The sequence below is a fragment of the Lepeophtheirus salmonis genome, chromosome 1 (assembly GCF_016086655.4).
Source record: "Lepeophtheirus salmonis chromosome 1, UVic_Lsal_1.4, whole genome shotgun sequence".
In the NCBI taxonomy this organism is placed as follows: domain Eukaryota; kingdom Metazoa; phylum Arthropoda; class Copepoda; order Siphonostomatoida; family Caligidae; genus Lepeophtheirus; species Lepeophtheirus salmonis.
In genome coordinates this window covers 35983734-36272091 of record NC_052131.2, presented here as the reverse complement: position 1 = coordinate 36272091, position 288358 = coordinate 35983734, and the positions used below count along the sequence as shown (strand labels likewise).

Below are 288358 nucleotides of genomic sequence, written 5' to 3'. Positions count from 1 at the left end.
TAGTGATTTGACGGTTTTCAAAAACAACTTTCTTCAATGCTTCAACATTTTCGGGTGTTGTTGATGTACTTGGGCGTCCAGAGCAAAGCACGTCAGTTGCATCTTCCTGTCCATCTTGGAAGAGTTTGTACCACTTGTAAACATTTATTTATAAACAGAACAGTTTCACCATATGCCAATGTCAATATTTTAAGGGGTTTGATAACTTAATTTCATGTTTTATACAAAATTTGTATCTTAATTTTAGAACAAACCTCGAACATCTGATTCTAAATTATTTAATTTCTTAAGAAATAAATTCGTTCCAAGAGAAAAAATAATTGTGTTTCCTAACCAGCAAAATAAAACTCGGAGAGTATAAGTTAGCCATTCACCCAGTACAATTACAAAGTATTAATCTAATCACATAAGATTAAATAATAGGGGATATTCTTAACCCTGGATTTCTGAGGAACAGCTTTTACTAATTGGTTTCATTATAAATAAGCTCATAGGCCAAAGACATTTGCCATTTGTTTGCTCGTTATAAACATATGTAGATACTTTAGTTGACAGGGGGAGACTCCCCACTGACAAAATATCAATATTCATCTATAACTTATGTGTAGAGAGTTTGAATACAGTTCAATTACTCCTTAATTTATACACGTATGTACTCACAGAAGGTAATATTTAAAAAAAAGTTGCATACATGGTTTTTAAATATCAATAAAAGCAATTGAGCGTACAAATTCGGCCTTAATATAGGTCTGTGAAAATTATATGTCCAAGTATTTTAATAATAAGGAAAGGGTTTTTACTAAAAGAGCATTATGAAGTTGGATTCTCGTTTGCAAAAAGTTATCAATTAGAACGGGCATAATTGCCTTATTTTTATTTTGTAACAATTCTCAATTTGAAAACTGGATCTACCAACTTTGTGGTGGCTTTTAGACCGGGTGGTTACTGAATCTTTTTTAAGAGGAATTTTGAATTTGGATTTTTTTTTCAGAAAAGGAATTTCAAATCAAGCTCACCTAAATTATAGCCCTCTGTAGCCTCTATATTTTATTGCTTATATTTTATCTTGAAAAAAAAAATCGCTTAAAACCTTGAAAATTTAGTGCTCCTTTAAATATTCACCTTAGGGGATGGTTCATTAAACCCCTGTGCACCTTTTGCACCACTCTAAATAACTATACAACACATGAAAAATACAACTTCTAGCTTTATACTTAAAAGATTTTAATAACACAGATAAGTGGCAGGTTTAAGGAGGCACTTGCTACGGGTCCTGCACTTGACCGTGCTAGTTATATTTTTATATATTTAGAAATAAACACCTAGTAGTTATTTATAAAAGAGGGCATGAACATGCAAAAAAATAAATTCATTTAAAAAAAAGCAATTAATTTTTTTAAATGAAATTGATTTTTTTTTTCTTTTTTTTTTTGAAAAAAAGGGTTCCTTAATATATTTATATAAAAAGTGAATCTATCACATTTGAACGAGCCCTAAGGGCACAATTTTTATTAGTACCTGTTCGATCCAGCAAATTAAATCGAAATAAGAAGTACTTGTAGAGCCAAAGAGGAAGTTTTGTTTTGTTCAGAAAGTCAGCCCATCTGGACTCATCCGTGCCATCCTCTTCATTATCAAGTTCATCCAAGAGCTCATCCTCCGCTAAAAAACATGATTTTATAGATACGTGTATATGTTCAGGGGTGTCTGCAGGATTAAATATATTTTTTGGTGGGGAGAAGGCTTTTAAATTTCAAAAATTATACTTCAAATATTACATTTTTTGGATAAAATTTTCAAAAATCCAACGCTTTTTAATCAAAAATTACATTTTGTTGAAAAAATTTCAAAAAATCTATAGCTATTCTCCGAAAATTATTTTTTTTAATCCACAGCTGTTTACAAAACATTACAAAATTCAAATTTCAAATGTTACATTTTTGGGGGGAAAATTTCAAAAATTCACAGCTGTTAACAAAAAAAAAATCAAATATTGAATTTTGTGGAAAAAAAATCAAAAATCTATAGCTATTCTTGAATTTTTTTTCGAAAACTTAATTTTTGGGTTATTTGTGGAGGGGCTACCCCCCCCCCCTCCTACGGACGCCCCTGATGTTACATAATATTTTATCACAAATGTCCTCAAATATATCTTTAATAATCATTAGAGTTTGTAAAAACTAATAAATACCAATATACATCATGGGATTGTATAATATATATTGTCTTTTTAAAAAGCCCTTCAATATGAGTATATAATATTTAATATGTATTAGTAATTTGATTCTGTATTTGTAAAGATGTAATCTAATTTTTTCAAGTTATATATATATATATACACACAGTGTATAAGTGTGTATATGATATAATATGTTACACACTTTTGATCATTAAAGAAGAAATACATTCACCAAAGGCAAAATAAGTTAGAAGAGTGCGTGGAAGGGTGGGAGAAGAAAGGGAGAGAGGAAATTCAAAACAATATGATTAATCCCGATAAGAAGGAAAAGTATTTGCAACATATAAAATAAAAATGGTTCTATAATTATTAGAGAGATATATTTGGTACAATATATATATATATATGTAAAAACAGCAGCAACCCACATTGAAGATCCTTGTTGAGTTCGTTTATAATTGAAGCGGAGGATAAGGAGAGGATATTATTATCATTCCTTTTTGTTTATTTCAGAGAGGAAGGAAGAGAAAAGAGAAATGAAAAGGAGAGAAGAGAGAGATATTAAATATGATATAAAAATATGATGTAAGAATGATTATTCTTAACATTTGAAACTATAAAATACTTTTATTGTACGTTAAAGGTTCCCTCTTGCAATAAAACAAAGAAAAAATGAGCAATATCAGTGTAGGATCGGTCCTAGAACAGATTTCCTGATCAGTCTCCTCCCTCATTCCGTCTTTCTTGATCGGTCCGATCTTTTTTACCATTCAACGGTCCTAAGAATCAATTAGTAGGTCCTTAATTCCTACTATTACAGCTATCTTTTAATTTTCTTCACACACTAGCAAGGATTGAACAATTTAAAAACGAAAAAAAATAATTTATCGTAGCTAGAATCTATAATAATATGTTCTAGCTTCACATATCATACTCTAAACTTCATGTATCTTGTCTCCTTAAAAGAGGTTATGATAGAACTTCAAGAACTGACGTAGTCTTTTTAGCTCTTGTAGTTAGCATAAAAGACCAATAAGGATCGGTCTTATGAATGCCAAATATTATTTGGACCGGACAGATTGTACGGGATACTTTAATTTCTTAAAACCGATCCAACAATACCCAAAATCAGTTGATGGGGATTGTAGTGCTGGGTTTGAAAATCATTGACTCAGATAAGATCAATATAATTTTAGCTAATACGGTTCATAATAAAATTCGGTGAAAAAAAAACTTTTAGAAAAGGAAATATCGGAAGGAACCAAAAGAAAATTCTGTTTCGGATCGAGTCCCAACATTAGTGGCTAGCCGATTTAGCCCAACTCTAGAATGATTGTTCTATAATTGTTGGGAATTATTGACGGCTTAACAATAGACCATTTGAATACGACCAATCAATGTTCAAAACACTACAGGGTGACCCGTAAGTCTTAGGACAGCAACTTCAACTTAATTTTTCTCCAAGAATTGTTTATATTTTTAAAATTTTGTTTAAATTATGATTCATGTAACCTCCATCTTTGTTTGTTGTAAGACAAACTTTTTCCTAAAACGTGTTCTTGAGCCTCTAACGCCGACATCATGAACCTGAAGTGCGCAATCATTTCGCTTCATTTGAAAGGGAAGACCAGTAGGACAATTACGAAGCCCCTGAAAGATCTTAATGTGTCCAAATCATGAGTCCACTACATGATCAAGTGGTATAATGGTACCAGGAATATTGATGATAGACCCAGGAGTGGTCAACCGAGGTTCATGAGGACACAAGGGTTGATCTAGTCAACGAGGATCAACTGGAAAAAGAAGCTGTGATAGGCGGTTCATGAGGTTGTTGCATTTAGAGATACCATGTGCAGGTTGGTCTGGGAGGACCAGAGGATAAAGCTGTATCTTCAACAATAGTAGCAGCTTCTCAACGAAGACAAAATGGCCAAGAGGGGATCCCGGGTGAAGGTGCTTCTGAAATTCCTCAACTTTTGTACGCACGTTTCAATAATTTGGACTGACAAGAAGATCTTCACAATGGAGCTGGCATACGACAGCCACAACGACCGGGGGCTAAGTAGGAGCGTTGGAGGACATTTCTCTGAACATGTGTAGTGTTTAAAAAGATGTTTCATAAAATAAATATTTGATTACTTTCCTTGGCTGTTGAAGTTGTCCTAGGAATTAATGGTCACCCTATAATAAGGTGAAAAAAAGCAGAAAAAACTGTTCAGGGGACAACCACATACACTGTTCATTTGTACTATGTTAGTGAGGTAACTCCGTGATTTATATATGTATTCATATAGATAAAGTAAAAAGCCTTATCTTTAGCCCATTTCTTGGTGAGCGTCGTCTCTTCTTCTTCTCGCAGAGCAATGTCCCTCATGTATGTCTCCCACATAATCAACTTTATACAACATAGAATAAATCTAATTTATTTTAAATCACCCTTCTCAAACACTGATGGATACGTTACCCATTCATCCTGAGATATCTCTCCATCCTTATCAATGTCAGCAATCTCTTCTAAAGAGCTCCAAATCTCTTGAAAAAGGGACTCTGTGTCATTGTATTTACGACTTCCAATACTCCATCCACTCATGAAACAAATCTTTTCCTTTGCCCAGAGAAAGTCGCTGTAGGAGATACATCCATCTTTGTTTAGATCTGGAGAAGAGGAAAAATGAAATATACTTAGGGATTTTTTATTGTCAGATGTTTCTTTACATAAATAATACGTATGCCCTGTTCTCAAATAAGAAAATATATAGATATTCATGTATTACATATTTATGGCACATTTTTGGCCTCTTTCTAGAGGAATAACCGCTTGAATTTGTTGTGAATTCAGGGACAAGGGTCCTTGGTCTCCTTCCATTGAATACTTATGGTCGCCAAATTAAGAAGGAAAGCAAAATTTTCAAGGCATTTCTTCAAAGAATAAAATTCTATTTTTTTTTTAATTATTTGAAATCTTTCTTTCCTATAAAAAAACCACAAAAATTGATTTTCTAAAAGAAACTGCTAGATTTGAAATACATTTTGAAATTAGGCTTTTTAAAATATCAGCACCATAATTCAGTAATATACAGAGTGCTCAAGCTATTTTTCCGTGAAAAGGATTTTTTTTAAACATAATTTTCTCTCTAATCAGTTATTAAATTTAAAAAAAAAACAAAAGCCGATTCTGAAAGCTTGATGTGTACCCATTTTTTTATTCAATAAAATCATCTCCAGCTTCAATTACAGTCTTTATACGAGGGTGAAAGCGATAGCAGGACTTTGTCACTTGGTCCCTTGGAAAATCCCGGAATTACTTCTTGATCCGACGGATAAGTTTGTCTTTGGTTTTTCTGGGAGTTCGGTTAGTTTGTCGTTCGATCGGACATCACACACAAAAAAAGAAAATCAAGCGAGTTTGGAGACCAAAACTCCCGTGAAATGAAGTAGTCAAAATTGTATTGTAGCCATTTGATATATATATATATATTTTTTCAATTGTGGTAGGGAGACGAGTTCTTAAAAAATATCAAATTCCATCATAACCTTCGAAACGAACGTTTCATTGAGTCCCAGAGATCGAGACATTGTTATGTTGTAGCTCCGTTTTCTAATATTTGGACACCGAATTGGGCAATTGATTCCATTTACTCAACTGGTGCAAGTTTGGACACGCTTTCCAACGAAAAAAATGGATGCCTAAGTTCCACGTTTGCCCAAGAGAGTGTCCCAAAGGGGTGGCATTGATAGCTAATGCACACTATATACATTCTAAAAGACCATATCGATATCGATATTTTTTTTAATTAATATAACCGACAAGTCGTACCCTTTATTGTATTGTATTACATTTCATTTAAAAAAGCCCCAAAGTCATTTAATACTTAGACAGTTGTTCCCAACTATGTAATTCTTACTCAATGATTGTTGAAAATGGATCACATATATTTTTTAAATAGTAAAGTATTTTATTTTCTAAAAGAAACAAAATTTATTTTTCTGCTTAGAACAAAAAACTAAATTTCTTTGAGACCCGTACTTTTATTTTCTAAAAAGAAATTAAGCTATGAAGTAATAAAAAATAAGTAGTCATCTTTTAAAAAAGGTGCCGAAGTAGGAAATAAAAAAAATTAAAAATTCCCTTAAACTTTTTCTAAATATGTAAAGTATGGACTTATATTTTTTAACAGGGCCAACCACTGTCAAATTATCCGCTATTGGGGGATGGGATGCCAGGGGCATCCACAGGATTATCTTTAAGGAAGGGCTTGTTTTTTTGGAATTTGGTTGAAAATAAAATCAAACGTTTTAATTTTTTTGGTAAAAGATTTTCAAAAATGAACATCTATTCACAAAAAATCGATTTTTTTGGTAAAAAATTTCAAAATCTACAGCTATTGACAAAAAATTAATTTTTTGAAAAAAATTCAAAAATCAAGAAATGTTCAAAATAAACAAATTCAAAAATTTTGTTTTAAATATAAAATTTTCAAAAAAATAATTAAAAAAATTCAATTTTTTGAGAATAATTTACAAAATCCAGTGTTCTTTACAGAAAAATTTAATTTTTTGGGAAAAAAATATGAAAAACTAAATGAAATTTCAAATTTCATTTTATTTGGGGGAAGGCACAGCACCTCTCACCCACCTTCTGGCTATGCAGCTGGATGCCAACGATTACATAATGATATATGTATGTATATTGTCAATACGATTACCTCTTCATAAGTTAGTAAAGGTCAAATGATTTTGTATTTGAAATATATTTAGGATACGTTTATTTAGAAGAGAAAAGAAAGTTAAGCTTTGCAATGATTTATGGCATGAAAGGCTTCCCAAAAAAGAGTTTTTTTCTTTCAACAAAAAATACTTTTTCTAATCTATTTATAACTTTACATACATAGCCATTCATTTATATGTCTAGCTATTTTTATAAGTTTTGGGAAAGATGTGTCATGTACCGTGTAGTCCATTGAAATCTGAACACTTACTCATTCAATAATTAATGAAGGTTGATTGATTAAAATTAAGTCATATCTGGATATATTAAATTATAAACAATTAGTTACAAAACAAAACCAATCCGTGCACGACGAAATTCTGTTAGCAAACACCAAGCATCACCGTCTACGCCGTCTGGAAGTCCAAAACGTTGGAGAGGAAGAAAGGTTCTGTCAAAATAGGCAAACTTGACCTGGAAGAATTTAAAAAAACACCTCCAACAAATCATCTCAAGTCCATGAGGGACCATGCGGGAGATGTCGGAGCAATCAAAAAGTGGGTTGAAATAGCCTTGTGAGGGTGAAAAGGCTAGCAACGAAAAAATCCCTCCTTTCGGTTGCAAGACTCTTTTAAATGTGTCTTCTAACTCTTTTTTGACACTTTTGGCCCCCTACAGCTCTGATACTAACCCCTTGACTGCACCTTTTGGGTACATTTGGAGAGTAAGGCTTGCAGTGCCCATCCTCCAAATACTGAGTCCCTCATAGTCACTCTTAGCTAGCACAAGTCCGCCCTGATACAGGACTACAGTTTTGTGAGGGTGGAGAGGCCACTTTTGATACCAGCAATGAAAGAAACACATCTTCTACATTGCAAGACTCTTTTGAACTCTTTTGGACCCCTACAGGCTTGATAACAACCCCCTCGATTAGCCTTTTGGGGTACATATCATGTGGAAGGACTGATTCATTCAAACACCAAGGCACTTAAAACCATTGCCAGCCAGCACTGGGACGTCATGACAGAGGACTACATCCGCAGCGGGAGCCACGCCTTCCACCCCTGCATAGAGGCAATCTTGCCACAAAGGGCAGCTACATTAATGATTAAGACACACATCTATTTATAGGATATAGTTGTTGAAATTCTATTATAAATTTTATATTGTTGAATTTTAAAATTCAATGTGTTCAGTTTTTAATGGACCACTTGTAAGGAATTGTAAGGAAGTGAATCGAAAGATTAAAAGAGCAATTATATGGTATAATCTCTAATAAATTTGTCAAATGAATTAATGGAGGATGTATTTTTATGGAGTAAATATCAAAATTTATTGTACTCTATTACATAAATATATATATCTTTCAATGTAGCCATTACCAAAGAATGTTCGAAAATCATAGCGTAGTTTCTTTCGTTGAAAAGATGTCAAGGAGCCATCAGATTTATCCTTGCTCGGTAAACTTCCCATGCTGTTTTTATATTACACTTGATACACACTTATTTTCGAACTGACTTTTATTTTGGATATGTAAAGTGTATAACGCACACATCTGATGAGAAAACAACAACGACAATAATAGTATCGTAAGAATAAGGACACAATACTTATATTTATATAGGCATTGTGTATGTAGTACCTACATATGCATGTTTCTAGGGCTACAACTGTGAGGAAAGGAAATAAAGTGATGCATAGCTCTGGTATTTTACCTCAGAATATTTACAACATTTGGTTTCAAACTATGAGCGCAAACGCACATATTCGGAATGATTAAAGAAAAGGAGAAGTTGCGTTAATTATACATAAAAAGTTCCGACTCGCACTCAAAATTAATATTGGATCACTTTAAAAACAACCTTAAAAGGACTGCAGTTCTATCAATCCGCCCCTAATAAAATTTGTCAGTCCTAAGACCGGTCCTTATCCGGTCTTTGTAGAAACTACAACAGTTGAAATTATCTAGTTACTTCTAACTACGTCATTGGAGTCGCTGAAGTTTCATTCTAATTCATAACCTCCTTCAAAGAGACAAGATACCTGTAGAAGATGTGTGACAATAAACGTATTATTATACATTCTAGCTATCGTTCATTATTTTCTTGGTTTTTATATTCTTCAATCCTAGCTATGAGTAAAGAAAATAAAAAATACTGATTAAATATTTTACTAAAAATCGATATATCAGTCCTTTGGACCGTTGAATGGTAAAAAAGATCAGACTTATAAATAAAAAGAGCCTGAATGGCGGGGAAAAAAGACTGATAAAACGATCAGTTCTAGGACTGATATATCAATTTTTAGTAAAATATTTAATCAGTATTTTTTATTTTCTTTACTCAACACTACTCAAAACACTACATAGAGTTTGTGTTGGATCGGTCGAAAAAAACAACTAAAAAGACTGATGTGTGGTCCTCATAAAATTTTGTGATTAATAGGACCGGTCCTTATTGGTCTTTTATGGTATCTAGAACTGCTGCAATTACTTTGTTACTAACTACGTAATTCAAGTCTTGAAGTTTTATCATAACTTATTTCAAAGAGACAGCAAGATACCTGAAGTTTAGAGTAGGAGGTGTGTGTTCATAGATGGAACGTATTAAAATACGTTCCATCTATGAATAATTATTGGTAGCTTTTTAATATTCTTTAATCTTATCTAGAATTGAAGAAAAAGAAAAGACGCTAGTACCGTCTAATCGGTCTTTGAGACCTTTAACTGATAAACAAAATCGAATTGATAAAAAAAGGGGTGTTGGGGAATGCCTAGGGTATCCGTCCTAGAACCGATCCGACACTAATTAGAGTCCCTTTGGCTGGTAATAATAAGTATTAGTTGAATATTTGAGTAATAACTTTGGAGATCGAGTAATTGAGTATTGAGTCGAATTCAAATTTTGGGTCAAGACTTTAAGTAAGAAGAAATGTTTTTTATTATATTGATAAAACTTAATCTTAACCATTAAATAATTTCAGTAATTTTAGGAATATTTATTTGCAACATATTACATTATTTCAAAAATTTGTATGCTTTTTATCAAAACTGTGAATAAGTTAACTTTATTTAGGTGTCATATTGTAAAGTTACTAATCAGTTGCATCACTATCAATTTCGAGTTGTAATCATTCGAGCATAGTCCAGTTTTTCAAATAATATTTGAGGAAATTTTAGTTACTTCACAAAAATTGTGGATTTTAGTAAATTTGAGTTTTTTCCACTTTGTGCCATACTCGAATCCATTACTAATAAGCATTAACAATCGATAAACGTATGAAATAGGATCTACCACCAGGCAATGAATTTTACGATTTCTATCACCACTGGAGATATATGTATGTATATATATATATATATATTTTTGTAAGTAACCTTTATATATATTTTAGTAGTTCATATGTAGTATGTTTTTATTTTTGATAGGAAAGTGTGACACATCTGTTTTTGTCATTTTTCAATACCATCATAAACTTATTATTATATTCCTACTTTTCTGTATAATCCCTGTATTTTCTTTCAAGGGTAATTGCTTGCATTAGATAGTATGTTTGTCTATCTAACGATACAATCTGGACTGGTCCTTAAATATCTAATATGTAAAATATGTTGTGGTTCTAAAAACGTTATTTTGGATAAAAAATGAAAAATTGTAAAGTTTGAGGCATACCGGGTGTAGAAAAAGTACTACGACCTGCCTATAAGTAGTATACTCATAATTGATCAGGATTATGTTGTACATAGAAAATTTTATTTTATAATATTTTTTACTATACAAATGCACATTAATTATGAATCTAGCCACCATCAATGACAGCCTCCCACCGCCTCCGGATACACATTGGCAACGTAGTCTTTTTTCATGATACTCCACTACAGGTTAACAGAGAGGTCTTCAGAGAATCAATATTCGGGTGGTGGACTTTGCAGGCTTTCTTCTCAATTTGCCACGAGATGGAGTAATCCAGTGGATTCAGATATGGGCTCTGAAGGGGGCAAAGTTTCTTAAAACAGAAGTTCATGTTGCTATCCATCCAATCTTGTACAATATTAGCAGTATGAGCCTGAGCCTTATCCTACAAAAATATGTATGTGGCCTTGTTGGATTTGTTCATGGTCTTGGTGATCTATAGGGGCCATTTTCCTTCAAAACTATCTAGTTATTGACTGCAGGTAAGTGGTATCCAACAAGAAACTAAATTGGATGTATTTTTTCTCCAGTTGATGCCACAACCCCCACATCATCACATAGACCGGATGTTTGGTCCTGGTGACTGTCCTGACGCTTTTGTCAGCCTTGCCAAAGCATGCCACCCGATTTGCTTGTTGTAGATGGAGTAAACAGTAAAGGTCTATTAATCAGAAAAAAAATTACCCAGTTGCTGTTGTGCTTCAGATCATTCAAGAGTTGTCGACATCTCTGAAAACAGAGTTCTTCTTGACGTTGGGACAGGAGTTGCCTCTTAATTCTTCTAAGCGACCTTCCTCCAGCCTTTCGGATTGCCTTGCCCACAGTAGACCAATACATCTCCTTTTTCTTGGCGTACTCTGACATCTTTATGGTTGGGTTGACCTTAAAGGCCTCCATGATGTCTTCAGGCATCACTTTGGCGGATCTTCCACACTTGGGTTTATCCTTAAGATTGTCCAAAATCAGCCAAACGATTTCTGATCCGACATACTGTTGCTTTGCTGACGTTTAAAGCCTTCATGAATTCCGAAATGGTCCTCCCGGCGCGGATTGAATTGCCTATAATGGTTCTTCTTGCCTCCATCGCGACATATACAGTACTTTTGTGTTTTATCTATCAAAGGCTTAGAATCTAAGCTATTCAAAAATAACCAATACTTCAAGATTTATCAACAACACCTTTTCAAAACTGCATTTTCGAAGGTCTCATTACTTTTTCTACACCTGGTATTGATCAAAGATTATGGGTTAAGCAGGGCTCTTGAAGTTCTAAATTTATTTTCAAAAAATATGAAAATCTTATGTTATACGAGCATAAAGTTAAAAAAAGTGGGCACTAAAGTTGATACAACGATACTTTATTGACGACTTTATTAGGAGAAATAATAATTTCAGGGTGAAATTTTGATATGCATGGCGTTTCCTGGCTAATACAAAAATAACAGTGTATTTTGTTGTCAGCTGTTGATTTTTCTGGTTCTTTTCCCTTTATCAGTGTTCTGAACGTTGATTGGTTGAATTAGAATTGCCTTGTTTTAAGCTCTGAACAATTACATACAGTTATTGAATAGTCGGTGGAAAACATAAGATATCTACCAAATGTTTTTGGGACCTTTTTTTTTTTTAAATGAATTGTTACATGATAAAATATAAGTCAGGACATGTTTAAATTTTGAATGTTCTATATTTCTATGAATTTGTTATGAATTAGAATTTGCTTCATTTCGACTCATATTACCTATTTTAAGGTTAAAAGTTTTATTAGTTTATTAAGAATATGAAGATATGAAATTTCTAGGACTCTCTGCAACCTTCCATCATTGATGAGTATGGCTCAACTTAAATATATTTCTTCAAATTCTATAAAAAATATTTTTTTAGGTCATCTTCAATCAATGTTTCGGGGATATCTAATACCCAGTCTAATACATTTATATTTAGAGTGGAGGTTCTGAATAATGTGTTCTGTAAAGTGAACTTTCCTTTATCATTTTTGTCTCAGAAGGAAAAGGAAGGTAAAGACGGTGCTTTGTTAAATATACAGGGTGGTCCATTGAAATCGGAAAACTCACTAATTCGATAATTAATGAAGGTTGAGAGATTGAAATTAATTAATATTTTGAAATATTAAAGCATAAACAATTGGTTACAATACATGAGAAACCTGAGCTCTCTAGCTTAGTACAAGTTGAGAAAATGACACTTCAACGTGATCGACGAATTTCAATTCGGGCACTTCAAGCCCTTGAGCGTTGCCAAGACGACCGTCTACGACGTCAGAAAGTCCAAAACGTTAGAGAGGAAGAAAGGATCTGTCAAAAAAAAGGCTTAACTGCACCTGGAAGAGTTTAAAAAAAACAGCTCCAGCTAATCATCTCAAGTCCATGAGGGACCATGCGAGAGATGTTGGAGCTATCAAAAAGTGGGTTGAAATAGCCTTGTAAGGGTGAAAAAGCCACTTTTGACACTAGCAATGGAAAAATTACTCTTTTCCGTTGCAAGGTTCTTTTAAATGTGTCTTTTAACTCTTTTGGCCCCCTTCAACTCTGATTCTAAGCCCCTTTACTACACCTTTTGGGTGCATTTGGAGAGGAAAGCCTGCAGTCATCTTAACACCAAGGGCCTCAAAGTCACTGTCAGCTTCTACTGGGACGCTGTGACAGGGGGCTACATCAGCAGTGTGTGCCAGGCCTTCTGGCGCCACCTAAAAGCCATCATTGTCGCTAAGGATAGCTACATTAATGATTAAAAGACAACATCTGTTTATATTTATTATTAATTTTGTTGCAATTCTATGGTTAATTTATAAATTATATCTTGAGGAAGTTTAAAATTCAAAATGTTCAGATTTTAATGGACCACTCGGTAAGTCATATACAATCTATATAGAGAGATAATGTATAGATCAATAATATAAGCATACATATTAGAGAAAATGTTCCAACTAGAGTCAAAAAAATAAAAATTATAAAGACTTATTCAGCTATTGAATGATCTTATCTTCTTCCTCTTTCTTCTCTTTAAACACATACAATTAGAATTTTCCCCTTCTATTCTATTCTACTCTTTTTCTTCTTCCTGACCTCAATTCGTAAAGTAATACCATTAGAACTTATTATTTATGTCATAAACTAACTAAATAAGAGCATTAATAAATATCTCCCTCACTGTTCCTCATTTGCCTTCTGTACTGACTAAGTTAGTCGTATACATTCACATGTATAATTATAATTATATTTCCTCATAAATAGAGTTTAAAATGTCCTGTGAGCTTGGCTTAAAAAGAAGGTCCAAACTTTGACATCCACATCATGATAGTATCTTGAAACCTTCCTTTAAAAAAAAGTAACATAAGAAAGCTCCAAACCCCTAACTAACATAAAATTTCCAGGAATAATAATTTGAAGTTAACAAACTACCAAAAGATATTGGATATTTTCCCCCTGTTCATTGTTAAAGGAAAGGTTGCATGATACTATACATGTAGCAAGGAGTAATCATCCAATTATTTTCAACCATGGGATTATACTTTAATTGCTGGGAATCCTATACAGCTTAACAACAACAAAAAACACACCTTCTAACTCAACCAATCAGGATACTGATGGGAGTGGACAATAATATGAAAACTCGACAACTCACAACAGTGTGTATACTTGATAGAATATACATCAATCAGTGAGATAACGCTTTGTCGTCTGTAAAAAAAAGCTTTCCTCTATTTAAAGAGTTTTTATTCACGAGTCTGAAATCTTATTATAGTCCATTTGAACTGTGAAGGATTTGAAACTCAATCAAGGAATATTACTATGTGTCAATATATGTATGTTCATTTTCCTGAATGGATTAAATACTTTGAAATCCTCAATTGGATACGTAAAATAAGTATTTATTTTGCATTTATAATAATCCTCCATCGTATAAATAAATATATACAATATATTTATTCTCTCGATGGTTGTTAGTCAATTATTTCCATATATGGAATTATTATTTCATAGCCATTTTGAATTGTTCACAGCTCGAAAAGACACATTGCACGAATACGCGTTCGGAACAACACTGATGGAGGGCGGGGAGCAGACAAATCGAATCTAACAACAAAATAAATTGTAATTTTGTACGTTAGGGAGGTAACACCGTGCTAGAAGCTATAATAATGGTTCTTTCCCCTTTCAACAAATTAGAAACATCTCATTTTATAAAGTAATATAGTACAGGGTCGTTCAGTTAAAACTGGGCTACCTTCAATTTAATCCTGATCAATGTGGGAAGGGTTTGAAATTTTATTTACAAGGTCCATGGTATTCATATTAGAATTAGAGGTGTCAAAATGACACCTTCCTTTCCTGAAACAAGTTTTGGGTCTTGCAGGCCTTGTGAGTGGGGGATGAGTCTTGAAATAGGAACTCTACCATATTGGCCTCAGCTTTCATCCAATGGATCAGTTGGTATGACATGTACAGTACCTGTTGTTACCCACCCTCTCCTTGGCCTCAAAGAAGATGGGGGCATGACAGTGGAATCATCATTTGAAGGAAACATTATGAGGGATCACTTTTTCGCTGGGGCCCCCAAAAAAGATCCTACATCGTTATAACGAAAGTACAATATTACATTTATTTACTTAAAGCAATTAATGACGCCACAAATGTTCGGTTGGAAAACATTGTTAAAGACTAAATTAGATTGTTAATCCTTGTATAAAAAAAAAAATATATATATATATTAAGCTTCTAGTTTTTTTGCCACGTATTTATTATGGATTATTGACCGTTCTTTAGGTTTTTAGTTTGTTAAAGTTGTACCGAAATAAATGATAATTAGAAAAAGGGATCTATATTTTGAAGTACAAAATATATCTGATCACAATATTTATGCAAATACATGTTTTTCTTAATTCAATGATGAGACACAATACTGTAAACATTTATTTTTCAATGAACAAAATTGTATGACTTTCGTAATGGCCAGTATAGCAAAAAAAAAAATCTTCTACGGATGTCTTCTAACCTTACTTTTCATAAGAAGGGAATGTTGTATCAATATGTAAATTAGTAATATACTTTGTGTCTTTCCATTGGATGATGGAACGTACTGTTAAATTGCCCATTTATAGGGAAACTCATATAATGTCCATAAGGGTTTTTTTAGGAAATATTGTCTTAAAACATGCATTGTGAAAGTAACGTCAAGCAAGCTTTTCAAGCAAAGCTAACTTTTATAAAAATGACATATTAGCAACAATTGTCATCCTGGTTTTATTTTTTTAAATTATTTCCGGTGTATATATAAATAAATATACTAATAGGTAGAAATATTACTTCATGGAATGTATCTTATGAAGTGAGTAAGGAGATAATATTGATTATTTCTTCTTTTTTTCGTGGGCGAGGAGAACAGTCAACAGTGTGGGAGGTACAATGTAGCGTGCTGCAGCTTTTCTGTACTCAGATGAAAGGGAATTGTCCACACTGCTTCCAATTTTGATAGAGTTAACATGAAAAAAAAGTTTTTTCTAAATAAGATTTTTGGGTACTTCAAACCATGCTGTTCAAAAATATATTTAACATTGTTAGTCTTTGAAAGATAAATTCAAATAGTTTTCATCATGTATTTAGTGAGTCCAAACGGCTTTTCCATTTCCGTAACATCCGTAACGGCAGGTATTTTGTCAATTCTCTCAAAAATCCTAATTCAGACATATCTTTATGTGTAACTAAAATATGTATATTACATTTTCTAATCTAAATAAATAGCTTGTTCATGGCAAGTTGAGTTTCCAAATGTCTTTCTGAATCTAACGTTCATACCACTGGCATTCCCCCTCTATAATTTTGCTTTACATGACGTTAAATCATTATGACCCCGTAACTCTATGTACAAACGTATGTACAATATAGATGTTGAAACAGGTGTGCTCTTTCTCTAGGGTCCTATTGAGAACAAAAGGGGTAAAAATATTGACTCAGAATATATAATGATGTTAGACTATGCTTATACCATATTTTCTTAATAATATGTACAATATACTACACAATATGTGTATTAATAACCTTACTGCTTCTTGCAGCATTCTGTCGACAGGGAAACGTCTCCTCACCGTTTTAATTAAAGTGGAAACTCTACTAATATTATACTAATAATCCCTACATACATATTTGATGTCTTATTTTGGCATCATATTCAGGACATGCTCTTTATTCTGTTGTGAAGAGCAGAAGGTGTAAGATGAAGAAGGTAAAGGTAAATAGACTGAAATGAAATGATTTGAGATGAAAGAACATCTTTGAAGGATCAAAGAACATTGCTTTTTCAATTAACCTACATGATTCATTGAATGAATTATTCTACATCCTTATACTATATTTGTATGTAGTTATATTATTATTTTTTAATGAAGTTCTATGTGTATAATACGACTGTCTTGTTCGTGGACATCAAAGAGATTCATGGCCTCTTTATCTATTCCCATTTATTAAATTTTTTTTGACGAGGAATGGTTTGTGTGTCCTTATGTACTTGGCTTCAGTGCTCGTTAATCCGGGAGAGTCACATACCTTACAATTCCTAATTCTGTCTAGATTGTCACTTGATACAAAAAAATCATCGTTGCATTAATTATCCTTTGTCTCTTTTCCCCTTTTCCTTTGATCACAAAGAGTTGCAGCGAATAAGTGTAAGTAGGCATTGTATTACTATAAATAATTCATCTCACCTAGGAAATATTTGGATATCAATACCGAATGGTCCATTGAAATCGGAACATTAACTAATTTAATAACTAATGAAGGTTGAGTTATTTAAATTAATTCATAATTCGTTATATTAAAGTATAAACAAAGATTCACAATACAAAACAAACTTTTCGTGAACTCCAAGCAATTAGGCGTCTCCAGAAGCAATGTCTACGCTGTGAGCTAGTTTGAAACGTTAGAGAGGAAAAAGGGTTCTGTCAAAAAGGACAAACTGTGCTCGGAGGAGTTAAAGGAAATAGCCTTGATCTATCCCCTCACTTCTACAAGGATCCATACAGAAAGATCTTAGAGTTTCACACAAGACTATTCGGTGAGCTATAAAAAAAGTGGGTGGAAAGAGCCTTATGAGGATGAAAAGGCCACTTTTGAAACCAGTAATGAAAGAAACCCATCTCCTACGTTGCAAGACTCTTTTGAATGCGTCTTTTAACTCTTTTTGACACTTTGAGCCACCCCTAAAGCCCGGATACCAATCTCCTTGACCACACCTTTTGGGTGCATATCGAGAGTGTCCTTCATCCAAACACCAGGGCTCTCAAAGAATGTAAGCGATCACTGGGAGAGCCATGACAGAGGGCTACATCTGCAAACAAGCCTTCTACCACCACCTGGAAGCTACCATTACTGCTGAGGATGGCTAGATTAATGATTAAGAGAGCACAGCCACACATCTAATTATTGTATTAATTTTGTTGAAATTCAATTGTTCATTAATAAATAATATATTGTTGAAGTTTAAAATTCAAAGTAACCAGATTTAATGGACAAATCGACATTCATAAATAATCAATATTTCCTTCTCTACGAGCGACCGGGATGCCAACTCACGTACATTGTTATTTGAAGAGAATAACTTCTCTCCCCAGTGCTTTGTATATTATACTATACCGCTCCACGATTTCAATTTGCAGCCTACGGTTTGAGACCGCGGTCTGAACCGAAATATCGATTTAAAGGATTATCACAATAGACTGGTCAGTCTCAGCACTACTAAAAAAGATTTAATATATTTATCGCTACATGTATATATATTCTATGCTTTGTCTTTTACACATATATTGCTGCTGCTACGTCGTAGCAAGAGCTCTCCCCCCCTCCCCAATAGGAACAGATGTACTTTTTTTTAGAGCAGCATGATGATTAATCAACCAAGTTTTTATTTATTCATTTATTGATTCATGTCTTTGAATAACAAATAGTTTTATTATTTTATATGTTATATACACACATAGTTTTCCAGTATAGAAAAGTTCTTACTTTTTGATGCGGTGTTGTCCCTATTATTCTTCTACTCTCTCTCCCTTCTCCAACCCAAATCAAGCCCCCCTCCCCCTCTTCGTCCTTTGTCCCCATTTCTTCTTATGAAAGGAACACCAATTTTCATTATTACTTTGATATAAGTTCGTTCCTTTTCTTTTCTGTATGATAAAAACAAACTTTTTATTTTTCGTTTTTCCTTGGAGCATTTGGCAGGACGAAAATGAATCTATTGATCAATATTCTTTTATCGTATATATGCTGTGGATACATATATCCACATAAATAAAGCACACAACCAAAAAAAAAGGGAAAAGGAGAAGAAACAACAATGGTAACAGGGTTATCAGATGCGACACATTCTTCCCTCTCTTCTTATTCCGTCTCCTTTTTTTTTTTTTTTTCATGATGAGTTTTTTTTAATATATATTTTGTATCACGTAGGAATGGAAATAAATTAAAAATTAATTTTTTACTGTTAAAATATGGATTTATTTTCTTTGAATAACATATAAATATGTACAACAATTAGTGTATAATATTAGAGACGATGAAGAAGAATATCAAAGACGACAAAAACGAACATAGTCACAACATAATGATGAAACGTACAGACAGACAAACGATGAATGGATCTCTCTCCAGCCCTTATCAGTTCTCCGTCCAGTCGAGAAAATATGTATTTTCTTTCTTTTTGGGTTTTTTTTTTTTAATATCCAAAAATCATCAAAAATCAAGCACTGGACTGGTAGAATGACAAGGAATGGGATCGAATAAAGTCTTGTATTGTTTATAGTGGTATGGTTTTGTTTTTTTTAGAATATTCTTGATGGACCAAACAATCATAGAAGAGGACTCAAGCTTTTTCCTCCACTAAAACCAAGAGAGGCTGATGATGCTACAAGTCAGTAGTGCGGAGAAGGGAAGGATTGCATTAAAGTCAGGGGGGGGGCGCTTTTTTTGAAAAAAAAAAAAAAAAAAGTTAAAAATATTTACCCATAAAACAATTATATTTAAATACAATATAAAAGGGGAAAGCTGATGAAAAGAAAGCTGAGCGTCCTTTTTGTATACTATCATATAACCGGTTCTTTGATGTTATTGTAGTTTTGTCGATGAAGACGATATTGCTGCTGTTAACAAAAATTGTATTAAGTAGAAAAATGCATCTTACTTGAAGGTCTCAGTCAACGGGATTGGAGAGTCCGTAGTTGGGGTAGCACTCTACGAGAATATCACAAAGACTCTTGGAATTGCGCTCTAGTACGGTCGTATTATAAATAATTATCAAGATTGTACCCAATAAATGTATTATTAAAAGAGAGAAGTTCCAAATGAATTTTTTTTTCTAACTCAAAAAATCAAGGGAAAAAAGAAATCGTTGGAATTACTTTGTGCGTATGTACAAGCAACTGTTCAACTACTAAAAGTAAATTAATACAAAAAGAGCACCACTCTTCTTTGGGCAAAGGATCCCTGTCTTCTGAAAAACGTACAAGAGGAAGAAAACATCAACCATAGAGGGGAGGGGGGAAGAAAAAAATCAAGTTACGCTTGTAAAAAAAAAATGATGCTTACACCAGCCTAGAAGAGCCCTTTCTCTTCTTCTTCTCCCCATTTCTCCCCCAAAAAGAGGGAGTGAGTAAGTAAAGAGGATCCCAAAAAGAAAAGAAGAGAATTATTCTTTTCTTTTCCTTTTTCCCCCCTTTTCACTGTGCACATCTCTCCCAGATTTTTCCTTCTCTCTTTTCTTTCATATACACGCACAAAGAGAAGGAAAAAAAAGGAGGAAGAGTGGGTATTATAAAAAGGATGAGAGGCCGGAATCCTTTCTTCGCCTTTTTTCATCTACCACCATCTTTATTTAATAAGACGCCTTTCTTTTTAAGAAAGCATTTTTTCCCTTCTGTCTCTCAAGACTTATATCTCTACTACAGGAATGCACTGCTTGCTTCTAAAAAGGGCCCTTTGACATGATTTAAAGTATTTCACATATATATGATATTAAAAAAATCTTTGTAGGGGCATGATGTTGAATAAATAAAGTCGTGATATTTACTATAATCATTAGTAGCAAAAAAAAAAAAAAAACAGCAGCTAAAAGCAGGAAAAGGTGTAAAGGAATGAATGTAGGGAAAAACGAGGATTATGCATGTTTAGTAGAGAGAGGAAAGAGAAGAGGAAGAGAATACAAAGAAAAACGTTCACATGTGTGTGTTTGTATTATTGATTTTTAGAAAGTTTCTTTTTTTTTTTAATTATAAAAAAAGAGAGATTTTTCAAAAAAAAATCCTTGTAAAAACTCATCTCCTTCTCGTGCGAGTCATTGTGAGTTGCATGCAAAAGAAACTCCTTATGATGTTAAAAAGAAAAAAGTATATAAATATATTCCTTGGTTATTTAATTAGAATATACATATATATGACGTCATTGATTTGTTGCTGTTTAATGCAACACGTTGATGACACTATTTTCTTCTTCTCAAGTCAATTTCTTCTAGTCTCCCGACAACTCCACTTCTTTTATTAGCTTTTTGTGATAATATTTCCTTTTAACAAACTGTTGGTGTAACTACGTACGTACGTACAAATTATATGAGGCATGAAAATATGTTACATTAAATTGATGATGATGATGAGGGGGGAATGGAGAGAGGATTTATGTCATATATATTTTCAAAGTGAGTGAGGAATAATAATCATTCAACTGCGATGTTGTCGAAAATAATGCTCAATGTCCTCATGTTCTTAAGTAATCAAAATATAATCTTTGTTTTTGTATGCCTTAAATGTCTTTTGCAATTTTTGTTTCGTTTCCAGGAGCCAACAGATGTTGTTATTCTTGAATTATATGTCTCTCTTTTTTATTTTTTACTACTCTTTAGAAGAGTTTATTCTCCTCATTTTTCTTCTCTAAAAAGCATGTGATCATCATCATCCATTAGGTTATAAATCATTCTAGTAGGCATTTAAAAGCCATAGGTATACTATATGTACATTTATTAAAGGCTTATAAGGTCATAAAAAGGACAATTAAATAGATAAATATCCGATAAAACAAATATAATTATAGGAAGGAAAGAAACTGCGTTATTCTGTATATTGTATCATTTAGGGTGTACCGTCTTGGAGACCAATTGTAGTTTATAGGTATGTTAATTGTAAAAGTACTTGTCTAATTAAATTTTTGTGTAAAATAATAATGATTTATTTTGGCTGAAAGTTTTTACTAAATTTTGTACTTTATTAGTCAGTTGACAAATAACATAAATATGCATATTAGGGATGACACGGTACGGGGTTATGCCAAGGTTTGGTTCTTGTTTTCCAGATATGCACCTACGAAATGAGACTTTTTTTTTTACATTTGAACGTTTATTCTGAAAAATTTGATATCAAGTGAAATACATATTTTTTTTTTTCACAGCTGGCGATATTATGACTCATAATAGGTCTGGTTTATTACCAAAAAATATAGAACAAGCTTATCTATATTACCCAAAAATTCATGAATAATAGTATTATATAACCTATGACTATTTTATATCAACCTTTGTTTTTTAGAGAAGTCAAGTATATTTAAGAAAAATTTATTTGTAAAGAAAATAAATTATTAAATAATAAAATATCGAAAAAACTTGAAACCCCACATTAATTCTATTAAAAAACATTATATAATTATATAGTACCGAACCGCGTACGATAAAGGGTGTACTGTTCTTCGTATCTAATCGTGGTGTAGCGTATCGTCCCAGTCCTAAAGTATATATTATTATTTTCTCTGCAACAACACTAGTAATATCTTAGGGCCTATTCTGATATTTTAAAGCCATTTTAGTTATATAGTATACTTTTGATCGTTTTTTTATATATGAAATAATAACTATTCCGTTTGAATTAGAGCTGTAACTCAATTTTGAATTTTAATAATCGGTCAACAATCCAGAGAAAAGTGAATATATTTCTATTTCTTGCTCCAGAAAGTCCCCATAAAGTCTCACAAAGGTAAACTTATTTGTTGTACTGCTAGTCATCAACAAACAAAAAAGATTAAAGTTGAGACCTCAACGAAAGTTTTTTTTTTTTTAATTGATGATGGCGAGGCAAAGACGAAAGGTAACAATTTCTTTAAAGTTTTGTCTGACTAAAACAAATCTTTCCTTATCTTGACGAACTAAAGATATAATTATTTGCAAGGAAAACAGAACAAAATGTAACGAACCAAGAATAAATAAGTCAGAACCTCCCAAGAGCTTTAAAATCTGCTAATTTGGTCTGAAAACTGTTCAAGCGTGCAGTTTTAACAATAAGCACCAATAAGTTGCAAAAAAAAAAAAAAATAGGGTTATAGGATGAAATTCTAAATTGCCATGCGGGAAAGGAGTCATAAATTTTTGTAACTAAAGAGGTTCTTTGGGGACTAATTTTATACTACCTAGAGTGTTTGTTTATAATTTTACTAAATGTAATTACCCAATTTCTTATAATGTTTTTTTTTCATATTATATACTGTAAAATAAAGACCTTTAAAAAAAGAGAACTATTTGCGCAAATAAAGGTATTTAAACGATATTTCATTCTTTATATAGTCCAGAATTGACTCCAGCTGACTTTTTATAGTCTGTGAATTATTTTTGGTTTCCGTAGGAGGTCAGAAATGTCTGAAAAAAGAAAAAGAAACGATGTTTAATCAATTCTTCAAATCGGTTGAACGTTGTTCTTGATAGAAAGGACGATCATATTCAAAAATAGTAATTATGTTAGTATATAAATTATTAAGATAGTTAGTGAACGCCACCCATAATAACTTAGCTACCCTTGTATATATCTTCAATAGAATTGACTTCTCCAAAGTCATGTTTCGTCATATTCCTTCTTGTTTTTATTTCATTAAGTAAAAAAAATGGTTTTCATGTGTCGATCACTCAAATAAATGGTTTTAATTTGTCGATCATTAAAAAAAATGATTTTTTAATCTTTGTCTTTGTATCTTTCTGCTGTCATACTGAGTGGTTCATTAAAATATGTACACTTTGAATTTTAAATTCCAAAAATATATAAATTATTATTTAAAAATAGAATTTCAATAAAATTAAATCTGTAAATGGATGTGTGTCTGAGCTCTCTTAATCATTAATATAGACGCCCTTAGCAACGGCAATGACGGCTTCCAGGATGTAGTGGGAGGCTTGCCACCCGCTGTGGAGGTCATTTTGTCTTAGCATCCCAGTGGTGACTGATAGTGGCTTTGATGCCTTAGTGTTTTGTTGAAGGACAAATTTTTGATAGCTCTCGGGACAGTCTGATGCAAAACCCCAATATCTCTCGTATGGGCCTTCATGGACTTGAGGGGATTGACGTGGTCTGTTTTATTTAACTCCTTTAACAGATTCAGGCCTTCTCCAACGTTTTTGACTTGTCGACGGAGTAGAATGTGGTACTGGTGACACCCAACTGACCCGAATGGAAATTCGAATGTCATTTTATGGACTTGTACGTAAGTTAAAGAAGCTCAGGTTTTTTTGTAAATAATTGTGTATGGTTTAACATATATAAATATAAATTAATTTCAATCACTCAACTTTCATTAATTATTGAATTAATAAGATTTCAATGGACACCTGCTACTAAAATGACAAATGCATTTCTTCTAGTCATAGTTGACTAAATTAAATCTTCTACAGTCTAAATGATTGAGAATTTAGGGGTAAATAGAAGAAGGAGAAGTATTGCATGAAATTTATTCTTGTGTATCAAATAAAAGCAATTTAAAAAGGATAGGATATTTAATCCAAGGGGATTAGACTCCATTCAAAAATAAACAAAAACATACAAGAAATTACATGTTCCTTCTTCTTTATACATTAAGAAGAAGAAAAAAAGCAATTGAACCAAAGTAAAAGAGAACTCAAATCCCCCTAAAAATACTAAAAAACAACAAACAGTTTTAAAATGTTCTTTTCTTTTGATAAGATATCAAATAACACAAACAAACCACTCAATCTATGCTACAACATAGATAGTATGTATAAAATGTTCAAATCTCTTATTTTTGTGTGACTCTTTATATCAGTAATGAAAGAGATATCTACAGGGTCGTTCATGTAAATCCGGGCCATCTTTCAGTACATCCTTAACAATGAGGAAAGTATTGAACTCGGTTATTTCAATTTTATAGGGAACAGTAGAGCGTCAGCATTAAGTTAATTGCTCAACTTTTAAAATAAATAGAAGTATTTACCTGGAGGAACACCATCACTGAACTGGTTAGGAAGAACACAGCCATGCGTAAATCAAGAAGATATTGAGACATCCAAAGAGCACAGTCTACGACCTCTACAACCTCTTGAAGGAGGAGGAGCATATAACAGAAAAGCCCAAAAGTCCCAGATTGATACGAAACGCACTCCCAGATTCCTTGTTGGCCTAAAACGTACCTTAAAGTCATCTCCTGAAGATTTTGATTAACGTTCCTGACAAAAGGTACCAAGTTAATTGTGCTTGAGGTCCACAAACACTAAAATGAGGATAAAGTCTTACAGCCTCTACAAAAGACATATCCTTACAGACAAAATGAAGGCTACCCAGGCTGTTCAATAAAGAAAATTGTATATTCATTTGAAGTCCCATGGTAACCGAATCATCTTTTATTTTGAAGAGAAAACAATGGACTGTCGAAAGATCCCACAACATCCAGAACGACCGATGTTTAGGCACAGAGAGAACTAATGATCCCACGTCTTTAAAATACAGTTTCCAGCCTCACCCAATATCAGTGGTATTCCCCCATCTTTTTGGAGCTAAAGGAGAAGGTGGGTGGGTTCCTATCGGTACTCTGAACTCCTGTCTGACCAAGAAGAAATTAGGGTCTCTGCCAATTAACACAAAAGCATCGACTCCTTGAAGGCTTGCAAATCTTATAGTCCTCGTATCAAACGAGAGATTGGTGAAGATGGCATTCACATAGATTTTTTTCCCCCTTTTATTATTAGAACTTGTAAATAAAATTTCAAACCTCTACTTGCTTCCCTTATTGATCAGAATACAGTAAAAGGTGGTCCGGATTTTCTTGAACAGCCCTGTATACATACATATGAAAATTGCATTTACTAGTAAACTCTTGAAATCCACTTCAATATATTATCTGCTTCTTATTTTATCTATGAAATAAAATATACTTTATAGGTATAAATATTACACTAACTAACAAAACTGTCTAAGAAAAATACAAAATCCTTTTGATATCCTCTTTTTTTTTTAGATATAAAACGGGTCGTGGAACCGGATTGAAAGTACCCAAGTATGGTATAAGTAAACTTATATTATCCAAAAAGGTCGGAGATCGACTTCGGCAACTCGAACTTTTTAAAGATCAAAGAAGGTTATAGTATTAGTTTATCTCAGTTTAAAAAAAAAAGGATATTATCTATATTGAACATATCATGTCTATATTCTTAATTAGTGCTTGGAGCGACATCTACATAAAAAATTGCATTGTGCACCCTTTACTTTTATTGAAATTACTCCTTTTTTTATACAAAAAGAAACAGAAAATACCCTAAATCACCTGGTAATTAGCCAATTCTTCTAAATTATTGAATAATTTTTTAATAGTGGTTGAGAACTGTTAAAAGTTTAGTAGGAGATAATTCAAATTCAAGCAATCAACGTTCAGAAAATTGATTAGGTGAAAAAAGCAGAAACATCAAGAGATGACATCCAAAAAGCTGTATATGTATGTGTAAGTGCTTGCTGTAATTTCAAATGGTGTTATACCAATACCATCATATAAAAATTACACTGTAATTGGCTGTTTCAAAAAATAAAAATATCTATATTATAAAGTATAAATAATATTTATATTCTATAATAATAAAAAATCCTTAGAGATACATATTTTTAAATCATTTTTTATTTTTTAAATTTATACATAACTTAAACGACAAAAAACGACACCCCTTTTCAGACCCTTATAACTTATTCATAATACATAGTTACCCAATTATATTATAGAAAAATAAGTTATAAGGGTCTAAGGAAGAGTTTTGTTTTTTATCATTTTTCCCTCTAAAAATGGAAATATATCGTGTTTAGAAGAGCATACAGAAACAATAAAAACACTTTTACATAAGTTTTATTAATCCTACTTTAAATTTGGAGATTATTTTAAGGGTAAAAGTGAGTCTGAACGCTAATAGTACCGAATTACTATAATTGCAGATATTTCAGAATTCAGATGAGAGAGAGAAAAACTGAGATCCTTTTTGGATAAATAAATTCCATCATTGTTTTACATTCCTTTTGGAAAAAAAAATCTCAACCATAATTTTCTCCTTTGTCATCAAATATTATTGAATACAAATTTACATAGGTTGAAGAATTGGCTAACTAAAGGTTTTTTTCTGTTTCTTTTTGGAGGAGAGGTTGCGATATGCACCGTAAATCAAATAATAATACAGCAATATTTTTATAACCTTCATGTTATAGTCAATATAAATGTAGCCTCTTAACTCGCCAGATATGAACCCTTTGGACTACTATTGGACTCTTAGAGAAAGAGTCCAATAAACTTGCATATGACACTATTGAATCCTTGCGGGCTTCTATTCTTGAGGCAGTGGGTAACATGTATAATGATTTTCTTATCTAGACTTGTGCATTGTTGGAGGCTGTAGTTGAAGCTGGAGGTGGTTGTTTTGAATGATTGCCTTGACTATGGATCCCGTCATGTAAGAGCAAATGATTTGTGAATTTCTGAGTTAATTTTGTGAAATAAATTATAATAGACATTATCCTTAAATTTTCCAGATTTAAAGTCCCTAGCCTATATATTGTTAAATCCATGATTGGAAGATTTTAGGACTCCAAAACCGGTAAAATTCACAATTTTATGCAAGAAACATAGTTTTTACTTAAAAATAATGAACAGAAGTGAAAATAAAACAATTAATACGAAATAACTATTTTAGATATATAAAAACTCTTTCAAAAGTTTTTATATATTAAGTTTTCCCATAAAAACATTACTCATTGTATAAAAAATAGTGATGGGACGATTCGAAAACAAACCCAAACGTCGATTCCAATTCTTTTAATATTTTAAATAATTGTTAAAAAATAAAATTTTGCTATCAAGGAAGTCCGGGATTATATTTTAAAGGGGAGGGGTTGTGTTTTTGAATTTTTTTGAGAAACAATTCAAAAATTGAAATTAATGTGAAAAAAGTTTGAGAAATAAAATTTTTTTCCAAATATTTAATTTGATATTTTCAATTTTTTTCAAAAATCTACAGCTATTCTTAAAAAATTAATGTTTATGCGAAAAAATTTCATTAACACAATGCTATTCTCTAAAAGTTAAACATTTTGGAGAAAAATTTAATAATTCCAAAACTGTTCACACAAATAAAATGTTTTTAAGAAAATTTACAAATATCGAACTTCTTGAAAAAGATTGAAAAACACATAAGTATTCTCCAAAAATTAATTTTTTGGAGAAAAATTTCCAAAGTATTCAGTTGTTGACTAAAATTAAATTTTTTTTGTTTAAATTTCAAATGTTTAATTTTTAGGAAAAAAATTTGGAAAATTAAATTACTAATATAGAAATTGTTTTTGAAAAAAATTAAAATATTCCATTTTTCGGAGAAAAATTAAAAGAATATTTAGTTATTCACAGAAAATTTAATTTTGAAGCATTTATTTAATTTTCAAATATTAAATTTTCACGCAATTTGCAAAAATTGCTTTATTTTGAAGGTGATTATTTATGGTTCATAGTCTAGAAAAGTAATAAAAAGTTAAATACCATTAATAAACAAAAATCAAAATGGCAAATTTAATATTATTTTCCAGATGCCGATTCTGATTAATCGTTCCATCTCTAATAAAAATAAAACCAAGATATTGTTGTATCGCGCATAGCACGCACTTTTTTGTCCTAAATATAAAATAAGAAATGCTTTTTGTAAGCATTTTTTGAGTATGTCCCGAAACCTTTATGAAGAAACAAATTTCAGAGCCAGCCTAATATCCATATATATAGTCTCTTTATAATGATGAATATAATATTTTACATATTTTCTTTTAAAAAATATAATATAATATAAATATCTATAGAAACGGTTGATTGGAAAAAGGAGAACAGCTCTCAGTTCACCCTTTCATACCCCCATATACATCTGAGGAGTGTGTCCATGGAAAGAGAAGTCTTTTTTAACACAATATGAAGGATGTAGTAATTTGACATAAAAGTAATTTTATTATAAAGGTAACCATTTTTATTATTTTTTTACAACAGTTCTCCCAATATATGTATATATATTATTATGTATGTACATACAACCAACTATAAAAAGGGGGAAAAGAATAAAAAGGATGAAAACAAAATGGAGGGGGGAGAAGGGGAGATTTCATATTGTTGAACTTTATAAAAAAAGGAGAAACAATGCTCATTTTCTCTTGTTGATACTCCTCCGCTTTCTGTTTTATAGCAAAAAAAGAAGAGAAGAAAAGAAAAAAAAGGGAGAGAAAAGGAGAGGGGGGAAAGAAGGGGAAAAGAAAAAGGTGATGGAAGAACTTTTTAACTTAAAATAACTAAAAAATAAATAAAACCTTGTGCCTTTGTTCCTATTACTAGATATCTCTCTCCCTCACTCCTCTCTCCCTCTTCCTTCATCTTCCTTCTTGTAACAACCATTTACATTCATAAGAAATGGATTGAAATAGGTCTTTAAAGAATAAGAAATAACGTGGTAGATGGAGAGAAGCCATCATTTATTACTACCACTAATATATACTCAATAATTCTCTCTTTCTTCTTGGCAAAAAAAAAATCGGTTTTTTAATATATTTAGAGTATTTATTTTTGTGTATGCGAGTATTTGGTATGTTGACTCATTGTATATATGTGGTGAGTTTTATGTTGAGTATGAATAAAATCAGATTTTTAAAGTGCTGATACATTAAATGTTACATCTTCTACAACAGATATTTTGAATATAAGCTTAAACATTAACCATCATATAAAATCAAAATCCTACGACCCTTTTAAGAATCCTACTTAATTGTAATAATCTTTGGATAGAGTGCATCCCGTGATAAGTTATTTTTATGACAGGATCCACAAAAATCTTGTATTAATTTAACATTGACGCTCACAACACTGGTTGCTTTTAGCAATAGGTATGAGAGATTTCATAGTTTTAATGAGGGATTTCTGGAGTACCTGCAGGATTATATATATATTTTATTTTTTTTGAGGGAGGGGGGAAGGCTTGGTTTTTGGAATTAAATTGACTGAAAAAACAAATTCAGCTATAAATTTTTTTTTTTAAATTTAAAAAAATTAAATTTTTATGAAAGTTTTTTCAAAAACCCATACTTATTCAAAGAAAATAAAAATTTGGCGGAAAAAAAATCGAAAAATTAAATTTGTCTGAAAAAAATTCGAAAAATTAAATTTGTTAGAAAAAAATTTTAAATATCAATTTTTTAGGAAAAAATTTCAAAAATCTACAACTATATACAAAAAAATAAATAAAAATAAATTCTCGCACTCCAAGCAGTTTGTTGTCCACAGGACTACCGTCTACGCCTTCAGCAAGTCCGAAACGTTGGAGAAAAAGAAGAACTTTGTCAGATAGGCCAACATGGACCTAGAAGAGTTAAAGAAAACAGGCATGGCCAATCCCCTCAAGTCCATGGATGTATATGTAAGAGATCTTGGAGTTTTACACCAGACTATCCTCCGGTGCAAGACTCTTTTCAGCTGTTTTCAACTTCTTTTTTTTTTACACATTTGCCCCCACCCCTACAGCCCTTATGCCAATCTTTTGGGTGCATGTCGAGAGAAAGCTCTGCAGTGTCTGTCATCCAAATACTGAGGCCCTCAAAGCCACTGTCACCCAGAACTAGGACTTCATGAGCGAGGATTATATCCGCACTGTCTACCAGGCATTCTTCCTCTTCTTGGAAGCCATAATTAACACTAAGGGCGGCTACATTATTGATCAAGAGAGCTCAGGCAACCATCTTTTATAGTATTAACTTTGTTCAAATTTTATTGTTACCTAATAAATTTTATCTTGTTGAAGTTTGAAATTCAAAGTGATCCGAGTTTAATTGAACACTCACTATGTAACTGGGGGCATTTGATCTTTATACTCTGATGCAGAATACATAACAATTAGTAGTTTCTTTTTCTTTTTTTATTGAAGTCGAAAATTACACCATAAATTTTGTAGACACCATGTATAGAAAGAAACTAGGTTACTAGTTATATGAAAACCCTTTGATTATAAAATTAAGAAAATTTAATAACCAAGGGCGCTAAACAATACAGATAGATTAGATACAAATTATAATTAACCAATATAAGTGCATTAAAACTTTTATCTATCAAACGTTAAGATGCATTTGAAGAGAGATTCTATATTCCTATATGCAGGGGGACGACTCAAAAATTAGAAAATTTTAAAAGCTGCTTTACCTCAAACATATTTTTTATTTTGTCATTGTTATAGACAACTTTTGAAGCAAAAGTTGGTAAGTAAACATTTTTCTACACTTGTATTCAATATGCCCCTCCCATTCTGAATGATGGCTTTCAATACGTGAACGAACAGAACACAACTGTCTTTGATAAAGTCCGAAGAAAAGTTGTTCCACTCCTACCTCAGTATTGATGGTATCAACATTCGGGTGATAATTCTATTCCGTCGTGCCCTCTAAGACGTACCAAATATCGAAGTACAGGGGATTCACACTTGGGTGAGGACAAAGACAATAAGACAATGAATCCTTGTAGTAGACGTCTGTGTTGACTTTCTTGTTGTCCTTGAAGAAGTAGGGAGGCATCTTGCTATTATCGGACGCCAGGACGCCGCGCCGAGGACCATGACCTGAGCTGAATGTTTGGTACTGAAGGGTTATTCGACCTGAGCTCTTGATTCAGCCAAGACTTGATCATTTATCCTGTTCAGAAGAGCATGCAACTGGGAAAATCTTCTGGTCGGAGATGGACTTTTATGCAGAGGAGATCGCACACCCTTTGCTGTTTTGCTTGTTACTCGGACATTTTTAATCTCACAAAAACAAAGCAAACATCAAATTCTACATTTTTGCCAGCTCATTCAATCGCGGTAAGTATAAAATTGTCAGACTTTTCAAACTGAGGCTACACTGCCTCGAAATGGATTCTAATTTTCTAGTCCTCACCCAGTACAAGTATTTCAAATAGTTATTTTCTATACTTATACCAATAGATATGCAGAAGATGGTGCTGTAATTATAAACGGATTCCTTTGGTACTTTTGTTCTATCTAATGGAAGAAATCGTTGTTCCCATTGGAGTCATAGTCTTGAAGTGGTGTAGAAAAAGCAATACAGTCACCTAAACATTTTTTAGTATATTAAGATCACATGTAAACATAAAAACGATCTTCAACAAAAACAAAAAAAGCAGAAAATGCCAACTCCTTTTTTTTGATTACTTCATATATATACATAGATACGGATATTTCATAGACATATTTGAGTAGATTATAGGCTTCACATTTAAATGTATGGTATGATTAAAGATACTCAAGAATTTTAATTAGAGTTTAGAATCTTTATTTGATTTAAAAGGATTTTATTGGCCCCGATATGGCCTTTCAAATAAAATCCAACAATTTATCATTCTTTTAATGTGAGGATCAATTTTTGTTAATTCAAGTTCAATTTACTCTTAAGAGTTTAAACGAATACAAATGTAATCCACACTTTATTTTTAGAAAATTCATTCTAGCTTATTTTTGTGCTGAGTTGTCACATATATAAAAGAATTTATGTTTGACAATTTTTCTTTTTTTAAAACTACTTATTCTTATGAATGAATAGGAAATAAGTTTGCATACTTCTTGGTCTTTTTTGTAGAAAAATAAATAACAATAAAGACTCGAGAACTCTCTATATATACTCTCACTCTTCTTTATTCTATCTCTTGCTATTCATTATTTATTTTCTAAGAACCAGACACAAAATTACACTTTCTAACTTCTCATTTATTTTCATCTTCAATTGATTTGCTTCTCAAAACACACAGAGTTTTGTGCATATATACATATCGAGTGGTCCATTAAAATCCGAACACTTTGAATGTACAACTTCAAAGTGGATATAATTTATTGATTTACAATAGAATTTCAACAAAATTAGTACTAAAAATAGATGTGTGCCTCAGCTCTCTTAATCATTAAAGTAGACGCCCTGGGCGGTAATGATAGCTTCCAGGTGGGGGTGTAAGTCTTGGCACCCGCTGTGGAGGTATTCATTTGTCATAGTGTCCCAGTGCTGTCATCAATTGTTGGCGTATGGGCCGTAGGGGGGCAAAAGTAATAAAAAAGAAGCTTTGCCCTCAATCGTATTGATCTTTTTATACGAATTTTTTTTTAGAGTTGAAAAAAATATTAACTAAAACGCTTTGCAAATTTTTTGTAGTTCCAATCTTATTTGTGTTTTTTTTATCTCCTTAAAAGTAAGCTTTTAGTAATTACGGGTGCACGTGCTTATGAATGACAGGGAGTAACACAACGATTTTCTTGGGAGTTATATTGTGCAGGGGGCGTCCACAAGAAGTTGGCTGAAGGGGCTGTATCTCCCTCACCCCCCCAATTAAGGATTTGTTGCCTTTTACTCAACTCTTTTTTTTGGTGATTTGGACAAATTTTATAGTGAAACAAAAAATTTGATCTTTTAAATTTAATTTTCCAAGTTTCTTTACAAAAAATTTATTTTTTAAATCTAGCTATACATTTTTGAAAATTTGTTGTAAAAAAAATCTCCCCAAAAAATAAAATAATAATCATACACCTAACGCCCCTTATATGTAATGTCGTGCCAGTCCTTGTGTAAGACTGATTACTACGTCCAGTTTAGTCTCGGTCAGGGCTCTGTTTAGTCCTGCATATCAGTTCTAACACTTATAAAGTTTGCTCCTTGATAACGTCACTCAACTTTATTTCCTCTTTTTTAATGCGTTCTACTACTGACAGTCAAAAGGACTGATCCCAAAGTCTAATAGGACCAGTCCTAGGAATTTAATGTACCAGAGCAAATAAACGAGGACTAACAACATACTAATTATCAGGCCAGCCGTGCTTATTTACACATCTCTATTATGCGAATTTTGAGATATTAAGATATATTTTTTTACAGTTTTCTTCGAAGCAATGTTGAAGAATACATAATTAGCTGTCGATTGCTAAGAAAAATAGCGGGTTTTCTTTATAATACTTACACAAATACATGCCACGGAGTCCAGTTAAACAGTTCAGTAATACCGTAATTGATTGAGGAGGAAAGGTGTGAACTTGCACACCTCTGTTAACCTGTCTCACTAAACAAATGTTTTCAACGCTTCCAGTGAAAATGAAGGAATCTGTAAAAATATATTTTATTATAATTTACATCCAACACTAAAAGGTCAAGTAAAACGCTCAGAGTGTTTTTCGCTAGATGTATTTAGTGAGTTATACCCCACAATTAATACATTGTATTAAATAAACTTAATGTTTAATATTACACTTTAAAAAAAAGATCATTTACAGTTTTATATTTGTTACAAGTAAAAAAATAGACAATTTGATACATTCTTCTGTATCACTACAACCACGGTGAAAAAACAGAGCAGACAGACAAAAAAATTGAACTGTTTATGGACCCAATATAACGATTATTATTATTTATTTTTTATCATTAAATAGGTTTAAGGAGCTGCTGTAGTGGTCCTGTTCATTGCCTTATGTTTGTATCGTTTTTTGATAGTTCATGTATATAGTAAACATCAATATATTATTTAACAAAACTATGGACCCAATACCGAATCAAATGCGATAGCAAATCGGTGGTTCCAACGATTCCGTTCTGGTAATATGGACATCAAAGATGAGGACCAATCTGATAGTCCAATCATATTAATTGTCGATAAAATAGTGGAAGTTGTCCAGTAAGAAATTCTTACAACTTTTTTCTTCCCCTGGTATTTACAACGTTCTACCATCTTGACATAATTTTGGAATGTATATATATCAAAATATTTCTAATAAAATAAAATAAGTGTATTAGACTCATTGAAAATGAATAGATTTAGATGATTAATTGTTTAATAAAGTATATATACTTTATTAAACAATTAATCAGCAAGACATATTCATATTCAATCTGTACGTTGTTCATGTATGTGCTATTTACTAACACAACATACAATGTGATTAATTGTTTCATTTTTTTGTTGATGCTTAGTATGTATGTCTGTAGGTAATGATTCTCTTTAAACTTGAAGAAACAAAAAAAAAAAAAAAAAAGTAAGACATAATTGATATCCGTACCTTTTTTTTTTTAAATAAAATTTGTTAAATAATAATTAACACAAGTATCATTTCAATTATAACATTACTTTACTCAATGTTCACAAATCTGTAATTAGTATCAAATCGTGTGTTGGAGTATTTTTGCTATTTTATTATGTGTGGACAACTTTTGATTAAGAAAAAAATCATTTGACCACAAACAACTTCTATTATTTGCAAAATATTATGTTAATTTTAAATATGTGCTTATATTTTATTTGCAACCATTCATTCTTGAGAAAATGCAAAATATATGTCCTAAATCGACCATATTTTATGAATTTTATTTGAAAAGGAATAACACTTTAATTTTTACATCGTTTTTTACGCCAAAAGAGTTTATTTGGAAAATGAATAAAAAATTGGTTCCAGAACCTCTAGTTTATGTGTAATATTGATTTGAGTTATATTTTTGGAAGCAGAAATTAATCAAGATTAAGTGCATTACTTTTTAAAATTATATTTTTTAAAAAAGGAAATAATTTATTCATATATGAATAAGTAAGCATTAAAGTTTTGATAAATTATTTTATCAACCTCAACAGCTTTGGTTGCTTCAAATGAGTAGAGAGGATGATTACAGAGGTTAATAATCAGGGGTCTCCGCAGGGGGTGGGGTAGAGAGGCTGTAGTCTCCCCAAAATTAAGGGATTTTTGCTTTTTACAAGAAAATTTAATATTTGAAACTTTTTTTCAAAAAGTTTAATTTTTTCTAAATAGGTTTTGATTTTTGGAAATCTTTTTCCAAAATTTTTTTCAAATTTACTATGGATTTTGAATTTGTTTTTCAAAAATTTAATTTTTTTTTAAATGTAAGTAGAGATAATTTTTTTAATTTTATCTACTCTCTGATTTTTCATCACTTGAAATTTCCAAAATACATATTTATTTTACATTCATATTCAAGAAAATTTTATTAACTTTGATTTGATAGCAGTTTCAATGCAATATCTCCCGCTTCTGGGTAGATATAATTAAAACTTAGACATCGTACCACAAATTTTGCAGCATTCAAAAACAAAAAGAAAGTCAACAATAAAGCAACATGGTTCTTATCATCAAATGTCTGAAATCAAATTTATTTTTATAGTTACTTAGTTTAGACTAGTGATAGGACAATTGATTTGAATCGGAGAATCTGTTGTTTTTTCTGGAAAATGGAAAATAATGTTTAATTTGCGATTTCAATTATTATATATTATTATTAATTACTGATATTGAACTATTTAGTACTGTTCTAAATAATTATTTTTTTTAAATGTTAAGGAATTTTTGTTTTTTATTGGAAAATGTAATAATTGAAAAAAAAAAGTTCAAAAATTTAATTTGTCAAATTTTTCTATAAAAAATGTAATATTCGAAATTTAATTTAATTTTTCAAATTTCCTTCCAAAAAATTTAATTTTCTGTGAATAACTATGTAATTTTGAAATTTTTTCAAAAATTTTATATTTGATCAAATTTATCGAAAAAATTTAATTTTTCGTGGATATATTTTTGAATTTCGTTTCCACAAAATTTAGTTTTTTGTAAATAATTTTGTATTTTTAAAATAATTAATCAAATGATATATTTTAATTACTTTTTCAAATAATTTAACATTTCAAATTTATTTCCAAAATTTATATTTTTTTTATTTTTTTTCAAAGTTATAATCCTGTGAACGCCTATGATAGCAAAATGGTACTTTTAACTATATTTAAAATATTAAAGAATTGAAATCGGCATTGGGAATTTTGACTAGAATCGAATCGGAGTCGGCAATGGGATTTTTTTTGGAATCGTCCAATTACTAGTTTAGACCTTGGAGAATGGAAATAATATTAGTTTGCATATATTTAATGAAAAAGTCAAAATTTGAAGAGGTCTAAGGACTCATAAATAATAATACAAATATCAAAGAGATCAAAGATTATCTACATATGTATAATGTACCTTTACATATAGGGGTATTTATTATTTAATAAGTATATATTTTTTTCCATTCCTAGAATAACATGAATGAAAAGAAAACACAAAGAAAAAAAAATTGAAATTTTTTGAGGACTAAAATATTTATATTTATTATAGTATATTATTATTTAATAAGAGATTTTGATTTATACCATTTTTATGACAAATTTTGAAGCAAAAGTTGGTAATTCAACAGTTTTCTACACTTTTTATTCAATATGCCCCCTCCCATGCTGAATGATGGTTTCAATACTGGGACGAACAGAAGCACAGCCGGCCTTAATGAAGTCCAAGGACAAGCTGTTCCACTCCTACATCCTCACAGCCTTCAGAGCATACAAGTTTGGGTGAGAAGTCTTGTTCATCTTGCCTTCTAAGACGTATCAAAAAGAAAAAAATGACAGGGTGTTCACTTCGGATGAGGAAGAAGGATAGAAGTCTGTCGGCCAGAAAGCAGTCATGTTCTCCCTGTCGAAATGCTTCACCTTCGTGGATGTGTGTCCTGGGGCGCTGTCTTGGGTTAATACATAGTTGTCCCTAGGGAACGTGCTCTTCAACCATGGTAAGACATGGTACATGAGGACCTTGTAGTAGACGTCTGTGTTGACTTTCTTGTTGTCCTTGAAGAAGTAGGGAGACATCTTGCTGCCGTCGGACACCACGACGCCGAAGACCTTGACCTTAGCTGGATGTTTGGTCCTGAAGATTCCCTCGACCTGAGCTCTTAATTTAGCTACGAAGCAATCATTTTTTTCTTCAGAACAGCGTCCACTGGAAGTATCTTCTTGTCGGAAATCGGCTTGTGCGTGGAGGATATCGAACACCCTCTGCCATTTTGTTTGTTGCTCAGACATTTTTGATCGCACAAAAACAAAAGAAATATCAAATTTAGGTTTTTTGTCAGTTCTTTCGAATGGTGGCAAGTACTAAATTGTCGGACTTTTATCTGGACAGCTTTAAAAGGATTCTAATAATATACAAAGTCATGGAAACCATATTGGTATATTCATAAATTGAATACTATATGTAACACATTATTATAAGAGTCCGTTATATAGGTCAGGCTTAAACTAAACATTTCTTTCACAATCAATAATGATGTTGTTCATAAAGTATAACGCTTATGAATAAGAATTTGATATTAAATTTGTAAATATTTAGGCATTATGTGTATATATTTATATAATTTGCCTATCTAGCAATAATACTAAGAAATAAGACAAAGCAAAACCAATTTGTAATATGTTGAAATACTATATTAAGCTAGATTTTTCATCCTTGACGCCTTCCTTCACAGACAATCAGAGCCTCGATACACCAGCGAACCAATTGGCATCTCTTGACGAAGAAGGTTGTATTCATAGCTAGGGCACGTTTGGTCAAATAAATTACTGTTTTGAGATTAGAAAAGGAAATCAGTTGTTGCCGGTTCTTTGGATATCCTACACTTAGAGACATGGAATAAAAAACAAACATGCTTACTTTTATTTAAGCTGTCGTTGGGTTGTTTTATTAATCCTTGTAATAAAAAATAACGGGGATAAAACTGTATTTAAATGTTACTCCAAGTTTTGAGTCCTCGCTTTCTATGGATAGATATATTTTGTAAAGGCAATTTGTAATTAATTGATGGGTATTTTATTCATAAATGAGTTAATAAAATTATGAGTTCCCTCACTTTTTGTTAACTTGTTATAAAAACAATAGATTCTAATCAAATATAGAATTACAATCCATTCTCGTATAAATAGTGCAAAAGAATGAAAAGGTAGGAGGGGAAAGAGGCGGTGAGAAAGTTGGAAAAGGGAAGAATGTGTATATACAATACATAAAAAGAAGGTGTGTTGGATGAAAGAAGTAAAGAAACGCTGAAGAAAAGAAAATAGATTAATAATCAGGTGGAAAACATAAAAAGTTATTTATGTTTTTTAAAAGTAGGGAATGCATCTCTTTACCTGACATACAAATTAATAGATTGAATTCCTCTCATTTAGCCTCATGTGCAAAATAACTCATCAATAAGGGATTAATAATAATTAATGAAAAATATATTATAAATATATTTATAATGATGCTAGGGGTCGATCACCCATTATTATTAGCTTTAAAAAATAATAATTAATGGAAAAAAAAACTGTACCGTTTCAACTTAATTCCTTAATATTTCACCCATTTTCGTATTTGGAGTAATGTGATACCTTCTATTAAAGATATATCTCATTGTAATAAGAGATAAGTACGGCTGTAATTAATTAATTATTCATTCATTTTATTTTGAGGATGCTTCAAGAGTTGGTTTTAACAGCCTTAGGAACCGTTCTAACAAAAATGATGACATATGCGTCTGAGTGGTCCATTAAAATCTGATCACTTTGAATTTTAAACTACTACAGGATATAATTTCTTAATTAACAATAGAATCTCATCAAAATTCATACTATAAATAGATGTGTGTCTTTAATCATAAATGAAGCTGCCCTTAGCAGCAATGATGGGTTACAGGCGTCTGTGTGGTAGTTATCTGTCATGGTGTTCCAGTACTGGCTCATAGTGGCTTTGAGGATCTCGGTTTTTGGATGACGGACACTACATCCCTTCTTCTCAACGTGCTATATCCATAGGCACCTTTGTAGTCACATCATTTATTAAATTCATTGTCCGGAATACTTGGCGTGGCAACAGTACTTAGATTTTACAAAAAGCAACAAAACAAGATTTATTAGTTAGCAAACTTTAAAGTTTTGTTTAGAGAGTTTTAAAAATTGTATCACGTTTTTATTGTCCATACACTGAATAAATCGAACTTCAAATACCTGCGGATTTCTTCACTTTTTTCTTTTTTTTTTTTTTTTAATTAAAAGTTAATTGAGAGAGTTTTGCGGGATTATTATTTTTTAAAGAATGAAGAAAAATTAAATTGGCAGCATATCTCATCTTATAGCTGTGGATCTTTAGTTAATTAAATAATTTAAAAACCCTTGCTTCAACTTGTCGATAGGCAAAATGACCTAATTTAGAATTTTTTCACAGTAACAAATCTGATGGCATCAATTGGAGCTCTTTCATATCATTCTCATTAGATATAATTATTCATGTTCAAAGAATTTAGTATATTTCAAAATAAGTAAATCCATTTTTTTTCTAATATTTATTTTCGACGTTAGACGCATGTTACTCACTATTCCAACGCATGATAGCAACTGATGTATTTAAAAAAAAAAAAAACTTTAGAATCTCGCCTGTAGAATGAAACTAAACCCTGCCCGCTAGTACTTATGCAGCCTGATTTCCACACATTATAAAAAAGGAAATTAAAGCTGCACCCTGTGTTTCTAGTTTTTCCCCCTAAAACAACGACATTGGAAAATACTTATTCAGCCATAGTATCATAGTGGTCAATGATTAAGATAGTATTTAATTAAAAGATATACTCCTCGACTCAAAACATATATTGGACATCTATTAACAGTTGAACAAACTTGTGCATTGACGATAGATTATGATAAATACATATTCCTATACTTTTTATAAGTTTTTTTTTCAAAAGTAGTTTTATCTTTTGCAACTGATGCAACTTTCAAATGAGGCCTCTTTTTAACGTGAAGGCAAGTATTTTTTTTATTTATATTTGTAGAGCATTCAAATTGTTTTTTCAAAGAAATATTTAAAACCCTTTTTTTGTTTTTTATAAAAAATTAAGTGCAAGGCCTCTTTTATGTTTATTTTTTTTCAAATAAACATTTTTAGATAATACTCATTAATTTATTGATAAATCTACTCTTCGTAGGACCCTTATTTCGTATAATCAAAACGCAAGGCTGAAGCAAATGACTCAATACGAGCCTCTAAAACCAGCCTTGGCCAGTAGAAGATGCTTTGATGGAAACAATTGTATCTCATAAACAATCATAGCTGGCCTTAGACCACTTAAACCTATGCAGCCGTACTAAGAACCATACATCGATTTGACCAAACTCTCCATTAAAAAGAAAAAAAAAAGGAAGACTGATTTAAAAGAAATATAATGCTCAATTGAAACAAATTAAGAGGGCCCTGCATTTTATAATTTATAAATATTATTCGAAATTAAATTCAAATTTGCAAGGAGGAAGGAAAAAAAGAGCTATTCTATAAAAAATACAAAATTATGATTTTTTTATTAACATATATTCTACCATTCTATTTGATGATATTAACATGATTAAGAAGAGGCCTTTTTAATTAAATAAATTGTTATTTCTCCGGAAAGTTAACTATTTCTATTAATATTTAACATACTGTTGCTATTATTATTAAAAAATACCCTTTTTTTTTGTTTGATCTGAGCGTTCAATTACCTTTTCTTATTAAGCTTTTCCCTTTTGATGCATTTTTACGAATGACTGGTCTAATTTTTGATGATGAAGAAAAAGTATAGGGAATGAATCTATGCATAGATAGGTAAGCCTTTCACTTCTATTAACTCTTTAAAAAGAAGAAAAAAGGTAAATAGAGAAATATGAACAATTGATTAATTTTTAAGTATTCTTTTAAAATGTAGGGTAGACCGTGTAGAGTTGAAATACTTTTTGCAGCTGGTTAATATTACTTAGAGAGGGTGTTACTTAAAAAGGGTTTATATAACCACAAAATTTGGTAATATTAAAAGTGGAGTTGTTAATATTCAGAAGGAAAGGCACTGAGCAAAGAAATTTAAATAATCTTGTTTTTGTGTGAACCCTCCTTTAGACTCGCCAAATTTTTAGACAACATACCTAAATATGTTTACTATATGTTGCTTAAATCTATTTTGAGATTATAGCAATGAGTATTTTTCACAAATTATAATTAAATGTGCCTCGTCAAATTTTACATTAGTCCTTTTTGCAAGGGTTTAAAAAAATTGAAATTGAGTAAGATTGATCATATCTAGTGGTACGATCATTTTAAATTTTAATAAATGAGAAATTTATTCGGCGATTGTCTTGGAGAAAGAAAAGAATGAAATTTTGAAGCCGCATGTCCCTGATGGCCATATCCGAAGAGATCACGTGTAGCCGTACCATGGATTGTTTCACCGCCACATGGTATTGGGCGTTGTGGCGAGTAAAGGGAAAGTCTATCCTCATATTTTTGTGAATAGCTCAATGCAGATGCTTACATCGAACTTCCGGATATGAAAGTGCTACCTTGAGCCAGAGAAAAGTTTCCAGACAGTTTGGTTTTCACACAAGACCATGTCATCACACTGTTAAGATCCAGGCCTTCATGAGAGACAACTTTCCCGCCTTTTGGGACCTCAACATATGGCCACCCTCCTCTAGGAATACTCCATCTAAGGACGTCTGGAGGAGAGGGTGTGTGTTGCTCCTCACAGGAGTATCGACTCTCTAAAGGCGTCCATCAAGAGGGAGTGGGCCACGCTCGAGTCTGACTACATATTCAAGGTCTGTAATGGATTTAGGCCTCGTATTGAGGCAATTATTAGAGCTAATGTCTCAGGTATTGAATAAAAGTTGTGCCGAGCACTATTTTGAAATGATTTTGTTAAATAAATGTCCTCACGAAACTTCTTCTTTCCATTTTACTCTTGAAAATAATAAAATGTGTACCATTAGATAAGATTTAGCCTATAATATTTTTTGAGAAATAGTTAACTATACTTTTTATCTTAAAAAATATATAAGTTCGATAACTTTTTGATGATTAAGATAGTGTTAGATATTATTTGAAATCCTTCATCAATGATCCTTATTATCCATCGGATATATATCGGTGGTGTAAATTTGAATGGTTCTATTTTTTTTTTTTTTTTTTTGAGATAGTCATTCATTTCCGCTTGGATCTTTTCGTTGCAGTTTTTTCAGCACAGAGTATTTCTTTTATATATGAGTACAACATTAATAACCTGAACTATAATTATATTCATTTACCGATACATCATACTCCATATTTTGTTTCAATCATAGATTGAAGTGCGGGAATAAAAATTGGTCAATCATGTTCAAGTGTCGTTTTCTCGACTTGAATGTAAGGTAGAGAGCTCGGATTGTTTTGTTATATAACTAATTGTATATGCTTTGATATATCGAAATATGAATCAATTTCAACTGCTCAACCTTTATTAATTATTGAATTAATTAGTATGTGCTTAGATTTCCATGGTATCTATACCTACAAAGAAAATGTAACTATTTACTATCTTTATTTTAATATGGTATTCCATTGAATCCCTCCCTCCTACGTGATCCTCTTATCAACATCAACTTAATCCAGGTAGTTAATTTCGAAAAAACACTCACTTACTGCTTAAAATGTATATTTGCAGGTATACGTGTATATACATGGATTTGTATATAAAGTTTAATCAAATAAGAAGAAGAACTCAAATAGACATCAATGTAGATACTCCGTAGTTAAATTGAAGAAAATCTTGATTTAAATTCTTCCATTTATTGATTAAACTCAATTTTCTACTTGATTGACATGACGACTATAGAGATATTATGAATTATACATATTTTTTATGTTGGCTTTCATATACTCTACCTATTTGATACATTGATTGATACTATGTATTTACACTAAATATGCATGATTGTACATAGTTAGTCAAGTATATACATATGTAGGTAGAGAAAAGTAGTTACAAGTAGTGATGGAACGATTAAAAAATGAATAAAATTACCAAGCCAATTCCTATTTTAGTAAAAATAGCAAATGCCAATTCTTTAAATATGGTTAAAAAATCCATTTTGTTATAAGTGACGTCCACATGATTTGAATTTTTTCAAAAATCCACATATATTTACAAAAATATAAATACAATTTTCCTATCAGAGACATCCATGGGATTATATTAAATGTATGGGGGCTTGTATTTTCGATTTCAAAAAAAAAGAAAAAAACAATCCAAAAATTATAAAAATTTTGGGAACAAAATTTGAAATATTACATTCTTTTACAAAAATTTCAAATATGCAATTTGATGTTTAATTTTTTTTTCCAAAAATCTACAACTATTAATATAAAATTATTTTTTTTGGGAAAAATTTCAAAAACATAAGTCTAGTCTCAAGAAATGTAACTTTGTAGAGATAAATTCCAAAAATCCAGAACTGTTCGCAAAAAATAAAATTCTTTGAAAAATAATTCCAAAAATTCGCAGTTTTTCACAAAAAAATTATTTTATTATAGAAAAATTTTCCAAATCCAAAGCTGTTCACAAAAACATACAAATTTTGGAAAAAAAAATTCAAAAATCCTCAGCTATTCTCAAAAAAAAAATTCAAAAATCAAATTTTCTATATTAAATTTTTTGTTGGAAAATTTCAAAAATACAGTTATTGACAATAAAACAAAATTTTAAAAAATTCCAAGAATTTATGGCTGTTAGGAAATTTTTTTCCAAAATCCATAGCTGTTATAAAAAAAAATTCTAAACTCAAATTTCTAATTTTCTAAATTTTTTGTAGAAAAATTTCAAAAACACAGTTATTTCCAGGAAATTAAATTTTTTGGAAAAAAAAATGAAAAATTCAACTAAATTTCAAATATTATTTTCCAATTCAAAAGCAAAAATTCATATAAGTTAACTTTTTTTTAATACTTAGTAAAGTAATAATTAGTAAAATACCTTTAATAAATAAGAAATGGAATCGTAAATTAAACATAATTTTCCCGATCCCGATTCTCCGATTAATCGTCCTATCACTAGTTACAAGGGAATAAGTTCTATAACAAATGTACGATATTATAGGTATTTAATAAAACATACATATTTGTGTTGTAACAGTTGCGAATATTTTTAATACCTTTTGCTCCATTACCCAAGCTGGTTTCACTCGATCATGCCAAAAATTTAACACAGTTTACAGGGTGACGAGTCAAAAATTAGAATCCTCTTTGAGGCAGTCTATTGTAATTTCTAAAAGTCTGACATTTTGGTACTTGGCGCCATTGGAAAAATCTGACAAAAAGCTACAATTTGATGTTTGTTTTGCTTTGTGCGATCAAAAAATGTCAAAGCAACAAACAAAATGGCAGAGTGTGTACGATATCCTCCATGCACAAGTCGATTTATCACAAGAAGATAGTCTCTGTGGACGCTGTTCTGAAGAGGAGAAATGATCATTTCTTGACTGAATCAAAAGCTCAGTGGATGCTGTTCTGAAGAAGAAAAATGATTGCTTCGTAGCTAAATTAAGAACTCAGGTCGTGGAAACCTTCAGGACCAAACACCCAGCACAGATCATGGTCTCCCGGCGGCGTCGTGGTGTCCGACAGCAGAAAGATACGTTCATAATTTTTCAAAGAAAGTCAGCACAGACGTCTACTACAAGGTCCACAGGTACCATGTCGCGCTATGGTTGAAGTGCTCGTTCCTAAGGGACAACTATGTTTTTAGACGACACCCGACACACATTCCAAGAGGGGCCCAGCATTTATGCAGGGAGAACAGGGCTGCAATCTAGCCGGCAGACTTCTTGCCTTTGTCATCAACCGAAATGAAACCCCTTGGACTTTGCTATTTGGTACGTCTGGGGGATCAAGACGAACAAGATTTCTCATCCGCATGTCGATGCTGTGAAGGCCGTGATAACGCCCGAGTGGAACAACTTGTCCTCAGACTTCATCAAGGCCAGCTGTGCTTCTGTTCGTCCCCGTATTGAAGCCATCATTTAGAATGGCATATTGGATAAAAAGTGTAGAAAATTGTTGAATTACCATGAACTTAGGGGATATAACTGATAAAAGAGAGCAGAGTATGTACAAAAAATGTCCGAATCCGTCTCCAATTCTAACTCCAGTATTTTGAATATCACCTACTCCGACTTTATAATTATTATTTTTGAATAATATGTTTTATAGCCAATATAAGTCCTATTGGTTCATTTAAGTCAATATACTTTAAATATAGATTTAACTTATAGCTATAGGTAGTCATTAGTTATATGTAGGAAATAATTGTGCTATAAATAAATAAAATATTTGGAATATAAGATGTTGAACTAGATGAACAAGAAAGGAAATGGATCAAAATCTATATATTAATAATACATACATTTATAAGTATTGTATAATGCACAATAAACGCAACATCTGAAACTAATGCTACACTTTTCTCTGATGAGATTGCCTCTAACTAACATAATAATTTAGACTATAGAATTGCTTGGGAATTGGGATTGTATGGAATATAAAGTACGTTGGAAATTTGTCAAGTAAACTTATAAATTAGTTAACTTAATAAGTTTCATAAATTAATAGTACTTAATATTTATATTTATAACCATTTAGAAAATAACTTTGCGAATACTCAATATAAGCCTTAGATTATAAATAAGTTTTGCTTACATAAATTATTATAAATGTTGTAGCTAGAGTCAGAATCAGTACAAATTTTCTGACACCCCAGCCCTAGTTAAAATTAAATAGTTACAGTTTATCTATTATTTACTCCAACTCGTATTTAGATGTGATCTTATAAGCATGAAGCTGTCATATTTACTTATTTCATGACTGAATCTCGTCTTTTGATTTAAAAAAAATCATCTCAATTTATAAACAGTCTTGGTGTCGCATATTTTGCTCGGAGTCGGAGACAAATGGATTTAGAGTCTTGAATTTTATAAATTTAGTTTCAGACCCTAAGTTGAAGAATTTTAAATACTGGGAGTTTAAGTGTTGTAAGTATAAATAGTTGGATTCGGAACAGATAAAGAAAGGTTCAAAAAGAAGAACGGATACTAAAGATGACTTTGATTTGTATAAATTGTAATGCCCTAGCATTCCCAATAGTTGGAGTCGAATAACCTCCAATTAGCCAGAGTTAGAGTAAGATTTGGAGTCGAATAATTCACATAAATCGAGTAGGAGTCACAAAAATTCATTCAACTCCACAACTCTGGCTCTAACACATGACTATTTGGTATTCACTTACATAATATGTATGCTTGTAGAAGGATTTTAAGACATGGTTTGTAGGAAATGTGCAAACGCGTTTGTTCTTTTATTTTTATGTAATTCTTTGCCATAAAATATAGTAATATATATGAATGTAATGTTTATATTTCGTGCATATAATAGATTCAAAGTTTATCATTTTCCGTAAGACATTAAGGGGTATAATTCCATAGAAAATCTCCTTTTATTTATTTCTCTCCTTCTTTCACAATACCATTTTTATTTATCTATCCCAAGAAAATAGCTTAAAGAAAAAAAACCAGTTCCATTTATATATATGTATATACATTCATCAATAAAACAGCCAAAATATAGACCCAAAAGCCACAAAGAAGAGAAAAATATCAATGTTGCATATCATTAACGTTAAATTACAATAATATTGACGATATATAGCAACATAAAACACCACATAAAAATTCTAAATTGCTAACGCATCGTTTGTGTTATTTACTTTTAAAAAATACAAATTCCTGCTTATAAAGAGTTTATTATCATTTTGTAAATAGATGGTACATGAAACTATTTTCTATTAGGAATATAAATGACGATCTTTATGAATAATGCATAATAAGTGTGCAATTTTGAGGCAAAATAAATTAGGCTTATAAGAATGTTTTTAGAAAATATTCAACGAAAAACATATATCAATTTTGATGGTATGAAAAAGACATATCAGTCCATTTAACATCCATTGGAATCTATGGTCCAAACTGTGGGGAGTCGAAAGTCTTGCAAATGTATTTATAGATCAAAGTCGACCATAGGATTATATTTTTTTTTTTGAGGGGGGCTTGGTTTTTTTTTTACCAAAATTTCAAAAATCCACAGCTGTTTACAAAAAAACTTTAAATAAATGAATGTTTTGCGAAAGAATTTTCATTTTTTTTGAAAAAAATTTCAAATACAAATTTATATGGGAATTTTAATAAAAAGTTATGTAATCTTAAGATGATTTTTTGGCGATATAAGAAGTATAGGAAAGAAAATACTGATTGAGTTGGATTTTTCTTTTCATGTTTTATTTATTATAGTTGTTGTTTTTTCTGTTAAGTGCATTGTTGAACAATACCTGATGATGAATATGTGATTATGTGAACCTTCGTATTTATTAGTTTGATTATTTAATTGTGCTGAGGTTTCAGATCTTTTCGTAAAAAATTAATTATTAATTTTGATGATAAATGTTTTTTTTTATACAAACGCAAATTTCCTTTTATGTGTTTATTTTTATTTTTGTACATCTAAATATTTATAAATAAATCCTTATTTGCGATTGAGGGGGAAAAAATCTACAGCTCTTCACAAAAAATTAAATTTTTGGAAAATAGTCTCAAAAATCAACAGTTGTTCACAAAAATTAAAATTCCAATATTAAATTTTCTAGAATTTTTTTTTTTTTTTTTTTTTTTGGGAGGGGGGGGGGACTACTGTTCCTCCAGCCCATCCTCCTAAGGTCACTCCTGTAAATACCGAAAACATTTTTTTAAATCCTAAAGGTAGTCCCACAATTTTAGCTCACTCCAGGCACTGACCTCCAAGTGCTTATAGACATTAGTTCAGAAGCCATATCTACTTTTGCTAGATTAAAGTTAGTCCCTAGAATTTTTTTAGATCGTTTTTGAACAGGAGACACCTATGGACAAATTGTAGTTTGTTATTAAGAGCCTCCAGTATGCTCAGAATTTTCTTTTCAATGCTATAAGAAGTCCAGAAATCCCAATTCGTTTTTCCGTATTATTCTGTCAAATTTTGATGAATCATCAGTTCTACTAGTTTGTATAAAAAATATTTGAAAATTGAGTGATAAATCATCCGAAATATGATGAGGGACCATCTGGTATGTCTTGTCAAGCTGATTAAATTTACATGTAAGAATATTCTTTAACCGCCCAACGTTTGCTAGTAAGTATTATAATTAAAAAAATTATAATGAAAAATAATAAAATTGTGTTTTTCTATAGGGTTGATTTTATCTAGTGGTACACTTTTACTTTTTTTCAATTTTTCAAGAGTCAAATTTAAGTGAGAGGTTTTGTGAGAGGTCATTTATTTAACAAAATCATCTGAAAGTAGTAGTACATGACACTACTTTTACTCGATATGTGAATCCTCAGCTCCAGTAATTGTCTAAATACTAGGACTAAATCTTTTGGAGGCATGGAGTATGTAGTAAGACTTAAGATTGGTCCACTCTTTTTTCATCTTTCTTTCTGGACACTCCTGTAAGGAGTAGCAATTACTCTCTCCTCCAAACGCGCCCAAATAGAGTAGCCCAATGGTTTTGTTTCTGGAGAGTAGGTCGGCCACATGTTGAGGTCCCAAAAGTTGTCCCTCAGGAAGGCCTGAGTCTTTATGGTCATGGGCAATATGTTGTATGAGATAAGCTTCAAACTTTCAATCCTTTCTTACTCAATTTTACTCCTTCTCAATCCTTTGTTTTTAATTGAGTCGAACTTTTACATAGGGAATCTTCTTGAGTCACAAAACCTATCTTTCACAGAGTCTGAAGACAATCAAGGAATACATTTCTGATTTATTAAAATTTAAATTAAGCGTTCCACTTGATAAGATAAACCCAATATTTGTCAATTTAACTTACAGTTGTAAATCTAGGCTAATCTACAAATTTCAAGTTTTAATCCATCTTTAAAAACACTATTAGCTAGATACTAAATATAAATTAAAAATATATTAAATAAAAATTTTACGCCCTTCTAAATATATATATTTAGGTATTAGCAAATAAATTTATTGTTAATTGCAGTTTTTTATATCTAATCATTAATTTGTATTAACATATTATTTAGAATAAAAAAATCTTCACAAAATATGGTACTTTCTGATTTATTGTCTTATAAATTGCATCCAATATATTGGTTCAAAAACACTCGACATGTTAATTCTTCCATTGCAGTCGTAGTCATTTGTTATTAATTTCAAAAGGAAAATGAACCAATATAATTAATTATTTAGATTGTTTGAAAGATTTTAAATGAATAGACAATGTATTTCAATGCATAAACTCTTTTTTTAGGATAGAAAAAGTATCCCTTGTGTAATCATATTCCGTGTATATTATAATTCCAAATGACTACTAGAGCTGATTCACTAGTATTACTAGGGATATAAAATTATATTGAATAAAGGTGAGCCTAAAGAGCTTAATAAAAACTTAGTTGGCAACTAGTATAACACTTTGGGCATGAAAATAATTTCGTTTTTTATGGGTTGTAAGTTAAGCAATGATATGAGAGGAACAGCAAATAAGAAAAAAAAATAATAAAATATCTCTAAAAATTTTAGTACTATTTTTTATGCATCTTTCTTTGTTTTTTTGTTTTTTTACAGCCTCAGCTATTAACAAAAGAATGCATTCACTCCAAATACTATATATTTCATAATAATTGGGATTTTACTTTTTTCTACATTAACCACTAATGGCCTTTTAAATAGATGAAGAAAAGAACGACAGAAAATAGAAACAAGGAATGAGGGAGAGTAAGTTCATGTGACATGGGAAGAAAAAAGGTTGGTGCGTATGCTCTTTTTTCTTTTTTATTCATTATTTAATAGGTCGTGGAGGTGTTAAAACCCCTCTTTAAAAGAAGAATTATTGCCTTTCTTTGATGAAAATTGTTTTGAAATACACAATAAAATAAACAATCTCTTCACTGAACTAATGTTATTTTAAAGCTTAAAGGGGGTTCTCCTTGAAACAGTAAATCATTCCCCTCCTCCCCCTCCAAAAAAACCCCAACATAACAGGCAGGTAATTGTAATAAGGGTCTTAATTCATTAATACTATAAGCCTCGCTACCGCCTTTACAAAAAAAATATCCTTAGTAATGGTTTGAGAAATGGGTATGCATTTTCAAGCGTGTAAGGATACCTTCAAAACGGTACTAAGAAAACTGCCCTTGGGAAAATTGCAATGTAAGATTACCCTGGAGAAAATTGACCGTATTTTGTTAAACTTTATGATGAATAATAGCATATGATAAATTCACTTACATATTTGTATGTGGCCTCCCCAATAGGAGTATCTTCTAATGTGAGTAACAATCTTCTAAGATATGGATTGAGAGGATTGGTAAGAAGGGAGGGGGTGGATAAATAGCTCAGGTGCTCTTAAAATATGGTTGAATACCATCCGCCCTCGGATTGGCCCGGGGGAAGAGTGGGATTGCTAAAAACCACCCCCAATTCATCAAATACATCCAAGGGACCACTCTAATAAATAGTTCTAAGCCTTTGTACTGCGTAGAGTACTTGGGGGTACCCCTGGATGCTTAAAAGTAACCACCAATTCATCCAATATTAGTTCAGTATTTCATCATATTTTAAGAGGCCCTATGCTATTTATTTACACCCTCCTCCTCCCCTATATTGCTATAATATTCCTCACACTTGAAGGTCCTCCTCGCGGTGGGTGGGGTGGGGGGAAGAAAAAAACAAATATGTCTAGATATTTGTCATAAGTAATACTCATCATGAAGATTTTACAAAATATCGGCAATTTTCTACTCGTCAGTTTTCCTAATTAGCAATTTTCTCCCGGGGAATCTTCCACGGGGAATTTTCTCTAGGACAGTTTTCCACGGGCTATTTTTTCGAGGGCAGTTTTCCGTGCACGCTCAAAACGCATTTTAGTTGACCACTTGCATAATTAAAATAAAATGTTCGTTCTTTAAGCTGTTGCTATTTTTTTCTTCACTCTTGCGTTAGACAGGCCTCACATCCATTACGTTATGTTGATAGCAAACAAGCTGACTTCCACTTCTAACATATCGTTTTTTTATATGATCAAGAGGAAGAATTCATTTTTACAGAGCGAAGGTGCTCACTTTCCCTTCTCCAGTAATGACTATTTACATAACTTGAAAATCATAATATATTTGCTGTGAGTGCTACAAATGCATCAGTTACGTACTTGTAGAGTACTTTTGGCATTTAGCAACATTTAGATATCAATTTGAGTTACTTTTCTGTAAAAAGAAAATGTCTGACATAGAAAAAAAAAATTATTTTAGTCATCTTCTTCCTTGAGAATCAGATGTGATGCCAGATATCCAACTTGAACGCATCAAGCCAGTAAAACTTTTGAGCAGATGAAGTTGGCGTTTTCCTTTCTCCATGGCTTTGGTTCAATGTTTGATTCATTTTTTTGATGTAGTTTATTAATTTTTATGTCAGAAAAATGTTATTAAAATAAAAAGACGCAGACAATTTTTACATAACTTTTAAATTAAAAATTAATGATGCAATGACTTGATTTGTAATTCGATTATGCTTACTTGCAATATTGAGTTAATTAAGCTTTGCTTGTTCAATGATAAAGCAAAAAATGAAGTGGATCAATATTAAAAAGTCCTTCACTGACCTATATTTTTTTCAATTTTTAAGCTTTGTTCCAAAATGCGCTGAATTTTTACAATCTCATACAAAATAAGATATTCAAAAATGAACAGCAAATGACGACATATTATACATTCTTGTAAGGTTTTTATCTAAAAGTCGTCAGTTTATATGGATGGACTATGCTTAAATTTTCCATGACATAGTTGTTAATTTCTTTGATTTAATATTGACATATTGAAGGTGAGTTATGTAGGCAATAGGACCCTTTTTCTCTCTTGAATTTGTGATAGCCCCTACTACCCATACATCTGTATACCCCTCTCTGCTATAAGCACAAATATATACATTACAGTGTTTCAAGTTATTTCTACTTAATTTTAATTTCTCTGTAATTAATTATGTCTAAACTTTAGTTCGGGCTTGGGTGTAGGTTTGACATTAATATTTCATAATCAGATGCAAATTACAGAAATAGACTCATTCCAATCTTTTCAGCTGTATTCCAACAGCTTCTAAAATTGAAAACTTCTTTGAGTACAATAATTAATAATATCAACATTATTTCTTCGACATACTGTAAAGAAAATCAAAAACACCTGTAAATGTTCATGTTTTGTTCATTTTTCGGAGTAGACACAGTCTCTTTAGACAGACCTATATCCAATAAAAGACATTTTCTTTTGAGGGGCCAAAGCAGTGAGTAAGACTCTTCTTTTGTAGTTGATTGACTTGAAATGAAATTTTTATTTATTCATTTTTAAAAAGAAGACCAAATTTAAAATTAGTACAAGATCCTGCAGGTAAATCCAAGACCCCTTTAACTGAATGTGATCACGGGGGCTTTGTTCCACTACTTGATGATGGAGTCCTTCAAGGAGTCAATGCTGTTGTTTGAATTTACAGTTATCTTCCTCTCTAAATCCCCCTAAAAGAAATAATCCATAGAATTCTTATAGTGGGAGTTAGAGGGAGAGGTTAAGGGTTCCTAAAATGGTACCATCTCTTCTTAAAACAAGTTTAGGGTCTTGCAGGCTTGTGAGAGAGGACCAAATCTTGTTCATAGTACCTGTCGGCATCCGCCCTCCTTTTGGTTCAAATAAGATGGGAGCATGACACTCCTGTTCCTCCCAATGACTCCAAGGGGCATGATGCTAGCGGAAAACTTAGTTTTAAAGACGTGGGGGACATTAGTACTCTCTGTGGCTAACCATCTGTCGTTCTGGATGTTTTGGGATCTGTCGAAAGTCCATTTTTTCTCCTCCGAATAAAAAATTATAGGGTTACCATGGATTTCAAATCGTTCAACAATTTTCTTGTGTGGGCAGCCTGGATGGTCTTTATTTTGGCTATAAAGATATGTCTTTTGTAGAAGCAGTATGACTTCATCATAAGGTGTTTTTTCGGCCCCTAAAGTCTGTTGAACGCCTTACTAGAAACCGTTCGGTAAGAATATTAACTGGAGTCCTTGGAGATGTCTTCATGGATCCTTTCAGTTCTAAGTAGAATCGGGGAGTGCGCTTTTATCACTCCGGGACTTGTGGGATTTTCTCTTATATGTGTAGTCCTCCTTCTATTGATTTTGGACGTCGTAGACTATACTTTTTTGATAGCCGATACATCTTGAAATACCCTGAGCTGTGTCCTTCTGTAGCTAATTCCTTGATGGTGTATCTCCGACGAGTCTCCTCCATTGTAAACACTTGCATAGTATTAAAAGTTCATCTACTAACTTAAACCTAGGCCTCAGCCTTGAAATAACTCTTTTTTGTGGTATGTCAAAGGGAATGACTGTAGTGTGCATCATCTAAACATAAATGCCTCAAAGCCACTGCCAGCGAGCATGATTTGAGCTTAAGCCGTCATTAACCCTATTTTAGATGTTATTTTTGTAGTCTGCATTGTATTCTTTTTTTTAAACTTATATTTTTAGGAGTCGCCCTAATATACATAGATATACATATATATATATATGAAGCTCTTTCAATCCCTTATGGGATTTCCTCCCTTTAACTTTTTTTCAAATTCATTTTAAACCATCCAAATATAGTAAAAATTAGATCAATAAAAACAAAATAGAGTTTCCATTTTATACTGTTATGAAAATAGATAAATGGGTTGATAGAAGCAAATCCTTCATATTCATCTTGATGGAAAGAGAAAGAGACTCCGGGTACGAGTACATATATTTGAACAATGACCCTCGTTTGATTATATTTATGTATTGTATTCCTTTTGAATATTGAAAAATTAGAGTCTTACTAAAAGGTATAACCCGTTCTACATAACTCAATAATGATTATGTATTAATCAAAATAATATAATAATAAAATTGAGCAGAACACAACTCCAACAAAAGATCAAACAGATAGAGAAATAAAAGTCCCTCTGTGCTTTTCCAGCATCATTAACCAAAAGCAGTTCTATCACACAAAAAAGATAAAAATAGTTTATGTTTTTCCATTTTAAGCATAATTTTATATAGAGTAGACCCATAAGTATCAGGCAAGTAACTTTAACATAATATTTCTCCTATACGGGTGAATATTTTTTTCATGCAACCTCCTTCTTTGTTTTTTGTTCAACAAACTTTTTTCTAAAACGTGTTTTGAGCCTGTAAGTAGGATATTAGGAATCCGAGGCATGTCATCATAGATCTTCATGTGGAGAGAAGAGCTGTAAGTGCGTCCAAGTCATCGGTCCACCTCACGATCAATTGGTACAAGGCGACTGAGAGTGTTGACTACAGGCCCATGAGTGGTTGCACGAGGTCCATGATAACACCCAGGCTGATTGAGGTAACGTGATCGAAGAATAACCGCAAAAAGAAGTGGTCCATGAGAAAGTTGGCTCATGAGGCTGGTGTGTCTCGAGAAAACATGCATATGACGGTATCGTCTACAAAAGGGAAAGTTTCTCAGTATGGCCAAAATGGCCAAGAGCCTCACTCGGGAGAAGGTGCTTCTGAAGTTCCTCAATTCTTTTTCGAACGTTTCAATCATTTGGACTGACGAGAAGATTATCACCATGGAGCTAGCTTAATATGCCACAACGACCGGGTCGTGGGTCAAAGCAGGAGCTAGCTTACAATGCCACAACGACCGGATCCTGGGTCAGAGCATCAATGACGTTCAGGGGCCAAAAGATGGCGTCACCTCCTGTGGTATCAAGACACCCTTGATCTTCATTTCCGAGGGAGTGAAGGTCAATCAACATGTCAACAGTCCCAAGTACTTCCCAGCATCCAGAAACCCCACTGGGAAGGGACTTACTACATCCAGGAGGACTTGACTATTGAAGTTGTCCTAAAACACCCTGTAGTCAACAAAGTTTCAACTTTGCTTTACATACGGACTCAAATACTATAAGGATATCCCCTCTTTCTTTTATCTTGAGAAACACACACACACAAAAAAAGTATTTTAGAATCTGAAATATATGTGTTTGCTTTTGTGCCCTACAGATTGTTTTTTTTTTTTTTTTTAAATTATATTTTTGTAAACTGCGTGCCTGATAAAGTGTTCTATATCATCTTGAAAGAAATAAGTTAAAGGTATAAACATTTAAAATAACTTGGAGGTAAATGTTACTAGACTTTATTTATGTTTTTACATTATAACAACTTGGAATTCATACAAAAGTCTTGGATGTCAAGTAGCTCATTTTTATTTCAAGGGCTATATTTGTATGATTTTTCCTCTTCAATAATAGAAATCATATTTGTAAACATAAATAAATACTTATCTTCCCTTTTTAAAGGAACTAACAGTTTCAAAAAATTATTGAACTATTTAGTTATATAAGATTTAGTGTATTGAAAAGTACTTTTTTTTAATCTAAATTATTGAGGTTTGGTGAGGATATTTAAAATATTGCGAAAATTAAAATCAACATATTACCAACCTACAAATTACTAGTGTTGGATTGGTCTAAAAAACTAAAAAGATTGCAGTCCTTTCAGACCAGTTTTAATAAAATTTGTCAGGCCTAGAACCGGCCCTGGTGAGTCATTACGGAAACTTCAACTGCTTAAATTACGTAGTTAATAATAACTACGTTATTTCAGTCGCTGAAGTTTCATCATAATTAGGTTGTGGAAAAAATAATTTTGTATTTCCCGCCCTTTTTTTAACCAAAACATATCTTGTTCATTATTGGTCACATTGGATCATACAATAAAGCATTGTAAAGTTGTGAGTGTATAATCTGTATGTTTTTAAGACAATAATGCGCTTAACCTGCTTAGTCGTGAATTCTCACCCCTAAAATATTTTCACAGGAGATATAAATTAAGATCTTGACACGAATTACTCAATAGTACTTATATAAGCTATAAAATAAATTATGGAAGAACTTTCTGTTGGAGTCAGTGGCATTCAAAATACATTTTTACAAAAATATTCAGAGTACATACTATGTTAATATATAAACATAATTGAAGCTGTTGACACGTAGTGTACATAGTTGACACCGCTTTACCTCTTTAAATTAAAAAATACCACTGATTTTTGTTGTCTTTTTTCCCCCTAATCAGTATTCTGACGTTGATTGGTTGGTCTAGCATCAAATCTTGTTAAGCTGCAAACAATTCATACCAATGACTGAATAATAATAATATATTTGAGAGGAATTGAAAAAATGCAGGTTACTACATCTTTCGATCCTGTATACATTTAAGTGTATATATACATACAGCCTAAGGCAGCATAATGTGGACTGTTAATTAATGAAGATTATGGACACTGTTAGATGTTCTACAAGCCTTGTTTACTTTGGCCAAGATGAAATAAATAGAAAAGACCTTTCCAGGATGTCAGGAAACGGAAGGTATAATTTAAAGAGGGATGTGATGTTCTTGTTAAGTCTGGAGAAGAATATAAAGGAGAAGCCTCGCAACAACTCCTCTGCGGCTCATAGGACCATCAGGAGGGCTATTAAGCTCAACTTGGGATTAGTTTCTTTCACAAGGACCCAACGGCACCTTCTGATAGAGACCAAGAAAGCCAGGATGTTCGATATGTACAACAAAATACTCAAATAGATCAAGGCAAACGGGTCAATTGTGAAAATTTTCTCAGACAAGTAGATATTCACAGTTGATCTATTTCAGTACCACTGCAACGACTGTTGGCTTGCAGAAACAAAAGAAGAGATCCAAAGGGTTCACTACACGAAATATCCGACCCAAACAATGGTTTTTGGTGTTGTGGCCTCTGATGGCAAGAAGATGCATCCGTTCTTTTTCAAGGCTGAACCAAAAAAAACTACCTAAGGTGTTTAGGTACACCAGCTTGCCATGGCTGAACACCCATATGGTCACTACGTATGGACTCAAGACGACACGCCCTCTCACACGTCCGCCAAGTGCCAAAAGTTATGCACTGATAACATGGTTTGATCTGGCCCAAAGAGATATGGCCCGTTCATCATTGGATTTGAAACCACTTGACTTTTCTAAAAGGGGGACTTTGGGGAGGGAAACCAACAGGATCTCGCACCCAAATGCAGACACACTGAAGTACTCTATAGTGGCTGCATAGGACAACTTGTCAGAGGAGTTTGTCATCAACTCCTGCATGGCCTTGAGGCGACGTGTAAGGCTATGATTGATAGTGTAAGTGACCATATAGAGTGAAAAAAGTCCGTTGTATATATATATTATAGACTGTATGTAAATGACAAAAGTCGGGAAGTCGGTATCACTGGATATTTTTTTATTTCCCATTTGTTTTCTTTAAACAAGAAACGAACCATCAAATGTCCAAAAAAAATAGTCCTTCAGGGTCGCGTATTGATTTCAAAATCTGTAAAATTCGATAAGAAACAAGAAGAAATTTTGTTGTTTAATTAAAATAATCAATTTGAATTGAGTTACATAATTTTTATTGCCTTCAGTATTATAGATAAAACATATATTTTGCAACACTGCTTTCCAATGTATCTTTAATTTGCCTCATGGCACTAGTATTTTAGTTCTAAACATGTTGCCATTGAATATATGTTTTGGTACCACGTATTACGCGCATTCCCTTTGATGTTTCTCTTCATTTTTTGATACAAACTGTCTACTATATAATTATCTAATATAGTTTTGTTGTTCATTTATGAAAAATAATAAGGCTCCCTACTTTACCGATTGTTAATTTTGGACTACGAAATATGTCAATTAAAGTCTTAAAAAATTCGACGTTTTTTTAATTATTTATTAATTTCTAAGGTTCATTTGCTTTTATTTTAGCATATTTTGATATCGTATAAGTATGATATTTTTCACTTATTATCAAAATTTAATTCCCTTTTTTTTCAATAACCTTCCAAAAAAGAAACTATAAATCAATGATTGCTTCTAATTATTTTTTGTTTGATTAATAGTGGAAAATTTAAAGTAATTTTAATATTGCACTGATGCAGTCTCTCTTCTTCACAAAGTTGGTCAACTGTCTATACTATCTTCATGCTTACAGCCAATATAAACATAGTGAAACATGCTCAGAGTGAGCATGCCATACACGTTTTTCCACAAATTTCATGTTGGTACTTTGTACTTTTTTGTAAAGTGCATCTTTTGTTGTCGTTAATTCACGCTCGGAATTAATTGTATTTGGTGTAACGTATGTGATGGACCGGTTAAGATATTTAAATTTACTTTAATTTTACAATGAGCTCGCAACTTTTTTTGTTTTATCTCTAGCGAATCAATGCTTTAAGATGTGGAGTCGTGCGAAACGACTTGCCGATTTGAGCCATATTGAATTTGAAACAATGACGATTTTCATTTTAAAAAGTAATTAATCTGCAGCAGTGTGCTTTGTTACAGAAACTCTGATCAAATATGCATTCTACTTTGATATTAAATGTATAAAGTCTTTTACCTTCATTTGCTGAGTAGTGAAATCAAAAGCGATAGCTTTCTTAACTTATATTTAATTTTTGAAGGTGTCCTTTTTCTAAATTTATTCATAGAAGTTACTTACAAATAAATCTACAATACAGGTTAGTTCAGGTAAATGCAGACTACCTTTAACTGCATACTGATCAAAAAGAGAATGACATAAAGGTTTGGAATTTATTTAAAAGTTCTTATAGTCCAAAAAAATTAAATATATATATTTAATGTGTCTGACATTTAAGCCAATCATCCCCTTGAAACGAGGACTAAAGGATTTGCAGGCCTTGACTACGTCCACAGGGGAGACTTTGTTTCAGTACTTAATGATGGAGGCCTTCAAGGAGTCGATGTTGTTGTGTGAATTGGCAAACATGTCTTTAACATATAATTACTTATATTTTATATCACAACCTTTCACACAAAAATAAACAAAAAAGAGGCTCAAACTAGTTGTTTGTTACCCAATTAATTTTTAAAATATGGAATTACTTTTCAAAAATTGTTGAGAGTTATTCACAGCTTTAAAATAGCCAATTCAAATTCAACCAATACACTTTAAGAATATTGATAAGGAGTATAGCATTGACAACAAAATATAATTTAAGTGCTATATGAAAATTAATGCAGAACCACAGATTTGATTGAATTAACTGTGCGTTAACCTCATTTTTCCCTCTGATGTTGCATGTTATACATAATTATTGAGTAACGCAATAATCATAACTAACTAAGAGAAACCAGCAGGATTACATTAAAATGCCATTAATTAAGCCTATTTCTGTGTGTTTTAATTTTAATTATATAAAACTTAATTTAAATTTATTTCATTCCATCTCTTTGTTTCTTTCTTTTTCCCCACTTTTTTATGTAGGATATGGATTTAATTTAAAACATGTTTCAAGAATTATATATACCAGGTGCTCCATTGAAGTCTGAACAGTTAGTTACTAATTCATTCATATTTGAATATATTAAAAGCATAAACAATTCGTTACAAAACAAAGCAAACTTGATCTTACGTATAAGTCGAGAAAATGACACTTGAACTTGACCAACGAACTTCCATTCATACACTCCAAGCTGTTGGGGGTTTCCAAGACCTCCGTCTACACCGTCCTTAAGTCCAAAACGATGGAGAGGAAGAAGGGTTCTGTCAAAAAGGCCATGGTTGGGCACGGAAGAGTTGATGAAAACGGGGCAGGCTAATCCCATCAAGTCCATGAGAGCCCATCAAAGAGATCTCAAGGCTTCACACAAAACTGCCCAGAGAGGCACCTTTTGAGACCAGCACTGAAAGAAAAACATCTCCCCTGTTGCACGAGTCCTTTGAGTAAGTCTTTTGAGTTTTTTTTAAGCTCTTTTTTAGCACTTTTGTTTTCCCTTCAGCCTTGATGCCAACCAGAAGGAGTAGTCGAGGGGAAAGACACCTAGGCCCTCAAAGCCACTGTCAGCCAGCGCAGATACACCATAACATAGGACTATATCCACAGCCGGTGCCAGTCATTTTGCCGCCGCTTGGAAGCCATAATTCCCACTAAGGGTGGCTATATTAATTATTAAGAGGGCTGCGACGCACATCTGTATATTGTAATTCTATGGTTAATTAATAAATTATATCTTGATCAAGCTAAAAATTCAAAATGTTCAGATTTCAATGGCGCACTCTGTAATATCTGTAGACTTCTTCATTTATTTATGCTTGTATGCAATATACACATACCTGTCTATATCTATTCCAAACATATATCCAATTTAATTATTTCGATTATCGTGTAATTACTCTAACATGCTTCGAAAGTATGGGAGTGCCTTTAGTTCTTGATGATAAGGCTTTACTTACATAAATTATGACTCTTGATAAGTAACAAAATTATCATGAGTGTACATATATACCTATGAACGTAAAATAAGGGGGGCAGATAGGGTTTTTAAACTGGGGAGGGGTCATTCAAGGCAGTAGGTGGATGTTATCTGTACTGTTTTTCCAGAATGTTGAATTGTAGACATTTTTATTTTACGTAAATGCCCCTTTTTTGATTAAAAAAAAGTTTGTTTATTTAGATATTGTTAGATTTTTGTATTCTATAGAGGCTGCAATCTCTATATAACAACCAACACGATTTTTTTAAATGGATTTTCTCCAAAAATCATAATCAAATAAAAGCGTTATAATTTTTTCTTACTATAATCCAATCCAATATAAACGCCTTTGGTATAAAAACTCAACTTTGGAAACCGGAGAAAGTTTTGATGGCAGTTTACTTGTGAAGATTCTGGAATTTATCCTGAAACCTGGACATCAGCTCCGATTTTGTGTTGGTGTGTCACACAACTTCTAAGTCATAAAAGGCCCTGGGGCCTAGATCACTATACCAATTGTTTACATAAACAATTGCCAATTTATGGAACAAGAAATTGGGATTTCTTTGAGACTCCGATATAATGCAATTACAGGATGTTAAGTACTACCATCAGAGGCAGTTTTACAGGGGTATTAAGGTCCTTATTTTTTTTTATAGAAAATCGAGGTTTTGAACAGCACAATTTTTTTTTTTTTCAATTAAGAAATAAGTTATCATTTTTTTCGAAAAAAAATGATAATTTAACAAAATAAGAATGTCTTTTAAAAAAATTTAACTCATTTTAATAAAAATACTATTCAAATTTTACTCAATAAAGTTTAAAAAAGTCAACTTGATAATAAAAGTATGAAAAGTAACATAATACGTCCAATCCTTTAAATGTGTACCTTCATTATAAAACCAAAATAAAAGTTGTCCGATTTATAAAACTGGTTTTATTGCCCTTGAAAAAAGGAGATTATGTTACTCCATTGTTCAATCCCTTAGAGCCTCAATATTTTAGTGGTGAAGTCTTAAAACTTTCTCCTCAATTTGTGGCCAAAAGATATACCATGGAGGATTGAGATCCGGGAGATCTCATTAACTTTTTTTATTCTCCAAAAGGGCACATTGTTCTCAAAATGCTTCTGGTTCACTACTGAGGTGTAACCTGGAGCATCAAGGTCGTCCATTTGATCTTGAAATCCTTGAAAAAAAATTAACAAAAAAGTCCATCATTAGGGGAGGAGGCCTTCGGGCGCCTCTGGAAACTATCCTGCTTAAAAAAATTTCACCTGTTTATTATAATTCTCGAAATTGTCATCATGGAAGCATTAAAATGATCTGTATGGGCCAACATTCTTTTCAGTGGGGTGGCCTTAATAGCCTTTTTTACAACATTAGGATACAGTTGTTTTTTATCGAACCAGGAACTCCATCAATCTAATACTCAGGTTCCATCCTTCTTTTGATTGTTCCTACTGAACTCGCGATCTCCAAGGGAGTATTTCCAGTCTACATAAATGTTTCAATATGTATTCTTTTGTCACGTTCTTCAAACATCTATGATCTGACAAATTTTTTTATTAAACAAAATATTCGACCATATGTCTCATCCTCCGTTATTTTTTATTTCTTTTAAGGTTTCAAGAACCAAATTACGTAAGCTTAATAGCAATCATAATTACAAGTGTAACTTTTTTTTGTTATCCCAGGTAGATATGTTTATTTTATCGAAGTTATTATTCTCAATCATAAAAAGGAATGGAATCCAATAAAAATTTCTAACTTGTGTGCCTTTGTTCTTTGTATATATATTTTGAATGAATTTTATGATTTTTTAGATTAATGGAATAGGGTTCGAATTGGGTGGATCCCTTTCAAGAATCCCTTTCACTTCAACAAATCAAATGCTACATATTTATTTCTTTGAACTGTCTAGCTATTTTTTCTATGAATATTAAAGTAATAATGTTTTGATCTCCAAAAAAAAAAAGATCATGTACTCTGATTGGTGTTGGTTTCAGGAGAGGGGCTGTAATATTTTGAAATGTGTAAAATTTATAGTTAAATTTTGAGTTTTTGGAGAGCACGAATGGAAATTAATTGATTACGTTCAAGTATCATTTTCTCAACTTGGGCGTAAGCTAGTGAGATCATGTTTGTTTTATTTGTTAAATAATTGTGTATACTTTAATATATCGAAATATGAAGTAATTTCAATCACTCAACCTTCATTAATTATTAAATTAATATGTGTTTAGATTTCATTGGATCACCTGGTATATTTATTAAGTTATATTTCACTAGGTAGTGGCAAATGAAGATTGATCGCTTTAATTTTAAAAAATATTTTTTGGACGGTATTTTTTTCAAATTTATTCATAGATCTTCATAGGAATACAAAGCCATTTAGACACAAATTAAAATCTAAATTTTAAGTGTAAAAAAAAGCTTATCTCTATGTGTGTGTGTGTCCAGGAATCACAACCAAACCAAAGAAGGTTCCTATAGGTTCTTAAGGCTCCATAAATGATATTGGTAACAATTTTCTGGCACTTTAAGGTCATGGCCACCTTAAATAGCATTTTTCTAAAAATAAACTTTTTGACCAACAAAAGAGTATTTCATATAAAAACAAAAAATAAAGACTGTAAGAATTATTCTCCCAGCATGTTGATTGTATCCTTGCAGACTTTTTTTCAAAGGATATTATATGGTTTAGTCAAGAAAAATGAAGAAATAATTAGACAAAGGATATTTGACAATTATATGAAAGTTGAGTGAAAGGCAGTTCAACTTGAATATTTTTTCTTCTGTAAACCATATAATTTCCTTTTCATAGAAGTGTGTAAAGAATGCTTCAGTGATTTTTCCTTTTATATGAAGGAGAAGAGTTCAGAAGTAATTTAAATTTCTTAATGTCCCGGGAAACGCCAGGCAAACCACCTACTCTAGTATAAATAATATTCATATTCCATTCATAGTACATTGAAGGGAGTAAGTATTTTAAGTTACTCAAAAGAAGAAGGTAGTGCTATGAGGTCTAATGTGTAGCACACAGAAAAATACTTTGTCTTATTCCTATCCTGTGTAATGTAAGATTTAATATAAAATGTTCTATAACCCATTGCAATTTTCATTATAAATCTCTCAACCTTTACTCTATAAATGAAAAAGACTCTAAATTATATGGTAGTCAACCTCTTTTTTTTCTTAACTAACAATATGGAAACATTCTTCAATTAATAGTAGATGATTCTTTAGAGTATAACAACAGCCCATTCTTGTACGACCAATCACAACTAATAAGGAGGGGAAGCACGCCTCTCCTCCAATAAGAAACAGAAAAAGTGGTCCACAAATTATAGTATCAAGTAGTTCATTCCTCCCCACTATGTCATTATTCCTTTAATTGAATGGAAAGTTGCACTGATTATCTATTAGTAAACATTATAACATTACATTTATAACCTAGGAATCTTTTGATGAGATCCATAGACATAAAGTATATTTCTTTCTCTAAGAATCATCTGGGTGCGAACCTACACATATTAAGTTCAAGAGAATAACTTCTTCAGAGCGCATTGTCCATGAGCTACGGCGATTTCATCATGTCAAAATCAAATATTAAATTTCTTGCTGTTCTGTATCATTTAATTTAATAACGGAAATGTTTCCTAGTAAAAAAATAAAAAATATTACATTAGGATGGGGACTACAGCCCCCCCCCCCCGTACACTTCCTGGGCCCTGCCAAGATATATAGATCTTTCTTTTATGTAACTCTATATATTTAATGTATACATACAAAGGTACAGTATTTGAAGAGACTACGTGAGACGAAGGCAAAGTACATTAAATTACAGACAAATATATATACCTCAGCAAAAATATTATATATATATTATGTGAGAAGAATAAATTCTAATGAAGCGTCATTATAATTTTTTTTCTCCGATTTTCTTCTGGAAGGTTTCTTCTTCTACTCACTTATTGTTCATTCTTATTGTATCTTCTTGTCTCTAATCATTTTACCTCCTATTATTTTCCTTTGTCCTAAGATAATAATTAAATAAGTAACAAGTTTTCCATTTAAGGAACTAAAAATTAAAATTAAAGTCTCCTTCATCTTTTTTCCATGTTACCGACAATAAGCTGCATAACTATTGTTGTCAGTTAGGATGGTTAGGTTTCCACTTTTCTGGAATTTAGATTACAGTGAGAGCGGAAATACTGTCAATTGTTAAGAAAATAAACGATGCATCATTTTATTGATATACGATTTTGTCACTTCTCGATCAAAGTTTGAAAAATGCAAGTTCATTCCTTATTTGAGTCCATAAAGATTGAAATAAAGTATTATTCTTTATTTTGCATAAAATCATTTCATTAAACAATTTTAGGACCTATATTAAATATTTGATTTGTAAAGTCACTTTCTAAAGTCAACTTATGAAGGAAAAATAGATCGAAAAATCTAAGGTTTGCACTAACTAAGTATAATTAAAAATTATAGTATTACATTTACTCGAACTAATCTAGGAATCTTTGGGTGCCAATCTTTAATTTGGTTGGCTTAAACTCAATCCCAGCTCAACTCTAATAGGGTGAAGAAGAAAAAATCCCATATTGAGTCATCATATACCCATTAAGAAAGACGGTTACAAAAAAGCTGCCGTCGCAAACTCACTGGAGACTAAGTGACTCGATAAGTCTTAATAAATGATCGAAAAGTTTCTTAAAAACAGTAACTGTGATGAAAAGCGAAGAAGTGGCCTTCCAAGGGGTGCAAGGATCCCAGTGAATATCAAAAAGGTCTAATAAAAATTTATCAGCTCTAATAACGATTGATTTCCTAAATGGCGTCAGATATATGAATTTTGCCATCAATGCATAGGTTGGTTCAAAATGACTTGAAAATTAGACCTTTTAAGCACTATTACGGCCAGAAACCCCACAGGCTATATGAGACAAAAGAATGAAGAGGTCCGAGAAATTTTAGAAATTTGTACGGCAAAGATCTAAAATGTTAAAATGTTTTTAGGTACAAAAAATTTTGGGGTATTGATCAAAAATTTAACCTAGTGATCTTCCCTGGTTCAATGAACATTCCTCAGATAACAAGAAATTGGTTTACTAACAAGATGGAGCTCCAATAAGAAGTGTCCACAAGGGGTGGGATGGAGGGGTTGTAGCCTCCCCCCCTAAATTAAGGAATGTTTACTTTTTACTTTATTTTTCTTAAATACATCCATACTATATACATACAATTCTCCTCCCTGTTGTTTATCAGATGTAATGTCTAGAAACAGAGTTTTATGATTTTTTTTATGTAATATATATAAAATAAACTAAGAAATATAGTCTCGAACTTTTATTTTACAGCTTCCTAAATATCCATTTGGCAGATCCATTCTGTTGCTAATACCTTTCAAACATATGGATCACTTGGTATATCCAATTAGCTCAAGTTTTAAATTCTAGGTTTTAAATTTATCCATAGCAAAAGTTATTGAATTAGTAAGTGGTCAGATATCCATGTTCCACCGGTACACTTTTTACAAAAATATGTCCTTGCCAAGCCGGCTTCAGCATCTCCTCTACCATCAAGACCAAAAGGCAAAATATATTTGATGCTGCTGCTGATATATAAAATCGATTTTATGCAAAATAAAGAAATTAATTGGCCAAACTTTTTTAGTATATTAGCTAAGCTTACTGAGTGGTCCATTGAAATCTGAACACATACTAATTAATAAAGGTTAAGTAATTGAAATTAATTCATATTTCGATCTATTAAAGCATAATCAATTCGTTACAGGACAAAACAAATGTAAACTCTCTAGTTTACGTACAAGTTGAGAAAATGACACTTGAACGTGATCGACGAATTTCCATTCGCGTACTCCAAGAATTTGGGCGTCTCCATGAGTAATGTCTACGCCTTCAACAAGTCCGAGACATTGAAGAGGAAGAAGGGCTCTGTGAAAAGGCTAAACTGGACACTGTGGAGTTAAATAAAATTGGCCAGGCAAATCCCCTTAAATCCATGAGGGCCCATGCCTGAGATATTGGTGTTTCACACCAAACTCTCTAGAGAACTATCAAAAAGTGGGTGGAAAGAGCCTTGTGAGGTTGGAGAGGCCACTTTTGACACCAGCAATGAAAGAAACCATCTCCTCCGTTCCAAGACTCCTTTGAATGAGTTTTGAACTCTTTTGGCCCCTTGCTGCCCTGATGCAAACCCCCAATACTACGACTTTTGGGTACATATCGAGGGGAAGGTCTGAGTGTCCGTTATCCAAACACCAAGGCTCTCTAAGGCACTGTCAGCCAGCACTGGGACGCTATGACAGAGGACTATATCCACAGCGGTTGCCAGGCCATCCCCTCCGCCTGGAACCCATAATTACCGCTAAGGGCGGCTACATTAAGGATTAAAAGAGCTTAAACACACATTTATGTATAGTATTAATTTTGAATGTTAAAACTCTATTGTTAATTAATAAATTATATCTTCTTAAAGTTTCAAATTTTGAATTAAGTTGTGAAATCATTCAAAATTTATAAAAGCCAGACTTATTTAGGTTCAAGCCTAAATCTCGTGTATCTGAATGAGGTGACTCGTATTTTTTTCTTTCCAAGATCCAAAAAGGACTCAGCCTTGGGCACATATTGAATTTCACACTGAAAGGGGTCGACAATCCATGCATAATTGCTAATACGAGATAAAACAATGAACTTTTGTATATTTAACCATTTTACTTGAAGACAATTCTTTCTCACTAGTCGTAATCGAAATTCGAAGAAAGTTGAAAACCAAACCACACGATTTGACGTATCTACTACCCACCTATCTACATTTATCATTTACAACGATAGAGTAATAAAAAAAAGGAGAGGTAGAAATGGAGAAAGCAACAGGAACTTTTAAAAGTAACAACCTTTTTCTTTTTTTATTACTTGAAAAAAAAATACTAAAAGAAATATATATTTTGTAAACAAACTACAAACTTATCCTGGTTTAACATATTATACCTATTCATATATGTTATTGTAACTTTTCCCATGCTTTCAGCTGTGAGAATATCGAATATACTTTTCCTACCCTACTTTGTAAATTTGGATATTTTTGTATAAATTCATTTCCCAGATGTATCCAAATCCAATTATGAGTGAATGTGTCTAATGTACATAGATGTGCAGTCAGAAACCTCATACCTTACTCCAGTGTACAATACAATAAATTCTGACTTATTTAGCCTATACTTTTCTTTTAAAAGAAGCCATATTTACCAATACAAGTAAATAGCTCAACATTAACAAATGCATAAAATATAACACTACGGGCATGATTCAGAATGATTGAACGGTTCCAGTTAATTTATATTCAACTTTCGCTATACACTAGAAAGAAGATAGTATCAAAGAAAAGTTGTTATTTAATTATAGTTTCAACTTCGAACTACCATCACCATCTAGTAGCTTTGAAATCGTACTCAATTTTGCTCAAATTACTTCGTCTAAGAAATCCTTTGATATATTTCTGAACTTATTTTGGTTAGATATTACCAATCTTTCTATCATACCAAAATCTTCAAATCCAAAGAATTGTGTCCTATGTAAATGGGATCATTTGATTAATATGAGAAGAGCCATTACTTTTACAATTCTGTTTGAACTAATTGAAATATGTAGGAGATATCAAGATTTATTGTTGTCAAATAAGGATAAAAGTCCTTCATTTTAAGTATCAATTTATTTTATCACAAATTTATCTAACCATAAATAAGATTTTATTAAAATCCCTACATAAAATTCTGTTAAAATTCATATTAATTGATTCCATGATTCATAGTTCAAATCAGAACCAAAATATTGTTGATACAGTAATTAAATGGTTTTTGTCTGTGATAGTGTTAACTTATGGCGTTCGTCAGGAACGCAATATATCATTTTTTTTTTTTTTTTTTGAGACTACAGGATAAGGCCTCAAAAATTAGAAAATTTTAAGAACCGTTTTCACTTTTACATATTTATTATTTTGTGGCACCTTTATGTGACTCTTTTAATGTAAAAAATTGGTAATTCAACAATTAGGCACCTTCAGTACGAGCAAGCATTATGATATGTCGATTGTATAATATGAATATGTATTATTATGATTTTTTTTTAAATGTGTGATAAAATTCAAATATACTGGTTTGCACTAACTTTGGAAAAAAAGTAGTTAATATTATTTATTGGTATTGTTAAGAGAAACTCAAACCTATTAAAAAAATGTCCTACATGCAAAACCAAAAAAAAAAGTAACAGATAATAATGTCTTCGAGAAAAGAACCCTCGATAACTTGTTAATTGCTGCAAGTATTACAAAAATTATTTTATAAAATTGTTATGAAAAGGAAAATACTAAATTGTTGACAGAGTTTAAATTTTATTTAAAAATGGCATCTTGTTGTGCCATTTCTTCTTTAAAATTAAAAATCAATTTGATGAAAAAACAATTCAAAAAATTCCAAAATTATTCAGAAAATGTTTGATATTTCATTTCAACATCAATATATATCCGTCAAATTTATATGCGAACGAATTTCCAGAGAAATTTCTACAAAATTTATTTTATGTACGAATTCAATTAGAAATCCATAGCCGGAAAAAAAACGAAATTACAATATTTACCCATTTCTTTTGATTTTGAATAAATTTAGAGAACGTATTTATTGAAATGCCAGTCACTTTTTGATTTATAACTCAAACCCTATCCAGTTTCCTTTAGAATAAGCACCTTTTATTTGACCCGAGGCACCCTTTTAGTCTCTCGTCCCTGGGAGAAACAACACTCATCCTTGTTGAGGTTTTGTATTTGTTTTAAAATAATATAAGTTTAAAATTGGACCCGAGCACCCTGCTCGTCCCTGGGAGAAACAACACTCACCCTTGTTGAGGTTTTAAGGACCCGAGCACCCTGCTCGTCCCTGGGAGAAACAACACTCACCCTTGTTGAGGTTTTAAGGACCCGAGCACCCTGCTCGTCCCTAGGAGACATCTTGCTCGATGTACCCTCATCCAACTCGGGATGATCCACAAGAGAGACCGTTCCACATCCATCAACCAATGATGTGAACGGGAGAGTAGGAACAGTAGAGAACCAAAAGTGCGTAGGAATAAATCCATTGTTAATTATGTGGTCCCTGACCCGGACACACACTTCACTTCTTGAAAGTGACCAAGGTTCTCTTCCTTCCTCCACGAGGCCCAAACATAGGCACAGTCCATATTGCTCCGCCTTCCGCAAACGAACGAGCGTTCTCCCCATCGACGAAAAAGGGCTACCCAACTCCAACAGGGCTAGCTTCGCCGACGATCCCACAGCAGGGAGGTCACGTGATCCTGATCCCATCCTCGTCGCCAATGTTGCGTCTTGACGAACGAGAGAGTCAAACTTCTTTATAAGGTGGAGATATCCAGGATGACCGGGAGAGATGAGAGGAAGAAATGGCGTGGAGGAATGATACTACACACTGTTTATATGATCATGTGTATTCTAACTCTACTCTGATATATTTACAAAAGACGACACTATTTATAATACGTAAAACTCAGTACTTATAATACATAGACGAATATACAAGAAGATAAAAACCAGAAAGGACATATTAAATACATAACAAAAAGGCTCATGGTCATTGATTAGTATACATACATTACTAATCTATTTATATATATCGGCGTTACCTCGCTAACACAAAAATACCCCATGTATTTTGTTGTCAGCTGTCGATTCACTCATCTAACTTGATAGGTCATGCCTATTTTGTAATTTATTATTTTTGATAAATAAATAAAGTAATAAGTTGTTTTATACATATGCTCCGTTTCTGAAAGGGTTGGAATGCAACTTATTGTTGATCCCTCGCCGGATGTATAAATAATGTCCATTGTATTATTTCAATGAACAGATTTTGGCTATCATATAGAAATAAAAATGTGTAGCTACGCTTTTAACATAACATTATTAAGTAATATTATAATACATTATCGAATAAATAAATACTTTGTAGGAATTTAAATTTATGAAAGATATATTAAAAAAAATAATATAAAAACTATAGTCTGGGAGTACTTGAGAGATAAATAGCAGTTGGTATGATTGAGTTATTTGGCTAACTACTCCCTCATGATTTTGGGAGGTTTTTTTCCTTCTTTTTTGGTAGAAAAGTTGTGTGATACAATACATGTAATGAGGTGATAATCCACTTAATTATATTTTATTTCGGAGCATTAATAACGCAGCCTTCTACTGTTTATTGGGTGAAAATTTTGTAAGAAAATTAAAAACTTTATTTAAAAAATCAATACAAATTGAACATTTTTTACTACATTTTTTTTAAAAGAAATAATATAAGGTTTATTAGTCAATTTTGGCAATAATAATAAGCACGTGAAAAAAATATTAGCTTTCAAATTTGATTTTTCATTATATTCAATTTTTTTGTAATTAGAGAAATATTTTAGTAATTGAAATCAAGATAAAACAATAGATAATTTATTTATCAAATATTACAATTCTTATAATCAATTATTAATAACATTGATTTTTATCTATATGATATCCCTTTAAATCGTAATTATACACTAAAAACTTACTTTTAATAAACATTCACTATATTTTTTAACTATTAACAAAATTTAAAAATTATATTCTTACATTATTTGTGCAAAAGTTCTGTTGTTATTGTAAAAAAATATACTTAGATTCGTTCATATTTGAATAGTCTCATTAGTTTTTGGTATAAGTTGCGTTGTGTAAATTTTAGTAAATGTACCGTAATTTCCTTTAGATTTTCACAATTTATAATAAAATGATATGAGGGACTATTTGTAATTATACTAATGGGATAATGAAATGACTGAAGATTACAAATAGGATGGCAATTACATATCTGATAAGATAAATTAAGTGGTAGGAGTAATTTTATTTGATGGTCAAGCATTAAGTATATTTTTTTTCCCATCGGTATTTATTCGATGTATTTTCAAAAGAGTAAGACTAGGTGACAATGCCAAGATATATTATTATATTTTCACCTTCTTTTTTGTAGTAAGTAATAAAAACTAACTATATTACTATAAAATATACATATTCCTTAGTATTATCAATATGAAGGCAAATTATGTAAATACATACACAGTAAGCATAAATATTAAGAAATGTAATATCAAATTCTTACTAATAAGTGTTATACTTTATAAGCAACATCATTATTGATCCTGAAAGAAATGTTTAATACAAACCTGACCCATTTAATAGACGCTTATGATTAAAATGTTACATATTATATTCAATTTATGAATATACAAATACGCTTTCCATTACTTTGTTTATTATGAACAACACGTTTTAAGGTATACAGGGTGAGGACTCAAAGATTAAAATCATTTTCGAGGCTGTCTAGCCTCAGTTCTAAAAGTATGACAATTGTGTACATTGGACCATTCAAAAGAAATGACAATATGCTACAATTTGATGTTTGTTTTGTTTTTGTGAGATCAAAAATGTCCGAGTAGTAAGCAAACCGGAAGAGGGTGTGCGATCTCCCCCACTCACAAGTCGATCTCCGATAAGAAAATCTTCACAGTGGACGCTGTTCTGAACAGGACAAATGATTGCATCTTTGCTGAATCAAGAACTCAGATCGAGGGAACCTTTAGAGCCAGCAAGAGGCCTCCCTACTTCTTCAAGGCCAAAAAGATAGTCTACATGGATGGCTACTAATCCGTCCTCAAGTACCATGTCTTGCCATGGTTGAAGAGTATGTTTGGTGGGTCTTGGAGGGCAAGGCGAACAAGACTTATCACCCTCATGTCGATGTCCTGAAGGCAGTGATCACGGAGGAGTCTAACAACATGTCCTCCGACTTACTCTAGGCCTGCTGTACTTCTGTTCGTCCCCATATTGACGCTATCATTCAGAATGGAGTTGGACATATTGAATAAAAAGTGTAGAAAATGGTTAAATTACCAACTTTTGCTTCAAAAGTTTGCCATAAAAATGGCACAAAATAAAAAGATGTTGAAGTGCTTTTAAAATTTACTAATTTTTGAGTTATCACATTTATTGAACATACGTAAAGTTCATTGAAGCTATTATAAATATTAAGCTATGCTACTCAAATATAATCTAGTTTCAGGGGAATTCATATATTATTAAGTATATTTATGTATATGGACATTGAACATACAATTATGGATCTGCAATTATGTAAATCCGGTTTGTTTTTTAGCTGACCCGTTAATTTGTAATTGGTATAATAAAGAAATAATTTTCTTTTCCTTTGCAGTTGTCATTATTATTTAATTACCGAGTAGTGAACATCCTTTTCTAAATAGATTCAACAATATTCAAAACCTATTTGAACGTTCGTGTGTCCTTGAGTGACCTTGAGGATTTGTTGCAGAGCTATAATTGTAAGTCCTTGTTGAACTGAGAGTAGAATTGGGAATCGACATCGGAGTAATTCCAGCAAATGTACTTATTTATATCCTTTTCTCCTTCCTCTCTTGTCACAGTTGATTGTTGTTGAACTAAGGAACTGTAATGAGGATTATTCCATGGACATCACTAGCTATTTGGACTACATCCAGATGAAGAAAAAGCGCGACAGCTCCAAGAGATGGCTTATTTTTAAAATTGATTAGTCATTGTTTTCATTAGTGAAAAAAACTTATATCTTCGGGATTCCGATCGTGAATCTTAAGTTTAAGTTGATGGGATGGAAGTGATGTAACCCCGGATGCAGTCAAGATTACAACGGTACCCCAAGAATCCTAAGATCCTATACCGTAGTTTTCTTGGTTTCAATGTACATGCTAATCTGGAACTTGAATCCAAATGGGAGAGGTCTGTTCTAAGACAGAAAGTGGATCTCAAAGTGAATTCAAAAGTATAGACAATTACGAAGAATTCAAGACTGTGCAGCCTCCATTTCACGAAATTGGATTATATTACCCATTCCCTAGACCAAAAACAGGGCAGTGGTCGTCAACTTAATCGGCAACTGGAACTAAAAGTTACTCTAAATGAAAATATAGAACAAATTCAAGGATTGACATACTACTAAACTTTTCAGGAGAAGGAGTTTGGTCAGAGCTTCTGCTCTACCTCTCTTATCCTCCACCTCTTCTGAAACCCACCCGAGCATCCACTATTGACCTACGATTCCAGCTCGAAAACAAACGTCAGGAAGTCTTGCAGCTCAAAATATTTGGTGAAGAAGATGTTCTAACCGTTAACGAGCTTATAATAAGTTGTTACTTGAGACATTACCGTCGGAATTTAAACTAATTAATACCTCAAAATTGGCCCTTGTTAAGCTGGAAGCAACTGAAGGTAGGACCTTGATATTAAGGCCAGCTTCGAAATCCAAGAAGACCCTACCTTTCGAATTTTTCATAGGCATCATACGCTTTGCAATAGTTCAGTCTCCCACTGTCCTACCACAATGGCTAATGCCATCAAATCAGTAACTGAAGTAATCAACAATGCTGCATATTTAAGATCAAAAGAGTTCTAGAATAATGAAGAGACTTATGGAACCATCATGGGTTTATCGAACAGAATACTTGCATCCCCAGACTTGGAGCCAATTCATTCTTCAAAATTGTCTTTCATCACAGAACAGATGACATTTCTCTTCAAGAAACCCGATAAAAGGAGAGGATCAAATCTTTTAAGTCGAATTGCCTTACAGTTCCATGGCCCAAGTATCTTAGAACTTTTTCTACTGCAATTACCATAGAGACTGGACTATCGTCATCTATAGTTAAATATCTTGGAACAAGGATCAAACACCTTAGCAGCAGAGAGCGTAATACCAATCTTATAATCGATGAAGTCTACTTCTCAGAAAGAGTCGAGTTTATCGTTGTGGCCATATTAGTTGATAAGTACCCAGTCAATATGAAGATCTTCACTCATTTTCTTTGTGGTGATGAGCTCCAGACCTCAATTACTCCCCCACACAACATCAATAGAAAAGTTTATCTTATTTTCGACCCTGTATACAAATTTAAAAATATTTATAACTGCTTCCAAAGGCAAGAATACTTCAGAATTCCCCTGAACCGTCTAGGAGTTAAATCATCATTACACCCTAACTTTATTCATATCAAAAATAAATCCACCATAAAGAGTCAAGAAGGAGCCCAGAAACTACAATCGAAGCAATAGTTGATTCTGTTTTTGATCATGGTCACAAATGAGCAAGCATTCTTGACAAGATCCTCCTCAACGTGATGGGCAAAAATTTAGTTTCTCAACTCAATCAAAACATCTGATAGTAAGGCAAAAAAAAAATCTTCTGAAAACAAGCTCAAATCTAGAAAGGTTGCCAAACTTCAATCCGATAAAATTTAAGTCATGAACATTTATGTTTCTGGTGTGTGCATTTATTGAATAAATATTTATTGATTTTTACTCATAGAATCTGTATGGAAACCCTGTATTAATATATTTTAATCTAAAAAATAACATATTCGTGAACTTCTTTTAAGCCAGCCCTTGGAGCGCTCGTTTTCTAGTCTGTTGTCCAGGTGCTCGAGACGTCCATTATTATTATTCCTCTCTTCCAAAACATCCTTCAAATTGTTAGGGGTACCATGTTGATTTTCAGTTTCTTTTATTTTTTTAACATGCCCATTCCACACTGGATTCTCACCTTTGTATAGGGAAGAGAAGCATTAATTTCTTATACCCAATCCTAATACGATATATTTATAATACTAGAGGAATAAGCTTTGCTTAAGTACATAATACATTATATATGACCTTATATTTGTCAGTCAGACTTTGGATGGGCCAGTTTTAGAGGGGCTTGGGGCAAGTGCCTCAGACCATGTTCTGGGTAAAATTTTAAAGTTATACAATGATGTTTTTTTGTTGTTTTTTTACATAAGTAAAAAGACATTTAAGAAAATAAATATATGTTGTATAACTTTAAAATTTTACCCAGAACATGGTCTGAGGCACTTGCCCAAGCCCCTCTAAAACTGGCCCAGCCAAATTTTTACATTATCTCTTATAGTACTTCGAATTAGAATAATGCAATAATTGAATATTCCATGAGTAATTAGAATTATATATTTTGTAATTAAATACATTTTACTTTTTAAGACGAGGATATTGCAACTTGTACAATTTGCATTTATAAGTTGCAACTCGTACAGACATTGCAACATGAATATAACATAACATATAGAGGATAGGGAAGCAAAACGTGGACTCGAGAGATGGATTAAGAAATACGTCAATAATTTTATATTTTCTATAATAGGCAAAAAAATAATTTTAACAAAACCTGTAGACAAAGATTTCTGAAAAAACACTTTTTTCACTCAATATGGTCATCTTGATTATCAAACACAACCTTTACAAATCGCCTAAAGGCCATACAGGGGATGATGACCAACTCCTCTGACAAATTGTCCCATAGCAGCCACTATGGAGGACTTAAGTGAGTCCACAATTGGGCCTGAGGTCTTGTTGGTTTTCCTCTCCAAAGTGCATCATGTAGAAAAGTCAAGTGGGTTCCAATCTGGTGAGGAAGGGGCCATATCTCTTTGGACCAGAATCGAGCCATGTTATCTGCTCAATTATTTTGCCACTTGTAATATCTTTGAGAGGGGCGTCGACCTGAGTACACAAATAGTTACCCTCTGGGTAGTTGTTCAGCAGCAATGGCAAGATGGTATACCTTAGCACGTTATAATTTTCTGCCCATCCTTGAATAAGAACGGAGGCAACAGCATCGAGTACCATTGTTTGGGCTGGATAATTGGTGTGGTAAGCACCTTGGACCTCTTCTTTTGTTTCAGAAAGCCAGCGATCTTTTTCACAATTGACCTATTTATTTTGATCAATGTGAGGATTTTCTTGAGCTTGTCGAGCTTACTGGCTTTCGTGCCCATTTTCAGAAGGTGGCATGGCGTCCTTGTGAAAGAAACTAATAAAAGTTGCGCTGCTTCTTTACTTCTTGCTCGCTCAGGATGACAAAATTATTAAACTAATGAAACTATAGTAATCATTAGTAAAGTAATTAGTGGAAACTTATATACATGTATATATATATATATAGAGAGAGTCTTGTGAAAATTTCACCTTGGATAAGAATGAAATGAATACTACATTCCTAGGTCCCATTTTTTGTAATACTGGGTGTTCCATTGAACAATTAGTTACAAAACAAACGTTTAAGTACAGAAATTGACATCATCTACGCCATCACAAATTCCAAAACGTTTGGGAGGAAGAAGGGCTCTGTCCAAAATACCAAACTGGATCTGGAGGAGTAAAAGAAAAGAGTCCAGACCAATCCCATCAAGTCCATGAGGGGCGTTAACAGAAATCCTTGGATTTCACGCCAGACTCCCCAGAGAGTTATAAAAAAGGGGGTGGAAAGAGCATTGTGAGAGTGGAGAGCCCACTTTTGATACCAGAAATAAAAAAACCATCTCCTCAGTTGCAAGACTCTTTTGAACACTTCTTTGACACTTTTGGAACCCCTACAGCCCTGATGTAAATCCCCTTGGAAACACTTTTTGAGATCATGTCGAGGGGGAGGTCTGCCATCCAAACACCGAGGCCATCAAAGCCACTGTTATCCAGCACTGGGACGTCATGACAGAGGACTACAACTGCAACGTGTTCCATGCTTTCCGCTACAGTTTCGAAGCCATCATTTGCCACTGAGGGCGGCTACATTAATGATTAAGAGAGCTGCGACATATATCGATTTATAGAATTAATTTAGGTGAAATTATATTCTTAATGAATAAATTATATTTTGCTGAAGTTTAAAGTTCAAAGGGTTCTGATTTTAATGGACCCCTCAGTTTTTCAATAATAGATGTATCTATTTAATTAATGAAAATAGGCAATTCTTATAGAAAATAGGGATTTAGGCCACATCATTTCTATAAAATAACTGCCGTAGTAGGTATATTTGTTCCAACGTAGTTTTGTGAGTGACCCTTTACTTGTACTTTCCTGTCCTCAGGCGATAATTATCTTGCAAACTTTTGAGTGTTGAACAATGTTTGAACAATCTTGTTTCGTACTGCTCAGTAAAATAGGTGAACACGTACAAGGGGAAAGGGTTTAAGACGAATCCTCCTGAAGAGATGCTTTATTTTATATTTAGGTTTGTGACAATTGTCCGCATTGTATCCAAAGTAGGCAGCCCCCAACCTGCGAGTGAATTTTGACCGACCCGGGATGCTTATCATGAACAATCATCTACGTAAATATAGGTATACTAATCCAAAATGACAGTTGAGAGCCTACAGAAATTAAATAATTAGTATTTTTCCAACTTTCCTTATTGTTTTAGTAAAATATAGATTTTTCCTTTAAATTGTGTTTATATTTCGTTTCTTTTTTAAAATTCCTGTTGTAAAAATAAGGGTATTGTTTAAATAAAATTATACAATTGAGTCCGTGTTTTCTCTTAAGACTCAGAAAATCAATGATATAATCAATAACATTGTTTTCCTCCATGACACTCCAGCGATAGCTGTTTGCCCCCTAATCTCTAAAAGGTTGCCGACCCCTGGTTTATATCTTTGTGAGCACAAACGTATTCTAAAGTAAGGAGCACTTAAGTTTTTATAATGATCTCTGTCAGCAAATATGTCGTATATCAAAATTGCCAACATATACTTTTCTTATTGATTTATATTCACGAAAATTTAGACAGATTTCCCATCCCTAGTGATATCCTCTTCTTCGGCTAAATACATTATCACCTTTTTTTTTTTTAAATAATCAAGGACTGACAATTGTAAGGGACGGTCTCAATGAATATTGAATATATTGAGAAACGGTCTCAAAGACTGACAATCTTAAGGACCAAGAGTCCCAAGAACCGGTACTATAACGTGATCGAAGAAATTGGGAGTAACACAACACTATTTGGGATCATTGCACTGCTTGTATTTTTTATTATTATTTTGTTCAGCAGTTTGAGTCCATTTCAAGGCTATTCTTTTTTTTTTTTTCTTCATTGCTTACTAACGTCTACAAGTTCTTTGTTAAACTATATTTTTAACATATAACAAAGTGGCATTTACTCGTATATAGTAATATCAAAATAATATTTGACATGCAGACACACTTGTGTTGTAATTTTTAAATTAGACACCAAATAACTACATGCAGATGGAGTAGGTAACTTTTGAAAGTCCCTAAACGATTTTAGGAAAGAATACCATGGAAAAAATGGGAAGGAAATATAAAGTAAAACTGTTCAATTGGAAAGAATGGCAAGATTCTTATAGACTGATGTAATAACTATCACCAAGATAGTATTCAAATAATATATGTGTGTAGGATGTAACATACCTTCCGCTTAGAAAAACAATCATAGAAACGCATTTATTTCAAAAACGGAGACAGATGCAGACTTTAGACATGAATAAAAGTTGTACTGAATTTTGAATTACATACGTAAGGCAATGTTTCATATCAGACCAGAGTCCTGAGCTCTTGAGGGCAAGTTTGATTTTTCGCTAATCAGTTGATTTTTTTTCATAAAACAGCATCGATTCCCCGAGTCTCAAATTTTTTTTAAAGTTATGGGTTGTCGATTCAAAAGTTCAGCAAAAACATTAAAAATCCAAAAAAGAATTTTAGTATTAACTGAAAAAAGGAGAACGTATATTAAATACGAATTAAAAAAGGGAATTAGGAAAAGGATCCTTGTATTTATCCTCAATCTTCATTATGGTTGGAGAAGAAACATGGCAAGTTAGCAATGACAATGACAATAAATAAACTATAGAGTCAAACATTTGGAAAAAATGTTATATATTTACCAAAATCAATTAATGGAACCGCTACTACAGTTATTGAATTTACAATTATTTTTCATTTTTTTTGAATGGATTTACATAAGATTTGGCGCAATTGATTAATTGGACAACGAATCTTAACTGAAGTGAATTCTCAATGGTTTTATTAGACCAAAGACGGATTTTGGAATGTGAAGACTTGCAACACCAAAGTTTTATATGGTTTGAACTAAATACCAAAGAGAGGTGCATTTTTAAAGACTTAAACTTTGTTTCTACGTGCTAAATTTTGATATCTTTCTCCTTCAACTTCTTCTTTAATTCCTATATTTCTGCTTCATAGACTCCAAGTTGGATTTGTTTGTTGGTTTTTATTTCCTTGATTCCTATGATGACTGGGATAATGCCAATGACGAGCGTTTGGATCAATGTTTTTTCAACTACCGTGGCGTAGTGTATCAGGAGTTCTTGCCATAAGGTCGTACGGCCAATAAAAAGTATTATCTTGAAGTTATGCACCCCTTTCAAGAAATAATAAGAAAAAAACGTCCAGAATTGCGGAAAAACAATTCATGACTTTTGCATTACGATAATGCCACTTTGCTTGTGAGAGATTTTATGCGCAACTCAACAGCACAATCATAGATCAGCCACCATACTCACCGGATTTGGCACTATGCGACTTATTCTTCTTATCAAAACTGAAGAGACCTATGAAAGGAAAGAGATTTGCAACGATTGAGGAGATAAAGACTGCATCGCCGCTGGAAGAGCTCAAGGCTATACCGAAAAGTGCTTATGAGAAGTGCTTGTAGGATTGTAAAAAGCGTTGGCACAAGTGTATTGTATCCGAGGGGGATTACTTTGAACATATCTGAGAAATCATTTTCAAGGGTGCCAGAATAATGAAAATAAAATTCTTATCCTTTTTTTACTTTTTTACAAATTGTGCAATTGTATCTTTCAGGCTGCACATGTCATGTAATTACTCAAATCAGAAAATGTTTTTAGCAAGCAAAAAGCCTTTTCCCGTGATAAGTTTTAGCATACCTACTTTTATGTAGTTCGTTTATTATAATCCAATAAAGATATTCCAATTTATTTGACCACCTTGTAGATTGTTAATTCAATTTATAGGGTGAATTCATTGAAGCTGCATAGTTCGGAATAGAGTAATATTCAACGGTCCTAGTCTAAAATTATGTTTGACAGACCCCTTCCTTGTACACATATTGATAATGCTTAGGAGTTCAAATACTTGTGTTATGATCATCTAGTGTGAACTGGACGTGTATATAAATACTATAAAATGTGGGGAAACCCGTTTTATGTCATTCGAGATTGTCAATAATGTTTGACTTCATCGTCAACAGTTATTATAGAAGATGTTTCTTGCTTCATTTTTTTATTTCAACTATTTTTTGTGAAATTGATTATTTTATTTTTACAAACAGAGGTAGATTTTGATTAGCTTTTTGATTAATATTGTATTCCAACCTTAACATAAAACATTATAGAGAGTTAAGTGCTTTTATATATCCTCCAACTATCAACTGACACTAGGGTATATTTGAATTTGCTAGTATGTGTAGATATGCGCAAAAAACTCCCCTGGAGAACATTTCCATGGATAAAATTGCTATGGGAAACAATTACCAAAGCCCTCATTTTGGTTTGAGTCCTGGGCTTAGTGTGGGATAGTTAAAAACTACCCCCATGACATCACATAAATTAAAGGAACACCTCTAATATCAAAATATAGTTCGAAGTCTTTGGCTTGCACGGTGTACTTGAGGGTACCCCTGGACCCTTAAAAACCACTGCCAATGCATCACATACATCCAAGGAACACCTCTAATTCCAAAAAATAGTATAAAGCCCTCGACTTGGGCCTGGAAGTCCGGGTAGTGTTAAAAACCAATTCAACATGGTGCATCTCCCACTTTCGCTAAAATTTGAAACTATTTTTTATTATGCGTTATTCTCCATCATGAAGTTTGAACAAAATACGTACAATTTTCCTAATTGGCAATTTTCGTAAATCAAGTATCTGTGCTTCCAAAGGATTATTAAAAATAAGTTGTTCTAAGAAATTTACTAAAAAAAAAAAAAAATTACAAAAATCATTCTTGCTTCCTATTGTGCTAACGGGCCACTCAACGTTAATAAATATACAAGGTTATACAATAACGCGTGTACGACTGATGCTTGACTTCCACCAAGCTTTTTAATATTGATGTCAGAATGTATGAGTGGTTGCATGTTTTGTGGAAATCTGACTTTCTTGTCCAGCAGTCGGTACGATACATCAAATTAAAAATTATAGCAATAGTGAGGTCATAGACTATGATTTAGGGGCATCCACACTAGCCCCCCACCAAAAAAAAATAATATGTATGTATGTTAAGGAATTTTTGATTCTTTCTAGATAATTTCATATTTGAAATTTAATTTAATTTTTAAAAATTTTTTACAAAAAATTCAATAGCTATGGATTTTATTTTGTTTATAAATAGCTGTTGATTAAAAAAAAAAAAAATTTAGCCAATTTAATTTCTGTAATCAAATGGCTCTGTGTTTGGTGCGTGTTTTGTCACATTCTGTCTGTCTTACCCTCCAGTCGGTAGGATACATCCCATTGAAAAATCTAGTAACCCTGATTACATTATGGTTGCACCTTGAATTTCTATTAACATTGGGACCACACATATAGATGTTCGTTACGTCTTCAATCTTTATTATATCCTGTAATTTTTTCTCAGAAAAGATTATTATTGTCATCTGTTCACAGCTTCAACCAATCAACGTTGAAAATACTGATTATGGGAAAGTAAGCAAAAAAAAATTATATTACGTTACGAAATACATATCTGGTACGTTGACTTTTTAAACTATCTCGAACAAAATCAAGAAACGAAGAAAATGCCATTAATTTGAAGTTCCTATATACATAGGAACTTCATAGACATATTTGAGTAAATTGTAAGGTTTGTATTCAAATTGTAGGATAAGTTAAGATAGCCAAGACTTTTGGCTATAGTTTAAAACCTTTATTTGATTGTCACACTTATACAGGTGTGCTCGTCTAAAACTGATGAATCCTTCAAATTTTACGCCATGCATATATTCGTGATTTTATTGAGTTGAAGCCGATCTATACTTTGAGGCAAGGGTATTGACAAGTTATAAACAAAACTCCAGAAAAATCTAAATAGCAACAGTGAAACAACAGCCGATAATATGGAGAGACGTCGAGCCGCAATTTTGGAACTTTCAGCGCGGGGAAAAACTCCCACTGAAATTACCAAGGTTCTGAACTGCAGCCGCACCACCGTTTACAGCGTGTTAGCCAAAGGGACTCCTGAGGCGACCACAAGATCTAAGTCAAGGCCTCGAAGGTCGGAAGAAATGGCTGCTGCCGTGAAAAAGTCTGACGAGGACAAGAGAGGCAAGGTCACCGTCACCGGCCTCTCCAGGGAGTTCAACGTCAGCATAAGGACCATCGACCGGATAGTTAAGAAAGATCTTGGCCTTAAAGTCTACAAGAGAACCCCTCGTTAAGCCCTCAAGCCGTAAAATTTAAAGGAGTGTTCAGTTTTAGACGTGCACACCTGTATAAGCCCGATATAGCCTTTCACATAAAATCTATCAATTTCTCATTCTCTTAATGGGACAACTAATTCTAGCTAAAGTAAGTGCAATTTCTTGTGGTTTCAAAGGTGTATTAACAATAATTTTGTTCGTAGAAATTTCCAAAAATCATTTTAGCCTTTTTTTTAATTATTTATTTATCGAAGAAGATCGAAAATAAGTTGGTAGTTTGCCAATTCTGGCCCAATTCTTCCCAACGATGGAGTTATTATTGCCATATGTTCACAGCTTCAACCAATCAACGTTCAAGACACTGATTATGGAAAAAGAAGGAAAAATGTTGACAGCTGACAATAGAATACAAAGTGAGTTTTTGTGTTAAGTAGGTAACTCTGTGTTTTAGAAACATAATGAAGTACAGTATTATAAATTAAAACAAGTGTGGTAAAAAAATAAAATTGATTAGTCATGTATTTAGTATAATATGAATATACAATGCTTCATTAATTTTTACTTTTATACAAAGTCTGCTACTGATAAGATTGACATTAACATAACAGCTATAAAGAAGTTGACTATGAAGGTAAATACTGTTATCACTCAATGTATGCAGAGTAGATGTCCCTTGTACGAGTATTATCTGTTTGTACTGTTAATCAAACTTAATTGAAAACAAGGTTATACCATAAGGCTTTTTCAACTGATGTAACTGTTACCAAGAGTAGCTATATATTACCTTCCTTGACTGTTACTGTTAGAGTACAGTGTTATAATCTATGACGTCAACATATGTCTGTCTTGCCTAGCAGTCGGTGCAATACATCAAATTAAAAATTATAGCAAGCTCGAGTATATGATGACCTAACCTTGTATCTTTACTAACGTTGCTGTTAATGAATGGCACTATGCAGGGTGGTCCACATAGATTTGAAAATCTTTAAAAGCTTACTTCGGCCTCGGGCACACGGTGCCAAAAGGTGTGAGAGGCTCAGGTGACTACGTGTAGATCCGAGATTGCCATTCTATTGGTTTTATGCATTAATTTACATTCCTTGGATGGATCAAGTAGACTAAGAAAGAAATTACATCTTCAACAAGACAGTGCACCGGCCCAGAAGGCCAAAACAGTGCAGGATGTCTTGGCCACAAAATGTCCTCACTTTTGGAGCCCTGATTTTTGGACTGCAAACAGCCAAGACCTGAAGATATCCCATTTAGCATGAGGCTTGTGCCAAGCATCATTCATCTGTGGAGGCCTTACAGACGTACATTATACAATGACAAAATTAAATCCGCACTAGGTCACCCGGGCCTTACAAAGCTTTCCATGCTGTGTGGCCGAGATTATTAAGAAAAGTGGGGTTCATTATGAGTATTTGAAGGTAATTAAATGTAGCTTTCAATTATTATAACATTTATTGATTTAAATCATCTAGTTAGTTCGTTATAAGCCTTTTTCCAATTTATTTGGACCACCCTGTAGGTATTAGATTGATATTATACATAATTGTTAAATAATACTTCATAAATTTAATACATATATTGAATGTATAGAGTACAGACATGGGGCAAACTATGTTGGAAATTGTACTATGGGTCCTTAAGTACTATAATTTAGTACTTTTACGTAAGCCTTCTTGAAGCATGCAGAGCGTTTGCGTGATAATATATTTCGGTTCTTATGAACTTTTCACCCGGAAATTTGATCAAATAACCAATTTCTTAGAGGAGAAATCCAATAAATATTTTTAAACCCCTGCATCCCCGTTCTCTCCTCCTGGTACGACTACTGATACTTTTGACAGAAAAATATGAAAAATATTTTACTTATTTCGCTTTTAATATTTTGAGGACATTAAATGTTTTCAACAATTGTAAGTAATCAATATTGATATATTATTACATATAGAAGGATTTCTTCCCTACAAACATATGATCTAGTTGTGACTAGAGGTGGATCCGTCTAAGTCGGGTTACTAGGTGTCGGGTTTCGGGCCAAAATATGATAATCTATAAAATAAAAGCATTCCAATATATACTCATGAGAGCTGAATATATTTATAACATCAGAAATAATATATAACAATCAAACAAAAAATTCTTTATTTGGGGGGTCAAATCGAAAAGGACGTCATGAAAGTTGTAACAGAATTATTCTAGATTAGAAATAAATGTTGGGCTGGAAGGTTCGGTTCATAGAGATTATTATTTGATTATTTGGAGTTCAAAACAATCTGAATTTATTTCGTTCTCTAATACATCAACAATTAAAACAATATATAAACAGGATATTCAAAGGAATAATTATTACAGATGTTAATAATCCAAAATATATTGCTTAATAAGCATATATATATATACTAAACAGGAAATACGAGTATTATTTTATGAATATTTTTTTACTTAAAGAAAAAATCAGATGAAGCATACTCAAGAATGAAAAAGGATTTAAGTTATATGGAAGAGGAATATATCGATTTAACACTTGAAGAGGAAACTCAAATTCTGGAAAGATACATTAGATATTTATCTAATAATTGATTAATCTGTAATTTACTAAAGAATAAAAATGTTATCTACCGATAATTGCAAAAAAAAAAAAAAAAAAAAAAAAAAAAAAAAAAAAAAAAATCTTTTATTTCCAATCTAATTAACTAAAATATTTACGATTAAATATAGCATTTAATCGTATGTTGTATATTTGTTCAAATGTCATTAGTATGTCATACTTTTGTTCTACAGGATGTAGCTGACATGGGCGTCCACAGACTTATATAAATATATATATTTTTTTTAAGGGTGGGGAGAGGCCTGGTTATTAGAATTTAATTTGAAGGATAAAAAATTACAAAAATTAAATTACAAATATTACATTTTTTCAAAAATCCACAGCTCTTCACAAATAATTAAATTTTGTGCAAAAAACTTTAAAAATGAAATTTTGTGCAAAAAACTTTAAAACTTAAATTTTTTGAAATAATTTCAGAAATTCAGAGTTCTTCAAAAATCAACAGCTATTTACAAATAGTTAAATTTTGTGGGGAAAAATTTAAAAATTAAATTTTTGCAAAAGAATTCCATAAGTTCACAGCTCTTCACAAAAAAAATTTAAAATGAAAATTCAAATATTTGAAAAAATTAAAAATCTAACACAATTAAAAAAATTAAATTTTTTGAAAACAAATCTCAAATATCCCTTGTGTTCTTTTACTTTTACTTTCCTTCTATTATGTGTATAGTTGATAATATTTTGGAGAGAAAAACGCGTGCAAGGAGAAGGGGCGGAAAATACATATGGTGTCATTGTTTAAAAAACTGATGTGATTATCAGCTTTATTATGATTTTTGTGGGTATAACGAAAGTATTTATTAGCAAAATGTTTAATGAAGATATACTACGTATAATTGACTTAGACGTTTTATCCGTTACAGTAGATTTGAAAACGTCACACTCCATGAAACTGTAATTCATTATGAACCTTATTCTCAGAATAATAGCTAATAAAACGACAAAGTAGAGTATTTCCAAATATATTTGAAGTTCAAGGTTTAAAAAAGAAGGCTTTAATTAAATATAATCTACATAATAAAAAATATACCATCATACATTTATGTTCAATATACAAAATTAAACAATCAAAATCATATAACTATTAATAATAATAAATTATATATACAGAATATTGAAATAATAGATTGATCCAAATAATATTTTCTTGTTCAGACACCGGAATCCAGTTAAATATGTCATAACTTTAGGTTGCAAAACACAAGCGAGACGTGAAGTTTAATCAAAAAGATAATCACCCCTCTTCTTCATGTGGAAGTTGCTATATACAATTGTGCACAGGATAGATATCTAACTAATTATTAATAATAAAGTAAATGTCAAAATCATAAAATTAGACAATAAATATACTAATAAAAAAATGTCAGATATAAATCCATCTTAAAGATTTAGTGCAAAAGCTTAATATGTCGTAATGTCCAGCGATATTACTCCTTATTAAGAGCATCAAAAAAAATATTTTCCCCGTTATTTATTCTTATATAACAACATACTATTATCATGAAGGATATACACAATTGCTAATTATAATGCTACACCCAATGTAACTACCCCCGTTGTTGTTACCATTTATCCAGTTGTTTTTGCCTTTAATGGTTTCTGAACACCATTTCTGGGAGCCTATCAACCATAGCTAAGCCTTAAGTAATAAAAAAAAGACATATTTATTGACTATGTAATATTGGAAAACCTAATGATCATGCCCAGGTCTTTAAGTGAAGAAACTTGTGTCAGACAAACTAGTTGCGAACCATCCAAAGCTACTACTCCCGTTGTTGTGACCATCTAAGCAATTTTTTTTTGCCATTGAATGATTTCAGTATCATAATTCTTGATAACTTTGGCTAAAATAGAATCATATTTTAGGGTTAGATTTAAAAACAATTGAATACTTACTGTTACATAGTACAAAATTCAGAGTTCCATTTCGAAATTAGTTAATATTTTATACTTTTTACTAATAACTTGATCGTCATTTTGGTGGATGACTCAAAACATTTTTATATGTATTTCTATATATGACATCAGAACCAACATCCTCCATTAATTAAATTATGGTTCCTCGGGAAGGGATAGGTTACCCGTGTGTTTCTCTATAAATTTTTGGAGCATAGATGATTAGCAATGGATAAGGGTCTATTACATACAATAAGCATCTTTGTGAGATAAGAGTTAAAGTCTGACTTGATGTATTCATCACTAACTTGATTTTTTAGATGAATATTCATGCTCTTGATATGAGGATAATGAGTGGCGTGTAATTCTTGACAAGGGACTAAAGGTACATTTATATCGACAAATCTGACAAACCATCTGTTTCTCATCTGGTAAGTATTTTCCAAATTCCTGGTCCTCCATTTTCAGAAATCCAGACAGAATGCGACGTTATTTTAGGCATTTTATTCCGTTCTCTATAGACTATCACCATATGTTATTATTATATTAATATTGAATAATAAAGGCGGGAATGATAACGTTCTTGATTCATAGAAGAAGATGTATATTATTTAATCAATGATGCCATAAGTATTTCTTCTCTCATCCTCGCACGCTTTTCTACTCTTACCAAAATTATCACCCTTAATTATGTGTAAAGACTTCCTTTGCATTTATGCATTTAGGTAGTTTTATTCCCTCCCGTCTTAATAATATAACCTTCAATTTAATTACTCATCTCCAAATATATATCTGCTATAGATGCCCCACACGGACTGAACATGTATGTCAGATTATATTCTTCGATCCCACATACATAAATATATACATGTAAAATTGAATACATAAACACAAAATAATTAAATTCATTAACACCTCAGTTGTCGTTCTTTATTAATATTCTCTCTTCTATTTCCCTACTTCATCAACTAATCCTACTTTATGTTAAAGTTCTACCTGGAATTTTAAATACGTTGAAGAAAGTAACATACCTGAAAAAGATAAAAGAGAGAACGACTCCGTTGGCCATGGGTATACAAAAGAGATAACATATATAAATTTGTCTTTATACTCCCACTCATCCCATTCCCCTTAAGTCACATGGTTTTAACCGACATTAAATTTTATCTTTGACCTAAATTTATTTTTTGGGTTACTAATTACATATTTCCTTAAGAAATCTACAGTCAGATCTAATAACTACCCTCCATAAATTTACTGCACTAAGCTGAAGGGTGGACAGTGATTTTGCGCATTGATTCTACTTTAAAGGAGTACTGAGAAACTTTTTGTCCCCTGTCCTCTACCGCATTAAGATTACGTCACTACCGTTCTCCTCGGGAGGCGGGAGGCTTTTCAAATATTAGGTCCTATACCGTACTTACATCTTGAGAGATGTTTACAAAATCTACTTTTACATTACTTTACATTTGCGATTTTCGGTCGATAACAAAAATAAACTAAAGCAAGAGCAAAAGTTGCTCAAGCCTGACAGCATCCTACCGACAGCGCCAATTTGTAGTGTCCTTTTCTAGCAATCGTGGAAAAGGCTACTACAAAGTTTACTTATATTTTTTTTTATTAGACGTTTGGGGTCTAATGCTAGTTGTTCTTGAACATTCCAATTTACCTCATCACATGCTCCCAGCATGTGATGATTGGCCTTGATGATTACTCATCATACACGTATCATATCTAGTTACGCAACTCAGCAATAAACCTGCTAACAACACCATTTATCATCAAACATAATATAAAAAAACAATAGTACATGATAGATTAAATCTAATAAATATATATATATACAATAACAACTATCATTGACATTATCATCCATATTACATCCCGTTGGTGATACTACAATACTCCTATGTCACAAATGTCCTATGTTACTTATAACACAATAATAAATAAAATCAATACAAAACCATATAATAATAATAACAATAGAATATATAGTAGGTCAATATAGATCCTGTTCCGATGATACTACAATAATCAGTTCAAATTATTAAGGCATTATTTTTTTTATTTAGATAAACATTAGTGAAACTATTCTGAAACCGAATTGTCACGTAATTAAGCTTCCCATATATGTAAATTTGATTTAAAAAATTAAACTATTAATCAAAAATATTTACACCAAAGAATCTTTGGACATAATAGAATTTCACGGTGTTTGAATATATTATTTATTTTTTTTGCAGGAGGGTTTTTTTTTCTTTAAAAAAACACAAAAAATATATTATTTAGAAAAAATAGTTCAAAAATTAAATTGTTTGATAAACGAAAAATTAAATTTAAACTGGTAAATTCTTGAAAAGAAAAGGTATAACTATTACATATTTTTTGTAAAAAAATTTCAAACATTAACAGCCATCAAAAAAATAAATTTTTTGGCCAAAAATATAAAATTTATAATATTGAACTATTTTAAAAAAATTAAATTTTAAAAACCACAACAGTTTATAAAATATTCCAAATATTAAATTTTAAATTTTTTGGAAAAAAAAATCAAAATCGATAGCTGTTCTCAGAAAAATTAAATTTTTTGGAAAATAATTTAAAATATTAATTTTTTTGAAAAAAAAGGTTAAAAATCAATAACTATTCTGAAAATATTAAATTTTTTGACAAATAAAATTCAAAAATTCACAGCTGTTTATAAAAAATTAAATATTTTAGAAAAAAATTTCAAATATAAAGTTTTTTGGAAAAAAAAATCAAAAATCCATTGCTTTTCTCTAAAATTTATTTTTTTTGAAAAAAAAAATCTAAAATTGATAGTTATTTACGAAAAAATACCTTACCAATCGACGATTACTCCCCCCTTTGTAATCCCGAGGAAGAATCCCCCAACCTTTTACCACCTGGTACTTCACTTAATCAGTTACCCCCTGAACCCTTTAACACCATCCTTTTTATCATTATTCGTGAAAAGTAGTATTGTTAGTAAATGATAGAAGGCTAATCAATAATAAATGTTATGGTTGTTTGGAACAGTTGTCAGGCGATACAACTGTCAAGTTCAAATTGATAAGTAATTATGAGTTCTCTAAATCGTCAATTCAAATAGACACTTAGCCCCAAAAAAATTATCAACACTGTAGTATAACTATTAATATAAATAGGTTTATTTTAAAAATATATTATATTTTATTGATTAAGGCTCTGCCTTTAACCCCCCCCTCCCCCGCCCAAAGAGGCAAGCGATACCCCTGGTGATCATTTTATAAAATTAAATATTGATAGAAAAGTAAACGTACATACAAAGTCGAGAAAATAAGAGTATCCAAACTTCATGCGGTATGTACACGAGGAGGGGGGAGGGGGTTGTGATACAACAATTTGAAGTATTATTGGACTCAGATAGACTGTTTCCATATTACGGAGCGTAACCCTGATGATTTGTTGCTGAGTTATAACTGTAAATCCTTGTTGGACTCAAAGTAGAATTGGGGATCGGAGTAATTATAGCAAATGTCCTATTTTATATACCTTTCTCCTTCCTCACTTATCCCAGCTGATTATAGGGGATCTCCTCCAAAACATTCATCAAATTATCGGGGTTAACATGTGAATTATCGGTTGCTTTTTTTAACAAGCCTCTTATAATTTTTTCAAAGTGAAAATGACTAATAAGTATTCAACTCTCTTATTTTTAAGATATATATATTTTTTTATTTTGAATAAAACTTATTATTCCTACACATTTTATCATCACCTGACAAAATTAAATGAAACTGATATTGAGTTGAAAAAAACCAAATTATACCGTTCCTATTGAATAAATATTGCAATTATTTACATCACTTAAATCAAAAGAAAAAGGCACATCAATTATCATCTTCAAATCTATTCGATCCTAAATCCTTTACCATGCCTATATATTAAGATAATAAATAAATAAACAAACATGACAGCAATTCGAATGGAAAAATGTTAATAACTTAATTATCACATTATAATATAATTACACACATATATATATGGCATTCATATTGGAGAAGACTCGTCGATTGTTGAACCAGCAAGAAATATAAGGCACGTGAACTCTTCCGAGGACCTGAAACCTTCCCCTATAGTTCCCTGCAACTATACGTGCTGATATTATACAAATTATAGAAATAAGTGTCGAATTTAAATTTATTCAATAAATTAATAAGTATTGATGAAATTAAACATTGACAAAGGAATATACATTTAAATTTGTTTTACAAATTTACTTATATTCTTAGAAAAATATCTATTTAGGCCTTTATTACAAACGTATTTACATAATATAATATATATTAAGATAAATTGTGATAGGCATTCTATCAGGTTTAAAAAACTATGTCATTTTTTTTTAAAAATCTATATTCTCCAGTATTATCCTTCCCAAATCCAAATGGACTTGATATTTTCTTATATTATTTCCTCTAGCAATAATTTTTCTGTACTCAGAGTATCGAATAATCATATATCTAATTTTGACTCATAACTTTTATTTGTTTTTTACTTTCTGGTAAATCCTTTTTCTTCTAATTTATATATTATTAGATTTCTTCCCTACACTTCCCATAATAATGATTGTGTTCTTTTTTCTGACTGTTGTAGGGTTTTCGGAAAGGAATTATTTCCATGTACTCACGGATCACAGTTTATGGTTAAATAAAAATTTCATTCGGTAACCTTTCATCTGTACTAGGAGGATACCAATTGGATTATCCTCACCCCCCACACCTCATCAAGACTTCACCATACCTTCAGTGTCTACGTGTTCATTACTTGTGATGACGGCTCTCAGTCAACTTGCCTCTTATTTAAAACTACCGAAACGCCTTAACCGATGGCCTTCTCCTTCCTACGCTTCTGTAACGCCACTCGTCAAGATGGGACTCTTCTAAATTCATCCACATATGGGTATCCTGATAAGTTGACACTTAATGTAAATAACGTTTACCTTGATATTCAAACAGGTACGCTGAGGTATTATCAAATCAGTGGCGTACGCAGGATTATTATTATTATTTTTTTGTGGGGGAGGAGGCCTTGTTTTTTTTGAATTTTTTGAAGAAGAAAAAAAAAAAATCTTATCCACAAAATATTGAATTTTTGGAAAAAAAAATCAAAAATTAAATGACAAAATTCATATAAATTAATTTTTTCGTGAAAAAAAATTAAAAAACTAAATTAAATTTCGAATATTAAATTTTCTTATAAAAATAAAAAAATCCTTAATTTTTTTATTTGGGGGTCCAGCCCTACCCTTGCGTACTCCCTGCAAATGGTCTCATCTGAATGGGATCTTCCATCAAAACTCGTTTAGGATTTTCTACAGCTCCCTTATAAAGTTTTTGCCTGAATTTGGAAAGGAAACTTCGTAGGAATTAATCTAAGTTCTTGGCAAACTCTTTTAGATAAGTATAATTCAATAATGCATTCACATACTGTAATATAACATAGTTTTGTACTTTTGCCATATTCAAAATAGATTTAAGTTGTTATTTAACAAAAAAATATCCTTCCTGCATTGTTTCCCACAATCCAAGCTTCCATATACAATCTTTGCCTATGACTGTAACTTCAGCTCAAACTATTCATTGATACTAGATCATTTCATTTTGATCTATTAAAATAACATGGTTAATATATATTTATGAGAAATATAACAGTGGGTATTTGAAATTTATAATGTGCCATAGAATAATTATATTTCAGTAATTTTTATTAAAATAATTAAAAATTATATTCAATTATTGTATAATCCTATTACATGTACTTTAAATCCTTCATTTAATATTGATTCATTTTATTTTTGGGTTGGAATTTATACCATTTGAGTATACAAGGTACAACTTGTACAAAAACGCAACTTGTACACAATTTATACATATATACTTATTAAACTTAGACACCCTTTTATAATGTCCTATTTTTAAACAATATTTTCATAAATGTATGCATTTTTCTCCTTTGATGATCTTCGTGTCTACAGTAAGGGCGATTATTTCTTTGGGATTCTTCTCTTTTTGATATTTACTTCCTTATTATGGATACTGAAAAAAACGATTTCTCTCAAAAGTGCCTCTTCTTTAACATTACCCTTCTTTACTCCTGCAAATTGATAAGGCTTCTAACAAAGCCATTCCTGGCAGCTTTGAGATTAGTAGTTCCTTAGTTTTTTTTTTTACTTTTTGCATTAAGCCTTTCCTTACCGCCAATTTTATACGCTCTAAAGCCATGTTTCCCTTCTTTTCTTAGGTAAATTCTATACGCTTTATAATATATTTTTATTTTCTTTGTCTATAGAGACTGACATGCCTCATACTATTTTATTGATTTGAATGCAGCCTACTTTTGAATGTTATTTTGATCACCCATAGTGGATTTATGTGAATGTTGACTTCCTTATTGCTACTCAAATCGAAGCTATGTAGCGCTTATCCTCTGGATTTGTACGTTGATTTCTAAAATTACACATCATGATGTCCATAAACTGACTTTGCTGTTCAAACCCTCTGATAGCGTCGTCCCTGGCTCGTTCCTGTTTTTCGTTGGGAATTAACCACTCTAAAAAGTACATAACTATTATTCATGTCCCTTTTACGCAGTAATAATTTAATTTATCTTGTACTCATTGAAACACATTCTTACGCTCTTTGTTTTTTATTTTTGCCTGTGATTTTTCTTATGGATTTAAAGTATTTCACATTGAGTGGATATTTGAGTTAGATAATATGTACTCGTTGCAATCAAGGTTAATAGTATTTCTATTAATCTAAGCTGCAATGTATTTTCTCAATGTCACCTACATGTGGAGGCTTAGTTTGTTTTTTAAAACTATTTATTTTAATGAAAAATACACGAGTCATATATACAAAGGTTCAATCATTTATATTTTTTAAATGACAGGCAATATTTCAGACATATTACGCTCAATTAAAGGGAGTGAATTCAAATTTCAGGGATAAATAGTTTTATTTATTTGACTTAATTTGGGCCAATATTGTCTTAGAAATATAATTTATTAATTTCCTAATTCTATAACTGTGGCAGTGAATTTTGGCTACTTTAAGTACAATTAGCGGTGCCTGCAAATAATTAATCAGAATCATTTGTCCGATTAACTATAATTTGTTGGAAAATGTAATCTATGTTCAATTTTGAGAACAAATATTCTAGCCTCCTTTCGGTTTGACGTGCTTCAAATTTGCTATTTTATTACAATGACTCAAGAGTTGGTTATAAGTTATATATAATAGATTATAATAATAATTATGACTTAATTAATCTATCTTTATATATAGGATTAAGATAAGATCGATATGAATCACAACAGACGTAGCTATTCTACTTCTGTGAAAATAAAATATTATATTATTTACTCAGCTATTTAATGTTTATAACTTGAGTTTGATTAATTTTTTTTATGATTCCCATAGACATTTAAGACAAAAAAAGCTTTGGAGCTCCAGATATACATGAAAGCGGTCTCGTTTTTCTACATTCAATTTAATTTAGCAATCTCATTTGGGGTATCCAAGGTTAATAGGAATACAAGGTTAGACCATCATATAATCTGGCTTACTAGAATTTTAGCCTATGACGTCACAATTGCTAGAATTTTCAATTTAATGTATCAAACCGACTGCTGGGCAAGAAAGACATATTTTGAAAAACACGCAACCACTCATTTTCTATGACGTCAATATTAAAAGCATAGTGGAAGTCAAACATCATCAGTCGTACACGCGTAAAGTTATAACCTTGTATTTCTATTAACCTTGGGGGATATCCAATTTTTTTATGTTTCAAAAACTGTAGAACTTCATTAAACGAACGCGCTAGTGTATGTATGTATACTGTGCAAGGCATGATGATTTAAGAAACCCTGATTGTTGATTTTAACTACATAACATGTTTTTGGATTTGGTAATCTCCTAACTAATATAATAAATGAAACAATTTTTTTTTTCTGTAGGATTTTCTTGGAAGTTGCTACACTTTACACCCTCATAGATAAACATTTACAACCCCCTCCCACCTGTAAAAACAAACGTTTTACTTTTTTTGATTCTAATATGAGCTATTGATAAATTCAATTGGCTCCAGAAACAAAAAGCACTTATATATAATATTCATCAAGAATAGATAATTCAACATTAAATATGTGCGAATGTTATGGAATAGAGTGACATAAATTAAAAAAGATTGAATGCTATATGTCTTTTATTTAATTTCTTAAAAAAAAAATTCTCAAGTAACCGAGTGCATAGAATTATGCTGTTCAATGGCGATATGTTTAAATGATGACAATCAGAAAATATACTTATATATGTATATATATTTTTTTTTAATTATTAAAAAAATCACGCACTAAAGTACTTTTATAGGTTCTAATTGCTCAAAAATGGAATTTTTATTAGTTTTTATATATGCAAATAGTAAATTGGATTTATTACGATTGATTTTCAATGTAATGGTTCATTTTATATACAAATTGGCCTTGTAAAGACAAAAAAACTTGTGCAGTGTCCCTTTCATTCAAGCGAATGCAATCGTGGAAAAGTCACTACAAAGTTACATTTATATTTACCATAAAAGTAATAACCCTAAATAGAATGATTGCCCAGAAGAGTTTATCAGAACAATTGATGTTTGCCAATTAATAAACCACCAACCCGAATTCCTTCCCAAAGTCCAATGTAGGAGATTGGACGACTGATATGTTTAGATATATGAAGAGTAGTCGTAGAGATTGTGTATGTTGCAAGTTTTCTGTTTTCTTCCGTTTGAGGTTCCCACAGATAGACTTTGTTACCACGTAAAACATTATTTCCATGAACCTTTTTATTATAACTTCCTCTATTCTTGAGATGATCGTCAAGTTGTTGTATTCTTATCTTCTCCAATGATTCCGATATCACTTTTACCAATGGGGATGTCGTCCTAGGCGAGGCTGCCATATTTGAATCCAATTGAACCGCAGGGATCACTGGGTGTGTCCCTGTTACCAGGAAGAATGGTGAATACTTCCTTGTCGGTATCGCCATGAATCTTGCTTGAGCTAGTGCTCCAGGTAAGCACCAATGCCATTTATTTCCAGGTAATCCTTCCTGCACCATTAGAACTCTTATTGACCGTTCTAAATCCAGGTGTAGACGTTCAAAAGGATTTGTATGTGGTTGATATACTTGTGTTTCCATTTTTACCACATCCAATTCGTCACAAAATTGCTTGATAAGTTTGGAAACGAATTGTCTTCCGTTGTCTGTTACCAACCTCATGCCTGTGTCATAACGAGGAAATATTTCTTTCACCAGTACGTCAAGTACCCTTTCCGTCGTCATATCTTTGATTGGAAACGCTTCCGAAAACTTTGTGCATCCATCAATGAGCGTTAACATATACTTAGGATCTGAAGCATATCCATTGAACATGGGGCCAACAATATCCATATAAAATACTTGAAATCTTTCACTTATTGCTGTTGATGTCTGCCCCATAACTACCGATGCTTGTTGTTTCCTCAGTTTTGCTTTTATACATACTTCACAACCATTTACAGCATCTTCTATATCCCGCTCTATTCTTGGCCAATAAAAATACTGTTTTGCTAAAAATTTTGTTTTAGCCATTCCAGGGTGTGCTGATAAATTGTGTGCATGTATTGTCGCAATCACTGTTCGTTTCTCTGTCCACGGAACGCAAATCCTTGTCCTTCCATCTTCGTCTTGCAAATACAATTTCTTGTCTGCTAACATTAGTTTTTTAAATAACTTTAAATATGCTTGCAGGGTGATGTTCAAGGATCTCTTGTATTTTGCACGAATGTCTTCTGGTTTCATCTTCTTGCTTATTCACATAAGCACCGCTCAAATTGACCTGTCTTTCTTTAGTTCTTTACCAAAGTTTATTGCATTGAACCTTCTTCCCAAGTCCTTCTTTTTCCCAAATTCATCTTTTTCTTTTGACTCATTTTCCTCCAGTTGGTGAGTTCTATTTTCATCTTGTGAAACATTTTCTTCTTCTACTGGTTTGTGTTGCTGTGTTTGGCTTCTTGTTACCACCGCATTCACTTTGGCTTTGTGCCCCAGCATTTCCAGATACTTTTCATCTTCTTCTGTCAAATCAATTTTGATTTCCCCCTTCTTGATTTGGTCTGGTCTTCTACTCAAAGCGTCTGCATTTTGATGTTTCTTTCCAGGTTTGTAGACTATTTCAAATTCATAGTCATCCAACCTTGAGCGCCATCTATTAAGCATTCCCGTTGAAGCTGTTGATTTAACAAACCATTGGAGGGGGTTGATGATCTGTTTTAACCACAAATTTTCTTCCCAGTAGAAAGTACTTGAAGTGTTCCACAAATGTTACCACTGCGTATAACTCTATTTTAGTTGTACAATAATTCCTTTGACCATTATTGAGAGTTTTGCTTCCATACGCGACCGGGTGTTCTTGTCCATCTTCACCTGCAAAGTTTGATGCATCGGTTTCCAAGATGAATTCTTTATTGAAGTTGGGAGTGACCAATACCGGTTTCTTTGCCAATAACTTCTTAACTGTTTCGAAAGACTTTTCTTGGTCGCCACTCCAGATCCAATTCGTCTCTTTTCTTAACAATCTGGTTAGAGGCTCAACCAGACTACTATAAGAAGAGATAAATTTCCTGTAATAGGATGATTTACCAAGGAACGTTTGTAACTCTTTTACTGTTGTCGGAACCGGCCATTCTTTTATTGCTTCAGATAACCTTTCTGACGGTGAGATACGCCCTTCCCCTATTTCGTGGCCCAACCATGTTGAATGTGGTACAAACAGGTTTGTCTAGGTCGTCTTGATCCTGAGGTTGACTTTCTCAGTCCTGAGTAGGAACTCAGCAAATCTTGCAAGGGTTTCCATGAACGTCTTACCCACGATAAGATTGTCACTTTTCTCATTAGCTGTGCATAAGTTCCGCACGCATTCTTTGGACCAAATGGCATTTGCAAAAATTGATATGTTCCAAAAGGAGATAATATATTAAGTTTTTCTTGATACTCCTCCCTTACAGGAACTGCGAAGTACGCCCCAGCCATATCAACCGCAATAAAATACTTTGCATCGCCCAATTGAGGATCTGTCAGCAATTCCATTGATTGTGCCACCGGACACATATCAGTTTTTGTAATCTTATTTAAGTTCCTATAGTCCGTTGCAAACCTTTATGTTTTGTCTGGTTTGGCAACAGGCACAATTGCTGATCCCCATTCTGAAATTGTAGGAGCCACAATTCCTTCTTCTTCCCATTGCTCTAATTGTTTCTTAAAAGCTTCTTTTATTCCGGGATTCATTGGGCGAACCTTGGCTTAGATTGGATCATTTTCCCGACTGTATAATTCAAATTCTACCACATCGGTTTCTCCCACATTGGATGAATCGGTAGAGAGGTTCGGGTAGAACCGTAGTAGTAGATCTTCCACTAGTTTGCGTACATTCTTCCTTAAGTAATTGTTTTCCTGTACTTTGTTTCCAAACATTGAATCAATTTCCAGTCGTGTATTTTCTTTCTCTCTTGGCTTGAGATTGACTTTTGATTCTCCAACATACTCCATCAATAACTTGTGAGCCTCTTGGTAGTTGTTGTTTGGATCGACCAATTCCAGTGCTTTTGGTGGTGGGTGGATTTCCGTCCTGCGGGTTGTCCGATTACCTCCAGTTTGTTTTCTCCCGCTGATTGTACTGTGTAGAGAACTTCCACTAATTCATATCCGGATCCAACATTTGACCATGTCCGCTCATCCATTAGATCTATTCCTCGATTCCCTGTATCCACCAAACTCTGGAATCGAGCACCACCCAGTCTGCACCATATATGTACGGGTTGATTTCCAAGCTCTCTGTTGATTGCTTCTAGAACCATGGTACCCGAGTCAGGATTTTCTTCATCTACTCTCAACAGGATCCCTGACTCGCTTTCACCTTCCGTTGAGGGGGGTTCTGCCCCCTTAGGCGTTTTTTGAACTATTAGTTGAACATTCCTTCCTGTAATGCCCCGGCTTTCCACATTTGTAGCATTTCCGCTCCTTCCTTCTGTCATTAGTTTTACCATACTCCCTGCGCTCTTTCCGGATTGCCGATTGTATTACCCGACAATCCTTGGTACTATGACCCATGTCCGGATGTAGGACACATCCTCCTTGTTGTTCTGCCCGTTGTTGTGGTAGGGTCGTTGCAACAAATGCGTCTACTTCCATGGGTTCTCCATAGTAAGCCTTGTCCCTTTTTACCTGGCTTTCCCCTGATGAGAATTTACCTCCTTCATTGCTATAAGTAGGTCCCTTGCTCCAACACCCTGACGCCTTTGGTATGCAATATCGTCGCTTCTGATAGCATTCTCCATCTTCACTGACATGTTCATTACCTCAACAGCTGTCATTTCCGGGTGTTTCTCCAGCTCGAACCTTGTTTGACGAGCTACTTTTCTATCCAAGAGACCACTTAGAAAGGCTTTATACAGCACATCTTCCAGTTTTCTCTCAAACTCTTGATATGCAGTTTGCCATAGGTTTTGGCAAGTTGCAAAAAAGGTTTGAATAGTTTCATGTTCCTTCTGATTAGCTGTATCCAATTCCAAGAGCACCCTTTCCTTCGTCCCGACTCTGTTCAAATGCTTATCCAGCTGGTCCAGAAAGTTTTGAGTATTTGTGACTCGTTCCTCGGTGTACCTTTCTCTGTCATTGATCCCTGTGTGTCTACAATCAATCCTTGCGCCCTCCCGATAACATGTGGCGGGAGTGATGTGATCAGGCCCGCAATCTTTTCCTCGAAGCTTGCTTCGATACCAACACAGCATATTAGGTTCTTTTACAATTAATTTGTGCTCAAATGAACTCAAATCCTACCGACTGCGCCATTTTCTAGTGTCCCTTTCATTCAAGCGAATGCAACCGTAGAAAAGTCACAACAAAGTTACATTTAGATTTACCATAAAAGTAATTTACACTAATAAGAATGATTGCCCTAGGAAGAGTTTATCAGAACAATTGATGTTTGCCAATTAATAAACCACCAACCCGAATTCCTTCCCAAAGTCCAATGCAGGAGATTGGACGACTTACATGTTTAGAGATATGAAGAGTAGGCGTAGAGGTTGTGTATGTACAGAAAGCTTTATTCTTATTATCTATTTAGGATTGAGATACAACACTTATATACCCATAATTCGCACAAGAATTATGTATTATTTAATGCACTGTCGTCAAGTATATTCCAAATTTACATCGCAATTACTAAGAATATTAGTACATTGTGCTTTCCAAACTTACGTCACAAAAATATTCTTAGAAGTGTACATTAAAAATTAAATCATAACTAGTAAGAATATCAATACAATTGTATACTGAAAACAACCTCATTAAATAAACTAGTTACAAATACGTATTAAACTTTAGCAAGATTCTTCCTCCAGATGTCTTCTTTTCAGTGTTTTCCCCAATGTTGTATATCTGTTACTAAGTGAGTGACATTACACTTGGATAAAGATATGTTGTGTAAATTGTAAGAGTTGCAATTTCTTTTCTTTATTATGCCTGTGTGAATAACTGTGACTTTTTGAAAAAATTTCCACAAAAAAATTATTCTTTATGAATAGCTGTGGGTTTTTGATTTTTTTTTTCCAAAAAATTTAATTTTCTTTGAAATTGATTTGCGAGTAATTTTCCATAAATTAAATATTTGAAAAAAATTTTCCACAAAAAATTTATATATAATTTTTTGAATATATTTTTAAATTTTTTGAGAAAAGTTATGGACTTTTGAAATTTTTTTGTAAAAAAATTAATTATATGTGAATTACTGTGGATTTTTGAAAAAAATTTCCCAAAAAATTAACTCTCTGTGAACACATGTGGATTTTTGAAAAAAAATCCCAAAAAATTAACTCTCTGTGAACACATGTGGATTTTTGAAATTTTTTGAAAATAGGTTTGGATTTTGCTTTGGACTTTTAAATTTTTTGAGAATAATTATGAATTTTTAAATTTTTTGAGAATAATTATCAATTTTTGAAGTTTTTGAGAATAGTTATGAATTTTTAAAAAAAAAAAAATTAATTCTTTAAGAATAGCTGTGGATTTTTGAAATTTTTTTTTAAATATTTAATTCTAGAAATTTAATTTTTGAAATTTATTCTCGAAACAAAAATAATTGTTTTGTTAACCACTGAAGAATTTTAAAATTTTTTGGAAATAGCTTTGGATTTTGAAATTTGTTTCCATTAAATTTAATAGATGAAATTTAATTGTTGAAATTTTTTTCGAAATATTTAATACTTGAAATGTAATTTTTGAAATTTATTCTTAAAACAAAAATATTTTTTTTGTGAACAGCTGAAGATTTTTTGAAATTTTTTGGGGAATAGCTTTGGACTTTGAAATTTGTATCCAAAAACTTTTATACTTGAAATTTAAAAAAAAAAAGAATTGTTAACAGCTGTGGACTTTTGAAATTTTTTGAAAATAGCTTTGGATTTTGAATTTTTTGTTTTTTAAACTTTAGAGGCGCATATTATGCTTAAATCAATTTTTTTTGCCAAAAAATTGATTTAAGCATCAATTTTTTTTCCAAAAAATTGATTATAGAAATATATAATCCAGTGACACCACTTTTATCAGAATATACATTTGGTAATATCTTTTCATCTAGTAAAATTAATTATTTGTAATGTATTTACAATTAACATAATAACTATGGCCATTTAAGCTTAACATGCGACTCTTATTTTCTTTTAAGTTATGTTCAATTTTTGATAGATTGTCGTGGGGGCAACATCTCTCACAGAAAGAAGGATTCCCACCTAACTGTGATATAATATTTTTTTTTATGTTTAGTAAATTATAGTATGTGTGGCGATGACATGAAAACAATCTGGGATTTTTTTGATGAAACAGAGAAAAACTCTTAATATGATTTCTGATTTGATTTCCAAGAGGAATATATGTTTGTGGTTAATGCTTGAAGAATTTATTATCAAGGATGCTTAGTCCTCCCCACTACATTTATATATATATTTCCCTATTTCAATAAGAAGTCTTACTTTTTAGATTCATAAAACAGACAGACTTTATTCCAGTAAAATCTATAAACATTATTATTATTAAACGCTAAAGTCCTTAGGGGAGAACCGAACATATTTACCGGTGTAGCTAATATACTATCACACATCCCCGTTCCACGGAATGTGCACCATCTCCTTCTAAGTAAGTACTTTGTACTTACTTTGATGACTGATGTATGATATTAAATATAAATTTATGTACTTAGAAATACAATAAGTATGTATTATACGTTTATTCGTTATGATTTATTGGACTAATGAAGTATTATTCATATCCGATATAAAGGGATGGATTGTGCAAACTCCGTGGGACAGAGTGTACCACAGCATATTAGAAAAGGCCCTTGACTATTAGAAACGCATTGGGGGGGAAAGTTTAAAGGGCCTTCTAGCCCAGCACATCCCTGAATAACCTTATAGCTGGAGTGTATTTTGGAGCTAGAAGGGTTCCTTGATGCTCAGGGAAGCAGTGGCCAAATGATTTAACCTGCCTCGGAGCACAACAGCTCATGTACACAACCTATGGGCCAGAATGTATTATAGCATCCTTTTTATTTAAAAACGCGTCGGTTGTGGATTTGAACTACATTCGAACCGCCTACTACTACATTGTATTTAGTTTTGTGTAGTATCTAGTTAATTGGTGTAGCTGATTACCATTTATTAAGAATGTTTCCATGTTTGATTGGGGAAATTTATGGGAAGAAGTTCTTTTTTATTATTTTTGAGTTTTCGTCTAGATACTTTATTAATGTGGCAACAAGGAACCACGCCATTTGAAGGCATTTCTTTTTAACTAATTGACGAATAAATAATACAACTTATTAAATCAAAGCAGTAATGTTTATAATAGAGAGCTTGCCTGATTTTAAAAATGAATAATTTATCAAGATGTTATGTAATCTATGCTTTTATACATTGAATGTAACTAAAGAAAACATCATGCACTTTCAAGATGTTGCGTTGGACATTCAAATCCTGAAGTAAAAGGCATATTTGGCTGAAAGAAATGTTCCTTAAACACGTGCTCCAATATGTATGATATGAAAAAGACACAGACTGGGGCCCGAAGAGACTATGACGTAACATATTTATTATTTAAGTAGTAGTAGTAGTTTGGACCTCTGATAAAGAAAAGTCGGGTTGAATAATATTCTTGTGTGGGAGTCCTCCCTAAATTTATTCCCCCACTGCGTTGAGAGCATTCAGTTACACTTAAGTTAAGTTGATAAGTATAAATACACATACGAATAAAAGATGTTTTTAATTAAACATGAAAAACTATTTGAGATTATGAGAGAATAAAAATTTGACTCATAGCCATGTATTACTATGGGACTAGAGGAGATGGCGTCGCAAAAGAAATTGGTGTGTATATTTCAGATATAGGTAGTAGATACTAGTTTACTTTACACGTGGTGTTTTGAAATCCTTTGTTTTTTCGTGCTGAAGGTATTGTTACTGCCATTTCTGTTTGCAATACGTTTTTGATTAATATGCATATCAATTTACTTCTTTATTACTACTTTGATAATGTTGGCTTTTTAGCAATTACATACATATATTCATTCAAATACGCTTCATATGTTCATTTTGCGAAGTAATGAAATGTAACTTTCTTGTAGATTTTAGGAAAAATGACGAGGGAAAAAAACGAAGAGTGGCAAACTGGGAAAAATGGCAAAATTCATTTAAACTGACGTAATATCTATCAACAACATAATATATTTTAAGATTTAAAAAAACAAACGAACACGACAGCAGTTCGAACGGAAGAAGTAATAATAATTTAATTCTCCCTTGACTCATGGATTGACGAACAAGGATTATCATGATATTAGACAGGAGCAGTGATTTCCACTTTGTGAAGATCCATCAAGAAGAGGCGGTTGGCTGTGGTGCGAAAAACGGATCTAAAAAAATTATTTGACACTCATGTAATGATCTAATTTCGTTAATTGCAGCACGTATTGTTAATGCCATTTTGTCCTTACACCGTTTTGTGAAGCAGTGATAAAATTGTTTGTTGGGTCATGTCCAAAATACGAACAAAGTTAGGAAGTAATTACGTAATTTATTAGGAATGAAGGTAACTAAATGTGTACCAAATGCAAACATGTGGAATGTAGGATACAAAAAAATGCCAGAAACTTGCGTAGATGGCCCCTAATATTGAATGATGTGAGTTTATCCTACACCTAATGGACTCCTAAAAGTGGTCACTAATTGGCCTATTTCCAGAAATATATAGTCATATCCTTTAATGACTTATCAACAAGACAAATATCTACTTAATTGATGTTCCTATATAATACTTTATAAAATAATTTATCATGAGGTCAAGACAGCCACAAATATTGATATTAAACAAATTGTCAAACTATGTAATTTTTCAACTCAACAGTACAATTTTGATTACTTAAATAACAACAATAAACACTTCATACTAAATACTTAAACAACATGCGCACATCTGTTCTATGCATTTCAACACTTCGTTACTTAGATAATGTAGTGTCCTTTTCTAGCAATCGTGGAAAAGGCTACTACAAAGTTTACTTATATTTTTTAGTTTGGATTAATATCAGATCAATATTTGATAAGCATTCCTTCTCAGGATACAATTTAGTGGGAGTCAAATGAGAACACCGCTGTGTCAATGGGATAACTATTAGGCCTACCTTAAGTTGTTGTTTTGGAGTTTAGGGTTGATAATAAGAATCACGTAGTACGTTTGCACACTGCCTTATTTATTACTTATTTCTTCGGAGATAATCTGGCGATTCATTCCCCTACATACATCATAACATATATTTAGAGACGTTTGGGGTCTAATGCTAGTTGTTCTAGAACTCTCCAATTCACCTCATCACATGCTCCCAGCATGTGATGATTGGCCTTGATGATTACTCATCATACGCGTATCATATCCAGACACACAACTCAGCAATAAACCTCTCAACACATCATTTATCATCAAACATAATATCAAAATAACAATATCTCATGATAGCTTAAATCTGATAAATATATATATATCATTCACATCATCATACATAATACATCCAGTTGGTGATACTACAATAACACAAAAATATAAGTTTATTTTGTTGTCAGGTGAGGATTCCCTTGATAATTGATACATCAAGGCTATATCATAACTTTTTTTTTGATAAATAAATAAAGTAGTAAGTTAAAAACTTACACATACTTATTCTCCATTTCTCATAGGACAGGAACACAGTTTCTTCTTGGTCAAGAGAGATTTTATAAATACAAGTAAATGTATTTTTGTATGCCTATTGATATTTTTCTATTATCTAAAAACAATGTAAGAAAATATAATTACACAATGATTTAATATCATGGAGGCCACTAAAATATTTTTTTTCATTTTGCTGAGGAACATAATTTCAAAGTTGTTCTTGTCGATTGATTATCGTGAATAATGCTTCTTCTATTATTTCTGAAGGGACTATTATGATTGGAATTATTTTTTTCATAAAATAATAAAACTTGTTTGATATTGTCGTACATATTTCTTTAATCGAATAATTATATTTTATATACAGCAGATTTTCGAAGTCTCCTCAATCTCTTCGAGGAAAAACAGCTCGTGGATTTCTCAAATTGATTAAGAATTTTTTAGAAATATTATTATCCACACATAAATTGAACGCACTATCTATAAAAAAGGCTTGTGTATAAATGAGGTTCCTGGGACTAGTGAGCCCTCCTCTTAAAAACCATATTCAGATAGTCTTCTTTATTCTCAAAAATTTATGAATGGGTGATTCTATGTAATTTATTCCTATTTTGTCTTTTCAAATTAACCTCTTCTAGACTACTAGAGCAATTTTTTTCTCTTTGAAATATATCCACAGACTAAAAAGACCAATTTCTTGCTGTTAAAATTAAAAGTATCTAAAAAGATATTGGAATCGCATAATATTTCTGCTACAAGTTCAAATTACGATTATAATTCTTCGCAAATGATGATGTCAGTTTCTTCGTTAAACTTATGAATTTCTTTTATGGACAAGTGATTGTATATTTTTAAGTTATTAGTACGAATATTTTTTTCAAATTCTATAATCTGACAAACACCAAAATTAAAATTACATCCGAATGTTCTTCTATATTACTCAACCCGTTCTTCTAATGGATCCAACGGAACTTTTTTGGTAAAAAAATATTCATTTTTTTTCCAGCAACCATATTGCTAATTCAGTGAGTGCCAAAGCACTATGTTCAAAGGCAAAACATGTTTCTTTTGAAAGAAATGAAGAGAAATCCTCCGGCGACCAATCTTTGATCCATATAAAAAATTTTCTTAAAATCATTAATAATATAAATAGGACATTTTGTTGGATCACGAATTTTATTCCAAGTTTATCTTGTTTTCACATTCGTAATATTTATTAATTTGCAAATTATTGTAGTGTCCTTTTTTAGCAATCGTGGAAAAGGCTACTACAAAGTTTACTTATATTTTTTAGTTTGGATTAATATAAGATCAATATTTGATAAGCATTCCTTCTCAGGATACAATTTAGTGGGAGTCAAATGAGAACACCGCTGTGATCAATGGGATAACTATTAGGCCTACCTTAAGTTGTTGTTTTGGAGTTTAGGGTAGATAATAAGAATCACGTAGTACGTTTGCACACTGCACTTATTTGTTACTTAGTTCTTTGGAGATAATCTGGCGATTTTTTCTCCCACAACCATCATAACAAATATTTATAGACGTTTAGGGTCTAATGCTAGTTGTTCTAGAACTTTCCAATTCACCTCATCACATGCTCCCAGCATGTGATGATTGGCCTTGATGATTACTCATCATACACGTATCATATCTAGTTATACAACTCAGCAATACACCAGCTAACAACATCATTTATCATCAAACGTAATATAAAATAACAATAGTACATAATAGATTAAATCTAATAAATATATATATACAATAACAACTATCATTGACATTATCATCCATATTACCTCCCGTTGGTGATACTACATTATGGAATTATTATCCACAATACAATTTTTAAGAACCATTTTTAGGTTATTAATTGTGGTTCGATTAAATATTGCATCGAATAATTTAACATTCATTTTTCCCATATTATTTGTGGGAAAAGTTAAAGAATTCAATTCCAAATATTAAAATTTTTCGAAAAATATTTCAAAATTTAAATTTTTTAGAAGAACTTGTAAAAATCACAACTTTACACAAAAAAATTTAATTAATTGAAATAAATATCAAAATTTAATTTCAAATATGAAATTTTTTGCAAAAAAATTTCAATATTAATTTTTTTAGAACAACTCTCAAAAATCCACAACTTTACACAAAAAAGTAAATTAATTTAAATAAATATAAAAAAAATTTCAAATATTAATTTTTTTTGGAAAAGTAATTCCAAAATCTACAACCTCACAGAAAAAATTAATTATTTTTGGAAAATAATTTAAGAAATTAAATTCTTTAGTAATTAGTAAAAGTTCCCTAATTTGGGAAGACCATAGCCCTCCAGGCCACCCCCTGCAAAAGCAAAGTTTCAAAAAGTAGTTGAATGGATTTCCCTCCAAAATAAGCAAACTAAGTATGTTTACTCTCACTTGAGATTATTCCTATCGTTCTCAACGGCTCCTGAATGTACATGTTAGCCCGAAATGTATGTATATTATGGCACTCATTCATGGTGTGTTTGTTGTATAATTCTTGATAATATTACGTATTTAGTTGCTTCGTTTCATAGCAAATATTATTTTGCATTAAAAGTTCCAGACAAGGATGTTTATTAAATGAATAATTACTATATATTATTTATATATATAAATTGAACTGCGTTTTGAATACTGATAGCAAAAGAGCAGGTTGAGATCATCTGGCTATCATTGTAGGAAGTATTTTACCTCCTTTTATCACTTGTTCGCCTTGACTATTTTTTTTTTCTTTTGCTTTTATTTCTTCTTTTTTACTATCGTTCCCGCGCACATTTATTTTTCATTTCTTCATCTTCCTATCCACTTAGTAAGTATTGAGACGCCTTAGGTGCAGATCATAAATTGCGAGCATCCTTGCTGTAAGTATATATTTAAACTTGTTTTTTTACTCACATTATCATCCAATATGATTTCTATTTGGACATTGGGAACTTGAGTGTTTCAAAGGTGCAAGTGATTGAGCTAGGTCAAAAGTGGTTCAAGGAGAAGTTAGTGTATGGCTCCGTTAAGCTTAACCTGTCTGGTTACTGGGATTGCTGTAATCACAGGTAATTGAGGGGAATTTCTGACTTATTGACTCCTTTTTCCAATTTGAATTTGAGTTGCGTCTCCAGCTGCCTGCCACGCATTTTTGTAACTCTCTACAAATTCGTACTTCTCAACTTATTGTGAAATTTGTCTGCATGGTGTTTGCTTCCACTCTGCCTGCCAGTGTTTCTTCCTTAGTTATAATTTATTATTTAATTGCACAAGGTCTCCATAGGGGAGAAGTGGGCTGTATTAATTATATGTGGGGATGGGATTTTTGTAGATAAAACGCAGTTTGGTGATAAGAAAAGGAAACAACATTGGTACGTGTACTCTTTTTGTTCCTTCCATGTATTAAATCAAATATATATGTTGATAAATTAATAATAATATCCTCCCTGTACTTAAGCTATTTTAAACGTAGAGGCTGTCCTCCACAGCAGTAGCTCATATTCTCCCACAAAATCATTCAACGGGTTGGCAAGGCCGTAATTAAAACTATATTCAGTAATACCATGAGTCTTGTTCCTGCACTCTCCAAATATCCCATCCCTGAGTGTATTGTTTTTGTATAGCTCTTCATGATGTTTGTGATTATATTATAGGTAAATCTACAAAAATATGGCTGAAGGAAACATGGTAGCTGTAGATCCTACAGCTGAAGGAGATATGGATGCTTATTGGGAATACAAAACACTTTGTGTACTCAGAATATATAAGTGTACAGACTGCCTCCTGTCTCATTCCTTGATTAAGAAGAAAACCGCTCCTCCAATGCCAAAAGTAATGGAGTTTGTAATGCCAAAAAATAAGGATAAAAAAATGTATGGAAGCGTTTTTCAATGCCCATATACTCGATGTCGCCAAATGGTATACAAAGAGAAAATCCTTGTGCCTACAATCAAATTGAGTTCATTGTAATAGAAAAAGATTCCAGGAGCATGAGTCGATTAATCTATATTTTTGTGGCACTGTGTCTGCTATCTTCGACGGCACTGAAGAGGTATTGCAGCAGCACAATTGGAGATGGAAAGAGAAAGAAGATCAGTTATTAAATATTAACGAATAAATATTTGGATACACATATATGAGTTCATCTTAAAATATCAACGTGTCAAAACATGTCGGGCGTGATAGCCTTGGTAGTGTTCATTTCGTTGGTTAAAAAGTATGATAAGTGAATTAGACATTCCCTTCACCATGATGCATTCGTTTTAATTCTGGAACTGTACGAATTTGAGATGAGTTTCCTTTCGAATGTCATGAGAAACTACATAGTTCACATGGTAATTAACTGGATATCATGGTCTCCGAAAGGTATTCAACTCAAAAACTAGAAAGTTGTCATTAGTTTTAAGGGTTCGTGATCACTACATTGTTTCTCAATTGTAGCTTAAAAATTTTTGTTCAAACTGAAAGTCAGTTCAAAGCAGAATAAGATCTACTCTTGAATGGATTTTTAACAAATTAGAATTTATTGAAAAATGGATTGGACCGATTCAAGTCCTCAATCATATAGATAATTATGTTGTGGGTTACTACTCATTATCGTGGCGGAGATGATGTATGTTTGATAGGATGCATTCGAATACATAAGTAATGAGGAAATAGCTATTAAGTGAACCAAGAAACGTCTTAAAGATGAACGTGGAAACATATGTAGGATAGCTGTCTTTAATCCATTTTCTAGAAGTTGTTGGGACTCCGGGACCAACAGATCAAAAACGAGATGGTCGATGTTTGTTACCTGATGAATTGTTAACAATTCTATTGTCTTCTCTAATAAAGAAAATTTATCATATCCACCAATACGGTTCCTTATTCTCCATTTGCAAATTTCTTACTCTGGCATTGGGATGTACGAAATTAAATGAGTTTGTGATACTAGATGGTTTTCTCGACATTAGTTAATGTGACTCTTAGAGCCGTTTTAGTTTTGAAAAAATATTAATTTTTTTGTTGTGAATCGGTTTACATACGTATGTAATTAACTTGGATTTTATCATAATTTCTATAAATCCTCTGCCGATATTCATTCGATAAAAAATATGATGGACATTAAGAGAAAGCTGTAGAGAACGCAGTTAAAACTCATAATGAAAAAACAGGGAGAATTCAATTTTTTGGATGTAACATTAGATGAGTATACAAAGGAGGTAGATGAGTTGATTCAGGTGGAAGAAGAGCTCATCTTAATTTAAGCTCAATTATACGTTTATTTGGAGCAAGGTGATGGATCATAAAGGTGTGTCGCTAACGACTTTTATAACAGAAGAATGGAATCCCCATTTAATGACGTCACATATGTGTGGATAACACTAGCCCGTACTTGTATTTTGTTCTAAGATTCCAAGGAATCTTACTCAATATGTAAGATTTGCTATTTGCAAACAGGGTCTGGCACTATATAAAGGGGAAATTACATTTTATTTTCATAGTATCTCCTTGCAGGTATTAAAAAAAAATAGGTGAACATCTATCTAATTATGAATTAGTTGCCTTGTAATTGTAACTTTGAAAAACTACATCTAATCATTTGTGAATATTTTTCAATTTTCTTTTTGATATACATAATTATCTTAATATTAGGTATAGTTTTATAATAAAAAAATATCATGATAGCGAAGACATCAATTATAAATTAAAAGAACTAGATATTATTTTTTAACATGAAACGCTCATGTGAAAAAATAAACTTACAACTAGATCTTAATTTGTTATTTATGTTCATATAGAGTGTATCTTGCTAACAAAACTGAAGATGATGCATTGAATAAGCCTCTGTTTCCTTACGATTTTTATTTTTCTCTCAAGAAAGAGATATATATTATAGTACAATTTTGAATAATACTCTGGAAATCAAATTTTCTAAAGGTTTCCCACTTTACGATTGCTAGCAATAGTTTGTAATACAGACCAATAATAGTTCTAATACTAATATAAGGAAGGATTTTGACTTTTCTAGTCGTCTGACTACCATCACAGTAACAAAAGAGCATGTCCAAAATAAAACCGAATTAATTAATAAGATAGAATAATAACTGAGAACTCATAAATAGGGAATGTCAATTTTGAAGAATATCATTGACACTTTATTATTTTGTTACATTTTAACTATTGTTTTCCGAAAACAACAAATAATTATCTAGTATGGAAAACATTTAATAATGTATTTATTTGTATTGAGATCCAAGATCTTAGCGAGATTAATATTTAAATATGGTGACAAGGAATTTGGCTGTTAAGAGAATAATTTCGACTCAATAAGTTTGGGAATCTAAATTAAATTACATTAAGATATTTTAACATAAGTTAAGAGGTATGTTTATATGTTTTGTAAAACACATAATCAATTAACAGCTCGGAATAAATATTTATATGTAATTGCAGAAAATGTTTAACAGACCAAAATATGGAAAAACGAAAAGCCTATTATCTAAACCAGTCTATAATCATGTTCCACTTGTTTTCCAATGATTAGTGACTCAGTAGTAATTAATTAATCAGGCGTGAACTTGAAGTGTGCCTCTTATATGAGCAGTATGTCACGAAATCAAACTTATAAATGGAATTGATATAGATCTGATAGAGATGAATGATTTCTGTCTTATATACAGGTTGGACAAGGTAAATCTGGAATTAATTTATGGGCTAACTTGAAACTTGTACAGGCTACGTTATAAAATTTTTAATACTAGCGACAAGCTAAATGTGTTAGCTATCGAATTTAATAACAAGATTATGAGGGTATCTCGTTTAAGTATGGAAGAAGTCAGGAGAATTTCTATCATCGAAACTCTGCTGAGGAGATAATTTCCTTCTTCAAATATCGAAAATCAACAGTTTATGACGTAATTAAGGCCTTTTGATGAGGAGAGAAAGACTGAGAGAGCAGCTCATTCAACAAGATCTGATAAAATGCGGACTAAAAGGTTCATAGCTGGTTTGAAATGATCAATTTATAGTTTTCGGGACATGCCAATTCCTAAGCTGGCCAGGGACCATTACGTGAGCAAAGGGACCATAAAAAAACCATCATGATTGACCTGGGTTACTTGTCGATGGTAAAAACAGAATCAGGCAGACGGAATCAGAAAAAATAAAATTCTTATTAACCAAATTAATTGCATAGGTGGTTACGTGCGGTTTTTTTTCGGACAAGAAAATCTTCACCATTGATGACAACTATAACCGTAGAAACAATAGATGGATCTGTTTGGACCCCAATGAGGTCCAACCAGCCCTGAAAACAAAGAATCAGGCTTTGGTTATGGTTCTTTGGTCATCAGTTTGGGAGGCCAATTTACAAGGACATTCTTAAGGACGTGCTCATCCCAGGGATGAATGAGGTCACTGATGGGAAACCATATACATGCCAGCAAGACCATAAGGTCAAGATTGTTATTAGGGCAAAATGTGCTGGATTTTTGGCCTCCATTCTATTCGCCAGCCAACAGGCTGGACCTCAATCCATGGGATTTTTACATGTGGGCAAGGTGGAGAGGATCGCCTACAAGAATAATCATGCCTCCATTACAGCTTTGAAGGCCTCCATCGTCAATACAATGAGGTATCTGGATCTGCACGAGGTAGCAAGGCATTCGGGTGCCGTATCGACATCATGATCTTGAACGAAGGCTTGTATTACGAATAATCATTCTACATTTAATGTTGCTTTTAAATGAATAAAAATAATATTTCACTCTCTTATACAAGTCTCATAATTAGCCGTTAAATTCCTTCCGGATTTACCTTGTCCACTCAGGACACTGAACGACTCTTGCTGATGGAATAGTTTTCTTAGAGTAGGAGACAAAGCAGAGTTGAATTTCCATAATTTCAAAGAAGGAGCTGTGAGTGGAGGATGAGAACTCTCTCTGCTCCTGTCTGGGTATCTCGGCCGATTATACTAAATTATATCGAACTCCTTTGTTCTTATAAGTAGAAATATACGATGATTCCGTGGAAGATATATGAAGGAATTTATGTATAGGGACAATTATTAAAGAGATCAGAAGTCACTAGTGACAAGTCACCATCTTTCCAATAAAGGAGATGAGATCAACAGAGAAAAAAATTATTCTTGGGATCTCACCTTGAAAGCCAAGATCCCTTGACCAGACCATGACATTGAAGAGAGTTATATCATCCACCACCTTGATAAATTCTCAATTCATGTTGCTATATTAATATTATTGTTTTCATTTATGAGTCAATACAATACAACATTTGTGACGTCACTCAGCTCAGCCAATGAGAATGCAGAAGTTAAGCGACACACCTTTATTTCCAACCACATTGATTTGGAGAGACAATCGGAAGATTTGATGGATCCTTCAAAGTTATGAGCCAAAGTCACCCAAATATCAAAGCCCAATTGCCAAACCAAATTGAAGACGGGAGTAAATACTTGAGAGTTCTTGAAATGGATGGAGACGTGGGATAACTATGTTAAGTTAACACATCTGAAAGAAAAAAACGAAAGAAGGACAAATTGCTATTTCATGGGCATGTTGCTTACCTGGATTCCTCCATAAGAACGGTACATCGTCGAAATTCCGTCCGACACTTTTAAAACCTTAGATGATGTTTTTGAAGTCGTGAGTAAATATCTGAAAGCAAAAAAATTAAAGATTTGAGAAGCAAATTGATGCGACGTAAGCAAGCAAATTTTGAAGCAATCGACGAATTCTATTGTGAGTTTAAAATGTTAAAAGAGAAGGCCCAAATCTATTAGATGAAATCAGAGGCCACTCTGATCACATGCAGAGTCAAGGATGAAGATGTTTGAGAAAAGCTTGAAGAAAAACTCTGCAGCTCAATTTGAAAGACACAATTACCTTGTGTAAGACAGTTTTCTATTGCTCGCCTACGAGTGTCTAAAGACTTAGACTTACCATCGAGCGAACCTAGGAACTCATCAGCTACCTCCAAAATTGTCAGTGTGAACGGCTCGAGATTGGAAGTTGGAGAAGGTGCTGTGTTGATATTTAGACTTGGAAATCGTCAGCACAAGGATATTGTTTATTTTGTCAATGATTTGACAAAGATGAGATGTTTATCCCTAAGTATGCATGGGAATGTAATTTTTGTATCCATATTTCCCTCGACCTCTGAAATAAGAATAGATAAATCGGTCGTTAGTCAATGCCAATGTCAAATGAACCCTAGATTCCAAAATATCCAAGGAAGTTAAAAGAAATTTCTTCTATGACTTGAAAGATGAGCTTTCAAATGTAAGAATTTAGAACAATGAAGTTTCCCCAAAGAGAATAAAACTATTGGGAGGAGCAAAGCAGTTTGTATTTCATGGATCGAGGCAAATCCCTTTTTGCTACAAAGAGGAAGTCAAGAGGTGAAGATGGCGAAGAAGGACGTGATAGAGAAAATTGAGGATGAATTGACATAGTGCTGTCATCCGATCGTCGTTGTACTAAAAACTAATAGAAAGATAGTTTCAACAATAGCCTTAACTAAATTGAACTCTCAAGGAAGAAAATTAGTTCACTCCATGTAATTGCCAAAAGAGACAGTCTCTGAAATTAGCCCAAAATCTAAATATTTTACCAAATTTGATGAAGTTAATGGATACTGGATGATGGCTCTTCATGAAGAGAGACAAAAGGTCACTACTTTCATAACACCATATTGAAGATACCTAAACAAATATGGTGTTTATATGGGTTTCATATCCACTGGTGATGCATACAATCGTAGGTGCGACTAAGCCTTAGAAGAAATTCGTAGCACTCATAAAGTTGTTAATGATGAAAATTTTGAGGAGGACGTGGAGAGTGTTCGGAAGATTTTGTTAAGAAGTCGAGAATACCGTATTACCTTATTCAAAGAAAAGTTCCAATTTGCATATGAAGATATCAATTTTGTCGGTTACAAGATTTATAAGGATGGTATTGCATGTGACGTAAAGGAGTTAAAAGGGATACATGAATTCCCTATTCCTGCTAATAAAATAGAGTTGAGATCATTTATTGTTTAGCGAATTAGCTCGCAAGTTTCTCATAGAAATTTATGAAAGTAGCAGAACCTCTAAGGGGTCTGATAAAGTCAAAAAATGAATTTGTTTTGGAAAATGTACATACCAAAGCCACGAATGAAGTGAAGGACTTGTTGATGAATACATCTGTTCTTGCAATTTTTGATCCTCGAAGTGGATACCTCAGGGACTAAAGGACTTAGATTCGTTTTGCTACAAAAACCCGTAGAGAGATAGAAATTCGTTGAATACGGTTCGAGATTTGTGAAGACACAGAGTCAAGATATGCAATGGTAGAGCTGGAGTCTCTTGCTACCAAATGGTAAATAAAGGAGTGTCACATTTACCTTGGTAGATTACCGCAGTTTGAAGTCATCACCGATCAACATTCACCCCCTACGATATTTGAAAAAACTCCAAAGATAAGGATGGATCTCCAACATTTTCAATGTGTTCACTCATCTATAAAAAGTTTGAATCATAATCATTCATGTCAAACTTTCATAATCGTTAATCTCAATTTGCTTGGCAAATAAATATTAAAGACAAGATGTCCCTTGAAAAAGTACTCAAGGAAAACCAGTAACATCTTGGGGCAGGGTTCCTTTTCTTTTTTAGCGTATACTGTGTATACTTTCCACTTTAAAACTGACATTTTTTTTGTTTAAAATCTTCCTAAGGTCTGGTATGCTAGTCTGAAATAATATCATTTGAGCAATATTTACCTATTAAAAGGAATCTTTTAGTTTAGATATAACAAATTTGTCGTACAGTTAAATATTTTGCAGAAGTGTTCGCAGGTTTATAAATATATATATCAGATATGGATCAGTCGATTATTCTGTCTTTTAATTGAACTCATTAGTTTTTAAAGCAGTATACGATTATTCCGTAGAAGATTCGAAGGAATTTATGTATTTTCGAGCATATAAGCAATGATTCACGAGGTCAGAAGTCACTATAGCTTACCTGGATGGGAAGGGGCATCTGCACAATGAGTGATCTTCCATGAAAGAGTATAAGCTTTACCGAATGAGGCACACAGAGACTAGATCCCTTGAACAGAACATGAAGAGAGGATCAGAAGGCGAGTTGCTAGGATATCCAAACGAAAAAATACGAACTCCGAGGGAAAATGTAAAGATAGAGAACCAAGTAAATTCAATCCAGGCGGAGGGGGTACTTTTTTAAGGCATTTGATAATTGAAATTAATTATATTCAATATTGCACTAAGGTAAGCGGCAAACTATATTTTTATTCAAAGGAAGATGCTATCACAACAATTTTTAATAGATGTTGAATAAAAAAGAAGAAAGAACAACCTTTTTCCTTTGCTAATCACAAAACAGTAATTTATTACCAAACATACCCAGCCTTACCTATAGGAGCAGCTCTTCACCAAATTATTAACGGTAAACCTGTTCCGGTAGGATTCTATTCTAAGCAAATATAGTGGGGCTCAAAGGAAGTATTCCACTTATGAACATGAATTACTTGTGGCATATTTGAGTGCCATTGAGTGTCAAGTGGTCACAATTTTCACAGACCATCGTCCGTTGACTGAAGATTTTTGAAGCTCTAAGGAAGCGATATCGGATCGACAACAAAGTTATCTGAGTATAATTACTGAACATGTGCAAGACATTCAATACATCAGGTGAAATGATAATGGGGTAGCAGATTGTTTTACTCGTGTAGTATCAAGTGTATGTAGGTGGTGTTAAAATGAGTCCAAGAATTTGAAAAGAAGTTCGATAGCCAGATTAAATATCTCGGTGATTCTTGTCATTTTAAGGAGATTAAGCTCGATAAAGGTGTTAAATTGATATGCAAGACATCGATGCAATCGAAGCATGCTTATGTTCCTACGTATTTAAGGAGAGAAGTGTTCAATTCATTTTACTCTATATCTCATCCTGGTTCGAAGGTTTCTGTTAGAGTTATCAAATAGAGATGAATTCTCCTGAATTGATCAACAAATAACAGAATGGGTCACCCTATGTGAGTGTTGCTATTCTGGTCAATGGTCACACCGAAGTTGAATTGAAATCATTTGACTCCGGGAAGAGGTTTCAACAGGCCACATCGACATCGTAGAACCTCTACCTCCGTGCGTACCTAGTTTCTGGACAGTCATAATTGGAGCTGTTTCTTGAGTTGTATCGATAGAGCAAAAAGATGGATGGAGGCAGTTCCGTTGTTTATCATTGAAACCTGTGCATACGTTTGTGGGACCCTGAATTTCGCGATTTAGAATTCTTTTGTACGTATTTACGGACAGAAGAGCCTAGTTCGAATCTGAGTTGTTCAGAAGATTATCCATATTGTTTGGGTTTCACAGGATTCGTACTTCGGCATATCACCCTCCAAGTAATGGTATTGTGAAGAGGCAACATTGAACACTATGGCCTGTAATTATGGTACGACAAGAGTTTTGAACAGATGCGTTTTTTCTGTTTTTGCTTGGAATTCGATTAACACCAAGTTAAAATAATATATCTACCTTCACTGTGGTGACTTTTACGGATATGAGGGCTCCTAATATCTAGTAAAAGCTTCTTCAGAAAAGTCTGATCTTATCTTACGATCTTTTAACCGAATTGACAGGAAGGTTTCGTTTGATGGATTTTCAAGTAATGTCTGAGGGCTCTTGTATGCATCAAAGAAATCATTCATTCCTTCGGGGTTTCAAGAAGCTGAAAATGTATGGATTAGAGTGGATCGAGCCAAGATACCTTCAGAGGCACCCTATATCGGGCCTACTGAAGCTATATCTACGATATGTTGTGGAGTTTAAAAATGGGAATTGAAAGGCTGAGGCAAGTAAAGGTAACGGAGAGAGAATTAGTGGAAGAAAGTATTCAGAATAAAATTATCGAAAAAGAAGCGATTGTACAGAGAAAATATCCCAAAAAAAGCATCAGGTTTCTGTAGGAGGATAATGATGATGATTATTAGTGATAAGTGTGCTATTGACATCCTTAGTTATGACCTTATTCTTGTAACTATTTTGTCTGCTCCGCAACATAAAGGGGGAGCTATGTGGTGCGTCATTTGACATCCATTAAGAGGTAGCAAGGCATTGTAATATGTTTGATGTTTAGGTAGGAGGAAAAAAGAGCCATATGTCAGTTAATCAAAGGAAGTTGAATACTAAGGATGTGTAGTTATCAAGGTGAGGCAGCAAGGAAATTCTAAGTTTGTATTTTTTTCATTATCAAGAGAAGAACGAAAGTTTAATGACGTCACTGTTGAGGTACATAGCATTCTGTCCTATATAATTGTAATGTAATCATTATAAAATCCAGACTTAATTGATTGTAAGGCAACACAAACTAAGTAAATAAATATAATTACAATTCATTTATAGTACAAATTGGTAATCTTAGGACCATGCCAAAAAGTATAAAAGCAAAAATATTTAACTTATATTGATATTAATATTCATAAAAGTAAATCCTTTCCAATACTTATTTCGATTATTATGAAACTTGACGATATCCTTGCTTGATACTTTATAGAATCATGAAATCAATTTTAAAACTAATTGTTTAAGCTTATAGGCATATGCTTTATGTATATTATCTAATTTGCCATTTTTATTACATATTATAAGAGTGCTGAATAAAAGAATAACAATAAGTAAAAATTACAAGGTACAAATTTTTTTTTACATACATACATGAATAATAAAAATTAATTTGTCAATTGACCAATCTGTCTAAGTTTTCTCAGATTAACACTTGCGTTCTTCAGTTTTAGCTTTTTCTTCAGGTTATTTACTTCAATTCTTGTCCTTGTTTTCACAAAGCGTCTTCATATTTACAATAAAAAGCTATGAAATTACTTACATCCTCGGTCTTTTCTCGGACAGACTGAGATCCAAAGACGCGGGAGCATCAAATTTTTCGGAGGAAATGCAAAATACTAGTTATCCCGTGGATTGGGACAGCAGTCCATGGCACAAACATGCCTTGAACCTCGAAATGATGCCATTTTTGAGAACCAGATCCAAATTAGTGCACTTTACTTCAATAAAATTATCTGAACTGGCGCACCAGTGACGGCACTATGTAAGCTGAGTCAGCTAACGCCAACCAGACTGCCATAGAAGAACCTTGTTGCCTCTACTTTATAGATAGTCACCTTGTGTAGCTATTTATGTACTAATAGTTATTGAACACACAGCATCATTTGTGATATCATCGTCTGAAATGCAGTCATTTCGGTGTATTTAATGATTTGAAGAATTTTATTGAATTAAGTACACGTACATGTACGTTACATGCAATAAACAGGAACAACATTTATACCAAGAAGAACAACACTTCTCATATACATATAATGATTAAATAAGCTTATATAATGTTATTACATGTGGTACATAAAACAAACATATTGGTCGATCTCGCGTTCAAATGCAATTTATGGAAAACAAATGTTTGGTTAATGGACCTTTCAATTTATTCAAATAATAAACTACAAAAGGCTAAAACTATTTCTTAGTATTTATTTTGTGGCGTTTAAAGCAGGAATATAATTATAATTAAATATGAGACACATATCTGTCAAAAAGCTAAAAAACAAATGGGAAAATTTGCATGTTATAAAGTCAATTCATTTTTCCAAGGAAAAATTACGCCAATGCTTGAAAAGTAAATAAACAAGATTTTTATTTCCAGCAAGTTAAATTGAGCGGGAGCATCCCTTACAAATTCAATCTCCAGAAGATATACACGATTTTACACAAGGAGAATCCAGAACGACTCTCAAATTAATATCATATGGCGCAGTTAATAAACCAGAACCAATATTAAGTAACATAATGGAACAACTTAAAAGAAGGAAGTTTGACTTTATAAAATCAAAAGTTAAGGCATACAAAGGTCATGTCACACGGAGCATTATTCAACTGAAGCGTTCAAACAGAATGGAATTAGTAGAAATTTCTCATGGAAGGGCCGTAGAAGATTACATGTCTTAGAGGATATTTCAGAATTAGTGGAGTTCAAGTTTGAAACAATGGAGCAACAAGAGGATGTCGTGATGTTCGTGGAAGAGAGAGATTGCATGGATGATGAAATTATGAAGGAATTTATGAAAAAAATGGAGGAACTAGCTGGCAAGGAGGATCAGAATCTGCCTTCAAAGGATTATTCATAGAGAAAGAAATATATAGAGGACACAACATATTTTTCATGGTAATTTTGCATTGGGTAAAAGAGAGTTCAGCTGCTACATAAATAAAATGGACTGGGATGTTCTTGATTTGACGAACAAATTTGGACTATTCAACGTTACCCTACTCATTTTTTTATATAAACTGTGTAATTGGAATTGATTAAAGGATTGGTCAAAAAAATATCTCCAAAAAACAAAAGAACAACTCGATATTGGGTTACTTAAAAGTGGGTTCACAGAACTGCTTACGCAGCGTACCTATTATTATTATCTTTCAGTCCATCTTTACTGCAAATAGCTCTTTCTATTTTTTGAGAACCTTTAGACAAAACGTTTTTCGTAAGATTTCTTCTCCTTCAAAAAAAGAAAAAAAAAATATGAAAAACGTATGTAAATTAAAAAAAAGAGAAGGTGTCATAAATTCGAACTATAGCATCATAAGGCAATTTAATACGTCATATTCATCCAATAAAAATAGAAGAGAAATAATAACATGTCTGATTTGTTCATTCGATTGAAACTTAATTATGATTCCTTACCAGTATTTAAAGGAATTTATTCGTTGCTCTTTGTTACATCCATCCAAGGAGCACTATATACGTATATAAAGAGTCCGTACATTTTCAGGAAATACATGGGCTGGCATGGCCAACCCTCTATAGTATTTCTACGTCCCTACAAAAACTCTTTGATTTCATCAGATTATGGCTATGGGTTCTGATTTAATTAGTTATTCGACAAAGTGACTTCATACTTGGGAATCTATTTCAAGTATTCATGAAAAACGTTTTTGTTTCTTAAGAGATATCCTTCAGTTCGTCTACTTGCCTCAATTTTCTGTTTCTTCGGAAAGAGTTCCTAAATGAGGGTCGACTGGCTTTCTTCAACTACATTTAGATGACAATGTTAAAAAATCATCGAATATGAATATTGAATAAATGAAATGAAAAAAAAAATATATAAATATATGTTTTCGATTTTTAAATATTTTTACCTTGATACAGTCAATATATATACTTATAAAAAAAAAATCCCATTGAGAACATCGAGCATCTTGGCATCAAAAAACAAAAATAGGACAAAGAGGCAGTTTCCAATTAGGATCTGTTGACAAACAATTAAGTAAAACGGGACCAATAAGCTACAATCCAGACTCAAAAATCGCAAAACAAGATTCAAAGGCACCAAGATATTGTTTGAACACCTTTGAGGGTACTTCATCACAAGATACTGCATTTGAAGATGATTTTTTTTTAGTTATTAAAACTGATGAAAATAAGACTGATAAAAAGAGAAAAAGATTTAAATATAAACGACGTTTATTGTGTTCTTCGCCTTCTATTAAATTAATGAAACGTATACGAGGACAACATAGGGTACTACCCATCTATGCCAATATCTTCATGGGACTTATTGACAAACTCATTGAAGGAGTGGGCAATTTTATTCCTGCAATGTCTCTCATAATCTACAAAAGATTGATTATTGTCATTAAACACAAATTTTTGAATAAAAACCTGAATTTACGCCTTTTCCCCCATCGAAATTAGATATTTCCTCGCTCCAATTCTTTTAAACGTCCTTAAAGTTCTTTAATAAATGATGAAAACACGAGTTTCTAACTTTTCCCACTAATTATGACAAAAAAGCCTCAAATGTGAAAATTTCTTCGATTAAACCTTAAATTCGACGTTTAAACGTTCTTAAATTATTAAATTTAAATATTTAAAAAAACAAACTTCTTTGTAAAAACTTTTATATCAGATTTTTGAAAAAATAAGCTTACTTTAATAATTTTTCGCTTTCTTTCTTCCGAAAAAGCTTTAAATGTGGAATTGTTTGCTTTAAATATATTTTTATTGTGTTAAAGTAATATACTTATCAAATAATTAAATAACAATACTTGAACTAAAAACATGTATTTTGAAGTTGCTCATTTTTTCGCTGTTTCTAAAAGAGCTATATTTATATATATTAAAACACGAATTATTTTTAAGCACCTTTTTGCTCTAATGATGCCACTAAAGCTTTAAATGAGGTTTTTTCTTTATTCTTTATTTAAATATCTTGAAAGTGCAATACTTAATGATTATAACACAAATTTTCGGCTAAAACACAGATTTTTGACTTTTTGGCTTAAAATATGGTTATTTAAATCCATTTTCTATCTAATTCTGCCTTAAAAACTTCAAATACGGTATTTTCTGAGCACAATCACCTTTAAGCGTTCTTAAATTGCTATATTTAAGGATTAAAACATTCATTTCTTACCTAAAACATTTATTTTTGAAAAAAATATGGTCCTTTTATAGGTTTGTACATTGGTAAAAAATATATCATAACTGAACCCATTGTCACTTGGACAAGTTTATGATAGTCGAACAAGTATTTAATCACCACTCCCGTAATTATTCTTACACAAGCTAAATATATATACAAAAAGTTCATTTGGTAAAAGAAAAGGAAATATGATTTGTATTATAGATGCGAAACTAATTTATGGTTCTAGATATTCAGGGGTGGCTCAATATTATAATACAGATGGGGTATTATTTGGGGGTAAAATAGATATCGTACGAGTCAATATAATATAATTTAAATGAGGTGCTAATTAAGGTTTTTGGAAACATAAATAATATTAAATAAACTACTTCATATCTTGATTGACACTTTTTAAGAATTTAAAAATGTGAGCGAAAATTAGAAATGTGAAACTTTATTATTGTATTTCTATATCCTTTTCATCTGATGACGTTAAATTGATTTACCTTTCTTTGAGTAAAATATCATACTACTAGTATATAACGTTGCTTCGGAATAGTCAAAAAAGAAAAAAACAAATGACGTAATTTTTTGAAAAGCTATGTCAAGAAATTCAGTTTTGGCTTAGAAAAAATGCAAAACTCAGTGATCATACAAGAAATAAAAGTCATTTTGGTGGCAACTGTGGGGGTTTCAGGAACTTAATAAACCAGTTAGAACGTCACTCTCTCTAGCACTAGGTACTGGAAGAGGAGAATCAATATTAATATGGGATTGACCATGACCTTGTATATTTAATGTATTGATTATTAGAATTTTATAATATAATATATAGTTGTGTAAATAATATAATAATCAGTCGTCATCATTATTGGATTGTTCTAAACATAACATGGCGCAGTTAGAAGGGTTTTGAAGATAGAGTTAAGGGAAATATTCAAGAATGCCTATGAAGGGTGAATTAGAAGAAGAAAATTGAGTGTTGATAAAGAATTTCAAAATGTTAGAAGGAAATATAAAATCGGTCGATGAAAATGAAAAGGATGATCTGACGATTAGAATGATGATGATCTTGACTGAGAGTAAAAGCGAGCTCGTGAAGAGTCCATCAAAAGAGATGACCAGCACTGTGAAATGGTGGAAAGAATGTTTATATTATTTAATCCTAAAAATTTTGATAAAATAGAAGGACGACCATTGGATGAAGAAGGTGTCACAGAAATTAATCGAGAAATTAAATACAAACAAAATCTCCACCTCAGCTTGAAAAAACACATAAGGTATAAAGAATTGGAAGATTGGAAGACTTTATAGATACTTATATGTTAGCTCTTGGATTTGTGGATCAGAATCAAATAAAGAAAAAGGCAGTTCTTAATTCATTTTGTTGTCCGGAAATGCTGGATAAGATAGAGCATACCATCCATGTCAATTGAAATGGATGGAAAAAGTTATTTGAAAGAAATTATGGATCTTATTGAAAATGACTTTAAGAAACAAATTAATGTAGTATTGGAAAGGGTCAAGTTAGTGGGAAAGAAGCAGAGAAAAAATGAGTGCTTTGATTCATTTTACACGGCTTTATGTTGGGAAACAAAAAATACTGGATATGGTGAGATGACATTTGAAACTCGATATCAACACTAATTATAATTAGAATAAATAGTGAAGAAACGAAAAAATACTTGTTGTCTAAATCACTTTTAGAGGTTACATCTATTTGCCGGAGCGAATAAAAAGGTAAAATTCAGGAGGAAGATTTGGTAAATAAAATCCTGTTCGATATAAAGTTTAAAAAACTAATCATAAAAAGGAGCCGATAAGAAAAACTCAAAGATGTTCTTATTGTGGAAGAAATGTAATCCCTGTCAAAAAATAGGTCATTTAAATTAATGTATAAATCAAAAAATCAAAATCAAAAATTTAAAGGATAAGAGCTGTGCCGTATACTGGGTTATCAATAAGGGTGATAATTTTGGTAAGAATAGAAAAGCGTGCGAGGAGAAAAGAAGAATTACTTATGGCATCATTGATTAAATAATATACATCTTCTTCTATCAATCATGAACGTTATCATTCCCGCCTTTATTATTCAATATTAATATAATATGAGATGGTGATAGTCGATAGAGAACTTAATAAAATGCCTAAAATAACGTCGCCTTCTGTCTAGATTTCTGAAAATGGAGGGCCAGGAATTTGGGAATTACTTACCAGATGAGAAACAGATGGTTTGTCGGATTTGTCGAAATAAATGTGCCTTTGGTCTCCTATCTAGAATTACACGCCACTCATTATTATCATCTCATATCAAGAGAATGGATATTCATCTAAAAAATCAAGTTAATGATGAATACATCAAGTCAGACTTTAACTCTGATCTCACAAAGATGCTTATTGCATGTAATATACCCTTATCAATTGCTAATCATCTATGTTGAAAAAATTTATGGAGAAATACACGAGTAAACCTATCCCTTCCCGAGGAGCCATCATTAAATTAATGGAGGATGTTGGTACTGATGTCATTTATAGAAATACATATAAAAATGTTTTGAGTCGTCCACACCAAATGACGATCAAGTTATCAGTAAAAAGTATAAAATATTTACTAATTGCGAAATGAAACTCTGAATTTTGTACTATCTAACAGTAAGTATTCAATCTTTTTTTAAATCTAACGCTAAAATATGATTCTATTTTAGCTAAACATATCAAGAATTATGATACACAACTCATTAAATAGTAAAAACAACTGCTTAAATGGTCACAACAACGGGGGTAGTAGCTTTGGATGGTTCGTAACTAGTTTGTCTGAGACTAGTTTCTTCACTTAAAGACTTGGGTATGATCATAAGGTTTTCCAATATTACATAGTCAATAAATATTACTTCTTTATCACTTAAGGCTTAGCTATGGTTGATAGGCTCCAAGAAATGGTATTCAGAAAACTCATAAAAGGCAAAAACAACTGTTTAAATGGTCACAACAACGAGGGTAGTTACATTGGGTGTTGCATTATAATTAACAATTGTGTATATCCATCATGATAATAGTATGTTGTTATATAAGCATACCTAAATAACGGGGAAAATCTTTTTTGATGCTCTTATTAGGGAGTAATATCGCCGGACATTACTACATAATTAGCTTTTGCTCTAAATCTTTACGATGAATTTATTTATAATATTTTTTTATTAGTATATTTATTGTCTAATTTTATGATTTTGACATTTACTTTATTATTAATAATTAGTTAGATCTCATCGGTAGAGATATATCTATCCTGTGCACAATTGTATATAGCAACTTCCACATGAAGAAGACGGGTGATTATCTTTTGATTAAACTCCACGTCTCGCTTGTGTATTGCAACCTAAAGTTATGACATATTTAACTGAATTCCGATGTTAAAACAGGAAAAAATTATCTGGATCAATCTATTATTTCAATATTCTGTATTTATAATTTATTATTATTAATAGTTATATGACTTTAATTGTTTAATTTTGTATATTTAACTTAAATGTTTAATGGTTTATTTTTTAATATGTAGATTATATTTAATTAAAGCCTTCTTTTTTAAACTTTGAGCTTCAAATATATTTCAAATACTCTACTTTGTCGTCTCATTTGCTATTATTCTGAGAATAAGGTTCATAATGAATTACAATTTCATGGAGTGTGGCGTTTTCAAATCTACTGTAACGGATAAAAAACGTCGAAGTATATCTTCATTAAACATTTTGCTAATTAATACATTCGTTATACCCTCAAAAATCATAATAAAGCAGGCAGATGATAATCACATCAGTATTTTAAACAATGATACCATATGTCTTTTTTTCCCCCTCCTCCTTGCACGCGTTTTTCTCTACAATATTATCAACTATAGTTATCAATACCTGCTGCCGGTATTGATAATCTGAAGAGTATGGGATTATTTTCCAAAATGCTAGAGAACAATGTTGAAGAACAATTATGAATTCTCAATGGGTCGAAGTTGAGAATTATAATACAACTAACATTTTGCAAAGTATTTAATGTCAAAATAACTACTGATTTTATTCTAGATTAATAGTGATAATAACAAGAAGAAAAAGGAAGGTTATCAAATTGATCAAATCAAATTTCAACAGTAATCCTCCTCCCCCTGGACAAAAGAAAAAGAAAGAAAAATTCCCTCTCTCTTTTTTTCTGATCATAAAAAATAAACAATAGATCACACAAACGATTTAAACATAAAAACAACAAAATGGATCTTGTACAGCGCACAATGGGAGATTCTGGTAGGATCATGGCGATTCCAAAGGCAGGACAGAGCCTATATTTGGGGACATTGTCGACTTAGGCTCCCAAGTCCAATTGAAAATAACGATCGTATTTTTCAGGATTTTAAAAGGTGTTGGAGTCCAGGAGGGATTGCAGATGTCTATCGCTAGCACTAAAGCTTTATGATCAGTGAATACTCTAAAATTTTGTCCATCTAATGCCCACAGAACAGGTTGAATGCTTTCCTTAATAGCAAGTTATTCCCTATCAAAAGTTGAATATTTCTTTTGTGTTTCAGATAAGGCTTTAGACAAATGCTAGTGGTTACCAGCGCCCATTCACTTTCTGTTCCCGAACGGTTCCCATTCCAGTATCAGACAGTTTCAGATAAGGCTTTAGAAAAATGCTAGTGATTACCAGCGCCCATTCACTTTCTGTTCCAGAACGGCTCCCATTCCAGTATCAGACACATCTGTTGTAAGGGCCAAAGGTAGCGAGTTGTCCCGAAATGAAAGTTGAGTACTTGAGGATAAACGGTGTTTTTTACCTTGTGAAGCTCTTTCACATTCACCATTCCATATAATTTTTTTTTTTTTCTAAAACTGGATTTGTCCATTTTGACAAATTTTTGATGAATTGAGTATTGCCTAAAAGTCTCTGTAAATCAACTTTCGATTTTGGAGATGAAATTTTAGCAATCTCTTCAACTTTCGATTTAAGAGGTTTAAAACCCTTTGGTGAAATAGAATGCCCAAGGAACTCAAAAGAGTCCCTTAAAAACTCGCATTTTTCGAAAGAAAGTATCGAACCGGAAGTTTTAAGCTGCAACAAAACTGCATTTATGGACTGCCAATGTTTACTGATGGAGTCTTCACTCATGGGTATTTGATTTTAGGCTCTGTGCATGTCCTCTTTCCTAAAAAATTTTAACCCTCTTAGGTTGGCCACGAAATCCTTTAAATTTGGAAGAGGATAATGATCTACATCCGTCATTTTATTTAATTGACGTTAATCACCACACATTCACCAGCCTCCTTCGGCTTTAGTTACCATATGAATTGTTGATGAAAAATTTGAAGCAATGGACGAATTATTCCCTTCTCTAGAAGTCCATCAATTTCGTTTTTAGCGGGGAGGACCCTTAGTTTCGATGTGATATTCGATTCCATGATATGCATAAGATTCAGCTATATTTTATCCTTTAAAACTTCAGGGTATTGAAATTGAACCCATTGGACTTCTGATAATTCTGGAATGACACATGGACCATTAAGAAATATGTTCTTGTTGAATAGGCCAATATTAATTTTGTAGAAATGAAGAAAATCGCCCCTTGAAATAGGGCGTCCTCTAGATACATTATTAAATTTCCATTGGAAAGTTCCTAGATTTTCTATTTGTACCCTTAGAGTTTTAGTACAGAGAGCTTCAACTGGATTCCCTCCCTAACCAAGGATATGAGGCATTTCAACACGAATGCAATCTTTACAATTCGTCAGGCACATAACAGATACCTGGGCAACCGTATCTACAAGAAAATTAATGGAATTTATATGGCCTTTTATTCATAAAAAATTTTAAGGTTTATTTAATGCCTCGGTCCCATACAACCGAGGACAATTTAGTTTTTTTTTTAATCAATGAACTAAAATGACAATCAGGACCAGAGCACACAGTTGCATTCAAACCAAATTTTGAATGATAATAACATACTTTTTTAAATTTTGCAGATGTTGAGGACTTCGAAAATGCTTCACTAGGTCTCTTCTTAATCAAAGAAGCGACAGTGGGAGAAGAAGATGGATCCTCGACAGTAGAAATGGAAGTGTTAGTGACTTCCTTCGTAGCCGTACACATATCTGTTAAATTCTTTGTCGTAAATATTGATTGTGCTCTCAAATGTCCCTGTTGTTCCTTTAGAGTATTCCTTATTAGTACCCCTTTTATCAAACTTTCACGTAAATCGTTTAGGTCTTCCTCATCCAGAAGAGCCCAGAAGTATCAACCATCATGTCGACTATTATTTTTATCTTTGTGGAAGATGATGCCCAAATCGGACTAATATGCATTCTCCTCACTAATAGGAATAATATTGAAAACCTCACCTGGCAATGCTGACGACATAAGACTGCATTTAACTTTGGTATGGCAAATCCCCCCACGACACAAAATCAAGTTCAATTCTCTGGAACCAGTTCACAACATCCTAAGAACAGAACCTAAGAAGGCGGAGTTCCGCAACGGCCATTACGAAATTCACCTCTTCTGTTTTAATCGACCATGCCTGTTTTTGAAGTTGGCGGTGAAGTTTGCTTTCGGGGCATTTTTCTAGTCAATTCGGGGTCACCAATGTAAAGTATTGAATGTTCAAATATCTACTGAATATATTCTAGGTTAATAATAACAATAAGAAAAAGGAGAAGGGGTAAACTTGGTCAAATCAAACTTCAACACATTTGTGTTAAATAAAATGCGAGTAGAAGAAACTGTTATTGTATGTAAAATGTTACTGAAGTATATTTGTCAAGAAGATTTTGCAAAGAGTTTTGGTTAATTCCGGCGGATGTCTCCAATCAGATTCGAATAGCAACATTAAAAAATGAAATGAATTGAGATGTGGAGCAAATTAAAAAGTCAGTGATGAGGGAATTCGATGATGTTTTTTATAATGGACAAAACTTAGAACCAATGGATAGAGAACCAATGAAAATATTGTTAAAGGATACTTCATGTATTGACAATTAATTAAAAAATTGTTTATTAAGACCGGTTGCGTGGTTAAATTTTTACTATTTAGACCGGGGGCACGGGGAATTATTTGTAATTAACATGCTTGTGAACGGAATGCGAAATTTATAGGCGTTCAGTGTAGCACAAGTTCAATGAATGGAACTCTGAACGTTAAAATGGGATTGTAGCGTTCGGTTTATTTATTAAAAACGTTCGTATTTGTTAGTTGGCCTGTTTTTTGTGTTTTTTTAATTGGTAATCTGAAGAAAGAATTTTCATTTCCTAAGAATCTTGCTGCTATCGCAAGGACCATCGAGGACCATGACCTGAATATTTGGTCCTGAAGTTTTCTTTGACCTGAACTCTTGATTCAGCTAAGAAGGAATCATTTCTCCTGTTCAGAACAGCGTCCACTGTGAAGATCTTCTTGTCAGAGATCGACTTGTGCGCTGAGGAGATTGCACACCCTCTGCCGTTTTGGTTCTGCTTGGACATTTTTGATCGCACAAAAACAAAAAGATACATAAATTGTAGCTTTTTGTCAGCTCTTTCGAATGAGCGAAGTACAAAATTGTCAGACTTTTACAACAACTGAGGCTAGGCAGCCTCTAAGAGAATTCTAATTTTTGAGACCTCACCCTGTATTATAATAAAACTGGGAAATGGAGAGATAAAATTTTTTATAGACAGTAAGGTTTAAGTCATTTTATTAGTTGGTCAAAGTGGGGTCGCGGGACACAACGGAGGGGTTGCAAGATGATTTCCAAAAAAGAAAAATATAATTTAAATTGACATTACTTTGACTTTGAGTGCCATCAAAACTTAAGTAATGATGAATTTACATATTTCTTATAAGTATCTTCTGAATATTTTTAAAAAGTACTTTCCAGAAGGTAGTGCTCCACAAAAACATAATTGGATACGCCCTTTCACCGCCACAGCTGTTCATCTGTCCTCTGACATGGAATATGCACTTATCAAACTTCCATGAAACCAAACACAAAAAACAGATTTTGATTTTAAAACATTTGACGAATTCTGGATTTCTGTGATGAATGAGTACCCACTGTTGGCTAAGGCCGCTTATTATTTACATATACAATTAGGCTCAACTTATTTATAAAGAGAAATATTAATTAATCCTTTTTAACTTACATAAAAAATTAATATAGATCGCAGCATTATGTTCCCTTCGAGTTGCTGTTGTAAAAAAGAGAATTCATATTATAGAAATTATTCCAAGTTGTACATCACTGATTTTATATTTACAATATATTTGATTATTTCTTCGTTGTATTTCTTACATTTTTCAATATACTATAGCAACTTTGTTACTTAAACCATCTAGGTTGGAGTGAATGTTGCCGAAAAGAAAATAAATTTAAAGGAACTATAAAACATATTTAGTTCATGGTCCCTTTTTAAAAGAAATGAAAACATAGGAAGGATATATATGCGTCGATGATCAATCAAAATTTCAGAACCTCGAAATAATACTTAACAAGATTAATAAATAATTAATCATTCTTATAGCTGTTGTGAAAGTGTAATCAATGAAGTTGTCAATTGATTGCAAAGTCCTGTTTTGCAAAGTTGTAAACAATTGAGTTGACAATTTGATGAGTGGGATTCCAATATCCTGTTTGTTGATTGATGTATATTTATATTGATAATATTATAATATGTAGAATTAAAATCTTAACTTTTGATCAATATAATAAAGCGTTTTATATTATTTGCATAAAATTAACTCCAAATTGAGATACCCTTACACCTCTCATTGAGAGGTGTAAGGGTCGCACATTGTCTAGCCACATATTTTATAGGTTATATTTTTGGAACCACAGCAATAGTTATTACTATTAATGAAAAAGTGCTTTCATTGTTGTAAAACATGCTTTTTAAGGCCCCCACAATTGTGATGTCACGTGAAAACGCCCTATATAATAATTTAATACGTGAGGGAGGAGAAAGAACAAATTTTTGAAAAATGTATACCCTCTCAAGTATTCATGTTTGGATTAAAATTAGAACAAGATTAGTTACTTGATTTTTTGTATATTCAAAATATCACCAGCAGAACCCTTAACAAATAAATTGCAATTATTCACTCGTTATGTATTGTGTTGCTACTCAGATATTGATACAAGACAATAAATAAAATCATTAGGCGCTTAGCTGAAGAAAAAAAAATGTATTTGTGATCTATAATTTTATTTTTTAATTCAATTAATTATTTTTTAAGACATCATTTTTTTTTTCTACAAACTTTGAGATTAGAAAAAATGTCTCATAAGACAATTCCTATTATCCATGTAAAATGACGTAGGTTTTAAATTTTTACGTTCATAACGACCATAACCAATGGTATTCTGGATTAATAATGAAGTATTTCCTGATGTACAACTAATTAATCTAATCCCTTAGACTATTGTTGTTAGAACCTTGTTAATATTAAAGAACATATGGTTATTAAGTAGGGATGTCAAGATACGCATTTTTTGAGTTTCCTATCGCCATAAAAATCTCGACGACGATTATCTTCAAATGTCGCGCAATTTCATCCAGTTATCCCTAGTCCTACCAATATATATTATTCATATAATTTACATACTTTATTATGTAAGTATATTTTTGCTTGTTTGAAAAAAAATAAGGACACACAATTTTAACCAAATTTATGAATTCTCTTTTGTCTTATATCATCAATATCATTATCAGATATATAGTCAATATCCATGACATCTTCCTCAGGAGGAGCGGATGGCATTGTTGTTTCAAAATCACAGGTAGTTGGAGGAGGTGGTGGATTAACAAGAGAGGGATACGAAGGCTCTGGAGGAGCACTAGGAGAAGGACTCTCTGATCTACGAATACGTTGAGCTTCTTCTTCAAAATATGATTGAAGACTTTCGTTAATGATTTCAGGCGCAATTTCTTCTTCTCCGTTGTTAGCAGTAAAAACTTGCCTGGAAAAAAAATCATATTATGATCCTTTTCTTGAAAGTATATAAATTAAATCATTATTACTTGTACCGTTTGACGCGTCTCCTCACCACACTATCTCGATCATAGTCCCCATATCCCCAACTTCTGGTAGCATAATGATTAGAACGAATATGTTGTGTATTGGTAGGGATATCTTGACTGTTACTCCCTCCCAATCTACTTCCCCTTCCTCGAAAAGCATATCGTCGTTGTGATTTAAGGAAGAAGAATAATAGGATACCCACAGAGACTCCACACAAATGGTACAAATTATATGATTCGTTGAGCAGAATGAAATATGCTTCTATTAATTCAAAATATAATGTTTTGAAGTCAATTCCTTCAAAGAGCATGACACATAGAGATACAGCCTTTAGAGCAAACAAAGCCCCTGATAGTCCATAAACGCACTCTTCTCGAAGAAAAGGCAGTCTCTCCAATCTCAGGTAACAACAACTCAAATAATAGGTGACTGATGTTCCAATGAGTGCTATAACAAATGAAATCCATGCTTTGGTAACTCCTCTATAAGATTCGATGAGAGATAGTTTGATGGGAAAAGAGATAAATAGGATGAGGTAATCGATTTGATCCTTATACTTTAAGGGAGCAGATAGAAAATAAGTCCAATTTCTTGTCTTAGAATCCAAGCAAACCCAATGGGAAGAATAGAAAATGTTTTTTAAATATTTATTGATTATAGATGAATAACTATCATTGGATTGCTGAAATCCCATTAGAGTTATAATTACAGCTAAGATGTGATATTTGGATATGGATTTTTGAACACTTTGTACGAAAGATGTGAAGGGATTGAGAACGAAACATAGTCCAAATAATACACCACTTAAATGTCCCAAAAACGATGCATTTGGAACAGCTAATTGAGTTATTACTAATTCTGCCCACATTCCAATCCTTGAAGAAGAAATTATAGATATTTTTATAGTAAAATAATGTTCATTTGAAGAAAGATCAAATGAGATGGATTTAACTTACGTAAGCGGATTATCCCTTGCAACAATGACTTTAAGAGCAAAAAGTACTCCAGAGAATCCAATTGCACGCGTACGGATAAAACTAGGATCCTGTAGAAAATCTGCGGCTAAATATGAGAGGCCTACAAAGGACAGGGAGGACCCAATGGTGAGAACAAGTAAAAGAAGTGCAAAGTTGATAGATCCATAGATTTTCTCTAGTTTACGTCCCTTCCATATGAAATTCGCCATATTGTAGTATAAATGAATGTCATCAGCATGGAATAAAGGGCCTGAAAGATCAAGGATTTTATTTACTGTCCTTATATAAAATATTTTAATTCATTCTTTACCTAATAAAATACTACTAAAATGTCCCTCAACCACGGATATGGGGCTCAAAGGTACCGGAATCATTAACTGAGGGATCAATCCCAAATGAATACTAGCCATGAAGGCAATGCTTCCAAGGGTTACCTTGGGAATACTTTCAATTCCATAGACACCAAAAACTTCATAGAGAAGTAAAATAATACCTCCACCCACTCCACTTCTCCGTGACATTCCGTAGGGAGTCATTGTTCAAGCCAGAGTGTACGTGTACTTGTTCAAATCTTATTTACTGAAATGATGACATAAATAATTTCATCAATATCTAATCTCATATTCGCATAGCATTTAACTTCACGGGGGTATTTACTTTATTTTATTCTTATAAATGATAATTGACGATTGTCAACTTGAAAAACAAAGACAACGTATATTATTTGTAAATAATATAAAAATCATTACAAAGCTAGGGACATGGTTAAAGGAGAGACATATATATTACTCACTTAACAAAACCTCATGTCCTAATGAGAAGGGGGAAATCTTCGTTTATTAAGAAATATAAATCATCTATTCCTTGAAGCAATTAATATGTATTATAAAAATGAAGGATTAAAATTATACATGTACCTTTATGAAGCTATTTACTTCAAAAATCTAGCTCGGAAGACATGGAGTCCATAAAGTGAACATATTTATAAAATATGGTTACAGTACATACAAATGTAAATATAACAATGAATACGACTATTATTTAGGTATTAACTTTGAAAATTTGATATCATATGTAATTAATTTATGTTAGGCATTTTCTTACCTAATAATTATATTATATATTGGGATATTGGAACGATGTCACAACAATGGCCGGCCATAAAACTCTCAAGGTAGTTTAAATGGCGCGTTTTTATTTATTTCTCGTAGAGTTTGAGTTCTGAGTACTTTATAAATAATACGATATTTCCATCAGAAAAATATGTAGCAAAAGAGTGAGAGCAGAGGATCGCATTAGAGGGCTCTTTTTAAAAAATTCTGTCTTGGGTAGGATCCAAATAGAATGTCGACCTACAAAATCATGGAGAAGCTGTGTGCTAATAAAGAAGATTACATTTGTACGTCTACGCCTCTTGAGACCATCATTGAGAAAGAAGAGGATTTGAGTAAAGCTTGCACTAGGCGCCCTCTCAGAATACGAAATGACTTCATCTCTGGTCGTTTTGCCAAAAAACGTACTCTTGAGTTTGTCCCATACTGGATCCAGGATAAAGACAAAATCCATCATAGAAAAAAAATGTTAAAGAAGCATAGAAGATCTCTCAAACTCAACGCACTTACTCCAAGGAAAATCAAGAGACTTGATTCGCTACTTTCGAGCAGTGAGACCATGGAAACTATGGAGGAGAAGGAGGTAGAAATGGCAGCTGAATCTTCTCCCATGGACTTATCCCGTTTATCAAGTGTTTTTAATACTCAATTAAATTTAGGACTAACAAACCAAAATGTCAGTAAAAATATAAGTAAAAGAGTCTTACCAGGCTCGTCCACCTTTGATGAGTCTCTAAGGGAAAAAGTACGTGTCAGAAGGAGTTCGAGGCTCATTTCTAGAGATTGTCTAGAAAACTACAAGATTAGTCCACATGATGGGTCAATCATGAAAGAAATTGACAAGGAGAAGCGGCCTCTTCGACAAAAAAATAATAATTTATGTAGTGGATTTTATTAAATTAATGACTATTATTTTAATTAGTAAATAAAAAAACATGTTGATTTTAAAATAATTTCCATTTCTTTGGTTTGAAAGATTCATTGATTTTATATAATATATATTTTGTACAAGTTATAAGTTGTTTGATTATAACATCAGTCATTTTAATTAACAACTATTAATTGATGCTATCATTTCATTTTTATCTATTAAAATTACTTATTTTCGTAGAGTGGAACTTTGGATCCTTGTGCTACTGATACTTATTAATTAATAGTTTTCACTAAAAAGTTCAAAAAAATTACGTTTAAAATATCGACGATACAAGGAATATTCTATTATTGCATTACCATTATCACATATACTGCTAACTATATATTTAAATTATTCCTTTCATTTTTTTGCTAAAACTTATAAGTACACATATAAATATTAAATCATATTTAAAATCGTGTTCAAATGTATTTGCATTCCTAAAATATTTATTATTTTGCATAGAATTTCATCTCTTGACTAAATTAAAAACCTCTAACAAAAATGTTATTTTGTTAATATATTATTAACTCTTTTCCCCGATAATAATTTATTAATTAATATCTTAATGCATATTATGTCGTGAATTGACACTAAAACAATCTTGAGCAAAATCAAAAAAAAGAGTAAATGCCAAGTTTTTTAATATAATATCTACAAACGCAGGTATTGCACAAAATTTCATCCATTAATATGCTTTGTATTTTAATTTCTGGAATGAGATAAGAAATCCGAGAATGCTAACTATGGTTAAAAATCTTCATTTGATTTATGAGACTGTATCTTGGCCCTGATACGACACCTTTCAAATAAAGCCTAATTATTTCACTTTGACTATGAACTTTTGCTTATTTCAGTGTATTTCGCAGCGCCTCTCAAAGATTAATCTGTTGATAAACTTTGACGATAATTTGTCGAAGAATACAAATGTGATCCCGACACCAGATTGATAAAAGTCCTTCGAGCTTGAGTTTGGGTTGACGAGCCACATAGTATGGAGGATTCATTTAATATAATTAGTAAATTATGCTAAAAATGCACGTAATAGACTTGTTGGCAATAGATATATATTTTAATTATTATTAACTAATGAAGAAAAAGCCCTTAGAATAAGGATAAACTAAACCAATACCGCGAGATATCTCCCCAAAAATATACATAGTCTAATTATTCTATTTTGAAGAAATAAAGGACTCAAATCCGGCATGATGTTAAATGATTTACAAATACATCTACCATCATGGAAAAAAGTGTATTAATAACTTCATTTTGTAAAATACACTCATTTATTTAGGATAAATTAAACCGCAGTGTTAGTAATGATGAAATGGAGGGGGTGCCACAGTACCTTCGGAACACTACTATACATAGATTATAAATTATTATTGATGTTTTTTAATATTCTGACTATCTGTCTTGTGAAAAAATTCCTTTCTGATTTTTGTCAAACTTTAGCATAATTTAAAAAGAAACTATAAAATATTTATATGTAACAGTTATAATTGAACTTAAACAAATGAGATTTCACAAATCAAGTTTCTTTTAAAAATAAGCCTTCCTGTCCCAATTTATCCTTCTATCATAATTATTCAAGTTTTGTAAAGTGAAAGCCGAGGGAAAGGATCCTTGTGGGAGAGAGAGAGGGGGAAAAAGAGGGGGGGGGGAGAGAATTTGTATCTTACGAGTCATGAAGAAAAGGCTCACAGACATTTTTATAGTAAAAAAATTCCCAACACACCCTTAGAAATTATCATCACCACTATGGAAGACGTAGAATTAAGAAATGTATCATCGAATACTCCTCTAACAAGGTCACTCTTAGCAAAGCCTGGAGATTATGAAGAAAGAAAGATCGAAACAGATAAAGGATCCGTCCTAGTAGCCCTTAAAGGAGATCCTAGTCAACCTGCACTCGTTACATACCATGACTTGGGGCTTAATTATGTTTCAAACTTTCAAGTAAGGGCTCAAAGATATTTTCCTTTGTTCATTAAGTGGTATTCTTCGTTATTTCAAGGCATTCTTTAATTATCCGGATATGGCGGAGTTGTTAAGAAAGTTTTATATAGTCCATATAAATGCTCCGGGTCAAGAGGAAGGAGCTGAAGTATATCCTGATACATTCAAGTACCCATCTTTGGAAGAACTCGCCGAACAAATTAATGAAATTCTTAACAATCTCAAAATTGTCAAGTATATTGGCCTAGGGGTTGGCCTTGGAGGAAATATACTTTTGAGACATGCTAAAGATTATCCGGAGCGAATTGAAGGCTTAATGCTTATAAGCACTGTATGTACAACGGCAGGATGGATTGAGTGGGGCTATCAAAAGTGGAATATAAGTTATATGCGATCCCATGGTATCACGCAGGTATAGTATAATTATAATCCAAGCCCCATTTTTGTACTATATAGAAAATTAATTAATTAACATTTAAAAAAATCAATAGTCAGTTGTTGATTACTTAATGTGGCATCACTTTGGATATAATCCAGCTGAGAGACCGAGTGATTTAACAAATGTATTCAAACATTACTTTGAAAATGATGCACAACCCGTGAATCTAGCCAAACTTTGTGAACAGTATATTTGGAGAACTCAAATTAACATTGATCGAGATATATCCCTTCAAAATATTACTAATAACAATAATAACACCACAAAAGAAGATAAACTCATTGAGAACAAATCTCTTCAGGTAGAGTAAACAATATAATTAATTATTAGAATGACATATGAATAAGTGTGATTTATGTTAGGTTCCGACTCTCAACATATGTGGAGCGTATAATCCATTTATTGAGGAAACAGTGACTCTGAATAGCAAGTTAAGCCCGGATAAAAGTAGTTGGATGAAAATACAGGACTGCGGAATGGCAATTGAAGAACAACCTGCCAAAGTCTCGGAAGCATTTAGACTATTTTTGCAGGGGTTAGGATTTTGTTTGAGTATTAGAAAAACTTCATCAGTTGGAGTGGTATCATAGAATATGAACATGTTACATAATCTATTAATTATTAGTAATATACTTAACTTATTAGATTGAAATAAAGGCATGAGTTTTTGACTATTTAGTTAATTAATTAATTTTAATCAGATATACTTAAAAAAAAAAGAACTTGAAAAAAAAAAAGAACGAGAGGAATAATTAATGGAATAAATAGGTGGACAAACGAAGTTATTTATTCATCATAATATCTTAAGAATACAAACAAACAGAAAATGATTGCGTGCTAGAAATAATCATTAATTAATATGATTTGATTATACTTTAAGTAAATTCGGGCTTGATCAAACTTGAGTTTAAAAAGTATTTTCACGCATTTTTTCTTTGAAAAAAAAGGTAATAAGTAGTTAACATTATGAAAAGCATTTTAATTTTAAGAAAATTGGGTTTTAGGAATGAAATTAATTAAATGCATTCCAAGCCGAAAAATAAACTTTAACATCTAAAAATATAAAGATAAAAAATATAAATAGATGAATTTATTTATAAATATGATTAACTCATAATCTTAAAAAATTAAATCACAGGCAAATAAACGATAATTATATAGTTATATATTATATATATGTATTAATTAATTTAGTGATGAAAAATTATTTTTATGACTGACTTTATAAATTTTTTTAAACAAAAAAGAAAAAGGGACCACCATTAAATACAAAATGAGACTAATGTACAAATTTGTAACTAGAATGAATAATTACAAAACATGAATCACCCTTACGTAATTCTGTCCTGATAATATAAATTTAGAATTGAACGATGATATATCGTTTTTCTTTCCTTTGTCTTTTTCAAAGGTTCATTTCAAATTGTATTTAATTGGAAGTATATTTGGAGAGAGAATAAAAAAACCTTTTCACATGTCTAGTAGTGTGTTCACAGTAGCTGCTTTATCTCCACAACAAGAAATATAAACAGATTCAAATGTCTCTTTATCAATGTTTGGAAACATTTTTTTGTATTCATCCAATTCCTCTGGAGTTAATTTAGGTATTTGGATTTTAGTCTGCCTTTGAGGTTGTGGATAGAGACCATGAGTCAATTCATGATTGATACTGTATATGATATGAATATGCCCCTCCTTTTCTTGTCCTTCTCTTCCAGAGAGGGGCCACCAGTCATCTATAACCTTTTGAGGTTGAAATTTAGGAGGAAGTGTAATGAAGCCATGGGCTATGATGGCATCTGCAGTGAAGGTACACTCATCAAGGATCTCAATATAGATAGACTGTGTACCCGGGAGAAGTACGACATGAAAGGTTTCATTCCACTTTGGTTCTTTGGATCCACTGGCAGCAGTGGGTGTTCGTAAAAGGCTATGTCCCACTCGTACACGACAATAAGGGTCCATCCGTGTGAGTCCGTAATTTCTTGCTAATTTGGCCTCTACGACTGTTACAGTCAGTTGGAGAATAGGTACATTAGATACCGGAGCAGCAGGTGGGGGATCTTGCTCAAGATCAAGTTGTTTTTGAAGTGCTAAGGCCATTGCATGATCGGATTCGTAGACGACCTTTGACTTTGGCTCCTTCTGATTTGGAACACATTTTTCGGGTTCATCCTCCTAAATCAAAAACAAGAATACTCCTTTGAATTTAATATTTATTATATTATTGTAAAAGCCAGAAAATACCCCGAGATCGATAATGGTTCCAGTTGGAACGGCGATAGGCTCCGTCACTTTGAGAAAGTCCTCGGGAACGTCTCCGTCTTCGAGTCTTTTCACATCCAGAACATCATCCCCATCAATCCCTTTATTATTTGAAGCCATTCTAGAGCATAACTTGGGTCCCTACTGATTTATGGTGGCTATTGTTTCCTATCGTCAATATTCGTAATAATATCTATCAAAATTATGAGACGTTGTAGCAGCTGGTGATGAGGCAACGATGAGTCATTCAGTAGAGAAGGAAAGAGAGAGTAACTAGAAAAGGGATTTAAAAAATACGTACAACTTACAACTGACTGCTGCTGAAAGCTACTATAACAAATAATATGAAATGATCGGGATGTGAAAATTATCTAAATCGTCACCTAGATCACTTAGATCGTCATCTAAATAAATCACCTCGTAAGTGAATATAAAAACGATAAGAGTATATGTTGTCTACATTGATAGACGACATGATATCCAGGGAACCCTGAAATGAATATGGAACGCGCTCTTTTGTTTTTGTTTTACGAGAGTGCAAAGAAGAAATGAATCATTTATTTTTATATATTTAATTATATTCATTCAAGATGATTATTCTAATTTTTAGTGTACTTAGAAATTTTGTAATTTAAGTTATTAACGTATTTTCGTTTTCAACAATTATTAATTGTTATATATCGACTTTTATTTGGTAATTATACATCTTTACAATTATATAGAAACAGTGTGTCATTCTAGGGACCTTCATTATTTAAAAATATATGATATAATATTGATATATCTATCACATATATATGTATTACATTTTAACAGGATTTATTTAATGAATTTATAATCAATTTCATCTAATAAATTGATATTTTGCATTTATTATTTTAGACAAAATGTTTAGCTGTTGTCCAGGTTGTGGGACTGGTTATCCTAAGAAAAAAATCATCAAAATCATAGCGAGAAAGAAATTGTCGAAACATTCTCTTCATAAGTTTCCAAAAGATCTTGAATTTTTAAAGTATGGGTCAATTCCATCCAGAAAAAACTAGGAGCCAAATCAATATTCAAGAATCTGAAGCGAGCATTTTCCTATATCAGCTTTTATTCATGAGAACAGATACAAATTCAACTAGGCAAAAGATATATAGTCCACTTAAACGATATAAATTAAAATCTGATGCTCTTCCAACAGTATTTCCGGATATTCCAAAAAAAACTTGAGAAAACTAACATTTTTCTGAAAGGACAACAACTTTATCTATTTCTATTTAAAGGTTATACTTTAGAAAATGCATATTGACATTTCAAAGTAGTTTAAATGCATTAATATTTTTTTCAGATTTGAGCTTGATAAACTTCGTTTTAACTCTCAAGTTGAACGTTTATTTAAAGAAGATGTGATAAATAATTTCATGGATATAAAAAACCCTAGATAAATCGTGTATACCCAAAGGCATTAATGTAATATATAATAAAGACTTCGTCATGTTTTTCATCCTATCATCACAGGATATTTTTCCTTACATTTGGTTTGGTTTATAAGTGATTAATGACCTCTTTTTCTCAATTTTTTAAAAAGGACTTCCTATATCTATTGTAGAAGTGAATCATATATGTTCATCAAAGAGTCTGAGCCGTTATTCTGATATCAATAACATTTTTGCATATTTAAAAAATAAACATAATGAACCCAAATTAGCATAAAGTATGGTATTGAGATATTGGAAGAAGCAGTACATTATCAAGATATGAATTCGAAAAATCCTATCAGTTTTATTATAGAACAACTTCACCTTCACTTTGCAGGTGCAAAAGGACGATGATACTCATCTGATTTTTTAGGAATTTCAATACTTTGGCACAATACAAGTCCAGCTTTATATAATCAAATTATAGAATCTGGAATTATTACTTGCCATCTGAATCACGTATATAAGAATAACAAGCGTGTTTTCAGTTCAAGGAGTGCCAGTCTCAACAATGGATTATTTAAAATTTAGAGTTAAACTATTTGATTAAAAAGACAAGTATTTTTCTATAGTAATTGACAAAGTCTATTCCTCACAGAGATGAATTTAGTCGTGGCATTTTTTTTGGATGTGATAGGAATGGAAACTATTCTAAAACCATCCTCTGTTTTATGGTGAAGAGTGTACTTGGGAAATACAGTGGCATGGTAGCTATGGTACCAATCATTAATGAATTGGGAAAATATCAAGAATTAGACTCTTTTGTTAATGAAATTAATAGGCGGGGGGGGTCTAAAAAAATCCAGTAATGTAATCCACCTTCTTAAAGGACATCTCTATGAACTTATACAACATATTTTTTCAAAACATAAATATTATTTTATCTATGGCTGCTCCAAACAGTGTTTTTGTAAAAGGGGCATAAATATTTTTTTTTACTTCTAATCAAACTACAGCATGAAAAATCTTCATGCAGTAATAATCATCTTCTTAGCTGCACTTTCTTTAATCAAATTCCATCAAAAATTTAGTGTCTGAGCAAACAGACATCTTCATGTAACTAAAAAAAAGGAAAATTGCTTATAAAAATTCTTTTTTGAATAGTGAATTAGCTCCTTATTTTCTTTAATGTCATTTGCATACATATTATATTTGTTTCATTATAAAATTAAGTTCAATTAAAATTATGTGTTAAGTTTTCAATAAAAAATTTAAACGTTTAGTAGTTTAAAAAGGGTAAGTTATGACTTATGAGCTGTTAAAGTTTCAATTTACTGAATTTACTTTATCAATATGATAAATCAATTTGCACTCTAGTAAAAAAAAAAGCACACGCCAAAAGTTCTATATTCATTTCAGTGTTTGCTGTAATGTCTATTCAGAGAGAGCCCTATAAAAGCCAATACTGCTCCTTGCTCGCTAATAATACGTTTGAATTTTCAAAATAGGGAGAAATAATTAATGAAAGACCTAATTTCTTGCAGGTTACCAGCATATCCCTTTTTTTAAATTCTGCTTATGAGGATTTCCAGAATGTTACCATCCCTAGAAATGAATAACGATTAGTGATGCCAATTGTTAGCATTTTGGGTATGTAAAAAAAAAATAACCAAAAATTAACATGGTAACCCTAACAATTAGAAGAATGTTTTAGAGGAGAACAGCTTAGCTGTCACATCGTTTCATTAGATCAGCTCCAATCAGCTAAGACGAGGGGGGAGGAAATAGACAAGGGCATATAGGCAAGAATTACTGCGAAGTCGATCCTCAATTCTACTCGGAGTCCAATAAGGACATACAATTAGAACTCCGCTCAGGATTACTATCAGTCTTTTATGAGCAAATGTTCAATCCAATTTCATATATATTAAAGGAAATTCACTCCTCAGGTATTAAATAATAATGATAGGAGCTAAGGAAAAAAATATATCCTTCAGATTGCCAACTACAAAAAAAAAAAAAAAAAAAAAAAAAAAAAAAAAAAAAATGCAATTGATTAGCGTCACTGTGAATAATGAATGAATAAATAAATCGTACCAGAGGAGAAACATATAAAAAAACTGGCCGGGATCTATCAAAATATTCATAACTCTCATAAACAACTCACGAGTTACCAGTGCAGTATAGAAGCAACTCCTACGTCATTCCCTGACAGTTATTACATCATCTTTAGTTAAATACCCGTCTCTATTATTGTTTTTTAAATTCATAATAATTTCATATTTATATGTAAAATAAAAAATAATATAAATATATTATTATTACGTATGGAATGGATATTATTGTGAGATGTGATGGATGTCAGAATGAATTTGAAGAGATTCGGACTCTCGAAGAAGATGAAGAGCTCAAAACAGGTGAGTTCCTCTTTGGAAACCCAGTCACTCACTTGTGTGAAAGTATATGTTGGCCTAAAATCCCTGAAATCCTTAAATTAAGATCTGAAGTCGTTGTACGAAATCAGGGCTGTACTCCGGCTACCCTCATACTCAAAGATCCTACATGTCAACTTTGTGGTGCTGTTCTTAAACTACTCTCATCTTTAAAGCGTCATTACATGACGATCCATAACTACGATCCTAAAAAAGTGAATGAGGAGTGTACAAGGACGGAGACGGAAAGAATTTGCTCCTTCTGTGGACAAAATTTTCAAAATGAGCAATTGTTTATAAAGCATGCATTGGAAGAGGCTCATAAGTCCCCAAGTCATCGGAGATTTTCTTGTAGCAAATGTTCAAAAGCCTACGCTTATAAGAAGGATCTGATGCGCCACGTTTGCTCTGAGTAAGTTGAAATACCTCCTTATGCATAATTAATTAATTTAATTTCAATAATTTTAGATCATCATCATTTTCTAAGCCAACTTCCTTCTGCGACATTTGTGGCAAAACAATCATTACCAAAATTGCTGCCCATAAAACATTTGCTCACTACTGTCGATATTGCTCCAAAATTTTCTCCGATAGAAAAACTAAACTTCTACATATAAAGACAGCTCATCCGAACGAGGTCAATAAAGAGGTTTGTTCCTTATGTCAGGATAAATTTGAAACATCCAAGCAGTTGAAAGCTCACCTTTTAAGCGCACATAAAGAGAAAAAAACCATGTCCTCGACTGAACTGCCCCTTTTACTTTGTTGCTGGATCCCCATCTCTTGAAGCTCATCTTAAAAATTATCATGCTCCGGAAAAAGAGAATCTTCGAGAATCATACCCTTATTCTTGTGGTGTATGTTCCCTCAAAATAAAATCTCTTAAATTGTTGGAAAGCCACAAAAAAACTCAAACATAATCCTGATGTGCGAACAGCTACTTGCCCTTTTTGCGACTATCGTGTTCCTATTAGACGAAAAAATGACATCTATAGATATCATATAAAGCGAATGCATCCCGAACAAAAAGAAACGTGGGAGAACTACGAAAAAAATTTGGAGTAAGTTTTTATTAATTATTCTCAATTACTTCTATACTTGCAACAATATGTCATTATTGTGACTTTCACAGGAATTGGAAAAACGACTATGCCAAAAGAGCTAAAGTTCAATGCTATCTGTGTTCTTATTCTGGAAGCAAACGAAGTAACATGCCACGACATTATACGGATGTCCATGGATATGATAAGGATCATGAAAAGAAGAATATATCCCAAAGTAAGGATGATCCAGATGGAGCTTTATGTCCTGAATGCGGAGAACATTTTCGTAATCGGCATTCCTTGATTACTCACTTACTTAAAATCCACACAAAATCAACTGGAGAACAATGTCTCTATTGCTCTTTTCGTTATCTGGACATTGATGAACATATTAATTCAATTCATTCAGAGGAGAAATCCGAATCCATCCAGTACTGCTTGAAATGTATTCCAAAGCAATCGTTCGCTTCTTTTGAAGATTTACTTCGACACACCCGATCCTATCATAGAAAAATCTTCAAGACTAAAACAAAAAGGCCCTCAAACCCAAAGACCAATCGTCTTTGTGAGAGCTGTGGAAAGAAAATTGGTTCTAATGTCACTATGAGTCGACATAGGGCTGAATGTAAGAAACATTATCAGCAAAGAGAGTTGTTAGTTGAGGATGAGGAGGAAATATTTGAAGAAGGGATTGGAGAAGCTGTTGTCAAATCCTCATCAAAGAGATATGTTCCTGTTCATCTCTCTGGAATTTGTCCTTATTGCCAATATAAGTTTTGTGATCTTTTGGGGCATATTCGACACGGTCACATTCATGAAAAAGAAACGGAAGAACTCAAATCAACTTGTTCTCTCTGCAAAACAAAATTCAATAGCATTAGGGAACTTGTAACCCATAGACAATTACATCCAACATTTAAACACCATGTTTGTTCAAAATGTAAGGGGGAATTTGAGAATGTTGTTGAGCTTCGTGAGCATAGGAAGGACTGTGGCGGACGTAGAGGTAAAAAGAAGGTCATTGCAGAGCCCACTCGGTTGCCAAGTACGTCTGTGGAGTATGAAGGTCGAGGTACTGTACCATGTCATATCTGTAAAAAGACTTTTACTCTTAAAACGCTACTTCGCCGTCATTATATGGGAACACATAACTACGATCCTCGTTTGGTGAACCCAGATCTTCTTAGCAGTAATATTAGAGGAGAAACATGCAAAGAGTGTGATCAATCTTTCTCTAATGGTCATGCAGTTATTAAGCACTACTTGGACTTCCATGCTGTAATATCTGGTCAAATCTGCCCATACTGTGACTCTAAATGGAGTCGCAGAAAATTTGATGAGCTTGATGCTCATGTGAAAAAGTATCACATTCTTGAAATGCAATCCCCCATTCAGACCTGCTCAACTTGCAAAACTAATTTTACAACTTATGAAGAACTTAAGTCTCATCGTCAGCTCCATGAAGGAGGAAATCGGCGGATTTCAGAGTTTACAGATTCCTCCAACACAGATCCAAGTTTGATCGTACATTCTCGAGTTGGTGCTTACTCAGAAATTGGAAACAAGGGAGGAGTTAAATGTCAACTATGTAATGCCTTCAAAATTCGTAAGGAACATTTGAAAATCCATTATATGAAGCATCATGGATATGATCCTAAATTAACATCTGTAACAGAGAATCGCGAAGAGGAGGATGATCCTCTAGAGTGCCCCGTTTGTGTAGAGCTTTTCCCAAATAACCATATTCTTATAAAACATCTTCTTAAGTCACACTGTACCTACACGGGCTTAATATGTCCATACTGCACAGGTCATTTCCCTGAAAGATTTGTAGATCTTCAAAGCCACGTTACTGCTGTTCATTTAGACTGGCTCACTGGTTATAATATATCAAATAAATGTAAAGTATGCCAAAAGACTTTTTCGGGCTATGCAGAGTTAAGAGATCATGTTCAAAATCATGGTGACGCTTACAGAGATCCCTATGGTAATCCAGAGGCGTATAAAGCTAATCGTAGACTCAAAATTGCGAATAAAAAGAAAGAAGATGAAGAAAAGAGAAAAGAAATGCAGAGTCACGAAGATCTCATGATGGATATCGAGGAGGCGAGACTAGTTATTGATGATACTCCAATAGATAGCAATAATGCTCCACAAGGATCACCAGAACTATTCTTCGATTTAATGAATAATAATTAATTCATATATCCAACGAATATGTACTATTCATTTACGCTTACTTGTCGTACATTTTGTGGATATTTTTAATCTTTGTTCGTTAATTAATTAGTCTCAAATTAGATACATAAAACAATTATATACTTGTAGGCTACAAATAAAAATAGCTCTAAGTCTTATTTCATACTCGTATGTTTACAAACTATCAACTGCCTCGTTTTCATGTTCTTTTAAAGTTTATCCCGTGGCAACCGGGTGAATTTTCTAATACAATAAAAATGACCGGTTTTCTTTTTTTAAAGGAAGATTCCAAATTTTGATGAGTTATCATCAGAGGTGTATGAACATAGATTCAAATTATATGAAATGCCGGTATGTTAAAAAATAGATATGCGAAATATTATTGGACGCCTGTTTTTTTTTTTGATTTTTTTTTTTTTTTCAGAAAGGAAGAGAATAATCTTGGATATTTTTGTAATGCTATACTTAAGGGTGATAATTTTGGTAAGAATAGAAAAGCGTGCGAGGAGAAGAGAAGAAATACTTATGGCATCATTGATTAAATAATATACATCTTCTTCTATCAATCAAGAACGTCATCATTCCCGCCTTTATTATTCAATATTAATATAATAATATTAGATGGTGATAGTCGATAGAGAACTGAATAAAATGCCTAAAATAACGTCGCCTTCTGTCTGGATTTCTGAAAATGGAGGCCCAGGAATTTGGGAATTACTTACCAGATGAGAAACAGATGGTTTGTCGGATTTGTCGAAATAAATGTGCCTTTGGTCTCCTATCTAGAATTACACGCCACTCATTATTATCATCTCATATCAAGAGAATGGATATTCATCTAAGAAATCAAGTTAATGATGAATACATCAAGTCAGACTTTAACTCTGATCTCACAAAGATGCTTATTGCATGTAATATACCCTTATCAATTGCTAATCATCTATGTTCAAAAAATTTATGGAGAAATACACGAGTAAACCTATCCCTTCCCGAGGAGCCATCATTAAATTAATGGAGGATGTTGGTACTGATGTCATTTATAGAAATACATATAAAAATGTTTTGAGTCGTCCACACCAAATGACGATCAAGTTATCAGTAAAAAGTATAAAATATTTACTAATTTCGAAATGAAACTCTGAATTTTGTACTATCTAACAGTAAGTATTCAATCTTTTTTTAAATCTAACGCTAAAATATGATTCTATTTTAGCTAAACAATCAAGAATTATGATACACAACTCATTAAATAGTAAAAACAACTGCTTAAATGGTCACAACAACGGGGGTAGTAGCTTTGGATGGTTCGTAACTAGTTTGTCTGAGACTAGTTTCTTCACTTAAAGACTTGGGTATGATCATTAGGTTTTCCAATATTACATAGTCAATAAATATTACTTCTTTATCACTTAAGGCTTAGCTATGGTTGATAGGCTCCAAGAAATGGTATTCAGAAAACTCATAAAAGGGAAAAACAACTGCTTAAATGGTCACAACAACGGGGGTAGTTGCATTGGGTGTAGCATTATAATTACCAATTGTGTATATATGTTGTTATATAAGCATAAATAGCGGAGAGAAAAATCTTTTTTGATGCTCATAATAAGGAGTAATATCGCCGGACATTACTACATAATTAGCTTTTGCTCTAAATCTTTACGATGTCATGTTAGAAAACTACAATAAGTCAAGAATGGTTGCCTGAATTGTCTTATCAGTTAAATTTGACTGCATGGATTAACTTTTCTTTTTTTAGATAAATATGAAATAAATGAAAGTGGGATTCTAAAAGCTGTTCTTACTAAGATTGGAAGAAGATATGGATTGAAATCTAACATTATTTTATGATTTACTTTATTATTAATAATTATTAAAATATCATCGGTAGAAATATATCTATCCAGTGCACAATTGCATATGCAACTTGCACATAAGAAAAAAAGGTGATGATCTTTTTGATTAAAATCCACGTCTGGCTTGTATTTTGCAACCTCAAGTTATGACATATTGAACTGAATTCCGATGTTAGAACAAGAAGATATTATTTGGATCAATCTATTATTTCAATATTCTGTATTTATAATTTATTGTTATTATTAGTTATATGATTCTAATTGTTTAATTTTGTATATTTAACTTAAATGTATGATGTTTTATTTTTTAGTATGTAGATTATATTTAATATAAGCCTTCTATTTTAGATTTAAACTTCAAATATATTTCGAAATACTCTTATTTTGTCGTTTTATTAGTTATTTTTGAGAATATGGTTGACAATAAATTACTATTTCATGGAGTGTGACGTTTCCAAATCTACTGTAACGGATAAAAATCGTCTAAGTCAATTATATGTATTATATCTTTATTAAACATTTTGCTAATAAATACTTTCGTTACACCCTCAAAAATCATAATAAAGCAGGCAACTGATAAATACTGATGTGATTATCAGTGATAATCACATCAGTATTTTAAACAATGATACCATGTGTCTTTCTCCCCCCTGTCTCCTCGCACGCGTTTTTCTCTACAATATTATCAACTATAGCTATACTAAACTATACTTATAGTTGATAATATTGTAGAGAAAAACGCGTGCAAGGAGGAGGGAAAAAAAAGACATATGGTATCATTGTTTAAAATACTGATGTGATTATCATTTGCCTGCTTTATTATGATTTTTGAGGTTATAACGAATGTATTTATTAGCAAAATGTTTAATGAAGATATACTACGTATAATTGACTTCGACGTTGTTTTATCCGTTACAGTAGATTTGAAAACGTCACACTCCATGAAATTGTAATTCATTATGAACCTTATTCTCAGAATAATAGCTAATGAAACGACAAAGTAGAGTATTTGAAATATATTTGAAGCTCAAAGTTTAAGAAAGAAGGCTTTAATTAAATATAATCTACATACTAAAAAATAAACCATTAAACAATTAAAACCATATAACTATTAATAATAATAAATTATAAATACAGAATATTGAAATAATAGATTGATCCAGATAATTTTTTCTTGTTTTAACATCGGAATTCAGTTAAATATGTCATAACTTTAGGTTGCAATACACAAGCAAGACGTGGAGTTTAATCAAAAAGATAATCACCCGTCTTCTTCATGTGGAAGTTGCTATATACAATTGTGCACAGGATAGATATATCTCTACCGATGAGATCTAACTAATTATTAATAATAAAGTAAATGTCAAAATCATAAAATTAGACAATAAATATATTAATAAAAAAATGTTAGAAATAATATAAAACGCTTTTCTATTCTTACCAAAATTATCACCCTTACTCATATCTAAGGGTGATAATTTTGGTAAGAATAGAAAAGCGTGCGAGGAGAAGAGAAGAAATACTTATGGCATCATTGATTAAATAATATACATCTTCTTCTATCAATCATGAACGTTATCATTCCCGCCTTTATTATTCAATATTAATATAATAATATTAGATGGGGATAGTCGATGGAGAACTGAATAAAATACAAAAAATAAAGTCGCCTTCTGTCTGGATTTCTGAAAATGGAGGCCTAGGAATTTGGAAAATACTTACCGGATGAGAAACAGATGGTTTGTCGGATTTGTCGATATAAATGTGCCTTTAGTCTCCTGTCTAGAATTACAAGCCCCTCAATATCCTCATCTCATAACAAGATTCATCTATAAAATCAAGTGAACGATGAATACATCAAGTCAGACTTTAACTTTGATCTCACAAAGATGCTTATTACTATAGTTGATAATATTGTAGAGAAAAACGCGTGCGAGGAGGAGGGGGGAAAAAAAGACATACGGTATCATTGTTTAAAATACTGATGTGATTATCATCTGCCTGCTTTATTATGATTTTTGAGGGTATAACGAATGTATTTATTAGCAAAATGTTTAATGAAGATATACTACGTATAATTGACTTCGACGTTTTTATCCGTTACAGTAGATTTGAAAACGTCACACTCCATGAAATTGTAATTCATTATGAACCTTATTCTCAGAATAATAGCTAATGAAACGACAAAGTAGAGTATTTGAAATATATTTGAAGCTCAAAGTTTAAAAAAGAAGGCTTTAATGAAATATAATCTACATACTAAAAAATAAACCATTAAACATTTAAGTTAAATATACAAAATTAAACAATTAAAATCATATAACTATTAATAATAATAAATTATAAATAAAGAATATTGAAATAATAGATTGATCCAGATAATTTTTTCTTGTTCTAACATCGGAATTCAGTTAAATATGTCATAACTTTAGGTTGCAATACACAAGCGAGACGTGGAGTTTAATCAAAAAGATAATCACCCCTCTTCTTCATGTGGAAGTTGCTATATACAATTGTGCACAGGATAGATATATCTCTACCGATGAGATCTAACTAATTATTAATAATAAAGTAAATGTCAAAATCATAAAATTAGACAATAAATATATTAATAAAAAAATGTTAGAAATAAATTCATCTTAAAGATTTAGAGCAAAAGCTAATTATGTAGTAATGTCCGGCGATATTACTCCTTATTAAGAGCATCAAAAATATTTTCCCCGTTATTAAGGTATGCTTATATAACAACATACTATTATCATGAAGGATATACACAATTGTTAATTATAATGCAACACCCAATGTAACTACCCTCGTTGTTGTGACCATTTAAACAGTTATTTTTGCCTTTTATGAGTTTTCTGAACACCATTTCTTGGAGCCCATCAACCATAGCTAAGCCTTAAGGGATAAAAAGTAATATTTAATGACTATGTAATATTGGAAAACCTAATTATCATACCCAAGTCTTAAAACGAAGTAAGTAGTCTCAGACAAACTTGTTGCAAACCATCCAAAGCTACTACCCCCGTTGTTGTGACCATTTAAGCAGTTGTTTTTGCCCTTTACTGAGTTGTGTATCATAATTCTTGATATGTTTAGCTAAAATAGAATCATATTTTATGGTTAGATTTAAAAAAAATTGAATACTTACTGTGAGATAGTACAAAATTCAGAGTTCCATTTCGATATTCGTAAATACTTTTTACTGATAACTTGATCGTCATTTGGTGTGGATGACTCAAAACATTTTATATGTATTTCTATAAATGACATCAGTAACAACATCCTCCATTAATTTAATGATGGTTCCTCGGGAAGGGATATGTTTACCCTTGTATTTCTCCATAAATTTTTTGAACGTAGATGATTAGCAATGGATAAGGTTATATTACATACAATAAGCATCCTTGTGAAATCAGAGTTAAAGTCTGACTTGATGTATTCATCGTTAAATTGATTTTATAGATGAATATCCATACTCTAGTTATGAGATGAGGATAATGAGTGGCGTGTAATTCTAGACAGGGGACTAAAGGCACATTTATATCGACAAATCCGACAAACCATCTGTTTCTCATCCGGTAAGTATTTTCCAAATTCCTAGGCCTCCATTTTCAGAAATCCAGACAGAAGGCGACGTTATTTTAGGCATTTTATTCAGTTCTCTATCGACTATCCCCATCTAATATTATTATATTAATATTGAATAATAAAGGCGGGAATGATAACGTTCATGATTGATAGAAGAAGATGTATATTATTTAATCAATGATGCCATAAGTAATTCTTCTTTTCTCCTCGCACGCTTTTTGTATTCTTACCAAAATTATCACCCTTACTTATTACATGTAATCCATTGCTAATCATCTACGTTCAAAAAGTTTATGGAGAAAATACACGGGTAAACCTATCCCTTCCCAAGGAACCATCATTAAATTAATGGAGGATGTTGGTACTGATGTAATTTATAGAAATACATATAAAATATTTTGAGTCATCCACACCAAATGACGATCAAGTTATCAGTAAAAAGTACAAAGTATTTACTAATTTCGAAATGAAACTCTGACTTACTTCGCTTTAAGAGTTGGGTATGATAATTAGGTTTTCCAATATTACATAGTCAATAAATATTACTTTTTTTATCACTTAAAGGTTAGCTATGGTTGATGGGCTCCAAGAAATGGTGTTCAGAAAACTCATAAAAGGCAAAAACAACTGTTTGAATGGTCACAACAACGAGGGTAGTTACATTGGGTGTTGCATTATAATTAACAATTGTGTATATCCTTCATGATAATAGTATGTTGTTATATAAGCATACCTAAATAACGGTGGAAAATCTTTTTGATGCTCTTAATAGGGAGTAATATCGCCGGACATTACTACATAATTAGCTGTTGCTCTAAATCTTTACGATGAATTTATTTCTAACATTTTTTTATTAATATATTTATTGTCTAATTTTATGATTTTGACATTTACTTTATTATTAATAATTAGTTAGATCTCATCAGTAGAGATATATCTATCCTGTGCACAATTGTATATAGCAACTTCCACATGAAGAAGAGGGATGATTGATTATCTTTTTGATTAAACTCCACGTCTCGCTTGTGTATTGCAACCTAAAGTTATGACATATTTAATTGAATTCCGATGTTAGAACAAGAAAAAATTATCTGGATCAATCTATTATTTCAATATTCTGTATTTATAATTTATTATTATTAATAGTTATATGATTTTAATTGTTTAATTTTGTATATTTAACTTAAATATTTAATGGTTTATTTTTTAGTATGTAGATTATATTTAATCAAAGCCTTCTTTTTTAAACCTTGAACTTCAAATATATTTGGAAATACTCTACTTTGTCGTTTTATTAGCTATTATTCTGAGAATAAGGTTCATAATGAATTACAATTTCATGGAGTGTGACGTTTTCAAATCTACTGTAACGGATAAAACAACGTCGAAGTCAATTATACGTAGTATATCTTCATTAAACATTTTGCTAATAAATACATTCGTTATACCCTCAAAAATCATAATAAAGCAGGCAGATGATAATCACATCAGTATTTTAAACAATGATACCATATGTCTTTTCCCCCCTCCTACTTGCACGCGTTTTTCTCTACAATATTATCAACTATACTTATAGTTGATAATATTGTAGTAGCCCCCTCTCTCTAAAAAAATAAAGGAATTTCTGCTTTTTACTGGAAAATAAAATATTTGAAATTTTATTTAATTTTCTGTAAATAGCTATGGATTTTTGAATTTTTTTTGAATAGCTGTAGATTTTTAAAAAAACTTCCAAAAAATTAGTTTTTGAAATTATTTTTCAAAAAATTAATATTTAAAATTTTTATCAAAAAAATAATTTTTATAAACTATTTAATATTTTTTTAATTAAAAAAAACCAAGCCCCCCAAAAAAAAAAAAAAAAAAATATATATATATAATATGCGTTGCTAATTCCACATCATCACTTGTTGTTGTACAGAGTTCGATCATCAAGAATAATACTCTACACCATTTAAAGCAAATGATTTATGAAGAACGAATTTATCTAATGCAGGAATCCATAAAGTTGGTCGTATGTATAGGACAAAATTTAAACAATATCACAGTAAAGTTCAATTATAAATTATGAATATAAATATTATAAAAGATAATGTAATTTCAGCTAAAGATAAGAAAAATGGGAGGCCCAATCGAAGGGATTAACTTCTGATCAGTGTATGTTAGTATTCAAATATTAAATTGATTCAGTTTAAGAAGATCTGATTCCGATAATAAATGGTTCATGCAAACGAAGACATAGTAATCACATTTGGATGGAAAATAGCAAGAAAATGCAGTTTATATAGTTGGTTTTTGGTCATCAAATGAAAATTTTATTAATGCAACCGACTATGAAATTCCTGTGCATCAAATAGGAGCTGATTCATTAAATTCAAGAATTGATTTAGCCATATGGAAAGTTTTATTTTATCTAAATATCCTTTTTTGTAAATATTTTTAACAAGCAATTAAACATAATTAATAAATGTGTAATTCATATAAACTGCCTTTTCAGTACTATTTTATTTATGTTTATTATATTTAAATACTAAATGGCAAATGTAATAAATAATTTGTTTTTAAAATTAATTTTTAAAATAATTAGTTAAATTAATATTCAAATATTACACATGAATCTGATAGTCTAATACAATTGATGTTCATTATCATTTTAGATACAATTTTAAATTTTATGTTGGCTATTAGCTACAATGTCTATCTTCTGTAGTTGTAGAAAATGTGTAAATCTTGTGAAGAAAATACGAAATATCCGTCGAAAAATTCAAATTACACCGGTCCCATTAAATAAATATAGGATATATTGGTTAACCCTTTTCTGTACACACCTTTTGTCCTTTGGGTCAAAATGACCCATCTATACTTTGTTATAAAATTATTGAACTTTTTAAAATATTTTAACGACTACAATTCAGTTTGCCAGAAGAACCAATTTTTAATTCACAAAAAAATATCATTGAATGACTGCTTTTACCCTGCCCAAATCAACTTTATAGCTAATATAATAGTTAAAAAATATGGGAAAACAATTTTTTTTTATATTTGTTTTCAATTTTCCTCTAAATAATTATAAATACTTACAAAACAGTGACAAAATAATAGAAATAGTAAAATAAATTCATCTATTGAGCACATGATTAACAGTATGATAAGGAACAGCCTTTGCATATGTATTTATTGCATTTAAAACATGTATTATTCATCTTATTGTCCTTCTCTTTAGGGCAAAACTGGCATCTTTTTCTCTTGCTTGCTTTGAAAGTAGAAGTTGAGGCTTGATCATCAGGTCGATCCGAAAGTCCAGCACTCTGAAAAGCTTTCACAATCTGAGCTGAGGCCTCTGTTCGGGGGACGTTTTTCCTTCTTTCAATGAGTGGAGCTACAAGTGCCTTTCCTAGCTGTTCCAGGAACACTCTTCTCTTGTGGCTCTTGTGAGACATCCAGGTCGGATTGTTCTCTCTCCAAATTAGAAAGACATTGTAAGAGGATACGTCAATGATCTTGTGAAAGATGGCCAGGGACCAGCGGGCAGTCATCCTTCTGCAGCTGTATGCTCAAATTACCATGTCTAGATTGTCCACACCTCCTTTGTTTCGATTGTAGTCCATAATTATGATTGGCTTTCTATCGTCACGATCACTAATGCTCCCGTCTCTGTACAGTGTGATTAGAAGAACTACATTTTTGTTTTTCTTAGGTAAATAAGAAACTAAGGTGGTAGTGGGTGTGAAGGCAAATTTTGGTGATAAGACTTCTCTCTCTTTTGATGCAAGCAGTGCGGGTGGGAGCTCAGGCTTGTTTTTACGAACCGTACCAACCATGGTAATCTTCCTCTTCAGGAGCTGTTGTCCGAGTTGATAAGAGGTAAAAAAAATTATCACAAGTTACATTGTGACCCCTCAGTCCCTCGGTCAGATCAAGTACAACATGCATCCCTTGTTTTTTCTCTGGGTATCCATCGGCCAACTTTCCTGTATATACCCTTGATTTTCCAAGCATAATTTGATTTGGCATCGAAAGCCACCCTCCTCCAGCCGTCCTCTCCTTCCAGTTCGGAATCAGAGTTTTCCTCAAGAATGAGATCGAAAGTTTCTTCAGAAATATCACGCACACTCATATTGAAAAAATGTAAATGCAGTGAATTCTAAAAAACCAACTACCTTTATACCCCTTGAAATGCACAGATAAAGAACAAATATCACATTGTCATTATGCTATTACGCATAACTATAGTTGATAATATTGTAGAGAAAAACGCGTGCAAGGAGAAGGGGGGAAATACATATGGTATCATTGTTTAAAATACTGATGTGATTATCATCTGCCTGGTTTGTTATGATTTTTGAGGGTATAACGAAAGTATTTATTAGCAAAATGTTTCATGAAGATATACTACGTATAATTGACTTAGACTTTTTTTTATCCGTTACAGTAGATTTTATTACGTCACACTCCATGAAATTGTAATTCATTATGAACTTTATTCTCAGAATAATAGCTAATGAAACGACAAAGTAGGGTATTTTGAAATATATTTGAAGTTCCAATTTTAAAAAAGAAGGCTTTAAATAAATATAATCCACATAATAAAAAATATACCATCATACATTTATGTTAAATATACAAAATTAAACAACTGGAATCATATAACTAATAACAATAAATTGTACATACAGAATATTGAAATAATAGATTGATCTTGTTCTGACACCGGAATCCAGTTAAATATGTCATAACTTTAGGTTGCAAAACACAAGCGAGACGTGGAGTTTAATCAAAAAGATAATCACCCCTCTTCTTCATGTGGAAGTTGCTATATACAATTGTGCAAAGGATAGATATATCTCTACCGATGAAATCTAACTAATTATTAATAATAAAGTAAATGTCAAAATCATAAAATTAGACCCAATATAACTACCCCCGTTGTTGTGACCATTTAAGCAGTTGTTTTTGTCTTGTATGAGTTTTCTGAACACCATTTCTTAGAACCTATGAACCATAGCGAAGCCTTAAGTGATAAAAAAAGTAATATTTATTGACTATGTAATATTGGAAAACCTAATTATTATACCAAAGTCTTTAAGGGAAGAAACTAGTCTCAGACAAACTAGTTGCGAACCATCCAAAGCTACTAACCCCGTTGTTGTGACCATTTAAGCAGTTGTTTTTGCTATTTAATGTGTTGTGTATCATAATTCTTGGTATGTTTTATTTTTTAAATATTCGGGACAAGTTAGGAAAAGTCAAAAAAAAATCAGACCGAAAAAACTTTCTTTTATTGATTTTTATGGTTATGACTCATAACCATACCTTATATACCATATCTCATAACTTATGAGATCAGCTAAGCTAACGTTTGACTAGGGAGAGCTAGCAGGAAATAAACAAGGACATAGATAAGAATTACTCCGATGTATATCCTCAATTCTACTCCTGAGTCCAACAAGGACTTACAATTATAACTCTTCAACAAATCCTCAAGGGCACTATCAATCTTTTAGGAGTACACACAAATGTTCAATCCGGTTTTGTATTTAATTGTATGCAGTAGAAAAAGAAGTTCACTCCTCGGAAATTAAATAATAATAATATCAGCTTAGGAATAGAACATTCATCCTTCAAGTTGCAAGCTCAAAAAAAAAAAAAATCAACTAACGATGAGCATCACTGTTTATGCATTAGTCCAGAGTAAAGAATTAAAATAAAGCTTTATTCCAGAGGGTTTTAAAATATGAACTAGAATGCGGGAGCGGCTTTTTCTAGTTGTCATTCAGAACAGAGTTTTTATTTTCTAAAGCTGTTATCATTATCATACAATTATTGAAGAGAGAACATCTAAGTATGAAGTAATAAATAGTTCGTATTTTCATGAAAGACAGCGAGTAACCATGAGGATTTGCTCTGGAGTTATATATGTAAGTCCTTGTTGTACTTGGAGTAAAATAGAAGATCAACATTGAAGTAATACCTATGTATATCAGTACTTATTTATTCGTCTTGTGACCGGCCCTATTTAAAGTATTAGTCCTATCAGTTCTAGGGACCGGTCCTTCGGACTGTCAGTGCTAGAACTGATTTAAAAAAGAAAAGGAATAAAGTTGAGTGACGTCATCAAGGACCGAAGTTTATAAGTTTTATAGGACTGACATGCAGAACTGAACTGGACCGGACCAAAAGTGAACTGAACCACACCGCAATCCTAAATAAGGCTGACACAATATTACCTATTAATAATATGAAAAATGAAATATCTGAATCTAGCCATCTATGATATAATAGGCTATTATAAAATTGATGGATAGATTCAGAGTGAGATTTATGTACATTTCCTTCATCTCATAGCTGCTCGTAACTAATTTTATTAAACGTCATGACACCTATACTGCTCTTCAAACAAACATTCTTCAAATTGTGAAGGTGACCACTTTATTTTTTGATTTGTTTTAGCATACTGGCAGATCATATTATTTTCAACTATGCTGAAGTGTTATCCTTTTTTGGAATTTCCAATTATTGTTTCTCTAGCTAGTTTAGTAATAAATTACTATTAAACTAACTAGCTTAAAATGGCAATATAATAGATTTTTTTTTTAATAATAATATTTCTAGTACTTTGCCATGTAACTTGATCATAATTCATAAATAATTTAGGCAATGCTAACTTATGTCAGGATGTATATATAAGTCCCACAATGTACAAGTCTTACATGGAAGATCATTTAGCCATATGTGTCTATAATATGCATTTACAAAGGATTTTAATATGAATACTTAAGTGAACATATTATATGCTATTATTAATTAATGCTATTTGTGTAGGTACATAATTCAAATTGAATCCATGGAAACATAATTCTAAACACATACGCCGGACTTCTTTGGTTAGTGTTATCATAATTAAATAATTATTGTAAGCATTTTCCAAACTGCTGACTTTATGAAATTATAATCACTTCTATAATAGTATATGCAAATAATTTTAATAGGGCATTAGTTACTAAAAGTTACAAAGCTAACTCTAAAAATCCAAAATATATCTTATCAATTACGACAAGACACATCTTCACCAATAATTAATTGCTTATCTCTGTGAAACGATATTGATAATAATTGATAGTGGCTACGAGTACTTAGTAGGATCAAGTACGGATCTATAGCTAGATGTATACAATTTTATTATCTGATTTCATCATGAATTCACTACTCTACTACTAATTCAAACTCTAAGTAGCACTACAACTTCCCCCTGCTCTGCATTCTGTAGCTGCCTAGCGACTCCATGCAGCATATCACTATTATCACAACGAAGTTGCTTGGTTCTGCTGTTTAAACTAGGAAAAAAAGATAACTCCAAGAATTATTGAACAATATTCTTCACAAAGACTAAGAGGCCCCTGAAATTTGAAACTCCATTAATAAAATACTAACGAAAATCACCATGGATGACAACGTGATGACGAAATCGTCCTATGGAAAGGTATTATTGTTTCATTTCATCTCTGAATATTCACGATCAAATAATTTATGTCGTTGACATAATTAATATTAATATAATATAATAGTGAAGCTTCAATAAATGAGTACCAAAATATTAAATAATTCGTCAAATCACTATTGTATTAGGTCATTTTTAATTCCATGGAATGGACACATGAGGCTCTTATCTGTCAGTTCTATCCCAAATATATTTACGAGGACGTGGAAACCTCAGTTACTTGCTCAGTGGGATTATATAAAGTACCTCATGTCAATCCGGATGATTATTTAAATAAACAGGAAATTTTTGTGGTACTCAAGAGTCTCGGGGAAGATATTCAGCTCAAGTTCAAAAGTATGCATGCTATTATATTCGAACAACCATGTTGGACTCACGTAATGATATTTTTTTTTAAATAAGGAGCAAATCTTCCATTCGATGATGGTAGCTTTTACATCTTTCAATTCATGAATGAAAAGGGTGAAGTAATGGGCGCATCCACACCCTTTAAATTAAAAATCCCTCATTCTCCAACTGGATCCTATGATGTAAACCTTAAGTTTATTTATCATTAATCAAACTCTAGATTAATAATGTTTATTTTTACTCTAATAGAATGATGAATTTGTGGTTATTAATCAGGATTCTACACGACATAACGAAGAGAAGGACTTCAATAATGAGTCTTTGGTACAAATATCCGTCTATATGTTCCATTCATCTTTACATTAACATTTTTTCTATACATAGTGTTCGAACGTTGATTTCTCGTCAGGTCAATATTCTTTTGTTGTACTATCAGAAAAATGCAAAACTCTGAAGGAAGACTCAAAAACCATTCCAGCTATGTCTGAATCTGTATTTTCAATGGTAACTCCTTGCATACTCCACTCCTCTTTTGTTTCTATATTTTAACCTTCTTTTTTTGTTTAACGTTATAAAAGGCCGATAGTGTAAGTGACAGCACGGAGATGTGTGGAACAAACACAGATTCATGTAACAAGATTTCCATTACAAGTCATAAGTCTGTTATTATTGAGGTATACAAAGTTATATTCATTGCTCACTTGTGGTATAGTTCCTCCTTCCAATTTGCATCCTTAGAAACAAGATGAAACAGATACGAGCAAGAAAAGTAGTGAAAATACCTATGTGATAGAATTATTATCTGAAGAAAATCTAAAGATAAAGTATTTGCTTCAAAAAGCAAATGAAACCATTGAAACGCAGGAGAAGCAAATATCCAGATTGAGTGAAGATATAGTAAGTCTGCATCAAAATATTTAGTCATCCTTTTTACTCCTGTATCCATGATTTTTTAGAGGTCAAAAAATAAAAGAATTGATGAATTAGAGTCCCTCTCAATGGAGAAGGAGACTCGGAAGGAAGAGCAAAAGGAATTTCCAATTGAGAAATTTCAAACAATACACAAATCTGATCAATTAAAAATCTTCGAACTGGAAAAAGAAATACGAAAAATGGAGATGGAAATGCGGAAACTAAGCTCAAGTAGCCATTCAGAAATTGAAGATATAAAGAGGAGCTTAAGTGAACTTCAGTAATAAATATGCATCTATAACTTTACTTTTAATGCAGTCATTTCCAATCCCCTTTTAGAACATCAGTCATTGGAGAAAGAGAGTCAACGCCTCCAATTTCTTCTATCAGTTATCTGGACTCTCTGGTCATTCAAAGTGCCATGAGTTCATCTACAGAATATGAATCAAAAATAAATACGAAAACAACTTTGGAGAGGGGATTAGATGGTGGATGTAATAAGGACTCAAAAGCTGAGTTAAGTGAGGTGTCTTCAACACAACTCAACGTTAGTATACATATAATACAGTGAAAGTAATTTATATGTTAATATATTCCTCTCCTTCTCCTAGAACCAAGCAATAATACTTGACAACGGAAAAGTTATATTGGGAAATGCATGTCCCTTTTGTGGGAAAATATTCAAGGTAATTAAATATAGCCTAACTATACATAAACAGGGTGGTTCGGGATTAGAGTCCCATAAAAATAATTAAATTTCTCTCATATTATGGCTTGTATTAGAATATGTATCCGTACTTTTTTACAGGTTTTTATTGTCTTAAAATTGACCAATATATATTTAAATGTGATTGCCCTTATTCTCAACAACTTGATATAAGCGGAGTTAATATTGCCTACGCGACCTCCACTGTTGCCATCAGTTCATGAGGAGTGAAAATGCATTGCCCTCTTTCAACCATATTCTACATTGCAATGTCAAGGAGGTTAAAATCAGGTTTGAAGGAGGCCAAAAGCTTTTGTTTCCCAAAACTTCATTTTGAGTGTTTGCATTGGCCAGTGGCACCTAACTTTTCAAATATGGTGACCCCATTTCTTAAATTATCATATATATTACATTTTTTTGTACAAGAAACTAAAGTAAACAGGAATTACGAATTATAGATTATTTATTAGTGAAGTAACTATAAATAGCGTAAATTCTTCATCGGAGAAGAAAATGATATGTCGCCATGATGTTTGAGGTCATTAAGAAGACTCTTACAACGCACTATACGGAATTGTTGAATTTCCTCTTCTCAAACTTCTTTTTTCTTCCGCCCAGCAGCCTTGACAGCCATTGACACAGTATTCTTACAAAATTCAAGCCCCAGATGCTACCAAATTTAACTAATCTATTCTGAAATCGGCTAATTTGTCAGGGGGGGTGGGGGAATAACAGTGGTGGTGCGATCAAAACAAAACACAAACTAAACTTGTTCAATACATAATCAGACGTTGTATTTATTGACTTAGGGAACTATTAGATTTAGTGTGCCTCATAGTAAATTGAACTGACTTGATATATTTTTCACCTTGTTATATATATTAATATTATTCACAATTGTCTCAAAATCAATTAACGAACCAATGACATTGCTGTCGAGGTCCACAGGTTGAGAACCACTGAGGTAGGTCCATCCTGGTTTTGCAATATTTCTGACTTGTGTAACGACGTCTATCGTCACAATACTCTTAACTTAATTTAAGATAATGGGGCCCTAACTCTGTACCTAGTAGTACATATACTATAAAATAAGCTAATATCTAAATTTCTATCTAATATTTAGGTAAACGATGACGCGTCTCTCTTGGTTCACACAAATAACCATTTATCACCCGACAATTTGTCATGTCCTTTTTGTGATCTTATTTTTCAACCTTACCAAGAAAAGAAATTAGAAGAACATGTAAATACTCATTTTGAATCAGATCATGACTCTGAGATTGAGGATGAGGAAGAATGTAGGAAGAATGATTCAGGTGAAACAAACAGGTTAAATCATACTTTAAAGAAAGTTATGGACCTTTTCAAATAAATATTTAAAAAAAGTTACGAATTATTCAAATATTTAGTTGTGTTTTTTTTCTGGTTTTTTTTTTAAATAAGGAGTAGAAAATTAATTTATGATGTTCTCTAGTATGTTTATATATATATATTAAAAAGATTCTGAAGAGATTCGAGTAGATGATGTTTTGATAATATCTTTTATTTGATTTTCAGATTGAAATATTGAATCATTTAATTTGGTGATTTATAATTTATAATTTTTATGTTTTGTTCATAATAAACATATTATTTACACAACTAGGATTGCTTTACCTTAAATTTTGATATATTAATTATGTGTCTACAATTAACATACTTATGGAAATGCATATAATATGTATATTAATTAATTAATTTCATTCAATGTTTAATTTATATAATTAATTTTATTCAATGTTTAATTTATATAATTAATGTTTATAATAAATATAATCATAAATACATTATAAATCTTAAGATAGTTATTTCATAAAGAGAACTTTGTTTATAATATGGATATTATATCATCGAATGAGTTGAGGGAAGGGAAAAAAAAAAAAAAGGATCGAGGAATCCATATCCTGGATTATCTATAGAAAAAAATCAAATTTAAATATGAACACTTTGTCTTTAGTAGCCACATGCAAAAGCGCTCACGAAGAGTGTCTTTTTTTAAGTAATTATTAAAGCACCAGGGTATGTGTACAATTTTTGCATTGTTTTTTGCTTATATTAAGAAGAGGATCCATACTCCACGTCCAGAGTTCACCTTATAATAAGCAAAAACAAAACTCCAAACAGCAGATCCACCACCATTTATCATTATCTGGTTCGGTCTCTAGTGGAGGTTGTCCATTCACAATGGCTACTCCATTTATTCCGTTTTGTTGCTGAAGGGATCCGGGTCGCTGAAGGGAATTATGTTGCTGACCAGCCACAACGACTTGCTGTTGTCCACTGGATGGTGGGAGTGGTGGCATTCTGGAATGATGATGGTGAATATGATGATGTTGATTCGGCGTGGAAGTTGTTGTGTTTGCTGTTTGTGGGGGTTGAGGAGCATCATAGCGAGGCTCGGATTTCATTATGTCTACTACCATATCCAGAATAAAGGATAATAATAATGGAAGTAGTAGGCAGTGACAGGATGTTCAAACACGCTCACTATACTTCTTTTATTTCATATCTATTATTCATTCTTCAAGGGCTTTAAGAGCAAACAATGGGTTTACATGACATCTTATTCACTTTATAAAATACACAACATTTTGTTTCTTCCAACATGTATACTCAGGATATAAATATAGATATAAGATATTACATCAGGCCTTTAAAGGCTGCAAAAAGAGGAAAAAATCGATAGATGTTCACATTTCTTTCTTTTTTCAAAAGTGCACGGTTCAAAAATGAACTACACAGTATACATATGTAAAAATGCAAAAATGGTTGCCCCACTACTACTTTTAGTTTAATATATTTTGTTTATACAATTAATTATACCAAAGCTATTTTGTCAAATGATGTTATTTAGTATTCTATACTATGATATTCTACATATAAATATATCATTATTTGAGTAAATTATTTTACACATCGTTAAAAATGGTTCAAAAGAGGCTTTCTACAGGATATGGCGTCCTTCTTCAGCTTTCTAAACTAAAAAGAAAACTCCTGAAACGGGACAATCATGCACTATTACTTAGGTAATTCATAAAAAGTAAAAAAAACAACAACAACGTAATACTCAATGATTTCTATTGATGGAGAAAATATCCTTCATCCACTATAATATAACATTTTTTATCCCTATTAAATTAATAATAATTATAGGTATATATATATATTCTTTTAATAATATATTATTAAATGAGTATATATTCCAAATAATGAGTACTTTTTTCAGTCCAAATGACGTCGATATCATTTTTTATACAAAAAAGCCTCAACATGGGAAATAAATAATAATAAATTCAATTCTCTAACTGAAATATAATTTTCATTATTTGCAGTTTTCAAACGTGACCTCAAGTAATTAAACATTGGGTGCTTTTTGACATGACCGACTGTGCTTGTTGTATTATGTTGTATCATAGCACTTATGAACGCATTCAGTATCCCAGCTAGAGTACTATAATTGACATTATTAATGTTATAAATTATAATATACCAAGTGGTTCATACGACTGTGTCGAAATGACATTGACAGAATGGCTCCTCCTGACGTCATATCCCTTACAATATTTTGTTTGAACATGAAACGTACGTACATGTGTCAATTGGGAAGGATTCACTTCATAAAAGAATATAGACTCATAATTATAGATAGCATAGGTAAGTAAAAGGAACCAATATATTATGTGGAGGATTCAAGAGTACGGAGTACGGCCAGTACGATGCTAAAGTAAGTACTGAGTCCAATTTTCTTTGATGACGTAAGCATCAATGTAAACAACTCTACGGAACATGAATGAAATAAAATAATAAAAAGGTGATGGAATTAAATTGGAAAAAGTGAAGAACAAAAAAGAAAAGAGGAAGAGAAGTTTATTTTTGTCTTGGGGGGATGTCGACGTCGTCGCCCTGGATTCTGGAGAATCAATCCAGATCTGGAGGGTTTGGTATTGTCTCCGTGTGGGTCCATAAGGAGAATAAGTTCCGATTGGCGGTAAAGAAATGCCGTTTGGGAAAGAGTTTATCAACTAATTTGAGGTAATGACTTACCTTGGAACGAGGGAGGCTCACACTTTGCAGGAGTTCCATAGAATGGAATGAAAAAGCTGGTTTTAAAAGATGATTTTTTGGTATTAAGTAGTAAAAAAAAAAAGCCCGAATGTCTCTAAGGTAAGTCATTGCGTTTTGAAAGGGAGCAATGGATCAATGAAGTCGCGATTCTTGGACAATTGAATCACCCCAACGTGATCAAGTCTTTCCCTCCTCCGTCCGACTTCAAGGATAAGGAAGAGGACTCTTCCCTCCCACTACTTTTCATGGAATATTGCTCTGGAGGAGATCTACGAGCGACTTTAAATACATGTGAAAATGCCACCGGACTCCAAGAGGTTCAAGTCCTTGCTATTATATCTGATCTAACCTCTGCACTTGGATACCTACATAACAGACGCATCATTCATAGAGATCTGAAGCCGGGTAGTGTCTCTGACTAGCAAACTAGCATTTCATATTTTCATTGTGCCCTTTTATCTCCTTAGAAAATGTTGTCATTCATATCGAAAAAGGTCGTGTCATCTATAAACTTATTGATCTGGGCTATGCAAAGAAATTAGATCAAAGTTCCCTTGCTCAAACCATTGTGGGCACGCTTCAATATCTTGCTCCTGAGTTTTATATGGGTAATAAGTACACTAAGTCTGTGGACTATTGGAGTTTGGGTCTCATTACACATGAAATTGTTACGGGTGTTAGACCATTTCTACCAGATTATCCACCTGGGAAATGGATGGAAGTTGTCGAAAATAAAAATAGAGAGACGATTTGTATCCCTGAATTGAATGATGAAAGAGTAGAATTTTTCTTAGAGAATAATATTAGTGAATCTCTTCAACGGGATCTGGCTCAATGGCTTCAAAGTCTTCTTGAATGGGATGCCAATCTACGAGGGAAAAATGAGGTTTCAGAGGAGATAACTGTATTTTCTGAGCTTAATTCTATTTTGAATTGTTCACGTATAAAAATTGTGTTTTTGGACAATTCTCTCAATAAGATGGATTTTGTTGTTGAGAATGAGTCATCTGTTGACAGTCTTTGTGAAATTATTGAAAAAAGAGTCCATATACCTAAAATGTGCCAAATTCTATTAACGAGAAATGGTAATAGACTCTTATGTCTTGAGCCATTTTTAAAGGAGAAAGAGTTGGGACAACCACTTTGTGCTACTGTTTACGTTACCGACACTCGCATAATCACTGATATTAAAGAAAAAATTAGTTCATACGGTTTCATAATCCCTGATGCAGTCAAGAGTGCCTTAAAGTCTCCTAAAGAGAAGGTTGATTTCAAAACAAAAAGACGTATCTATGCTCATGGATATTATTTGTTGAGACAAGAGGAGGCAAATCACGAAAATAGTGTCGTGGGCACACGGATTCTAATTGTGCATCTATTAAATGAGTTAAAGATTTTGAATAATTCTAGTCAGGGACTTCTTAAACTTTTTGAGAAGGCTGTGTCGAAGTTTGATTTGTTTAAGGTATGTTATCCGCATAGATATGTTTCATTTTATTTGATATATTTTCTCTTAATTCATTCATTATCAATTAGGAATCGCTTAACTATGATATAGAAAAATACAAAGAGCAAGCAACGCGGAGACAACGAATAACATCTGCCAAAATTTACGACTCTTGGTCAAAGCCTGAACCAAACCTTGAGAAACAATTAAAATATATTCAAAAGATGTTGCATCATTTGAAAAAGAAATTATCAATATAAACCAGGAAATAAGAAATTTACAAAAGTCTTCATCTTTTAAAGTAGATTCTTGCCCAGACTTGAAGGAATTTTGTGCCAAAAGTCTCACTCTTTGTGAATCTCTAAAAAAAAATTCTCCTTCTAATGGACGTCCTTCAGAATCTTCAAACGTTGTTGAAATGGCTCGTCTCATTGTCATCTGTCTAAAACGTAGAGATGAAATTTTGAGAAAGCATTTCACTCTTCTTAACCAAATTTTAATCCATGTTAATGCAATCAGTAGTTTAATGCCTAAGATTGAAGTGTCAAAAAATCAGCTAGAAATATTTTTGATGGCAGTTTCAAAGAGTCAAAGAAAAAGACAGTCTGATGTTTGGAAGCTCCTTTCAGCTGCTCTTCAGCTATCTCCTGTGGATAATAGTTCAACTCCAAGCACGGCCTCACCATCTTCTTCAAGTGGAATGGGAATGTTTTCTCATGTTGATGAAACGTCACAACTGATTGGAGAAAATCGAATTTTACGATCAAATATGCAAAGGGCTTTAGATTCTGCCTCTGAGTCTTTAGATAAATTTAATCAATTGGTATAACTTGGTGCTCTACCTGTCTCATGCTTTGTTATGACTTGATGTATATACAATACTACAAAATATATAATGATATAATAAATATATTATTCATGGACGATATGTGAATTCCTCCAGTTTGATTTTACACGACATTGTTATTGATGATACTGTGTATATTCTTTCAGATTTCTATGGAGTATATGAACGGAAGTAATGGCCCTGAAGGTACATCTGAGGATTTTACTGAGACTGAATATGATGGGGATATGATGTATATCCCTCAAAACGAGTTTAAGCTAGTAAATAGTGTTGTTGGCGATGGAACGCATAAAGACAGAGAGATTGGTATTAGTACGCTTGCCTTTGATCAGCATGAAGAGTTATTATGGATGGGCTCAAGGAGTGGTCACGTTACTTCCTACTACGGCACACAGTTCCAAAAATACACCTCTTTTCAAGTTCATCCCAGAGATCATATCCGTAATATCACAACAACAGAACAGTCTGTACTTATCCTTACAAACACAACTCTTCGGGGCCAGCATCGTCGTGGTGTACCTCAGTTCAATTATTCTTCTAAAAATATGTAAGTCTCTGTCTAAATAATTTTTGTTGAAGTCACATAGTTACCGATTGCTAGGTATGTATATGTAGATAATATATTAACTAATTAATTGCAGGGTGGATATGCATAGTCTGATAGTTAATAATCGAACTCAACGCGTTTTAATGGGCGGAATGCAAGAAAGTCTTGTCGAATATGATATTGGATCTGGAAAGCAGGTTTCTGTCGTGAACACTGAGGGATCTTGTGCTCTTTTAAGAGAGCATCCTCGCTTCACATGTTGTGGAGATGTTCCCTGTGGTAAAATACAATTAAGGGATCCTAGATCGCTCGCATTGGCTCACTCACTAGATGCTCATACTGGGACTTTGTCTGACTTTGACGTTCATGGACATCACCTAATTACTTGTGGACAGTCCTTACGACATGGTATTGAACAAACGGATCGATTTTTAATGGTTTACGATATGAGAGTAAGTCATGCTTTAATATTAGTATGGGGAAGTTGTGTCTATTTTTTTATTATTTACCATTTAGATATTGAGAGCTATAAGTCCAATTCAAAGTATGGTAGTGCCTTATCACCTTCGATTTTTACAATCAATGACATCACAAATCGCAATCATGTCTGCCAACGGACAAGTTCAAATGGCAGATACTGCTTGCTTAGCTACCCCCAACCTATCAATGTTTCAAGTAGAGTTTAATCTAGAGGGTCTTAATACTATCTCTATGGATATCAGTCCCTCAAATCAGTGTCTTGCTTTTGGTGATACCGGAAATACTATTTACCTTTACTCTTCGTACGCCGATCCAGTATTAAATCCATATGCCAGAGCCACAGAATTTGCTGATCCTGTTGAACAACTTCCAGCAATGTCTATAGATGATGAATTTGCAGTCTACTCCTCTGTGCCTCGACCCCATTTACCGCCGGGAACTAATTCTTATTTATCTGATCTGTGGCCTGATAGATTTTGTAGAAATGCATTTCGTGATACTCCTGAAATTAATCCAGAAATTATCAGATCAATGAAAATTATTGGCACTGTGGGATATGCAAGAAATGTGACAAACATGAAAAGGAATCTCGTGGCTTATTCCAACGTTAAGAAACATGGTAGATGTGATAATCTTACCCCTTCCTCATCTTCTTCTTCATTTAATAATGGGAGAGATAAAAAAAATCATGATCATGATACTTTAAGTTTTTCTTTGATTCCGAAACGCTATCGCAAAGTGGTGGTCAAGTATTCTAAGCTGGGAGTAGAGGATTTTGATTTTGATCGCTATAACCGAACTGGCTTCTGTGGTTTAGAAGCTACACTTCCAAATGCCTACTCGAATTCAATGCTTCAAATTCTATATTTTATCGAAAATTTCCATAAAATGATATTAAATCATGTGTGTACCCGAGAGACATGTCTTGCCTGTGAATTATCCTTTCTCTTTCATATGATGAATCATTCCTCGGGTGCTCCTTGTCAGTCCTCTAACTTTTTGCGTTCATTAAGAACCATTCCAGAGGCCTCTGCACTTGGAATTGTTCTCTCTGGTGAACATGGAATAAAGAAATGTAATGTTCCCCGTCTCATTCAGTCATGGAATCGATTCATACTGCAACAAACTCATGTACAATGCAATTTACCTCCTCAACATAATAATAATAATAACAGTAAAAGTGTCGATAAAGAACCTTCTCATACTTCAAGTCCTTCAAGGAACGACAATATAATCATAGAATTTCACATCATTATTATATTTTATATATTCATCAATGAAAACGTTAATCGCAATTTTTATTTTACATTTGCTTTTGAATTTTGGTAATGATGGAAAAGATAATATATTAATGGGTGTAATTCTATCATTATATTCTGATACCTATATAGATCTAAGAATGACAGTGGGAATTCGCCTTCCATTGTGTCCGATCTCTTCGGTTTTAAACAAGACAAAATTAATTACTGCACAAGATGCAAGTCAAACGTAGCCTCCTCGGATCTACTGCAAGTAGTCAACATGGTCTACCCGGAACAGGCTTCTCCTGATTCTCCAGTCTTATACAAGTTTGAGAGGATTATTTGCTCCTCACTATGCCCCGAACAAACTACTCCTGCATGGTGTGATAAATGTAGGAAGTATCAACCAACCAACATAACGAGAGTTGTACGATCCCTCCCTAAAATACTCAACCTAAATGCAGGGTGTGACAACACTCAGGATATTAATTTTTGGAGAACGCAAATTGAGCTTACGTACAAGATGCATAAAAGCATGTTCCCAGATAATGAAGAAGACTCTCAAGGAAATAGTAATCTCGATCTTACTGAAAAAGATGCTAAACTAGCTCCTCCTGCAGATGGTATTAAACAATGTCGCTATGGTATTAATTGTAATCGGCTTCCAGACTGCAAGTTTTGGCATCCGGAGATTTATGATGACAAAGCTACGAATGCAGACTTTGGAGATCGTCTTTTTAACGAAAATATATCTTGGGTCCCCTTCAACTTCACGCTAAATCGACATGAAGATGGAACAATTTCTCATGATGTAAATGAGACTGATTCTCCTGTTGTCGAGTCTTTGACTTATGATTTATATGCAGTGTGTTGTAATATTGTTGAGCCATCTACAAATGAACATAGCAATCTTGTGGCGTGTATCAATATTGGTCCTTACTTTCACTCTAAAATAGCAAGTGCTGTAAGTCAATGGTATATTCTAAATGACTTTAGTATATCAACAATATCTCAACAAGAGGCTGTTTGGTTCAATCTCTCTTGGAAAGTTCCGTGTATCCTTGTATTTCAAAGTCGGTCAGAAGCTAAGAAGCAAATACCTTATATCAATCCCATTACAACCGTTGTATTTAACGAAGGACGATCTCTATCCACAAGAAGGGACGGCCAAAAAAGAATAGCATTTATTCCACTGGGTTCAGATGAAATGCCTGGGCCTGGAGATCTGACGGCCATTGATGCTGAGTTTGTGACTCTTAATCAAGAAGAATCTGAACTCAGATCAGATGGTAAAGTCTCTTTACTTAAAGCAGCTCATGTGTCTGTGGCTCGAATCACAGTTGTTCGTGGCAATGGTCCCCTGGAAGGGACTCCGTTCATTGATGATTATATATCGACTCAAGAGCAAGTCGTTGACTATGTCACGAAGTTTAGTGGGATTAAACCCGGAGATCTGGATGCCAACTCCTCCTCTAAGCACCTTACAACACTTAAGTCTACATATCTTAAACTCAGGTACTTGGTTGATATTGGAGTGATATTCGTGGGACATGGATTAAAGAACGATTTTAGAGTCATTAATATCGTGGTACCCCCCGAGCAAATTGTTGATACTGTGCATCTCTTTCATCTACCTCATAATCGTATGGTTTCTCTGAAATTTCTGGCCTGGTTCTTTCTCAAAATCAAAATCCAAGGAGACACACACGACTCCGTTGAAGATGCTGTCACGGCTCTCTCTTTATATAAAAAGTATCTGGAACTGAAAAAAGATCAACAATTCATAACTGCTCTGAATGCACTTTATGAAAAAGGCAAAGAACTCAATTGGAAAATACCCGAAGACGCTGCCTAGACAATAAGAAAAGTATTACATTCTGTAATTTATGGAACTTGCTACATAATATTATTATTCATAGTTATTAAAAAGTTATTAACTAGCTCTTTCATCTAGATGTAGAAGAAGAAAAAAAAGTGAAGTCAAAATTTGGCAATGAAAAGTGTGTATGGTGATAAATAATTAATCAAGGAATGTTAATAATAATAACTTTCATGGTACAAATGGTACAAATATACATACATATTTTAAAAAAATATATTTTTCTATAAAAATACAAAAAGCAAAACTAAAAAAAAAAAAAAAAAAAAAACAATTTTAAGAGTCGCATTTACATACAAACTATAAAAAAAAGAAAATATAAGCAATATCTGTACGTAGATGCCTTGAAACTTAGTGTGTCTTATTTTTTCTCTGTATACATACTTAACATAATACGAGTAACCACTACTCTTTTTTTTACTCAAGCTCTTTTCGCTGTCATTTTTTGAAGTACTAAATAATCATGCTCTATATTTAAAAAATAATAATAATAACATTTATCACATAAGATTCTGTAATTTATAGTCGATAATAATTATTTATTCGAATTAAACCATTATTTCAAAATCTTTACGTATCGTTTTACTATTGCCATGAGTTTTTAGGCGTCGATGCACAGACAAACTTTGCTTGATTAATGTATAAGATAACTCTTCAAGTAATCATCAATGTTACTCTTAGTTTTTCATGAGGTCATATATATACTTAATGTGATAAATAATGTACTCTCATCAAGAATGAAATAATTATTGATGAAAATCGCGTGTGTTTAAGGCATGTTAAAAAATCAACGTTGTAACCATGACAAATTAAAGAATGTTTTGGACGAGAGCAGCTTAGCTGTATTGACGTTTCATTAGATCAGGTGTGACAAATGGGAAGGACATAAACGTGGTTATTGGCAAAAATTACTACGATGTCGATCTTCAATTCTACTCTGAGTCCAACAAGGACTTACAAATATAACTCTGCAACAAATCTTTAAGGTTACTCTCAGCCTTTTATGAGCACACACGAATGTTCAATCATATCTTTGAATGTAGTAGGAAAAAAAGTTCACAACTCAGGAGCTAAATAATAATGAAAACAGCTAAAGAAAAAAAAAATCATTTTTTGGTATACTAATTCCAAAAAAAAGGTACAGCAAAAAATACACACAATTTACACCACTAGAAAAAATAATATAATGGAATAGGACCGAGTTTTTGTAGTTGCTAGATAAATATATGTTTTCCTAAGCTGTTCATGATATTCTTGAGGAGATAACATGTAAACCATAGAGTGTAACCCCGAATGTGTTTGTTCATAAATGACGGAGAGTAACGCTGATGAGTTATAAGTCCTTGTTAGACTCTTGAGTATAATTTAAGATTGACATCAGAGTAATTCCTGCTATTATCATTGCTAGATACGGAGTGGGGATTTTGTTTATTTCCTTTATCTCATAGCTAGTTTAAGGAAACGTTATAACAGCTAAGCTGCCCTCCTCCAAAGCTTTCTTTAAACTGTCAGGGCTACCATGTTTATCTTTAAAAAATAATTTTCTTAGAGATCAAAAACTCTGGGAGCCCACCACGGAAGATTTTACCCCATAAACTAAAAAAGGTTTGACCCTCTGAAATTACTTATGTCATTTAGAACATTGATTTTTTTGTCAGCCTGACCCCCCTCCTGATGGGTCTAGCCTCCGGAAGGTTTATTTGAACCATAAATTATATGGACAAAAATTACAACAATGTACATAAAGTATTATGTCAGGACATTATAAAAACCAAGATTGACAGAAAAATCCGTTAGGAAACTTGAGGTCAGACCCCTCCCCACCCCTCACAATGTATCCCGAAAAACTATAAAAATATCAGTCGTACACGTGTTATGGTATAACCTTGAATTTAATTAACCTTGGTGTACATCCGTGCCTGTATTCTAAGGCACTGATGTATACATGTAGTCAGGGGGAGGGGGTATGGTATGGAGTATCAGAGTCGGGAAAAATAGGATGTGTTTTAATTTTTGTAATTCATATTGTGTCTTTAAAAAAATATAAATGAAGGCATTTTGAAAAAATAAACATATATTAAAGATATAAATAATAATTTTACTAAAAAAATCATTCAACTAAATATCCACATAGTCTAGAAAAAGGGGAACAAAATCAGGTGATTGCTTCCCAAGGTAGTTATATATTGCAATTTTACCAAAAACTACGGTGTATTTTCTCAGAATTTCAAAAAATCATATCTTCTGAACTTGGGGTTCTACTTCAATAAACAGAGAATTTCTGAAAAATATATTTACAGATTATTTTTATATTAGCTCTTTTTTATATTATGCATAAAAGGGTTACGCTGTGTTGCTTGGGCCAAAGGGGAACAGAAAATTACATAGACAATGGTGTATTATATTTATTCTTAATATTTAAACCCCTTCCGAGCGGGCAAGCGTTAAGATAATATAACACCTGTATATTATACAAAGTGTACTATTTGAATTAAAAAAAGTGTTATAAACTTTAAATAACATTGTATGCATCAAAACATAAGAATAAATTGTCAAATTAAAATTTGAGAAGAAAATAGCAAAAACTATTTTGGACTAATTTTGTGAAAATAGCAATAATTATCTAACAAAATGTTCCGAATATTTAAAAAAAGTTTAAATCTATACTTTTATGTACAAAATACCTCGTTTTGTTGCATTTCTTTTGAAAATTTGAAAATTGACGTTTGATGAAAAAATTGAAAAATTATTCAGAAAATGACAGATATTTGAGTAAAACAGCAGTGTTATGCATCCAATTTATGTATAAACGGATCTCCAAACCAATTTCTACAAAATTTATTTTAGCGACAAATCCAGTACTTAATTAGAAATCTATTCTTTACACCTGAAAAAAAAAAAACGAAACTGCAATTTTCACCGATTTCTTATTTTGACCAAAACTTTTTGATTTTGAATAAATTTAGAAAACATTTAAATTCCTATAGTAGTTATTTGAGACGCAAGTCACTTTTTGATTTATAATTTAACCTCTTATCTAGTCTCTTTGGGCTCCAAAAGCAATTTTTGTTTTTTGGGTAAAGAATAAGACCATTTTATTTGAACACCCCTCCCCCCACCCCGGAGAGACTGCAGGGTTGGGCTGAAGGGACTTTAGTCCCCCCTCAAATTAAGGAATATTTCCTTTTTAGTAAAAAAATTTAATATTTGGAATTTAATTTTTGAATTTTTTTTCCAAAAAACTTAATTTCCTGATGTGATTATCACTGATAATCACATCAGTATTTTAAACAATGATACCATGTGTCTTTCTCCCCCCTGTCTCCTCGCACACGTTTTTCTCTACAATATTATCAACTATAATAATATGATACTAAAAAAAAGAAACCATAAATCAACGTGGTATCCCTGACGATTTTAAGAAAGTTTGGGAGAAAAACAGCTTAGCTGTCATGTCATTTCTTTAAATTAGCAGCTATGAGTTATAGGAAATAAAAATCTAACTTCGTATCTATCAATGGTATAGGTAGGAATTACTCCGACTACAACTTAAAACTCTCCAACAAATCCTCAGTGCTACTCCGTATCTTTCAAGCACTGGAGATTATTTTACCCATATTGTTTTATTCAAGAATAAAATAACAATTACAGGGGCGTCCACAGGGGGTGGGCTGGAGGGGTAGTTGCCAATTCCCGACAAATATCAAAATTTCCAAAAAATTTAATTCTTCAAAAAAATATTCAATGGGGAAATTATTGAAATTATTTTTTCAAGAAAAAATTATTTTTTAATAAATATCAATAGAGTTCTGAATTTTTTTCCAAAAAATGCAATTTATTATGAATAGATATAAATTTTGAATTTTTTTGTGAGCAGCTGAGGATTTTTTAGTAATTTTTTTTATAAAAATTTAATATTAGAAATTAAATTTTTGATTTTTTTTCCAAAAAATTTAATTTTTGATTTTTTTTTCCAAAAAATTTAATTTTTAATTTTTTTTGTAAATTCCAATGGCTTTTCGAAATTTTTTTCGAACAAAATCCAGAAACCAATCCCCCCTCCAAAAGAAAAAAATATATATATGTATGTATAATCCTGCAGTCACCCCTGAATTATGACAACCTTGGAAAATAAAAAATACGTTTTCGAGTTGCAACTACAACTCTTCCATTCTGAAATTATTTACTGCAACTTTTTAGTCACATTATTATATTTTGCAGATTTATTTGTTTGTTTTTAAAAATATTTTTTTTTTACTTAAGAATATTCTCTAGCCTTCAACCTCAAAAATTTCTTTCTGAAATACTGTGGGTTCGGTATTTGTGAAGGGTAAAGTTTGTTTCCGCTTTTTAGGACTGCTCAGACCCAGATCGCACCTAGACCATGGCATTTCAAAAATTTAGATCCGAGGGATTTTACGAATAATGTAACTGAGATATTTGAAATTTCCCAAAATCTTGGTATAAAAAGATAGAGGGATCCTTACTTTATATTTATGACCACAAAAAAATTACTGCGCAGTTTCAAATCTCGTCTGGTCTTATTTTTTATAACACTCAATATTAGGACTATGGAAAAACTTTTAACTTCGCTATACACACTTTCGTGGATTTTCCCAGCATTCGAGTTCTAAAACAATACATAACCTTAAACGTAAAGGGACTGGAGGACGCAGAATCAAAATTCAGGAAAGCATTGGTTTTGTTTGAACATTCAAACGTAAGGGATACTCAGGAAAGACAAAAGGCGTTGGAATAAGATTTTTTGAATTCTAAAGCTCTTATTCCCAGCAAAAATATTAATTATGGACCCTTAGCTGCTCAGGAGGTGTTGTCATCTTAGCTATTGAAAAATATACTACCTTCTCTTTGAGGGTTCTGAACACCTCTGGATCTGCATGGAGATATGGGGCTGATGTTATTAGGTATTACCCTTCGATGTCTACAAAATATTTATACTTTCATTCATCTATTTCTTATGTTATTTGTGCATATAAAATGAAAACCTCAATAAACAAAAAATAAAAAAACCCAGTTTAACACAGTTTTTTATTCGAAATTTCCCATTAATTCCATGAATTAGTTTTGATTCCTTAAAATTCCTATGGAAATATCATATATTTGAAAATTCCAGGAATTTTACAGCCTTAAATAGTGATAACAGATACCAAGGTTAATAAAGGGTAGGACAAAAGTATCGCTACCATTCTGATTTCCTATAACTTTGTTTAAAAATAAGATAAGTAAGTTTAATTTTCATGAAAAGTTTATTTGGTCTTTGATATATTTTTCCGTTATAATTGGAAAATTATATCTGCTAAATGGTGACCACGATTAGAAAATAGACAAAAATCTTCAATTCCACGAGACAGCCTTAGGATTGCATTACTGTACTCAACTCGTTGATCATGATCTCTCGGTATAAATTATGACAACCAGGTTAACGTTTTCTTTGGGGTGTGGCATGGAGCAGAGTCTTTTTGAACCTCCAGACTCTTCCAGTTCCTTCCTGACAAACAAAAGACCTGTTTAGGTTTAAGAAGTTTTCAAAATATTGTCTCCTCTGGCGTGGATCACAACAAGGACACTCTCCCTTTTGCAGGATTGTGAAATAAATATTTCGTTGATTCGTTAAAACAAAACTAAATTGTCCTTCCTGTGCATGCGCTCAAAGTGTTTTGTTAATCAACGGCCGTAGTTGGCAAACTACCAGATAATTTCAGGCCATTTTTCTTTTTGGAGGGAAAAGTACAGCAGTATGCTAAGAAATTTGCAATACTATTGCTATGTGATCATGATATTTTATTATCAGATATAATTTTTCCCCAATTATTTTCATTATATTGGAGTAATAAACGTTGTTGTGTGGAATTCGAATTAGCTCATATAAAGCTGTGAATATTCCCCCCCAACTATTATTGCACTCGAGTGTTTTTTTTTTTTAAGAAACTCAAAAATACTTGAGCAGTAAAATTCAGGTCGCAGCTCATCACTAAAAATTATTACATATTTTGGAAGAATTGACTATAACTACCAGTTAATTTTGGGTCCTTTCCTCCCTATTTCTTGTAAGACAAAAGGTTGCAATATAGAATGAAGGTACCGACGTGGATTGAAACTTGTGAATTTAACTTGATTAATAATTGAGCCAATCCATACCCAACGAGATAATATAAATAGAGCTAGTTAAAGACGCATTTTAGTTATACGTGACAAATGAAGTCTCTTAAATGATAATATTAATAATTCACTCCTGATAATACAAAAGTCTTGTTATTTCACACCTACTCACCTCCAGTCTTTCAAACCATGACATCCAAGGTGGAAGAGGAGGAAGAAGAAAATATTCGAAGACTCCGGGAGTCTCTCACCCATTTCTTCTTAAGGGATGTAAAGAAATGGTATGAGTTGATATTTGATCTCATAAAACTCTTTGTTCTCTCAGTTGTGTTATATCATTTTGGAGTTGAGCGCTATAGAGTCACTTCCTACTATACTTTTAATGAAAATGCCTTACAAAATATATTTTTCCCTACTGGGCAAGTCCTGAAGGAATTTGATTTAAGGCCACGGGAAGTGGGTATATTAGCAGTTACAGACATACGACAAATAACCAAGATCATTGACTATATCATAATAACATTGGATGAATTGGATGAGTATAGTTTATACTACTCCAAAGGATCAAATGCCTCCATTTGTCTGAGTAGAGAGAATACAACATGTAATGTATTGGGTAAGGTTTGACCTTTTGCCACATCAAAAAATAACAATATGTAACTTCTTTTTTTAGACAATACTAAGGGATTTGCCTCTCAGAAATGGCTTCAAATTCATTTTTCCTTCATCCCAATGAAAAATGCAAATCTTGAATACATTTCCTTAAATTTCTATGTCAAAGCTAGAGTAGGGGGGTGCTCAAAGACCGATTTTCAAAGTGATTGTTCTCTTTGACAATTCTCACCATGATGGAATGATGCCATTGAATTTGAAAATTGATTATGAGCCCTCCATTTTCTCGCTTCCACCTTTGAAGAACGAACGGGATCAGCACTGGATCTGTCTTTTTTCGGTAATTATGTCTCTGGTTTCTTTACTAAGAGGAGTATGGAAAGTATACAATGGAGTTTTCCTCGGAATAATGACGAAAAAGATTTTTGAGAGAAAATTCAAATGGAAAATGGAGTTTTATGAGAAATGTGCATTTCTCCATTTAAGGTGAGTAACAATAGGGGTTAACCAAATCCACAGTCATTTCAAAATGTCATGCTTCGTGATTTGTGTTTTATTTAAATCGTGACTTGTGTATTAGCTACTTTTTGAGTACTAAATGATATTTTTCAATAGTAAAAAATTAATCTAAATTGAAAGTATATTTTAATTTTTAGCCCTAATACAAATTTTTATTATATTTTATTGCAACCAACAAAAAATATGCGAAAATCACGAAAAATATCCGAGGGACTACTTCTTTATTGGATAGATCCAAACTTTTAATAAACGATTTTGTTTAGTTTTTAGGATAGATAAAGTCTTCATTGTACATAATTGAGGGAGTATCCATCTTTCTAATATTCATTGAAAAATAAGTCCCCAGCGTCAGTATCACAATCCCCTTCTAACATCGTACAAGATAATGTATTATTCTAATAGGAATCTAAATAAAGGTTTCATTGATAGTTTGGGACTCTGCTCTAGAGAAGAATAAACTTCCTTTGAAGACAAAAGATGTTCATTACATTAGGAATTAATAAATATCCAAGAATTCAAGATTTTAGTTTTGAAAGACTCACTAAATACTGACAACTCAATGCATCTTGAACCAAAAACTCGATAATTCCGATTAGTAGTTCAAAAATGTTAAAACCTTGAAATTACCTAGTATATATTATTATAGACGGAACGGAAGATATACGAAATAAAGGGGCGTCTGCAAGGGGTGGACTAGAGGGGCTTTAACCCCTCCCAAATTAAGAAATTTTTGCATTTGATTAGAATTTTTTTTTGGGCAGGATGAAAAAATTTAGGCGAAAATAAAGAAAAAATTTAATTAATATTTGATTCTTTTTCGAAAAAAGTTTAATTTTTTTGTGAATAACTGTGAATTTTGAAAAAAAAATTGATATTTTGGAATTTATTTTCCAAATTTTTTTATTTTTAATAAATATAAATCGATTTTTGAAATTAAAAAAATTGAATTTTTTGTGAATAGCTATGGTTTTTTGGATTTTTTTTGTAAAAAAATCCAAAATCCAAGCCCCCGCTAAAGAAGTATAATCCTGTGGACTCGATTGAGCGAAATATTTGTTTGTTCATGCCCTATTATCTAACCTTTATTTTTTCGTAGGGGGTGACAGTATTCAATTAAGTAATACACAAATAATTAAACAACCTCACCCGACAACCATCTCTTTGACATTCACCAATATAATATAAATTAGAAAGAGAAACCTCCCTCATAAGCTGGGAGCACAAATCTCGAGATTCTTTTTTCGGTTATCCATACTACCAACACCACTCGAAAAAAGAATAGATTGCATATTGATGTAGTATATCAATTCCTAGGATTCCTTCAATATTCGCACAACGAGTGTGGGGGGGGTGGGGAGATGATTGATGAATGTTCAAGAGGTGGTTGTCTAGCTACAATTAAGTAAACAAACCTCAACCCCTATTGCCTATTATCATTCTTGGAGTTGTATTATTTCCTCACAACACGGCACCACTCTCTGAAGCCTTGATTACAAACTTTTAACTAATATATGTAATTAATATTCTTAAACTTATAAGTTTTCATCTTCTTTATTGCAGCAACATATTTTTAATTTTTGGATGTATTCTAAATATCCTCGGATGCTATTACATCATTGATCTTCGATTATCTCGCGTGATTGATCCTAAGAAATGGGATTTTGGAGCCGTCATGATGTCCCTCACTTACTTCTCCTCCATTTTTCATCTCACCACCTATATGGAGCGAAACAAACCAAACATTCTTCTCATGACCATTAAATACTCTCTACCTAAATTTATCAGATTTTTAGCTCCGGCATCCTGCGTTTATTTTGCTTTTGTTTTGACGGCCTGGATCGTTATTGGTCCCTATCATCCCAAGTTTCGAGAAATTGAAAAAACCTCAGAGTCTCTTTTCTCTCTTATTAATGGGGATGACATGTTTCCAACGTTTACTTCCTTGTCCAGACTAGCAAGTCCTCTCATCATCGTGTTCTCCAAACTCTTTCTTTATTTCTTCATTATTCTATTTATATATCTACTTCTGAGTATCACAATCTCTATATCATCAACTACTTTTGAACATATTAGTAAAAAGTATGAAGAGGATCCGGATTGGAGAATAAAGGAAATGAGAAATCAGCGGCTTCATGCTTTTTATATGGACAATTGTCAAGATGAAGTTAAAAAATACTAGGGGAATGGAATCTTCTTTAATTCGAATCCTGAATTGTCTTCCTAGGTATTTCCTATGATATGTATAAAGCAATAGACTTCTATATTAATTACATATAGCTTAAAATTTATATTTGTAGGTACATACAACGACCAACGGAAATACGGTACATATATTATTGTCGCCCAGGGTTATTTTATATTCTAAAATTTATAACGGGATCTTGTTTCTATAGTCCTTAACTTTCATTTCCTTAGATGATAGAAAATTTAAAAATCGGTTACTAATAATATGCTTGTCAAGTTTAAATAAATTAAAATTTTCTATTATAGGGATGGTTTAAACTTTATTTTAAGATCTTGGATGATTTTGAGGATAGCTAATGACTAATTAATTATTTCGATTCACGTTCCGTTTTCATGAAATTAACTTTAACAGATTGTAATATTATATTTTTATGATGTAGGTAGTAGTTAGTTTAAATAAATGAGTGATGTGATATAAAAATTTTTATTCAATAAATAAAGTACATTTGCATATAATGAATTTGAGTCTACATATTCATACGTAATGTAACCAATTTTCCAAAAAATATTCCTGTACTGACTATAAATCTTTTTTGTATATTATTTCAATCCCGTTAACCCCCAAGATGTGTAAAGTTGCTTGCTTCTTCAATCATGCACTTGTGCTTAGTCTAAATAAAAACCTCAAAAAAAGCCATATGAGGGAAAACAATGAAGAAATGGAACTGGATATGCTATTTTTCTCTGAGACATCGTCAATTAAGTTGTTGGCTTCTAATATAGGATCGTCTAATGAATCAACAGATGATAAAGGATCTTCAACCTTTACTTCATTTGAGGAAGGTGTAGGATTTCCTTCACCAATCCTCGCAGAAGCAAAATCCACCGAATATTCTCTACACCAAACAGAGATCCATTTCAAATCCCATGTCTCAACCCCTTGTGGCATCTTCAAAAGAATATCCTGGAAGGGAGGGAATGAATAAAAAATGATATATATGAATCATAATCATGAATCATATATCCTTACCTCATTGCTAAAAGCTCCTAGTCGTGATTCAGAGTTTGGAGTGGGATAGTTTATTTTCACTCCGTAATTGGAACCAGGATCGCCCCACTTACCCACATAAAAGAATGCATCAGGTCCTTGACCATTGTAGTTAAATCCACGGATTTGTAGAGTCTTTCCGTCTAAGATATGAATATCTCCAGATATATCGTACTTATGGACATGATCCGTGAGTGATCCGACAAAGCCGGCAGATGAACTATGAAGTAATTGTGCCAAGACAAACAAAAGGAATAACATGTTGTTGAATTAAGGACTTGAGACTAACTGATTATATTTTATATTTTCTCCATATATATTATATATACTAGCCATAGGTATTATCATTCATATGTATATATTTCACCAGGAAAGAAAGTATTGACGGAGGAAGACCGGAGGGAATAGTAGTACAAGACAACCAGGTTAATGAGCGCTGTTAGTTTTAAGAAAATTTCTGTTTTCTTAGTTAGAAGAAGTAATACAACTCCTTTCGATTCAATATACAATGTATATAAGTGTGTTACCATCTCAGAGTAACTTATCATTATCAATGGGTTAAATTCCTCTGGAGTAATAATTACCCATGTTGGTTCTGTCTTCAGGGATTTTTTATAGACTGATCTATAACCCACAACATTTCAGTCAAGATCGCCATTTGAAACTGTGGACCAAAATTCCCTTCCCTAAAAAAAACGTTAAGCATAACAATAATGTCTTTTTTTGTGAGACTGATCAAAATCAATTTTATTGATATATTGAATTCTAATACGAGACCGATCCAGACCAAACTTGAACCGAATTAGTTTGGTCTTACTATAAAATTGTATAAGTCTCCGACCGGTTTAAGATCTTCAGACCAAAAGCCAGCACTAATATTTGCCTAACAGGAATACTAAATCCTTCTTCTCTCCTGCTTTATGCCAGGACCCAACATTCGAAAAAATAAATAATAATCCAAATATAAATCAAGTCAACCCATAAATTGCATGTATGAGGTTTAAATACACGCCCGATACTTGATTAGAAGGGGGGTTTACATATTTGATAAACTTTCTCGTAATAACGGGAGTTTCTTTCATCCTTTAGATATTGTCTGGACGAAAAGGAAATCAGTAGTCACTCAGGATGAAATTGTGTCAGGCTTTTAAAGAATGTTTTCTATGTGAAAACAGGATATTTTGTCCTTAATTATGGCAGTTTCTGAAGTTACTCTTTCTCATGTAATTTGTTTGATATAATATTGCCAAATTTTTTGGGAAGACACCTTACAGAATAAAATCAAATCTATATTTGATGAAAATTCCTGCTGCAATACTATGTAACAGGGATTTCCATCCACGACGTTATTCGAATATAATAAAATAGAATGTTTAATCATTTCCCAGGAATTGCAATGATCAATTTGTCATTATTTAATTATCGCTTCTGACTATAAAATTCAAAATATGGACTTGTCATTAGAGGATAAACTTATCAGTAGGAGGGAGGGGGCTGGAGGGACTGTAGCCCCTCCCCCCTCCCCCCAAAAAAGAAGGAATTTTTGAAATTTTTACCGTTTTGAAAATAAAAATTAGAATGAATAAAAAAAAGGAAAAATTTTTTAAGGATTTTTTTGTAAAAATAGGTAATTCTGTAATATCGTATATCACAAGTCCAGCAGGGGCTTGGAAAACTAGTATAAAAGGGGACTCAGTTTATAATGTATTAGTGTTTGGGGGTCTTGACAAAGTGAAGTTTGAGTTTGGCTTAAGACATATTATTATAGTTCTCATATTATAGGACCCCGACAAGCTTAGTAGCGGACTTAGATCCATAATCTACCCAACATCTTCCTCTTGTACTTACACTGTCTGATGCCTTAAACCCCTTTTTCAGATAACATAAGAACCCCTTAGCTATTTGAAACTCAGATACATCTACATCACCCTAGCAAAGTTAAAAAACCGCTGCAATCGCACACAAAAAAAAACAACTCAGAAAATTGACTTAATGATTAAAGTTAATTTATTTTTTATAATATATATTTTATTTTCTTGATATATTCTATATAGGAACAAAAGCACAAGAACCGAGACCGATAATCAATATATTGCGGCCTCGGTTCAACTTTGTTGGCTCCGGTTCTAGTGGTTCAAGAACTGGAACCGTTTGAATCGCTAGACCGCTATGGGCACAACCTTTTATAATTAACATAACATTTTATCTTTTATAATTAGAGTAACACGAATGGGAATCATAAGTATATTTTACTACTACATGAAAAAGGGGGTCCACAGGCTGTGGGATGGAGCCCCCCCCTTAAATTAATGATTTTTTGCTTATTAATAGAAAGTTTAATATTTGAATTTTTTTCAAAAACTTAAATATTTGAAATTTTTTCCCCAAAAATGTGCATCTGTGGACATAAAATTTAATTATATGAAATAATGAACAAAAAAAGAAGAAAGAGCAGACGCAACAACCGTTTTTTCTTTTCTTTTTTTTAAATAGTGTTTTCATTACAAACTACTCAACTCTAATCATAACTGCCCTCGAAAAACACTTCTGCTGAAATATAAGCTCAATTGTCGATGATCTGTCAAAAACAAGATCTAATCAAACACTGATTGCCGAAAAATAGGGAGTTTCTAAATTACTTATATACAAAAGCATCCAAAAATTGTGGTGCTTTTGTATATACTGGATATAGTCCACTTTTAATCCAAAAAAACAAAAAAAAAACTGCCTTTATCCGGATTTAACAGTTTATGCTCTATCATAGTTCTATTTTTTTTTTTTTTTTTTGTTTTGTTGGACTTTTTTGGAAAAAAAAAAATTAAAATATTTTATATTTTGTATAAAAATTCCCAAAATACGTAGTTATTCCCAAAAAATTAAAAAATTTAATTTTTGTAAAAAACAAATTAATATATTAAATTAAATTTTTTGGACAAAAAAAATTTAAAAATTCAATTAAATTTCAAATAATAAATTTTCTAAAAAAAAAAAATCCTTAGTTTGGTTTGTGCTATTTTTTTCTCTTTCATAACATGGAAAAGTGATAAATAGTTACATACCAGCAATAAATAAGAATCCAAATCGCAAATTAAACATAATTTTCCGGATGCCACCTGTTTCATTCTCATTGGACAATAAAGAAGGTTTATGAAGAGACGAAGGCCATCGTTCTATTGCTATTTCAGATTTCTCTAAATGTACTGAGCTTTGCAGTTTCCTCGCTCTCTCCAACGACTCAACCTTCTTCCGTTGCCATTTTTTCCTGAAACCGATCTATGTCATTGTAAATGTTCTTTAGATTCACTGATAGTCGATGGAGGTACTCTCCTCAAAGTAACGCTTTTTATTACATAGTCACAGGTCACTCTTATATCGATGTGGCCCTTTCGTCTAATTTTAGAGATATTTAGACGACACATTTCTATATACGTTATTATTGAAAACATTTACAGTATGAACCATAAATGATATAAAGTATATAATTCACAGTAAGTTATAATAAAAATCAATTACAGTAATGAAATCTATTAGGATATTTACTTATGCCGTTAATTTCATTTTATGGATCAATAAGGCTCTTAATTGATCTTTTTAGAAATTAAATTACCTTCCTAATTCTAGACATACCGCATAATTATTTTTTTTCAAATACTTAAGCGTACAATTTTGTAAGGAATAAACTCATTTTTTTGTGATTTTTTCATTTTCAAAAGTGGACTCAAATGTAAAAATATTCAAAAAATTCTCGAAAACCAAAATTCGATACGAAAAAACTAATTATAGATTCGAGATTTGCACCTTAAGTACTGAAAAGATTGATATTAGAATTCAAGATTTGAGAAAAAGTAAAATCTTGTTGAATTGAGCTCATAATCCAAGACTCACCATTCATAATAAATTTGAATCCTTTTTTAATAATCTTCTCACTATCATTTCAATTTTTTTACTGCATATAAATAACCTTTTATGTCCTTTTTATCACAAAGGTTCTTAACGAATAGCTCATGTTTAAAAAAAGAAAATTATAATTAACATCTTATATATATATCTGAACTAAAAAATATATATTGGTTCGTTGGAATGACTCTTTTGAGATTCTGAAATTGGTTAATTGAGTTAGAAGATTATGAACCGCTGTTTTATCAGGAGTATTTCATTTCAGAGGGACGTGATTTTTTTGGAAGAGACCAAAAACTTTGTAGAAAATTATAGAGTTACCATTTGTGGGGTTACACCTGAATTTTAAACAAATAACCTTTTTTTAGAAAATGATTCTTTGAAAAATAAATTTCTAATCTGTTTTCCCGTTGAGATTTTTGCTAGAAGACGATAATTTTTTGGGATTACGACAAAGACTCCCCGATTTGGGTGTGAGTGTTCAAACCCCTCCAGCCCACCCCCTGCGGATGCCCCTGTTTATTGAGTAAAACTAGGGTGATCAAATTTGATTTTTTTATAAAGTGGGCACATTTATTAGTTAAACAATTATTAGAATTCATAGTCAAGTAAAATTTTAATACGCCAAGTACTCCAGCAACTTAAACTCCCAGTTGTAGGTATACCTAGCCTTACATTATAGACACAGTTGGAATCCCAAGCCCCGAGTTGTTTGGCGTCCTTTCGCGACTAAAAAACACCAATTCATCTAATATCCTCAGAGACGGCATCCACTAAAGTCCCGGTTGATATCACAACCCACGGATTGTTTTGCGTGGTGTTTTTTTTCAGTTATAAACATATTTGGACTTGGTCGTGGGTTCTAACCCGTTTGTTAGTCGCGTTGGCACGCAACACAACCTGTGCGTCGGGATATCAACCGGGGCTATAGTGGATTCCGTCTCTGATAATATTACATGAATTGCCAGTGGGTTCTATTGTGTCTTGACGAGGTTGAAGAGACAGACTATTTATACAAATGAATCCAGGAGAACCAAGAGAATTGAGGGGAGGAAAGACGTGGAGGAATAAAACAAGGCTTGTTTAATAGGAACTATTATATTCTTATTAATACAAAACACTACTCTGATATATATATATATATATATACGAGACAATACAATAAATAAGAGGGAAGGAGACATGAATACATTACAGATTCTAACCCGTTTATTTATCGTAATGGCACGTAAGATAACTCGTGCGCCGGGATATGAACCTAGGTTACAATGGATGGCGTTTATGACTGTAATACATGAATTGACGGAGGGTGATGACTCTTAATCAACCCCTGTGGACATGCTGCATATCCCATGGGCCGAGCATCAATTTGCGTCCCTGGAATGGGCCTCAATGATTTTGACTCAATGACTGTTCAGTTATTATTCACATAAACTAGTTATTTTGTATATTAACAGATTTCTTAGTTTAACTACAACATATATATATTAACATTCGCAGGATCTCTTATGTTATCAGTGATCAGTTGCTCAACTGCTCTGTAAGAACAGTATTTCCATCGAAATGGGCCAAACAATCATCTCAAAAATCTCTATTTTGTAAATATTTGATTATTCCTTTGAACCATAATTGTTCCTTTAAAATGTTAATGAATTGTTGATAGAACAATGTACTGCTTATATAAAAAGTTCTTGGATGAAGCACCCCCCTACAATTTAAAAAAATAAAATGTATTGAGATTATAATAAAATATTGATTTGACCAAAAAACCTCAAACTTTTTGTAGATATGCTTAGTTTGATTATGATAAGTAAAATGACAAACTTTTATTTAATTATGCGTTTATTTTATAATAAATAAGTAATGGGTCAGAATCCATAAAAAACAATATAATAACGAAGAGTGTTTTTACTAATAGCTGATGCGATGAATTAATTATATATTTTCTATTATTTAAATAATTGTTGTTTCCCAAATTTCTTGATCTTTTAAAAGACGGTGAAAGTGTAATCTTGATACATCTATTGTTTTGTAATCATTCTCTATGATATATTCTGACAACGCTTTTGCAACAGCAGGAGCAAGCGACAAACCTTCAAATAGTCGTTAAATTTCATAATTACGTTTAAGTGTCTATACTATATACAATAATTACCTTGACCAGAAAATCCTGTTGCAAATAATACACTACCCTGATACGGATGGGGTCCAATAATAGGGTTGTGATCATGCAGATTCATATCATATATCGTTGACCAAGCGTCCGTGATCTAATTATGAGAATGATTAAGTCAATAAATCTGCTATAAAAAAACAACAGTATTTACCTTGGTATTTTTAGATAGATGCGGTATTCTGTTAACCAAATAAGGCCATATATGTTCATCAAAATAATCTAAATCAACATCAAGATTATCATTTTCTTTTGGCTCCAATGATTTATTAGGAGGACTTCGCCCAACTAAAAAGTCTCCAAAATATCCATTTCGTCGAAAAAATACGCCAGATGGATCAACAACCATTGGAGTATCAAGTCCAGGACCACCTCTATTACCTTCTACATGACAGTTATAAATATAACGCTTTTTAGGAACCACGGGTAATGGCACACTCAATACACCAGAACCTGCACCAATACCAGCCAAATAGGCTAAATGTCCAGATTCTGCTCCTCCAGCGATTACAAACTGTGAGCTATGAATAGGAAAAACATCTCCGTCGGTGAGTTCGACATGAACTTCTGATACTCTATTGAACATTCTCCGCTTTTCATCTTCCCATGTATCCGCGCTATCCTTGTGGATTTCTGTTTCATCAAGTCTGGAGAAGAAAAGAAGATATCGATACAAAAACACTACGTGAAATTAAAAATGAATACACACTGTGAAACCATGTTATGAACTTCTCCATGAATGAAATCTGCTCCAAGATCAATACATTTGATTTTTAAAGCTTGAAGCAAAGACTTGGAGTCAATAAACCCTTCATTCTCCATTCCAAGACTGCCTATAGCAATTCCGTCAGTATTTATCCAAGGAAACATATCCTTTATTTTTCGAGCACTTAGTAATTCCGACTTTGCACCATAGGATCTATCATTATATTAAGAATATTAAAAAAATTGTGTGAATCAATTATTGAGTAAACTTTACATCTGCATTCTATGATTTGCTTCCATTTGAGAAGCTCCCTCCTCTGATGCAAGATACAGATATGAATGAGGTTGGTAATGAACGGTAGGCAAATGTTGACCATTAATGAACAGAAATTTATCCAAATGTCTATAAAAGTCCGCACTTTGAAGAGACATTAACACATTTTCAGGAGTCGAAAATTGTTGTCGAATCCCTCCAACTGAGAGAACCGTAGGAGTATTCCGGTACTAAATAGAATTATATTATATAATTAAAACTAATGAGAAAATATGAATAATCGTACATCTAAATCACGCTCTATTATAGCCAGTTGAAAGCCTTTAGGTAGAAAAGTTAGGATCTCATAAGCAACCAAGCATCCCATAATCCCACCACCAACGATAATAATATCGTAAAATGCTCGGAATCCTGGTTTATAGAATCGAGTTTTGGGTTTAGAACTTAATTGATCAAGAGCACGATTGATTCCATGTATAGGACGTACTGTACCATATGAGCTCTCAAAAGGTTTTTCAAATTGATTTTTGATGAGAGAATATTGAGGATTACGAGGTGTTGTGATAATATGTCCAGTATCCCTATCAATACCCATGATGACTTTATCATTTTCGTATAGATCATCCAAGAAGCTATTGAAATTATCACTATTTGATGTTTTGATATAGGGATCATCTCTGGGATGTAGACGCTGAAGGGAATTCTATGAAGAATATATCGATTGAGATATTATCATATAAATTATTATAATATAAAATTAACCTTATGTTTAATTAATTAATAATAATTGATTAGAGCTATACCTTTGGTTTTAATACTCGTTGAGGTGGAGGATGAGTAAGTGATGACGAGGGTATAAGATTGGATAAGGAAGACTCCGGTATTTTAAGGCGAATTTGAATAGTTCTTCGAAGAAATTTTTGGAGACGAAACATATTTTGTTTTTTTATGTTTACTTCTGATTTGACAATGTGGTTTGACAAACGGAACTTCTGAAACAAATTCTGAAGTCCCGCAACCTCGTGCACCACTCACCAAAACCTAAGTAGCGAAGTACTTAGTTATTTCTATGTAAATTTAAAATTTAATAGTGTAACTGTAATAATTAGTAATGAATCCCGATCCAAAAGAATCATACCAGGATTCTGTTTATCGGAAATGGATAAATCAAGAAACAGTTATGAATTTGACAGTTTTAGACTTAAGTTTTCATGATAGAGGCTTTTATTCGCTTTTGGCTTCCTCCAGTGGGGCCACAGCCGTGTATAATATTCAAAAGGATTTGCCTACATGGATAAATGTCAATGAAGTGATTCAAAGCAATAATTCATCAATCCAATGCCTTTACTTCAGTGATCTTAGAAGTATTAAATTACCCTCCAAAGTAAGTGCTAAATTAGTCATCCAGTATGACCTATTTTTTGACCTCATAGGTGAATGTTATCATTACAAATTCTACTGATTCACATATTTTCTACAATTTTGGGCTTTTTTGTGATGTGATGGAAGTCAAGGATCGTTATTTAGACAAACAGAAGGGATTCATGATTCCTAGAAGATTTTCTATACACCTTTGTGCAATTCAAGACTCTGTTTATAAGGAAGAGAACATCAATATTTGGAAGAATCAGCAAGTCCTTGGATTCGATCTCAGTCCAATGATGAACAAAGCAGTTGAGGAAATATATTATCGTAACATACAGTATGATAACGTTATTTCAAATTCAGTCAAATTATTAGATATTGATTTGATAAATGGAACATTCAAGGATCTTGAAAAAGCCTGCATTTTTTGGAATTTATCATTTTTTCAGTATATCTCCCAGTTGCTCCACCTATTTGATAATAATAGTTTGATTATTTTAATTAAATATTTTAGCTCTAGCTAGAAAGGCGCAAGGGGAAAATGGAGTAACTGGAAGTAAGATCAAACTTTTCATTTTCAGTGAGTCAGTATTTGACGCTCTCTTGATTCATTTCGTCATTGAGTCAAGTGAAGATAAATATGAGATTTCACCAAGACATCCGTCTTCTTTGGGATGTCCAGTCTTTTTCTTATACAGTCCCTATCATGTTACCCCTTCAGATGAGCTGAAAGGAAAAGTTGAATTCCATCTTAATCGAAACAACAGAAGAGACTCAATCATACAGTTTAAACTTGACAACATGAAAGAATTTACCTTTAAAGTAATATGAAATCCCTGCTTTTCTGAATTTGATATTCATATTGTGTGTCCTTGGAAGTATAATTATAAATATTTTTTTCTTGTTAAATATTACAATCATAATTTATACTCTAAATTTTCATTCTTTTGAGCTGGGGAAAACTTTCAAAATTGAAATTATCAATTGTTGTTTTAGAAACATAAGTCTTTAACTTGGATTATATTAATATATAGATTTTGAAGAATATGAAAATAAACATGAATATAAAATATTAAAAGCTTACATCAATAGTAGCAAATATAGACAAAATATATATCCTTAGTATATATATAAATATAAATATTGTGATAATTATAGAAAGAACAGATCGTCATTTTAATTTAAGTGTATATAAAAAAAAGGAATAAAATAAAAAAATATATCAAGTTTTAGTCAATTGAAGAGGGGGAAGAGGATACGGTTTCAATCACAGCATTAAAATTCGATGACGAAGATTTTTTGATTCTGACATTACTCACATGCCAATTAAGATTTCTACTTTCAATCCTCTCGCACTTAGGACAAGTAACAATCGATCCAGCACATTCTTTATGGAAGACCGTGAAGCATTTTTCACATTGAGATATTTTTTCAAGCTCAAAGGGATACAAAGGTTTGTCGTTTCTACAAATCTCGCAAATGAACCCATGTCCTTTGCAGATGAGACAAGTTAGTATATGGGACCTAGCATACTTATCAAGTGACTTCATAAGAGAAATAAGGACTCCAGAGAAGGTTTGTTCCAAGTCCGTAAGTGAATAGGTATCCACATCGTGAACGAGATAGGGTCTATTCTCTACCACTTTCTCAAGGTGAAGATAAGCATTGGGGTTTTGAGTACAGACTTTGAGGTATTGGTACTGGTAATTGACTTTTTTTCTCAAAGTGAAAAGTGCATCAAGGTCACTTGAATAGGCAAATAGCCCACAATTAAAGGATTGTACGTTGATAATGGGTTCTAATTTGATGGCATCTAAAAAGATTTTGGCTTTCTTGCTCACAGGATACTTGGTAAAATCCCAATTGAAAACTACTTTATAGGGTATTAGCCGCATGTCATCTACGTGGCAGTCTGTACAATAGTATTTCTTGGAGTAAGCACAGGTTTTATAGGGCCCAAATACAGTTCCGACAGTCTTATTACAATTAAAGCACTCCCAATTCTGATCATCAAGTCCCTGCTCTCTTGTCACAATATCAAAACAGCTCATAAAATATTGGGACTCTAGTTGATTCAAACCACCCATATGTATATCTGGTTTTGAAGAAAATCCATAATTTAGACTCTCATGACTCTCTGGAAAAGAGTCAAAGTAATTTCGTCGGCCAAATGGATCCCATGCATCTACAAATCCGGATAAACGTGTTCCTTTAGAACGTTCCATATTTTCATGGTAGGAAGATGTAAAATCGCTCATAAAGGAGCCTCGCGCTTTAGAATTATTCTCAGAAGCAGTATGATTATGATTATTTGTATTTTCAATCTCAGTAGACTCTCCTTTCTCTGAGATGGAGGGTTCCTTGATTTCCACAATGTTTGAGGCCTTGTCTTCTTCTTGTTCAAGATCACACTCTACCGAAGAGGAAATGTCTGAATCTTCCTCATCGGTACAATCCGAATCCTCTTTGCTGATTTCTTGAGCTTGATCGTCACTTTTGACGGAAGAAAGAGAAGAGTTTTGTAAAAAAGAATTAGGAGGTGTCATGAAGTCAGCCGTTGGAGGACTCATGTTTGACTTAATATCAGTCATGGAGGGAAAGGACGATATTGATTTAAGATGTAAACTGGACGGAGGAGACAAATTGGATGGATACAGAACATTTACATTAAGAGATGTGGATGCGACAGGTGATCCTGATATGGGAGTTGAGGACTGTAAAATCAGTCTCAATGCTTCTTCTTCGTTGAGCAAACCTCTCATGATGGAATTTTCAATAGGACGAATTGAACTCTTCTCATTGTCAGTATTGACTGGCTCTGAAGATTTTTTACTACTATGAGCTTTCTTTCCCTCATCTTCTCCCACTTCCTTTTCTTGAACATCATGACCGAGAAGCATCATGCTTGCGTCCACAGCAACGGCAATCTTGGATTCTTCTATTAGTCCAGCAATGGCAAGAGGTGCACTCTGCCATTTATTGAGGATGGATGAATTGGTGGCAACATCAAAAGTAAATATCTCCAAGCCATTGATAAGCCTCATGGCGATATCCAGACATTCCGAATCCCGAATGAAGGCGTAAGCATGATAGTATGAGCGTGAAGAGGCCTTGTCTTTTGCCATAGAAAGAAGGTAACTGGTGAGTAGTCCTGCATTGATAACAACTCGAATCCATGCACGACATCGCCCAATATCTGTACTAATTTGAGAAAAGGAGTTCACCTTGTCGATATCTTGGCGATGGGAGAAGATGAGAAGATAGAGCCAGAAGCTAGGCTCAGGAATTGAAGCTGACCTGGAGCGGAAGGAAAGAAATGTAAGTATTCATTCAAGTGAGTAGTTTCATTACCGATCTCCTGATGTAGGTCCAAGTGCAAAGGAAATCTTTCCTAGAATTGAATCTTTCAGTCCATGAATGAAAATGGCTTCTATAGCGGATAAGGTTTGTCCAGAGATGCGGTTCGAGATTATCTTGTCTCCCTTTTCCCCGTACTTCACTTGGATGTCCTTGATAGAGTCAGAGAGGCTTTCCTTGATCCTCCCTTTGATTTTGTGCACGTCTTTCGCATCAGGGTTTCTATGAGCACCATGAACACGATTCAAAAAGGAAGGCATCCTTTTCAGCACACTTCTTCCCTGCAAGATGCCAAAAGTTAAAGAGGCACTGATAACATGCACTCCACTCGGCTCATTCAGGAGTTTGGGGGCTGGAAAGGGGACCTTGAAAAAGAGGAATATTTGGAGGCTTGATTTCCCTGAATACTCCGTCCTTCACTAGGAGCGTCGAGTGAGAAGTTACGTCTCCAGTTGAAGTGGTCTCAAATGATGTAATGATGACGACATTCCTCAACTGCGATGACTTCATACATCGACGCCCAGTTTAGTCATCAATAGCTACATTAGTAGAGCTAGCAGAAAGAAAATTAGAGAAGTGACAAGGATTTTTACATGGTCGCTTGGCTAATTGTGGTAGAGAGAGAATAAATATTCGGATCTTGAGAAATTCAATGGAGCTGCTATGTTGGGTCTACTCAAGATACTTAGCTCATATTTGTAAAAAAACAGGCTATTAAATTGTTGGCTGTTTTGTTGGGAAAATACGAGCCCTTAAGCATACCAAAGTTAGCAGCTAAAGACAATGGAACAGCCTTGAGCATACCTTGTCACCACTAAATTTCCGCCCCCATTTTCAGCGACACAGATCCTCTGAGAATGGACTCCGACCTCGCTCTCGCTCTATCAATACAGAATGATTTTGATAGGGAATGGAGAGAATTGTCGCTAGTGCCGTCTGGAGCAGGAGAAGATCTTCCTTGTACGGACGAAGAACCCATCATCGGATCCGAGCTTGAAGATTTAGATCCTACTCCGGACTTGCACCAACTCTTTATTAAATTTGATAATCGTTTTTTTTGGGGGTACCTGAAGGCCTGTGAAGTGAAATGGTCTCCTCGAATGACTCTTTGTGCGGGGGTTTGCTCTTATCGGAGACGGGAGGGACTTTGCTCCATTCGGTAAGGATGAGCACTTGAAGAGTGGCTGAAGTAGGAATGACTTACCATATAGTCGATGAAATATGCTTCTCGTATTTTATCTATCAACATCTTTCAGCTTGAGTGTCCCGCTTCTCAAACTTCGGCCTCGCAAGGATTTAGTTGAAACTCTTTTACACGAAATGATTCATGCCTATCTCTTTGTTACTGATCGAAACGATAATCATGATGGACATGGCCCTGAATTCCATAAACATATGTATCGCATCAACAAAGAAACTGGAACTAAGATTTCTGTTTATCACAGTTTTCACGATGAGGTATGAAATAGAAGGATGTGATATGACCCTTGAAATGAGTTAACTAATCATAGCGTATTAATACTACATATGTTAATTATATTTAGGTTAACTTGTACAAACAGCACTGGTGGAAATGTGATGGGCCCTGTGTCAATAGACGACCCTTTTTTGGCTTAGTAAAGCGGTCTATGAACAGAGCCCCAGGGCGGTATGATAATTGGTTTGCAGAACATCAGCGCTCTTGTGGGGGGACTTATCACAAAATAAAAGAGCCAGAAGGTTATGGCTTAAAAAAGAAAAAGGATGCAAAGTCGAAGACAAATGCTAAAAAGATCATTGAACCTTCTACACATCAGGATATCCGATCCTTGTTCAGCAAGCAAATCAATAATGATAAGGGTCCAAGAAAGCCATTTAGTGGTCAAAATATAGTCGGATTTGGAGGCACAAGCTATGCCAGCACTTCTACCAAAAGTGACAGTAAGTCTCAATCGTATTATTACTGCTATAAATAATATAACAATGATAATTATACATATATTTGTATTTGAAGAATGGAGCAACAATGAAGCATCATCATCTAAAACAAGTTCGTTAAAAAAAACAAATCCTGCTACTTCTTCCACAAATGTGAGTAAATCATTAGAATTTCTAGATACAAAGAGTGAATCAGAAACAAATAAATCGTCAACATCGAATTTAGCTACTCCTAACTTTAATCCAAATTGTGATAACTCCGCCCAGCGTCAAACTGTTAGAGATATCTGGATTAAAAAATTTTCTACTTCAGGGGATGGTTCTACAATAGGGCCATTAAGGAAAAAGTTCAAATCTACATTTGAATCATCCAGAAGTAATGAGAAACCATTAGTAGTTCATAAAAATCCATCTTCTCCTTCTCTTGACTCATCCGTTGAAATTATAGAAGAAACTAAGAATACAAATACTGGAAGTAATACAAAAATAATTACCCAATCAGAAGTGTCTTGTCCAATTTGTAATGAAACGTTTGTTGTAAGGGCAATCAACGCCCATTTGGATATTTGTTTAGAAAGATAAGATGAAAGTTCCTCTAGGTTTAATTATACTTAAAAATTAATTAATAACTAGACTGTGATTGTATAATAACTGCCTTTTTATTTTAACTAAATTATTTAACGCAATATTTCTTTGTGTATTGTTTTATCAAAGTCAATTTTATCATAGGTATGTAGTTTCAAAACTGCGGTAAAAGACATATTCTATGTCTAAAAACTGATATTCATATTTATTTTTTGATCGAACATAGAAATTTTTTATGGTGATGACTTTATATTATATATCAGTTGTTGGAATAAACGTTTTTACAATTTATAGTATCATTAATTAAAAAAGATAAATGAAATCAAATGAGTATATTTATAAGGAATGCGGGTATGTCGTAGTTAGCTTTTCTTCTATTGAGATAATGTGTAAAAGCCTTTGTGGAATCTAGTTTTGCAAGGGAGGCGTTGTTCGTATGATCTTCCTTCCAGGAAAACTTTTCTTGTTTGATTTCAAGGTGAAGAGCTGAGCATTTTGATACGTCTCGTTTATCTTTAAAGCTTTTTTCCCAAAATTCTGGTTTTGTAAACCATGTACCATACTTTTTATGATCAAAGGGTTTTACCCTGCTTTTTCTTCTATCATTTTCTTCTTCATGAGAGGAGGAGTCATCATCCGACCCCTCAAGCTCTTGGTCAATCTTTCGTTGTTTTAAAATTCTTTTTCTTTTCACAATTTTATATTTTTTCTTAAACTTCTTCTTGGCGATTTGAGAAGACGCGATATAGGCAATGTCTTTTGTGTTAGTTTTCCTTAAAATTTGCTTAGGTAAAACTGTTGCCCATTTATTTTTCTTTATTTCGGGTTTAGTCCTTGTATCATTCATGAGAAGAGATGCGCCCGTGGCCTGTTCTCCAAATTTCGCCCAAAATTTTAAACCCTCTGCTAACTTGGATTTGTTAGGATTTGCAGACTGAGCTGTATCAAATAATGCTTTGATTTGGGATTCAGGAGTGTTGTTAATACTGTCATCGTCTCCAATGGGAAGGCTTCTTAGCCATGCACAGAATTCACTTGTTATCTAACAAAATAAAGAATTGATGAATGAGGTAGGATTCAAAATTATTTACTATGATTATTAGCTATATCATAGATTCAAATTCATACCTGTCTACTACTAACTTAGAAATTATCTTCTGCATTTATTACCTGCATATTCGTTTATTTAATAATAACATAAGCTCAACTCCATTCATAAAAATAATAATGTCTACTCTCGGACGAAAAACAGGGAGTATTTCAGGGTCTCATTTCTCTGTTGCTTCACATACATCCACTTTGCGATCAACACGCCATGGAGGTTCTAGATCTGCTCGAGCCTCACATTATGAAGCTCTGCCTTGGTACAAGAAGCCACTGCTTAAAAATGCTCTTTACACAAATCTACAAAGAGGAGCTTGGCATGTTGGTTTTTACTCATTAATACTGAGTGTTTGGACCATATTTACTTCGTCCTTTGATGTATACTGCTTAGAAGAAGCAAAGCCTGGTACAAGTCATACTGGATACTACATCATAAGTTTTGAATTCGTTTATGTTGGAAATCCCCATGTAAGGAATTTACTCATTACCGTGAGCATCTTTAGTTTATTTGGAGGGATTGCTCTCTGTGTGACGAGTATTTTATTACTTAATGGACTCCGAAGGGAGTATGAGGTCTCATTTAAGCCCTATCTCTACATAATGGGATCCTTTACTCTTTGGAAAATATTTGCTTGGTTATTTTGTACCGTAGTGAATGACATGATTTTTGCCTATCACATAGTCATGTTTTTTGCATGGCTTACTTTCAATGTTCTGAATATTATAAGTTGGATGATTATCTATTCCTTGTATTTAGAACTTAGCGACATAACAAAGTTACAAGACTTGGCTAAATTAAAAATGGATACTATGAGCTCCCTTCCAGCTTCAAGAGCTCAGTCCCTACTCTCAAGACCCATTTCACCTTATAATTCCAATCAGCCTACACCTTTGGATATGCGAACACAGCAATACAATAGTAGGTCCCCAAGTCATCGGACGGATACTCTTACCTCAACGTCTAAGCCAACAGATATTTATTAATAGACAAATTAATTTTCGTGTAATCATTATTTTTTTTCCCCGAAAAAGAAATAGACTTAAAATCCTAACATTTTTCGGGAATTGACTTTTTTTATGTCCCATTAAAATATATGAGGGAATTATAAATATTTTATGAGCTTACTCTGCTTGTTCGTTCCTCAGCCTTCCTCGTCAGTTTGTCATCACTTTTTGCAGGTCCTTTGGATGTCTTGACGATGTTATTTTCGTCCCCAGGTTCTATAACTCCCATAAGATATATTTTTTTTTGCTCCGTGTCTGCCATAGTATTTTGAACAACACTGGATCCAAAGTTAAGCCATGATTTAAGACCCGTAAGTAGACCAGATGAAGCTATTTCCTCTATACCCTCCCCTTCATCAAGTTCATCCATTCTTTGAATAAAATCATCATAAATGTTATTACTTTTGCATTTGATTTCTTCCAATGCTCTAAAGCAATGCTTCTTTTGTGTTTCATCACTTGAAAAAGTATTTATAGGCTTTGGCTCTTTTTCCAATGCATTTACATAATCAGGCACTTCCCATCCGAGCTCTTTCCCAATAACCGCCACAAGCTCTGGTGGTAGATCCGACTCAACAAGAAACTTACCTTTAATTGTACCCTACATATAAATCAAAAGATTTTTTTAAATCTCTGTTGTAGATACTTTATTAGTTCTTTGACATTTAGCCTTACGATAATATTACTTCGAATCCTTTGGCTGAACATCAATTTTTTAGTCATTTGAATAAAGGATAAATGGGATGGACCTTTCCTAGCTATTTTGCTTTCACTAGAATTTGGATCATACTTCTTCTTAAGATCATCTATATTCATTATCCATTTGTCGGAACCAGGGATTCGAGTGGGGTGATTCATGTTCTCTCTGTGTTAAATTTTCTGTCAGGTACTTTTTAAAGAACTGCTAATGTATAAATTCGTGAATGTTATATTCTGTATTTTATATGATTATTATTGATCAAACATCTTGTACCTTGACCTAGATATAATATTATGTAATTAATGATTACTTATAATCTATATAGATGATCTGTACCTATTTAATTATACTTAATAGCATCCTATGAACTTTGAGCATTATATAATTCCACTTGACAGCAAATTATTTAATATAAGCATAATAGACAACTTTTCTACAGTTTCCTATTAATTATGAATAAAATATTGTTTACTGTTATTTTATAGTTAAATGAGTTGATTTATTGTGCCAATGAATAATTGCAAATATAGATAAATATGTATTTTTATACCAAATTATCAGGCACCAATATATTATGATCATTCAAAAGGTGCATTTAGACTAGGGTGACCATATTTTGATTTCTTGAAAGAGAACAATGTCGATTTTAGGAGAATGGATCGTCAATATATTAAAATTTGAAAACTGAAGAATTAATCAATTATTATGACTCTTAATTTTTTTTTTTTTTAAAGAAAAATCATTTTGGGTAACATTTTTTATTATTTAATTTATTTATAATTGTACTTCCATACGTTTATCATGATGTGTAGCACATGTGGCACACAATAACTTTTCTAAACTTGTAAATTGTACCATTTCCAGATCACCTTCTTTTGAGGCTCATGGAATATATAATGTTCAATATTTCAACTAAAAACATAAAATATATTTTTTGAGAGTAAGATTTTAAATCCCTAAGAAATCAAATTAACTTTGAAATTATAAATGTGGTTTAACATGTCTACCTAATTTAGTTAATGTTATCTGCCTATGGTGTTAAATCACTTTTTATTCATAAAGCCATTTAAAGGAGTTTTATCAGGATTGAGTAGAAATATATTTATTTAATGTAGTAAAAATAGCAAATTTGAGCCCCCAAAATGGTGTCTTCTTTAATTATATTACAATTTATGACGTTATTGAATATGTTCTATATGTAGATTTGACAATCCAATAATTATTTTTTAGGTTTAACTCTACAAAAATGACATTAAAAATACGTATTAGTCAATGGGCTATGATGAAAGTTGTCTAACAGCTAAAAAAGCTATAATGAGGCAAGCTTTTTCCCTTAGCTTACGGCTTTCTTTTTTGTTAAGTCATAATAATAACACAGCTGCAGTTAATCTGATTTCAATTCATAGGAATATTTACTCTCTGTTTTCTCAAGCAAGTCACAAGTATTATATAGTCATTGAAGTCATATATATGTACACAGAACACAGGGAGTTTTCTTTGTGATAAACTTTATTATATCTTATATCAGAACCTGGCATTAACAAAAACATGATTTGAGGTGAGTTGTTTGTTGCTTCATTACTTATTATTGAGTGCTCCTCTTCATCTTCATTCCTTTGAAAGTTGACCATTACCTATTGGCTATTTATTAAATAAACTTCCTGAGTATATTTTGGGGCGTAAATTTAATCAATAATCTCATATATTTTAAAGGAGCAACAAGAATAATTATGGAACATTGAATTGCTGCTGGAACAAACTAGAAAAATCATGTTCATGTATAATAATATTATTTCATATGATCTATTTGTTTTTCTCATGTTCCTACTAGTTTTTTTTACAGCCTTCTGTGTTTAGAATTGAAAGAAAGATATACGTTTCATTTTGTGAAAGTTCAAACTATAGATAATATTTCATTAAATAAATAACTTCAAAATCCTATTTAGCGATTAAAATGTTTCGAATGGACTATGGAGATACTCTGGTATCATGAATTTGCATTATCCTTCAACAGAAAAGTAGCTTAATTACTCAATGTGATTTTTGCTTTATTTTTCAGAGCCAAGAGAGTGATTTAAACGACTACGAAATGAACGGGTCCAAGCAGGTTGGTATTTCCACATAATAATTATTAATGAAACAATTTTTATATAATATATATGATATACAATAGGTAATTGTCGGAATATGTGCCATGGAGAAAAAATCTCTCTCCAAACCCATGAAAGAAATACTTACTCGATTAGAAGAATTTGAATATATCAAAACCCTAACTTTTTCAGAAGATGTGATCCTTAATGTACGAATCGTAAATGTCAGCCCTTAAAGACTTAAAATGACTAATTCATTTCTCTTTTAGGGCTCAGTTGAAGAATGGCCTTTAGTTGATTGCCTCATAGCCTTTCACTCAAAAGGCTTCCCTTTGGAAAAGGCCATAGAGTATGCAAAACTTAGAAAACCCTACATTATCAATAACTTGGAGATGCAGTATGATATCCAAGACAGACGATCCGTTTATAAGACTATGGAGAAAGAGGGGATCGAAATTCCTCGACATGCCATACTAAATAGAGATTCAGATGATCCAGCTCAGAATACCATTGTTGAATACGATGATCATGTCGAAGTCAATGGGGTTACTTTTAATAAACCTTTCGTAGAGAAACCTGTGTCCGCGGAGGATCACAATATCTTCATGTATTATCCAACTTCAGCAGGTAACAACCATGATTTAAAGACGTCTTGTAATCTACACATATTATGCATTATTACCCCTTGTTCTTGTGGAATTAGTCACATATTTCTAATTTATTACATTATCGACGTATATATATTACGTTTTATGTTCGATAAGAAGTCGAAATGCATATCATATGTAACTATATTTCCCTTGTTGCTAATTAAAACTCGTTTCCAACTCCTTGCGTGAGCACATAGGAATATCTTGTTCTTATAGCATAGAACATCAGTAACTATGCAGACAAAATGATATGATGAAATATGAGTAAATAATGAATTTAAACATAAATATAAATACATATTTAAATTAGGAGGAGGAAGTCAAAGATTATTTCGAAAAATTGGGAGTCGAAGCAGTGTATACTCATCAGAGTCTGGAGTGCGTAAAACAGGATCCTACATCTATGAAGATTTCATGGCTACTGATGGTACCGATGTCAAAGTATATACTGTAGGACCTGACTATGCACATGCGGAAGCAAGGAAGTCTCCAGCTCTTGATGGTAAAGTTGAACGAGACTGTGAAGGAAAAGAAGTTAGATATCCTGTCATTTTATCAAATAAGGAAAAATTAATTGCACGTAAAGTTTGTTTAGCTTTTAAACAAACTGTCTGCGGATTTGATTTGCTCAGGTATCTAGTATTATTAATTAAAGGTATAATACATATAATTAATTTCCCCCATCTTGTAAATATAAAAAAATAGGGCGAATGGTAGATCCATTGTCTGCGATGTAAATGGTTTTAGCTTTGTAAAAAACTCATTTAAATATTATGATGATTGTGCCAAAATTTTGGGGAACATGATCCTTAGAGAATTGGCGCCTACACTCCATATTCCTTGGAACATTCCTTTTCAACTTGATGATCCTCCAATTGTCCCGACGACAGTTGGAAAAATGTAAGTTTATTCTCTAAACCATCTAAGTACAGTCATATTAAGAAATTTTTTGAAGTCATCAACCTTAAAAATATCTCTTTTTGAAGTCACTAAATTTTGAATATATTTTTAATAATAGGAATACAACTGGAAAAAAATAAATGTCACAATTATGACTATGTACTTATGCTTTTTATAAATGAATCTATAGGAATAAAAGTAAGGCTGTAATAATTGATAAACCTTTCAAAGTATTTGTAGATTTAGTGAAGTAGTTTTATATTTAAAAAAAATATCAAGTATACATAGTCTAGTCTGGATAAGAGTAATTCAGAAAAGATCAACTTTTCTCAGAATTTTTTTTTAATACGATAAATGATTACGCATTATTATAAGTATTAATATAAAAATACTATATATATATATTATAGCTCATAAATAATTTTTAGAACATATTCCTGCCATACATTTCTCTCCAATATTGACCATAATTATAATTAATAACCATACAGCAGATCCACTTTCATTCCATAATTTTACGGCATTGAGTGAAACGGTATGAAAAATCGTATTATAATCATAAGCTGTATTAGCAAAAAGTAAAGAAAATAACTGATTTTATAGACTAAATGGACCTTCATTTCAATTTTGACTAACTAAGTAAATAAATACTTAATTACACATATATTTAGGGGAAACACTTAATTATGGATACACTTCGGATCCGAGTAACATTTTAGAGGAACTGATAGTTTTGCTCTTATCTGGATTTGACTATCATAAACTATTAACTTCTTTGTTTTTTTTTTCCTCAGATGACTTTTTGAGTTGTAATTAAGCTTTGATACCTTTTTTAAAAAAATCGATGAAATCTCACTTTACGTCTACCTACTTTGATTGAGCAGTATTTTTAGATTGAAACCTAAATATTTTAATGAATAATAAGTTGACGATAAATTAAATTCATATTTGTATAACTTTTAGGATGGAGTTAAGATGTGTTGTTGGAGTAATACGCCATGGAGATCGAACCCCAAAACAAAAAATGAAACTTGAAGTTAGACACCCCAAATTTTTTGATATATTTCGCAGATATAGTGAAGGCCATAAATTTGCACGAATTAAGCTTAAAAAGCCACAGCAATTGCAGGAAATCCTTGATATTGTGAGAGAGCTTCTCGAACAAATTGATAGAGGATCCTCTGAATCTGAGCTCATACAGGAGAAACGAAGTAAACTTGAGCAAATCAAACATGTACTTGAAATGTATGGCCACTTCTCGGGCATAAATAGAAAAGTACAGCTCAAGTATCAGCCAAAGGGTAGACCTCGAAACTCGAGCTCTGAGGATGGTAATTATAATATGTGGCCTAGGGGATATAAGCTGAGCATTAATAATTAATATGTTTATGATATTTAAATTAGAGCTACCCAAAGAACCGTCCTTACTCTTAATATTGAAATGGGGAGGGGAACTGACTCCGATTGGTCGGGTACAAGCTGAAGAACTAGGAAAAGTCTTTCGATGCATGTATCCAGGAGGACAGGGTAATAATGGTTATACATTTTTTTTTTAAATATCAATTAATTATCTACTTTTGTTATAATTATTTTATTTTAATCATTTTTGTTTCGTTTTTTTTTTTTTTTTTTTTTTTTTTTTTTTTTTTTTTACACTTACTTAGTTATGTACATGTATATTCATATATTTAGAATCATATTCCTTTGATGTTATACCTAGATATATGATTACATGAACATAATATTCACATTAACAACGGAAACAGCAGTGAGAACAAGAACCTCCTACTAATTGAATAAGCAAATCACACAATAATTATTATATTGTTTGTGGAAATTAATCCTTAAAAACTTGAAAAATTTAATGTTCACTGAGACTCAACGACAATTTAAGTGCATACAAATCCTTCAAACATGGGAGTAAAACAGTGTTTGCTTGCTGTTTACAAAAAAAAAAAAAAATAATAATAATTGAATAATTATTATTCAAGACATATTATCCTACCTTCCCTCTCCTCATTTAAACCACCCAAAATTTACATAAAACAGACAATTTTTCTTCCTTGCTTCAGTTGTTTTCAAGTCTTACTGGAATCATTACAGATTTGTTGATTGGAGGTCTTCCTCCTATAATGGAAGATACAGAGAAGATTAGAACAAACACAATTAATGGTATGTAAATTTAATGTTTTATTCAGTCTCTCTTTTTTCTTCTTCTTTAATTACATTGATAATTACGTAGAATTACACAATCAATCTTAATTACTCTACTGATGGAATAATATGCCCATACCTATTTGTGTAAGGGGAATGTACTATTACTATAAATATGGTTTGCAGACCATACAATTTAATTAACTTTAAACCTAGTAAAACTTGAATCTACCTGATGTGAATATTACATATTATTCTGTATCCATTTTTTTCTTCGGTCAACATCAATTAATTATATTGTCTGTCTCTCTCTTTCTCTATACTATTGTTCTATTCATTAACACTTTTTACCCTCTATTTTTATCATGCTATATACTACTTGTTTGAAGAAGGTTTTAGACATTTTTTGTATTGTCCCTTTTACTAATCATATGATTTCTCATATATTTGATTATTATTATGTTGTTATTAATTAATTAAATATATATTTTTTTTTTTTGAGTTTAAATCTCCCTGGTTCCTCATAGATCATAATGATCCCTAACCTTTTCCCTATTTCTCTTTTATACACAGGGGAATATGCAGGAACACAAGGCTTGGGTCTTCTCCGTCTTCACTCAACATATCGTCATGATCTGAAGATCTACGCCTCGGATGAAGGAAGAGTACAAATGACGGCAGCTGCATTTGCCAAGGGTCTTCTTGCACTGGAAGGAGAGTTAACTCCTATTCTTGTTCAAATGGTTAAATCCGCGAATACAAATGGTCTTTTAGATAACGAATGCGATAGTTCGAGCAAGTATCAAAACACGTGAGTGCCGATGTTCATTGTTAATAATCTTTGTCGTATTACTTGAAGGAAATAATGTGAGTGAGAAGAGGAGTAATGCGAGTAAGAGTATAAATATACAGAGGAAATTGTTTCATTTGTTCCATTATGATCGAAGTGCAAATACTAGGAGAAGGTGCTCATGGTTTTATTCTGGGGTTGCTGTTTTTTTTTTTTTTTTTTTTCTCTTTTCTAAGCTAAATGTATACATTATTCATATTGTACATAATATGAAGAAATGTAGAGTTAATTTACTGTGATGTAAAAATTGAGTTATTCAAATATCAGTCTTCAATGATTTGACGTATTTTAATTATTATTAATACGATAATGACTTGAGATAATAATGATACCCTTTTTTTGTTCCTTTTGTTGATTGAACACCTATTTTTTTGACTGATTTTCCTTACAGTTAGTAAATAATTAATCCAACTAATTTCAGTTTTTTTAGCGATTGACTCTTTCTGTACATATTTTATCCTCTCTCTACTCCTTTGTTTTAATTTGTATTATAAAAGTGATGTCCCTTGAATTAAAATTATAGATATATCTAATATTTGGGATCTAAGCCATGTTTTTTACCTTTCAATAATGCTCTTAATAGATGTTTTCCATAAACATCATTTTTATCCTAATTATGTCCTAATAATTAAGAAGTATTATTGCACTTCAGTAATACAAATATCTAAGTTACCCCATTCGTTAGACAATACTATTTAAATAGTTTATGTTAGGATATGACCGATATGGATTTCGGTATCAGGATACCTACCCACCTAGACAACTACCCCCCTACTTTTTACCCCCTTGTCAAATATATACCATAACTCATAAGGTATGAATGAGTAAACTGACTATGTTGAATAACACTAGTCGCCAAAATTTTAACTTTCTTTGCATGTGAGGTACAGACTCTTTGGATTTCTTTAGATAAGCTCACTTTTTTTTTTTTGATTGAGATGGTGTTGAAGCATTTCTGAAGCCTGAAAATGATCTTTGTTACCCAAAATTCTGATTTTGTGGCTTGCAGAGTGCCTTTTGGAAAATATTTTTCACAACATTAACATGATCTTTTTTGGCTTAGAAGATCTAAATTAAGCTGACGTAAAGAAAAATACATTATTTTCTAAAAGGATGGCTTTAGTAATGGGCATCTCGTGTTTCATATCTGGGATCGATTTACGCTAGATGGTAAAGATTTCGTACTAAAAAAACTTCTTAGGTAGTTTTGTGATTGTTGGACTCAGTATTGTCAGAGTGTCTATCGACGATGGGGACCAACAAAGAGAAAATACGCCATATTTTACAGTTTTTTATTGAATAAAAACAAAAATGCAGGCAGGCGACTGAAATTGTGAATAGTGTTTATGGTCCTGATACTGTAACAGCTAATCACGCACTATATTGTTTTTGTCGATTCCTTTCCGGTAATTTTGATGTCAAAGATGCAGTACGCTCTGGAAGGCCAATTGTCGAAAATGTTAATAAATTCATGTAAATCATCGGGTCCGACTGTTTTTATTGCTTAGGAGATAAAAATTAATGGGAAAAAAATCTATTAAAAATGATGGATTTCTTTTTACTGCAACTTTATAATGCCCCTCACTGTTAAAAACTACGTACCATTAAAATTATAAAGCGTTCTTTTCTTTGTCAATGGGCAAACTTACAAAATCAGCAAGATATCAAATACTTATTTCCTTCACATATCCCAGCAATTAAATAAAACAACAACATTAGCAGGAGTGTCCGCAGAGGTTGGGTGAAAGGACTGTAGCCCCCCCCCCTCCAATTAAGGAATTTTTGCTCTTTACTGGATTTTTTTTATGAGGATGAAAAAATTTTATGCGACAAAAGGGCTAATTTTTTTTGAAATATTTATTTTCTTAAAAAAGGTAATTTGGGCAAATTATGCAGTATAGCAAAATTATATTTTAAATTTTTTGTTAATAGCTGTTGATTTTTTTTTTTAAATGTAATATTTGAAATTCATTTGGAATTTAGCTTGTAGGTACATGTACATGTTTCCAAATTTGTCTAGACTATATGAGATGCTGCTTTCTTTAGGCACAAAAGAAGAAAATTTGTGTTATGAAGTTAATTTTCATATTTCGCGAAATAAAATCAATCAGAAGCACACCATTGCAATCCAAGGGGAAATATTCAATTATTAATAAAATAGATATAATTACTTAATACTAAAAATGATATATTTACTTAATACTAAAAATGATATATTTACTTAATACTAAAAGAGATATGAAATAAAATTATGTTCGGAATCCAAGTCAGGGGTGTCCGCAAGGGGTGGGTTGGAAGGCTGTAGCCTTCCCCAAATTTTGAAATTTTTGCATTTTACTAGAAAATTTAACATTTGAAATTTTTTCAAAAAAATTAAAATTTTATGAATACCTGTGGATTTTTGAAATTTTTTTCGAAAAAAATTATTTTTTGTGTAAAGCTGTGGTTTTTGAAATTTTTTCCAAGAAATTTAATTTTTTGTGTAAAGCTGTGAATTTTTATATCAATAAAAAAATTATCCAGAAAATTTTTATTTGAAATTTATTTTTCGTGAATAGCTGTAGCTTTTTCAAATTTTTTTCCAAAAAATTTAATTTTTGAATTTTTTATCACCAAAATTTCAATTTCAATTTTTTTAAAATCCAATCCCGGTTCAAGAACTGCTTGAATCTCAAGACCTCTAAGGGCATAACTTTTTTATATATTATAAAAACATAAATTAGTTTTAATCTATAAGTCAATTTTCTGAGTTTTTAGTGCAATTGCAGCGTTTTGCAATATTTTTTTTACGTAGACAGGGTAACACAGTTGTATCTGAGTTCCACAAAGCTAAGGGCTTCTTATGCATCTGGAAAAGGGGTTTTTTGGGACCAGACGGTTTAAATAAAAGAGGGAAGGGCTGTGGTAGATTATGGATCGAGGTCCGCTACTAAGCTTGTTGGGCCCCTATAATATGATAATAATAATATTTCTTAAGCCAGGTTTCCCAAATTTACTGTGCAATCCTCCATTCCCCACTTTCCTACCCGCCCCTCCCTAGCCTCCCTCACGCGCCCACTTTGAAAACCATTGTCTTAAGCAACCTTAGTTTCCGAGGCCTCTTCTGGAACTTGGAGCACTACGCACTCTGCTTATAACTGTTATAAGGTAGCTGCTACGGCCCTGTTTGTATCTAATATCATTTCCTTGGCCCGAATTTTCTATCAACGCCCCTTGTTTTAAGTGCCTGTTACTAAACTGAGCCTGTATAAAAAAGAAACGAGACCGATAAAGCTGAACAGAGATAGAGACCGGGACAAATAGTACCGCTTAACCTGAATCGGGTACAACCTTGACTATAAACGTTTCTAGTATCACTTTGAAACTTTGAAGGGCAGTAACTACATCCACCCTTTTCTTAAGGATTTGTTCATATATTCAAAAAGGTCTAAACCTCAAAAACTTGAAATTATCCGAACTTGAAAATTGTTGTGTTCATACTCTGTCCTAGACAAATTTTTTCCCTGGTTCGGTCTTAAGTGATTATTTCTGTCCACATCACGGTTCTGAAACTATGGGCCAAAATTAAATTGTAGATATATTCAAATATTAAATTCAATATTACTATTTTCTAAAAAAATATCCATTTATTTCCTTTAAACAGGAGTTTTATTATTTATCAAATTTACATTTTTTTAAACATCATTTTTTGTTTTGGACTGATGAAGGGCAAATTTTTCCCGTGTTGACTGAATGTTACTACGAGGCTGCTCAGACCGAATTAGTTTGGTTTTGTAGAAATTATATTGATCTCATATTGGTCTAGAATTTCCAAACTAAACCCCAGTATATCCTAACACGAACTCTCAACGGAGAACACAAAATTTTTAGCTCAAATCCAACACTAGTTCATAGTAAAAAGTTCAGAGGTATCAGTAGGGGGTGGGCCAAATTAAGGATTTTTTCATTATTACTAGAATATTTAATATTTGAATTTTTTGTGAACAGCTGTGGGCTTTTGAAATTTTTTTCCAAAAATTTAACATTTGAAATTTTTTTTCAAAAAAGTTTATATTTGAAATATATTTTTTGTGAATAGCTGTGGGCTTTTGAAATTTTTTTTCAAAAATTTAAAATTGAATTTTTTTAAATATAATATTTTTAATTACTATAAATTTTCCGAAAAAATTTAATTTTTGGATTTTTTCTTTTGAAATAGTAATCCTGTAGACGTCCCTGAAGTTATTTACCTATTTAACACAAGTATATAATACAAATATGTTATTTGACTAACATTTTGAAGTAACTTTGTTTTTAAAGTTGTACTAAATTACATCATTACAATAAGTATGCGTCATATGTAAAATACATATTATGTCGTTATTATCATGATTCTAATTACTCGACTTTCAAGTGTTTTTTTTAATTTTATTTTTTGTTAAATTATTTATATAAAGTATTGTTTTACATATTATAATTCATATTAATTACTCTATCCATTCTTTTATATCTTTCTAGAGTAAAGGTCAAGTTGCACGAAATGATGCAAATGTCCCAGGACTTTACACCGGAAGAAGAAGAGAAATTGAATCCTTGCTCACAAATATCTGTTGCTAATGCTTTAAAACTTATTCGTAATCCAGCTAAATGCTGTAATCATATTTACAAATTAATTCAAATACTCAATGCTGATATAAAAATCAAAAGACAGAAATTGACCGATGCTGGTGCGAAAACCCTTAGTTATCCTCATCTAATTATTGTCTTTAGTGTAATGGAATTGGATAACTCTCTCTTTTTTTTCCTTTTTTGTTTTCGTTTAGAATTGTATCATGGAGAAACTTGGGAACTCATGGCTCGACGATGGAACAAATTAGAAAAGGACTTTTGGAGTAAAAATGAACTCTATGATATTTCCAAAGTTCCGGATATTTATGATTGTATCAAGTATGATATTCAGCATAATCGTGATATCCTCCCATCCCCAGAAGCGGAAGAGCTCTACATTTATGCCAAAAATATGGCTGATGTAGTTATCCCTCAGGTATGACGGAATTAATTTCGAACTTTTTTCAAACTAATTGTGGATTCAATGCAAAACTATAGGAATATGGGATGACAAGAAGTGAAAAGTTAGCCATTGCACAGGGAATATGTGCTCCACTTCTGAGGAAAATCAGATCAGATCTACAAAGAAATATTGAAGCAGATAGTTTTGAAGAGGAATGTGATACAGTTAATCGACTAAATCCTAGATATTCCTCTGGAGTTTCTTCTCCAGGTCGTCATGTTAGAACTCGACTCTATTTTACATCGGAAAGTCATATCCACTCTTTACTCACTGTTTTCTCTGAGGGTGGTTTAGTTGATGTATGTTGAAATTTTAACTATAGGTATGATGTGATGTTCCTAATATGAACTTTTAATTTTCTTTAGTCACAAGATGAGCAATGGCAGAGAGCTATGGAATATGTTTCTTTAGTATCCGAGATGAATTACATGACACAGGTTGTTATTATGCTATATGAGGATCCAACAAAGGATCCATCTTCGGATCAAAGATTTCACGTTGAATTACACTTCTCTCCTGGAGTCAATTGTTGTATCAAAAAAGAGCTTCCTCCCGGTCCAGGCTTTAGACCACACTCCAGAAACAATGAACACGGAAATGGTGGTGGAAGTAGTTTGGATAGAAGTCGTGTTCCATCTCGAGATGAATCTACTGAGAATGCAAGTTCAACCCCTCTTTCCCCCGTAAAATGCTCAGTCGATTGTTCGAGTGGTGATTTGAATAAATTTTTTTGTGCCATTGAGCAAGATGCATCAACTGAGGAGGAGGCATTGTTTGAAGTTAATTATTCATCAAAAGCCACATCGGAACCCCGTTCCATTGAATCAAATTCTTCTAATGTTATGAATTGTTCTGATGAATACTCTAGTTCATCATCTGTATGTAAGAAGAGTGTTGGCAAAAGATCTAGGAGTTTAGAGAAGAAAGGCTCGAGACCCAGATCACTTGATTGTGAATGTGATAACAAAACTAATTCTGCGTCTTCGAGTTATAAAGGTCTTAATTTAAAAAAAAGTTATTATATTGGGGGAGGGGGAAGAAAATAATCAAGTAATAAATAAATATTTTTATCTTATTAGAATTCTCTCACAAGGGATCAACGACTACAAAATTGTTTTCCACGGCCGTCATTTCTGGTTCCTCTTCTGCTCCCAATCTTAAAGAAATGTCGCCTGTACCTGGTTCAACTATAGGTGATAAAATTAATAACAATCCATTCATTTCAAAAAGTATGGATAATTAATTATTTATCTATTTATTTTCAAGCTGTAAGCGCCACAATGCCAACAATAAGACCTTTGGAAACTCTACATAATGCTCTCTCCCTTCGACAACTTGATGAATTTCTTGGCTATATCACCTCTGCCAATTTTAAAACCCCTAGCACATCTCCACCATTGAGATCCTCTTTTTCATCCAAATCCAATCTTAATAGCCGACCTCCACCGCCACCTCTGCGTTTCATGTCACCTGCCAACAGTAAGATTTTTTTTTTTCAATTTTCAAAGTTATTGTTTAAATATTTATCAATGGACTCAATAGGAATAATAGATATTAGGGGAGATTAAGTGTGCCTTGATGTTTGAATATAAAATGTGTACAAGTCAAAATTGAACAAGTAAGGAACTGACTGATTCTCCCATTTCCACTTCCAGGTCTTTAAGATAAGATTTGAAAAATTTAAAATTAAGAGAACAAAAAACTAGCAAAAAAAGTGTTCCAATGATTTAATTAAGCAATGCTTAAGGTAAGAGATTCAACTTGTGTGAACTCAAGCACAACTAACATTGGTACTTACAAGCTTTTCCTATTCCTAAAATCAATATTAACATTTGCTTGAATTTTTTGAAGGATAATTAAGAAGCAATCATTTATATCTAATTGAATATATATGCTTTTATTAAATAATATAAAACATTTAACCTCTCGTTTGCACGGAAAATTGCCCCTCATTTACTGAACATTTCAGGTTGGATAATACCTCTGTATAACAAATGGAAATCCATTATTTTTCCAATAGATGGCTTAAGGAATTATATATTTTGCGTACTATAAGTGTGGTCGCTTTACGTTAGATGGCGTTAGAAATATAAGATTTTGTTTTAAAACTTTTCACCTCGTTGCCTTTACTGTATCACACAACTGTATATAGTGCTCCCTGATGCAAATCATATAAATATTTTATATAAGAAATTATAATGAAGTCATATTAATGAAATATTGCAGCTGATATTAACAAGGGTCTTAATTTAGTAATACTATACATATATATTGCTCCTACAAAAATATCCTCTCTACATTGCACATTGCTGTTAGCATATTGTACCTTCTGAATTATGGAATATTGACTTTGCGTTAAAAAAAAATATTGCAGAATCAAAATGTCCATCTATGGTTAGCCCCAAAAAGTTTGGTAGGCTCATTTTTTATGTTTTACCGCTTGGTCACCAAAGAGCTAATTAAGATTTAACTAATTTTAATTCAAAAGACTGATAGGAGGAAGGAGCAGAAAAATAAACAGCTGACAACAAAATACAATGTAAATTTTAGTAGTTGAAGTAAGGTTACGCCGTAATAATTCAATTTTAAATTTTTACTTAATGAAATCATTTTCTCAACCTGTTGAATTTTTCCCCCCAGGGCAATTTTCCTGTACCAAACATAATATCATATATATTAATAACACTGGGTTTCGAGTATAATTTATATAATTAAAGAGATGAATTTTTAGATAACGATGAATTTCTTAATCATTTTTGTACGCTAATACGTTTAATGATTTAAAAAATATTTTTCCACATATTTTTTTAAGGTTTCACTTCATTTGTTTCAAGTGCCGATACATCTCCTGCTCCAATAGATTTCTTTTCTAGGATTCGAATTTTGGCTCTACAACAAGAAGATAATAACGATTCTGTATGAATAAATTGAATCATTATCCCTTATAATTATTATTGCAATATTCTTTACGATAATCTCCATTTTTTTAATAATCCTTTGTTGTATTCTATATTATGTCATCATTCATTTTTACATATCATTTTAGAATAATTTATAAATGATAGTAGGTATATTAAATTATTTTATTTATATATTCAAATATTATATTGATATTATATTCAATTATATATATATATATTTATCATCGTTACGAATAAATGGATATTATTATTGCTCAATCAGGTCATAGGGAAGGCCGTAGGATCATATTTTTTTTTTGAAAGGGCTTGGTTTCAGGAATTTTTTGGAAAAAAAAATCCAAAAATTAATTTTTTTGAAAAAAATGTCAAAAATCTACATCTATTCAAAAAAAAAAAAAATTGGTAAAAAGTTTAAAAAATCATCTTCCAAATATTAAATGTTTGAAAAAAAAATTTCAACAATCCACAGCTATTCACAAAAAATTAAATTTTTTGATAAAAAATATAAAGAATTATATATTAAATTTTTTGAAAAAAATTACAAAATCCACAGCTGTTTACTAAAAATTTACTTTTTTGGAAAAAAAATTCAAAAATAATTTATCAAATATTTAATTTTTTGAAAAAAAAAATGCCAACAATCCACAGCTATTCACAAAAATTATTTTTTTTTCTAAGAAATTTGCAAAATTAAATTTAAAAAAAAAATCAAAATCCACAGCTGTTGACAAAAAGTTGACTTTTTGGGAAAAAATTCAAAAATAATATTTCACATATTAAATTTTTTGAAAAACAATTCAACAATCCACAGATCACAAAAAAATTATATTTTTTAATTTAAAAAAAAAAAAATTCAAATATTACATTTCTCTAGTAAGAAGAATAAATTCCTTAATTTGGGGACGGTAGGGAGCTACAGCCCCTCATTGCCCACCCCCTGTGCATGTCCCTATTATATTTCATAGCTCATTATTATTACTCGTACGTTTATAATCTAAAATATAGCCAAAATGAATTTGACGTGTAATTTAAAAAAAAATTGTTCTTGGCCAGGTTGGAGGTAAATAATATAATTAAACGGAGAGGAAGATAACATAAATTGATGGCTCTCTGAAAATATATTCTCTCAACCTATTTTTTTAATACTTCATTATAATCATTAGTGTTTATTACATCACTTAATGAAATGATAAAGTGTTTATTGTGATCAAGTATAGTATCTGTAACGTAGAATGGGGGATTAGTAGAAATGTATAAAATATGCTCAGAAACGAGTGCAAAACTTTTTTTAGCTGCAATTTGATAGGATTTGGATATTCTGAAACTGTTATCATTATGCTTTCATTCTCGAAGAGAGAACATCTAAGTATAAAGTAATCACTACTACCTGTACTATTGAAAAACGCAGTGTAACAATAAAGGTTCGCTCTTGAGTTATAAGTGTAAGTTCTTGTTGAGTAGAATGGAAGATCGACATTGGGGTATTTACAGCCTTTAATATGTTCTTGCTAAAGCTTTAAACCAAGTAGCGAAACGAGCACGAAAACAATAAACAGGTGAAAATGTCTTGGTTGGAATTTACTTTTTTAATCCGCCAGGGGCGGACACAACTCCAGCTATAAACTAGAATGTATTCTTATATTAATAAAAGTAGCTAGATTTGAGTCACAAGTGTAGAAAGTAGAATACTGAATATATTCATATTCTAGTATTAATAAATAACTATTAACTATAGTTTAGTTATTTTAGTAATAAATTATGTGTGGTAATAAGATGAATGTATGGGAGTCTTCCGAGAATGGCCAGCTTTGACAGCTCTGCAACTTGTCCTTCAAGGGAGCGGATGAGCTTTATCGATGTACGGTAACTTCGTAAAAACATTTTCGTAGAAGTACTTTTCGTATAAAAACAATTTTGTATAAATTTATAAGGAAACCGGGCATAGACTTTATAAATTTTCATTTTTACCCCGAATGTTGGGGTGTTTCGGGGTTTAATTGTTCTCAATTCTTATTGGCTTAAAATTATAATTTGCTATCTGTTTGGGATACAGTTAAGGGGGGGGGGTCGTCAGGGGCTCTTAGTAGTTTCTTTAAGTATTGGCAGTAGGTTGTATCCCGTTTTAGGACCTGGCGTACCCAAAAACACCCCCAACATTGGGGGTACAGTTGGAGGGTGGTGGGGCTCTGAGTTGTTTCTTCAAGTATCGGAGGTGGGTTGCATCCCGTTATAGGACCAAGCGCCACACGAAAACACCCCCAACGTTCGGATTACAAAATACAATTAATAAAGTTTATGCCCCGTTTCCTCATAAATTTATACGAAATTATTTTTATCCGAAATGTCCTTGTACGAAAATGTTATATACGAATTGTCCTTATCTGAATATATTTTATAAGAAGTTACCTATTACCCTTTATACCATATCACGAGTAATTTTAGAGAGTAACTCTGCTAGTCTATTGACCCATACAATTACTGTATGGCTAGGTCGCCGACAGTCAATAATATAGCCTTACAATCCTTGCAGTTGAAATTATTTGCAGAGATTGAGTTCGATGAAGCTTTTCGTTCCCTTCAAAATGCATCTTCTCATGATCAAAAGATTGCCTGTTCCCTTAAAGGACAGGTTATAGACCTTAAAGATTAAAAGGAATATAATTAACTAAATATATAACTTTAAAAAGACTAGAATATGGTGTATTAATAAACAAAAAACACGTCTTACCGTTTTCAGTATAAATAAATGAATGAATTCATAGGAAAAGCGACATATAATAAAAAAATATGAAAAATACTGAACACAATATTTTCTCCGTCTAACGGTTGCGTTTTGCTACTTGGTTTAAAGCTTTAGTTCTTGCAATATACGAATTTGGAATTGTGTTTATTTCATTCCTCTCACAGCTGCTTACAACTGATCTAATATGACCGCCGTGATAGCTAAACTGCTCTCCTCCCAGACGTTCTTCAAATGGTGAAGATTATCACCTTTATGTAGAGCTATTTCTAATAAATCTTGATGAAACTTTGTCAAATGGCCTTATGATTAAAAAAAACAAAGCACTTGCATTGAATGCTACTTAATGTCAATGATAAACTGATATATTTGGATTAAATCAAAGTACTATGTACTGAAAATCTCTGTACTATGGCTAGATTTGTACTATTATTTTTTTCCGATCGATTAGGAGCAAGAAAAGTAGGATAATCATAGAAAAATATCCTACTATTTCCATTCTAATAGTTAATTTATATCTACAATATAGAAATAGAAGGATTGTCTAACCATGTAATAATATATTTATAACTCATTTTAGGACTGATATATAATGCAATTAATAAGTAATCATATATTTTTGATAGAGGGTAAGGTTTTAGGGGCGTCCACTGGGTTTTATATCTATATTTTTTATTGAAAACTTTCAAAATTAATATTTCTACTCTTCAGCATAATTTGTTGGAATGAGCTTTTTTAAATAAAATAAATCCTTAAAAAAATTCTTCCCTTATTTTCTCTTCCAATTTTTTCTACCCACTGATTTTCTATTTTTTTAGTATAAAAAAATTTCGAATACACTGGACGGGGACGCCCCTGGGTTTTAAGGCCTATTATTAATTGGTCTCATTTTAAAATTCAATAATAGTTCACTATTTTACTTAATATTAATGGAGAAAAGGTTTTCATTGTTATAAAACTTGGTTGTTAGACCCCCAAATTAGGCGACATCACCAATGCTGACGTCGGGTCAAAACGTTCTACTCGGTTTTTGTATTTTTACATATCGGCAGGTCATATTTTATACAATTTTATCAATTGTATCGCTGTAGACGGTGTTTTGTTGTAAAAGGAGAGGACGTGTCCGTTTTTTCCTGACATTAGTTTAAGGTGACGTCATAGTAAGCTGGTAAGGTATTTCTTCTTTGCTTCAGCTCGATGAGCAGAAAGTAGTTTTTTATAAGGAAAGTAGAATTAAAAACTAATAACTGGCAGGGGAGTGAGTGAATGGAAGGGATTGGATGGGTAATGAAGAGTATGTTATAGCCATTTTTACGATTTTAGGGAGTTTGGTAGCTGTCGTATCTCTTGTTGTTCTCGGATGGTGGGTTATGTGGAAATTGTTTCTCTCTAGATTCCAATTTATTCGAGAAATTCTTGCCTCCGACCCCCAAATCAAGCCCAAATCTAAACTAAGACGAAAAGAGTCGTAAATAGTAAATACTAAATCATATTAATTAGATATGGATTCCATGGATTCCGTTATCAAAGAAGGAAGTCACGATGTGGCCTGGAATGATCCTCCACAATTTGCTTATAATCCAGGATCCACGTAAGTCCTCGCTACACTAATTGACATTCAATTATTGACGTGTGCTGTTTACTCCATTCATAGGGACAGACGGAAACTAACACAAAGAATAGGCATGTCTCAATATGGCGAGCCGATCCAATCTGCCGTTGGAGGGATCCCAAACCCCGCTCGCAGAATGCAACCATCACCTAACAGAGCCCTTTTAGAAGACGATAAAAACGCTCCTGTCCCTGATTTAAACATTGTATCTCAGGGCTTTAAGGCTCTACTATATGGAAGTCAAGCTGATGATAAACGTAAAAGAGACGTTATTCGAAGAATCGAAATGATGGAGACCAAATGGTCGTCCGGGGGGTTGAACGATAATGTTATGCGTGGGTGTGGGAAAATACTTGATCTATTAACAAAGGCCTCTTTTGATGATGCACTCAAAGTGCAAACGAGGTTGAGTGTGGATTGGCCTGGATTGGTTAATCCTTGGGCTGTAGGGATCAAGCAACTCATTCTGCTGTTATCTCAACAACAAGTATAAATAATTGACTTAGTTTCATTGATTCCATATCTATTTTTGTATATTAAAAAATCTTACTTGAAACAGTTCATAACGGAAGGCCTACTACTTCACTCATCCTTTAAAAAAAAAAAAAACACCCATAAGATTAAATCATTTTTAGCAATTATATTTGTTGTTTGGGCTATTCGTTTCGTTTATATTAAAATCCTATGTCAGTGAACTTCTATCTAGTTTAAAAGCATTTTTTTCAAGTCGCTTCAATATTATAATTGATTAAATAAATGTAAGCATAATATGTTTCCACAGTTTTTAAAATAGTTTTCTTATTTAATAATTTAAATATTCGTGTTCAAATGTACCTTTTTCGCAGCACCTCACTCATTTTTTATATGAAATTTCAGCTCCAATCTAAAAAAAAAAGGCTCATACCAAAATGACGTTAGTGTGTTAACTTTTTCTCCTGACGAAAGACCTGAATATAAAAAGCTCATATCTGATAATATATTCTTGTTCATCATATTTATGTCCATATACTTAAATATTTCATAGACATATTTCAATCAATTATAGGTTTTGAAATTATTTCTAGGATGAGTTGAGATAGACAAGAATGTTAACTATGGTCAATAAACGTCATTTGATTTATGATACTTTATTTAGCATTATCTAGATTATTCTTCATATTATACCCTGAGATAGGGGTAGTGATGGGGTTCTCAAGATAATTTTTGAATGTATCTTCTCAATCCCTTTAACCATGACTAAAACAACATGATTTTACTGTCATCTCTTTTTAGAATTTAATTCGTCTTTGACTAGTTTTATTTCCTCCTCAACCCAAATTAAGTGATAAAACAAACTATAAATAAATATATACATTTATTTCAGGCAATAACGTGTAGTCGGTCTATGATCAACTAACTAAATAAATAAATATTTATAGAGTTCATCTAAACTCTAAAATACAAGTTCATAACATCTTAAATTAAGACACAGTCATCAATATTAATATTGAAATAAAATTATACAGGAAGAACTTTTCCTGGATTAAGAATTCCCTTAGGATCTAATGCGTTTTTAATAGACTTCATGACTTGGATTCCTGCAGGTCCATATTGAGCTTTAAGAAGATCTATCTTTCCTGTACCAATACCATGTTCTCCGGTACAAGTTCCACCCATTTCTAGTGCACGTGCGCCCATACGATGAGAAACTTCTTTGCATCTCTTATACTCATCCTTGTTATTTGGATCAAAAAGTAGGAATGCATGGAAGTTGCCATCACCGACGTGACCAAGAAGAGGCCCTATTGAAAAATATATAGTTTAAATACTCGGATTATAAGAAACAAATGTATTTAATTACCAACTAGATCAGCTTGAATGATATCTTGCCGAGTCAGTTCGAGTATTTCAGGTAGGCGTGAAATGGGTACAGCAACGTCAGTTGAAACGGCTCTTGATCCAGGTTTCAAACCGATGGTTGCCCAAAATAGTTTATGTCTTGCGGTCCAGAGTTTGTTACGATCTTCTTGTAGGGTCGCCCACTTAAAGTCAGATCCTCCATTTTCTTCAGCCAGTGAAGAAACAAAGAGAGTTTGTTCTTGAAGAGCTTCATCACTTGATGCATGAAATTCGATGAACAAAGTTGGAGTCTCCGTTTGATCCAATTTACTATATTCATTGACTGCCTTGACAGCAACTTCGTCCAGTAATTCTATCCGTGCAATAGGAATACCGCATTGAAGAGTGGAAACAACGGTATCCACGGCTTGCTTTATGGATGGAAATCCAACAACGGCTGAGGATACACAGTTGGGTTGAGGATGTAGATTAAGGGTGGCCTTTGTAATGACGCCCAGAGTGCCTTCTGAGCCGATCATGAGATGGGTCAAATCGTATCCGGCTGATGTCTTCCGTGGTCTTTGGCCATGCATACCAGAAGTATGAATTATTGTACCATCCGCTAAAACAACTTCTAAATTAACGCAATTATCTTTAATCGTCCCATAGCGTACAGTATTAGTTCCACTTGCTCCAGTAGCACACATTCCACAAAGGGAAGCATTTGCACCAGGATCCACAGGAAACCAAAGTCCTAATAAAATAGTCGTTACATGATATATCACGACATAGAATTACTTAATTAAATACCATCATTTTTTATATGGTGATTAAGATGCTCTCTCGTGATGGCTGGCTCCACGGATACGTTAAAATCTTCGGGGTAATAATCTAAAATTTGATCCATTCTTGAAAGATCTAGGCAAATTCCTCCATTTAAGGCAGATATTCCAGCTTCTAATCCAGTACCTGTTCCATATGGAATAATGGGTATTCCATCTTTGTTACATAATTTTAGAACCTTAAAAGAAAATCAATCTAAATTGATATTCATTGAAGTCTGTTACTTTTCCATTTATCAATGGAAAAATAATCTTAATTTGCCCGAAAATGGCTCAATGGACAGGAAATTACCTCGCTCACTTCTTCCGTGTTTCCAGGAAATACAACAATATCTGGTAAGGACCCTTTTTCTGGCCCTTCATCCTGTCCATGTTGAGTTCGAACAGCCTCAGCAACTGACACATTCTTTTCATCTCCACCTAGTATACTGCGTAATTTAGAAGAATAGCTTCCAATATCATTTTCCGATAGCTTGAGTAATTGTAAACTTCTCTTCTGAGAATATTGAGTAATTCCTGGGATTAAGCGAGGCAGAGATTTGAGGGACTGCATATTTTGAATTCACAATTAAATTATTCTTTCTGAAAAATTCTAAAAATATAAATAATTATTAATTAAATTGTCCATTGCTGATTACTAAAAATTCGAGTGACGAAATAGGGTTCAGTCATATATAAAAATGTAACTTATTCGAGATCACTTTTTGAAAAGACTCTTCTTACTCAATCATAAACTGAGAGATTATATCTATGAGAAAGCGAGTTACAATTTTTTAGTAAATGTAATATTTTTATGTATGTAGACTTTTTGCCAAAGAAAAAGAGGATGTCTTTAAGCTATTAATTAAGATGAGACTCCTTCTATCTCCTCACAAATTAAACAAAAATAAAATATTGGAAATGAGTCATTCTTTCAAGGCTCAATTCATTATGCCAACTTCATCATAATACCACTTAGGAGTTCAGTCACTACATAATATACAATTTCGAAAAATACCCCAAAACGCTAAAATTGCATTAAGTTCACTTTGGTAGAAAACTGCCGTTTTTTCATCAATCATTAATAGTAATAATATGACAAGGATCTTATTTAAATTAATTATTTATTCTTCGTATTATTGATTGTTCAAATCAATATTCTTCTTCAATACAAAATGAATAAAAAAATACTGATTCACAACTCATATGAGATGACATTTCATGTAACCTGTTATTCAACTGGACTTAAGTGTTTTCAAGTGATTAAAAGTGAATTGATAATAAAGTAGATAGTGCATTTATTATGTAACTTCATAGACCTAAAAAAAATAGGCAGTCATTTTCAAAGAGAAAAACTTAAGAAGCCGACACAGACATTAATTACTTGAAAATCTGTACGTGCATTTGTGATAAAGTTATGTCTTGGGTATTAATTGTAACTTGTTTAATAAGCCAGTTGTACAAGCTCCAAACAAACAAGGAGATGACTAGTTATAAATGAAGAATTTAGAGTACTTGTGGTGAGGATAATGCAATCATTGCATCTTCTTTGGATGATCAATTATCATTATGAAACTTTTTTAATGAAAATTACTCATTGCTAAATAAATTGTGGGATATTATAAAGGTAAATGCCCACAATGATAATATTACTCGTAAGTAAATAATAACTTGTTATTTGGACAGCGTTAATATATTTATATAGAATATAATGAAATGATAGCATTAGTTAGTAATTACAATTACACATGCTGTAATTAATATTAAGACGTACAAATTGTAGCTTGTACAATCTATTCATACAAATTGCTGCCAAATTGTATACAATGCCAATATATATATATAATTGTAAAATATTATGAAATAGGGTAGAAGTCAAAATGGCGAAGAACGATTTTATTTTTTCAGCCTTCCTTTAGCTACTTTTCAACATAATATAAATAAGAAATAAACGAACACCAATTAGAATCACCAAACCAATATTAGTAGTCACGAATCTATATAATACTTACAAGGATCCAATTGGACAAGGAAGATCAAGAGCGCCTCGAGTTTGCCACAGTCACAATTCCAATACTACTTGGCTCAGAGCTAAAATAAGTTGCCATCACGCAGATTGTAAATTTCATATAAGTATTTTTTTTCCTTAGTTTTGCGTTGAAAAAAAAAAATAATTAGGTTTCACTGCGCCTGCGTATCATGTTTGTTACATGTGATATTACTATATTACTTATTAGATGCACGTACGAAGGATATGGACGCTTAATTTTAATTAAGAGTTCTCATATCATAATGATTGTCATTAGCACTTATAAATAATTATTCTCTAATTTAATAATTTATGAATACAATATGTCCTGATTTCAGTAATATTTTAGCAGACAGACCAAACAGTGATATTATTCTAATTTATAATTGTAAATAGTCTTAGTAGTTCAGTCTACGCGCACCATTTTTTTGAAAGTGGTTGGGGAGGACAATAATAACTGTAATAAAAAATATAAAAAAATATTGCCATTTTATGATTGTAAATTCTCAAAAGTGGGGTTGTGTGGCCCCTATAGTATGTAGTAGTGGTGTGTCAATCCTTATTTATTCGTCCTGGTATAAAATCGTTTTATTCGTTACTGGTCCTATCAGTCCTCGGGACCTATCTTTAAAACCGTCAGTCATGTTGACTGTCAGTAATACTAGAACTGATTAAAACAAGAAGAAATAAAGTTGAGTGACGTAATCAAGGACCGAACTTTATAAGTTTTAGTACTGATGTACAGAACTGAACTGTACCGGAGCGAGATTGAACTGAACGGGACTGCAGTCTTCACTCCTATATAAGGAATAACACAACATTATTTGTTGGTCCTTACTTACTTAGTTAAGTCCAGTTTGAGGATATGTCCAATCAGTCCTTGGGACTGTTAGTACAAGAACTGATTAAAAAAAGAATAAATAAAGTTGAGTCACATTATGAAGGATCGGACTTTATCAATTATAAGCTTTTAGGAATTACAGGCAAGACTGAACTGGACTGTTATAGTATTTAGTCCTAAATAAGGACCGACACAAGTCACAACATTGGCGTCTCCAGGATTATATATATATATATTAGAGTGTACCTGAATGACAATAGTTGGGAATTTGGTATTGCCGGATATTTTTTATTCTGCATTTTATTCCTTTAAAGAAGAATATAACCCTCAAATATCCAAAAAATGGTCCTTCATGGACGCGTTTTAATTTGAAAATCTGTAAAATGTCGAAAAAAAAGGAAATTTTGATGTTGTTTCTTGAAAATTATCGATTTGAATCGAGTTACTGGACTTTTATTTTATTAAGTTTTGTAGATGAAACATATACTTTGCAATAATATTTTAACAATATTTCTCAAAATACCATGCCACACACAAAGTTGTGAACGTGCAATAGAAGAAGTAACCAACACTTCAGCTCCAATTTTTGGACAAGAGAGACGGGATGGATATATCAGAGCAAAATTAAAATTGAGTTTAATTGTCCTATTAATGAAACAAATAAATAATTGGAAGCAATTTTTTATTCATAGTTTCGCTTTTGAAAGGTTATCGAAAAAAGAAAGGAATTAAATATTCATCATATATGAAAGATATCAAACTTACAGAATATAAAAATATAAATTCCATCCCACCCCCTGGGGACGCCCTGCACAACACTAGTTATAAGTGTATTTTGACAGATATCTGGTAACAATTTATGCTGAGGTGTATATCCACATAAATTGTTATCATCTATGTAGGTGTATAGCCGAGCTGAAAAAATTTCTTATTATAATGCAAGTCTCAAGTCTTTTCGTTCAAAAATGAATATTTGACTATTTTTATCGAGTCCTCAGGTTTAATTTCAAATCCATAATTATAATAATATAGTGTGTGAAGGCTTTACTAGAGTGTTCCCCTTATAATAAAATACTTTAAATAGCCTAATTTATATACATAGGGGAAAAAATTGTTAAAAAAGCTCTGAAATACATAACAGTCTCAAGTCCAATTTGAGTCACGAGTCTTTGAAAGCAAGATTTATGTCGAGTAGCAAGTTTCCACCTCTACTAGTATATAGTATTTCAATTTATATTCTCAAGCAGGCAAGGACTGGAGAAATATAACTTTAAAAAGATATAAGTATATAATCAGCTAAGCAGAACTTGTATATTAATTATTACAGCTTTTAAGCACTGATTGAAGGAAAGATTTGACTAGATGTGTAATATCATCATATCATGTGATGACAAAGAATAACTGCCCAAAAAAAGAGAGATTATTTTATACGTTTTTTTTTACCTTAAAAGTAGCTATTAAAAACAAAAACTGAAGATTTTCAATGTCGTTTCGAAATACTTTATAGATGTGTGTAAATATCTATCGTTTATATATATAAAATATTACAATATTTTGTATTTTATATAGCATTCTATGTTATATGTATTTCATCTTTTCTTTAAATATTTCACTTCTGCATGACGACGAAGTAACGCTTCTAAATTAGCATTCTCTGTCTGACACTTATCTAATTTATTCTTTAGTTCAGTTATAGCCTCATCTTTTCTTGAAATGGCGGATTTCACTCGAGAATGAATTCTCTCTGCGTCCTCTTCCTTCTCAATCTTCATTTTTACTTTATCTGATTCGATTTGACTCTGTAGTTCAGATACTTTGATCCTCAAATTACCCATTTCTTGAAGGATTGAGTTTTTGTCATCTGTTAAAGTCTCAATGGTGGACAAAAACTCTCCACGAACAGACTTTCGAACATTTTCTCTCTCTGACTCGAGTTTTGAATTAATCTAAAAGAATTATATTGAATGAAAGTTTACTATGAACCGAGATCCAATATTACCCGTTGCATCTCTTCCGCATAAAGCTCCCTTTGTTTGCAAACTGCCATCAAAACTAAATTTTCCTCCTCTTTCTTTCTGAGATCATCTCTAGATTTGGCATGTTTGTCTCGAATGACTTCATTCTCTTCTTTGAGATCCTTTATTTCAACTTCATAGCGTTCTTTCAGGCGCCTTAAGATAATTAAAGAATTTAAGGAATTGATATTTAAAATCTTAATACATAAACAGGCTGTAAAACAAGTTTAAAATCTAAAAAATAAAATATATTAAGGAGGAGGTCTATATTATTTATATAGCCAGTAATCGCCTGCGGCCTCACATGATTCTCTCATCAATTTCGTTTTGAGCGTTTTCCTTGTATTGATTCACTTTATTTTCAGACTGATGGATAGCCTCCCGAAGTTCTTCTTCCTTTTGAGATGTGATGGTTCGTCTTATATGCTCCTCTTTCAGTCTCCATTCCTCATCCAATCTCCCTCTACAATTACGTTCCCATTCCAATCTATCCTCTGTCTCGTTTTCTCGAAGAAGAGATAATTCATTCTATAAAATAAGAGTAGTTATTTGTGACTATATAAAATATGAATTCAAAAAGTATCCAACCGAATGTTTTTTAAGCAGAGTTCGTCTCTTATTTTCTTCTTCTTCTTTGATCCTTTCGATTTCATCCTTTGCTCTCTGTTTGGCAATTCGTCTAATTTGCTCTGCTTCTCTTTCGAAATGCCCCCTCTCATCCAAATTCCGATCTCTCTCACGAGTTAATTGCTCCTGTAAACGATCCAATTCCTCTCTATGAACAACGCGTATTTCTTCCAAATGTTGAGTATGCCGATTCATGAGAATTTCGCGCTCCTTTTGTATTAATTCGACTTGTTCATGATCCCAGATTGAACGTAATTCTTGAACATGCTGAAGGTGTCTCTGATGGATTTCGCGCTCTTGAAGGAGCAGGGACTGTGTTTTGTCCGATTCCATCTTTTTTATTTCCTGTACATGACGGGCAACTAATCTTTGAAGCTCCGGCTCTAATCCTTTCACTAAAAATCAATCGAAGGAATGAATTATTAAGAGATCTCCTATTCTTTGATTAAAAAGACATACCCGTTTGTTCCTTAATTCGTTTTGTCTTTTCATCCAACCATTTCTCTTGTTTCAATTTTGAGGAAGATTCGTAGAGGGATTTTAAACGTCGTATTTCAGCTGTATGACGAGATTCAAGTCCTTTAATTCCATCATCATATTTTTTCTCTAAATGATTTTGCTCACTCAACAAGGAATCAGCTTGATCCCTCAATGTTTTTTTGTCTTCGATGAGTTGATCAATAAAATTTTGATGTCTGGAAATTGCAGAGTCATACTCTTGCTTTTGCATTTTTAAACGATGTTTGAGTTCTTTTTGAAATTGATGGGAGGATGAAGATAGTGACTCCTTATGGATTTGAAGTTCTTCTTCAAGGGATTTTTCCGTACGAATGTGATCCTCAATTTTTAAGTTTAAAATAATGATTTCTTCCGCAAGTTTTTTTGGAGGTCTCTTGAGAATTTCGTAGATTCTAGCGTGCAGATAATTAATTAGAAGATGTTGAAGAAATATCGATTTTAGCTTTAATGTAAACAGCAGGGCCACCACATTGTAAATATTTTGGATAATAACTTCCAATAAATTTGTCAAAAAATGAAATTATGGTGTAAAATTTTTAAGAAGAGTCAATTTTTTCTATTATAAATGTCTCCTTAAATAACTATATATAAAGATAAGACACTTAGACTTGCTCAGTAAAAATTATAGACTACTTAACTCTCCCCAAAAACAAAAATCCTAGTCAAAGCACTGAAAAAACCCAATATTTTGTCTTTGCCTCAGCCCTATTCATAATAAAACTGGCCCTAGTTTGAAGATAAGGATTTTTTTTTACATACATGGAGACTTACTCAGTTTCCATTCTATTGTTTTCATTTAAAACTGATTTATCATCCCGATCAGAGCCCTCATTGTCCATTTCAACAACATCCAAGTAGTTCATCAAATTTCTGATTAAAATATTTATATTGATTATATATAACATTTAACTAACAAAACTTACTCAAGTTTGGATTTGATGGACGATTTATCATTATGTCCATTAGATGTCGTACTTGGTGTATAAGAAGAATCCTGGTAGCTCTCTGATCTCGTGGTTGTCTCTACATTGTTCAATATTTCCAACATTGTTTCATAGCTTGTTTTATCTTTAGGGTGACGGATTTCCGATTCCTTAATATCGGAGGAAAATTCTTTTTCTAGTATCCCAAGATTAAGCGTATCACAAGAGATTAAAGATATGTCCTCGTGGCTTTGATGTTGTAAAATTTCCTTGTCCTTTCCATCAGATTGCTTGATAACTTCAAAGCTATCAGTTATGAGTATTTCATCGTCATCATATTTGTCAAGTTCCTCAGATACCATAGATACCCGATCATCATACTCGGAGGACATCAAGTCCAGTTTATCTTCTATAATGTCCGTTCTTATGATAGGAACATAAATATTCAATTGAGAATCAGAGGAATCTCGAGGTTTATCATTAGATTCCTTTAAAAAAATGAAAAATAGATAATTTATTCATTACGGTAAATGATATGACTAAATATATTCTATCAAAAAAGTACAGAGTATTGTTAATTACAACACAAATTTCACATTTAATCATTAAAATTTATTTTGTTGCCTTCAAAGTAATATTCATTGGATGCAATATACATATACCAAGGTTTTTTCTAGTCCTCGAAAAAAAATGCACTTTTTGATATGGCCTTTAGCTCCTTCAGCAATTTAAATTTCGTTCACAACACAAAATTTAAGGCAACTCTTTGTTCAATAATTTCGATCATTGAAAGGTTAATAGAAATACAACCTGGTTTACAGATCGCGCTCAAACTTGAAATAATAATGAAAGACAGTGCTGCCGACATGGAAAAATATAGTTTTTAAATCCTTTCAGCTTGGGCAATTTAAACTAACAATTCCTGGTACAATTTTGACAGAATTTAATGCTATTAAAAACAAAAAATACTTCGAATGAAATTTGATTTCTTGTAAAAATGTAATATAATTTAAGCATGATAATTGCTTCTTAAGACTTAACACTATTCTTGTACCTAGAGGACCATAGGCGTAGAAGATGGGAACAAAGGGATAATTTGTCCTCTTTTTTTTAGGTAAACCAAACATTTTTGCGCTATTAATCTGTTTTTAATGTTATAAGAATGTAAGAATATGAAGTTAATGTTCAAAAAAAGTAAAAAAAACAACTTTTGAATGAAATGCCTTTTATATTAAAAAAAAAATCATTGAAAAAATCTATTCTATAAAACGAAATCAAATTACAAAGTATATAAATTTAAGAAGAATCCTAGCGCTAATTTTTTTGAATTAGTTATTAATACTCGAGGAAAATTGAAGTTGTCTCTCTAAAAAGAAACATTCATCCCTTACGCCAATGTTTACACAAAGAAAAAGTATAAGAATTTATTTGCAATCCTACTTATGTTTGGAATGATTAGATTCTTTTTTGTAATTAGATAATAAAAATAATTTTGACAAAGATAATTTACGAAACTACATTTTAATGGAGTAACATGGAAAAGTAAATAATTATCTGAAACAATTGAAAAAGTGTTCCTCAATTCAATCAATTAATTAGATTTTAATTATTAGGTGTTATATTATTGCTACTATTAAATATCATTTATGCATTTGTGTGACTCATCAAGCATTTATTTCATCACATTTTTGTACTTATAATGTCATAAATATAATTAATATGATGATGGCCAGACAATGAAGATCAAATTAATAGAACATCAATATTTTGATTTTTCTATTTAAGAGGTTGAGCGTTTATAAAAATATGTTGCGGGCTATTTATTTGAATATTAAGTTATTGATTCCACTGATTAATAATTATTAATTTACCTACATTACCTCAGATTTTAAGACATAGTTTGTATTCATTTTCTTGTTTAAGATTGTAATAGGCTCAAGGTTTGACATTGGCCTCTCATTTTCTAATCTATGAGCTCTATGAGAAGTTGGAATTGGAGTAAATGATGTCGTTGAAAATGCCCTGGAATTGATTTGAGCCTCAAAAGCAAAGAAGAGGAAAAAATTTAAATCAACACATTACAAATCTTATTAAATGTTATATATAAGGCTTTAAATGCCTAATTTAGTTATGAGTACATAAGCTTGACTAAAAGGAATGAAAAATTATTCTAATTCTTTTATTTGTATCTTGGAATATACATAATATAAATGAAAATAGATGATTTAATATGTAAATGGTAATATTTCTGCTTATATTAATATGAATATGATCATAAGATATGCCCCCACTATTAGTATATATATATATATATTTTTTTTTTTTTGGGGGGGGGGTATTATTTTCAAAAAAAATTCAAAAATCCTATCCACAAAAAATTTCAAAAATCTATAGTTATTCATGTAAAATAAAGTTTTTGGTAAACATTTGAAAAATTACATTTCAAATATCTAATTTTTTTCGAAAAATCAATATTTATTCACAGAAAATTAATTTATTTCGAAAAAAATAAGATAAATATTTTTGCTTGAAAAACTAAACTAAATTTCAAATATTTAACTTTAAAAAAAATCAAATATTATTTTTTTTTTAAATCAAAATATCATTTTTTGGAATTTTTTTAATCAATATTTATTGACAAAAAATTTCGAATATTAAATTTTTTGAATCCAAAGCTATTTTTATTAATTATTTCTTTGGAAAAAAAATTGATAAATATTTAAACAATTAAATTTTATAAGAATAAAAACCTTTTTTTCTCATTAAGATTAAGGAAATAAAGCATTAATCCTTTATAATGAAAAATATGTTAACTATTGCCCTGTATTTTGATGTCAAAATGGAACTGAAAAATAAAAGGACTTCAATATTTACATTATATAAAAAATATATCCCTCTAATAGCTTTAGTAATATATGAGATCTCAAAAATGTTGTTCTAACATTATATGGATGTGGTAAAAAAAATTTAATATTTAGATTATAGATGGTTTTAGTAATGTGTATCTCCCGCTGTATAATTGCAAGGGGTGTTGTTGGTATATGATATACATCAGGGAACACTATATACAGTGCACCCTTTGTCTGTTTTCCATAGATACAAAAAAACCATATTTTACAGTTTTTGTTCGAATAAAGGAGAAATCGCAACACATGCGTCTAAAAATGTGAATAGTATTTATGGTCGTGATTAGTGATTGGACGATTAATCGGAATCGGGAACCTGAGAGTTGGGTGTTTTTTCTGGAATTGGAATCGAGATCGGCATTGGAAAAATAAAGTTTAATTTACAATTCCGATTCTTATTTATTACTGGTATTAAAAATAATTTTTTGCTTTCAACACAAAAAATTTCAAAAAATTTTTTATTTAATTTTTTTAAGAACAAGTTGGAATTTGGAATTTTTCTACAAAAAATTAATTTTTTTGAAAATAGACATGTGTTGTTGAAAGTAAAAAAAAGAATGTAATATTTGTAATTTTTTGTCAATAGTTCTGGAATTTGAAAAAAATTTAAATATTAAATTGTATTTTAGTCATTTTGTTCAAAACATTCGATATTTGATTTTTTTTTTTCAAAACATTTGATATTTGAAATTTTTATCAAAAAGTTTAATATTTAATATTTTTTTAATAAAACTTAATTTTTCAAATTTTTTTCAATAGTTCTGGAATTTGAAAAAAAATTTAAATATTAAATTGTATTTTAGCAATTTTGTTCAAAACATTTGATATTTGATTTTATACATTTGATATTTGACAATTACGCGCAATTTTGGTTTCGTCGGTCCCGTTCTGATATATTTTTATTTGCACAGTCAAAGTGTCTGCTATAAATTAACTATCGCATTTGTAAGGATAAAATATTTTTCTCTAATTATCTTACTTTTTTCGTCCCGAATTGATCAACAGCAAAATTTGTCAAAATAGAGACATTTCATAAGGATTTTTGATATATATTACTTTTATTTAATTCAAAGATAACTCCCTATTTTTTCAAAAAAAGTTATATATTTTGCTTTAATAATATAAAAGATAACTTCCCAAAAACTCATTGGTGGCACTCTCCGTTTTTCATGTGCACACTCACATGTAGCTACACAATACTTAGACGTTCACTCCTCAAGAATAAAAAATAATAATAACAACACGTGAAAAAAAAATTTGATTAGATAAGCCAGGGAGTACTTAAGTTCGTTGCTAAACCTCATGTAAAGTCATATTCGTGTTTTCTAAAAAAAATTATAAAGTACTTCCTTTTTTTAATTTTTTAATGAGTTGAACTAAACGCCCGCAATATTTCATCCCTTTTTATCTTGTATATAATATATTTCATTTATACTCCTTCTTTTCTTTATACTGTACGTCGTTACCTTTATTGTATCACGCAACCTTTCGCCTCAAAAGAAACTGAGTAAAGGCCTGAAATTGTCTGGTAGTTAGCCTATAAGTCTTTCATACCAACTGCCATATATATATATATATTATAAACAAAAAGGGATCAACAAGAAATTGTATTCCTGTTTTCTTGAAAATAAAGCATAAGTATAGAATAACTCCTCATTACTTAGATTATTTATCAAATAGAATAAAGTATGAAATGGCCGTGACGTATCAAGGGAGAAGAGGGAATCGACAGCTATACAAAATACATCGGGTATTTATGTGTAAGTGAGGTAAGATCGTGCCTATTGGTAGATGATATACATCAGGGAACGCTATATACAGTGACTGTTTTCCATAGATACATATATTCATGTAGGCATTCATACAGTTAAATTTTGCTTTATTAATATAGATGTAATTTGGGGGTGGGGAGCTAAAGCCTCTCCAGATCACCTCCTGGAAGCGCCTCTGAGTTATATACCACTTATAAAATATTCTTTCAAAATTTCAGGTACCCCCTGGAGTCCCTTAAAGTACCGCAAGGGGTATGGGTACCCCCAATTTGAGGACCACTGTATTACAAAATCCTTGTACTTTGTAATCCCACACCTTTTTGAATGAATAAGTCTATGATAAGATCAGGTATGTTGTTGTTCACCTTTCTTAATTGTTTAGTTCACTTTAATCTTTCATTTTTTCGAATTCCTTTAGTTCACTAAATCGTTCACTTTTTAAACGACATTTAAAAAAAATATATGAAACATGTTTAAATTGGGGTTAATCTTCCTGCCTTTAAAATGTTAATTACTTATTACGACTACTCAAATGATCGACTGTATAACAATAATTTAATTTAGTCATAATTTTTTTATTGTTAAGGTAATATTTGTTAATTGTATCAAATATATAAGAAGATATAAACAAAGGTGATGCCGCGGTAAATACTCTCTAAAAAAGCTCCTAAGCAAAGGCAAATTTTGAAGGTGGACCGAGGGATATGTCCTGAACTCAAGCTTTATTATGTTAGGTTCATAGTATGAAAATAAATACAAATTGTCCCCCCTCCTACCCGAACAAATTTCAAACTCTTGTGGTCCCTACTGTAGTTTAAATTTAAACATCCACCTATAGGGCCTATTTAACGTCCCCTACGAATTGCCTGCAAATGCATGGTGGTAGTATCGTGGCAAAAATTAATAGGATTTTAAACGATAAATAAGACTGAAAGCATTCTGAAATGTGAAAAATCTTTAATTATATAGAAGATAACTCCCCAAGAAATCCTGAAACTTACCCTTACTTTTTATGTGCATACTCACACATAACAGCTCAATTCTTTGATTAATTCATATGTGTTCTGTCCTCAAGAATGAAAGAATAATAATAAGAGTCTGAGAAAAAAAAAATATGTGATGACTGATGAGTACTTTGGTCTGAATATATATTTAATTAAAATCTCTACACTTACTGAAATGCACATGAATTATGATCATATATATAATAGCAAGTAATATTAATAACAAAAACAAACAGAAACACCAGCAATACTTCATTAATACAACTAAATTATTATTTCTTATATCAAAAATATTTATATGATTTACATCAGGGAGTACTATATACAGTACACTCGATGCTATATGCACACGCCTGCGATATTTCATTAATATGACTACATTGTTATTTCAAAGATCAAAAATATGTTTATAATGGAGCACTATTTACTAGTAATGGAACGATTAATCGGAGAATCGGGTATTTTTTCTGGAATCGGGAAAATAATGCTTAATTTACGATTCTTATTTATTACTAGTATTGAACTATTTACTAATTTTTTAAGCTATGAAAAACAAATAAAAAAAATAGGGCCCTTCCCAAATTGAGGAACTATTCCTTTTTAGTAAAAAATTTAATATTTGATTTTTTTTGTCCAAAAAAAATCATTTTTTTCAAACAACTCTGGATTCTTGAAATTTTTCTCCAAATAAACATAATTATTTTTTAAATGAATATCTGTGGTTTTTTGAATTTCTTTTGAAAAACATAATAGCTTTTTTGTGAAGGACTGTGGTCTTTTGAATTTTTTTGAGAATACAAATGGAGTTTTGAAATTTTTTTCCAATAATTTAATTTATCAAAATTTTAATTTTTGAATTTTTTTTTTCGAAAAAATTACAAAATACCAAGCCCCCCTAAAATATAATCTTCTGGACACGCCTGATAACATTTACATTTAGCTTTTTACTAATTTTAACTATTATTTAAAATATCAAAAAATTGGAATTGGAATATGCACTCCTAATTTTTACTTGAATCGGGATTTTTTTATTTTTTAATCGTCACATCACTACTATACACCGTGATTTGTTATATATTCATACACTCAGACAGACAGAGAGTTAAACTTTGCTTTTATTAATATAGACTATTATAAGTATTGCTATACGGGATTATATTTTATTGGGAGGGGGCTTGGTTTTTGGACTTTTTTTGAAGAAAAAAAACTCCAAAATTCATTGCAAAATAATAAATTATTTCAAAAACTAAATTTTTAGCAAAAAAATTCAAAAATTTAATTCCCAAAATTAAATTTTTTGGGAATTTTTTCCAAAATCCATAGGTATTCACAGTAAGTTAAAAAATTTGGGGAAAAAAATCCAGAATTATGAAATTTTATGGAAATGTGAATATTTGGGGGGGGGGAGGGTGCTACAGCACTCCAGCCCAACCCCTGTGACATCCCTGAGGTAACAACCAAATAGTATGTACATTTTTGTGTTTCTGAGGTAACGCCGTGTGTAATAACCATGCAATGCAACAGCTTATTTAGGTAATAGAGATGCTATTTTCGATTTAGATAACATCTTTTTTTCAAACTAGGATAAAGGAATATTATAAGCTTTTTAAGATCTGGAAAATCCCTCGGATCTTTTTTATGATCCGTAAAAGTTCAAGTACTCGAAGCTTGCTGGAGTCTTGGATATTACAAGTATACAGGTACTTTGGATCCAACTCCAAGACCCGTCCTATCTCTACAGTCGATCCCGAAAATAAGAAAAGCAGCGTTTATTTTACAAATGATTACATCCGTTGTATCCCTCGTAACTTCATAATTATTTATAATTTTATGAATCTGCATTGACCTCATTGGGGTTATATACATTGTCAAATTGTCGCCTACTTTAAACTTTGATAACTTGAAAACAACATTATCAAATAAAAAACCGGTTGCCAAATAGAAAAGCTATTCTGGTCAGCTGACGATACGTAGTTCAGTTAGCATCATGCCGTCATCTTATGAGGAGATAAAGAGCTATAAGTGGAACGAGGAGTTTTCAGGTCCGTCGTAGTCATGGCATTGGTTAATAATGGAGGTGAAATCTCCAATTCAACGATTGCTTCAACCTTAGGAGTGAATTTACGGACTGTTCAGCGTATCCGTAAGAAGCTAGAGGACACCTGTGATGTTGATGCCATCATAAAGAGGGTACCCAAGGAGGAGGGCGCGGAGAGGAAGGTCGTGAAGAAGATGGTTGAGGATGACCCTACCAGGTCCATGGAGGCCGGAGAGAGGCCTTGGGTGTGGCAACAGGACTCAGCACCCTGTCATGTGTCCAAAATCTCCATGCAGTGGTTAACCGAGAACTGTTATGACGTCGTAACCAAGGATTTGTGGCCTCCTAACTCACCCGACCTTAATCCTTTGGACTATTTTGTCTGGGGCTATGTCGAGAGACATACCAACAGACATACCCATAGCACCAAGGCTAGCCTGATGGACTCCATCAAGGAGGTATTCGGCAACATGGACAATGAGATGGTCAGAAGAGCCTGCGGCCGGTTCAAAGGCCGTATTGAGGCCGTTATTGATGCCAACGGTGGTTATATCAAATGAATGGCTACTCTATACCTATATGCTCGTCATAGATTTGATTTTCAATAAAAAGGTTAAAAAATGTATATTTTGTGTTATTTTTTGTAGAAAAATATTTTGGCGACAATTTGATTCCCCTCCCTTTTCATATGAAAACTTTTCTTAAGAGCGCATAAAGACAATATGCTTATATTTTTTTTTAGTAGCATGAATGCATACACATAACATTGGCTTTTAAATACTAACTCATTTCTTTATTTATTAGGTAAGTTAAATGAAAAAAAAATTGGCTGGGATATCCGGAGGGGTGGACTGGAGGGGCTCTAGCCCCCACCAAAATTAAGGAATTTTTGATTTTTAGTAAAAAATTAATATTTGAAATTTTTTGTGAAGCTCTAAATAGACTTTAAACAAATACCGATCCTAATCATAGCTGACAGACCGACTCTGAGCCTTTGAGTAAAGAATAACATTCCTTTATAACGCATTACGCTTAATTATATAATAATTATATTGAGACACGTCTATTATAAATTATGATTAATAATTTGGGTTCAAATTAGTAGTTATCATACCTTAGAGCCATTGAGTAATAAATCTGGGGATGATGAGCTTTGACTTTGAGCTTCGTCAATAACTTCTGTTGTTTTGCCCATAATAATATTATCTGGAATTATCTTAATAGAAAGAAAAATAACTATGCGACGACGAATATGAATGATTCAAAGAGACTCTTAGTACTAATGGAAAGAAAGTGTTAGGATCATTCTATAATCCCTAGCATGACTCAATTCTCGCTATTGATTATACAGATTCAAATCATCCTCATAAATAGCGTTTTAAAGGTAAGTTATGGAAAACATTTAATCAATGAATCATTACATATGTTGTGTGCAAGTTGATATGTCTGTACAAGTTGCAACTTGTATGAACTAATTATACAAGTTGCAATTTCTTCATCTTAAAATGCCTTAAAAACCACGGTTGCCCCCTTATTGGTCTAGCGGTCCGACCAGTTCCAGTTCTTGAACTGCTAGAACTAGAACCGATATTTCTTTAACCAGGGGGTCCCAAACATTACTATACTATGGCCCCAAACACTCTTACATATACATTCTTATCTGAGGTTCATTTATTATTAACTTTTTTTGAAAAAACATTTCAAAAATTCATAGCTGGTCAAAAAAAAAAAACTTTTTTGTAAAAAGATTTCAAAAATCTGTAGTTATTTAAAAAAAAAAAATATTTGGATAAAAATTTGAAAAATTAAAATTAAATTATGAAATTGTTCGAAAAAAATATTGATTTTTTTGAAAGAAAATTTTAAATATTAAATTTTCTCGTTAAAAAAAAATTTCCTTAATTTAGGGGGAGGGGTGATACAGTCCCTCCAGAACACCCCCTGCAAACACCTCTGGTTAAGCAGACTATATAGTTATGTATCACATATCTAAGAATGTAGATATATTTAAACACATAAATTGGCAAATTTTCTAAACTACAGATATATTCCATTTAAAATATTATAAATTGTTTTCTAGTAGCAGAAGTATATCCCTGCAGAGTGCGCATTATTGCCAATAAAAAGTGAGCGTTGTTTACTTATATTAGTTTGTAATCAAACCGAAAGAGAGTAGCGCCGTCTTGTACCACTCCCTGAATTATTAAATTATTTAATAAAAAATATAGGTGTACATATGTTACTCATATAGAGGACGCTGTAACATCTCTTCTCAAAATGCAGCACTTTTGTTTACTCAACAACCAGCTACAGACTGTCACACCACCTTATGGATAATATTATTTTTTTTAATTTGTCATGCCTATTCAGGGGTGTCTGCTGGAGGGGCTTTAGCCCCCCAAATCAAGGAATTTTTGCTTAATAGTAGAAAAAAAAATCGCCAAGAGGAAACATCTTTACGCAAAATCGGAGGGGGGGAATTTAAATATTTATTTTCTTAAAGGTTATTAGGAGTAGAATATAAATTTTAATTTTTGAAAAAAATCCAGAAACCAAGCCCCTGCTATTAAATACGTATATTCCACAGATATAAATGTGAGTATTCTTGAGTGACCCAAAAAAGTTATTCGTGGCCGGATTAGAGTCGGTTACAGGGTGTTTTCTTTTTCTTTTTAAATTAATTAGATTCAAGAATCCATAATGATTAATACTTTTAAATTCTTGTTTTGTTTTAGGAAAATATGTTTGCGATTTATTTTTTTCATACATTGCTTTTGGGATTATGGTTTTCTTTTATTTCTAATTTTCAAAATATTCTTAATCAATCGTCAACTACATATTCGTCCTATAAAACACCAGACATTTCATGAATTAATTTTCAAAGAGTATCCGAACGCTCCGAACAGAACGTTAAAAGAGGGCGATTGATAATTCTTTACCAAAGAGTATCCGATACATCATTATTCATTAACCACTATAAAGTATCCACATATTATGTCTGTATATATTTGCCAATGCAATAAGTCATGACTCATGAGTAAATTAAAAATGTATTTTATCTGCAAGGTGTCGTTACAGTATACAAGTAAACAACCATCCCATTTTCACTAATTTAATAGACAATTGAATTAAAAAGAGAAACCTCCTTTATCCTCTCGGAACCAAGAGACTTATGCGTTATCCATACAACTAACTCTACCTTGGGAATGAATAGATTGTATCCGGTTTCATGGTAGTATGAAAAATTTATAGGATTCCTCCAATATCTCATTCACAGTTTATTTCCAGCTCAGGATTCTAACACCAGCCGAGGTTGTATGGGGTCTCTCCGAGTCCGAGGCACTCAAACTAATTATCTTTTCAAAGACGTTCTATAATTATCTGCTGTAGTCTACTTTATCTTTTTTACACCAGACCAGTGATTTTTGAATCTTCTATTTTTATTTCCAATAAATAATGGTTTATTAATTATTTTTATTTAATGGAACTCTACTATGCCATCATTTATAATATTACAAGATTCGTCCTGCTGCTAGTTAAAAGTCAAAGAAAAAGTATAAAAATTTATTATATCATTCTATTCGTTATTATTATTTTAATTTTTTTAATAAAAACATTATTTGGTTTACAAATATCATACCTAGAAATTTCTATTCATCGATTGATATTTACTAAACTTGATTCCTACGGGGTTTTTATAATTATCTTCAAAAAATTACAACCATTCCGCGGATGTTTTTCAAAATATCCATGCTATAACTTCAATAACTAAATTATTCAAGTATAAACAAATTCAATCCAAGATAAATTATTTCCCATCTATATGGCATCTGTATTCAATTCCTGATGCCTAAACGGAGGCATAAAATTAATTAATTGATTTCCTAAGATATGAGATTACAAAATATGTACCTGCACTTAATAATCGCTCAAAGACAATCTGCAATATCAAGTTACTCCATGGCATCTTTCAAACATTTGCAGTAGAAACCTAGAATTGTATTCAAGCTCATACAGGTATGAATCCGGACTAGAGTAATACAAGTCAGTTATCCACTATGTATATCATTTATAAAAATGTACTTAGTTCGATAAATGACTATTATTTGGAAAAAATTACATATTAAAATAGATAGTACATTTCATTTATTGTAAAATATGTTAACGAAGGATAAAATGTTGCATGCATACCTACAACATGAAACATTATCAAAATCACACCCTTAGTAGGTAGAAACATTATTTTAAAGGACAAAAGTTATCATTTAGAATCCATTGAGAAGTTGAAGATCTCTTGCATAAGTATAAAATTATTAAATACAATTATATTCTTCAGCATATATCTGCTTAATTTTGAAGATTTTTATAGACATATTGAACTTAAACTATCAATATGGCTACAAATCTAAACGTGTAAAATCTATATTGTCAATTAATCAAATTAAATAAAGTAGGGCATATTATTGTAATTTTTAATTGAAGATTGACAGATTTAATGTGATTCTATGTCTATTCTCAATCGAGACAGAATTTCAGGCTCATAGTCCACTTACTTATTACTTAAATAGAAAAGAAAATTACTCGAGTACTACAGCATTTGGGAAACCAAATTTATGAAAGAGACTGCAAACGATCCTTGGCTCAAAATAAAATCAGGAGCGAGGAATAAAACGTGAAGAAGATATTGAAAGAATCCTATGAATTGGTATACTATCATGACACCGAATGCAATTTATTCCTTCCCAGGCTGAGGAGATAGTACGGATAAGAATCTCGAGATTTGTGTTCCCACCTTAAGAGGGAAGTTTCTTTTTCTAATTAATTTCTCTATTATATTATTAATAATATAAAGGGGGGATGATTGATGAATGTTCAAGAGGTCATTGTGAAGCTACAATTAAGTAAACAAAGCTCATGTTCTATTAGCCATTATCCTTCTTGGTGTTGTATTATTTCCCCGCAGCACGGTCCCACTCTCTGAAGCCTTGTTTGCAAACTAATAAAAGTAAACAACGCTTATGTTCTATTAAATAGGGCATGAGCAAGCTAAAATATATATATTATCTGCAAGGTGGCGTGACAACCTATAGCTTGTTGTTTAAAAATGATGCATATTCATAATTTTTTCGACAGTGTGAGAAATATTCGTATGTGTTATTTTTTATTAAATTATATTATTATTCAGGGAGTTGTATTATTTTCCCGCAAGACATCGTCACTCTCTGTCGCTTTGTTTACAAACGAATATAAGTAAATAACCTCCATGCCTAATTTAGATATACATGAGTACATAGATCCTAGGGGCGTCTGCAGGATATTTTTTCCCAATTTTTTTTTCTCGGCCTCTAAATTTGACCTGTGTTTTCCAATTGTAAATTTTTCTATTTGAGGGGGAGCCAATATCTATTAATGAATTTCAAGAGCTAGCTAGTCTCCCCTTCCTCCCAAACAAAAATCCTTTGGACACCCTGATAAATACTTTGATTTTTCGTTGTGATAGGACATTGGAATAGGATTAATGTTTTTAATTGATAATATTTTAAGAATTTAATAAATATAAAAAGCCGGATGTAGAGGTGCCACATATTCATTATTATATGTTCAGTCCTACCTACCTAATCAAAAACAGGATATTGAAATTAATTTAAAACAAATGTCTTCAATTAAATTATATAAACATATATATGTAATAGGTATACATGTGTCTTTGACAGGTAGAAAAAGTGCCGGAGCAAGGATGGACTCACGATGATGATATTACATTAATACTTCCAACTAACACGAATCCTCTGACGTCATACAAAAGTATGCGTACTCTTCCTAAAAAAGTACATACTCTCTTTTTGCTACATTTGCTACAGAGTTCAATATTCATTTCTATAGCTAGCGTTTTTCAAATAAATACACACTGCTAGGCTTTCTGGCAGACACAACTTTCCCTTAATTATATTGTAGCCTGTATACTATTACAATAATACTAACATACATAATATAATACTAGAATTGAAGAGCTAAAATCTTCTCTCAGACGACAGTTAATTGTGTGAACTAGGAAATATATATTATTTATACTTCATACAGAGTATCGTATCAACAAATACATTTTTACAATCATAAACCCACGGAGGGAAAACAGTTGATGTAACATCATGAGTGAGTATGATGTAGTTTTTGTTTTGGGTGGTCCCGGTGCTGGAAAAGGGACACAATGCGAAAAAATCGTTGAGAAATATGGATTTGTTCATCTTTCAGCCGGTAAGAGTTGTTTTGTTATGATTCATATTTATGCTATTTAGGTTGTTAAACCATCAATGTACATATATACTATAAGATTCAAACATTTTCACTCTAGTTAATAATTATCATATATATACATACATATATAATTACAATGATATATTTTTTAATACTCTTTTTTTTTTAATGATACATAAAAAAGGGGATTTGCTAAGAGCTGAAAGAGCAAAGCCCGGCTCAGAGTACGGAGAGCTCATCGAGCATCACATCGTAAATGGTACCATAGTCCCAGCCGCCATCACTTGCGCTCTCCTCAAAAATGCTATAGTTAACAGCACAACCTCTAAAAAGTTTTTAATTGATGGATTTCCTCGAAATCAAGGTAACGTGGAGGAGTGGAAAAAGTCAGTCGGCCCAATAGTCAACTTCCGTTTTCTATTATTTTTTGATTGTGATGAGGACACTTGTGTTCAAAGATGTTTATCTCGAGGAGCTGCAGGGTCTGGTCGATCTGATGATAATATTGAATCCCTTAAAAAGAGATGTGCTACGTATCTTAACTCCACACTTGGTGTAATTCAATCTTATGAGAAAGAGCAACGCGTCAAACGCATTGATGCCACTAGGAGTGTAGATGAAGTTTTTGAAGATGTGCAAAAAATATTTAGTGAAACATTTTAAATGTTAATTTTTATCCAATATTATATTTTAAATATACTAATCTGATCAAAAAGTAACCGTTATTTTATAATTTCGAATTGAGTTCTCGAATTAATTTGGTTTATACTTCTTTTGGCGTTTTCCTCGATTTCCGACTATAAAAAGAAAAATATCAAGTTAGGAAAAAATTCTTTAAACACTTTTGAAAGATTTTTAATTCTTCTAAAATTGTTAATTTTAACAAAATGCTAAATATTGAAGAATAAATGTCATTTAAAAGTTTTTAAAGAATGTAAATTTTAAATTGAATTTTTCTTTTCATTTTTTTCAACAGTAGAAAATCGTGGATAACACCAAAAGTTGTCTAAAGTTTATATTTGTTAAAAACTAACAAACAATCCAAACATTTTTGAGATGTGTACCAGCATAACTGAAAGATTAGTTTGAGAATTGAATTCCCAATTAGAAAATAAGGGCTTCTTTTTGATCAAACATCGTATGTTAATCTATCTTATTATATGTAGGTCAATATATGTTATGTACAAGTTGCAATTTAGTAAAGATGAGATGAATCATTTTAAATGAAGAATTTAGAGTACTTGGTATGCAATAATTGATTTTTCCATCGATATTCTATTTATTAATGGTTTAATTTTTGACTATTTTGATACAAATGACTAATATATAAGTATTCTTTGCAGCATTATTAATTTCAAATGCCCACAATTATATTACTCATCAATATATAATAACAACATAATTTGAATGAAACAAAATGAAATGATAGTATTAATTAATAGTTGGTGATAAGAATGACGAATGTTGTAATTAAATAATGCATTTTAAGACGAAAAAATTGCAATTTGTACAATTTGCAACTTGTACACAACATATATATTTAGATAAACTGTGGTGTAACATTATTATGTTATACATAATATGTACATAAATGAATTATTTCTTCCACTCTTTTTAATAAACGAATTATTTTTGAACTAAGATATATTATTTATATAAGATATTAGTTTGACGTTGCTTATATATATTTTTTATTTGGGGAACCACTCATAGATGTCGCTTTTACGTAAATACCATTGGAAAGAAGAGAAGAAGAAAAAGGAGAGGAATAGTAAATAGAGTGCCAGGGTTCATTGTGGCTTCTTCTGTGTTAAATTTATAGGGCTCTGCATTAAAAGGGACCGATAATTAATGACGTCACTGGGTGCAATGAGCTTTCTTATGAAGAAGAATATTCCCTGTGTGTCATGGCTTTCTAATGGAAAGTCAAATGAAATAACGACTCTAACTCACGGAAAATGTCGACAGAGCATCATTGTATACTCAAAGATTCGTTAACTTCATGTACAGTTGGACCTTTTATCAACTTGGGATGTTTGGATGGAGCTTCAGAGTCCGGAGGAATGGTCTCCAAAACAAGTTGGATCATCCTGAGCCGCCTAGGCTACGATTTCCTTAATACGAATCTGAGTCAAATGAATTTATGTAGTCTGCATTATAAGGAATATTTCGAGGAATGGATCCCAAATGATGGATGCGTCTGTGGAGTCAAATGTATTGTTACATCAGAGACGAATGTGAGTCTCTTACTTGCTGTTAAGGTACTGCGCTCCGAAGGAAAGGTTCTCCCTATTGGAAGACCCCTATGTGAATCCTGTCAAGTTCATTATGAGGAGAAGTACGCCGCGAAACCCGGAGAAAGGGTGATGATTATACTCAAAAAACGAAAACCTCAGACATTATCCATGTACGTGGTGTCAATTTGAATCTCTTCCCTCCTAATACAAATAACTGTTTTTTTTAATGTAAAAAAAAACAATTGTGTGTATTTTTAAACTAAAGCATGTATTTTATTTTTAAGCGTTCTATAATATTCCGATTTGTATTTTAGAAAAAAAGAAGAGCCGATTGATGTGAAACCCTCATTCATAGATCTTGTATATAGTGATCCAGAAGATGAGTATCCCGTAGAAAAGCGCCTTCGACCTGATAAAGATTTAATTGCCAAAGAAGAAGGATCAACAACAGATAATTCTTCTCAAATAGAGTCTAAATACATTTGCAAACTATGTAAAATTACTTTTTTCAAAAAGAGTTCCTATAAACTTCATAAGAAAACCTCATTGGAGCTTCATAATCGCATTAAGCTCCGTATTCGAAGTCAGAATCAATTTGAGGAAAATGATGACGGGTGGAAATGTATGGATTGTTATATTGCTTTTAAAGGTAAATATCAATCATTACTCACATCTTGATTAAATTTATAATAAAACTCTGAATATATTTTTCAGATAGTATTACCATGCAAAAACACATGGCCGAAGTTCATTTTACTGCACATCATCCCTTTCATTGTAAATCTTGTAACTACATTTTCAAAAACCAAAGTGCATTTAAGAGTCACAATTCCAGAATGCACGTGAGTCGAATTGATAAGGTCTACTATTGTCGAGAATGTGATGATACTTTTGCTTGTAAACTCAAACATGCCAGGCATATACTCATTCATCGCCCGTGGAACGGTGATCCGGATGCTCTGCAGGTACGTACATATTATACATTAAGAAGCAATAATATTTTGCTCAACGTCGCGGTATTCAGGCTTTGTTTCTTGTACAGCAGTCTCCATACATCGTTTTTGTAAGTTAAGGGACCATATGCAACAACTGTAAAAGAAAGCATTATATTTTTCTTCTGGTAATTGTATATTGTAGTTAAATTCTACAAGATCCCCCCTGTTCTCCCCTGTTGCTTGGGGTCTGTTCACATTTAATACTTTTTACCAAATTTGAAGATGATAGATTGAGGCTTATTTCACCATCACACTTAACTGAAGTTAATTTATAGAACTTAATTTTAAATTAAAATATATAATCATCTAATTGTAGAGAAAAGAGATTTTTGAAGACTCTCCTGGATTAAGTAAAAAGAAATACCTATTCTAGATCAATGAAGATATTATTTTCCGAGAAATAAAAGAAATTAAGGAAGCATTATTTCATTCATAAATGAATAATTCTAATACTTAATAAATAAAAACATCACGAGATTTAATGATTTTTGGGTCTGATCTTAATAGAAAATAATGGGTATAAAATTTAAGCTTGTTCAAATCAGCTCTTACTGAGATCACTTTATTGAACTTCTATTTTCTTACTAAACGAGGGTGAACATATTTTGATTTCCATAAAAGATGACTCTTGGCCCGACTAGTATCACTTTTAGTATATGCAGGGTACAGTCAAAACAAAATGTCTTATCTATCAGATAGGAAATGTTATGGGAATTTAAAAAAAAGACAAAATACATCTTTATTTTAAAAATTGAATTCAATCTTAATTCGTTTATTTTCTAAGGATACATTTAGAAAAGCGGACATTTCATGAGTTTATATAAAATAATACCTATTGAGTACCTAAGAGAATATCTATTGGTGAAAAAAAAGAAACGGTGGTTATTAATGATTATATTTTAAGCCATATCAGTTGGTAAAACGTCGATCACTTCGAGGCATGGTAAATGGGCCTGGTATTTTGCATTGATGTTTGTTACTACAGAACTTATAATTTCTGAAAAAGTGCAGCTTATCGCTCTTGAATGAATTTTTTTTCACTGCTTCTGGATATGTAGATCCTTTTATTATTTTTAATAATAATAACGAATTAATTAATTCCTCATTTTCAATAGTGCAAAGCGTGTGGAAAAGTTTTCACAAAACATCAAACTACTTCCTACAACAAACATATTACGTATCACAACCAATCAGAGTTTACTGAAGATTGTAGCTGCTACGATTGCTCCGTGGATGAGGAAGAAGACTCTCTTGCTGAGGAAGAAGATGTAGATAATGAGGATTCACCTCTTTGTGAGGAAGATAGTGAAGAAGAAGTTGAAGGCTCTAGTAGTAACAAGTCCGTTGGTGTTAGTCCAGAGGATCTGAGCAAACCCTTTCAGTGCAGTATTTGTCCAATCAAATTTCGCAGTCCCAAGGAGTTGGAAGAGCATGTTGGAAATGGAGTACATGAAGAATATTCTGTGAATGGTCAATCTGAGCTTAATATTAAAACGGAAGAATGTTCCTTAAATGAAAAGAAAGAACCATTGGATCTTTTATTACCAAAGAAGGAAGAAAATATGGATCCATACCGTTTCATGGAAGATTCGAGTAATTATTTTCCTTTAAATGTTCCCTATATTTAATTACGTATAATTTTTCCAATACTTTGTAGAGAGTAACGTTAAGAGGAATAATCCTCTACCTGTGTCAGATCTTTTAGAAAAAATGAAATTATCCTTTCAAAGCCAAAGTTACGTAGAAGAGGAGGACTCTGAAGAAACTTGTGATGAAGAAGATGATGAGGAGACAGTCAACAAGAATTTTTTGTCGACTGAGGTATATGATCGGGTTTATCGAGGTCTTCCATATGCAGCTTATATTAAAAATCGTAACATGAAAACCCTACTTCGAAGAATTAATACCATTGCTCATACAAAAGATAAGTCCTCCTTAAAATCCATTCCTCGATCCAACTCATCCACCGTATCTGATGATGATGATGACGACATCTATTCGGGGTCGGATCTGGATGAAGACTCCGACAATGAGGAAGAGCTGCAAAATCTATTGATTCCAATGGAGAATGGATGGGTGTGTGAAAAGAAATGGGAGGAGGATCAAAATCAATACTCTACTTTTTTTTGGTCTCCGGATGGGGTTCAACATTCCTCTTTGGCCATAATACGTTTCTATGGGGAAAAGAAAAATCTGAATTTGAATATGGATTTATTTACGCGTGCTGTTGAAAACAATCCACCGGCACCTCCATCTTAGTGAATAATTACCTAAAGTTTGAATAATTAATGATGAATCATCATGTATTGATCTCTCTCTCTCTTTATTAAAATCAAAAACAACCCCAAGTATTATATATCAATGTATTTCTATGTGAAATTTATAAATCAATGCCCTAATAATGTACTCAAATGACGCGATAAGATCCATGATTGTTATACTCATTCTCCCCTTTTGATCTCATGATGTAATAATATACTCACTATACTTTGTACTCATTTGTAACTATACCCTACTAAATAGTCGTAGCTTATTTTTCAGGAAATAACATTATTTCATTTATTTGTATAGAATATTATATATATTTTTTTTTTGAACAAAAAGAAACCGTACAATATTTTTTCCATAATCAAACATTAATAATATTATTAAAAGTATTTATTTAAATATATAATATGTATGTATATTATTTTCTAAAAGTAAATCTTGTATGTATATGATTTACTATATAAAGAATTAAGAAAATAAACTTGTTCACTTCACTCCTCTATTTCCTTCTTTTCATGGTATGCGTTTGTCCTTATAGAATAACTATTCATAAAAATGTCATAAAGTATATTAACTAAATGAATATTTATAATCAACAACCAAATCCAATTTGAATGTAAATATACAAGCATATTAATTAATAACCTTTTACTTTGGCGGAAATCATTACCTTTATTGTATCTCGCAACCTTTCCTCCAAAAAGAAATATAAAAAAATCCAACTCATAATCAGTTTGAACTTCGGTATCCAATTCTTTCTAGCCTTCAGTCCTGTGAATTGTGATTTCTTTTAGTAAACTGAATTACTTGAATCAATTCACGAAAAAGATTCGTTCACCGAATCAGTTCTAAGACTGATAATACCCCATTCAATAAAAATAATTTTCTACCATTTTTCGTAATGATTCAAACAGACATTTTAAAAGCTTTATTAAATCAATATAGCAAAATGTTTAAAGATTAGAATGTAACGGAAAACTATAACATGAACTTAACATCTTTAACTTGTCATCTAGTTAACTATTGATTAATGTAGGTGTTAAATTTTGCTAATAAATGATTAAATGATTATTAGTTAGGATCACCTAGCCACACGTATTCTTGGATATTACAAGAGGTCCTTGATGCTCAAAGAAGCGGCGGTGGGAAAATTTAAACTACCTTAGGGCCCAGTGCTTCAACTGGACAATTATACTGTGTATTATAGCATCATAGAAGATGTCCTTGGTGCTTAGAAACGTGACAGTGCTGGAGTTTTAGCTACATTGGGGGAATTTAAACGGCCTTAGGGCCCGGCACTTCCACTGCACAACCTATGGGCCGGTGTATATTATAGACCAATGGAAGAGTTCCTTGATGCTTAGAAACGTTACGGCTGTGGAGTTTACACTACCTTGGGGATAAGCACTTCACTAGTACAACCCGTGGCCCAGGGTGTATTTTTGGATATTACAAGAGGTCAATGACGCTCAAGGAAGCGGCGGTGGGAGAATTTAATCTGCTTTGGTGCCCAGCACTTCACTTGTATGAATGACCTTTTATTGATGAAAAGAAATCCTTTAAAAAAATGTTATACCCTTTTTTCTTCACAAAGACAAAATTACCCGATTTTTTATTACCCTTCTACAGACGGCCCTGCTGCTTATATGATTGTTAGGTACAGAGTGGGGTTTGTGTCTATTTACTTCATCTTATAGGTATTTAATGAAATGCCATGACGACTAGAATGCTTTCCTTCCAAACATTCTTCAAATTGTCAGGGTGATCACGTTAAATTTCAATTTCCTTTTTTTTTATCATACCGGCGTTTCATATGATTCGAACTTCTGGCTATGGCTGTTGGTGAACGGGACTGGAGGGCAGACCGGGCATATCCTGTTCTTGGAAAATTTGCCAATTTTTTTGCCGAAGGACAATTTGGGACATTTGGTCGAAAAACAATATTAAATTTATTAATATATGCAATTGTATATTTCAATTCAATTTAAAATGATAGTTTGATAAATAGGTATTGTTGATATACTATATATGTCAAGGTTAATAAAGACACAAGGTTATATCCTCACGCTTTTCCAAATGTTGTTTGACTTCCATCTGGCTTTTTAATAGTGACGTGAAAGAGTATATGCTATTACTATTAATCACATAATTTTTCGTAATATATGCGGTTAATATACCGTTGTTGTACTCTATCACGTCAAAATATGTCTGTCTTACCCATCAGTCGGTACAGTACATCAACTTGAAAATTATAGCAAGTCTGATTATATGATGTTTTACGCCTCTTTCTGCACAGTCATTAATGACGGTAATAAAATTGATTTTTGATTTGTAAGACACACATAAGACGACAAATTTATCCACTCTGATATTTTTTTGGTCAAGAAATTAGTATCTAACCCCAGCTGTGTAAAGATGAGCCAGGAGTAGCATGAAACTAAATTTGCAAGTGTCGTAGACTGTGTTATGTTAATTGGAAAACATGGTTTCCCAAAACCTGTACCAAAGCTATATGTATGTATGTCCTGCCTGTCACCGAGTTCATTTTTCATTACTATGAGCCTCTTAGCCATTTTGTGTCGCTCACTTTATGGAGTTAAATCACTTAAGAGTGCAAGTTAAATACCATAAATGATGAGATAGAAGAGATATGGCACACTTAGATACGGTTTGATTGATCAACTGATATTGCTGGAATTTATTGTACTCACACAAATCATTTCAAGTAGTAGCCACGGCTGCGGCACATGTATTCCACCATAAAATGTAGATACAAAATACAAAATTGACAAAGTAACTTCTCAGTCTAATATTTGGTATAAATAGTTCTAGGTGACAAAGATAAGATATTTCTTGTAAAAGAACAATTTGGATTGAAAACAGCAATTTCAAACATCCCGAAGCCCTTGTGCACTGTACAAGGACCCTTGAGACAAAAGCCCTTATTGCTGAGGGCATCTAAATACAACACGCAAAGTTCACATAATTCCTAATAATAATCACGCTGAGATTGTGTAGAGACCTTTGACAAACTGAATTGCTTCATTTCTCTATTCTTGTACCAGAGTCATAATTTAATTAATGAACTTATATCAAAGAGTGTCAGCTTTTCTTGCTGAGGCAGCTCACACTTTCAACAATGTTTAGTAATATTTTGAAGACGGATACTTCCGATGATTTCGAAGTTTCTATTAATATATAATTATATATAATACATAATTTCAGTATTTCCATGCTTTTCTCATTTATAATTTTTCCTGACCGTCGGTCAGTACCTGTTTTGTTTTTGTTCTCATCATTGATCGCTTCAGATAGCCACTCTTCATTAACAATCTTATTTGTCAAAGTAGCCATAAGTTTTGAATCCCACAGAAGTGATGTAATTTCTTTCACTTGGCTCTCTTAAACCATTAAAGCAATATTTATAGATTAGAAACCATGTACTAAAATTAAAGCAGCATTTTTTTTTTTTTGAAGAAATGCAAGTTAACAATTATAATATTAAACACATAATTCTTATTGTTTGCCATACTAATATAACCATATCCCGAGGTTAAACGAAATACAAGGTAAGACCATCATGTAATTGGGCTTGCTAGAATTTTCAATCTGATGTATCTTTCCAACTGCAGGGCAGGACAGACAGATTTTGAGAAAACACGCAACCACTCATAGTCTATGACGTCAGTATTACTAGAACTTTCAATTTAATGTATCGTACCGACTGCTGAGTAAGAAAAATAGATTTTGACATAACACGCAACCACCCATCTACTATGACGTCAATATTAAAAGCGTGGTGGGAGTCAAACATCAGTCATACACGCGTTATATTATAATTAGGACTCGGCATTCAGATTAAAAGTTTTGGCTTTGGAGGATAGAATATCACGTGATGCTAGTATAAAAATGAAAATAATCTCTATTTCATATTATACTAGAAGAGTGAATATAAAAAGTAGTTGAGATTTTCATATTCAGGAATACCTAATTTACTTCATGAAAATCATGAAAAAACTTCCAAATTTCTATATTATAGATTTATTAACAGATATTAATAAAAATCGCCCATATAATATGTCATACAATGAGTAGTCAAAAACTGATGATTTTCACTTAACCCGTAGCAGTAGATTACTAGTAAATTTAGACATTCTCTAGTTTTTTAATGAATTCTGATATCGGAGGCTAGCTAAACAATGCACGATCCCTGGAACATCTTCTGGACGTAGTGCAGTAGGAAACCTAATCCGGCAAACTATTGCGAGAGCACCAAAAGTTAAAGTTATTTTTACATGGGCCCGTACTGATTGTATGTTCTATATGAAGTGTAGTAATAAATGGTTAATAAAAAAATAATTACTAGTAAATTTATAAATTAAAGTATTATAACGTATAGTTGTGAAATTAAGTTAAAGAAGTATGGGTAAAATAAAAAACGATTAATTATAATGAAAAATATTAATTAGAAATGTTAATAGTAGCTATACAGAAAGTGAAACAAATTAGTAATAACAAACGACACTAAATACTACAAATTGATTCAACAAATTATTAGAGACAAATGTAAATTATAAAAAAAAAAAAAAAAAAAAAAGATATATTTTTATACAGAAAAAATTGCATTAATTATGAGTAGAATTAAAATCCGTTTTTTCCTATGATACTTCAAATTCCATGTAGAATCCTCATTTTCCGTCATCTAAGTAATTTTTCAAGCTAAGAAAGGAAAAAGTAAATTAATATGTTCAGTATTTAAAACAACTTATACTTATAAATTGTACTTCAATATGTTGGAATCCATGGAGCATCCCAATATTTAACGCGAAGAAACTGATGTTAGACAAACTATTTGCCCGCCATTTGAAGCTAAGATGCCCTTTGACACAATTCATGCTGTTGTTCTTCATCATATTACTGTAGTTCTCTAACAACTTATCTCGAAAATTATGAGCATTTAGCTATATGCTAATCCTATATTTGAAGAAGTATTTGTTAAATAATTTTTGAATATTAAAATATATTAATAATAACTTACTCAAGTCTTTACACGAAGAAACTTATGTTAGACAAACTATTTGCATTAAAATATTTGAAGCTAGCATCCCTTTTGAGACCGCTCATGCTGTTGTTCTTGACCATATTATTTTATTTAGGAATAAATGTAATTTATTCCTAAAAAGTTATTTGGTAAATACTTACACTTACGAATATAATATTTCAATATTCCATTTTATAATTAACTTGTTCCTGACCCTTTTTTACAGATAAACAGATCTTATTTTTGTATAAATGGCTCTCAATATGCGGAAAATCCTCTCTAAGTCACAATTTACAATAGGTGTGTTTATGTCAATTGTATCCTCGGAATTTGCTAGGTCTCGCAAATCGTTGTACGCTGGATTTTAATCTACAAATGTGTTTGTTTTGAATGGCTCTAGCTTGATATCGACGCGTAAATTTTCGACAATAGTCAGGCTAACAAGTAAAGTGAGTCTTCCTTCTAACGCGGTGATGGCCTCAGTCACTGAGTTGAGATTATGATTAATTATTCACAATTCTTCATAAATAAACTCATCGTTTATAATCTCCTTAGCTTCAACGACTGTTGGTGTTTTTTCATTAAGGTTGTTTAAATATTCCCTAATTACTTCAAAGTTTTTGAAATAGTGATCAACTGCTTTCACATTTGTTAGAGTTGTGAGTTTTGCCTTTTTTTCTTGTTGCAATCTTTTTATCGCCCGATTTTTTAGATATAAATATTGTCTAAGTTTTAATATTCAAGAAAGTTCTTCAGATTTACCGGGCTTAGAGACATACATGTAAATGTTATTTGCAAAAAAGTGCTATTTAAAGCTCAATGTCTTCTTATAAGTATATGTCATAATGATACCTGCTGAATGTCTTTCAAGTAAAGTCAAACGAATCGGCCTCTTAATTTGAATACGTCTTTGAAAAAGACAACATTGAGGAGTTACTTTTTTAATTGCATTAGGTATCAGTCTTCTTCTTCTTCTTTTTTGAAGTAGCATTCATGAACATGCTACCTATCTACTTGTATATGATGTTAATATTTATAATTTAATAAAATATAATATTGTGGTACGTAATATTCTGTGGATTAGAAAGTGTTTTCATTACAATAGGGTTATTAAGGAGTTGAGGTCAACCATTAAACAAATAAGTGATAACATTAGATCAACGTTATTTGAAAGTTGTTTTTAACCTCAAAACAACCATGAGATAATATTCGATCAACGTAATTTGAAATTTGGTTTTAACCATTAGATAACGTTAATACAACGCTTAGACATCTTTCCTGCACAACCATGTATTAACCATAGAGGAACCAAAATGAACGTTTACACGACATTCAGACAACTTAAGGCTTACGTTACTACAACGTTAATTATTGCTTGGGATGTAACGTTAGTCTTAGACTTTGTGAAAAACGTTTTGAAGACTGAATGTTCATGAATGCTGTTTCAAAAAAGGAAAAAAAAGAAGACTGATACCTAATGCAATTCCCCCTATATTCGATGTACCAAATCCTGTTGTTTTTTTTTTCAATTTTTTGTCTATTCAGTTCCGTGATGCAGTGGGAAAGACCGAATTCTCCTATACAAATGAAGTCAAGACTTTTGCAGGCAGTGCCTACTACAAAAGTCCACCGTACTATTTATTTCTCTCGACAAAGTTCAAACTACCTGCCGTTTCATCAATACAGGCCTGGATGTCAAACTTCCACGTGAATGTTCTGTCATAATTTGCTAAGGCTGTTGGCATTGAGATGTAATACTTTAGGAGAAAAAGATTGAGTGTGCAACTTAATTGTCGATGAGGTAATCTGTAAACTTTGACCCCATCCTTGATGAACTTGTTCGACTAAGAAAAAAAATCAAGAAAAATCATACATCCATCCAATGCCCTTATGTTTCTCATTTCTGGACTGAAAGTAAATTGGAAACAAAGTGTGGCCAACTTTTTTTTGTGAAAATTCAATGTATACTCAAGATATTGTGCACTTAATTTTAGAATGTATTGAAAAACTGTCTACAATTGGTTTTAAAGTGGCATCTTTTAGTAGAGATCAAGGTGCTAATTTTTCTGTAATGCTCAATCGTTTGGGAGTTTCCAAGGCGAGGTCATTCTTTGATCACAACGGCAAGAAGATATTCGTATTTGCTGACATGCCTCATGTCATAAAGTCAATCCGCAACTGTTTGCTCACCAATACCATAAGATTTTCCAATGGAATTGCTAATTGGCAACATATCCAAGACTTTTATACTAGTGATAAACAGCAAAAGCTTCGTTAGTGTCCCAAACTTTATGATGCTCCCTTTAATATGTCTGTATTTGGGGAAAAAATGAAGGTCAAATATGCAACACAAGTTCTCAGCAAAGTGTTGCTGCAGCCTTAGCAACTTATGCTAATCTGGGAGCACTGCATATGAGTGCCAACGAAACTGCAGAGTTCTGTCAACAAGTGAATGACTTCTTAAATGTGTTGAACTCATGCAAAAAGCTTGGAAAGACAAAATATCAGAATCCCTGAAATAAAGATTCTCCTGTTTTTGAGTTTTTGGATAGCTATTACACATGGATTGGATCCTGGAAGATCATCAACTCCAAAAATGAAGACGTAACAAATCGTTTCCGATTTATTAAAGGGCTACTACTCAATATCTCATCAGTGAAACTTTTAGGACAATACCTAAAGGAAGAGCTAAAAATTTTAATACTTATGGACAAGAAAACTGTGCTCAGATCCCATTCAAAATTAGGTTTTGCATTATTAGGAGCAAAGGAGGATTTAATTATAATACATCCTGTCGGGCATTTGGCCATGCATTTAAGCAAACTATGGCTAATTAGATGCTAGTAAGTAAGACCAATTAGAAGCCATGGCAGTGATGATAATGTGAATCTTTTACAGCTAGGGGAAGAAGGCCAAGTTAAGGTTTGCACATCTTCAGATACGGATATAATTCCCAAAATAACTCCGGAAGACATTCTTTTTCCCATTACAGGGGATTTAATTGCTTCAGAGCTCAAACATTATAATATTTTGCTGGATATCACGCATTCTGAAAAAATTCAACGCATTCAAAAAAAATAATCCCGGAGAAAAAAATGTACCCCCTCCTCTTTTTCTCCGGAAAGGTTTCTGTACGAAGTAAAAAAAATAATGAAATAAACTTTTTTTTTCTTAGTAATAAAAAAGCTTTATGTGCTTTAAAAAATGATATTGCACGATATGTAATTTTTGCTAAAGTTAAATCCATTACTTCTACAGCGAAATAAACGTTGGACGCCCCCGGATTTAGTGCGAAAATAGACGAAAAAGATAAAAATTACTAATGAAAAGGAGAAAATTCTGCCAATATTTTTTTAAAAATTATTATGTACAAGTTAGTATATAATAATGTGGATAGCATAAATGCTAAATGTTTGTAAAGTACTTGGTACATTTGGAACAAAGAACTCAAAATTTAACACTCTTTATTATTAGCTCTTTGTATTTTGAAAAATAGACTTATTAACATGTTTCTTTTATAAAACAACTTCAAATCGAACCATTGTTCAAGAGTACTTAATTATAAATGCGATACAAGTGGTTTTTCACAAAGTAGTATTCAAACAGAAACAACAATGGCTACAAGAAGTTTAACTCTGCATTTCCTTTTTGGTCAACCCAGTGATCTAAATCCAGCAATTCTCCCATCTATAGAGGATATTTATAAATCCCTTTTAATCGTAAAGCAAGACTTAAATCAAATTCGTCCTGGTAAATGTTTTAAAAGAGAGGCTTATTTAACAACTGCTGATTTAGTTTTGTCAATATGGGAGCAATTCAGCATTCCTGCAATAAACAAATACTTTGTTGCTGGTAAAGTTAAAAAAATAGACCAAAAAGTTGACAGGATTTCTAAAAATGGGTTGAAAACTGATAATCCTTTGGTCAACAAGTTCGTTAATGAATGTTTGATATCGCGTCATGTCAATGCTATGATAATATATTTCCAAGAGATAAATGCAAATGTCAAAGAAAGATCTCCCTTCAAGAGTGGCTGGCATATATTGATCAAAGAAATAGGGTGGGGATGTTAGGACCTATTGATTGTGTAACTACCAGAAAGAATTTGGATACTGCCAGCAGAAGAGAATGTCAAATTGAGCGCGAAAATAACCAAGAGAAACGGCTAATGTACCAAAATTCTTATAATCAGTACTTAACAAATTTTTCAGATGTGGAAGATTTCCCTATGCCTGAAAATGCTGATGAGAACTTGGACTTTGAAGAAGAATCTGTGAGACAATTCAGAAAATCTGACCATAATAGGGGGAGTTACCCTAATCTTGCAATAATAGCGAACAGATTTCGGTCGTTATATACAGTAGTAGCTGCTATATGTAATTCTCTTTTAGAAGATGTGGAATTAATTGTGGCTTCAAATATACTAGATAGACAAAAAGTTAGAAGGGAAAGACAGAAGTACAGGGAAATTCATGCAAAATCTTCAAAAGACGAATCAATGAAAATCAAATGCTTTGGTATTGATACCAAGACAGACCTTACCAAAATGGTTAAAATTGTTGAACATATAGAGAAAAGTAATGAGAGCTTCCTACCAAAAATATATTTTACACAGAAAAAGAGGAGCATATAGTCATTATTAAAGGTACTCTATCATGACATTGTTTTAATTTTTATTCGTATAGAATATATAGGGGTGGGGAATTGTAACTTTCATGATTTGAAACTAAAAATTTAAATTAAGAAGAATAAAGTTTCTTATTCTTTTTTAAATTTAAAATTATACAAACAAATTAATGTTGGTGTTTCCCCCATTTAAGAACCCCAACATGAATACTTTGGCCATGTTTCACCAAGAAGTAGGAAAGCGGAGGATCAAGCTAGAGAAATACTATCTGTTCTAGAAGATCATGAAAGCTTAGAATCCATAGTTGCTCTCATATGTGATGGTTGCAAGACAAATGGTCTGGCATTGTATGGATGCTTGAACTTTCCCTCCAAAGACCCCTTCAATGGCTGCTTTGTCAACTTCACATGAATGAATTGACTTTGAATGAGGTATTCAAACAAATTGATGCTGGTCAGCAAGGACCTAGTATTTATAGGGGCTCAATTGGAAAATCAATAAATGAAGATTTACAAAAAATGTCAGTCGTCAATTTCAAGCCTGTTGTAGGAAAAGCTAAAAAATTTAATGAAGATATTTTGGCAGATTTAAATAATAAACAACGCTACCTTTACGAAATTGTTTTGGCAATTTAGTCGGGAAAAATTCCTCCCGGTTCCCACTTACCTCTTAAATCACCAGGAACCTTGCACGAGGCTAGATGTCTTACCAAAGCTAATCTCATTTTGCGATATTATATATCGAATAAAAAGCCTAGCAAAAACCTCTTAAAATTGGTAGCATTTATTTTAAACTATTACGCTCCAATCTGGTTTACAATTAAATATCAACCGAATTGCTATGATGGTTTGAAGCATTTCAGCTTGCAATTTTACAATGAAGAGGTATTGATCAAGATCTGACTCCTATTGTTCAAAAAATTGAGCTTTATGGCTCAATTTTGGGCTCCCGTGATACCCCCTAATGTATAGTGCCACTAATAATTTGTTGAATCTATTTGTTTTAATAACTTCTATATCATATCATTTGTCCTTTAAATTTTTGTCTGATTCTCTGATTATGCCTTCTAGTTATGATTAATATAATTGTTTTTTTAGTTGTATTTATTAAAATTTACCCATACTTATTTAACCTACTATTATAAGCATACGTTAAAATACTTTAATAAATTATCTTAATAATGTTGACAATTTCAATGTAACGATAAAGACTTACCGTGCTTCGTACAAATTCAAATGAAGTAAATACTAATTATAATTGAAATAGTGAAATTCCCTACTCATCGTGAATGGCTCTTTTCAATGTTGCCATCTTTTAATCTCCTTTGCAAGGAATGAGTCGAATTAGCTCTCTTGAGATGGATGATCAAGTTAGAAGTATCTTTCTTCGATTTCCTCTATCTGGTTTTGGTCGTATCTGATGGAAAACATATCTGAAGAGTTTTCGTATTTTCGTCACGTCAAAAATACAAGCCCTGAACAACTGTCTGAATGGTCTCAAAGGGGTGTAGCTTCAAATGGTGTGCTAGGTGTTTATCTAATATCCGTTTCCAGTGCCGTATGTCAGGAAGATTTTTCGGTCCGCTTTACAAGGTTTTCAGTGGCGAACGTAATGCACGGTACAAGAATGAGAGAAAATTTTTGAACTATACAATTAAGTCAAACAATTTAAACCTCCTTAAATATTTTTAAAATAATAACGGATGAAGATAATGAACGAGATTATAATATACCATGAAACGGTTACATCGACAGAAAATAAATTATGTTCACAAGTCTTGATGTTCTTAACTCGCATGTATACGTGGTGATGTGTTTGAAAAAAATGAAGAAAAAAATGCATGTGTTCTTTATCATGATTAGAAGAAGAAGTTTTTCCTCTCTTTCCTTGACGCAAAGGTGTCAATCAAACTGTCCATGTCTTCATGGAGCACCTTGTCCACCATCACCCTGTCCATGTTCAAGAGGGTGAGGGAGGAGAGCCTCTCCTGGTCCATGGTGGTCCTCATGTGGTTCTTGAGCCTTCTGAGACAGGAGAATGACCGCTCCGCCTCACAGCTGCTGATGGGCATTGAGGCCAGGATAACGATCACCTTGTATAGCTCCAGCATCAGGCGGAACACTCCCGAGCTTATTAACTCCGCAGCAATTTGTGACGAAACCATGTCTTCTGTGTCAATATCTGCCTAGAGAAACATAAATTTTAAACATATAATGCAAAATGAAACATTATAATATTAACCTTGAATTGCTGGAAGATTGCATGGTCTGACTGGAGCTGCTCGAGTTCAAGTCTGTAGTGCTTGGCGACACGCTCAATGACACAGGTCTCCACTTCACTGTCATTGACGATTGCAATGAGATCCATTGTGATGTTTGTATCGTCGGTGGCAAATCTGCTCTCAAGCTCTAATACAATCTTATTGATTGCAACATCGAAATGTGTTTCACGGAAGTAGGATTCAGTTGTTCCTTTCCACTTTATTCTCCTTGGAATCTTCGCCTCCTTGAATTCCAAATCAATTGAGTCCTCCTGGTCAAATACTGATTTCATCTCAGACGACTTCAACTCAGCAAGTTTCCAGATTGATTCAAAGATTTTCTCATTCTTAAGATCTTCAAGAGTCCTAATCACTAGGTTGACGTGTTTCCGGGCCTTTGTTAGGTCAACCTTTCTGCCTTGAAGTTCATCTGACAAGCTAGATGTGTGTCTGAGGAGTGTCTTCAACAGTTCAATGCCGAAAACAAATTCGTGACTAAAGATGCTGTTGAGCAGAGAAGTTGCTGTTGAACTCGACAATGTATCTTTATCTTTTCTCATTATTATGAGGGTCTTCATGATTCTGACCATCCCTAGAGATACAGCGTGTACAGCATCGTAGCGGAGACTCCAGCGGGTAGCAGACTGGTTCTTCAGGGTCATCACCTTGGCATGCTCCTCATCTTTACTTGTTATCTTCACCGACTTGTAGATTGCTGACCTCTTTGGTGACCCTTCAATGAAGTTGTATAAAATTTGTACTGTCCCCATTGTATTTCTCAACAGGGTTATATCTGAGAGAAGATCCTTGACTACAAGATTGAGGACATGGGCGTAGCAGTGGATGTAGACACACAGTGGGGCTGCTTCCTTCCACCTGGTGGCAAGACCCTTCTTGATGCCGGATATGTTGGAGGCACCGTCCGCGGCCAGGGAGACAGTGCGGGCGGGGTTAAGGCCGAGATCCTTGACAGCCTCGTGAAGCTTCTCAAACAAATATTTGCCGTCAGTCTGGGTAACTTTTACAAACTTGAGGAAGCTCTCTTTCTTGATGCCTTCACTCGTCAGATATCCCAGTGACAGACTGAACTGCTCCGTGTTTGACATATCTGATGTCTCATCAACAATCACAGAGAACCAGTAGTCATCATCGCCGGCACAAGTCTTGACATCTTCAATTATATTTTCCGTCACTTTGGATGCTATAATCTCTATCAGCTCATTTTGGATGTCAGGTGAAGTCCATTTGGCAAAACCTGCCCCAGCTGAACCAAATTTTTTGACTTCGGCCTCCAGTTTATCTTTGAGAATATGATTGTCGTGTGAACGCAGGGACAAAAGCTCCAAGAAGTTTCCTCGATTGTTTTCATTAGATTCCGTCAACTTTTCTCTTGTTTCGGAATCGCCCCTAAAAGCCAATCCTTGCTTTGCGAGGAACCCAACAGTTTGGAAAAGATACCTCAAATAAGCTCGCCACTTCACGACTTCCTCAGCATGTTGAGACTGAACATGGCCGAGAACCGAGGTATTCTTTCTCTTTGATGTGAGGAAATTGATCCACTTTTCCATCGACAGTTTGTGTTTTTTGTTGTTAGAATGAACTTTCAACGAGGAACTGTTTTTCCATGTTTTGAACTCAAATTTCCCAAGGTTGGAAATGGAAAATTTGGAACAGGCGAAACACTTGGCTGACTTTTCAACCTCGTCATATTCTAGCCACGGGAACTTACGGAACCAATCATATTGAAAGTCTCTGGAGTATTTGTCATCTATCTGAGGACTGTATGTTTGTAACTTGGGCTGTAGAGGATGATCTCTCTCGACTTTAGGCACAGTTTCCCGCTCAGTCTCCACTCTGGTTCTGGTCTGGATGTCCTTCCGCTTTGGCTCCCGCCCGGTAAGTATCGGGTCACCCAGCTGGCTCGTGAAGACAACAGGGTACTCTGGGCCTCCGTCCACAAACTCCATCTCCTCAGTCTTACTCTTCTCACCTCCCTGAACATTGTCGCTAGTCTCAGAGTCCTCTGCAGAGGGAATATTGTGTAGTAACTTTCTCTTCAGCAGAAACGGACTTTTCAGATCTTGGTTCAGGCAGTAAGGCCTCAACTGGAGTAGGGTCATCGGGACAGGAGGAGGCAGTGACTGAGGATGAGGATGTAGCAGAGGAAGTTTTCAAACAACAAAGTTCAATGTTTTCTGCTTCTTATGATCAATTTTCACTTGGGTCATTCTTATGGAGTTTAACTTTGTGATCATTAAAGTTGTCCTTCTGTATTTCCTTCTGACAGATAGAAAAAATCCCCAACTCTTTGTTAAAATGCATTTTCTGCTTCCCGTGATACATTTCTGATAATTAATAAATTACTGCAACAATCCAATCTAAAAAGTACAAAACTATTATTTATGTCCCTTTTAAGCAGTAATAATTTAATTTATCTTGTATTCAATGAAACAAATTCTCACGCTCTTAAATATTTCAAGAGTACTCCATGCGAAAAATGTTGTGTGCGTCTTTTTTTTTTCTTTTGGCTGTAAAGTACTTCACATTTGCAACCAGTAACGTTAAACGTAATATCTAACTCAAATATCCACTCAATGTGAAGTACTTTAAATCCATACGAAAAATGTTGTGTGCGTCTTTGTTTTTTATTTTTGGCTGTAAAGTACTCTTGAAATAATTGCAGTAATTTATTAATTATCAGAAATGTATCACGGGAAGCGGAAAACGCGTTTTATATTCAAAGGTTCAATCATTTATATTTATAAAATGACAGGCAATATTTGAAAAGAGATATTACGGTAAATTACAGGATTTGAATTCAAATTTCTGCGATGAATTGAGATACCCGAGAGTGTTAACTGTAGTTTAAAACCTCCGTTTTATCTATCTGGCTTAATTTGGCCCCAATATTGTCTTAGAGATATAATTTATAAATTTACTAATTCTATAAATGTGCCGGTGAATTTTGGCTACTTTAAGTACAATTTATGGTGCCTCCAAAGGATTAATCAGAATCATTTTTTCATTTAAATGAACTATAATTCGTTGGAGAATGTATTCCATGCTCAATTTTGAGGAAAATTATCTAGCTTCCTTTTGGGTGGTGGACGTGCTACAAATATGTCATTTTATTATAATGACTCAGTACTATTATGAGTTGGTCATAAGTTACATATATATAATAGATTTTAATAATTAATTATGACTTAATTCATCTATATTTACATACCTATATGATTGGTGGACGGTTGAGTAAGGTTGTTGTTGTTTTTTGGTCCGCTGAAGCGGACAAAGTGCAATACTGACGTACGGCCCAGTCTGTTTCTTCGGGTGAATACTTGGGTATGCTCCATGAATTCGATGTAAAAATTATTTAAGATAACTGTAAGTCTTTTTAGTGTATTTGAAGTATGATAGGATGAAGACCGATTTTATTTCTAAGTGTTGGTCATTAGTTTTTGATTACTCATTGTATATTAGCGACTTTAAGGGAAGAGATTTAGGAGATCTCAATGTTAATAGATCTATAATATAGAAATAGAAAAGTTATTTTTATGAGTACATAAATAAAGTATTCCTGAATTTGAAAATTTCGACTACTTTTTATATTAACTGTTCTAGTGTAATTTGAAATATAGAAGATTTTCATTTCTATAGTAGAATCACGTGATTTTCTACCCTCCAAAACTGTAACTTTAATCAACCGTACAATATGTCTCACTCCCCCTTTTTAGACGCACTCGCTCGATGCCTATCCCTAGTTATGACTTATGGATATTCCCTAGAAAAATGTCTTCCTTCGATGTGGTTTAATAACGGGTTTCTTCCTACATTCTCAATAATATAGGTGATCTGTAATTAAAAGTTAGGCATGAAAGGAATAAAAGGAAATCTTGTAGTAAAAAACTAACTCTTTACGCGACATAATTGAATCATACTTTTTGATTGCTTTGGAGGACTCCTTCACGTTTCACCTCCAAAAAATGAAATTTCCCAATAAAATCTTTCACCAGACATTCCACAATTCCATGATTGATTACTTAGATTACAAGTGAGGGTTTTTAATGGACAATCGGATAAGTACATCTCTACGCTCATGATGACTTTTTAACAATTAACATTCTTGTCTTTTACAATTGTTATTTAATAGAAGAATTGTGTATGATATATTTTAAAGGTTCCAATAACGAGGTTGTGTAGCTTGTGTCTATCCAGATGTCAAGTAATCCATGGCATTGGAAACAATATGTATAATACATTATAATTAAAAGATAAATAAATAATCAAGTTGTTTGAAGCCCAACTCGTCCGTTTAATAGCAGTGATCCACAACTTCCATCTATTTATGTATTTCGGAAAGCTATATATTTCATGAAAGGTGATCTGGAATCATTGGTGGGGGGTGCTGGAACTATAGCAGCCATTTGCCCACGTAACTTGAACATTTTGTATAGTTATAACGATAAAAAAAAAATTCCTCGTGTATCCAAATTTTAAACGTAATAGTTTTAGAAAACAAAATACTAAAAAAAGCCTTATTAATTCAAATTTAATCTCTTCCAAAAAATATCAAATCTAAGAAGTATACAAAAATCATTATTCAAATTATTATTTGCTCCCCTGATGACGTCACCACTGGTATCCGGAAAATTCTCACCTGGGAAATTACCACCTATATTAATAAACCAATTTGAAATTCAAATACAAAAAATAAAGTAAATTTTTTTTTAACTATCTATTTTCTATTAACATTGTATTTTCTATATATTTTATAAATTAACAGCCAATGTTTTAAATTCATGAAATAATTTAAAACATCAACATATATCAATTTTAAAAGTAAAAAATATTCAAAATGCAATATTATGAGCAATAACTCGTAAATACTCAAAATTTTCACGATTCTCATAATCATTAAAATAGTCACAATACGTGACTATTTTAAATGTATTAGTTAAAATCACGATATTTTCTTTTTTGCAAGCTGTTGAATGATTTCTATGGAGATCAAGTATTTTTCATCCTTTAAAAGTTCGAGAAACTTCCAGAAAACTGGACGGTATGAAACAACTTTCGAGAAAAACGGACAGTGCCATCCCTCCACATTATGTTTGTCTGTGGTAATCCTTCGTCCGTTTGATTGAACATATTCCACAATTTGATTGAAAATCTAGGACTACCACTCTACACCTATGTCTAAAAGAAGGATTGGACTACTGGTTTGAATGTATATTGCAACAAAAAAGGTTACCAATGTAAGGCAACAATCAAGATCAACGAAAACGATTAATTTATTAAACAACTCAGCGATCATACACGTGCTCCATCGTAAACTGAGGCACAAGTGACTATTATGACAGCCAATATTAAGAGAAAGGATCAAGTAACAAAGGATACTTCACAGCAAATTAAATCCACAGAATTAAGAAATGTAAATGAGGATGTTGCTCCTAATCTTCCTACAATTGAAATGATGAGAAGAAATATCCGAAAAGTTAGGGATTGAAATGAAGTAACCCCAATACCATTGAATAGGCAGGATGTAATAGTTGAAATTGGTTTAATAATATAGGTGGGGATTCATCGAGGGGATATTCACTGGGGGGGAGGAATTTTCAGGGAATCTTCACCATTATATAAATTGCCCCTCCCCCCAAACTTGTAAAAACATTCCGGCGCCGATGTTTGGAATGCGATCTGTTCCTAACTCAAGTGCTATTATATCTCATTGAGTTTAAACACAATATTTTCTTGAAAATTCTTATTGGTATACTTGCAGTTACTGACTATTGGTGTAATATGGAGAATTGTAGGTCCCAGCTTTATCAGATTATCTCTGGTCTATGATGAAACGGGAAATGTAGAAAGAGCACGATATTTCCAATCTTATAAACAATAAATAATTAGTCCTTCCAGAGTGTTGAATAAAATAAACTTTCAATATACTTTAGTAGATTAAGATATAATAAAATTTATATTATAGATCACTGAAAAGTATTAAAGATGGAAAACTTCACTCTCATAGCCATCTTCTAGGTCCAATTCTAACTAACAAATGTGATTGCTGTGAAGGCCAAAACATAACTATATTTACTGATGTAAAGTCTGTGTATTTTTTTAGCAAACTGCTTTTTCGGAATTGGTTATATAAAGAATAAATTTGGATTTCCTCAGCTTTTGTCATTATCATTTAACAACTGTTCAGTAAATTTTCTTTACAACCACATTCAATTATATTCTAAACTTGATAGAACATTCGTGCATGCTGATAAAAGACGAAGAGTAAACCTGAGGATTTGTTGCAGAGTTATGATTCTAAGTCCTTGTTGGACTCCGAGTAGAATTGATGATCGACATTGGAGTAACTCTTGCTAATGTACTTGTACATTTCCTCCTCTCTTGCCCAGCTGATCTCATGAAACGTCATGACAGCTAAGCTGCTCTCCTCCTAAACATTATTCAAATTGTCTGGATTACCATTTTGATTTTTTGGTTTCTTTTTTATTAACATGCCCAAAAACACACAATTTTCATCACTAATGATCAAAAAGTATTTACCAGTCCCGAATAAATTAGATGTTTGTTTTGATAAACCTCGAAACATATTTTTGTATACCAGGTGTAACAGGACTCCCTTTTTTACATTAAGTATCTCCTGCACTTCTGATATGAGGCCTTCAATCATGCCAGACTCCACGTCAGGCGAGTGTCTCCTAAATTGAAAATCCTCTTCTTTAGACTATTGCCAAAATTCCTGGTTATCTCAATCCATCTAAAAATAACATGAACCAAGATAAAGCCAATAATAACCTGAAATATGTATATCAATTACCTATCTATTGGCTTGTAAGCATAAATGTTTATACAAAAATATAATATTTAGAATTTCTTCTAATGTTAGTTCAAAATTTTATTTATGTCGACAAATGGCACGCATTCATACATTTGCCTGAATAATAGACGATGAAGGAGCTTTGTGTTTTTATAATCGAAATAAACAAAATATTGATAAAATTTTGTGTGTGACATCACATGACTTGTAGTGGAGGAAAATAATTGAAAATTATATCAATTCATTTAATATATGTATAATCTCCTATCACGACGTTTATTTGATCTTTTTAATTTCAGCATATTATATATTACTCCCAGGAAAACTAAATTAATTATATTACTTACAATCAAGACTAATTTCATTAATTTATTTTACATTACTTATTTTTCTATATCCCCATTAGAAATGAACATTTCTAAAATCAATTCGACAAGTGTCTCAGATTCAATGATAAGCCATTAGATAATACTCAATTAAAAAGTAATTTCGTTAGATTACTTATCAAGCAAAGTATTATCGTTAGCTAAATAATATATTACAAGAGTGTTTTGTATGTCAAATGTATTGGTACCCCTGACGCGTGACTATTAGTAAAGATATTTAGTAATTGCTCCACTAACTTTAAGAGACTCAGCAAGGTGTCAGAAGTTTAAAAATATATAATGACGGAAGAAGTTATGTATTTACGTTAGCTCTATCTAGGAGCCTCACTCCATCCTTAACTCCACCTTTTCCACTGAAGCTGGCAAAGGAATTTGTCTATAATCGAGATCAATTTAAAATCCGGTTAGAGATATACCTAAATTGCTTCCAAGACTTAAGGGTTTCGGTTAAGGTGTCAATCCTTCATTTTAGGCCTTGGAAATTGTTCAAACTTTTGATCTACAGGAAGATCAGAAGTTTAATTATAACGTTATTATAAAAAGGTTCGAAGAATATTATACTCCTAAAAGGAATTTCATTTTCGATTCCCAGTTGTTTTGGTCAACGGAGAAAGGGGAATATGAAGGAAGGAGGGATTTTTTCACGAAGAATAAAGGACTATCCAAGGATTGGGAGTTTGAAATTAAGAGAGATTGGCATCTGAAAACGAGTTAGATTTCTCGGTTCCGGGTGTGCAGAAAGACCAAAAGAAGGACCTCCTTGAGAAATCCGACCTTCAACTAGTCACATGCTTGAGTGAGTTGAGGCTGCATGAAAGGACCATGGGATAATTAAAATCTATATGGGAGAAGGTACAAATGGAGGAAGTTTATAGCTTTAGAGGCTCTAAGAAACAACAGAAATGGAGAGGAGATCAGGTAAAGATAATAAGATGCAAGTGATGTGGATATAGAATAAACGAAATAAATACACTAATTGCAACAAAATGAAGGTCTTGGAGTGCCGCAGGCTGAAACCCACATTATTTCAATTATTATTATTCTAGCCATAGAACTCGAATAAGGGCATTATAACTTTCAACGGATATCGGTTTTCCCTATAAAGCATTTTCTTTAAATCAAGTTTTTTGAGTATAACTACGATTCAGTTACATATTTCGACATGAAAGAACTATATAAATTAAAATCAAAGTGAATAACAAATGGATACAAATATTTCCGCATGAAAATGAATTATTTATTACTTTATCTTGATTACAATTAATGAAAAATGTGTATGTTGTTGGAATATAGATTACAATAATATTCTAGGAAAAAATTATTCGCTTATGAGTCCAATGACAAAAGCTTAGGAAATCCAAATTTATTCTTCATATAACCAATTCCGAAAAAGTAGTTTGCTGAAAAATAGGTACACACACTTTACATCAGTAAATATAGATATGTTTTGCCCTTCACAGTAATCATGCTTGTTAGTTAGAATTGGACCTAGAAGATGGCTATGAGAGTGAAGTTTTCCATCTTTAACACTGTTCAGTGATCTATAATATAAATTTTATTATATCTTAATCTACTAAAGTATATTGAAAGTTTATTTTATTCAACACTCTGGAAGGACTAACTATTTATTGTTTATAAGATTGGAAATATCTTGCTCTTTCTACATTTCCCGTTTCACCATAGACAAGAGATAATTTGACAAAGCTGGGACCTACAATTCTCCATATTATTGTGTGTGGCCAAAAAAGGCAGAGAGTAACCTTGAAGATTTGTTGCAGAGTTATAATTGTAAGTCTTTGTTCGACTCAGAGTAAGACTAAGGATCGATATTGCAGTAAATTTTGCTAATGTCCTTATTTATTTCCTTCTCACCCTCCTTCCTTGTGAAAACTGATTGTATTTGATTTTATGAAACGTCATGACAGCTAAGCTGCTCTCCTCCACAAAATTCTTCAAATTGTCAGGGTTAACATGTTGATTATCGGTTTCTTTCTTTAACACACGATTTTCATCACTATGGGATATAGAAATGTTAAAAATCCTGAAGTAAACAATGACTTGAATACAATACCACTAAATTTAGAACCAATATTTATGAGTTAGAAAAAATAATAGCGCAAAACAATGAACAAAACTTCTATTTATCTTACATGGGGACTGTTGATGTTCTAAAGATGGCATCATGCTTTAGAAAAATTATTATTTTGTACAACCTCATTTTGACAATCATATAATAAATATATATTTTTTTCATATCCTTCCTTGTCTTACAAATAAATGCATTTTTTCCAACCATCAACGGATTATTAAATAAAAACATCATAAAAATAGGGTCGGTGGATAATAAGTACTTTCATATATATTTTGGTATTAGGGCGTCCTATTTTGGGGTAATACCTCCCTCTCCCTGCGCCAAAAACTTTTCTTATGGGGACATTCGAAAAACTGACTTTCGCAAATATTGAGAGCTCTCAAGTCATTTATAACGTGGATCAGGCCATTTTACTTTTAAAAAAAGGGATTTTAGACTGTAAATTGGCCATTTTTAATCCTATTTTACCTTTACAAATATGAGTCAAAAATTGTAGAATTAATATTTTTAGCATTTAGTTTATCAATAAATATATTCGTCACCTCGTTTTTGAAGAATTTAAGGTGTCTAAGATGTGTTTATAGTTGTGAAATTCCCCCTGTTTATTTACAGATAATGATTTTTTTTAATTCAAGCATTTTAGTCCTTCAATTAGGGTTTAATTTTGCACAACTTCTAAAATACATAATATTCAAGGTTAGAGCTTCAAATGGTAAAAATTATTAAAGAATAATATCTATATAACTTTGGATTTTTATACTGGTCATTAATTATATACTTCCAAACTGACTGTATCTTAACATGAATCATAAAGGAACTTTTAAAAAAATCAAGAGTTGATTGGAAAATGCAACAAAAAACTTAAATCTTAATATTACTCTTTGGTGATATAAAAGGATATCAATTATTATATCTTGCGTTGTGATTGATTTACGCTAGATGGCATTAGAATGATATTTAAAAAAAACTTATAAGTGCGGTTTTTGAATGTTTTACTCAGTTTTTTTTAGCGCATGTCAAAGATTGACAGAAGCGTAGCAAAAATAAGCTATATTTTAAAGTTTTTCTTCAAACAAGGTGAAAATGTAAACCAGGCAGCTGAAAATGTGAATAGTCTTTATGGTCCTGATACTGTAACAGTCAATCACACGCAATTTTGGACTTACCGTTATGTCAACACTGTTATGATTGGCAGGAGGAAAATATTAATTCAAAAAATATAAAAAAATGTTTCTTTAACTCGTCAAATGGAGTTGCCCATAATTACTATGTATAAGTAAACAATATAGTATATATAATTTCATCTAATACGGCTACATTATTATTTCTTATATCAAAATATGTACATTAGTATGAACCTCCCTCTTCCACGGACGCACTCTTATAAAAATGACCTTTTGAATCTTCCTCCTCCACCTCCTGCTGTTAAACCCTGTACAACCAAATATCACTAAACTAACCTACATACTACTCGAGTTACTACCTCAAAAATCTACACAGCAGAAGGATATATCAAGTGCACCCTGTCTACACGTTCGATGCTATATTCAGACGCCTGCAATAGTTCATTAACACAACAAAAAATTATTTTATAGATCAAAATGTGTATATAATATATATGAGGGGCAATATTTACAGCGCACCCCCTGACTATTTTTCATACTGACAAACTTTGCTTCATTAATAAGAAGATATTAGTCCTATTTTGACTACAGTGTGCCAGCAAGTATCCGTAGTATTGTTTGTGCGCTCAGACTATCTAAAGTTTGAGAATCATTTGTTTAGTAGGGCTGTATAAAAGTACTATGGTAGATACTTTTCCTCAATAATTTAGTTCTTCAAATAGTGGTAATACAACTGAGGTAAAGGATGTTGAATAACTGTACAAATATTTAATCATCATCAATGATAAAAAAATTAAAAATATTAATTAGAACAAAAATAAAACCAACCTAACTAAGGGTACTTGACTTTCATTGCCTTGGAGGTAGGTGCTAGGTGTAGGTAGATACTATTACTTAGGAATTGAGAGAGAGTTACTTCATTAAACACATGGCTTTCCCTCAACCCCCTCTCCTTCCATTATCCTCCAAGTACTTAATACCAGGGTACACAAATTATACGTACATAATATAAACTGTACAATGTACATTCAATAAGTCATTAAAAAAACGGGATTTAAACTCTCAAGGCGTCTGGTTTTTGTTTCTTCTATTAATTGAGTTAATTGACTTTTCCTGGAAAGCCTGTTAAACAAAACTAATACAACATAAAAGGTGCAACGGCAATGCTTCAACAGCTATGTTGTATTGAAGGAATGTGTATTTATTACTTTGTATTATGTTATTTAGTCATTTCATCGTAAATGCAACATCTGTTTGGGTGGGTGGGGCGCAACATGTTGATAAATTACGGAGTAATAAGTAGGTTTGTAAATCGTAAGCATTTTAGGTTCGTAAAAATAATAGAAACCGAAAATAAACTATGTAACCACGACAACTTTTTGAAGGAGAGCACCTTAACTGTCATGACATTGAATTAGATTAGTTGTGAGCGCTACGGGAGGATACCACTCCGTATCAAGGAAAGACATAGGCTAGAATGATTCCGTTGTCGATCTTCAATTCTATTATGAGTCTAGCACTAATAACAGAAATTAACCGACTGACAATTAAGAGATTGTTTTGGAGGAGAGCAGCTAGACTGTCAATAAGTAGCATTAGATTAGTTGCAAGCAGCTGTGAGAAGAAATAAATAAACACAGATCCCAATCCGTATCTAACAAAAGTATAGACTGTAACTATTCCTTTGTTGATCCTCTATTTTACTCTGAGTCCAACAAGGGCTTATATTTATGAACATAAAATAACTTGGTAACCCTGAAAATTAAAAGAATTTTAGGGAGTATAGCAGCTTAGCTTTAATTACATTCGTTGCAAGCTGCTATGAGAAGAAATAAATAAATACAAGTCTGAAGTCCCACACTATATCAAATAAGGAGATGGGCTGGAATTATTCCATTGTCGATTCTCAATTCTCCTGTGGATGTTTTAAAAACTTATTTTTGAGTATTTCTAGATTATTTACTGTAATTTGATTTGAATATACATATATATCCTGATATGCAAATGCTGATCTGATGGGATTATTTAGTGTGTATCAGGATAACATTGATTAAAAAATTCGTAGAATATGTACTACAACCATGATTCACCTCATAATCTATCCTGAGGCCTCTTATAAAATCAAAAAATTGACCTTCCACTTTATACCTTATTGAAATTAAAGCAGTGGTACCCGGCATTCCCCGAAGGTATTAGGTGTCGAAGAACAGACACACGTTGTTTTACAATATAGAAAATAACACCTTCAAGAAAATCTCAGTGTTACTAATTAAGTATACTTAAATAATTATTATAGTATTATAATTACCCGATCCGACCTAGGAATTGAACTACGTCAGATAGTTTTTAAAAATATGATGTGATAAGCCAGGGAATACGTTAGTCTCTAGAAACTAAAGTACTCTATACATACACCTTACAGGGTGTACGGACATTAGGGTAGTTATAAATACATTTGTCTCTAGCTCTTCGAGCTTTCGTGATATCAGGTTAATCTTCTACGTATTAATTGTTGATAAACCGGTTTAGCTCTTTAAGAAATGAAGGTGTTATTTCTTTAGCATAACCCTCACAGAAAACCAGTGGAAAGTGATCGTTCAGTGAATTCAACACGAAAAAATCCCATATTGTTTTTAAACTCATTATAGTTAGCCAATGATGAACTTAGAAGAATTTTCAAGAGACAGGGGGAATCAAAACGGCCCTCTGAAGAATTGACCGACATCAAAATCACGCCAAAGGTCATCAAGGCTGTGAGGAAGAAAACCCGAAGGAATGGCAAGAGGTCCATCCGAACCATGACCAAGGACAACACCACATGCAAAACCACCGTGCCAGAGGAAGGATGGGAACAGTTATGCCAGACGTGTCTGTCACAGTCTGGGCAGGTATTTGGGAGGGGAAAGGCGCCATTGATCTTTATTCCATTTGGTGTCAAGGTAAGTACCAAGAATACCTGGAGGACATTCTAGGGGTTCATGACACTAGTTAAGGAACGAGACTTGGACATTAAAGCAAGATGGTGGCAAAGGAAGAATGGTCTCCAAGCTCTCCGAATATAAATCCTATGGACTATTCTTTGTAGTTCATTCTTGAGGCAAATGCATGTGCAAGGCTTCATGAAAATTTTGAGAGCATGAAGGTTTCGCTGGTTAAGGGATGAGGCGCCAAATAGGTCATGAAATTGTCCGTGTTGCCGTCAAGCAGTTTTGTTACCGTCTGAAGGGAGCTATGAAGGTTAAAGTAGCCATTTTTAAATGAAATTTGTATATGTTACAGAAAATTTAATTTAAATTATATACATGAAATTAAAATGTCGTAATTTCAAAAGAAAACTTACAATTAACGTTTATCTGGACTAACCAAATTTCTCTGCATCCTGTACATACTTCCTTTTCTATTTTATTTTAATATGAGGCCCATGCTCGATGGGACTTTTTTTTCAGAGATTAAGTATCTGCACAGTCCGAAAATAACACTAAATAATTGACTTTACGTAATACAAAGACTCATAAATACAGATAGACTTTACTTTGTTCCAAAGATATTTTTCCAAATGTCACATTCGTATAGCTATGTTTGCTTTATAGATGAGTTTATAATATTCACACACTAAATAATCCCCTCAGATCAGTATGTTGCGTCCCCGACATCATCTGAACATGATATAAGGCAGGCGAAGATAAGGGAGAATCTGGGTTCCTATAATACAAATCATAATCGATCTTCCAGTGAAGAAATGGAATCACAGAGAAAGACGGTCGTTCAACAACCTATAAATGATTTTATTAGAGGACATATTACATTATGAAAATGAAAAAGTCATTAATCAGACAATTGCTCTATAAAAATAAAATACATATGAAATACAGGGAAGGTTTTATATTTAGAAACCATATATCTAAGGAACAAGACTAAATTAAGTATGCTAAAGGATTGTAAATGATCTCAAGTATTGGGATTAAAACCAAATGACTTCGACTGAATATGTATATGCCTCTTCCATTGGCCTCTCTTCACATATGTTCGAAGAAAAATAAGGAAGAGCATATTACTCATTTAAATATACCAAGTTCATTAGTTCACTATTAGTAATGGCCACAAATTTCCAGTGAAAATAAAACCAAGGCAACTGATGAAAGAATTGAATATCCCAATAACCGATCATTTTAAAAATCTAAAATGATCAACGTTTTTGAGATGATGGAATCGCCGTAAATTCATCAAAGCGTATCCTGATTGTAGAGAAGTAAGGTTTTTTTAAGTCGTCACCGAGTGGAGTAAAATGACACTATGCCTCTGAAAAATAAAATTGTAGCAATCAAAAACCTCCCTTAACCTTAGTGCGTGAAGGGATTACAAGATTTTTGGGAATTTTTAAATTTTTATAGACGTTTCATTCCAAACTGTGCAAAAAAGACTTACACATTCACTCAACAGTTGACAAACGAAGAAAACCAGCAGATTGTCTTTTGTCCTCCAAGAGAGTAGAGGAATTCAAATCCTTGAGCTTGAATTGATACGAGTAGTCATGTTATCTCACCCACAGTCTGGAGACAAACTTATTGTATTTGTGGACACATCAGACGAAGCTGTGGAACTTCACTCGTCAGTATCCATCCATTTTTCTATAACTTTGTAAGTATTGTAATTCTTTTGGGACATTATTTATGTATATATTTTTAAGTAGGTACTTGATTTTTGTATCAGGTTGATGTCGATGCCGACAAGAAAAGTGAAAATAAAGATGAATTCATTCAGTACAACTGCATGCGACCTTTTAATAATCTGTCAGAAAACGACACTAAAGCATCAAAACTCAAGATTATTTTTGGAGTAAGATTCTCCTAGTTGGACATAGGAGAAAAAAAATGGACTTTTTAAGTCAACAAAAAATATATTTCACCCCTTCTTTGGAACCTTTTCAATTCTAACTGATTAGAATAATTAACAAAAATCTGCCAATTAAACAAAGTAGATAAAACAAGCAAATATCTTACTCTATTTTAGAAAAACAGGTCAAGCATATTAAAGTGTTGGAAGTTGTTTCCTCATGATTTCAAATTTAATCCTACTCTCTTTCTGTTGAACTTCCGAATCAACTCCCCTCTCAGGTCACCCTGATCAGGGGCGTATACAGGATTATATATATATATATATGTATATATTTAGGCAGGGGCTTGGTTTGTAGAATTTTTGAGGAAAAATTAAATTTTTCCTCAAAAATTTTTCTCAGTTTTGTCATTAATTATTTTTTTCAAAAATTCCTTTATTTGAGAATTTTTTAATGTTTGTACGTATTATGCACTATCTTGGTACTTTTGATGATATTGTGACAATTTTGCTAAAAATACTACTTAAAGTGTGAAAGAGAAGTGGGCTGCAAAGTGTCCCGCGGACCATGTGTTGGCCATCCGTGCTCTAAAGTATCAAGTGTGAGGTAAGAAATGAACTAAAAGATATGATATACGACAATCCTACTAGACATTGGTAATAAAACCAGAGGACCTGGACAACCTATTGTAATCATTTGATTTTTGAATGTTTACTAAACGCAGGCGGGCCTCTTACAATACATCTTTAGTCAGAAATTATATCCACTTATTCTAGGACAATAGGTGGAAGGACAATTTGCCATATCTACATTTTTGGCGAAGAATCATTTGGAACATTTGGGCGAAAAAGGATATTTAATATATTGATATATATGATTGTATATTTTAATTCGATTTAAAATGATTGTATGATAATTATTAGGTATTATTTATATACTAAATATATGTTATATAAGTAAATTAATTAGTGTTTTTTTGCAGAAAAATTATTTTTTTAAATTATATTCATTGTTGATCATTATATAAACACAACACAGTAGTATTTTTTTGGAATATTTAATGTTCTAGGACTTTAAATAATAAAGAAACACGACAGCAACTTGAATGGAAGTTGCACAAATAATTTCTCTGTTATTAAGTAATTATGATTTGACATGATGGATTATTCATATTGGACTGACAAACACACATAACATTAGGACCTTCCATAGAGTTGGCATAAACCATATGCACTGCAATTAACCAAATTAGATGATTACATTATTTTTTTAATTTATTTAAAGTACAACAATAGTAAAGATTCGAACCAAATACTACTGTGTTGTATATTCTTTTCACCAAAGGAGCACTCACTAATTAATTTCCTTCGGCAAAATTCCCGTATGGCAGAATGTACATTCGGCGAAATACACGTTCGATAATTGTCCCTCGGTAAAAATGTTTTCGGCCAATTGTAGTCTCATAATATCTACTAACTTAAGATATTGTTAATATTTTTATAGTTAGTATTATTCCAATAATTTTAGCTAGGATTTAGGAATACTATTTAATATAAAAGCATTTTCTACTACGGCACAAGGAAACTTTAAGGAAAATTCTGTCAAAATTATAACTTCCAATCTTTCAACTGAGAGCAAGTAATGCCAAAGGCAAAGTTCGCAAAGGCGAGCTTTCCTAGATCCCTTTAAAAACTCATTCTCCTAAAATAACACAAAAATAAAATACGGGAGGAAAATTTATTTCGAGTGCTAAGTGTTTTAATCAAGTAAGTATCAGGTTATTTCATTGAATGGTCACAGTGTTAATCGCTGATTTTTTCAAAAAATATTATGCAATGAAAAAAGGTGTTCCTTATTCATAATCCAGTGCAAGTTTGTCTTGTTTATAATACTTTACTGAACAATAAATAATTCATTTGTTCGACCTTTCAGGGTATTGAGATTATAGCAAATTTAACACATTTAAAAGAATTATATCAAAGAGAAATCGGCAAAAGATGAATCATATGATCATAAACTGATTAATAAAGTTCTGAATTAAAGGACAATTTAGAGTTGCAATGTCATTTTTTGTGGGTCCTAGTTTTTGACAAGGGTGCTGTGGCTGCAATGGAGCATTTCGAAGGAGAAGATAATGATGAAGAATGAGGAAAAACTTTGGGTTTTACCATCTTAATTAGAAAATGATGGAATATAATTAAAGTGCGCACATCCAACGTGGGAGTAAGAAAAAATGACGAGTTCAAAGTTTCAATCCCTAATTCTCAAAATGAAAACATTGAGATGATAACCTTTACTTCTTGGCTGGAAGAATAGCCAAGAGTCTATAAAACTAAGAGACTCTTGAGATATATGTGCAAAAGAAGCTTATCCAAATTTGGGAATCATTTTCTATCTGATAACTGATTTGAGTTCATTCTACTAGGGAAGATAATTTGTGATAAGATTGAACGACGATTTGAATTGCTGAATATCGTCAAGAAAAAAGTAGCCTTCAAATCACATATAGTTATGTGCTTAGATATTTTACATACTAATTTTAAATGACCGTTGTGGCCTATGGATCAAATATACTAAAGTTTTCTATCATTTTAAACACATATGTCTGAAATGCAGTTAAATAAAATCAGTAAGATATACGAGTTTGTTGAAATTATAGTCGGAAAAAGAAGGTTCTTTCTAATTTGTGCTCTAATAGTAAATAGAGACTAGAACTAGAACATAAAAGTACTTCAAAAATCATATATCCTTTGTCTAATCACCAGTAGATGGCAGGGATCGAAATTTTGTAGAGAGCAAGGAGAAGGAGGGAAAAAAGCTGAAGAGGGTTTACTTTCTAAGACATCATACCGGACTTTTCAAAAGTCTTTGCACTTTTGGTTCCTTAACAAATCATGCTTATGATAGAAATCTTGACGAAGAGTTTTACAGTTTTATTAGAAATACTTGATGTAATTGAACATATTTCAATTAAATTTAATCAATGTTAGTGCATTGGCTTTAATGAGGCACCACGTTAATGATGTATTTCTTCCTCATGCACATCCATGAATTGTTGACAGATATATTGTTGTGGCGATTTATGCTAGCATTGGATTCTACATGCCACCAGATGCTGTAATTCAAAAGGTCAAGAGCTGTACCTTGGGGCATAAGTTTTTTGGGCCAAAAGGACAATCAATCAGGACTGTACCTTCTTCGTAATGTGGGTAGGTGCCCATCTTGTTGTAAGAAATATGGAAACTCCTTTGTGATCTTCAAGACCTATAGTTATACTTTTGTAGTCCGTGTCAGTTAGCCAGTAGCCTTTCGGGAAAAACATTGGCGGCATCTTGTCCCTATTTGATTCCACTATTTGATCATCATTACAGATCTCGGGTGCTTGGTGGTTGATACATACCTGATGGCATAGTCGGCCTTGTTGAACTAAATGACCCTTTCATTATTATTACTGGGTGTAAAAAAAAGTAATGAGAGTATTTAAAAATACAGTTTGGAATAGGTGTTGTTGATTAAATCTTAAAGTTCCGATTATTTATGAATATCTTACCCACATGGAGGGACACTTCAGTCTGTTGGGTCAGAAATCGTTTCGCTAATAGGCACAACCTTAAGGACAAACCCAAGTGTGGAAGACCCACCAAAGTGAAGCCTGAAGACATCATGGAGGCCTTTAAGGTCAACCCAACAATGAAGATGTCAGTATACACCAGGAAGAAGAAGGTTCAGAATGCGCTTACAAGAATCCAAGGGGACTTATTGCAGATGTTGAGTTAGAAAGGGCCTTTCCACATACCCCAAGACTTACAACCAGCCTTTTTTTACTGTCCTAGACACTGTGGCACTGAAACCTTCTTCTTTGCTAAATTTTTCGTCTTTATCTTTGAATTGGTCTTGAAGGCTGCTTCACACGGTCCAAAGTTAATATAAATACAAGGTTATACCATAACGCGTGTACGACTGAGGTTTGACTTCCACCAAAGTTTTAATATTATGTGTTAGTAGATGAGTGGTTGGGTGTTTTGTCAAAATCTGTTTTTCTTGCCCAGCAGTCGGTAGGATACATTAAATTGAAAATTCTAGTAATACTGACGGCATAGACTATGAGTGGTTGCGTGTTTTGTCAAAATCTGCCTATCTTGCCCAGTAGTCGGCACGATACATTAAATTGAAACTTTTAGCAAGACTGATTACATGATGGTCTAACCTTGTATTTCTATTAACTTTGACTCGGTTCTCCTGGCCATATTATAATACTTGTTAACATTATTAGCTACCCTGTATTATTTTGGAGGGAGTATCATAGAGAAGCGAAAATACGCACATTTTTAAACGATTTTTTTTAAGGAAAATGTATGCAGGAGAAAAGAATTGGAATTAAATCCTAAATGATTAAAACATTATTGACGTATTAGTCCCATTTGAATCTATGACTGCCTTATTTTAATTATATTTACTTTTAAAGCAGCAAGGATGGGTAATGGGTATGCATTTGCACAATACATAATTAATAATCAAGAGTAAAATATGACTGTATAAGCTGAGGCATTTACTAATAGTATGATTGTAATATTGCATGACATCGACCTGACTATGTAAAATTGATAATATAGTTGTTTCATGTTCTCTTTCCATATAAGTACTTGATTAATATTATACTGTTGATTCTATGTTGTAAGTAACAAAACGAAATTATTTTTCAATTGAGTAATATTCATGTACTCGTACGTAATAAATAACTTTTTACTCCATTTTGTAATAGCTGCTGCTACTCCTTAATGTATCAAAATGCACTCAAATATCCTTCTTTAATAATAGTTAATAAATACTTTGAGCGTTTATGTATAATCCCTAATTTTTTGAGTAATTACCGATCACCAAATCGGAGCATTAACCTATTTATTCACAAGAAGTGATCTTCTACTGTTTTGAGACATGACTTTTTTCGCACATGAGTTTTTTGTTTGTTTTAATCACATCACTTCTTTAACTAACAAATCTAATACATATTTCTCAGGTAAATTTTTTAATAGGTGAATTTTTAAGTTCCAATAGAAATAGAAAATATCCTTACATACATTCGAGTAGAAAATATTGGTTAATTGTTCTTAAAAAATTATTTACCTTTCCAAAACATATTTATCGTTGCTCCAAAAAAAATACCCGCGGTGAATTGGTAAGGAACTACTTTACTGTATGTTAAATGTTAATTCAGTTATTCATCTGGGTAGTGTCTTGAGTTTCATCTACGAGAATTTACATTGAGAGTTCTACAAAATATGACCCTGAGGCGTTTTATATTTTTTTATAGTTGACAATCTAAAAAGTGTTTTTTGTCTATTCTTTAAATCTCCTATGATCATTATTTAGTTTTTAAAAAGTGAGAACATCAAAAATAATCACAAGGGTGAGTGTTCATGAAAGACGGGAGGATTTGTTGTTGAGTCATAAGTGTAGGTCCTTTTTTTAATTGGGAATGGACAATGTAGTTGCAGTTATAGAGAGAAAATTAATTATAATGGTGAAAATCCCGAAAAAAAATACAAAGTAACTGATGGCTTGTAGAGAAAATTCCCTTAATGCCTCGAATAAACGAACGTAGAGACACGTAGATTAAAAAAATCATGAAAACTAAGGAGAGTATGTTTAATAAAATGTAATTGTATTATCCACCTTGTCTCAGTATTTTTTTGATGATTTTTTTAATTATGATTTTTGCAGTGAAATAATTAAAAGTCTTATTATTTCCATTTCAATGCTCATAAAGAACCAATGCGCGTGTACCCCAAAAAGAGATGCACTTACAAAAAAATAAATAGATTATTACTAGAGTTGCAAAAAAAATGATATGGCAGTATGTAAAAAACAAAACAAAAATTAACGTGGTAATCCTGACAATTTGAAGAATTATATACACAAATCCCACTCTGTATCAAACAAAGAAATAGGTAGGAATTACTCCATTGTCGAACTTTCTTGCTTTACCAAGCCTGATGCTAAATGTAAAAAGGCTCGTGAATGTACGTACATTAAAAAAAAAAAAAAAAAAACGAAGGTAATTTTGAGAGACAACCTAATATCTACTAATAGGGGTCATAGAGGAGAGAAAATTTTCCTGTCATGGCGATCAACAGTGACAAGGGGGAGGGGGAGCAGAAATAAACAATGCTACTCTGATATCGATCCTCAATTCGAATCTGAGTCCTAGAAGAACTTACTATTATAACACCACAATAAATCTTCAAGGTTACTCTCCGCCTTTTTTATGTAGTAGGATAGGAAGCTTACTAGTCAGGTATTAAATAATAATAACAACAGCGAAGGAAAAGAAAATTCATTCTTCAGATTACCAATTTTAAAAAAACTGGCCAGCTACAAACACTAACGGTTTAACATTCCTAATCATTAAACAGTGATCTTGCCTCACTTATACATTTAAATGATAAAAATAGGTAGTTGTATGCGTTTTCGGTCTGAAAAAAGAAAAGAAATAATAACATGGTAACTCTGGGAATTTGAAGAATATTTCTTGAGAATAGCTGTGGAATATTTTTTATGATTTATTAATTATCAATGGAATTAAATAAAATTAATACTGTAAATAGATGTCTATCTGAGCTCACTTAATCATTAATGTAGGGGGGGAAGGAAGACCTTGGACCCACTGCGGATGTAGTCATCTTTCATCGCATCCCAGTGATGGCTACAGTGGCTTTGAGGACCTCGGTGTTTGGATAACGTACACTCTAGGCCTTCCTCTCAACATGCACCCAAACGGTATAGTCGAGGGTGTTGGGATCAGGCCTGTAAGGGCCAAAAGTGTCAAAAAGAGTTCAACAGTCTCATTTAAAACTCATTCAAGGGAGTCCTACAATCAGAGCTCCAGAATCAGAGTCGGTGCCTTTTTTAATGGAGTCGGAAAATTTCTAACGACTAGGACTCCGGCCACAAAAATTATAACAATTTATGTGAATAAAGCTTATTTATAATCTAAGGCTTACATTGAGTGTATATATAAAGTTTTTCGGTATATGGTCATAAATAATTAATAGGTATTCAGTACTATTAACTTATGAAACTTTAAAGTTAATTTACTCATAAGTTTATTTCAAAAATGACAAGCGCGTCCTACAGTCTATACAATCACGATTCAAAAACATTGCTAAAGTCTAATTTATTATGTTGGGTTGAACCTAGCCACTAGCCATGCTAGTTCATTACTAAGTCTTGTGAATAGTCAATGTGGTCAGAGTAAAGAGCAATATTGCACTGAGAGATTGTTTTTGCTGTTCCTCGGTTACAAGTACATAAATTATGTTCAAAAACTCATAAATATATTTGCAATAGATATACTTTGATCCATTTCAAATTTTGTTGTTCATCATATTAAATACATCATATTCCAAATATTTTCTTTATACATAACACAATTATTGACTACATATAACTAATAACTACCTATAGTTATAAATTAAATCTATATTTAAAGTCTCTAGACTCAAATGACTCAATAGTACTTATGTAGACTATAAAATATAGCATTAAAAGATTGTGTGTTGGAGTAAAAGTCGGTGACGTGCAACTATACTGGAGTCGCCGTTGGAATCGGAGACATGCATTTTATTTACAGAATCAACAGCCCTGCTTACAACAGAGGGAAAATTCTTCTTTTCATTGCTAGAAAATGCGGCCTCTCCGCCTACTTTTTTGATAGATATATTGTCTGGAAATGTGAAATCCCGAGATCTCTTGCATAACCCCTCATGGACTTCAAAGGATTGACATTGGCTGTTTTCTTTCGCTCCTCTGGGTCCAGTTTGGCCTTTTTGACATAGCCCTTCTTCCTCTCCAACGTTTCGGACTTGCTGACGGAGTGGATGGTGATACTGGAGACTCAACTTTAATTCATTATTGAATTAGTAATGATTCAGTTGTCAATTGACAAACAAGGAAGACATAATGGACCCCAGTTTGTCCACCATTTATTATTTCTGAGCATTCTTAAATAAAGAAAACGTAAAGTTATTTTTAGATTTTTGGTAGCTTTCCTTTATTCATGTACATGAAAATTAACTTGATAATGTAAAAAAAAAAAGAACATGCAAATTATTATATGAGCAACAGGGGTCAAATAAAAGCTATTTTAACTCTTTTTTTTCGTGTGATTATTCCCCCTTTTCCAAGTATGCATTATTATGTAGGAGGAAAAATAAAAACAAAAAAATCCCTTACAGAATTTCTTCAACCCGTAATTTATTATTACATACATAATCCACCATTCAAAGTTTCAAGAAAAGTTGAGATATCTGGGAATAAATATGAATAGTTAGGGTTGCGAAAAAGAGTCATTCCCAGTTTGTGTAAGCCCCGCGTACCTAAAATAAAGTAAAAAAATAAATGATAACACTGAGAGGCGAGCTTTTTTATCAAATCGACTCCTCGACTCCACAAAGGGAAAGAAAGTTTTTGAAAAATGTCATTGTAGCTACTCTTTTGTATATTTCTTGTTGTTCTTTATAGTATCAAACCCCCCCGTTCCTACAGAAAAGAAACAGCAAGATGGTAGTTAAACAATTCTTCCCCCTATGGAATGATTATTCTATAGCTGTTGGGAATCGTTCCTAGCTTACAAGGATCTAAGTCAAATCCAATCAATCAATGTTCAGCGCAGAAATCTCAACAGCTGACAACAAAATACACGGTCAATTTTTGTGTTAGCGAGGTAACGCCGTGATATTATAATTATTGAATAGATAATTTTATGAATATAAAAATCAATAACCGAGTATGAAATCACTGGAGTTGTAATAAGTATGACTTGTCGTTATCAAACAATAAAAGAAACTGAAAAATAATATTGTAATTCCGACGATTTGAAAAATGTTTGGGAGGAGAGAGGTTGCAATCAGCTGCTCTAGAAAGGAAATAAAAACAAATCCCATTTATAAAGCAATGGTATATATGCCAATTGCGATCATTAATTATACTCTAAGTACAAAAAGGACTTACGTTTTAACTACCAAGCAAACTCTCCGCCAGGAAAGTCCCGGAGTAGTTACAGTTAAATAAAAGGTCTCCAATTTCTTTTTTACAGTATAACCGAACTGTTCATCATGTTGAACCAAAAACGTTGTCAAATCCTTAGGCAGTATACACAAGGATACAAAATTTGAAATTCTGCGAGTTTTAAACATTTTATAACTAGACTGGTAGAATGTTAGAGTACAAACATCTGTCTATTGTCATTTTTTATACAAGCTAAAAGTCAAAATTTGCAAGGTTAAATCTAATAATTATATATTTTTTTCATGCATTAAAATCGTTATATATATAATGGAGTTTTTGTGTTTTTTAATGAATGACCACACAGTTGGACCTAGAAGGCTGAAACTTTGCATGGAGCTTCTTTTGAACCTGGTCAGACTATGAGGTGGGTGCCAATTTTCGGTGGTCATATAAAAAATTGTAAAAAATATTAATTTAAAATTAAAAAAGTTATGGGTTAAAAAATGAAATCGGTGAAAATTGATGATCCGTTTTTCTAAGGATAAAAAAAAGGATTTGCAATGGATGATTGGATTAGTAGAAAAAATAAAGTTTGTAGAAATTTGTCTGGAAATTCGTTTGCATATAAACTTGACACATAAGAATTTATGTGTAACTGAAATATCTATCATTTTCTGAATATTTTTTCCATTTGATGTATCCTACCGACTGCTGGGGAATGACAAACAGATTTTGAACAAACACGCAACCACTCATAGTCTATGACGTTACTATTAAAAGCGTTTCGGAAATAAAGCATGAGTCATACACGCGTTATGGTATAACCTTGTATTTCTATTAACCTTGAGTAGTTGCACACACCCTCTCCTTTGCACGCGCTTGGGGAGTCGGCTCAAGAGATGAGTGCCACCTAGTGATGGATGGGAGACGGATATGAATTAATTATGGAATTTATGGATTAGAAATGACGTCATGATAAATCTATACTTGTGAGTAAGAATTGAATCCCCAATCCGTTGATATTATTTATACCAAAGGAAATAGAAGTAATTCCGATCATTACTTCTACATCGTCTATCATTACTTGCTCCTTCTCATCCATCGACAATCATCCATTTCATCATCATCTTTTCTCATCCTTTCCTCTTTTCACAATTCAAATCTACATGAACAATTAATAAATTTAACGGGAACCTCCAAGATCTCCCTTCTCCAGATCACTTACTCTCCCTTACTGTGCTCGCTTCCCCCCTTCACCTACCTCAGGAGTACATTATCTTGTAATCTTGTGTATTTATATCTCAATCTTATGTCTATTTTGTGATTCTATGTGTGAACCAACTCGTTTCTTTGTGGCAATTAGCCATCTTCATATTAATGGGGTAATTTTGGATACTAAAAAATGGAAGTAAAACATGGTTTTAAGCCCCTACCGAAATAAACCACCATTTTTAGTAGAAATGAAATTAATAACTATATATTTATTATTATAACACTATAAGATATCTTTAGTTTGGATATTTTTGGATGGTTAGCAGATACATCACCGAACAATCAAAGAAATCAATTAATCTAAGAAATAACAATCTATCAACAAGCGAGTGTAGCTAAGGCTCAACATGTCATATTTAAAAAAAAATAGATATGGAGGTCTGTAATACGTAAGATGCTAAAAAGTTGATAGTAAAAAGTATAATTTGACCAATTATCGGCAATTTCTATAAAAAAATCAAATTATGAACCATTTGGTTACGCTGCAAATTGTACTTTAAATAGTCAAAATTGATCATCAACAACCTTAAAACTTGTTTAAAAATAAAGTCCAGATTGTTAACTACAATAATCTTGCACTCTTTTTGGTCATTATTATTATTATTTTTTTACAACTCTAGTCATGTTAAATTTGACATTGCGTCAAATATCTATATTAATAAATTAAATTTTATATGCATGAATAAATGTCTGAATATATGGAAAACAGTCAGAGGGTGCACTGTATATATTGCTCCCTGATGTATACTCATACAATATATAGAAGAAGAAAAGGGAGTGTAATATACAAGGAGCACTGTATAAAATGAATTAAATCCAGCAGACGTTTAGTTTTACACATGGGCTGAAAAATCTCGAGCTTCACACATATTTGATGCTATTTTTTTTTTAATTCACCTCATTTTCAATTAGTACCAACCTACAAAAAAATTTTGTCAAATTTTAGTAAAATTTATTATTTAGTTTGTGAGTCATTCTTCAAAGTGTGGCGTACTTAAATTATTTCCAAAAGAATGGATCAAAAGCAATTTTGTTTTTTTTAAATTTTACACTGTTTTTTGACAAAACAAAAAATCGTTCAACCTAAGCAATGGGTTGAAAAGTACAATGGGACTCCGCTCTATAAAGCGAATAAAAAGTAATAATGTGAAAAAGCCAATTTTGAATTTAAAAAAAATAACAATCGTGTTTTCTTTGTTAAAAGCCGGGGAATTTTCCCCCCATGTGTTATAAAAAAAGAAAAATATTTTGTATAAAATTTAAAACAAAAAAAAAATGAATGGGACTTTAGACGAGGTTTAGCTACTCCCTAGCTCATCAAATCCTATTAAATTTTCAAGCTGGTATTATTTT

The 288358-nt window shown here is 32.2% G+C and overlaps 22 protein-coding genes, 5 long non-coding RNA genes and 1 other non-coding gene across 87 annotated transcripts in view; 17 read left to right on the top strand and 11 right to left on the bottom strand.

Annotated features, from left to right (window-relative positions):
• The window catches only part of Scp2 (Sarcoplasmic calcium-binding protein 2), a 10920-nt gene extending 2467 nt beyond the window's left edge, over positions 1-8453 (bottom strand). Inside the window, exons 1-5 of the mRNA XM_040721717.2 lie at positions 8270-8453; positions 4644-4834; positions 4493-4574; positions 2608-2679; positions 1519-1662 (exon numbers count right to left, since the gene is read on the bottom strand). Coding sequence (XP_040577651.1) covers positions 1519-1662; positions 2608-2679; positions 4493-4574; positions 4644-4834; positions 8270-8360 — 580 coding nt within the window. The 5' untranslated portion in view covers positions 8361-8453. The remainder of the gene's footprint in view (positions 1-1518; positions 1663-2607; positions 2680-4492; positions 4575-4643; positions 4835-8269) is intronic.
• An 85245-nt stretch (positions 8454-93698) lies between these two features.
• On the top strand, positions 93699-105683 carry LOC121127360 (uncharacterized). The gene is made up of 3 exons (XR_011782264.1): positions 93699-94478; positions 104624-104896; positions 104963-105683. It is a non-coding gene; the product is annotated as an uncharacterized lncRNA (long non-coding RNA).
• A 3357-nt stretch (positions 105684-109040) lies between these two features.
• On the top strand, positions 109041-111071 carry LOC121126377 (uncharacterized). The gene is made up of 3 exons (XR_011782257.1): positions 109041-109282; positions 109868-110579; positions 110655-111071. It is a non-coding gene; the product is annotated as an uncharacterized lncRNA (long non-coding RNA).
• A 6253-nt stretch (positions 111072-117324) lies between these two features.
• Positions 117325-119906, top strand: LOC139906623 (uncharacterized). Its single transcript, XR_011782259.1, has 2 exons — positions 117325-117491; positions 117551-119906. It is a non-coding gene; the product is annotated as an uncharacterized lncRNA (long non-coding RNA).
• A 5783-nt stretch (positions 119907-125689) lies between these two features.
• LOC139907632 (uncharacterized) lies at positions 125690-127029 on the top strand. The gene is made up of 3 exons (XR_011784355.1): positions 125690-126352; positions 126406-126545; positions 126608-127029. It is a non-coding gene; the product is annotated as an uncharacterized lncRNA (long non-coding RNA).
• A 5852-nt stretch (positions 127030-132881) lies between these two features.
• On the bottom strand, positions 132882-136248 carry LOC121126356 (uncharacterized). Of its 6 annotated transcripts, none has more exons than XM_071891778.1 (6): positions 135628-136248; positions 135504-135573; positions 135021-135289; positions 134690-134960; positions 133733-134608; positions 132882-133671 (listed from the first exon to the last, which is right to left on the bottom strand). In XM_071891778.1, exons 3-6 carry the CDS (start codon positions 135244-135246, stop codon positions 133371-133373), a joined length of 1674 nt encoding a protein of 557 aa, XP_071747879.1. In that variant the 5' UTR covers positions 135247-135289; positions 135504-135573; positions 135628-136248; the 3' UTR covers positions 132882-133370. The 6 variants fall into 6 exon arrangements, with proteins under 6 accessions (XP_071747879.1, XP_071747886.1, XP_040577624.1 ...); XM_071891785.1 differs by having other exon boundaries at positions 133739-134608; XM_040721690.2 differs by lacking the exons at positions 135504-135573; positions 135628-136248 and adding an exon at positions 135368-135465.
• Positions 136249-138395: 2147 nt separating this feature from the next.
• Positions 138396-139807, top strand: LOC121114585 (protein NDRG3). Its single transcript, XM_040708627.2, has 4 exons — positions 138396-138694; positions 138753-139106; positions 139186-139434; positions 139496-139807. The coding sequence occupies exons 1-4, from the start codon at positions 138497-138499 to the stop codon at positions 139721-139723; spliced, it is 1029 nt and encodes a 342-aa protein (XP_040564561.2). The 5' UTR covers positions 138396-138496; the 3' UTR covers positions 139724-139807.
• A 91-nt stretch (positions 139808-139898) lies between these two features.
• On the bottom strand, positions 139899-141819 carry LOC121126330 (toll-interacting protein). Its single transcript, XM_040721668.2, has 3 exons — positions 141707-141819; positions 141381-141619; positions 139899-141311 (listed from the first exon to the last, which is right to left on the bottom strand). Exons 2-3 carry the CDS (start codon positions 141516-141518, stop codon positions 140604-140606), a joined length of 846 nt encoding a protein of 281 aa, XP_040577602.1. The 5' UTR covers positions 141519-141619; positions 141707-141819; the 3' UTR covers positions 139899-140603.
• A 3160-nt stretch (positions 141820-144979) lies between these two features.
• LOC121126319 (uncharacterized) lies at positions 144980-148633 on the top strand. The gene is made up of 4 exons (XM_040721653.2): positions 144980-145218; positions 145301-145645; positions 145702-146294; positions 146366-148633. Exons 3-4 carry the CDS (start codon positions 146245-146247, stop codon positions 148473-148475), a joined length of 2160 nt encoding a protein of 719 aa, XP_040577587.1. The 5' UTR covers positions 144980-145218; positions 145301-145645; positions 145702-146244; the 3' UTR covers positions 148476-148633.
• A 4409-nt stretch (positions 148634-153042) lies between these two features.
• LOC139906624 (uncharacterized) lies at positions 153043-154142 on the bottom strand. Its single transcript, XR_011782260.1, has 3 exons — positions 153483-154142; positions 153291-153430; positions 153043-153229 (listed from the first exon to the last, which is right to left on the bottom strand). It is a non-coding gene; the product is annotated as an uncharacterized lncRNA (long non-coding RNA).
• A 6769-nt stretch (positions 154143-160911) lies between these two features.
• Positions 160912-165103, top strand: LOC121126289 (uncharacterized). Of its 2 annotated transcripts, XM_071891749.1 has the most exons (12): positions 160912-161402; positions 161549-161756; positions 161823-161950; positions 162018-162092; positions 162153-162272; positions 162347-162442; positions 162507-162665; positions 162725-162960; positions 163020-163227; positions 163292-163366; positions 164510-164702; positions 164944-165103. In XM_071891749.1, exons 1-12 carry the CDS (start codon positions 161364-161366, stop codon positions 164946-164948), a joined length of 1542 nt encoding a protein of 513 aa, XP_071747850.1. In that variant the 5' UTR covers positions 160912-161363; the 3' UTR covers positions 164949-165103. The 2 variants fall into 2 exon arrangements, with proteins under 2 accessions (XP_071747850.1, XP_040577566.1); XM_040721632.2 differs by lacking the exon at positions 164944-165103 and having other exon boundaries at positions 164510-164820.
• Positions 165104-166933: 1830 nt separating this feature from the next.
• Positions 166934-169931, top strand: LOC121126301 (I-kappaB kinase beta). 2 transcript variants are annotated; one of them, XM_071891746.1, is made up of 5 exons: positions 166934-167149; positions 167237-167457; positions 167612-167895; positions 167958-168955; positions 169027-169931. In XM_071891746.1, the coding sequence occupies exons 2-5, from the start codon at positions 167312-167314 to the stop codon at positions 169195-169197; spliced, it is 1599 nt and encodes a 532-aa protein (XP_071747847.1). In that variant the 5' UTR covers positions 166934-167149; positions 167237-167311; the 3' UTR covers positions 169198-169931. The 2 variants fall into 2 exon arrangements, with proteins under 2 accessions (XP_071747847.1, XP_040577575.2); XM_040721641.2 differs by having other exon boundaries at positions 166947-167457.
• Positions 169907-174205, top strand: LOC121126282 (PAN2-PAN3 deadenylation complex catalytic subunit PAN2). Its single transcript, XM_071891743.1, has 3 exons — positions 169907-170331; positions 170426-170783; positions 170848-174205. Exons 1-3 carry the CDS (start codon positions 169907-169909, stop codon positions 172138-172140), a joined length of 2076 nt encoding a protein of 691 aa, XP_071747844.1. The 3' UTR covers positions 172141-174205.
• Positions 172333-174498, top strand: LOC139904746 (PAN2-PAN3 deadenylation complex catalytic subunit PAN2-like). Its single transcript, XM_071891753.1, has one exon. The coding sequence runs from the start codon at positions 172333-172335 to the stop codon at positions 173905-173907; it is 1575 nt and encodes a 524-aa protein (XP_071747854.1). The 3' UTR covers positions 173908-174498.
• A 5665-nt stretch (positions 174499-180163) lies between these two features.
• Positions 180164-183825, top strand: LOC121126267 (uncharacterized). Of its 4 annotated transcripts, none has more exons than XR_005866877.2 (5): positions 180164-180667; positions 180725-181149; positions 182743-183406; positions 183480-183506; positions 183673-183825. It is a non-coding gene; the product is annotated as an uncharacterized protein (transcript). The 4 variants fall into 4 exon arrangements; XR_005866879.2 differs by having other exon boundaries at positions 182743-183422; XR_011782210.1 differs by lacking the exon at positions 183673-183825 and having other exon boundaries at positions 183480-183669.
• Positions 183826-183836: 11 nt separating this feature from the next.
• LOC121126262 (protein Skeletor, isoforms B/C) lies at positions 183837-184722 on the bottom strand. Its single transcript, XM_040721584.1, has 2 exons — positions 184397-184722; positions 183837-184330 (listed from the first exon to the last, which is right to left on the bottom strand). Exons 1-2 carry the CDS (start codon positions 184673-184675, stop codon positions 184019-184021), a joined length of 591 nt encoding a protein of 196 aa, XP_040577518.1. The 5' UTR covers positions 184676-184722; the 3' UTR covers positions 183837-184018.
• Positions 184723-190135: 5413 nt separating this feature from the next.
• On the bottom strand, positions 190136-192457 carry LOC121126224 (FAD-dependent oxidoreductase domain-containing protein 1). The gene is made up of 7 exons (XM_040721545.2): positions 192267-192457; positions 191750-192166; positions 191464-191693; positions 191194-191403; positions 190639-191131; positions 190467-190581; positions 190136-190404 (listed from the first exon to the last, which is right to left on the bottom strand). Exons 1-7 carry the CDS (start codon positions 192396-192398, stop codon positions 190265-190267), a joined length of 1737 nt encoding a protein of 578 aa, XP_040577479.1. The 5' UTR covers positions 192399-192457; the 3' UTR covers positions 190136-190264.
• Positions 192458-192485: 28 nt separating this feature from the next.
• On the top strand, positions 192486-193764 carry LOC121126252 (protein arginine N-methyltransferase 8-B-like). Its single transcript, XM_071891724.1, has 3 exons — positions 192486-192847; positions 192897-193276; positions 193410-193764. Exons 1-3 carry the CDS (start codon positions 192575-192577, stop codon positions 193657-193659), a joined length of 903 nt encoding a protein of 300 aa, XP_071747825.1. The 5' UTR covers positions 192486-192574; the 3' UTR covers positions 193660-193764.
• A 54-nt stretch (positions 193765-193818) lies between these two features.
• On the bottom strand, positions 193819-197527 carry Plekhm1 (Pleckstrin homology and RUN domain containing M1). Its single transcript, XM_040721526.1, has 3 exons — positions 197390-197527; positions 196180-196466; positions 193819-196125 (listed from the first exon to the last, which is right to left on the bottom strand). The coding sequence occupies exons 1-3, from the start codon at positions 197432-197434 to the stop codon at positions 194058-194060; spliced, it is 2400 nt and encodes a 799-aa protein (XP_040577460.1). The 5' UTR covers positions 197435-197527; the 3' UTR covers positions 193819-194057.
• Positions 196943-216369, top strand: LOC121126147 (inositol hexakisphosphate and diphosphoinositol-pentakisphosphate kinase). Of its 40 annotated transcripts, XR_011782176.1 has the most exons (22): positions 196943-197344; positions 197442-197643; positions 197730-198105; positions 198179-198255; positions 203556-203603; positions 203670-203795; positions 203856-204213; positions 204547-204868; positions 204942-205136; positions 206100-206467; positions 206541-206672; positions 207240-207308; positions 207864-208085; positions 208150-208255; positions 212638-212846; positions 212943-213163; positions 213226-213489; positions 213556-214186; positions 214270-214383; positions 214457-214669; positions 214846-214937; positions 216003-216143. XR_011782176.1 is itself a non-coding variant. In XM_071891660.1 (21 exons), the coding sequence occupies exons 1-21, from the start codon at positions 197043-197045 to the stop codon at positions 216110-216112; spliced, it is 4656 nt and encodes a 1551-aa protein (XP_071747761.1). In that variant the 5' UTR covers positions 196943-197042; the 3' UTR covers positions 216113-216329. The 40 variants fall into 40 exon arrangements, 36 of the variants coding, with proteins under 36 accessions (XP_071747761.1, XP_040577410.1, XP_040577388.1 ...); XR_011782187.1 differs by lacking the exon at positions 208150-208255 and having other exon boundaries at positions 207864-208101; positions 216003-216369; XR_011782166.1 differs by having other exon boundaries at positions 212638-213163; positions 213556-214204.
• On the bottom strand, positions 198743-201654 carry LOC121126233 (uncharacterized). Its single transcript, XM_040721558.2, has 3 exons — positions 201472-201654; positions 200918-201397; positions 198743-199729 (listed from the first exon to the last, which is right to left on the bottom strand). The coding sequence occupies exons 1-3, from the start codon at positions 201652-201654 to the stop codon at positions 199010-199012; spliced, it is 1383 nt and encodes a 460-aa protein (XP_040577492.1). The 3' UTR covers positions 198743-199009.
• pasi2 (Protein) lies at positions 199767-200916 on the top strand. Its single transcript, XM_040721567.2, has one exon. The coding sequence runs from the start codon at positions 199780-199782 to the stop codon at positions 200773-200775; it is 996 nt and encodes a 331-aa protein (XP_040577501.2). The 5' UTR covers positions 199767-199779; the 3' UTR covers positions 200776-200916.
• A 617-nt stretch (positions 216370-216986) lies between the features above and the next one.
• Positions 216987-221253, top strand: LOC121126138 (steroid receptor RNA activator 1). The gene is made up of 2 exons (XM_040721442.2): positions 216987-220442; positions 220506-221253. Exons 1-2 carry the CDS (start codon positions 220354-220356, stop codon positions 220954-220956), a joined length of 540 nt encoding a protein of 179 aa, XP_040577376.1. The 5' UTR covers positions 216987-220353; the 3' UTR covers positions 220957-221253.
• A 551-nt stretch (positions 221254-221804) lies between these two features.
• LOC121126119 (probable D-lactate dehydrogenase, mitochondrial) lies at positions 221805-226029 on the bottom strand. 5 transcript variants are annotated; one of them, XM_040721429.2, is made up of 6 exons: positions 225974-226029; positions 225115-225588; positions 223416-223715; positions 223092-223302; positions 222304-223035; positions 221805-222244 (listed from the first exon to the last, which is right to left on the bottom strand). In XM_040721429.2, the coding sequence occupies exons 3-6, from the start codon at positions 223674-223676 to the stop codon at positions 221961-221963; spliced, it is 1488 nt and encodes a 495-aa protein (XP_040577363.1). In that variant the 5' UTR covers positions 223677-223715; positions 225115-225588; positions 225974-226029; the 3' UTR covers positions 221805-221960. The 5 variants fall into 5 exon arrangements, with proteins under 5 accessions (XP_040577363.1, XP_071747865.1, XP_071747858.1 ...); XM_071891764.1 differs by lacking the exon at positions 225974-226029 and having other exon boundaries at positions 223416-223705; positions 225115-225228; XM_071891757.1 differs by lacking the exons at positions 225115-225588; positions 225974-226029 and adding an exon at positions 224121-224284.
• A 1420-nt stretch (positions 226030-227449) lies between these two features.
• On the bottom strand, positions 227450-239015 carry LOC121126067 (uncharacterized). 5 transcript variants are annotated; one of them, XM_040721364.2, is made up of 10 exons: positions 235910-235985; positions 235736-235832; positions 231937-232095; positions 230057-230544; positions 229905-230003; positions 229074-229525; positions 228576-229009; positions 228292-228515; positions 227972-228143; positions 227450-227918 (listed from the first exon to the last, which is right to left on the bottom strand). In XM_040721364.2, exons 3-10 carry the CDS (start codon positions 232003-232005, stop codon positions 227562-227564), a joined length of 2295 nt encoding a protein of 764 aa, XP_040577298.1. In that variant the 5' UTR covers positions 232006-232095; positions 235736-235832; positions 235910-235985; the 3' UTR covers positions 227450-227561. The 5 variants fall into 5 exon arrangements, with proteins under 5 accessions (XP_040577298.1, XP_040577290.1, XP_040577315.1 ...); XM_040721356.2 differs by lacking the exons at positions 235736-235832; positions 235910-235985 and adding an exon at positions 238891-239015; XM_040721381.2 differs by lacking the exons at positions 231937-232095; positions 235736-235832; positions 235910-235985 and adding an exon at positions 230681-230867.
• On the top strand, positions 237688-245668 carry LOC121126109 (UMP-CMP kinase). Of its 2 annotated transcripts, XM_071891773.1 has the most exons (5): positions 237688-238388; positions 239001-239160; positions 243491-243604; positions 243858-244031; positions 244216-245668. In XM_071891773.1, exons 4-5 carry the CDS (start codon positions 243926-243928, stop codon positions 244692-244694), a joined length of 585 nt encoding a protein of 194 aa, XP_071747874.1. In that variant the 5' UTR covers positions 237688-238388; positions 239001-239160; positions 243491-243604; positions 243858-243925; the 3' UTR covers positions 244695-245668. The 2 variants fall into 2 exon arrangements, with proteins under 2 accessions (XP_071747874.1, XP_071747873.1); XM_071891772.1 differs by lacking the exons at positions 237688-238388; positions 239001-239160; positions 243491-243604 and having other exon boundaries at positions 243680-244031.
• Positions 245669-245761: 93 nt separating this feature from the next.
• Positions 245762-249870, top strand: LOC121126100 (uncharacterized). Its single transcript, XM_040721406.2, has 5 exons — positions 245762-246438; positions 246583-246917; positions 246983-247233; positions 248379-248856; positions 248921-249870. Exons 1-5 carry the CDS (start codon positions 245990-245992, stop codon positions 249520-249522), a joined length of 2115 nt encoding a protein of 704 aa, XP_040577340.1. The 5' UTR covers positions 245762-245989; the 3' UTR covers positions 249523-249870.
• Positions 249871-260904: 11034 nt separating this feature from the next.
• LOC139906540 (zinc finger MYM-type protein 1-like) lies at positions 260905-263439 on the bottom strand. Of its 2 annotated transcripts, none has more exons than XM_071891609.1 (2): positions 261441-263439; positions 260905-261384 (listed from the first exon to the last, which is right to left on the bottom strand). In XM_071891609.1, the coding sequence occupies exons 1-2, from the start codon at positions 263424-263426 to the stop codon at positions 261058-261060; spliced, it is 2313 nt and encodes a 770-aa protein (XP_071747710.1). In that variant the 5' UTR covers positions 263427-263439; the 3' UTR covers positions 260905-261057. The 2 variants fall into 2 exon arrangements, with proteins under 2 accessions (XP_071747710.1, XP_071747715.1); XM_071891614.1 differs by having other exon boundaries at positions 261194-261380.
• Positions 263440-288358: the final 24919 nt, after the last annotated feature.

Bases quoted from the DNA above. Each gene is read 5' to 3' on its own strand.
- LOC121126356 (XM_071891778.1), bottom strand. From the start codon at position 135,246: ATGACTCCCTACGGAATGTCACGGAGAAGTGGAGTGGGTGGAGGTATT. The intron at 134,961-135,020 runs GTAAAGAATGAA...TTGATCTTTCAG, and splicing joins TTTTAGTAGTATTTTATTAG to GCCCTTTATTCCATGCTGAT. The intron at 133,672-133,732 runs GTAATAATGATT...TTTTTTTTCCAG, and splicing joins AGACGCGTCAAACGGTACAA to GCAAGTTTTTACTGCTAACA.
- LOC121114585 (XM_040708627.2), top strand. From the start codon at position 138,497: ATGGAAGACGTAGAATTAAGAAATGTATCATCGAATACTCCTCTAACA. The intron at 138,695-138,752 runs GTAAGGGCTCAA...CGTTATTTCAAG, and splicing joins ATTATGTTTCAAACTTTCAA to GCATTCTTTAATTATCCGGA. The intron at 139,107-139,185 runs GTATAGTATAAT...AAAAATCAATAG, and splicing joins GATCCCATGGTATCACGCAG to TCAGTTGTTGATTACTTAAT.
- LOC121126330 (XM_040721668.2), bottom strand. From the start codon at position 141,518: ATGGCTTCAAATAATAAAGGGATTGATGGGGATGATGTTCTGGATGTG. The intron at 141,312-141,380 runs GTATTTTCTGGC...TTTTTGATTTAG, and splicing joins GAACCATTATCGATCTCGGG to GAGGATGAACCCGAAAAATG.
- LOC121126319 (XM_040721653.2), top strand. From the start codon at position 146,245: ATGCATCCCGAACAAAAAGAAACGTGGGAGAACTACGAAAAAAATTTG. The intron at 146,295-146,365 runs GTAAGTTTTTAT...TGACTTTCACAG, and splicing joins AACTACGAAAAAAATTTGGA to GAATTGGAAAAACGACTATG.
- LOC121126289 (XM_040721632.2), top strand. From the start codon at position 161,364: ATGGATGACAACGTGATGACGAAATCGTCCTATGGAAAG. The intron at 162,443-162,506 runs GTATACAAAGTT...TTGCATCCTTAG, and splicing joins ATAAGTCTGTTATTATTGAG to AAACAAGATGAAACAGATAC. The intron at 162,961-163,019 runs GTAATAAATATG...ATCCCCTTTTAG, and splicing joins AGGAGCTTAAGTGAACTTCA to AACATCAGTCATTGGAGAAA.
- LOC121126301 (XM_071891746.1), top strand. From the start codon at position 167,312: ATGTCGACGTCGTCGCCCTGGATTCTGGAGAATCAATCCAGATCTGGA. The intron at 167,458-167,611 runs GTAATGACTTAC...GCGTTTTGAAAG, and splicing joins AGTTTATCAACTAATTTGAG to GGAGCAATGGATCAATGAAG. The intron at 168,956-169,026 runs GTATGTTATCCG...ATTATCAATTAG, and splicing joins CGAAGTTTGATTTGTTTAAG to GAATCGCTTAACTATGATAT.
- LOC121126282 (XM_071891743.1), top strand. From the start codon at position 169,907: ATGATACTGTGTATATTCTTTCAGATTTCTATGGAGTATATGAACGGA. The intron at 170,332-170,425 runs GTAAGTCTCTGT...AATTAATTGCAG, and splicing joins AATTATTCTTCTAAAAATAT to GGTGGATATGCATAGTCTGA. The intron at 170,784-170,847 runs GTAAGTCATGCT...TTTACCATTTAG, and splicing joins TAATGGTTTACGATATGAGA to ATATTGAGAGCTATAAGTCC.
- LOC139904746 (XM_071891753.1), top strand. From the start codon at position 172,333: ATGGTCTACCCGGAACAGGCTTCTCCTGATTCTCCAGTCTTATACAAG.
- LOC121126262 (XM_040721584.1), bottom strand. From the start codon at position 184,675: ATGTTATTCCTTTTGTTTGTCTTGGCACAATTACTTCATAGTTCATCT. The intron at 184,331-184,396 runs GTAAGGATATAT...CCTCCCTTCCAG, and splicing joins TAGGAGCTTTTAGCAATGAG to GATATTCTTTTGAAGATGCC.
- LOC121126224 (XM_040721545.2), bottom strand. From the start codon at position 192,398: ATGTTTCGTCTCCAAAAATTTCTTCGAAGAACTATTCAAATTCGCCTT. The intron at 191,694-191,749 runs GTACGATTATTC...AATTCTATTTAG, and splicing joins TAATAGAGCGTGATTTAGAT to TACCGGAATACTCCTACGGT. The intron at 190,405-190,466 runs GTAATTATTGTA...GACTATTTGAAG, and splicing joins AACAGGATTTTCTGGTCAAG to GTTTGTCGCTTGCTCCTGCT.
- LOC121126252 (XM_071891724.1), top strand. From the start codon at position 192,575: ATGAATCCCGATCCAAAAGAATCATACCAGGATTCTGTTTATCGGAAA. The intron at 192,848-192,896 runs GTAAGTGCTAAA...TTGACCTCATAG, and splicing joins GTATTAAATTACCCTCCAAA to GTGAATGTTATCATTACAAA. The intron at 193,277-193,409 runs GTATATCTCCCA...TTTCATTTTCAG, and splicing joins TGGAATTTATCATTTTTTCA to TGAGTCAGTATTTGACGCTC.
- LOC121126147 (XM_071891620.1), top strand. From the start codon at position 197,043: ATGGACTCCGACCTCGCTCTCGCTCTATCAATACAGAATGATTTTGAT. The intron at 198,256-203,555 runs GTGAGTAAATCA...TTTATTTTTCAG, and splicing joins CTGCTACTTCTTCCACAAAT to AGCCAAGAGAGTGATTTAAA. The intron at 205,137-206,099 runs GTAAGTTTATTC...TATAACTTTTAG, and splicing joins CCGACGACAGTTGGAAAAAT to GATGGAGTTAAGATGTGTTG.
- Plekhm1 (XM_040721526.1), bottom strand. From the start codon at position 197,434: ATGTTGATAGATAAAATACGAGAAGCATATTTCATCGACTATATG. The intron at 196,467-197,389 runs GTAAGTCATTCC...GGCATCTTGCAG, and splicing joins CATATTTCATCGACTATATG to GGAAGAAGTGTGCTGAAAAG. The intron at 196,126-196,179 runs GTAATGAAACTA...CTTCCGCTCCAG, and splicing joins GGACCTACATCAGGAGATCG to GTCAGCTTCAATTCCTGAGC.
- pasi2 (XM_040721567.2), top strand. From the start codon at position 199,780: ATGATTATTAGCTATATCATAGATTCAAATTCATACCTGTCTACTACT.
- LOC121126233 (XM_040721558.2), bottom strand. From the start codon at position 201,654: ATGAATCACCCCACTCGAATCCCTGGTTCCGACAAATGGATAATGAAT. The intron at 201,398-201,471 runs GTAAGGCTAAAT...ATTTATATGTAG, and splicing joins GGATTCGAAGTAATATTATC to GGTACAATTAAAGGTAAGTT. The intron at 199,730-200,917 runs GTAAGCTCATAA...TTATTTTGTTAG, and splicing joins CTGAGGAACGAACAAGCAGA to ATAACAAGTGAATTCTGTGC.
- LOC121126138 (XM_040721442.2), top strand. From the start codon at position 220,354: ATGGATTCCATGGATTCCGTTATCAAAGAAGGAAGTCACGATGTGGCC. The intron at 220,443-220,505 runs GTAAGTCCTCGC...CTCCATTCATAG, and splicing joins GCTTATAATCCAGGATCCAC to GGACAGACGGAAACTAACAC.
- LOC121126119 (XM_040721429.2), bottom strand. From the start codon at position 223,676: ATGCAGTCCCTCAAATCTCTGCCTCGCTTAATCCCAGGAATTACTCAA. The intron at 223,303-223,415 runs GTAATTTCCTGT...TTTTCTTTTAAG, and splicing joins ACACGGAAGAAGTGAGCGAG to GTTCTAAAATTATGTAACAA. The intron at 223,036-223,091 runs GTATTTAATTAA...CTATTTTATTAG, and splicing joins TCACCATATAAAAAATGATG to GACTTTGGTTTCCTGTGGAT.
- LOC121126067 (XM_040721356.2), bottom strand. From the start codon at position 238,971: ATGGGCAAAACAACAGAAGTTATTGACGAAGCTCAAAGTCAAAGCTCA. The intron at 230,004-230,056 runs GTAAGTTTTGTT...TATTTTAATCAG, and splicing joins TCCATCAAATCCAAACTTGA to AAATTTGATGAACTACTTGG. The intron at 229,010-229,073 runs GTATGTCTTTTT...ATTGATTTTTAG, and splicing joins ACGAATTAAGGAACAAACGG to TGAAAGGATTAGAGCCGGAG.
- LOC121126109 (XM_071891773.1), top strand. From the start codon at position 243,926: ATGAGTGAGTATGATGTAGTTTTTGTTTTGGGTGGTCCCGGTGCTGGA. The intron at 244,032-244,215 runs GTAAGAGTTGTT...TACATAAAAAAG, and splicing joins ATTTGTTCATCTTTCAGCCG to GGGATTTGCTAAGAGCTGAA.
- LOC121126100 (XM_040721406.2), top strand. From the start codon at position 245,990: ATGTCGACAGAGCATCATTGTATACTCAAAGATTCGTTAACTTCATGT. The intron at 246,918-246,982 runs GTAAATATCAAT...TATATTTTTCAG, and splicing joins TTGTTATATTGCTTTTAAAG to ATAGTATTACCATGCAAAAA. The intron at 248,857-248,920 runs GTAATTATTTTC...AATACTTTGTAG, and splicing joins CCGTTTCATGGAAGATTCGA to AGAGTAACGTTAAGAGGAAT.
- LOC139906540 (XM_071891609.1), bottom strand. From the start codon at position 263,426: ATGGAGTTTGTGGACGGAGGCCCAGAGTACCCTGTTGTCTTCACGAGC. The intron at 261,385-261,440 runs GTTAATATTATA...ATGTTTCTCTAG, and splicing joins CAATCTTCCAGCAATTCAAG to GCAGATATTGACACAGAAGA.